Genomic DNA, 258,323 nt, shown 5'->3' with positions numbered 1-258,323 from the left:
ACTAGTTAACGTGTAAGCTGCAACATGCATCCACTAGTTAACTTGTGGCATTTCATATGTCCTGTATATGTAACTAGAGTGCACCTGTATGCAAATGAAGAAGGCGGGATCCGGATTTTGATAGGTGAGTGTCCAAACTGAATGCTGAGCCTTATAAGGTGAGCATCTTTTGTCCGTTAGGTTTCTTTTATGACAAAACTAAGAATGACGGACCAAAAGGAAGGTGGCAGGCAGGATTTTAATACTGTTAAGAGTCGCGTCGTTAATGTGCTTGACGTTGCCAGACGGGATCTCGCAGCGCAACGACAATGTGCTGAGAGTCACCAGGAGCACGTTCAGGAGGGAGGGCACCAACAACAGTTATGATAACAGTTCCTAAATGTGAATTAGCATTAGCATTGTCCATTTCACATTGTGCTGATGCATTAGTCTTAAATCCTATATAGTGAAAGGTCATTTCAAAAACGTCAGGTGGATTCTAAATGTGTCGAGTTTGAACGTTTTCATGTTAGGTTTGAGCCTGAACAGCAAGCTATCTATAGCCGCTGTGTAGCCTACATAAACTTACTGTGCCGGGACAAGTTGTGTTATTTAAAGCAACTGAAAAAAATATTACAGTCGTAATGATGACAATATTTAAACAATACTCTTAAAAGTATTTAAGCAGTAGTGTGTATTTGAATGTTATGTTTTGAAGAAACTTCCCCAATGCAACTACTCTGGTTTCAAATAACGTTATGTTTCGAACTGATGTCCAAAATCATTTTTATTGTCCATTGAACATTTATGAACACCGTGGAAACGGGTTTGCTTAGTTAGTAAAACCAGCAGTAGAAAAAGGAACATCATTACTACGACTGACACTTTTAGCGCCGTTTTACTCAAGCACAACGTCACATCCGGAGCCACACTGGAGTCCACACTGCTATTTGTGATAAACAGGCTATATCGCTATAACAAAAAAACAAAAAAATTCTTTTAGCGCCGTTTTACTCAAGCACAACGTCACATCCGGAGCCACACTGGAGTCCACACTGCTATTTGTGCTAAACAGGCTATATCGCTATAACAAAAAAACTAAAAAATTCATTTAAATAGTGACATTGAAATGTTATATCCATGGCTTGGTTGGGACACTACCTTAAGAAGCTATAATCATATGGTAATCCTCTATCTTTCTTTCAAAATGGCGGACTGTATGATAGATAAGTAAAGCAAGACAAAAAACATTATTCATCGAAATGGTCATCCATACATTTTCTCCCTCCTTTGCAGACTCAAAGGAGCTATTTTGAAAATAAACTTCTTCAATTTTTAAAAGTGTGTAATAAGCTACATTCTGTCATTTTACAGGAGCATCAAATGAACCTGCCAGAGTTTGGAGGGTCAGGCTTTTTCTGTTGGCTACGGCGGACCAAGCCTTCCTTCCAGCACCTACAGAGTGTAGCCGACTGTCAGGAGGCTTAGGTAATGAATTGCATAGGTTTGAAAAATAAGAACCCACTTGAGACTGATTCATTTATCTCCACAGAAAATAAACACCAATTTTTTCACACCAATCAACTTCACTCAAGACTTTTCAGTGTTTCATATGAGGCTTGTATCTGTAAGGTGCAAGGTTGAAAAAATAAAAGACTATCTCTGTAATCCATCACCTCCACGTTTGGCAGCGATGCTTACTTTTACTGCCTAAAAACACATACATGCCTATTCTACCATTGGCTTACATTGTTCAAACACTAATATTTTTTCCATTCATAACAACATCAATGTAGATGAAGAGCTCTCATTCATATGGCACCTTTTTTTGGCAACATGTTCAGAAATGTATTTTCTTCATGTCATATAAAGAACGGTAAGGCTTGAAACTAAATCATACTTCTTTATAGAGGCAGTGTATTGACTTTTTTTTCTTTCTTTTTTTTACAGGATTACCATCCCATGACTTGCAAGGGTTCTCTGAACAAAGCTGTGTGAAACTGTCACGGAGTCTTTTAGAGTTTAATAGTTTCATTTGCCAGAGTTTTACAAATATCCCTTTAAATATGATTTGGTTCACACTGGCAAGAGCCAACAAATCGAGGCTGCTTACCAACCTTCCGGCTATGACAGTGTCTGACCTGAAAATATCTGTTGGCAGGAGCAGGGTCTACATAATCCCACAGGCAGAAATCAGCACAATGTTGGAGGTGAATTGTTTTCTGTTATAAATACATATACCTATCTTATACGTTAACTGTTAATATTAGGACATTAACATTTGTTACTTTTTAAGCAGCTTGTTTTTTCCATCAAGTTCTCTCACATACTTTTTTATCATTGACCCCACAGATGGCCTCATCTTCTGCCTCTGTGGCCCTTAGACCTGCCTCTGCCACCTCTTAAAGATAGGACATTTGTTTCTAGGAACTGAGAATGACACAGATGTAATGAAATAATTTTAATTTTAATTTCCAAATGCACCACTACCCAACACAGACAACCCCTCTTCACCAATCAACAGTCATGTTTATTTGTCTTTTTATATGATTTAGGAAGAAGTGGATCTGGCCCTCCTTTTAGGACAATTCCAAAAGGACATTATAGGAAGAAAGAAAATTCTGGAGGGTGCACTAAAAGCTATTTCGAGACCTTCATTCAGCTGGAACCATTCCCCCTACATAGAATTTGTAGGAGAAGATTGGGATGACATGGGAGGACCACAGAGAGTTTTTCAGGTCTGAATAACTTCATTTAGTGTACGATTCTTAATCATAATGTGTCCTTGTTCCAAAGTCATAATACTGTATTTTTTCTCAATTGATTTATTGTACAGGGTTCCTGCAGGGTCTTAAAAAGTCTTAAAAGCATTGAATTTATGAACTTGGAAATAATACCATAAAAAGACTTGAAAAAGTCTTGAATTTTGATATATGGGTGTTAAAGTTTGTGCAGTATTTGATTTCTCCGTATCGCATTCTCCTCAAAAGTTTCATTTGTCAACCACTATTATTTTTGATTAAATAACGTAGCCTAAATGAAGAGTGGCGGAACCAATAATTGAGAACGCAACGCTGCCCCGGGTCCGAACACGTCACTTTGCTACAGCACCACAACACAGACACAGTCCACAAGCAACAAGCCAAGCAAAAGCGCGAAAAATCAAAGAGAAATGATGCAGAACACAAGAAAGTTTGACTAATGCCGTTATGTTGTTTTTGTAATGTTTGTTTACGTTACCTAGCTACCCATTTCATGCTGGGGTTATGGGGAAATGTAAATTTAACGAAGCGTGGCGAGATAAACAAGCATTTTGTCACTGGTTAAAACCGGTGGACAACAATGTATTCGAGGCTTTTTGCACAGTATGCAAAAAAAAAAACTCAGCTTGGTACGTGAAGGGCGTGAAGGCTTTAGAGTCTCATGCCAAGTCGTCCAAGCACATCAATTCTATCAAAAGGGAAGAATCAAACTCCTTCCATCGCCGGAGTGTTTCTACCTGCTAACGTTAGCCATCTAGCTGTTAATGTGCCTGCAGCAGAAGCAGATAACGTTAACCAGTCAACTGCTAGTGCTACAGCCCCTCCAGCTACGACCGCAAAGTGGATCTGCGCACAGCTTTTGGGTCCACACCAACGATGAAACCAGAGGTGTTGTGGACTCTTAACACCATCGCCAAACACCAGTCCTACAATGGAAATGAGGGTATTTCAGAGCTTTTCAAGTGCATGTTCCCTGATTCCGACATCGCTACCACCTTTACTTGTGGTCCCGACAAAACGGCGTACATAAGTTTTGGTTTAGCTGTTCATTTCAAAGAGGAACTGGTGTCCAAAGACAACAAATCGCCGTTCGTTCTGATGGTTGATGAGAGCCTCAACGAGACTACGAAAAACAAACAGCTGGATGTGCATGTCCGCTTCTGGGACGTGGGACAGGTTCAGTCCAGATATCTGGGCTCCCAGTTTATGGGACATTCCACTGCACAAGACCTGCTGTCACATCTCAAAGTAAGCATAACTTTTATTACTCTAAATGTTTCTCAATTTATATTGATATCATTTTTTGGGCATACACCGTCCTGTAAAAGCAAGGTCACATGACCAATTAGGTACTTCCCTTAACAATGTGCTGCTCATCTAGTCCTCTTATCTTGAGTAATCAAATCCAGCCCTTTTTTCAGGAATGTATGGACAAACTGAACCTCAGGGACTTGGTGTCCATTTCAATGGATGGGCCCAGTGTTAACTGGAAACTCTTCAACCTTTTCCAGAAAGATCAAGCTGAGCAGTATGGAGGTGAGGAGTTTATAATGCTATTACTGTGTGTGTGGGTGAGTGTGTATGTGATCCATTAGTAATTATAAAAATGCTATTTATTTGTAGTGCACTTTACATTGAATAAACAATTTCAAAGTGCTACAGAGCATTGCTACAGAGAATTTGGTTTCTAATATCAAGTTTGTAATGAAACCTTCAGGTATTCAGCTCGTTGTTTCACAATGTGCCTGCCAGGAGAGAGGATTACATCACTGTAACCAAGTCCAGTGTGTTCCCCCTGTCTTTCTGTGCCCATCGTTGGGTAGAAAACCTTCCGGTTGTGGAGAGAGCCCTGGCAGTCTGGCCATCACTTCTGATGTACATGGAAGCTGTGAAAACAAAGAGACTCCCGAACCCTGGAACAGGTAGGCCCTTCTAAAATGCTGGGAATAGGTCTGTGACTGTGTCCTAACCCTGGTGGTGCACCAGGGTTAGGACACACTTGCCAGGACTTCACTCTCTTCCTGAATCACTGTAACCAATGGCTAATTTCTCTCTCTCTCTAGAGCATCAAAGGTGCAGAGCTCAGGGTGCTAGAGTTCAAGAGAGAGTGCATGGAAGGACTGTGTAACCTCACCAGGAAAGTGCAGGAAAAGAGCCCCCTCAAGTATCTGACTGTTAGGCGGATGGTGTGCCTGGATCCGTCAGTAATGTACAGAGACCCAGAAAGATGCAGGAATCACATCAAAGGGCTGGTTCAGAGGTTTCTCCCGGACAAACAGATAACTGATACTTCTGCGGGTAGGAATAAGAGAGGCAAATTATAAGCTACACATGAATTTATCTGATCTGATTTGCTGGCAATGGCTATCATCTGTTTTGTCATAGGGGATGTCATACTGCAGCAGTTTGACAGTCTCCTGTCCTTGGAGAGCCGGAGTGAGGACTTCCTCTCCTTTCCTCCCATGCAGAACAGGCTGGACATCTTCCTGAGCAGTGCCATGGATGCCTTATCCAGAGCTGTGGGCCTTCTACAAGAAGCTTCTCATCCTCTCCCAATGCCAAGCTACGGTTGAACGTGGATTCTCCATCAATAAAGAGGTGGAGTCAGATAACTTGCAGGAGGACAATGTGGTCACACGGAGGCTGGTGTGTGACTACATCATACAACATGGAGGTGTTACCAAGGTAAGATGACCCCTGCCTGGACTAGTAATATGCTGTTGACTTAAAAGTTGATAGAATCAACATAGTTGGTCTCTTGAGTTTGTCACCGACTCTGGTTCTCTTTTCCCAACCCAATACCCAGGTTCCACTCAGTAAACCGCTACTGGCAAGTGTAGCAAGAGCAAGGACAAGGTATCGTACCCATCTTGAGAAAAGAAAGAACAGGGACGCAAAAGACCAGGCTCTCAAGAGGAAGGAAACAGAGGACTGTCTTCAGGAGCTGAAGGTGAAGAGGAGACGCGTACAGGAGGTATCTGAGGGTCTCGCTAGGGATGCGGACAGGCTGGCTGAGGTGGCTGAAGGGAAGGCAGGAAGCAAGATGGCTGACCTGATCTCCAGGTCCAACCTCCTGCGGAGAGACCATGAGGAGAAGTTGGCAGAACTGGCTCTCCTTGATAAAGAGATCGCTGCTAAGAATGCAGAGCTTAGGAGTTGACTGTGTGATCTTAATTTTATTTATTGTTGAGTTGATTTTCATTTTTCAGGAGTCTCTGTACTCCCCATATTCCCAGCATGGAATAAGTAGCTAACTAACGTAACCAATGTTAATAAAACTTAACTGTGTTAGTCAAACTTTTTTGTGGTCTGCTGAAATTGTCTTTGATTTTTCACACCTCTGTTTGGTTTGTTGTCTGTGGTCTGTGTCTGTGCTGTGGTGTTGTAGCCTAAGTACTCACTACTATGCTGCAATGTTACATCATTCTTCCATAATGCTTTACACAGTCCATATTTTCACATTTGTTTGAGAAATAAATGAACAAATAAAAAAAAGGTCTGTGAAATACGTATTGAGTTTTTATATAAATGGTCTTAAAAAGGTCTTAAAAAGATTTGAATTTGACTTGAAGAAACCTGTAGGAACCCTGATTGTAGACTCTTGATGATAGAGGTACAGACCTCCATGGGTATATTTGAGGTAAAGGCTGGCCAGGTCTTCCTCACTTATGACAAAGCGGCATTAGATGGCCGTAAGTATTTCCAAGCTGGCCGCCTAATTGCGTGGTCAGTTGCACATGGAGTTCCGTGTATCAAAGCCCTGGATCCCAGCCTGTACAAGCTGATGTGTGGACAGGGCCTCAACTGGAGCAATTTGACTGCAGTGTGCTGCCCGATCCAGAGGTGCAGAACAGAGTGAAAAGGGTGCCTGATTATTTTTATGTTATTAGTGAATTGATATTTCTTAGGACTTGATAGAAACAAATACCTTTTTTCTGGCTCAGTTAAAGCATTAAAAAGTATATCTACTAAACCTTTGTCATTTATCATCCGGCTACATTGTTTTCTCTCTAAGATAATGTGTGGTTGTGGCACTATCATTGCACGTTCAAGATCATCATTGTTTGCAACTGATCGAGCCGTATGCCATGTCTTGCCATGCCATTTTCAAGATTTTCTTGGCTGTATGGATCATTTCATAAACACATTGTCCATAGCTGTTGAATGTTGCTCCCTGTTGGCTAACATGCCCTCCATCCAAATATGTGTTGTTGTACGGTTGTGAGCAGTTCTTAGTCTATGGTTGTTCCAGGCATGTCTGAATAAATCTAGTCTTTTTTGGATTTCTGGTTTATAAACTATCTGTAGTGCCATTTTCTGAATGTCATCTTCGGGGTTCAATATTTGTTCATCTTTAAATGAATTAAAAAGCATGTAAAAATAGTGGACAACCTGCTGGAAAACATCTCTCCAAAGACGCTCAATTCGTTGGTTGTGTAAAGACCGGCCTCTAATGTGCCTCGCTTCTCCATTTCCTTGTAGAAAGTTCATCAAGAGAGCAACCAGAAGCCTTAGACAAATCTAATCCTAGACAAAACAACAATTTGTCCAAATCAGGTGAACTACTTATATCCTTCAAGCAATCTTATAAATGATATGATCCTTGGAGACACGCCAACCCCTCCACTAGACAGTTTTCTTTTTTTTCGCCAGTTCACCTTTCATATGCAAGAATCGACTTTTTCCTTATTGACTATAGAACATTGTCCTTTGTAACTGATAGCAGATACCATAGTATCACAATTTCGGATCACTGCCCTGTCCAGTTGGACATGTCATTTCCGAACAGTTCTGTGCCCCAGCGCTCATGGCAACTAGACCCGCTGCTATTAAAACAACCATCATTTGAAAAAATTATCTCTGACCAAATAGACTTCTTTCTCCTGACAAACACTACCCAAGGAATGTCATATGGCATCATATGGGATTCGCTTAAGGCATATCTCAGGGGTCAGATTATCTCATATGCAACTCATAAGAGAAGAGAACGCGATAAACGCCTCAAGGAGTTGAACCAACAAATACTGAATATAGACAATCAACTGGCCCGTAACTCGACACCTGAACTTTTTAAGGAACGGTTATTGCTACAAACAGAATTTGACAACCTCTCTATAAGACAGATTGAACGAATGATGTTAAAAACAAGACAAAAATACTATGAACATGGTGAGAGGGCAGGGAAGTTATTATGTCACCAACTTAAACAAACAATGATACAAAACGCAATCCCAGAAATTCGTGTCTCATCAGATTCAACTTCTTCACATCCACAAGCTATTAATGATCGCTTTAAAGCATATTATACCGAACTTTACAAATCACAGGCTTCAGCAAACGTGGTGGCCCTTCAGGATTTCTTAGATGACCTACCCCTACCACAAATCACTACGGAGGACAGAGATTTACTTGATGCCCATATAACGACAGAGGAGATAACACAGGCAATAAAATCCATGCAAAATGGAAAAACGCCTGGTCCAGATGGATTTCCTGTAGACTTTTACAAGACGTTTGTTTCCAAGCTGGCACCTTTTTTACGTTTATTGTTTCAAGAAATTACTTCAGACAAGAAACTACCACCCACCATGACACAGGCTACTATATCAGTTTTGTTGAAGAAAGACAAGGACCCATTGGACTGTGGCTCATACCGTCCGATCAGCCTACTGTGTTGTGATTACAAGATTCTTACAAAAGCTCTATCACGTCGTTTAGAAACAGTGATACCAAAAATTATTGATCCGGATCAAACAGGGTTTATACCAGGGCGGCAGTCGTTTATAATATGAGGCGTTTGTTCAATGTGCTCTATTCTAACCACTCAAGCCCGCAGGCAGAGGTTGTGCTCTCACTCGATGCAGAGAAGGCCTTTGACCGGGTTGAGTGGGATTATCTATTTACTGTGCTTGATAAATTTGGATTCGGCCCCATTTTTACCTCGTTGGTTAGGATATTATATGCATCACCCATGGCCTCAGTACGTACAAACTCCATTAGATCCAGTTACTTTAGGCTACATAGAGGTACACGGCAGGGATGCTGCCTCTCACCATTTTTATTTGATCTGGCCATTGAGCCGCTTGCTGCATCCTTGAGAATACAACAGTGTATTGCGGGTATCACCAGAAATGAAACGGTGCATAAAGTGTCGTTATATGCAGATGACCTCTTATTATATATATCAAACCAAATGGAATCAATCCCCAAACTTATACACACACTACAGCAATTTGGAAAACTATCAGGTTATTCACCCTATTACGCCCCGCCCATTTTTAACGGCTTTTTTCTTCCGCTTTGTGTATGATCTTCCGGTCAGCTAGTTCCGGTTAGCTAGTGTAACCTAACCTTTAGTGTGACCTTTAAGATGGATGTTACCTGGGCAGAGACAAGCGATGCTGTTCGTAGTAGTGGAGGTGAAATTTTACAACACCCTAGTCAAATAAAAGAGTGGATGGACGACATGAGGAGATGGCCCCCTGTGATGTACGGCGATATTTTCAATCATATGGTCTTGTTGAAGTAGGTTCAGACGAAGCTTCATGAGAGTCATTAAGACCTGATCCCACGGATGAATATGAGAGCTGTTAGAGAAATCACGGGTTAGATCATCAGCCAAAGAGGTGAAAGCATCCAGATGCAACCCAGTGTAAAGTAGGCTCAGGTTGTCATTTCGCACAAGCTCTTGATATTTTGCAGTGCTCGCTGAGCACTGGGTTGCCTGGTCACACAGCAGAGGTTGGTGAAGTAAAGGTCTTGCAGCATAGTTGTGATCGGTCATGCATTGATCCTCCCACTGCGTTCCGATGTCGCGATGTCCATCACCCTCCGGCTCGAGCTCAGGCTCAGCCTCAGCAGCATTGCTGGTTGATGCCTCTATGAAAATAATGACTCAGTTAAAACTAAGATGTATCCGTGTTGTCATGGCTTAACTAAGGTTAACACTATTTTGAAAACATTTACTCCTAAACTACAATCGTTTAAAACTGTGTTGACAAGCAGTCGATAACAGAATGTTACCACAGCTACTAACTCGCGTTATGGCAAAGTATGTTCTGAGAACTTACCTGATTGCCTAACAAGCTGTCGTCGCGGACGTCGCACCGGAGCTTCATACCCAAGCCATTTCTCGGGATACGGGTGTTGGGTAGTAGGTCTACCATCCACAAAATGAAACGAACAGACATAGGGTCTTTTTGGAGTTTTTTTTAAGTGAAGTGCCCTCAGCCAAAGACGCCGGTCTTCCTCAACGCTAGGAGGCGGATATAGATGAAACGATGGCCCACAGCATTCAATTCGCTTCTTCCCGTGAGTAAAACACTCTTGCTGAAGAGACAATCTTCTTTTTCTCCAATTGTTATGGCAACCACGGACTGCACAAATTATACTCGTCATTTTACCTGACTTCTTTTTGCCCTTGCTTTTAATATTAGCGAACGCCTCAGCTGTTCCACCGGAAGTACTAGCACAAAATAAACAAGATGGCTCCGCCCTTGTAACCATGGAGAATAGGGTGAATAGTCTTAACCTAACCAAAAGTTTGCTCTTCCCCATAAATCAACTAGCTAAATCCACAGATTATAGCGGCTTCCCATTCAAATTAGAACAACAAGCTTTCACCTATCTGGGCATAAACGTTACACGGTCATATAAGGACCTATTTGACCATAACTTTAAAGTTTTGTTAGAACGTACTAAACAGGACTTTCTTAAATGGTCAGCTCTCCCTATCACACTAGCGGGCCGAGTTAACACAATCAAGATGACAGTGGTACCACGGTTCTTATATTTGTTTCAGATGATCCCGATTCTGCTAACCAAGTCATGGTTTAAACAACTGAATAGCCACATCACTAGTTTTATTTGGGGCACCACCCGCGAATTAAGAGAACTTCACTAGAGATGCCCAAGAGCACGGGGGGACTGGGCCTGCCTAACTTATTGTTTTATTACTGGGCAGCTAACATCTCCAAGTTGAATTATTGGATCTCTTTACATAAAAACAAAGCGGGGCCAATGTGGGCCACAATGGAACTCGAATCTAATTCGCCGCTTTCACTTATCTCCGTCATAAGCAGCCCCCTGCCCAGTAATTTAAGTCTTCAACGCCTGCGGCCGGTTATTAGAAATTCCCTAAAGATATGGCTGCAATTTAGAAAACATTTCCACCTCAATCAATCAATAACTCTCCTTCCCCTGGTACGAAATCACCTGTTTCCCCCATCCCAAGCTGACACTGCTTTTGAAACATGGCATCGAAATGGGTTGGTGTTCTTCAAAGACCTCTTTGTAGATGGCACATTCGCTTCCTTCGACCTATTGCCGAAAGACAATAATATTCCTAAAAACCACTTCTTCAGATACCTGCAAGTGCGCAGCTTTGCCAAGAAGCACTTCTCATTTCCTCACTTACCGGCTAAGGATGTCTTGGACTCCATCTTGGAGCTAGAGCCTAGTGGAAGGAGGAGGGTAGCCAAGATTTATCAAATGTTACAAGATATCGACCCACCGTCATGGGAAAGTACTCGGTTGGCATGGGAAAAGGACTTAGACATTGCACTATCCGAGGAGACATGGCAAAAAAGTTTGAAGCGTATACACACCACATCTCTTTGCATACGGCATGGTCTAATCCAATTTAAAGTTGTATATAGACTGCACTATTCAAATGAGAAACTGGCCAGAATATACACCTAACGTCAATCCTGAATGTCCAAGATGCAGCCACAATCCAGCTACAGTGGGTCACATGTTTTGGTCATGCAGGTCTCTAAACAGCTTCTGGACCAACATTTTTGAAGCTATATCTTATATACGTGGTGTTCATGTAGACCCTGACCCAGTAATCGCCATCTTTGGGACAATACTTCCAGAAAAACATTTTACTAACTTACAGATGAATGCCGTAGCATTTTTAACCCTGATGGCGCGGAGATCAATTCTCATACAGTGGAAGTCGGTAAGCCCTCCCTCATTCAACACTGGGTTAAAGAGGTGCTCGCTATGATTCCACTAGAGAAACTAAAATATAGCCGTAACAGAAACAAAGACAGATTTATTCAAACCTGGACTCCCTTTATAGAGTTTATTGAGAACATATCTTTCACCTGACATCCCTTTAGCATGCCAACCTTTGCAGATGTAGAGTGACCAGCTGGATTTATGTAACAGATAAGATTTTCCCCATCAAGTCTTCTGTGCAGGAGTGTACTTTATGGGAGCCTACATATGCTAGGTATTTATTTATTTATCTATTTTCTCCTTTTGGGTGGATCAGATGCATATGTACTTGCGAGTATGCACTTGTATATGGGTACATGTGTATATGTGTGTATGCTTTTGTGTGTGTATAAGTCACATGTATGGTTATATGTGCGTGAGTACGAGTGCATCCATGTAACTAGGACTGTGCAGGTGTGAGAACATGTGCACATCTTTATTTATTTATTTTGTTATTTTATTTTGTAGCCTTGTGGGAGTGGGTGGGCGGGATGGTGTATTGTTTTGTGTTCTGTAAATTGAAAAAGTTCAATAAATAAAGTGCTTGAAAAAAAAAAGAGAGCAACCAGAGTGTTCTCCCTGCCGTGGTCAGATCTGACTCTGGATGGTAACCCATACCGACAGGTGGCTTAAACAAAATGGGTCAGCACAGTCAAAGCTGTGTTGTCAGTGCTGCAGTTGATGAAATTTATTAGCCTGGAGTTCCCATCAATTCCGGCATGCATCACAAGCCCCCACCTGTTCAAATATTGGAATGAATAAAACAAAGGATTGATGCGTTACATGATTAAGCTTAAAGGTTATATTTATAACATTTGTTCAACATTTATACAAATGTTGATAAGAAAATGATTGTGATTAAATAGTGAAAGAGTAAGATAAACAATACTAGGCTGGATTTAGAAGATCATATTTACTACTATAATGGCTTCTTATTACTCCCACCAACAGAAATGCAAGAGCTGATTACTGAATGAGACACATACGGCCATCTATTTGCCACAAACTGTTAGGAAACGGCACATAGTAGGTTCTCCTAGCCACAGTCTGGCCCCAGCTCTGTGCCGCTGCAGCTGGATTGATTTTGTTTAGACTCTCTCTAACTCTCCTTCTTTGGACTACAATCCCTTCTGCATGCAGGTATGCACTCATCATCTGAAGGTGGTTAATTTAAAGAAAAATGAGATGCAGAACATTTTGTATAAAAGTATATATATAAAAATCTCTAAAAAGGGAATATAAACTAGTATGCTTACTTCTGGAACTGATCTAGGAAACTGGTTGTGGAGTCTCAATGTGTCCCCTTGTTATGTCAAGAGCAGTTCTCCCTTATGATATGGAAATAAAAAAGGAACATATATATAAATATATGTATAATAAGAGTTTATCAGAACTTGAACAAACCGAATAATGACTTTTTAAAATGTAAGTAAGTCTGTTAATAACAGGTACAATTAATATTTACGTGAGTTCAACCTTATATAAACTGGTAAAAAGTAATTTAATGTCTACTATTTTTTACTGAGTACAAAAAAGCTTTTTTTTCTTCTTTTTTTAATAAGCGTTAAAAAATAAATGTCTTCATGACACTGATATTGTTGGACAGAGTATTTTTTGAGGATATGGTAGACATGATATCAAATGAATTTCCACAACTATGTGGTCACAACCGTCCTTCAGCACAGTGACACACCCTTGTCACTTCTGTTGGACTCTTATGATGCTGCTGTCTTTTATAATATGATTATTTCTCTGCCCCGAGTTTGTTCCTAAGATTCTCCAGTCACATCATTCCATCAGTCCCAGTGTACGTCATCAGCCTCCAGCACACATCCAGTGTCTGACTCCATAGATATTGTGCTGATGCCCCATGATCCCTGTGGAGGCTGAGTGCCAATGACCTCATATTATGTCTGTCATTAACGTTACATCAGCCTTTGTAAACAACGGTCTTAGCCTTTTTTCTCTTCTCTCTTCTCTTAACTGAATAACAATAGTCCTGTTTTTAACTAATAAAATGTAAAGGCCTTTTCCTGCAACATTTTAAAACTGCCTTTATCTAGCGAGCCATTGAAGCCCACGAAGAATTGATCCTTCCGCAAATCTTTTCATCTGCTGTATTAATAAAGTAGCGACGTGTTTTCAAATTGAAATTTGGGGACTATCTGTTATACACAACATTATAAAACGACGCTTTACCTAAAGTATTTCATTGTATAGATATTGCCCTACAATATATTGTTCAAATATGGCATAATAGGAGACCTTTAAATCGTGTCACACATGTCAGATGACAGGTATGCCCAATCAGAGCGTGGACCCTGCTCCACTGTGTCAAATCCCTGCGAGTGTACAGCCTTTTGAACATTTAATCATGAATTGTATTGGCCCTTTACCTCGTTCTAAAGCAGGAAGTAACTAGTAATTTACTGCGATTGATGTGTCAATGCACAAGGTATCCAGCTGCATATCACCATAAAGTCTGTAGCTAAAGGACTGACACACTTCATGTCCATATTTAGAATTCCAAAAGTGATTCAAGGCTCAAACTTTCATCACACCTTTTTTCACAAGTGGGTCCAACATAACCAGTCTCTGAAGTCTGTGTTGCAGGGTTATTTGTTGAGTTGAAGCAGGACTGGGAAGAAGGGCTGCCATGGCTTCTGTTAGCTACAGGAGAGGAGTGCACAAAAGTTCTGCTTATAGCCCTACTGAACTGGCTTATGGCCAAACTGTGCATGGGACCCTGTCACACCGACAGAACCCCCAGTAATTTCAGTATGAAAAAAAAAGAGCGGCAATGACATGGCAACCCTCCAAATATCCTCAGTGTAAGTGCAGGGAGGTGGGCAAGGTCAGGGGTCGCCTCCTGATTCCTCCCACATGGCGTCACAGCATCAGCTGTCCCTCACCTGGCAGAAACCCAGGACTCCACAAATCCCTCGCTTTTTCTCCACTTCCAGTAATGGAGAAAACACACTGGGTATATTTCAGCTGCAGACTTTAAAGCTCTCCACCTGTCACATGCCAGGCTGTGTGAAGGAAATAAGGAGGCAATGGAAGGTTGGAGAATACTGTACTGCAGTTTAAAGACTTCTGTAGCCTCAGGATAACCTTTCCATTGAATTCCGCCTGAAGGAATGTGGAAAGTGCGTGTCCTGCCAGGCTCACCTTTAATCTGACACATTGTTTAAATGTATTTCATAGACTGTTTAGGCTGTACTGTTTTTATATTTGTATTTGACTCCAAACAAGTAAATATAAGAATCCAGGGAATCAATCAATTGGTCTAACAGGCAGCTGTGACTGAGGATGTACTGTTATTCGGTTTGCAATAAGGTTTTTGCTAAGCTTTTTTCTTGTCAATGAAACCTTCTGAGTTTTTATACAGTCCATATAACTAACAGATAATTTACTTACTGTACACACACTTCTGTCTAAGGTCAAGGTCAACTTTATTATCCCAAAAAGGCAAATTGGGCGGGCAAGATGCAGCCCCACCCTTCTTCCAACCCGCCCCCCCAACACGCAAGCATACAAACTACTGAAGAAAAAACGTGCCTTTGCATGAGACCTTTTGTGTAGAGGGTGAGCCACAGAGGAGGCGCTCCCCTTCCTCAGAATGAGGTCTTAACACAACTGAATCCCTGACATCGGGTCACTATCCAAGGACTAACCTGCAATTCTTTCATCTGCAGATGGACTTGATTGCCCATGTCAGCAAAAACGCAAATCAGTCCAAAGAACCGCATGCTCTGCAGGACTGCAGTGTTGAACAGTTGCAAGACATAGCAATCCAAATTAAAACAGTACAATTTCTATGGAAGGAAAATATTCCGTTGTTTTATAACCTCCATCACACAATTATTCAACATGTGATGGTGATCAATCTCTTTCCCTAAGTTTATGTGTTAACTCTTTCAATTACAATAAAGTTAACTTTAGTGAGTGGGAATTCTCAATTGCCTCTTTTCCACCAAACTAGTTCCAGTTCTAGCTCCATGCTACTGCTCTTCTGGTTCAGAACCGGCTCTTCTTTTTATCCCCAGTTGTGTTTCCACCGCCCAGAGCCCGACTGGTGCTGCATCATGACATCACTGCTTACGTCGCTGATTTTCTCCCCAACGCTGCTCACAACAACAACAATAGAGGACTGTGTCAGGTCAATGCTCGTGTTGCTTTTAATCATACGAAGCCAGATTAAATCAAACAACTACTTCTCCATTGGGCGGCTTTACCGCCCAATGCAATGCAGCTCGTCCACCGACGTTTAGTCTGCCGTTAACTCACGGCAGCGGCCACTGGAAAGTAATCACTGTCTGACTGTCACAGAAGCAGCTGATGCTGATTTCCTTCAGCTGCTAGACTACCTCAACATACAACAACATGTTGATGTCCCCACACATTCCAGGGGACAAACACTCGATTTGGTCATCTCTAACTCCGCCCCCATTAGCAACCTACAGGTTTACAATCTTGGTGTTTCAGATCACAAGGTTGTGTCAATTGAGCTGCCCTTTCCTTCCCCCCACACCAAACCAAAGCGGCAGATCTACTTCAGACCCTAAAAGATATCAGCGCAGATGCCCTGGCCCTGGACCTTCAACCCTCCTCTGGCTCTACTGACTTACTCTCTGTTGCTGACTCAGCAGATTTTTACAACCACTACCTGTGCAGTCTCCTGGACCGCCACATCCCCTTAACATCCAGGTCAGTCTCATTCTCCCGCTCAACACCCTGGTACGCCTGCGAGCTACAAAAGATAAAGGCGGCTTGGCGTGTCTCTGTTCACAAACCTCCTTCACCCTCCCACTCTGAGGCCACCGTGGAGTGGTGCAACATCACTTTTTTCAGACAAAAAGTTAATAAAATCCGCTCACACCTCTCCAACACCGCTGTCCTGCCCCCCCCCCACACCTCTCCAACACCGCTGTCCTGCCCCCCCCCCAACTGCCGACCCACCGTTTGAGATTGTCCAGCCCCTCTGCTCCTTCTCTGATGTCACACAGGAAGAGGTGGGGGACGTCATCAGAAAAATGAAGCCGTCCACCTGTGCCCTTGACCCTTTCCCTTCAGCCCAGCAGGCTAACATCTCTGCCGTCTCTCCATTCATCACCTAGATTGTAAACCACTCCCTCCAGGCCGGCCATATCCCATCTGTGTTAAAAACTGCTGTCATCAGACCACGACTGAAAAAACCCACCCTGGATCCAGAAGTCCTGCTAACTACAGGCCCATCTCCAATCTTCCATTCCTGTCAAAGGTTCTGGAAAAAACAGTTGCATAATAATAATAATAATTTTTAATACATTTGAATTGTTTTCATTTTAAATAGTTTTTCCTGGTCTGTAGCCCTTTGAGATTACTGAAATACTGCAATACAAATAAAATGTATTGTTATTATTACCAAATGACAATTCACTGTTTCCCGACAGACCGGATTTTGTACTTCCGGAAATAATACAATAATACTATTACGTGTTTAATAACCAATAAACCTCAGAAGAATTGTATAATAGAATATCATAAGGCGAAGCTTCATGACAACATCAACAGATGGCGATGGTGACTTCATAACAGGGCTAAGGAGAACTTGCCCTGGACCAGCCTCTGTCGACATCGCAAATTTCCGTCTCGTAAAACGGTCGTCGCCTTTCAGAACGGTCGTTGCCATTTCGCAGACCGGTCGTTGCCATTTTGAATGGCCAACCAATACAAATGAGAAGTTCAAGGACTTCTAAAACATAGGAAATATGACAACTTAACGAATGACTGAAAATGTATACAGAAATTAGTAGGGCACTACAGTAAGAATTCCGAGAAGTTACAAAAACTTCACGAACATTCCACGAGCATTCGGAATTCAAGATCGGTCGCTCGGATCGACCATTAAAAATGGCAACGACCGTTCTGAAAGGCGACGACCGTTTACGAGAAGGAAATTTGCCCCGCCGCTACACCCATGTCAGAGCTACAACCACGGGCCAATAGGATCTGGCCCCCGCCACCAACCAATGAGAGAATAAGAGACCAGAAGGACGAGAGTGAAGAAATGCGTGATGTGAACAGAAGATCAGGGCCTTTTCTTCACGCTGCTGAGAGACAGCTAACTGCTTCAACCTGGACTATGGATCAGTTGGCGGGGAGGACCGCACCTGTGTTTCCTTTATAGACTTATCGTGCCGTTACGTAAATAAATATTGTTATACTTTACACAGAAGCTTCTTGGTCTATTTAAGACCAACTCTTGGTCCTCAAACAAATAATATCCTTAACAGAACCACTTTGGTGGAGCAAGCAATTGATTGATTGTTACCCAATGCAGCGATGTATTGCATTAACCCCTTCTGTGCATTCAGAGAGAATCATACAACCTCCTGTCACACCTTAACTTAAAACATTTGAAGCACATCTCAAATTGAAGTTTGACATCTCTTTACATCAGTGCATTGATCCAGGTATAACTAACCTCTGCTCTGTGATCAGGCTGAACTCTTTTCACAGACAAGAATGGAGACACTTGAGACTTTTTAAATTAAAATTGGCTGCATGCCCTTTTACGGCAACAACCTCCAACATGCCACAATAAATACTGTAGATAACACTCATTCCTGCATTGACGCTGAACACTGGCATTGTAATACCATTTTCATCATGGGATTGATCCAATACTGATGGATTTCATAGATATCCTGAGTTAAAGTTGTCAGCCTGGAAAAAATCATTCATTCCTAAAGATAAATTTGGTACCTCCTGCTCCCCGGCTGTGGAGGCACAAAAGGCCCAGGATCCCTGCTCACTGGTTTTAACCAGTGCAGATGTGTGTAGATCTCTGAAAAGGATCAACGCACACAGGGCTCCAGGACCTGATGGCATCCCTGGCCGTGCTCTCAAGGTGTGTGCAGTTCAGCTGGCAGATGTGTTCACAGACATTTTCAATAGGTCACTGCTCCAGTCTGTAGTCCCCACATGTTTTAAAGAGTCCATCATTGTCCCTGTCCCCAAAAAGACAAAACCCATCTGCCTCAATGACTACCGCCCAGTTGCACTCACCTCCATCATCATGAAGTGCTTTGAGCGGTTAGTCAAAACTTTTATCACCTCCTCCCTCCCTGACTCACTGGACCCCCTGCAGTTTGCCTACAGAGCAAACAGGTCCACGGATGATGCCATCTCCCTCACCCTCCACACTGCCCTCTCCCACCTGGACCAGAGGAACACTTATGTGAGAATGCTGTTCATTGACTACAGTTCAGCATTCAACACCATTGTGCCCTCCAAGCTCATCATTAAGCTCAGGGACCTTGGGCTCAACAGCGCCCTCTGTGATTGGATCATGAGCTTCCTGACGGGCAGATCCCAGGCAGTGCGGATGGGGAACATCACATCCTCCACCTTGACCCTCAACACCGGAGCCCCTCAGGGTTGTGTGCTCAGCCCTCTCCTCTACTCCCTGTTCACACACGACTGCGTGGCCACACACAGCTCCAACACCATCATCAAGTTTGCTGACGACACGACCGTCATCGGCCTGATCACAGACGGCGACGAGACGGCGTACAGAGAGGAGGTCAGAGCCCTGACATCTTGGTGCCAGGACAACAACCTCCATCTCAACGTCAGCAAAACAAAGGAGCTGATTGTGGACTACAGGAAGAGGCAGAGAGAGGCACACACACCCATCACCATCGACGGGACTCCTGTGGAGAGAGTCAGCAGCTTCAGGTTCCTCGGGGTAAACATCAGTGAGGACCTGACATGGACACATCACACCAGGGTGATATCGAAGACGGCTCGACAGCGGCTCTTCTTCCTCCGCAGGCTGCGGAAGTTCAACATGGACTCCAGGATACTCTGCAACTTCTACAGGTGCACCATCGAGAGTATCCTGACTGGCTGCATCACCGCCTGGTATGGCAGTTGCACCGCCCTCAACCGTAAGACTCTACAGAGGGTGGTGAAAACTGCTCAGCACATCACGGACGGAGCTGCCATCCATGGAGGACCTCTACACCCAGCGGTGTAGGAAGAAGGCCGGTAGGATATTAAAGGACCCCCATCACCCCAGCAACAATCTGTTCTGTCTGCTGCCGTCTGGCAGACGGTACCCGCAGCATCCGGACCAAGACCACCAGACTCAGAGACAGTTTTATACCACAGGCTATAAGACTACTGAACTCCTGAGCTGTGTGAATGTCTACTCACATCTGTTTATAGTACACACATACATATATATATACATTATACACATCTGCCATACATATCTGTTTATAATACACATATCTATATATTATACATATCTGCCATATACATCTGTTATACATAATATATGCATCTGTCCATACCTCCTCATTCAACAGTGTAAAGTATTTAAATACTCTCAATGTATTCCACATATGTATATATTTCACATCCTCAAATCTTTATTGTTGATATTGTAAATATTCTTCTCTCTTTTTGCACTATTTTATTTATCTTATTTGCACCATGTATGTTGAGTTGTTGGAGGAGCACGCGACATAAGATTTTCATTGCCAACATATACGCTGTATCTGCTGTGCATATGACAAATAAAACCTTGAAACCTAAAATTATATTGCATCAAAAAATATTGGTCATCATAGCTGTCCATGGCAAGCATTCCCAAGTTTAATTATTTTTGGGGGGAACAAAGCAATAAAGAGCACTCTGAGAATAAATATTCAGCATTTAAAACACATTAGCAGATGATACATAAAAAAGTGTTTTATATCTCTGAAACCAAGTTATTGTGTTTTTTTAAAAACTGTCTGAAACTGGCCTTTAAATCCGCACACGTGTGAAAGTGTAACTGTTATATAAGTTGAGTATGTGAGATGGGTTTTACTGCAGCTCTCCTGGGTCTGACATCCTCTCCCAACACCAGATGGAAGCCTGGATCGTCTGACTCCACACGATGTCTGCAGCTCCTGCCAACACTCAGTACTGTGCTGTATGTGTTCATATAAATATCTGTCTCCACAATCCCACTCCACAGTGTATTTAATGGCACTGAGTAACATGAGGCCACTTGTTAGCTAGGGAGGGTCAAAGGAGGTGGGGTTTATGTTGCCAAAGTGTCACTCATCCTATAGTGTGTACTGCTGTTCCTTTGTTTTTTTTGGATGGATACCACGAAGTAAATATGTTCTATAATTGAGTTATTTCTTAAAAATGTGTTGTTTTAATCAATTCAAATCAGGATGGCGGAGTTTGAGCTATGTGTTTATTATTTCCATGCTTAATATACATCATTTTAATTGACTGTATTTCTTCATTACTGCTTATTTTGTGTGAATTAAGTCTTTAAGTTCTTATAGAAAACAAGTCTGAAATACTGCTGTACAAAAATCAAGCAAGTTCTTCATACAGAACACTGAAGTTGCTGAGCTATAAGACTTTAAGGACTTTAATAAAAACACAAATGACTTAAGATGGTTGACCTTTGTTTTGCAGTGAACACATTTTTGTTCTAAAATTGCAATTATTACTCAGTGGATTTGCACATCACACCTTGTAAATAAAGCATTGTTCTGTGGATATCTGTGATGAGATTTCGTCGCTGATGTCAAATGTTTTGTATACTGCTATGTAATCTGTGGAAGAAGTACTCAAATGTGTACTTAAGTAAAAGTAGAAGTACCAGAGTGTAGGGATACTGCACTCCTGCATTATAGTGTTACTCAAAAACAGAGTACAAAAGTATTCTCATCTAAATGTACTTAAAGTAGAGACAGTAAAAGTAGTCATTGTTTGATTGGTCCATTTCAGAATAATATCTCTGATATGTTTTATAATTATTGATCATTAAAGTGTTCTCAGAGCTGGTAAAGGTGCAGCTAGTTTGAATGGCTTTGTATACTGCAGGGTAGCTGCTGGATTTACTCCAGGTGAACTACAGTCTGATGTAAGGGTTGATAATGGACAGTTTGGAGAGTGAGCTCATCCCCAAATGGGCTACTTAGTTGTTACGTGACCCCAAACGCCTCTGCACCCGATAAGGCCCCTTCCAATGGGGAGCCAGTTTACGGCCTCTCTCAGTGGGATCATTCAACCACACCAAATCCCCTACTTCATAGGGGTCGTGTCTCACCCTGGCGTCATAGTACAACTTCTGTTTGCTGTTTGCGGCAAAGTTATTATCCCTTGTCTCATCCCACCTCTGCCACCAATGTTAAGTGCGAGGTGTTAGGGCTTCAAAGATACTTCTGTCTAACAAAAACTCAGGAACTTTGGTGCTTTCTGGAGCATCACAGACCAGCGCCTCCGTTTATTAACGTAGAGTCACACACCCACTCTCCAGAACCGCCTGCGCATGCTCAAACACATGAACTCTCACCCCAATGCTTACACTAGGAATCCAGGAGCAGAGTTCCTCAGGGGACTAGGAGGTGAGAAATGATAACACCATATCATTGAGAACGTTATTGCTATGGACAAGTATTAAATATAAACATCTCAAATCTGATAAAAGAAATAAAGTAGTCAATAATAATCTGCTCGTCTCTATGTATTTTATTTCTTATGCGGTTTCACATGTGTGTATGAGAGTGTTTCACATGTGTGCAGGTGAATGATTTTTCCCAAGGGGCCATCACACATTTCACTTTCACACTGACACACCGGTTGTTTGAAACTTATCTCACTAATGATTGCTTGAATATCCAGAAATTATAAACAAATTTACATTATTTTTAAGTAAATCTAATCTGCAGACACAGTCTTTCAGTGTTTGAGTGAAAACTAATTCAAGCAAGGAAGACATTTTCAAACACTCCCCCACAATAACACAGGTAAATGTGTGTGGATGTTCTGTTCTGTTCATCTCTATCTGATGTCATATATTTCTGTTCTGAAGTTATCACAGGGGACTGACTTTTCAATAAATAAAGAAGGAAAATATCTTTATTTCTTTATCTTTATTCTGAGATTGAATATTTGCATATAATGATAAGTTCATATATCATTCATAGCCTGTTTTATATCACATTTTATTCCTAAAAAAAACTGAAAAAGCTGGAAACTCTAAGTCACCAGGCTCAGTGGTATCTGCTGATCTGGGAAACCAGCAATCATCACGGGCCAGAGTTGTATTAATATCAAATAATAAAACAGCATATTACAATACAATTTATGCAATTTACAATTTATGTCTCTCTACGCAAATTATACTATTGTTAAACACAACTCAACCTCTTTCTCTTTGCAAAAACAAAGGAATTGTTATATTAAGCCAAAGGTCAAGTAAAAGTACAAAAGTATGAATATCAAAGTATGCGTAGTAATAGAGGGGTATGAGGCATGGCTACAATGGGTGATCTGTTTGGTATTTTGAGCAAAACACGTCACATATTTATGCATTGTTAGATATTGCCCGATATATATATTGTTCAAATATAGCATAATAGGAGACCTTTTATTATTATTATTATTATTATTATTACTACTAATAATAATAGATTTTATTTTAGGCGCCTTTCATGACTCCCAAGGACACCGTACAATTTCACATCATTAATCCAAACCTGTAAAGTAACTGAGCTACTCAATAAATGTAGTGGTGACAAAGTAAATGATTCACCTCTGAATTGTAGTGGAGTAAGAGTATAAGCTCTACTATACAGTACACGAGTAAATGTACTTAGTTACTTTACACCAGTGCTATGAGGTGCACACCAGTTAAATGTTGATAAGCCTGTAGTGATGGCACCGTCAAAATGTCAGCAGGACTGTTGCTCCAGAAGTGTATTCCAGACAGAGTTATCTACAGTATGACATGAATTATTGGAAGCTCCTTCTGTATGTACCCATCTTATCTACAGCGTGCACAAATGTAATTTGAAATCTTCATACATAAAGGATGAGAAAGCAGGAGAAGTGAAACCTCACAGAAAATTTCATATTTCTAGAATAATCTAGAGTAAAGTTAAAGCTGTATGGTCTGTCTGTGTGTCTGTGTCTGTCTGTCTGTCTGTCTGTTTGTGTGTCTGTCTGTCTGTCTTTCTGTCTGTCTGTCTGTCTGTCTGTCTGTCTGTCTGTCTGTCTGTCTGTCTGTCTGTCTGTCTGTCTGTCTGTCTGTCTGTCTGTCTGTCTGTCTGTCTGTCTGTGTGTGTGTGTGTGTGTGTGTGTGTGTGTGTGTGTGTGTGTGTGTGTGTGTGTGTGTGTGTGTGTGTGTGTGTGTGTGTGTGTGTGTGTGTGTGTGTGTGTCTGTCTGTCTATCTGTCTGTCTGAAACGCTCTGTTTTAGCTCCTTTGTCTCTTTTAAAATAAAAATAACCTCATGTTCCCCATTAAAATGGTCCAGATGGTTGGTATGGGTATTTACAGTTTTTTTTTTTTTTTTTTAACTTTCAGCATCTAGCAGTCTCAGTTTTGAGCACCCCGACTCGTTATTCAGCGGGCAGGTTTGAAGATCTTGCCACTTTGTTTTGGCTTTTTTTTATTTTTGGAGGTAACGGGGAGTAAGGGTATGCGTCAATGTATCACAGTAATGCAAAATTGGAATTAAAATAAATACTTGAAAAGTAATGCAAACATTGCATGAACATCTAGTTGAAAGAAAAGCATAAAAGGTAGAAATGACCAATTCAGTCAAAATAGCGAAACTTTATTGGTATATTTCACACACTGGATGCAGCTGAAAGCGATTTGACCGTTTGGGACAAAACACAAGACATGAGAAAGTCAGAGATTAAGCACACATCACACAACTGCATTAAACAAAGAATATGTACAGTATATTCTTTTAAAGAAGAATGAAAGTAATTTAAACGTGTCAACGAGTGGCCTTTTTGTGAGCTCCAGCGGCTTTTTTTTATTGATTCCAATGAGAACAGATCACAAGCCGTCTCTTGTTAGATGCTTTTACCCAAAGCGACTCACATAAACTGTGGACAATCCCCACAGGGTGAGGGTGAAGTGTCTTGCCCCACAATGCCGCATCCTCCTCTTGGTGCTTGGAGTATACTTTGATGCTAATACTTTTGTACTTTTACTTGAGAGTCCTTTTGAATGCAGGACTTCTACTGTAACAGAGTACTTCCACCTATGGTAGTCTCCTTTAATGTGCACTCTAAACACTGACACTAGCTCTGATGGGATACCATGTGCTGTCACAAGATGGCGCTCATGTACAGCTAATGAGTCACATATGGTCCACTTGTCTCCCTTCCTGTTCTCCGTGGCTCTTCCGGTGTTACCTTCACTTCCTGTTGGGACATAGAAGTTTTGCTCCTCGTCAAACTGGTAAGTGACAGTTTTCAGTGAGAAATGACTCTCAGGTGATCTCTGCTCTCCAGTCAGTTTCGTCACTGGGTGTTAATGTGTTTAGTGCGAACAGTAAGCCACAAACGGCTGCTCCTACCACATGCTAATTATGCTAACTAATATCCATTTTTCAGAACTGCAACGAGACAGATTGAAGCGTTACTGTACTTTTCTAAATTAAAAATAAAGAATGCAGTAAATACAAAATTAATTTATATTATAAATTCAAATATAATTGCTTTTAATGAATAGAAAAATCATTTTTAAAATAAATATAAATTAAATTAAAAATATTACAAAAAAAGGTTTTCCCTTTCTTATTATTTCTAATAATTTAAGCATCAATTAGCAAATCCATTTTAGATTGGTGAATCATTTCACAACAATGAAATATTTATTAAGAACGTACTTTATTTAAATCACTAAGATCAATTTTAGGTACATATAAAAGTAATAATAACTTTAATTCATATGCCTTTCATAAACCCAAGGATGCTTACACAGAGTGAACACCGAACGCACAGCAGAAAACGCTGGGGCTACACAGGAAACAGACAGGTAGACAGAGGGCCGATGTGAATAGAGTAATCAATAAAAATCCTATCTTTAAATTAATGTAATTATGTTTCCATCAATAACCTCATAACTGTTTTCGGCAGACCGACCAGACCATCCCCTATTTACTCTCCGCAAAAACAAAGCTGTCTCTGCCGTCTGACGCTCTATTTGACACCATCTTCATATTTCTGGAGTCTTTATACCGTATTTGACAAACAGAAGTATTGTTTTCTGGCATCATTTCATCATTTTAAGGGGAAACTCTGCAGTAAGAGTTACCTGCTTAAGAACTTTTGATTATTTTTTACAAAATTATATTTATTTTTTCTTCAAAAAAGCATATTTATTTAACTTAAATAGTTTGAAATCAATATAATAATTTTCTTCGTAAAACAATTATAATTTACAGGTCAATACATTTATTTTCCATCAATAACAAAAGCATTTTTAAAGGTCCCAATATTGTGTCCATTTTTACTGATCATAATTCCATTGTTGAGGTGTACTAGAATAGATTTACGTTGTTCAATGTTCCAATATCACCTTGGTTTTCTCATACAGCATCTCTGTATAGTATCTCTATTCATTCTCTGTCAATTTTTTTTTCAACCACTGCCTTTTCGTGGTTCTGCCTTCGGTAAGGCAAACAGATGACATTTCCCCTCACATTTCAGGGCACAGTACTTTGTTGACATTTCAGCCTTGCAACAGTAAATGGTCGGTTGGCAGAGGGTGTGCCTATTGGTCTATAGCTATGGGCGTGCCAACTTGCCGATTGGTCTCCAGATTTAGTGACGTCAATAGCCCCCGGAAGAAAAAAATGGAAGAAGAAAAATCTCCAACTAGGCGTGGGAGGGCAGCATAGACATGGGTTTTCTCCTTTAGAGTTTTACTCGCTACAGGGTGTACTTTGAGGGTTTGTGATTTTGCAGACCGTTTACATGCAGAAAAAGCTACATAACACACGGAAGGATGGGTTATAACCGGAAAAGCATAACAGGGGACCTTAAAGAAATGAAAGATTGTAAATTGTAATGTTAAAATAAATGTATGAGGTCATTTGTTTAAACTTCAGCATGGTCACATAACTTTGTGTCACCACCAATAAAGTTAAAGGCGGTTTATGTTGGTTGTGGTGAATTTTACTCTTCTCATTCAGACAGGGTGAAGAACTCCTCCCTATAGCTTTCTTTTATTATTATATGAGCTGAGAGGAGATGCCATTACACTCATCAGTTTCATAATACATATGCATAACAAAATGTATATGCTTTATTTTCATCTAAACCATGGCTGCCCAAATTGGGGCCCGCGGGCCAAACTTGGCCCGCGACCGATTAAATTTGGCCCGTGCCTTCCCGCACTGTCCCACCATAAACGATCGGAAGTTCTCGTTGAAAATTATTTATTGGCGCACTACCAAATAATGCCATAGGATGGCGCTGTTGAGCTCCAGTCAGCTCCTAGCTACCCGATAACGCCCAAGACCAGTGAGTGAGAGGATTCAAGGATGGAGCGTAGTAGGCTGTGGCACACAGACAAACGAAAATTTAAAAAAACTTGGGAACAGGACTATTTTTTTACCGAGGTAGATTCCAATGCAGTGTGTCTGGTATGTAAGCAGAGGGTCGCTGTTTCAAAGGAATACAACATTCGCCGTCACTATCTAACTAAGCATGCGGCTGAGTTCGCAAAGTACACTGGAGAACATTGCAAGGTCAAGTTAGCAGACTTGCTAACAAAGCTAACCACCCAGCAGCGAACTCTACTTCAGCCGTCGACTGCACAAGAAAATGCCACTCGGGCTAGTTATCGCATTAGCAATGCAATCGTGAGAAGTGGGAGAGCTTTTGCAGCGGGTGATTTCGTCAAGGAGTGTTTGACAATTGCTGCCCAAGATGTGTGTCCAAATCAGATGCGTGTGTTTTCTCAAATTAGCCTGTCACGGAACACTGTCACCCGCCGCGTTGAGGACATGGCCGAAGACGTTCGAGGTCAGATAGCCCAAAGAGCAAGTCACTTTTCTGCCTTCTCCATTGCGTGCGATGAAAGCACCGACATGTCCGACTCAGCACAGTTGCTGGTGTTTTTGCGAGGCGTCAATGAGGACTTTGAAGTGTGTCAAGAACTAGCGGGCCTTGAAACATTGAAAGGGACAACAAAAGGTGTGGATATTTTTATGGCAGTGGAGCGAGTTCTGGACAAGAACGGTTTGAACTGGGAAACCCTATCTGGCATCATGACTGATGGAGCCCCCGCCATGGTCGGTAAGCGAGCAGGGCTAACTGCACTTGTGTCGGACAAGGTCTCCGAGTTTGGTGGCTCGATTTTAAAGTACCATTGTATTTTGCATCAGGAGCAACTGTGCGCTAAAAACATGGGCTTCAAAAACGTCATGCAGGATGTCGTCGCCATTGTCAACAATATTCGCTCAAAGGCCCTCTCACACCGTCAATTCAAAGCTCTGCTTGATGAGATGGATGCCCAGTATGGTGATGTATTGTACCATCAGGAGGTGCGGTGGTTGAGCCGTGGGAAAGTTTTGCGGGGTTTCTTTGATCTGCGCGAGGAAATAAGAGAGTTTCAAGCCATGAAGACGAACAACATCCAAGTGCCCACGGACAGTCACTGGCTTGCAGACCTGGCTTTTCTTGTGGACATCACAGAGCTGCTGAATATCCTCAATCTTCAGCTCCAAGGGAGAGACCAGATGATCACGCAGATGTATGACCATGTCAAAGCCTTCAAGCAAAAGTTCCAGCTGCTTAGCAGACATCTCTCAAAAGGTGAGATCTAACTTTAATATTTTATTGAACATAAAACAATGTATTACGCTTGTTGTCACAACCATGCTATCATAGATATATTGTTTGTGATGCATGTATACTTTGTGTTGGTGGAAAATAGATGTTCTTTTTAAAACCACTAAACCAGGCATTAAATCCAAAACAGTAGTTGTATTGCTTTTCATAGTCTACTGCAGCCATAAACAAAACAAAATATATCCCCTGCCCACCATTTGATTGATGATTGGTATTTCATTTCATTTCATGAACAACCTTGCATCTTACATTGCTGCTTTTGTCTTTGTGTCTGTATTTTCAGGAAATTTGGCACATTTCCCTAGCCTCAGAGAAGTTGGGTTGATGGAGGAAGACACACCAAAATACCTCAACATTCTCAACAATCTTGAGGTGGAGTTCGACCATCGCTTTGAAGATTTTCGTGGAAATACAACAGCATTTGAGCTGTTTGCTCAACCTTTTTCTGTGAATGTGGATGCAGTCAGTGAGGAGCTTCAAATGGAACTTTTGGAACTTCAGTCTGATTCAGACCTCCATAGCAGGTTCAGAGAGCTTTCCTTACAAGATTTTTACAGGTCTATTCCCGCACACAGATATGGCAAGATACGCAAACATGCCCAGGTTATGTTATCCCTCTTTGGAAGTACTTATGTCTGTGAGCAGGCTTTCAGCCTTATGAATCTTAACAAGTCCAAACTGAGGAATGCTTTATCTGACTCTCACCTACATGACATTCTCACTTTGTCAGTTAGTCAGCTTGAACCTGATATTGAGAGGCTTTTAAAAACCAAGAACAGGCTTCATGTTTCCCACTGATTGGACTACTACAGGCAGAATATGTAGGCCTGCCCTAGGCCCCCATTGTGTCACCTGGGAGTATGGTAGGCCCAAGGACTGGTAATGTTCCACACCTGTCCACAAATATTTCATAGTGCTTCAGTTATTTTTTTAATTTAAAGAAGCCAGATCGATGTTATGAAATGTTATTGACCTAAATGTGAAACACAGTAAACAGTGCAATTCATTTTTCAAAATGACTTTGTGATATAGTGTTTATTTTGCACACGTATGCTTAACTTACACACGTAATGTACTGCACTCGTATATTTACCGTACACTTAATGTACTGCAAAATTATCATTTTGGCCCTCGGCCCTCCCCTCACGTTCAATTTTGGCCCTCCATCGGGAAGTATTTGGGCACCCCTGATCTAAACCATCATCATTTTTTCTAACACAATTTGGCAGTTCTGTCCAAATATTTTTGAGGGTGCAGTTTAGTTGTATGGGAATGTTACTTTGTGGGAGCAAGGCTGACCTTTTGGGTGGTTCATGATCATTTTTGACAATCTAAAAAGTATATACAGTATATATGGGTCAAGTGATTTCCTGGGCGGGCCTGGGGCTGTGGGACACATTCTGGATTGATCAGATCCTGTTAGGGCTCCAACAAGGTTCCTGTCAGCCTGAATATCTGAGAGGAGGAGCACTAATGTTTCCTGTGATTACATGTTGTAATGAATGAGCGTGTTGTTGTGTTTGTGTGAAGGTGGGGGCTCTGATATGGATCAGTTTGAGGACAGAGAGGAGCGAGCCACCCCCCCTAAAAGCTCTCTGTGTGGGGAGCATGACAGTCAGACCATAGCTCAGAGGTGAGATCTCCCAACTGTCCATGACTCTTCTGCATGTCACAGCTCAGCACTCATTGTTAACACTCCAAGATCTGTGTGTGTTGTGTTCAAGCCTAGAGCACACAGCACACTCTGCTAGACCTGGACCTGGACCTGGACCTAAACCTGGACCTGGACCTGGTGATGGAGATGGAGATGGACCTGGATCCAGCGGTGTGTCCATGAAGAGTGACCGGTCTATGGATCATCCTGTTACCGTTCAGTCTGGATTTTCTACAATTAGAAGGTAAGAATGTAGAAGTGTGTAACGTACTTTATGTTTAGAATATTTCTATGACCAATAAATAGTGAACATTTTTATACTTTTCTGTCCTTTATTTAACTAAAGAGTCCAATCACACAAAAATGTAATTTATATGTACCAGAGACTTTTATCTTCTCATAAAAATAGTTCGTTTGACTATTCACTAATATGGCGATCAGAATGGAGACCTCTGAGTGTTCCTGTGTGAAGGGAAGGACACAAAGAATAGATTAAGAGATCAACAAAAATTATATAACTACGTATTTTGTATAATAATGACATTAGCTGTTATCATTATTATAATTATATCAAACTTTTTCATTCTAAATACACTGTTTCTTTATATTTTACGTAATCTTGTAAAAGATACGGTGATGCCATGAGATTACAGGTTTCTTGGCATAATATTTTCACATGTGATTTCTGGTCCGATCTGAAGGACGTGTGTTAGAGAGCCCTGACCCTCCTCTCTGTGAGGTCGGAGGGCAAAGTGCAATACATTTTCCTTTAAAGGTTCCATAGAATGGAAAACTGTATTTACCTTGGCATAGTTGAATAGTTCGGTACATTGGACTGACATACTGTGAACCTCAAACACCATTGTTTCCTCCTTCACGTGCAAATCATGAATATGCATACCACAGCGGTAAAACGGGTGAATTACAACAATCCCTGTGTGTTACTTCACACACGGTAGTCCAGCCCCAACATTTGCATACACCAGCTGCTGGAAACACTAACGCTAACACTTACCACTCCGTAACGTTGCTCTCCAATCTCCGGCCAACTGGCTGTTCTTCAAATTCATCGGTTTCCTCCTCCGATAAAGACTCAAAGATGTAAGGTTGGATGCCAATAGCCTCCATGGTTGATCTCTCACAGTTTCGTAAACTTCACTTACTTCTGTGGGCTCTGAGGCAGCCATGGAGTGCTCCTTGTAAACCAGCCAATCAGAGCAGAGTTCATCATAATTATTTAAATGAGCCCCAAAATAAGGCAATTCAGCTTGTTTCATTCTAGGACCAAATCATAGGGTTGTAAATGGGTCTGTAAAACCGCATCTGGACATTTTTTGGATCACCCAAAGTTATATACCTTCTTTGTAGACATCAGAGAACAATTTCAAATACCACCTTTAAATGATTCCTATTGCAATATACATGCGTCCTTTGCACCAAAGGTAAATCTCACCTCGCACCTACACAAACTCAGCTTACACTTAGAACTGTATCCAACCCTACAAAAATACATCTTTTTAGAGGTGTTTCTTTTATTGTCATGTGTTTTATGTTGTTGTTTATTGCTCTGCTGCAAGTCAGATGTCCTCCAGTTGGACAATAAAGAAGAACAGCACAGCGGAAACTGATGTGAAGCTAAAGAAAGAGTGAGAAACTGCTCAAATGAACTTTTTTCTCTTTTCACTTGTTTGTATACGGAAGTCCTGAGTCCCCGGACTCATGACGAGTTAAAGTCATGGTGAAGCGGATCCAGAACTCTGCTTAGTATTTATATCATCAATATAATGATTAACAGAGCACAATGAACAATGACATTTCAACTACTGAGAATCTCTTCAAAATGTTTTTCATGTTTTGAACTGCTTTTTATTAGTCTGTGTTTATTTGTACAAGGATCCAACAGCAGAGACCTGAACCCAGCTGTGTTTCCATGAAGAGTGAGGGGTCTATGGAGCTTCCTATTACCTTTCAAGCTAAACAAAGTGCTGAAAAAAGGTAACAATTTAAAACTGAGCATTGTTTCTATCTGCTGCTGTTGGGTAAAGAGTAAATCACAAAATTCCCGCTCTTCCCTCTCTTGTATTTTTTGAGAGTTGGCCTTAATGAGGCCCTGACATGGTTTCAAATTCCTTAAAGGTCCCTTATTATGCAAAATGCACTTTTCAATGTCTTTAATACATATATATGTCTCCCCTTAAGAGACTCAGAGAGTGTCAGAAAAAAGGTTGTCTCTCTTTCCTTCCTGATCCAAGTATATGAAATGTGCTCAAAAAATGGGTGAGTTAGGTTTGGGTTCATACGTGACTAAAAATTAATCTTCATTTGTGGGTTGTACGGCATTAGCAAATAACCAACCACGTTAAGCCTCTGCCCATCCTCTTACCTGAATTCCCTCCTGCAGCACCTCTGTGTGTGTGTGTATTCAGCAGGATGTATGAGAAGACCAGACGCTGTGCTGTTTTAGGCTACTAAATCATGTGTGCAAACCATTTGACCTGTGAAATGTTTGGAAACGTATAAGACAGTATTGTGCAGTGTAGCGTATATTGTCTCGTGTAGTTTTAACAGTTATCCCTCATTATTGTGACCAGCACTCTATGTAAGCTATCAACTTGAAATATACCTTAAAATAATAATAATAAAATACGTTAATGTAACGATTTAATAAGGTCGGGGCACCACTCTCTAGTAAGAGAGTAAATACATAGCTTCAGTCTCATATTCTGAAAGTTGGAGTTTACTCGGTGAACAGCGGCTGCTTTACCTCACACACAAAAACACATAAACAGGTTCTTTATAAATGAAACATTTATTAACTAACTAAGATTATACAACGCTAAGGAAAACATACGTATCACAGAATAATATGAATGGCGAATGTGGGAAAGGAAGGTTACACAATATAAATGGACAGTGAATCAGATGGTTTGGACAAATACGGAAAGTATATTTGAAACTCTTTACAGCTGAAAGATGCAGGAAACTATTTGGGGAGTTTTAACCTGAACTTAATAGCTAAAAATTAGCACAACCCAAGTGTAAGGAATTGCTGTTGCCTTACGGATGGATGACCGGGTGGTTGCCGTGCTGGGGACGGATGTAGACAGCGTGCGGACGGGGGGTCTGGCAAAGGTGGCTGGGTTTAGCCAGCAGCATGCGTTCAGATGCAGCCTGGTTTGTAATGAAACTGGAGATCATTGTCTATCTATGTCCTTGTTAATGGCAAAGTTTCTCATCATGTGTTAAAACTGGAGATCATTGTCTCTGAGGCCTCAGGCCTCCTTCACGCTACAGCAGGATATGTATAACCTTGTTTTCATTTAGCATTTTATGAAACATTATGTTCTGTTGCATTTCACATGCTTTGTGTGAGAAGCTACATAGCCAGCAGATTCCTTTCCCAAAGTAGGCTACATGGGGGGGCAGCTTCAGTACAGCTACTGGATGTAATAATACTGTTGTTGTGGCACACCCACGAGAAAAAATACGGTGTTCATTTAGTACTTCATTTCAGAATCAACGCTGGATATGATTAGGAACATAGTGTGGCTTTTGTTTCAGTTAGCATGTACTGCTAACACTCAGACCAGATGCTCTATGGGAGGGACTTAGAGTGAAGTTGTGATATAAACTTAACACAAAAAATAAGGAAATGTGTGTTTGGTCTATTATTCATTCTATTGTGAGGAACATGCATTTGTGTCTTCCACACGTTACTCAGGCTGCTTGTTAAATTGTTAATAAAAAATTGTTGCCAGTATGTCTTGTTCCATCAGACTTCAATCATCCAATCCACCAAACAACACCAAAAGAGTCAACAGCAAAAAAAGCAGTTTGGCAGAGGAGATTTGTCACTTTTTTCATGGGTGCAACCCACATAATCAGCTCTGCTGCTCCTCCCACAAATGCTTGTTCCTCACAAATGTGGCACCATTTGAAAGGTAAATAAACAGGCTTTCCAACGGTATAAGGTTTATCGCCAAGAAGCTTTGTTACATATACAGAAATAAGCTGCCAAACACAAACTTCCTTACTTTTTGTGTTACGTTTATATAATACACATAATGTCTCTGTTCTAGCGGTAAACAGGGAAGAGAGAACAAGCTATGTGCTGTATCAGAAACAATGTGGATGTGTTTTGGAAGTAATATGGTCTTTTGTTTTACATTAGCAAACAAGAATGAAAACTCTAACAAACTAAGCGTTGAACATAAATTGTTTTCTACTTATCTTGTCCTCGTCTGGTGACAATACTGCTGGAAGACGGCAGGCAGTGAGATTTTAATAACATAAAGGGTGGCATGGGGTGCTGTGTGTTTTTATCAGACTGTTTATTTGTATCAGGATCCCGCAGCAGAGACCCGAACCCAGATGTGTTTCCATGAAGAGTGACTGGTCTATGGAGCTTCCAGTTACCTTCAAAGCTAAACAAAGGTAACTATTTAAAACACAACTTTTGAAATATCAGATTATCCTGGGAGTGGACTCAATAATGTAAATCCCATCCCAGACTCCAACATTAGTGGATCTTGGCACTGGCCAGGCAAAGACATGGTATCCAAGTTAAACCAATTTTTGGGTCCGAGTACCAGCTCCTCTGTTGTTAATCACCACTCTGCCTTTATGTTGTACCAGGGACCTGGATTTATTCCTGCCCCATCTTGTTTTGTCCCCATTTACTTGTTTGTATTAGGAAGCAGCAGAAGAGACCTGGACCTGCATCTAGACCTAGATCTGGACCCAGCTCTAAAAGGCAAAGGTTTTTGACCCGACTACCATCTTGAAAAGAGTAGAGTCACAACAGTGCATGGGCCCTGGCTGTAAAATATGTTCTTATTGACAACTGAACACCAAAATATGTTTCCTGAAAAATGTAAGAAATAGGAAATGCAGTCACAGAATCTGTATTTACTATATTCAAAAAATCATATTTTAAATGAAGAAAATCCTATTTTTAAATGAAGCAAATCATTTTAATTTGTTTAAATCAATAAAATAATTATTCCAAATACAATGAATTAATGAAATCATTCATATTATTTGGGAGTATATCTAGTGATTCCTAATGAATGGATCCAAGTGAAGTCACAGGTCAATGTTAAAGTCAATGTTAACAAGTCTTCTTTGATGACGACTCATGTAACACAAGTCCAGAACTGAAGTAAACTGAACAGTAACATTTCTGTTGAGGATTAAGGGTTCAACGCAGAGCCATACACCAACAGCAAACTAGGGCTGCAATCCACTGTTCCTTCATTTGTCTGGGCTGGTGTTCAGTTATTCTTAAAGATGATTCTGTGTTATTGACGGAAATATTATACACAGCTACTGAACACTCATCCTGTTTGGAGACAAAGAGGAGGAAGTGCTCTTCCAGGCCTCTTTTTATAGTCCCTTTTGGATAGGAGGCTGAGACACTTGCCAGTGAGAATCCTTTAGCTAGTGAGAGTCTGTCCAAATCTGTTCTTTTTACCTTTTAAGCTGCTGTTTATTGGTGTGTGTTTATTTGCATCAGGATCCAGCAGCAGAGACCTGAACCCAGCTGTGTTTCCATGAAGAGTGACGGTTCTATGGAGCTTCCAATTACTTTCAAAGCTAAACAAAGTTCTGATGAAAGGTAAGAATTTAAAACTGAACATTGTTATTATTTGATTCTCTCTGGAGAAGAAGAATCAGGTGTTGGTGCAGAGCTTCACAGTCTGTTGTAGGACTCAACAGTCATTTGTGCAGCGGTGATATCACAGATGTTAAAGAGATGTTACATAGCTATGCTTCTTTTACTTCACTCATGATCTGTTCAGACAGACAAAGAACAATAACCACAACCAAAATGTCCTTCTTCCGAGAAGTGTATAACTTCCATTGATAAAAATAAGAAATATGGCCTGAGTGTGATAACACTGCACTCGTCTGCACAAAAAAAGACCTGTAACATTACATAATGTTAATTTTACTCTCTTACCGACAAAGCTTGGTTGTTACGTTCAGGCTTTACACTTGTGAACCGGGGTTCTGGTTACTCTCCGTGGAGGCCCGGCCCTTCTTGATCAGACCGGATAGATAGTTTTTTCTGACCTTTCACCATCTGGATCTTTCAGAGTCTTCTTTTGTGATGCTAATGGCTATCTGATGTCTAGCAAGGCCTTTTTTCTCCAACATCCAGAGTTTCTGCCTCTTACAGAGTCCTAGCATATCCTGACATTATGTCTGTAGGATTTTAGCCCAATACTGAAGCTTCCTATGTGGTGGTTTAACTCCCGGGAATGACTTGACCGTTTCTGTTGTGATCAATGATGAATCGGTAGACTTGTATTCTTGTGCGGAATAATACAATCCATTTATTTCCTTTACAGAGAACCCTTTGTAGTATTGTCACTCGCTGTAATGCGGTCAAAACCCTTTTTTTTTTTGACCGCATTACTAGTCAAAAACAAATGATTTTTGTTAGATGACAACAGATGAATGCTTATGGAGGCACTTCACAGAGCTTTGGTGTTTAATAGCCTTATAGCCTGTGGGATGAAACTGTCTCTGAGTCTGGTGGTTTTAATCCTGATGCTGCGTTACTGCCTGCCTGCCAGACGGCAGCAGACAGAACAGTTTGTTGCTGGGGGGTTGTGGTTCTTTGATAATCCGGTTGGCATTCTTCCTGAGCAGTTGGGAGTAGAAGTCCTCCATGGATTGCAGCTGTGCAGTTTTCACCACCCTCTGTAGAGTCTTACGGTTGAGGGTAGTGCCACTGCCATACCAGGCCGTGATGCAGCCGGTCAGGATGCTCTCTATGGTGCACCTGTAGAAATCGCGGAGTATTCTAGAGTCCATGTTGTCCATTTGTGAGTTCAGGGTCTGAACTCACAAATGCTCTTCTGGATGAATGGGCAAAAATTCCTACAGACACACTCCAACATCTTGTAGAAAGCCTTCCTAGAACAGAGGCTTCATGATGATGGAAGTGAGTGCCACTTGGTGGTAGTCATTGAGTTATGGTGGTTTCAGTCTTTTTCGGGGACAGGAACGATGTTTAAGTTTTGCGCGGACTACAGACTGCAGGAGTGTCCTGTTGAAGATGTCTGTGAACACCTCTCCAAGCTAAACGGCACACACCTTGAGAAGGCCAGGGATGCCATCAGGTCCCGGATTAACCCTTTTAAAGAATCTGCACACATCAGCCCTGTCTAAAACAAAAAGGGCAGGGCTTTTGGGCCTTCTGTACCTCCACAGCCCTGCCCTGCTCTCAAACCGTGCGTGAAAAGTGTTCAGATCATCTGCGAGAGATGCACACACAGGTAGTCCCTGAGCACCGCCTGCTGCCCCTTTGTAGTCAGTCATCGTTCTTAGCCCTCCCACATGTTCCTGGTGTTAGAGCCTCTGAAGTCAGACTCCACTTTGTCTCTGGAGTGTCTTTTTGCACTGCTAATAGCTCTCCGGAGCACGTACCTTCACTTCCTATACTCATCCAAATCTCCACCTGTGCGTGATATTCCGCGCTTTCAGCTTGGCACGGACCTCACTGTTTATGCAGGACTTCTGATTCAGTAATGTTCGTACATTAATCTTCGGTACTACTTCTTCGATGCATTTTCCAAGCTATCTGTTCTTCCCAATCTGCTCAAACCCCATCAGCTGCTGTGAGGTTTCTGCCAGTAGGACACTTTCAGGCCTTAGTAATGTTGCTTCCTTTACAGGGCCCCCTCAACCTGCTGACCCAGAGTTACCTCTTATTCTGTCTTCATCCCTGAACACCTTCAGTAAAAAGGGCGCAGATTAGAGTCTTTAAATGTTTTTATATTTCATGTTTTCTCCACAGAGTTCTTCAGGAGATCTCAGAGGTTCCCAGTGCCCCACAGCATCAGACAGAGCTGGACTCAATATTTCTGGTGTGTACAATGTACAACTACACCTTTTACTATGAACTACAGATTAATTACCATACAGGTCCTAACAGTCACCATGCAGCTCTGTTTAGACCAGCAGGTCCTCAGACTGACAGATTAATCACATGTTGTCTTCTTTAAATTAAATCACTCGGTTTCAGCTGCTGGAGAAGAACATCTTCACTTTTCTGAAGAATGAGCTGAAGAAGATCCAGAAGTTTCTGAGTTCTGATTACCCCAAATGCTTTGAGAGTCAGGGGGACGATGAGGGGGTCGTGGATGGAGAGGATGAACAGCAGAGCAGGAGAAGCAGAGAGGCATTTCTGAGGATCACACTGCAATTCCTAAGGAGCATGAAGCAGGAGGAGATGGCTGACCGTCTTCAGAGCAGTAAGAGGATTCAACACATTTTACAAGATGTAAAATAGAGAGAGGAGATTTAGGCAACATTGACCATCTCTGCTGTTAATATACACATCTGCATCACATCAGTGTGTCCTCTGATGTGCTGATTCCAACCATACAGCCAAACTTAAATGTTCAGATTCTCAGTTTATATCTACTTACTGATACATTTTTAAATGTGTTTTAAGGAACTAATGCTGCAGAGTGCCAGCGTGAACTTAAATCCACCTTGAAGAAGAAGTTCCAGTGTGTGTTTGAGGGTATTGCTAAAGCAGGAAACCCAACCCTTCTGAACCAGATCTACACAGAGCTCTACATCACAGAGGGGGGAGCTGCAGAGGTCAATGATGAACATGAGGTCAGACAGATTGAAACATCATCCAGGAAACCACACAGACCAGAAACCACCATCAGACAAGAAAACCTCTTTAAAGCCTCACCTGGAAGAGATGCACCAATCAGAACAGTGCTGACAAAGGGAGTGGCTGGCATTGGGAAAACAGTCTTAACTCAGAAGTTCACTCTGGACTGGGCTGAAGGCCAAGCCAACCAGGACATACTGTTCATATTTCCATTCACCTTCAGAGAGTTGAATGTTGTGAGAGAGAAAAAGTACAGCTTGGTGGAACTCGTTCATCACTTCTTCCCTGAAACCAGAGACGCAGGAATCTGCAGCTTTGATCAGTTCCCGGTTGTGTTCATCTTTGACGGTCTGGATGAGTGTCGACTTCCTCTGGACTTCCACAAAAATGTGATCCTGACCGATGTCACTGAGTCCACCTCAGTGGATGTGCTGCTGACAAACCTCATCAGGGGGAAGCTGCTTCCCTCTGCTAGCCTCTGGATAACCACACGACCTGCAGCAGCCAATCAGATCCCTCCTGAGTGTGTGGACATGGTGACAGAGGTCCGAGGGTTTACTGACCCACAGAAGGAGGAGTACTTCAGGAAAAGATTCAGAGATCAGGAGCAAGCCGACACCATCATCTCCCACATCAAGACCTCACGAAGCCTCCACATCATGTGCCACATCCCAGTCTTCTGCTGGATCTCTGCTACAGTCCTGGAGGAGGTGCTGAAAACCATAGAGGAAGGAGAGCTGCCCAAGACCCTGACTGAGATGTACATCCACTTCCTGGTGGTTCAGTCCAAAGTGAAGAACATCAAGTATGATGGAGGAGCTGAGACAGATCAACACTGGAGTCCAGATAGCAGGGAGATGATGGAGTCTCTGGGAAAACTGGCTTTTGAGCAGCTGCAGAAAGGCCACCTGATCTTCTATGAGTCTGACCTGACAGAGTGTGGCATTGATATCAGAGCAGCTTCAGTGTACTCAGGAGTGTTCACACAGGTCTTTAGAGAGGAGAGAGGACTGTACCAGGACCAGGTGTTCTGCTTCGTCCATCTGAGCGTTCAGGAGTTTCTGGCTGCGCTCCATGTCCATCTGACCTTCATCAACTCTGGAGTCAACCTGCTGTCAGAAGAACCCACAACTTCCCAGAAGTCTGTAGTCCAACCTAAACTAACTCTTCTCTACCAGAGTGCTGTGGACAAGGCCTTAGAGAGTCCAAACGGACACCTGGACTTGTTCCTCCGCTTCCTCCTGGGTCTTTCTCTGCACACCAATCAGACTATCCTGCGTGGTCTGCTGAGACAAACAGGAAGTGACTCAAAGTTCAAACAGAAAACAATTGAGTTTATCAAAAAAAAGATTGAAGAGACTTTAACTGCAGAGAGAAGCATCAACCTGTTCCACTGTCTGAACGAACTGAATGATCGTTCTCTAGTGGAGCAGATACAACAGTATCTGAGGTCAGGAAGCCTCTCCACAGATAATCTGTCTCCTGCTCAGTGGTCAGCTCTGGTCTTCATCTTACTCTCATCAGGAGAAGATCTGGACGTGTTTGACCTGAAGAAATACTCTGTTCTGGAGGAGGCTCTTCTGAAACTGCTGCCAGTGGTCAAAGCCTCAAATAAAGCTCTGTACGTGCGCACTAGAAATGAAGTTTCTTTTTTTTATCAGAAAAAAAGCTGTGTTATTGATTTCTTCTGTATTGCCGATTCTTCTTCAGACTGAGTGGCTGTAACCTCTCAAAGAGAAGCTGTGAAGCTCTGTCCTCAGTTCTCAGCTCCCAGTCCTCTAGTCTGAGAGAGCTGGACCTGAGTAACAACAACCTGCAGGATTCAGGAGTGAAGCTGCTGTCTGCTGGACTGGAGAGTCCACACTGTGCACTGGAAACTCTCAGGTTAGTCAGGACATTTATGTAATAATGAATCGTTCACATCGGACGCGATGTGAATCTTCACATTGCTTGCACTATGATAGATACCAACAACAAAATAAATACATTTTAAAGTGATTTAATTGTAATACACATATCAAAATGATGCCGAAAAAATCGTTATTGATAACGGTAAGTACAAATGAATGCTTTGACAGGTGTGTTTAAAGACGGCAGGTGAAAGACATTTGAAATGTTTTCTGAATGGAGATCGATTGATCAGGCTAAGCTAACATGTAGCTGCTCCGTCCGCACTCACAGCAACGCCCTACAGACATAAATAAAGTAGCAATTGTGTTCGCCATGCCATAGACAGTCTATGGTTTGTACATTTATAACTTTTCTCAAGTTTTTGAACAGATATGAGGAGCTGTGAGTGCTGTGTTATTCATTCACGCTGCTATCGTTTTTCCTGATTGGTCATTGGTGTTATTTTACAAACTGAAGTCAAAAGTCTTTACATTGATAAGGTTTATGTTGTTTTCATATGTGAGCTATGGAATGGACAGTTTTTTTATTTATTTTAGGTTGACTGTCTGTAACCTCTCAGAGAGAAGCTGTGAAGCTCTGTCCTCAGTCCTCAGCTCCGAGTCCTCTAGTCTGAGAGAGCTGGACCTGAGTAACAATGACCTGCAGGATCCAGGAGTGAAGCTGCTGTCTGCTGGACTGGAGAGTCCACACTGTGCACTGGAAACTCTCAGGTTAGTGAAAAGCTGGTCAGCTGTTACAACGCAAATATTGAGACTTTTTAGTCACGTTTATGATCCTGTAGAAAATGTGGTAGCAATATAACACTAAAGTTGTATTCAGCAACACTTAACATCAACGGTAAGTTGGCTGCTCTGCCAATTTACCTTTACTCCTGTGTGTGTGTGTGTGTGTGTGTGTGTGTGTGTGTGTGTGTGTGTGTGTGTGTGTGTGTGTGTGTGTGTGTGTGTGTGTGTGTGTGTGTGTGTGTGTGTGTGTGTGTGTGTGTGTGTGTGTTCTCAGTATGTCAGGTTGTATGGTCACAGAGCAAGGCTGTGTTTCTCTGGCCTCAGCTCTGTGCTCCAACCCCTCCAATCTGAGAAAGCTGGACCTGAGCTACAATCATCTAGGAGACTCAGGAGAGAAGCTGCTGTCTGCTGGACTGGAGGATCCACTTTGGAGACTGGATACACTCGGGTATGGACAGACAGACGGACACACACTCTGTCACAAACTGAGGGACTGTGCTTCCTGTTTAATTGTGGATATGAGTGAAGGTGTATGAAGTTTATTCTGACTGCCTTTTCCTGCAGGATGGAACATGGTGGACCACAGTGGTTGAAACCTGGTCTGAGGAAGTGTGAGTGTACTGTTCTCTGTATGTGTTATACTGCCTCAGTGTTGACGTAGATTAAACAGCCAGCCAAACTCTTTTGAGAGCCAGGGAATGAGCAGCCATGTTCCTTTATTGAAAAAGGAACTACAAAAACTACATTGAAACTACAAAAAAGAAGAAGATACAAGACGAATCCTAACGCTAGCCGAATGCTAACGCCAGCCGAATGCTAACGCCAGCCGAATGCTAACGCCAGCCGAATGCTAACGCCAGCCGAATGCTAACGCTTTGTTACACACATTTAAACATTACTAATGTCATAACATTAAACAATACATGTTTACAGCTACTTTTGTCATTATTATACACAGTCAATGCTTTGTGACAGAGCTGTTAACTAAGTTAATAGGAAAAGTGTAGGTCTACTGCCCTGCTTCTCTGCTTAACTTCACTTTCTCTCCTACTTCCTGTGCACTGTAACTCAAAGTGTCATAATAAAAGTCCTTTATTAACAATACAATATAACACCTTAACTTATCATCAAACTTATAAAATAAGGTGGGCAGAACAGTGAGTGTGTTTTCACTGTGATTCACAAGGATTCAATACCGACATGCTGACTCATGTTGAATATGCAATGTCAGTTTTAATAATTGTCTGTCAGTGATTGCCAGTACAGTGGTTAATAAATGAACAGATGACAACCTGCAGCCGTGTTGTGTTCCCTCCATCAGATGCCTGTGAACTGGAGCTGGACACAAACACAGCACACAGGAGACTCAAACTGTGTGACAACAACAGGAAGGTGACATATGTGAAGGAGGAGCAGCCATATCCTGATCATCCAGAGAGATTTTTCTCCCACCCTCAGCTGATGTGTAGAGATGCTCTGACTGGTCGCTGTTACTGGGAGGTTGAGTGGAGAGGAAGGTTTCATATATCAGTGACTTACAGAGGAATCGGCAGGAGAGGAGACAGAGAGGACTGTGTGTTTGGAGGGAATTATCAGTCCTGGAGTCTGAGCTGCTCTGATTATGGTTACTATGTCTCTCACAATAAGAGAGAAACTTGCATCTCCTCCTCCTCCTCCTCCTACTCCTCCTCCTCCTACTCCTTTGGTAAAGTGGCAGTGTATGTCGATTGTGCTGCTGGCTGTCTGTCCTTCTACAGAGTCTCTTCTGACAAACCGATCCACCTCCACACCTTCAGAACCACATTCACTGAACCTATTTATGCTGGGTTTGGGTTTGGGATCTGGTCTGGTTCCTCAATGTCTTTGTGTCCTCTGCAGGTCTGAGAGTCTCTGATGTGGACAGAAACATGCTGACAGCCGATCAGCTGCTGAAATCAAAGTAATAGGGAAACATTGTCACCATTCAGCTGTTAATTTACTGAAATTCAAAGGGGTCCATGTGTATCTTTGTATGATAGTTTCCATCTTAAACGTGATCAATGACAAGATTCTTATTTTTACAGTGACGTTACCGGCTGTAGGAGCCAACACAAAGTTAGTCTGTGTTTATTGATTTATTATTCTCTTTATTTGTTAAAACCATTCATACTTGTTTCTGGCAACTGTCACATGGGGTTGGTTAATGGTATTTGTATTGAGTTGATCACTGCATCAGGTTACGTCTCGATTTAAGCCGTGACCTTTTTTATGCATAATGTTTCAAAGACGGGGCGAGCTATCTTTCCTCTGCAAACACAGAGACCCCTAGTGGAGTGGAGGGGGCCATAACAATATCTTAAAAACTATTGGATGCATTGTTGTAAGGTATACATCAGTTGCCATGTGGGTCGTTCCGGCTAGAGTGAGACCTGGCACATTTAGCTGCCGCTGCTCTCCGGCTTCTTTTACTTTTTATTACTGCAAATATAATCTCTCTCTCTGTTGACCTGGCTGTTCAATATCTGATCAGGATTCTTTGTGCAACGATCGGATTACCCGGTGTATGTACGTTGTGTGTGTATTTGGTCTAACATCAACCCTCCCTGCTGTGGGCACTCCTCACCTGGCTGCAGAGCGGCCAATCCAAAAAGAGAAGCGCTCAGAAAAAAAGAAGCTGGGCGCTGTGCTGTCCGAGACGCGGCCGCTAGAGGCTGCTTGTGATCGGTAAATAAATACATAAAAAAGGCTCCTTGTTGACATGGTTAAACTACTTTCATTCTTCTTATGTTTTAAAATATATTCTTCTTTTTATAAATGCAGTTGTATGATGTGTGCTAATATGTTTTAATCTCTGACTTTGTCATGTCTTGTGTTTTGCCTCAAACTGTCAAATCGCATTCAGCTGCATCCAGTGTGTGAAATATACCAATAAAAGTTTTGTTTTGATTACCATTTATGCATTACTTTGAATTTGTGATTTCTACCTTTTATGCATTTCTTTCAACTAAGTATTATGAACATTACTTTTTCAAATTTAATTATATTTTTTCTTCTCAAATATTTCTAGATTATTCTAGAAATATGACATTTTCTGTGAGGTTTCACTTCTCCTGCTTTCTCATCCTTTATGTATGAAGATTTCAAATTACATTTGTGCACGCTGTAGATAAGATAGGTACATACAGAAGGAGCTTCCAATAATTCATGTCATACTGTAGATAACTCTGTCTGGAATACACTTCTGGAGCAACAGTCCCTGCTGACATTTTGACGGTGCCATCACTACAGGCTTATCAACATTTAACTGTGGTGCACCTCATAGCACTGGTGTAAAGTAACTAAGTACATTTACTCGAGTACTGTATAGTAGAGCTTATACTCTTACTCCACTACAATTCAGAGGTAAATGGTGTACTTCTACTCCACTACATGTATCTAATCCCTTTAGTTACTTTACAGATCTGGATTAATGATGGTAAATATAATCAGCCCTTAAATCAGACTTTAGTTCACCTGGAGTAAATTCAGCAGCTACCCTGCAGTATACAAAGCCATTCAAACTAGCTGCACCTTTACCAGCTCTGAGAACACTTTAATGATCAATAATTATAAAACATATCAGAGATATTATTCTGAAATGGACCAATCAAACAATGATTACTTTTACTGTCACTACTAAGCATACTTTGATGAGAATACTTTCTACTTTTACTTGAATTTTGGCTTAATATAACAATTCCTTTGTTTTTGCAAGAAGAAAGGTTGAGTTATGTTTTCTCTCATGTGCTCTAAGGTGGCGTTTCCCAATACTAATTTTTCCTGCAAATGCATTCAGCATTGTGCAGAGGTGACCCACTATAATATTAAGCCTGCGGGGGGGTACAATGTGCTGGCTCATCACATTCTCAGCAGAGCGCATTGTGAATTAGGGTTAGGAGTTCCCGTTCTCTGTCACCTCTCTGATAATACAACTCGTCAAAAGCTCCTGGCTGTCACCCTCCATCTGGCTCTAAACGTCCAGAGCTTGGGCAATAATCTGGGAGAGCGTGTCCCCCAGACTGGACCTGATGCTCTCCTGAGAGACAGATGTCTTCATGCCCTTACAAGCAGACAAAATGACCTTGATTAGGGTCGTCACAATCTCGAGCAAAAGATCTGCCACTCCAATTAAGGTGGAGTCACTGCCACTGCTCTCCTGCCATCCCTTTAATGAAGGGCTCAACAACAGGAGACAGACTCATGCTGAACTCTGGCATGTCTGCTCTGGTGTACTGTTGTTGGCAGGAGCAGGTAGAGACATGAGTTCAGCAACTGCTCATTTTTTGACTTGTTCCACCTTGTCTGGGTCAATATAGGTTGTGCGGAACCTTGGCTCAATCAGTGAGGACATGTCCACAGGGTCGCTGTCAAGGTACTGCGTTATCTTTCCTTTTATTGTTTTAGTGAGCTCTGTGTCTTCCTCCTCTGGCTGTAGGAGACTGGTTTTGAACAGATGGAGTAAATTCTTGGAGTGGTTTTACAGCTTTATTTATTGACTCATCCAGATCTTGCCAAGTGGGCAAGATCTGTAGGCCGTGTCCTCCCAGGACACGGCCTACAGCCTTCTCCTGTTCGAGAAATCTCTCAATCATTCTTTGGCGTGAACCCCATCTGGTCTGGGACTCCGGTATTAGCTGGTGAGTGGGCAGACCAAGCTCAGCCTGTACTTCACTCATGTCTCTTCTTTTCTTCCAGCTGTAAAAAAGGTGGACACAGTCTTTTTACATACACCAATGGCACGTTCGATCCGCGGGTCCTTCACACACACACACAGACAGACAGACAGACAGACAGACAGACAGACAGACAGACAGACAGACAGACAGACAGACAGACAGACAGACAGACAGACAGACAGACAGACAGACAGACAGACAGACAGACAGACAGACAGACAGACAGACAGACAGAGAGAGAGAGAGAGAGAGAGAGAGAGAGAGAGAGAGAGATTGCTGTATTTGCAGGAGTAGTTTTCACTGAAGTCGATATGTATAAGACACTCAGTGACACTCAGGTTGTTTCGAATCTTACGGTAAACGTCATACTGCCATTTGATGTTAAAAATATGGCGCCTGAATTGGAAAAGGCTGTTGTGGAACTGTGTGCTTAGTTCATCCTCTGACATTTCCAATACCTTCTTGATGGTAATTGTTGAGGTTTTGTCATCTCTTTCAATTTTCTCAGTGGTCCACTGGCAAAAAGTGACACCATCTTGTCCAGGAGACCGCAGCATGGGCTGACATGTATAAAGGCATTCCCTGCACTCCCCATATGCACAGGCCTTCGCTTTGGAATCACACATGGTTTCCTGAGCCAGTTGTTCAATATCTCGGTGAGGCAGCAACCCACAGCTCTTTAAAGCATCCGTCATGAATTGCAAGTTCTCATGTTTCTTGCATAAACATGTATCCCGGTCAGAGGGTGAAGGGCTTACCACCCAAAATGGTTTGCAGCGGCAAAATGTGGCGTAAGACACATTTCCCAGGTACAAATTTTTTCTTGTGTTAGTTAACAACCTCTTCTGCATCTTCTTCTTTCGCAGTGTAATGGTTTGCTTGCGACCGGTTGTCATTCGGCTGACATCATCTCGCAGGAAAAAAGATGTAATGTTGTGTCTTAACTGCATTTGATGGACACTTCTTCTACCACTGTAGGTGAGATTGCTAGGAAGATGTATGGCTCTCTTCTTCGAGTACCCAAAAGCTGACCTGGCATAGTTTTGGAGCTTGTACTTTTTCACTATGTTTCCAGTCACAACTTTAGCGATCAGCTGCTTTTCCTTGTTTGCATTTGATTTTTTGTATTTGGATCTGATATCTTCCACTAAAGCAGCGTGAAAAAGTAGAGCCTTTTTGACAGGAGACCTGACCTTCTGAGGGCCCAACAAAGCTTTTACAGCTGTACGTCGTGACGTGGTGGAAGCTCCTTCTTTCTTAGCCCTCTGATATCTCTTTTTGTATTTCTGCGCTTTGGCTCTCTCCTTTGCCAGGATTGCCTCCAATTCAGCTATCTTAATTTTCAGTTTCTTCTTTGCACTCCTTCGCATACTTTCCCCTCTGCGTCTTTGTCTGGAAAACAAGATAATTATAAGGATTTTCTTTAAACATATCAATTTTTTTATATCATGACTTTACCTTTCTATACATACTTTTCTCCCTCCTCTATTCTCACTTTCATTCCCTGTTCTCATTTCATTAAATTTCATGTATGTGTACACATACTGTCTGTCCATCCGCAGTATGTGTACACTCTTACCAAACCTAGGATACGGGGGGGGGCGTAAAAACTTTCCAGGGGTTGTATGTGTGGGTACTATGAATGTATGTGTGTGTGTGTGTGTGTGTGTGTGTGTGGGGGGGGGGGGGGGGGTGGTTAGGTTAGCAGAAGTGCTAAAACTTTCCAGGGGTTGTATGTGTGGGTACTATGAACTGTGCTGGCAGAAATGGGGAGGAGGTATGACTGGTATTGCTGGAGGAGGTATACCTGTATGTGAGGGCATGAGGTATTGGGCTTTAAGTGTGTATGTGCTGTAAAACATAGAGGGCACAAAACTAGAGAGAACTAAGAGAGAATGTGCCTTACACCCACTCTTGGGCAAATGTTCACACAAGTTGCCTGCGCGCAGTATTGGCCAAGGAGCCAGGTTTCCATCTCTGCACCTGTTCCCTTCTGTATTCTCCCCTCCCCCCTTCCTCTCATCATATTTGAGATGTAATGAAAAATCCTTAATCTCTTACAAACTTAACAACTTCTAACCTGGAGGGCCCTGGCTCGGGCTGAGTTTCAGGAGTGCTGGGTGGTGTCTCCGACAAAAGCAAAGCGCTGGCCCTGGACTTTGCTCTGGCTGCTTTTTTTGCCTCTCTCCACTTCTTTCTTTTTGCCCTCTTCTCTCGCTCACTCAGCTCATCAATGCCCTTTTCTTTCCAGTGTCTCTGTCCTTCTCTTCAGTGTCTCTGTCCTTCTTCCACCTGACCCTCTCTTTTTCAAGATACTGTCTTTTTCTGTCAGGGTCAGCATCACGGCGCTCCCGGTAGCGTTTTGCTATTTCAGCTCCTCTTTGTCTCATAACTAAAACAGACGCAAGACACCCTTAAACCAGCAGTCTGGCTTCAATTGTTATTGTTAACGTGTTAAATGGTGTGTATAATGTCACACACCGGGTCAGGTAGTGGCAAAATAAAGGGAGTCCACACATGAAATAAACAAAAACTAATTTATTAGTAACTCATTTTTACTGGTTAAAGTAAACATAAATGATTATACTTAAACAAAAGAAATTATACTTAAGACCACATGGCGAGTGGAAGACTGAGCCCAAAGCTCAGCCTAGAAGCAGCAAAGAGACCACTGAACACATGGCTACCCAGCCCTTAAAACTCTGGATCCCTATACCCCCACAGGTGTGGCCAATTGGCAGATGCATCCACCTGCAGGGAAAAAACCTCATTCAGCCGAGGGGCATCCAACACAGGTGCTGCACACAAAAGTGCCTTGACCTTTTCAAACGCCAGTCTACATCTGTCCTACCACACAAAGTGTGCATCTTTCTTCAAAAGTGCCGTCAGAGGCTCTACAACTGTTGAAAAATTCTGACAAAAGCTTCGGTAGTATCCCACCATCCCTAAAAAGCGCATTAGCCCTTTCTTGGTGGTTGGAGGGGGATATCTTACTATTGTATCCACCTTATCCTGTAACATACGCACCTGGCCCTGACCGACCTCCTTACCCAAATAGGTGACTGTGGCCTTCGCAAATTCGCATTTTGCCAAATTAACAGTCAACCCTGCCCAGACCAATTTGTCCAACAATGCGCGAATGCGCTGAATATGTTCAGACCATGTATCACTGTATATTACCACGTCATCAAGGTACACTGCGCAGTCATCCAGCCCCGCCACAACCTGGTTCATGAGGCGCTGAAATGTTGCAGGTGCATTACGCAGGCCAAATGGCATAACAGTGTACTTATACAGACCAGAAGGTGTAATAAATGCACAAATTTCCTGTGCCCGCTTAGACAGGGGAACCTGCCAATAACCTTTCAAAAGGTCAAACTTAGTCACATAAACGGCACACCCCACCTGATCTATACAGTCTTCCATGCGGGGAAGAGGAAACACATCTGGCTTCGTAACGTTATTAACTTTACGAAAGTCAGTACATGGCCTAAAAGTTGTGTCCGGCTTACTGACCAACAGACACGGCGATGCCCAACTTGAAACGCACGGCTCAGCAATATGATTGTCCAACATATACTGAACTTCTTTGTCTAAAAGCTTGCGCTTATCTGATGAAACCCGACAAAAACGCTGCTTTATAGGTGCTGCATCACCAATATCCACATCATGCTCAATAAGATGTGTGCGAGAAGGTACATCTGAAAACAGAACAGGATAGCTTTTAATAAGGGCACCCAACTCAGCACGTTGTTTATCATCCAAATTTGTCAACATGTTATCCAAATTTTTCAGTGACTCTGAATTTTTCAATCGCCCTTGCAAAACCACATCAGTGGTCGAACTCTCCTCCATTCTGACTGCCGGAGATGAGCTCAGAACTGCAGATGTACAAACAGAAGCATTAACCATACCACTCCCACTTTCCCCTTTCCCCACTGTCTGACGTCCGTAGAAAGGTTTTAACAAATTCACATGACACAGTCTAGTGGCTTTCCTAGAGTTTGGAGTGGCAATGATGTAATTCAAGTCTGAAGCCTGCCGTACTACAGTGTACGGACCGGAGAATTTTGCCTCAAAGGGAGAAGTCACAATAGGTTGCAAAAACAAAACCTGGTCACCAGCCTGAAACCGCTTAGGCTCTGCACGCCTGTCATACAGAGCTTTCATTTTGTGCTGTGACTTTACCAATTTCTCTTTTGCACTTTCAACCGCCAAAACCAACCTATGCCTGAAGCCATTGACATAGTCAAGCAAATTTTGGGGAGGATTTGTTATTTCCCAGCTATCTCCCAACACAGCCATGGGACCCCGTACCTTGTGACCAAACACCAAATCATTAGGTCTAAAACCTGTGCTCTCCTGAACCACTTCTCTCGCTGCCAACAGGAGCCACGGCAACCCCTCCTCACAGTCACACCCCAGCTCTGTACAATAAGAGCGCAGTAAAGACTTCAGCAATGCCGGGGTGGCAATGGTATTATCCGGGACCTTTCCCGGCCCAAACCATCGACCTGGCCTGATTGGCCCATGGGGAAAATAGTTGTAACTAATTTTTGTCACTTATCTTATTTTTGCATTAATATCAATTCAACTGTAGTCTGCATAAATTCACCATAGCAGCGCAGCCGCCTGCTGCATCACAGCAGATTAAATAGGTTCTACCATGTAAGGGAATTCTCTCCTCCCAAATGTTTCAGATGGTTTGGCCCACGGCTCGTCTTTTAAATAACAACGGCGCGAAACAGAGCGCGTCAGTGATGGAGGGTAGAAAGAGGCCAGGTGGAACGGAGAGGGCTAAGCTTAAAAAAAGACAGGAGGTGGCAGCCAAATGTGCCAAATTGACAGATATGTTCTCAAGACAAGCTGGTAGGTTACTGAGAGATATGGATAATAGGCCTGGTTGTGAATTTGATCAAATAGGCTATAACGTGGCGAACGTTTGCAATGTCAACTCAACTGTCATCTGACTGCTTTTGTTGTTAAATATGTAAAATCTCACAATTTATATGATTTAGAAGTGTATTCCTATATTCAAAGAAGAACCGAACACTTTCTTTACATTCCAGTTCTGATGAACAATTGCTTAACGCTTTATCACACTGTATCTCCTCATCAACTGTAGCCTGCATTCCCACAGGCGCGCACATGTGGTTACTAACGCAATATTAAATAGGGACGATCACATTTGTTGTTTGATATTTGTTATTAAATGCATCTCAAACATGCAATTAAAATAAATATAATTATTTAGAAGTGCTGTATGCAAATATTGTACATGGTTCGCGTGTGCAGGAACAGGGGCAGCGCGAGCACGTTGGGGTGTTTAGTTGCCTTTTTTAATTACTGGAGAGTCTGCACGCGCGTTCTATCTGCGGGAATCAGCATCATGTTTCATGTTCAAGCCTTCCCCTCCCATTTATTATAATGTGAGCTGAGCCCGCTCAGACCCGTGCAGGGAATAGACTGTTCTATTTTCAAGTTGCAATGAGCACTTATCCGGACACCGCGCGGGCACGACGCTTTGATGTGAAAGGAAGAATCTGTTTTTTTGTCGATTTCTATCCATTTCGGACTGAGCACGAATGCAGATGCAGAGATGTTCACGTCCCGTGCTTGCTGTGTGTAAACGAACCGAACACTTGCTTTACATTCCATTTTTCCATTTTTTGACAAACAGTTTCAAATGTGCTGTCACGCTTATCTCCTCTGCAACTGTAACCTATTTCGTCTCGCCGTCATATCGTGCATTTCCACAGAGGCGCGCACACTGTGGTTATCAACTCACTATTAAATATATGTTTTTATTGTTATCGATTGTTTTCTAGCAACAGCTCAGCAGACCACTTCCAGTGCTACTGATGATCCCAAGGAGGGCACGACTACTGAAGGGCCAGGTAGAGGAAGATACTGTAGTTAGTCAAGATAGACATTTGTGATGTAAAATATTGGCATAGAGAAGAAAACCATGGTAGGGTGGTAGACTAAATCATGCAAATCATTTAACACAACCACAATTACAGTAAATAAATAAATGAATTAATCAGTGAATAAAAGGATAAATAAAGTGTGTCATGTTTTCTAGCAACATAGACAACTCTTAATGAACATTTTCTGTAGCCTCAGAGGATCAGGTGCAGTCTGAAGGAGAATGCAGTAGGCATGGAGAGGCCAGGACCACAGAGGAAACAGGTAGCAGGATTTAAAACGAACTAATTACTTGAAATGCATCAAAATAAGCCCAAATGAAATAAGTAATCACTTCAATCAATAATTAATCAATAATTGTCTATGTGACTAATTGCTATAATATAGGAGAGTCAGATGCTGAGAGGGAGGCTCGAGGAACCTTAGAAACAGCAGGAGTGCAGCAGGAGATCTCACAGGCAGCCAATAGCATAGATGAGGAGGCATTTGATTATTTTTCTCGTCCTCAGAGACAAGACCTACAAATGTTTTTTAGTTTCCATCCTCAGCAGCCCACAACACCCCCTGTAGCCAAAGTGTTCTACAACAAACAAGGCACCAACCGCAAATGGTTGACTTTCAGTGACAAAACAGAATCACTGTACTGTTCTGTTTGTTTGGCATTTGCGCCACCTGCTAAAACAAACAATCCCTTCATTAAGGGTGGTATGAAGGCATGGAAACATATCCATCAGCGCATTGAAGAGCATGAACAAAGTAAGATACATAGGAATTGTGCAGATGCTTACTTTCTGATGGCTAAAGATGCAAATGTAAACAGCCTTTTGGCAGGCAAACAGATGTCTTTACATCATGAGAAAGTTAAACAGAAGCGCCAGGTAATGGAACGCATTGTTGATGTGGTTGAAGTCATTGGAAAATGTGGTCTTAGTTATCGAGGGGATAAGGCAGAGGCTGCTTACACCCTAGAAAACACTGCAGTCAATCATGGCAACTTTTTAGAGTTGCTACTGCTTTTGGGCCGATATGATCCCTGTCTTCAGCAACACATTAGCAGTTGCATTGAGCAAAGCAAAATTCACCATGACAGTGGGGGAAAAGGAAGAGGGTCTCTTGTGACACTTTTTTCCAAGGACATAGTCAACAAAGTGGTGGATGTACTCAAAATGCTGATAAAACGCAGAATCGCTGATGAGGTCAGAGAGGCAGGCATGTTTTCGGTACAGATAGACACTACTCAGGATGTGTCATCCACAGACCAATGTTCTGTCATACTAAGGTATGTGACAGATGTGATTCATGAGCGACTGGTTGCTGTGGTGGATTGTGAGAAGTCCACAGGGCAGCATTTCACTGACCTGTTGAAACAGACTTTGGATGATCTCAGCATTGATATTGGCACATGTGTGGGCAACTCCACTGATGGTGCTGCCAATATGCAAGGCCAATATCAGGGGTTCTCAGCATTGCTCTCTGAACTGGCTCCTACACAGATTCACATGTGGTGTTATGCCCATGTGTTAAATCTTGTTCTGACAGACACAACAGGCAGTGTGGTTGAAAGCACATCACTTTTTTCCATTCTGAATGATGTGGCAGTGTTTCTGAAGGAGTCGTGGAAACGCATGCAAAAGTGGGAGGAGATGAGTGAGGACAGACGTCACCGGAAATTGGCTCCAATAGGAGCTACAAGGTGGTGGGCTAAGGATCAGGCCCTTACAACAGTGTTTGGGAGCTTTGGCGATCCAAGGGATGCTCTCTATGTTGACCTCTTGTTGACCCTGGTGGCAATTGAAGCGGATGACACTATGAAGTCAGTGGTCAGGGCCAAAGCAAAGGGGCATGTGGAAACCCTTTTGAGATATGAGGTTATACTCACAGCCCAGATTTTCCTCCGCATCTTCAGGCACACCTCCCCTCTATCCAAGTATTTACAGACACATGGGATGAATATTTTGTCAGCTCAGCGTTTGGTTGAGGGGACAGAGGAAAGCCTCAAAACATTTGCCAGGGACTTTGAGGGAGTTAAAGGAGCAGCTGATGTGTTTGTGAGTTGGGCCAACAAGAAACTGGAAGAGGCAGACAGTGAACTTGTTGTGGAGAGTTCTCTCCCAGAAAAACGACTCAGAAAAAAGAAAAGAATGCCAGGAGAGCTCCAGGAAGATGACCCACCAGTCTCACCTTATACTGCATTTGAGGTCAAGGTCCATAATGTTATTCTGGACACAGTTGCTGGCAGTATCAACAGGAGGTTTGCAGCCAATGCAACACTTGCCTCAGATTTTGCTTGCCTTGACCCAAACAACTTTGCTGAGTTGAGGGAAAACGGAATCCCCAGTACAGCACTGCAAGAGTTAAGCAAGTGTGTATTGAGGTTTGATGACAGAGCGACTGTCAGCAGGTTGCATGACGAGCTGTATAGCCTGGCATCCCAGTGGGAGAGACTGAAAAAGTCTCCTCTGGAGGATTATGTGGTCAGGACAGGAAGAGAGGTCACACAGACTGATGAGGAGGGTAGTGGAATTTCATACATGGAGCCAGAATTTGAGCTGGAGAGCAGGACATGCTCTTCTTGCAAAAACTGTGCTATCTGCGTACTTGATCCTCACACAATGTAACCTCCTCACAGATGCTTACCATGTAATCGGGTTGGCTTATAAGTTTCTCTTGACTCTTTCAACCACCCAGGTTGCATGCGAGCGGAGCTTCTCTGCCTTAAAATGTGTGAAAACCAGGCTACGAAGCTCAATGTCGCAGGAACTCCTTGATGCATTTATGCTCATGTGTGTTGAAAAGGACATTTTGATGTCCATTGACAATGACACTGTCATTAACGAATTCGCAAAGACAAGCACTTTGCTGAGGAAACTTTTGCTGTTTTAATCTTAAATACAGTATGTGCAGTTTGATTTGTGAAATAACTTTTCTTCTTTATCATTATCTTTATTTTATTTGAATTTGAATTATATATTGTTAAAGTGACGCAAAGTATTATATACCTTTGTTTAAAACAAATAAAAAGCATTGAGAGAGAATTGTTTTTTGTTTGTTTTATCTTTTTATGGACTCAAATTCCTCCTCCATATCAGAGTGGCCTGAATTTGAATTAAATTCCCAGACTGAGAAAATGGCCCACCCCGGCCCTGGACTTCAGCGTTTGATGAAAACGCTCTAGGGCGCCCTGTGATTGCGCATGATAAGCCGAAGCTTTATTATGCTTAATGTGAAGCTGCTGCAGTATTTCGGCAAACATTCCGGATGTAAAATTCGAGCCTTGATCGCTCTGAATAATTTTGGGAATCCCAAACACCGAAATGAACTGTGTCAAAGCTTTCACCACTGATTTAGTAGATATATTTCGGAGTGGATACGCCGCTGGATACCTGGTTACCTGGCACATGACAGTCAGCAAATAATTATGACCTAGTTTTGAACAAGGCAACGGCCCGACACAGTCAATAATCAAATGTGCAAATGGCTGCTCAACCACAGGAATTGGACAAAGTGGAGCCGGTCTGATTGACTGGTTTGGCTTGCCGGTTAACTGACATGTATGACACGTTTTGACATATGCTGAGACATCACGCTTCAGGCGGGGCCAAAAACAGTACCGCAACACCCGGTCATATGTTTTCTTTACCCCTGGATGCCCAGCTACATTATCATGACAAGTTTGCAACACCAAGTCCCGAAACCTACTCGGCACTACAAACTGAAAAACAGGTTCCCCAACAAAAGCTTCTCCATGAGGCACCCATTTCCTAAACAATAAGCCTCCCTGAATAAAATAGCCGTGAGCAGAACTAAGTATCTCACCAAGCGAAAGTGCTTTGTCAAACAGTTCTTTTAAACTATCATCATTTTCCTGTTCTTCAACCAACTCAGATCGTGACATAGACTTAAACTGATCAGGCAAAGTCACACAAACTTCAGCAGGTTCCAACTCTGACTTTTTGGTAGCAAGACTCTGTGCGTCACACGCAGTGGTCATGGCACGCGTCACAGCACAGACTGGATACACAACTGCAACATCTGATACACTGTCTGGTTGACCTTGACCAGGCACACTTTTAGTGACTATATTGGGAGGAGGACCATCAGCCCACACCTGCGCCCCAGCAAGACCGTTCCCCAGAATTATGTCCACCCCATCCACTGGCAACTCAGTGCGCACACCCATCTCAACATCTCCCTTCACCAAACCTGAGTCAAGACACAGCCTATGCACAGGTGCAGGGAACACCACCATCCCCATTCCTCTGACCAGCACAAAGTCTCCTGTGTCAGTCTCCGACGAGAAGGGTAAGACAGACTTGCACACAAATGAGTCCAATGAGCCGGTATCCCGCAGTATCTTTACTGGCACCTGTTCAACACTACCCGGCAAAGAGACCAAACCCTCAGAAATGAATGGTCCAAAATCCTCCATGCTCTTCTGCTGCCTGGCTTCAACCTGCTCCTCAACCACTACCGCTGGGCTGAGTGAACTGGCCAAAGCCGCTGGTCTTACTTGCGTACCAGAGAATTTATTTTTTGATTTGAGGACTGGACACTCACTCTTCCAATGCCCACTGCCTTTACAGTAATTACACGTTCTACCTTCTGCCTGCCTTTCTCGCATGCCATGCTCACTCCTAGCATAAGAGTCTGATGCACCTTTTTGATGACCATAACTCTCTCTGCGCACATTATCTGAACTTACCGCATTGAAATTGCTTTTATGAATCAACACGTACTCATCGGCCAACACGGCCGCCTGACCAGGAGTACCTACTTTATTCTCTGTGAGGTAAGTAGCCACATTTTTAGGTACAGAGTTTTTAAACTGTTCTAATATTACCAGGTCGCACAGTTTCTCAAACGTGTCCACCTCAGACGCTGCACACCAACGACCAAAATGGGCTGTCAGATCTCGCACAAACTCCACATGAGACTGTTTATCTCCTCTTTTCCAACCACGGAACCGCTGTCGGTACGCCTCAGGCACCAACTCATATGCTTTAAGCACCGCAGACTTAACTCGCTTGTACACTTTACAATCAGCAGTACTCAAAGTTGAGTACGCCTCCTGGGCTCTACCGGTCAGGACGCATTGTAACATTAACGCCTGATCACCCTCCGGCCATTTCCTCGACTCCGCTATTCGCTCAAATAATGAAAAGAATGAATCAGGGTCTTTTTCATTGAATTTTGGAAGCAAGCGCAAATTATTGAATATATCAAAAGATGCCACTGGTGCACCAGACTGAAACACAGGGTTGTCACTATCCGCCGAACCTGGCAATATACCCTGTTGAATTAAGTTCAGCTTTTTATTCTGTAGCTCTAACCTAACTAACTCAGTTTTTTGCTTCATCTCTTCCAAAGCCAAGTCATTTTGCTGTTTGATATTCTGAAGTTGTACTTGTAGCTGTAATTCATGAGATTGCTTTAACAACAAAAGTTCCTTTTGCTGTTCAAAACTCAAAACAGTACCTGCAGACGCCGAAGACTGAGTCCCCCCAACGGGTTGAATAATTCTCTGTTCCAGCAAACCTGCCATCAAACTTCCCTTAACAGACTCCTTTAACTTTTTATCCAATATCTCAATCTCATATCTCTCAGCAATTAGCAGTAACTGGTCTTTAGTACACTGATTCAGTAGTGCTACTGACGGTGAGTCAACAAATTTACCCACTGTAGATGCCATACCTGGACTAACTACACTCACAGACAAAATAGAATAGGAGAAAGAAAAAAACAAAAACAATATCAGCTGGAACCACTAACAAAGTCTGGGACAGCCAAACCAAAATGGAACCTCCCCAGCCCTGACTAACTAAGACATTAGCGACCCCATAACTACCTTAGCTCCATCCCTAGTCTTCGTGCCGCTACTGATGGGGGGTATTTATGCACTTTAGCCCACTGGGAAGAAAAAGGCAACTGTTACCAGCGACCCTCTCTTACACCGTGGATGTGCTCCCGAGACAACCGCTCTACCCACTTTTGCAGCCACACTAAAATTCCCCAAGACCAGTCCCCCTATTGGAAACCAGTCTTCTTAGCCTCACAGGGGATTCATGGTTCCATACCACATTACAAGACTGTCCCCAATAACCAAACTCAAAGTTCCAACCTTTATTTTATTGATTACAACCAAAACATTAACCTTTAAGCAAAAAACAAAACGTAAGGATACAATGCTCTACTACTTCCAAACTTCACCGACCAACTCCCTCCTAAAACTGAAATCCAAATGACAAGTCACATGTGGAACTCCCAACACTGGCAGCCACTGAATTGGCTTCAACAGGTGCTACCAATAAGCCAATCAATCCTTTGAAACCAAACAACTTACTAAAGCAAAACTACAATTCCTAACAGGAACACAAAGCAAATGCCAGCACACAAACCATATTCAGACCAACCAGGCTGAATTTGACCAAATGACCCTTACCAAACTAAAGATACTTACAATTGTCTACGAAATGAACTTAACAATCGGACGAGCCCCTATTTTGTCACACACCGGGTCAGGTAGTGGCAAAATAAAGGGAGTCCACACATGAAATAAACAAAAACTAATTTATTAGTAACTCATTTTTACTGGTTAAAGTAAACATAAATGATTATACTTAAACAAAAGAAATTATACTTAAGACCACATGGCGAGTGGAAGACTGAGCCCAAAGCTCAGCCTAGAAGCAGCAAAGAGACCACTGAACACATGGCTACCCAGCCCTTAAAACTCTGGATCCCTATACCCCCACAGGTGTGGCCAATTGGCCTGACGCCCTGTCCCAATCTCCACCCAGGGAAGTCCCACAACCAATGGGCAGAGAGAGGGGCAGGGCGTCACAATAATGTTATTTTATGACGTTATTATTGTCATTATAGTCAAAAAACTATCCACCTGTCCCCCCTGACATGTTAAGCTCGACACCTTGCAACAAGAAAGACAATATGAAGAAAATTGTGAAATTAAGGTGTAAATACTTACTGATAAGGGGTCATGTGTGTCAACCATCACTGAAGAGTGTCAAAATGGTGGTCATGATGTCACCGATGACATCAGCTACCGCATTAAAGGGCCAGTTACAACATAATGACAGGGTGGACACTGATTTGAGGGACATGTATTAAATACTTAATATTTATATTAAATATTTGTTGAAGACTACTAGAATTACCCATTTATGAAAGTTCTTGTCAATAATAATAAGACCATAAAAAATCATTTTAATTTTGTTTAATTTAATGACTTTATTATACTTATAGTTGCTCCCACTATTGTGTGAGGGACATGGCAAAATCGCTTACACACACTTAAAAAAATGGTACAAATGAATACAAAATAACTCTAAGATGGTAAATATAGTATAGATGTATGTCTTAATGATTATACATTTGAAATACAAACTCTAAACATCATTATTTTGCATTAAATTGAAAATAAATGTGTGTTTCTGACTGGGACCTTGAAAGGCACTTTATAATGATAATGACCCAGCTATTTAAAACATCTGTGTATGAAGGTCTATTACCATTATTATTTCAGCACATAATATACTTAGCTGGAATGGGATTTGATTTGGAATCTAGATTTTAAAATAGGTTTTTAGTTTGCCTATTATTTTGACAAGTAGTCTAAATGGCGAAAACCGGAAGCGTGTGTTTTGTTTGCTTATATTTGCTGGGATCACACAGCTGACCACAAGTGGGTTATGGTTACCATTTGTTCATGGACATGTCAATAAAAACACCACCATACTTAATAGGCACAGACATCTAAACCAATTGTATTGTTATTAATCTTTCTCCTTGTTTGTGTTTCTCCCCAGGCAATGTTTGAACGACGATGAATCAACTACCTCCACCCCAACCTCTCATCAGCTGTCATCTTTCCTCCTCACATGGATAAGCTGGAGTTAATATAGAAATATACCTTTATCTTGGGCCTGAAATACAAGAATATTCTCTATATTTTGAGTGCAAAACAAAGGATTGTTCTCAGCTTGAAAACTCTAAAACAAATCCTGAAGAAGAATGGACTGTTTCGCCGAAAACATTTTGATGATTTAGCAGAAGCTATTCAGTTAATAAGGGAGGAGCTCCAAGGATCTGGGGCTCTGCAGGGCTACAGGTGGATGTACACTAAATGCAAAGATAGGGGATTACATATACATAAAGAAGAAGTTCACCTAATTCTATCCACACTTGACCCAGAGGGCACAGAAATCCGAAAAAAGTAGAAGATTGAATAGATGAGCATACTTTTCAAAAGGGCCCAATTTTGTATGGCATGTTGATTCATATGACATTTAAAAGCCATTCGGTAAAGGCCTCAATGGAGCTATTGACGGGTTCTCAAGAAGAAAACTATGGTTGAATGCATACTGTACCAGCAGTGACCCCAAAGTTATAGGAGGTTATTTCCTTGAGACAGTAGTGGAGCTAGATGGATACGCCCGTATCCTGAGGACAGATATCGGGACGGAAAACAGCACTATATGGGATATGCAACGGTAACTACGTCGCAATGATGATGACGCTCATGGGGGTGACAGAAGCTTTATTTATGGCAAAAGCACAAGCAAGCAAAGAATAGACAGCTGGTGGGGCTTTCTACGTAAAGAGTGTGTGGAGTTTTGGCCCGAACATCGACACAGGCTTAAAGATGAAGGTGAATTTGATGGGGACTTCTTGGACAAGAACCTTATCTTATTCTGCTTCCTCGGTTTGATACAGGCAAGTGGTTTCAACAATAGATGGTGTGACATGTGACATAGACATGCCGAGCCTACTCCACCACAGGCATATGATTATCTAAATTAACAAAAAACATTTGTTTGTTAACTGGTTTTCAGACCTAAATACAACAATAACTGTGATTTGGTCATTTCTACTCTTTTCACCTCCGCAGGATGAATTGGATTCAACTAAGGAGACCTGGAACAGCAACCTGATCCGCCCATCAAGGAATGAACATGGTCCCCATGGTCGGCCTGATGTCATGTAAAACATACCTGAACTATCTGGCACAGGCAACTATTTGTGTCAGGTGTTGGAGGAAGATCGTACCAGCTGTGACGCTGACGGTATCCACCGCCGTGACATAGCTTGTGATGAGGATGTATTCACTCTGTGCACCTACATAACGGCACAAAACAATCTCCATGTTCCTGTGGATGCATTCACGGCAATTGACCTCTACATTTCCTACATTTCTACAGAAGATTTGACTACACTTCTAAACAATGAGAGATAGAGGTAGCGAAGGAAAGACTAAGGCTGCCAACTTGCATGTTGGTTTGTATGTTTAATGTATTACCAGTCCGTTTGTACCATGTTTACCATTTCTGATTTGTTTGTGAATATGTTGATTGTGTCATTTTCAATTTATAGAATTCATATAGAGTTGTCTTTCATGCTTTTCTCTACTAGTTAAATTAAAGAAACTTAAAGTGAACTTTTTAAAGAAAAATCAACAAGTGTGTCTCAGCGGGCTACACTGATCAAAAACCATGCACCCACATTACCACAGTATAATACTGTTGTAGTAGCATTCTGAAGGAGAAATGTACAGTATCTGCAGTGCAGTATATGCTTCCGTATCTGAATCACTTTGATGTCAACAGTGTAGATACAGAATCTCTTGTTTGTATTATTGTTCTATTGTGTTTATTGATTACCTTAAGTGCCTTGTACTGATTTGCCCATAGCAAATTCCTAGTAGGCCATCGCCTACAATGGCACATAAAAGGATTCTGATTAAACAGTCTAAAAGTTAATTGCAAAAGTACTTGACTTAACATGACTTTTCAAGATTTAGGATAAATAAAAGTATCTAAAAACAAAATATACAAAATATATATAATAATAAATACAATATATATATTTATATAAAGTCCCTGTTCAGGAAAGTGTTTAAGCGCAATGCCATAAGAGGCACAAAAGTACAAGAGCAAGGAACAACAGTCAACACTAGAGCTATCAAACCTCAGACTTAGGCTAACTGGTGGTTGTAACAGTTGGTTTTACTCAAATAGTAGTTAAACACCTTAAAATTACCAATCTTAAAATATAACCAACACACACTCTAGACATACATTCTTAGATGTACAGTAAATATTTTTTACAAACACAAAAATGTAAATAGATTAAAGCATAGGTTTGCTATTTATGACTTTGGGGGCTATTTGCAGTCTGTATTCCATAAACCAGAAACATAGAGATCGTCATTTAAATGATTGCTTCAGTATTGAGCTAGCGTGAGATCCTTTGCTGGCGGGCTTAGTGATATTAGCTATAGTTCCATGTTAAATGATGCATAAAACCTGATGGGAAGCATAATTTGCCAAGATGTTTTGTCTGCACATCTAACAGACACCTGTGACCACCCGGTGAGTATCCTGTCTTTGAGAACGAGAGTTTAAGGTGAAAAGTGAAGCAATCATTGAAATGACGCTCTATATTTCTGGTTTATGGAATACAGACTGCAAATAGCCCCTAATGTCCTAAATAGAGAACCTTTCCTTTAATCATTAATCTTAAAATACAACCAACTTGGCATTGACATGGTCTTGACAATCTTAGATGAACATTCTTAGATGAACCTAAATAGATTAATTAGCCAAATGAAAAGAAAATAGGTATTACAGGTAATACTGACACGATGCTATCCCTCAGGGGCCTCCAGGCAGTCAAGCGCCAAATCCTGCTCTGTCCTAGGTAGGACTGAAAAACAACATGGATATGAACCCCACACAGATTTAGATGTACAGATGCAAACATTTAAATTGAAACGCACCTGACACTTACCACTAAATGATGTCCATCACCCCCATGTTGGCATCAAGGACGGTGCTGAATTCCTCTGCCAGCTCAAGGTATGACTCATAGTTGTTAGGGACTTCCAACACGCACCTGCATGTGAGGGACTGAGGGTTTCGTGTAAAGGCACTCTTAGGCTCAGCGAATCTGAGGTGGATTTCCTTGGAAACCAGGAGGTCTCCAAATATTAATGAAAACCCAGAATATATAGTATGGTTGCCCCCCATTAGTCAATTATTTGAGCTATAGCTATTACTTAAGAATAATATACGTCTCTGGCATCACAATAATGTCTACTACCAATATGCTTTGGTAAGTTACTTTTGGTTTTAAGGAGGTCTTTCTTAATGACTTCATTTACAAAAATACAATAATATGGGTAAAAAATACCATCACAACTGCAATTAAAATAATCTTGAATAATAATTACTAGTACAAAATCTAAGGAACTTTCTGAGCCGCACGTCACTACACTTCCTGATGAACCTCTTCAGGAAATCCAGGATCTCCTGTTCTCTTTTGCTTAGGCTCTCATGATGTAGCTTGGCTACAACCTTCCTGCCGGTAGGAGCGAGGCTGGTCATCACCTCATCCAACCCCCCTGGTGGCAGCTGCAGCCGGTTCAACACTGGCTCCCAACAATCTGCTATGTATGCTGGATCCTGCACCATTGCTTTATGTGCCACTTCAAGCAATGTTTTCCTTACATTGTCTTTGGTGACAAGACGTTTTACATCATGGGCCTGTATGAAATCTAACCATTCCATTCAAGTTCCAAACAGCTCATCATCCATGATTTCCAGTCCAAGACAGTAGGGAAGAGGGAAGAAAGTAATTGACCATGTTGTAGCCTAAGACCAATACTTTAGCTGTGCTTTCCCACTCGTCCTTCATGTCATGTTTTGTCATCGGTATTCTCAGTGTGTTTCCACCAGTGCATTTCATAGCAAAGGTCTCCCAGTACTCACTTAATGCATCATGCAAAATTCCGCCAATGTCTTCTCCTTTCTCTGTGGTACCATTGGGTAGGACCATCTCAACCTCCAAGAAAGGGGTATCTACAGATACACGACCATCCTCACAGGCAGCATTTCATTCTTCAAAAACGTTTCCCCTGTGAAGCCTTAGCTTTGTGATCTTGCGTGGTTCCACACTGTCCACATGAACTAAGCCTAGTAGAGTATCAACAAGAGGTAGAGTATCATCAAGAGGTAGGGTATCAACAAGAGGTAGAGTATCAACAAGAGGTAGAGTATCAACAAGAGGTAGAGTATCATCAAGAGGTAGAGTATCATCAAGAGGTAGAGTATCATCAAGAGGTAGAGTTTCAACAAGAGGTAGAGTATCATCAAGAGGTAGAATATCAACAAGAGGTAGAGTATCATCAAGAGGTAGAGTATCATCAAGAGGTAGAGTATCAACAAGGGGTAGAGTATCAACAAGAGGTAGAGTATCATCAAGAGGTAGAGTTTAAACAAGAGGTAGAGTATCATCAAGAGGTAGAGTATCATCAAGAGGTAGAGTATCATCAAGGGGTAGAGTATCAACAAGGGGTAGAGTATCATCAAGAGGTAGAGTATCATCAAGAGGGTTTTCGTCATCCAGGAGAGCATACCCTATCTGAATTTCCTCATCAATCACAATGAGGATTCCTGAAAGGAAACTCTTTTCAATCCAAGTTTGACTACAGGCAGAGAAGCAGCAGCAGGCGGTGTTCTAGGCGGAGAAGCAGCAGCAGGCGGTGTTTTAGGCAAAGAAGCAGCAGCAGGCGGTGTTCTAGGCGGAGAAGCAGCAGCAGGCGGTGTTCTAGGCAGAGAAGCAGCAGCAGGCGGTGTTTTAGGCAAAGAAGCAGCAGCAGGCTGTGATCTAGGCAGAGAAGCAGCAGTAGGCGGTGTTCTAGGCGGAGAAGCAGCAGCAGGCGATGTTCTAGGCAGAGAAGCAGCAGCAGGCGGTGTTCTAGGTGGAGAAGCAGCAGCAGGCTGTGTTCTAGGCAGAGAAGCAGCAGCAGGCTGTGTTCTAGGCGGAGAAGCAGCAGCAGGCGGTGTTCTAGGCAGAGAAGCAGCAGCAGGCAGTGTTCTAGGCGGAGAAGCAGCAGCAGGCGGTGTTCTAGGCAGAGAAGCAGCAGCAGGCGGTGTTCTAGGCAGAGAAGCAGCAGCAGGCTGTGTTCTAGGCGGAGAAGCAGCAGCAGGCGGTGTTCTAGGCAGAGAAGCAGCAGCAGGCAGTGTTCTAGGCGGAGAAGCAGCAGCAGGCAGTGTTCTAGGCAGAGCAGCAGCAGCAGGCAGTGTTCTAGGCGGAGAAGTAGCAGCAGGCGGTGTTCTAGGCGGAGAAGCAGCAGCAGGCTGTGTTCTAGGCGGAGAAGCAACAGCAGGCTGTGTTCTAGGCGGAGAAGCAGCAGCAGGCGGGGTTCTAGGCGGAGAATGAGCAGCAGGCGGTGTTTTAGGCGGAGAAGCAACAGCAGGCTGTGTTCTAGGCGGAGAAGCAGCAGCAGGGTGTGTTCTAGGTGGAGAATGAGCAGCAGGCGGTGTTCTAGGCGGAGAAGCAGCAGCAGGCTGTGTTCTAGGCGGAGAATGAGCAGCAGGCGGTGTTCTTGGCGGAGAATGAGCAGCAGGCAGTGTACTAGGCAGAGAATGAGCAGCAGGCGGTGTTCTTGGCGGAGAATGAGCAGCAGGCAGTGTACTAGGCAGAGAATGAGCAGCAGGTGGTGTTCTAGGTGGAGAAGCAGCAGCAGGCGGTGTTCTTGGCGGAGAATGAGCATTCATCTGGTAACACATCATAGTTTATATGTGTTACCAGATGGATGTTTTGTATTAGCTTATAATGTGAATATGTTAAGTAAATAACTAGTGGTTTTAAATAAATGTAGTGGAGTAAAAAGTGAATGTATTGATAGAGAACTTACTTTTTAACATATCGTGGAAAATAAGGGACAGGAATTTTTGTGCCTGTTGAGACAGGCTTTCACAGAGGTGGGAGAAGTACTCAGATGTTGTACTTGAGTAAAAGTAGAAGTACCAGAGTGTAGGGATACTCTGTTAAAAGTAAAAGTCAAATATATGGATGTGTGTGACAATGTCTTCCAACCAGACAGCGGAGGGCAGCAGATCCAGCTTTGAACGGACTGCTACTCATCCTATTAATAGTGCATCGTCATGGTGATGATGTAGACAGATGTACAGTAGACAGATTGATTGTTATCTATTAAAACGAAGCCATCCAGTCATTGTGCTTCAATGAGCAGTGAACTGCACTACTACAGCTGCATGAGAGGAGATCAGCGCTTCCTCATTGGTGGATTAGATCGGCTTAGAGGCTAAAAGGGGAATAAGGATCCAGTTAACAGAGTGTGCATGTGAAGCTGAAAGGCTCTTAGGACAACTGCCTCAGTAATGGGAACAATTAGGATTTTTTTGAGGGTGAAAAAGTACTTTGGAAAGGTTTTTTTGGTCAATTAGGGCACTATTTTGTGTGTCCCCCCAAAAATATTTTTTAAATGTCTGACCTAAATGATTATGGCTGGTGTGTCCCAAGGAACTTTTAAGATCTACATCCTAGTTAAATGAAACAAAGGACGATTAATGATATGGGATATCAGTGAAAATTAATGAACCAGCTGTAAAGAAGAGTCCAGTTTTATGCCACATATTGTATGTATTTATATTATACTATACTGTTTTATATTTATTTTTGTTTTTTCACTTGATGTGAACCTTATTCCCCCAATTTCCTATGGTTTTTCTTTGGTTCTGTCTGACATTTTTTATGATCATTCATCCGGGAAAATAATAAAGCTGTATTGTCGATAACATACGTGTAGCTGTGTAATTTCGATCAAATCATCAAAAGTAAAAATAGCTGACTGACTTTCAGGCTTTCATGTCTTTTACAGGATCATTGGGTGCTGTCAAACCAGCTGGTATGTCAACCAGCTACCGCTAGATGTCGCCCTTGTGTTGCATTTTGAACAAGGAAGCGTTGAGACGAAATCCACTTTCATTAGGCTAAATACTGTATGCAGAGAAAAGCCGGATGTCAAGTCATTTACCTCCAATTTAAAGTAAATATTAAAGTTCACTTCTCTTTGCCGTAACATCTCGCCACAAGGTTGACAAAATGTCAACATTTTAATGGACTGCATTTAGTTAAAAGTATGATACGTTTTTACAAGATGAAGCTAATTTAATGTATATATGGTTTGTTCAACGTGTTTTATTCTGAAATTACAACAGACCGGAAACGAGGTATTTTTAAGAAGCTCTCTCTTCACTAGGGACCAATCCTCCAGTGTCAGTGTGAAGACAAACACAACAGCAGGTTGAGACGTCCCTGTCAACTCCAGAGAAGCGGGTCTGCAGCAGGAGCCGAGCGGTGCCGCCTTCACAAGCCTTTACTTACCCCTGAACACTTCCTGCGGCTGCTTCGTTTCTACACCGAAAAGCGACAACTGTTACTTTGGGACCCGGAGGGGACAGGGTTGGTGGAGTGTAGTCTATTTAAGCGACTGAGCTTTCAGTTCCCCAGTGTGTCTCTGCTCACCTGAACATGGCTTCAACCACCTGCACCAGGTTCACCGACGAGTACCAGCTCTACGAGGAGCTGGGGAAGTAAGTTCTCTTTATTTTACAAATGCATTTGCTATTTAGCCCTATGCTTTCACTATTTGTGTTATATTAACCAAAACCTCAGACACCTCGCCGCCTACCTGTTTGCACCTTGATATGCGCCCTGTGCGCGCGTGTGCAGCACGTCACTCCAAATACAATTCCAGTTTCTTTAGACTTAGTTTAGATCAAGTTATAACGCGCACAGGCGTGATAAAAAGTCTCCAGATAAACCCCGGAGTATTGTGTTTAATACTTCACATGTGTGCATGTTTCTGTAAACTTTGTGAATCAGTGTGAGTGCAGGGTGACGCCCATCAGTGTGTCGGAGAAAGAATGCATGGGATTGTCTGACGCTGCGATTGAGAAAGTTGAACACAAAATAGAAACAAGGATGAGTGCCTTGGAAGGCATACCGAATATAATGGTCGTTTAATATAATGTTTCAACAAGCGTTTTCCTCTGCTAGACAAGGTAACACAAGAAATGTGCTGGTGTGACTATCAGCGGAGGTCAGCTGGAACAGATCCCTTGTCAGTCCGCTGTAGGTAAAAGAAGCCTGCCTTATCAGAGACTATGATTCAGGTTTTTAAGAATCTGAATGTATTTCTCAATCATTTGGGCTATGTGTGTTTCCGCCCTTTTGCAAACTGGGTGAAAATACTGCAGCCTCTGGTGCCTTACAACAGATCCAGCCTGAAGCAGTTCAGTTTTAAAGATTATTTTACCAAATGTAAAAACAAGGCTAAAGCTGCACATATCCACGTTTGCATTATGTCATTAGTGAGCTTTGGGAAGTGTAACTCTGCTTTTTGACTTATTTTATGTTAAATCATGTAGTGTATTTTTTAAAGTTAGGAGCAAAGATCATCCGATACTAAACTACATTGTAAAATGTAAATCACAGGTGTACTCTGAGCCGACCTATCAATCATTTATTACATTGACTACATATTATGACAGGCAATTATTGATCTGCTCCGTCTTCAGGAATGTTTGGATGGATAAGGAAGTTTCGGTTACAAATGAAACATGGGAATAATGTAGGCTTTCTGAGGATTTGTTGAATATACGTTAAGCATTTAAGATTCTGGTGGTCCGGCTGCTCATGGGAAAGATGAGCACTTCAGCCATGAAGCTGAGGTCGTGGTGCGAGGGGAGCTGGAGGGTCAGTCTTTAGGTACAGGTGTTGGTATTCTTAGCGAACAAGAGGCTGTGCACACATTGTCTTTTGGTTCTGTGTTGCCAACCCATGCTCTGCTCCTACGCACCGGTCCAGCAGGCGTTCCACTTCACACTCACTTCGAAAAGCAAATCAAAGTTTATGTTGACTTCTCAAACCTATAACCTCACTGTCCGATACAACACTGCACCTTTCTTCAATTATGAAGAATACATTCCTATGAGGCGAGCAGCGTCACAGTAGCAAAATAAGTTGGGCCGATTATCTTTGGCTGGGTAGTATGATTATTTGTGTACCTCACTGCCATAATGCAGTCCTTCTAATTGAATTCAGAATCAGAATTCCTTTATTCGTCCCAGAGGGGAAATCTGCATTTGTTACAGCAAGAAAGGAGCCAAAGACAGCTTATTATTACCCAAGAAGCATGTGTTAAAAATATTAAAAAGAAAAACATTAAAAAGAAAAAATTACACAATTCAAATGTGTTCTTCAACTTTTGAGTTTGTTCTTGGAACAATTTCAAAATTGGTCTTTGAGAACTTGTCCTCAGTGTCCTAATTTAAACTGCTCCCATCAGTTTAATTTTGAGAATGAGTCATTCAAATCCTCCATTAGCTCTAATGACTTTCCTTTAAGGGTTATTGGGCTGGGTCAGACTCCGGCTGACACATCGAGACAGATTCATGATCACGTTCACGCCTACATACAGGCAACTCAAAGTTAGATGATGACAGATTAGTCTCTGCGGTGTTCTCCAATGTCAAATAACGTCCAAATGGCATAAAATAGGCGATTAGAAAATTCAGAGAAATGTTGACTGTGTGACTGAAGCCGTGGTGCGCGTGTTGCTATGGCATGTTAGAACCATTATTTGATCTCACTTTTAGCTGACTATTTTAACTGTTTATCTATTACATTTTTGGATTCTTGTACCACCTTCCTGCGTGGTTTCTGAACATCTTTAGACCACCACTCGATTTAGTTAGAGACTGACAGGTGTGTTCAGAGATCAGAGCATGATGTCCCCCCTCTAAGTCTTAAAGTGCTCTCCCACACACACCCATTATAAAATGTGAAACAGTGTGGCACTTTCACAAAACGTAAGCTGCGACTACTATCAACAAATATCCAATTAGTTTAATAAAGTCCATGGCCTCGAGAAGCGTTTAAACGTGTCATTTTTGTTCTTCGTTAAAGTATGCGGAATCTGGGGTCAAAGTGGGGTGTTTTTTCAGCTCTGTTCAAATGGATTTCCCATTCATTCCTATGGTGAAACTGATCGCAGTTTTCTGTGATTTGCGTGAAAACGGCTCGGTGAATCTCTTATAAAAGACATAGCACACCGATCCCGGTCTTCCGCACGTTTTTTTTATGTGTGTTTTGTGTCAAGCTGCCCGATGAGTAGCATGACAACATTTGTGGAAGAAGGAGAAGATGAGATAAGTATGTCGAATACTAGACTGTGTGCGGCTTCACCAGTCACACAGAATAAGAATATATGAAAACACCTGTGCTGGGCTCGATCTTGGTCTAAGTCCTACATTGATTACCTGCTGATATCTAACCCTTCACGTACCTGCATTTGGATTAAATATGTATCGAACACTCTGAAATAAAAGCTGTGTATTCTAAATCTGAACTTTCATTTTTCAAGTTCCAGATCCAAAACACTGGTTCATACACTTAAATGATTGATTTGTAATGTTTGTGGCGCTTACAGACAGTACAGACAATAAACAAGATTAGTTTTGTTCATTGAGTTAACTCAGTGCCGGCTCTAAGGGGGGGGGAGGCATCCGCCAATGACCCAATGCCCCTCCAGTAGATCTGCTCTGGCGCTGATTCTGAGATAGCTACAGAATTATATTGTACATTTACAGAAATACAAATTAAAGTATATATTAAGTAGTATCATAAAATGTAAAGAGGAAGAACAAAATCCAAATTAACACGGTGAGGATGACACATTTAAACCGAAAGATTCTTTCAGTAGTGCCGATAATGTCTAAAATGGAACTTCTAATCCAGAAATTCACAATTCAAGGTCTTTCCGTTGCCCAGAAGTGTGCATGTGGAGGAATCTCCTGCTGTTTTGTGACAGATCTCTGACTCTTCCTTAGGGGGGCGTTCTCTGTGGTGAGACGGTGCATGAAGATTTCCACAGGCCAGGAATACGCTGCCAAAATAATCAATACTAAGAAGTTGTCAGCCCGGGGTGAGTACACCAAGCCTCATGCTGACAGACAACATGTTAACACATGTTTGCCCGAAGCAGTTCCTTTTTTATTTTGCCCCTCAAATCATCTTCCTCTGTGAGTGTTTTGACCCTACATGTTTATCACTGTCTCTCTTCTGTCTGTAGTAGTGGGAGGGGGTCAGGTTACGATAGTAGCGGCCTTGCTAACCACGTGTCTTTCATGCAGCTTGAATTCAGCACGCTATCACCCTTTCTATCACTTTCCATTTTTATAACTCCACTCCTCAAAGTGATACCACATGAAGGAGTGTGACTCACTCTCTGATAACAACCGTCTGATTTCTGATTAGCTGCATATGACTCACAGAACAACTCCTTTCCCTTGTTCTCTTTTCCTGGTTACCTTTTTTTATTTGAATAGAGCTGAAGTGAAGGCATGGAGTCTTTCTTTATTCTCTCCATCATTATCTGCAGTGTGGTCTCAGACACTGTCAGGGCGCTGCGTGGCTGAATGATCCTAATGGCCAACAACACAAAGTCACGAACTAAAGGAGATTTAGCGTCTCTTGGGGGAGGCAGGGAGTTTCCTCACAGCAGCAACAGCTGCGTGCAGAAGAGCAAAATGGGGGAGCATCATAGAGGGGGAGGATGTAGTCTTAAATAAACAGAAAATACAAATGATGAAAAGTAAAAATGTTCTGGTGGGAACTTGAATGAAGAAGCCCCCCCCCCCCCGCCCCCTCATTATCAAGCTGCCCAGCTACAATGATGACTGATCCTTTAACGGGTTGAAGGGTTAACGTATCGCCAGCTGCTCAGTAGCTCACCCATCCAGGAGAGATAGCAGCCAGCTTTGTGGACAGGCATATCCAGGAAATCACCTGCAGGTTAATTAAGAATAAATATTAGCTTTTAATAATAATTCATGATGAGGGCGTAATGTGCGGAGGGATTTTTGCCGATGAGTTTGTCGCTGTATCCAGTGTAGTATTAATTGGGTTGTTATATTCAGATATGAATTATAGAAACTAGAACTCGATGCTCAGTGTGTGTGCTCGCTGCCTGTTCACACACACATTTAAAATCCTTACCGGAGCTTCTGCTGTTTGTACCGCTGCCGGGCGGACCGCTGTGACTCTCATGGCTTTCTACATACAGTTTAATTTATATATCAACGGTTAATTATTACAGTTTTATTTTATATTTCATGTGAAGCACAACATACCATGCTGTTATAATAACATTCTTTATCAGCTTTTGAACTGAAACCATTTTGGGAGAAGTAATAAACATTTGTTTATTACTTTTTTTTGATAAACCATAATATATCAGATACGTGAGACGATTAGTCGACTAATCGCCTAAATTGACGACTATTAGTCGACTACAACAATCTTTAGTCCAGGGCAGCCCTAGTGTAGCGGCATTACACTAGCTTATATACAGCAGCCTCTCCAGTCTGATAAAACAAGAAAAATAGACTGACAGTTGGCACATTGTAACCTACATTTCTCATGGTTATATAAATTGCACATCCTTACTTAGATTTGTACATTTGATATAAATTATAGTATTTTGTTTGTATGTAACACTCCTGTCATCGTGGATACAGAAAATCAAAATCCAGGCAAACAAGTTGGTTAATTGTGTTAAATAACATTGTTGAGTGAAATCATAATGCGAGCATTCATGAGCTGTTTTAAGGGGTTACATGACGTGGATCCAGCAGAGACAGAGTGAAGGCAGCAGTAAAAGCACATTCAGCCTCCAGGCGCAGGCTGAGTGGAGGTTACGTTCATGGAGGGGAAACCCCAGGCTGGTTGCCAACGCTGCTGCTGTTTGATGAGAAATCCTAAACAGGAAGCTCCAGCTATTTGGAGAGGCCAACTCTGGCTGAACACCACGGCAGTATTTTTTCTGGTGTAGTGGAATTCCAAGATAGAACGGCATGACTGTACTACGGTTGAACTGTTTTAAAGTACAAAATCTTGACAATCTCTGCTTTAAAACAATCTTATCCGGATCTGTTTTGTAGGCGTCTTCGGTTCAAGTAAATCTGCTTTAACAGACAGGAATCATATGCGTTGCTCTTCCTGGTGTCACATGTGTGTTTGAAATATTTATATTTGACCTTTTGTTGTATCCTGTGAGAAGTATTTGAGCCGTCACTGAAAGTATGCTGTCGGAATATTTGATAGGAAAAGCACATTGCAAGATCAGCTCCCCCCCATGGGAATCAGGAAGTGGGCCGTCGCCATATAGGACACTGCTTGGATTGAGAGCAGCATTGGTGTGACTGGTTCAGGTGAAACCTTCAATTTGATTGGATCCTGAGTGTAAAACATGTCAGATTCTCCCAAAAAACAAGCAGTAATGAATTAAAGGGTATGAACATGGCTTTATATTTCTTCCTTTTTTATTGTCTAACATTTAAAATATTTGAATCATAGTGGAAGTAACATAGTATAACCAATGTGTTCTAATGTGCATTACCTATCCTAAACCCCTCCCTCACACAGAGCCGAGCACAGACCACGCAGCCTAGCTGAAACATTATCCAGATGTAGTGAACTGAAAGCCTGCCTGTGTGAGGGGAAACTAGGGCAGCTGTTAAACACAGACCTAGTGATGCTTGGACTCGTCCGAGTGGAAATGATCTCTTGACAAACCCACCAGAATGTGGAGCAGCTAGCTATGGTTCAGGAGCCAGCTATTCTGACGTTTTGCTTCTGGAAAATACCCGAGGCCCCAGCCGCTCACCGTCAACCTTCATTCCCATGGAAACAAAAGAAATGGAAAGCTAAATATAGTATGTGTGGTAATGTAGACATCGGAGTATATCACAGTCTTTGAGAGGTTAATTATGCAAGCGTGCGCTGCTGTCAGCGTCTGCTGAATCACTCGGACACCATGAGCTGAACAATAACGCCATTTACTCAGTTTGAAATCGGCCATTTCTTGTGACGCTTCGCAGTGAGCCCTGTAACTCTTCCTGAGTAATGTACACACACTCAAACACACACCAAATGTAGCTCAATATTTCCAAAGCTTTTTCTGTCAGCTGTAAGCCCGGCCACAGGGTGAAGACCCGACCCCTCTTTGGTTTATCCTGAGACAGGGTCAGGCGTACCTAAATCCCCCTTACCAGACTCCCCTGTGTTCACACACATGTGCAAACACGCATGTAGTGAGTGTGTAAATGAAGTGCTGGATGAGAGCACACGCACACACACGCACACACACACAACTGTTCGGTGCAAGGGTTTGGCTTGAGAGACATGGATCAGAGGTGTGTGTGTGTGTGTGTGTGTGTGTGTGTGTGTGTGTGTGTGTGTGTGTGTGTGTGTGTGTGTGTGTGTGTGTGTGTGTGTGTGTGTGTGTGTGTGTGTGTGTGTGTGTGTGTGTGTGTGTGTGTGTGTGTGTGTGTGTGTGTGTGTGTGTGTGTGTGTGTGTGTGTGTGTGTGTGTGTGTGTGTGTGTGTGTGTGTGTGTGATTAAGGGAAACAAAGACACAACACAAAGCCGTGCCGTGTGTACAACCTAAATGATATTCACATTGTATGCACAGCTCCTCCCCAGGGCTGTTGCTGACCCATATGGCCAGTGACTCTGAGGAGCAGCGAGCCTCCCCCTGCAGCGCTGTTGACAAGTGATGATGACTCTGCCCCTTAGAGAATGTCATCATGTCTCTGTTACCATTTAATGTATCTGTGCTCCTTGCCTAAAGTGTGTCCTCTAACCCTAACTGCTTCCATCAAAGATTTAAATCTTATTGTGCTTGATATTTGACATGTTTCAGCATCATTAATTCATTAGGAGGTCCCATCATGCGAGGGCTTCTTTGTGCGTCGAACACTTCATGCATTCTCTTGAATTTTTTAGCACCAATTTATGAAACGACTTGATACATGTTACGAAAAATACAAAAGCCTGGCAACAATTTTGAATCTGAAATAATGATGAATGCAAAATGCGGTATGGCTCTCAGGAATTCAGCATTGCTTTCAGAGGTTGATTCTCTTTAGATCTAACTTTCTCATGTAATGTTAGTCCTATACAGCCAAAACACAACTGTGCTGGTTGGGACCTCTTTAAATGTGTGGCCCCTTTGATACTGCAATATAGCAAAATTCCTGTTCATGTTTACAAGTTCTACACATTCAAATCGTATAGGAAAAAAGATTTCTATTTTACATATTTTTTACAGCTTAAACATTCAAGAACTTATTATCAAAATGTCAAAGTGTTGCTTCAGCAACCGGACAGAAAACCGTTTTTTTAAAACTTTGGTTCAAATCTTTAAATGAACTTTTTTCAATTCCAGATTCTTGAAGTTAAGATGTTCTTGCTTTCCCTACTGATAAATCATTTAAATGTTATGTACTGGGGTTGTGGGCTGTTGGTCAAACAAAGAAGCACTGTTTTCACATTTTGTGGAGCTCATCTAAATTTAAAGGTCTTTCAGTTGGGTGGTTTAGCCCAGCTCCTTAACTATCTATGGCAATGAGAACTCTGAATACTTCATAAGAAACAGCTCAGTATAAACCCCTTCCCCGGGTTGGCCTCCCATCCTCTTTCTTAACTTTAGCAGCTTTCTTTAAATTTGGAAGAAGTACAGTGAAGTAACATCCATCAAACAGAAGTCTTTCCATCAAACGTTGGCCCTAAAGAAATATGGTTCACCTCTTCTTGATGTGTTATTAAGTAACATGTGTTGTGAAATGGGGTTGCAGAACAAGATTTTCTACAAATGCAAAACTGTAAACATCCTGGTGTACCGCCAGGTTGAAAGTGCTCATGTTGTTTGGTGCTCTTCATTTCCTGCAGCACCCTGTTTGAAGAGCAATCCTCTTCGACAAAGTAGAGCACAAGCTACAAACAGACCTTTTCTGATTCAACACAGTTTTCTGACAATACCTTTTTGTTACGGACCATAAACTGTAACGATAAATCAGCAGTCAATCAAAGTTGATTTCATTTCCAAAACTCAGATATCATCAACCTTTAAACCCAGCCTTCTGTGATTGACTGTATGTTTCGTGGAGTGGATAGCTGCCAACATTCACACTCACTGAACTCTAGGCACTGCTGAAAGCCTCTTGTTTTCTCTCTTTGCTCTGAGAGTGTTTCACCTGGGAAAACCACAGATGGAGTTTTGTTTTATCTCGTTGCGTTTCTTTTTATGCAGGGACAAAACCTCACTGTGCTCACCCTCTGTTATTGATTCAGACTGCACCTTTTTTACATTGAGCTGGATTTGAATTCATTCAAACTCATTGTTGAGATTTGTAGTTGAAGTGAAGCTCAATCGTAGAGCAGTGAGGGAAGTGTATTTGTTCTAATTCACCCCAGACTCCCTCTTCTTTTAAGTGATGCACAGCTGCTCGCGGCAGGCTAAAAATATCTCATTAGAGTGACGCGAGGGAGCATGAAAAGCAAAAATCAGGCTGCCATGTTATAGAGCAACTGTCAGCGGGTGTAGAGGACTCCCCAGTCTTTGACAAAGGCCTCATTTTCCCATCAATCCACTGGAAGAAAAGGACTTATCATTCTAGCTTTCCTTTTCTTTTCTAAAAATAAATGTCAGGGTGGATCCACAGCATGAAATATGTATGATAAGATAAACACATGCTGTAGAATGGCAGCCATGTGTCACTCACAATAGTCTAGTTGGCAGCAGAGTGAACCTGGAAATGTTGAGACCCCAAAGTTTTATGTTAGAAATGTATAGTACGGGTCCCCAGCACATACGAACTGCCGGAGGGTGACGTTCTTATTTTGGGCAATTTGCACAATTAGCATACGTTTTTAATCAGAAATAATTAGCATTATATCCTATGCTGACAATAGTTGATAAAAATGGCTTCGGTTTTTAACAGTTTTGAAATGATTTTGGGGGGTTATTGAGGATGCTGAATGCATTTCTAACATTTACCAGTCAAAAGTGGCAGTTTTAACCAGAAAGTGGCCATATTTGTTCTCTTGGTGAGGTGACTTTGACTTCTTTGAGTATTGTTGGATATAGAGAGAGAAAGATGAAAATGGTTCCCATCCCATTCAATTTTTTTCAAATAGATAAGGAATCATTCCAATCGTTTTGATCCTGAGTCCGATAAAACTGCAAAATCAATCCAAAATTCTATAATATCACTCCACCGGGAGTACAAATGCTGCCAGTTTCAGTTTAAAACTGACGTTTTTTATCCTGAAATTGTGTGAAATGGTTCAGCTACCGCACTCACCACTAAAATCACTCCAAAATTGTCCAAATCGGCCAAGCCAGTTTCTAATTATTGTCAACAGAGGCCATTTGAGTCCAAAATCGATAAGGACCACATACAGAAAAAACATACGAAGGGCTGGGCCCCTCACTAGAGCTAAGTCACAAGTTAGCAAAATCAATCAGACGCAGGTCAGTATTATTGATACTTGAATATTCTTTAAGGAAAAAACAGAGTACATCACAGCTCTCCGTAGGTTGTCATTCATTTTGTTACAAACAGCTCATCCCTTAAACAGAAGCCTCAGAGTGCCATAATAAGGGGGGACAGGAAGTGTGTATTTCAGGCTTGTTATGCAAATCATTTTCTGGGCTTTTTATGTCAACTAAGATATGTTTGAAAGTGCTTTCAACTTTAATTGATTGAATTTATTAGCAGAAGTGACGTTATTAACGCATGCATACAGGGTAATATATGTTTACATATATATTTAAGAGGTACAATATAAGACAAGCATTAGTTTGAGGTGTTGGCCATATTCCATTATACTCTTAGAATTTGCTGCGGGCCAATTGAAAATGAGCAACGGTTGTCCCCCCTTGGCCGTAGTTTGGACACCCCTGACATAAGCTTTAATAGTAATTCATGCTAATTCATGTAAGTTAAGCTAATTGTGCAAATTGCACAACATATGAAGGTTAACATCTGGCAGGTTCTATGTGCTGGGGACCCTACTGTACATCTCTATCATAAAACTTTGGGTACTCAACATTTCGGGGTTCACAGCTAGACTAACGCTGCCTTCACATTATATGTGATTAGCGGAGCTTTGTGCTGTAAGCAGCTAGCTATTTGTGTTCCTATGGTTACCTACTCTGCTAATTTGACAATTCATACAGCTGATACCTCTCAGAGGTCAGCGGCAATAGAGGTACAAACTGAAATAATTGGAGTTGTGAGAGCAGCGCTCAGCGACGAGTGTCGACACCAGCCCATGAGCTAACAGAAGAAGCGTAAGCTAGCAGGTGAGGCTCTAATAACAACTACCCACTATATAGCTGTCTTTCGATCGTAAAACAACTGGAACGTCAGCGCAGAGCCGTTTTAAAGATAGCTTTATTTGATTTAAAATCTGTTGGCATATAATTGTTCTTTAAACGTCAGTTGGCAGCAGCTGAGGCAGGGATTGGCTGTTTGATGATAAAGCCCATTGGCTGTGCTAAGCTGATTTACCTGCTACCAGCCACTTAATCAAAGCCCACAGGAAGCCACTGTTCAATACTGATAATCTGCATTGACTCTTCTTCTGTGGGAAAATAACACAGGAAGGATAAATGTGGATTAGTCTCTTAGTCTCTCTGGAGCCAAGCTTTTGTTTGATGAATTCACCTGAGAAGAAAAGAAAGATCTTTCTTTTATTTTGGTAAATCCAGCTTGAAGGCAGGTAGTAGAAGTGCATGTGCCAAGTATCAATGTTGAATATAACACTGAATATACTGAAATGATAAGCTGATGACATCAAATGTTACCTTATCATCTTTAATAACTATAAGTAATGTTATAGTAAATATTCTGGTTCTCACCTCAAATATGACGATTTATTTCTACTGTTTAGTTTTGGTATTTAAATATTTCAAGTTTTTCTTTATTTGCTAGTTGGACAAAAGAAGCACTTACATGAAGTCACATTGCCCCATTTAAAATGTAACCTCTTTAATAAAGAAAACCACAAATCTACGTTATATACCTACCTATACCTAAGGCAGGTTAAGGAGGGAGGTGGCGAGGATTTTTAAAGGTTCTTGTTCCTAGTTGAAGGTAACTGTGCTTTATCTACATTTTTTCTACTGCTGACGCTATATGCGTTTGTGTTTTACTTGTCATAGTGGGGGTAACTTAAAGCCCCTCCCAACTTGTCTTTCATCGGTGTCATCCACTCAGGTGCTGCTTCTTCCCATCTGTTTGAAGCAGGGATAAACTGGAGTATTCCCTCTGGGCTTTATTCTAAATCCTCATTTAGCCAAGTAGGGCAGCCACTTGAGGGACAGGCTGCCGGCTTTAATTAGAGCTGCTTTGTCCGTCAGACAGACTGGGTGCTCCAATCTAGAGACCACATCTTCCAAAGGGTGCTCTCCTCCGCCTTAATAAACCACTCCACTGACTGTGAGAGCACAAGGTCTGTCCCTCTGATGCTCTGTGGCGCTTTGAACATTCATCCCTTTCCCTCATTCTCATTCCCTTTCTTATCTTAGAAAAAAAAAAAAAAGAAATCCCAGTTTGGGATGAATAAAGTATTTCTGATTCTGATATCTCTTTGTACTCCTGTGAATGGGCAGGAAGAGTGGCCATTGTTCTTCACTCTTTATAGAGATAAGGATAGAGTGTGAATGTGTCGATGACCTGTAGGAGATGTGGCCCCAGAACTCTTTCCATCCCCTCCAAAACACTTTCCCTGCTCTGTTCTGGTTTCCAATAGCAATACTGTCCTATGAACAATCAGAACTGGCAGCACCTGCTATGGGAAAAACAGGGATCATCATTGATTACAGATAAAAGGATAGCCTCATAAGCTATTCCACTTTTTATCATTGAATAATACACAATTATTTAAATGTGAGGTTTTCCGGCTGGAAGATTTGACCTATAAAAGAATGTTTTTTTCATTTGGGGTGTGTAAGGCATATGGCTTTCCCAATGCTTAGGCAGCCAGGACCATGCCGAAGGCGCTGATCCCTTCAGGGACATTTTTGGTAAAATCTTGTTTCGTCTCTATGCTCCATCAATATGTTTTCTTTCTTTTTCAAATACTCAGTGGATGAAATGTGGGATTGCATCATTCACTGGAGTGATGATTTTAAGGGCAGTCACAGCAAGAGCTCTCTTTGTGGCTCAGAAAGAGGCTTAGGAGGTGCATTAGGGCAAACTGTGTGGATTTGTTTTCGTAAAAAAAAAAGTGAAATCCAAACGCTTTAGACATTCCGAAGTGTTTATATCTGGGAGAAGGTCAGTATCTGATTCTGCCATTGACTCTGTTGACACAGATGTGGTTCCACATTAAATCCTTGGAGTTCAGTGTAGCGCCACAGCTTGAGTCTACCAACATCAGTTGATGCTCGAGGACGCATATCATCATCGGTGAATTTCAGTTTTTCATGTCCCTCCACTTTTAACATTGACAATGCATTCAGGCAACAACACAAAAAGACTGTTATTTTAAACGAGAAACAGGTTGAAAAATGGTGAACACAAATTGAAAATGAAACATAGAAAAGGATTAGAGACGGGTCAACATCTCTTTTGTCTTTTTGTGTTAGAGACGCACTCAGTGCTTAGATTATACGCTTTAATAGAACCAAGCTGTCCTCATGAGAGCAGTGAATGTACAAGAGAGAGATGCACTATGGAACTAAGAACACTTCATATTGACCAAGGTTAATGCTGTTTCTGTATGTGCAGGGCTTTCTTAAGAGTATTATCCCTAAGGGGTGATGGGTTAAAAGACCACACAGAGGGTGAAGAAGCAGAGCGATTGAAGGGAAAGGTTAAAATGTGTGAAACTGCAGAGCGTTCCAGCCTTGTGAAGAGAAGCAGTGAAGTCAGCCAAGGAAAAAGATCGATGTGTGGGCGTCGAGTTAATGGAGGTAAAGTTCTACTGACTGTGCTGTACAGGGAGGACTCAACAAAGAGGTCTGATCCACTGAAGTCCTGCGAGAGGCTTTCAGATAAGTATGGCCGTTAAAAGTTTGGAAGAGAAAGCCCAAATAAGTTTGTATATTATCATGTTTTTACCATTTGAAATTGTTGGTGTGTGTTCAATATCTTAACAACTATGGATGGAGTTCTCATTTAGCGTAGGCTTATAATGTTTATACCTCCTCCTAATGATCATAGTGTAAATAAATTCAGTCTGTTTGTATCTGTCACATGTATATTTATATTTATATATATATTATACTTGCACTTTCTGCTAATTTCCACTTCTGGTTTGATGCTAACTTGTCTCCAGTTGTCCCTGTGCGATGACAATACAGTTTAATCTAATCTAATGAATTCAAAATAAAAAGAGGAAAAGCTTCTGTTAACCGGGGACATTCTTTAATACATTTATTTAGAGTTTGTCTGATTAACAGTCAAATATATTTATTTGATATGACATACACACAAGTATAAATTATTCATAATTGAGTGGCTGAAAACAGCAAATATTCAAATATTGTAACCTGAAAAAAGGGCATTTTCTTTATTTCTGTCGAGCGACTAATTGACTGATAATAGCTCCTCGACTAATTAGTGATTTGCCTACAGGTTAGGAATGTCGATGTTAGCTCACTGAGTAACTCTCAGCTACTTTGCTTCATCTAGAAATTAAATATCCACTCTTATCAATGGTAGAAGCTTATCATTCTTAAAACACATGGTCAGTGAACGGCTGTATTTCATATGAAACACAGCAAGTTTTCTTTCTTTCTGATTAGATTTCCTTCAGATTTGAGCCTTAAAATAATCGCGGCAGCCGTGGTGAAAGATAATTGCGGTTCTGGCTCACAGCTGTCGACATGAAACGCCTCTACTTGTGACTCACTTCTATAAATTGACACAAAGAGCAACAGGAGAGAAAAACACATGCATGGCCATGTTCTCCTGACCCCATGTATCCGTGTGTGTGGGATTTCAACTGGTTTGAGTGTCAAACCATGTCTCACATTCCTCTAAGTTTGAATGTGCGGTTCAAATGCTGATTGGTGCCACCATGTTAAACAGTAAAGATAAAAGAACTATTACAGAGGCACATGCAAACCGCTCTGAATGAAACCAGAGCACTAAACATACCTGTCACTTCTACAGGATGACGAGTTTACTTGTTAAATTAAACTTCCACCATCAGAAAAGCTTTTTTCAGATAGCAAGTTTATGCGTGCCATCTCTGATCTTCATGTTGCTTGGGTAGAAATTGGCTTTTTTGGGTGATTTTTGAAACAGTCTTCTTTTACCAAGCACAGATAGCTGTTATTGTATGATTAATGTGTGTTGCATAACGTACACATAAAGTGGAGCGTCTACACGCAGGGTTTCCCGGGACCAGTTGTGTGAAAGCGGCACTCGGGCCAAACCCAGTTGTGTGTTTGCATGTGTAATTCAGGGTTGATAATCCTGGTTTGCTTTTGCTGTCACTGCAGCCCACATCTCCTCCATGCTCTCGACCACTCTGGATTAAGTCCAGCCTTTGTTTTGTCTCACAGTCATAGATCTGTCAAAACTCCTCCAGGGCCAGAGTGGATTTGGATAAATGATTACTGGGAGCTGTTAGAGGAAGTGGTGTCTTTCTGTTAGGATCACATTTCAGCCATAATTAAAGGTGTAAGATGGAGGTGCATTACTTTGGCGAGGTTCCAGGTTTTATTTTCACACGCTTAGTATTTCCACTGTGTTTTAGTAGCACAACTTCCCATCACATAATGTCCTTGAATCATTTTTCAGTCCCACAAGTACAGTAAGAACAAAACATCTGCAGGATCTTTCTTTACACATACTTGTCACACACTTTTCCTTAGGCTAATGGTGTGATCCCTTTCCACTTTACTCCAATGGGATGGGTCAGAAGGTCTCTTACGCAGACCATGTTTCCTACCTCTGTGTCAGGAACAGGAAAACACAGAGCCGTGCTTTAATCTCTCAATCTATATGTCTTTTTGAACCCCTCATATACTGGCCTCGCTGAAATCCCTTCGTCGGTTACCCAGCAAGATAAACACTCGCATAGAAAACTCAGGACCACGAGGTGATGTTTATGAGCTTTACTTTGCAAGTGGTGTGAAACTGAAAAAGACAAGATTGCATATACAACGATTACAAAAATGTAAGCTGGGATAAGGAATTACAATAATGCACTCAAAGTAAAAATATATCCTGTAAAAACATAAACACTTACAGGTAATGCTTTCTCAAAGGCTATGTATGATAGGTGGCACAGGATTGACAGATGTCTCCTTACTGGAGCACACATGCTATTTTTGAGTCTCTCAGGCTAACTTCCTGTCACATGGGAACAACAAAGAACGGGAATCCACCAGAAGGACAGAAGGACGCACTATAAAAGAACCAAATAATTGGCAAAGCCAGAACACTTTAATTCAAACCATTTGTTGAGAAAAAGCACATTCAATATCCAGAGAAGTGGAACTGTAATGACTTTTAGACTTTTGACAGTTAGTGCAAGCTAGACAGTGGTTAAACTTTCTGGAAAATGTGTAACACGGTCCTCATTCACAGAGTGCAAGCCAACAAGTTTACTCATTAAACAAACTGCTTCCCGCCGTCTGTGACTCATGCCCAGCCTCCACAGCTGATGAGAGAGACGCTGGAAAATGTGGCAGGTCAAACCTTGCTGTTTCTCGGGTAAAAAATTCACTGTGATCCGCTGAACCCGCTGCCCTACATCCTCATTTGCTTTAGCTTAAAAAATTCTAGATGGATATATGAGCAGCTATATATTCTGCCTGTGTAACATCAACTAGCCCTTTGTATTAGCCGGCACATGTGAATAAGAAAAAGGCAGATCCAGTATGGTAAATATTTCTTCTAACTCCATGTATTTTTGGACTTTGCTTTTGGAGGAAAGGAACACATTGGCAGGAAACAGGACAGACTAGTTGAGGTGGACAGAAAAAGTTTTATTTGAAAAGAAAAGACAAAGTAAGCATGCAGCAGGTGACACATGCTTTGGCCACGATGAACACATAATGTTGGACCTTCGGGAAGGAAGGCTACTCCCTGGAGACAGTGGCACCAGAGGGAAGGGGAGACATGACGCCATAATGTTACGTAATTGTCACCACTCTTTATGATTAGTACTAAAAGCAGCTTAGAGCCACGAACCATGGCCGTCACTAATGTGCTTTTAATTGTTGCATTATTTTAATATTTTCAAGTCAATATGCTGGCACTTCTTACTTTTTCTTACTCCCAATTTATCTCGGCAAAGTTGCTTTTACTTCAGTCCGACCCTTGTGTCCAGCCCTAGCGCACAGCTTAAGAACACATCTCTGATGAACTCCCTGCACACTACCTGCTCCGCATCAAACAGCAGACACACAAAGTCCCAGGGGAGCTGTTTACTATTGGAGTACATTTAAGTGCCAGATTATTTCCTCAGGAAGACACCAACATGCCTTCAACAGAATGTTATCTTTGCCATGTGTCTGTTCAATGTGTATCAAGCACCTGCTTACCCTAAAGTGGCCAACAAATGCAAAACTAATCACCTAATGCAGCTTTAATTTAAATCATTATGAGGAAATATAGGAAATCCCTGAAGGCTTATCCCTGCTTTGGCAAGCTCCCATCATGTTGTGTAGTCAGGGTAGGACGTATTCCCTGAGGCATTATGAACCCAGGGAGAGAATGGGAAATGGATCGTACATGTTACTGGTACTTCATTACTTTTACAGTTTAGTTGTGGTTGTGTTGTAGGACTTGGAAAAAGTTTGAAGAGGTCGAATTCTGCTTTTTGGGGCTCTCCCTATCCTCGAGTGTGTTCTGCTGGTTTTTCTTGCATTTACAGACTGACCCTGACTCTGTTGGTCTTTGTCCTGATGCTGTGGTCCTGATTGGAACACAGAACAGTTTAGTGCTGGAATGATGGGGGTCTTTAATAATCCTGTGGGCTTTCCTCCTGAGCCGCTGGGAGCAGAGGTCCTCCATGGATGGCAGCTCTGCGACGGCTGTGTCGTCGGCTAACTTCTCGATGGTCTTGGAGCTGTGTGTGGCCGGGCAGATGATCATGTTTGCTATGCTACAGTGTGATCTTTTATAGCTGTGTTGTATTTTGCTAAATGTTATTAGTGAGATAACATTGGGATATGGATAAAGGATAGAATGATATCATTTGGAAAAGGGTGACGAAAGCTTAAAATGATGAAAGCAGAAAAAGAAAAGTATAAGGACGGAGCGGAGGGATGAAAGTGCGAGATGTGAGGGCGTGTGGGCGGTGTTAAATAAAGGTCGCCGGCGGGGGATGTTCTCAGAGCCCTGTGTGCCTGTGGTTTGACGGACAGGTCATGTGTTGCTATGTGTTTACCAGCACACGCAGTACACTGAACATACATGATTAGCACATAAATAAACGATCTGAACAGATTGTATCGGAGGAGGAAGCATCTCTCATCACAGGTTGAATTAATAAACACTTAAATGGAAAGATGATCGGAAAGGTTGAAGCGCTGAATCAGAGGGAAGTCTTCTCTTTGTGACTGTGCTCACATTTGCTGTTGTTTAAGAGTTCTAAAGATGTTTTTGGGGAATTTGGGATCACACCCAGTTGTTTGCATTTTTTAGGGTGCTTATTCCACCTGCTGCGGTTAAAGCAGGTAGTGACTTGCAGAGTCTCACAGAAAGTCCAGGAATGTGTGTGATCCAGTGGGGGCTCTGCTGCAGGACTGATCTAGGGGTGGATTGCTGCATGAAAGATCTTCTGACTACTGTACTCTAATGGAGCAGAGCTCACGTCATTCTTCCTCACACAGCTCAGTGTTTCCATGGTGACCAACATTGAGTTTATTTTGACCTTTAACATGTTGTTCTGTACATTAAGCTTCCGCTCATACATGATGCATCTGTCTACAACTAACAATTGCTTTCATGAGGAAAGAAGCAGATGTGCCTGACAGCCTTTTTCTCTGCTGCCGACTCAGTCCTCCTGAGTCCTGTCAGTCCTCCAAAAGTCTGACTTTATTGAAAAAACTAAATAAATAAAAACATGATTTCAATTTTGAAAATGAATACATCAATGAAATAAAGATTCTGCTTCATTCCATATTTGTTGCAGTTTAGTTCATTAAAAAGCTACTGTAGTCAACAAAAAATTGGACAGCTTTCCCAACGCAAAGAGGCACACATCGTTAGTAATATGAACAGACATTTGAAATGTCATTCCAAAACTCGGACAGACTTACTTTTTGCTTTACTGATTTGTCTTGATTATGTATCTGAATTGTGTAGGCCTTCAAAGAGAAGAGCAAACAGGGAAAAAGCTAAAGTATGGCCCTTCAGTGGATCGTTTTGTGTTTTGTAACTGTGTTTCCAATGAACCAAAATGTCACACTATGTTTTTGTGGGCCTGTTGCTACAGGGGATAAAATGAAATATGAACCAGGAAGTCAGACTCAGTAACACCACAGCCAATCACTGCGCAGGGTTAATGTCAGGATTCTTCTCAGGAACAGTGGCATCAGTAGCACTCTGTGTAGAGGAACCCTCCGACTTATCGTCCCGTGTTTTATCAGAGCAAGCGCCTTTTGTCTTTTCCTGCCCCAGATCCGAGGGAGGACAGAGGATTAAAGGGCTGTTTCAGTAGGCACTGTTCCTGCTTTTCCTGAGCTCCCTCCTTTTTTATGCTCCACCGTCATCCCAGCAAACTGCAGACAGGCTGACAGTGAATCGACTCCATCATGTAAATATGTTAGAGATAATAAAGGCTTATTGAAACGAGAGATGTGATCTTTAAATGTGTTTTAAGCGAGTCCTGAATGGAATATTTCTCCACCTTTATTTAATAGACATGCTTTTAAAATTCATGACACAACATGTCATGCATATTTGCTGTTTTCTCTTAGCCGTTCCAGTTGATTACAGTCGAATTAGGAGGGCAGATTTTCAGTAACTGAGAACCATTTGAATGTCGCAGGAAAGGGGGAAGGGCTATTCGAGTTTTTTTTTTTGGGAGCAAAGGGGTCTTTTAATTTAATATTCATGAAATCAGATATAGTTCAAATTATTCTTGGTTGGCTGATTGTAATACATTAATGATGAGAGGCCCGATATGAATCTAAGAGTGCAGTATGCAGAACCGTTCGTACAATCTACAGAGTCTCAAACTCTTTCTGCTAACACGCTGGTGTCTGAATGTCTGAGACTTGAAAGCTGTTAAATATGTTGAGCTAAAGCAACACATCCAATTGAGCGTTTTATGTTTATTTTGTACTGCTAGCGACTATTGGTCTCTTTCCTGAGGCTGGTTGAATACAATGTTGATGATGTAAACAACCTGAACCCTAGGTCCTATTTGAATGAGCATGGTATTATCTACATTTATTTGAATGAGCAGATGGGAGAGGGAGGGAGACAGCCGAAAATAGATGTAACTTTAAACCAAAGTCCTGTTTTCTTTGACGAAGCAGAGAAGCAGAAAAATGGAAATGAGTAGGGCTGTCATGATTTCAGTTCGGAATAAAAAATCGGTCAATTTGAGCTTTCAGTTTTCATCGGAATCATAAGCAGGAATTCTCCCCAAACCTTTTTTTCTCACTACGGCCGTATGCTTGTGCTCATCCAAAGAAAACGACACATCACACAATGAAACCCCTCCAACCCCCCATGCTGCAACATTGTGATCCATTAGGCAGCAGACTTTATTTCGTTTTTAGCTACATTATTTACTGAACATCAATATCAGATAGAAAGCCAGACATTTAATTCAGCATCAACCTGAAAAATGTGGCTGAGATCAGAACATGTATCCATTTCATTTTAAAGAGTGCTCTCCTGCCCTGTTGATGTTCAAGTGGATATCAGTATGTAGTGTCTCTACTTTAAAGAGTCCTCTCCTGCTGATGTTCAGGTGTATATCAGTATGTAGTGTCTCTACTTTAAAGAGTCCTCTCCTGCTGATGTTCAGGTGTATATCAGTATGTAGTGTCTCTACTTTAAAGAGTCCTCTCCTCCTGATGTTCAGGTGTATATCAGTATGTAGCATCTCTACTTTAAAGAGTCCTCTCCTGCTGATGTTCAGGTGTATATCAGTATGTAGTGTCTCTACTTTAAAGAGTCCTCTCCTGCTGATGTTCAGGTGTATATCAGTATGTAGTGTCTCTACTTTAAAGAGTCCTCTCCTGCTGATGTTCAGGTGTATATCAGTATGTAGTGTCTCTACCCTTGGAGAGAAATTCCCTCTGGAGGGACCACAGGGATTTTAGCCTTTGCAGACCATATAACAAAGGGAAACCCCAAAATAATAACAAACCCTATGAGACAACAATAATCTCCCTCTGTGTGGCGTTAGTTCTAAGCCTTGTGTTTTTGACTGTGGGATAATTGTATGCTAACTGTCTTTAATGACAGAATTTAAAATGTTTCAAATATGAGCACAGCAGCACGAGATACTGTTTGCGTGAAAGCACTTCCTGCTGAGTGCTTTGACCATTTCCCATTTTTTCAACGTCCTACTGCACAAGTTTAGAGACCTTAAGGCCCCCACGATCCTTTGGTGAGTTTGCCCCCACTCTAAGGGACTGACATGCAAACAGAGGGGGTCGGCAGTGAGGCAGAACAGATACAGATTGACTGACAGACAAACGGACAGAAAGACCATTCCAGCTCGTAGCGCTTCACTGGCTTTCAGTTCCATCCCTCCAGTTTACCTCCCAGGAGAGCAACAGAAAGAAAATGGAAAATACAAACAGGCCTGAATGTGGGGGGTATCAAGTTGCACCAAAGTGGTGTCAAAACATATTTCGCTTCACCTCGTTTTATCCATGCTTTGAATCGTGGCATAAACAGTGGACCTTCCACAGATCCGAGGGCTGTGTTCTGCTCCTCTGACTCTTGTTCTGCCTCGTCTCGACTACAGTCCAGGACTTATTTCTTGTTTTCATTTTGATGCAGCTCACAATCCTTTCAGTCCCAAGATGTGATTCTATACCATCTTAATATTCCTCTCCAATTCTCTCTGCTCCTGCACCTGTCCTCTTCTCCACTTCCAGTTGACACCCCTCCATTCTCCTTCATTTCACATACTTTTATTTTCAGGCTCTCATATATTAAAGAGATTGTTTTCTTTTTGCCCACCTGCGTTTTTTAATGGTGGCCTGGATCAAATAATCTTTACATTTTGCACAACCTTCATCTTCTTTAGGAAACACCTGACTCAAGTATAGCAGTGGTACATTTGAGCTTCTTCTTGTAATATCTATAGGTATTCACTTGTTACATTTCTGAAATGTCCCTAAAGTGTGTGCAGGATTGGTCCTGTTTCCTTTTCACTCATAAAAACAGTCAGTAGTTTGTTAAGTGATTGATAAATAGTATATAGGACTGTATTCTCCAGGGTGAATAAACACTCTCATCCACTCACCGTTATCAGCTGAACTGAAGGTTTTGGTTTAGAGATCGGTTATATATTTGTGCTGTAGTGCTGAGTTATTTAAAGTAAGATTTCAGTGTCTGGTGGAGTGTGTATGGAGTCGTGTTTACTTTCTACTTGAGGGGTCTTGAACTGTGATGAACACAAACAATAGAGAACGGTAGAGGCCTTTTACCACATAGAATATACTGTAGTTCCAATATGCACCTAGAAAAGTAAAAATGAACATCTACATTAAATCAAGGACCAGTGAGAACAACATTGCGTTTCTGTTTGTTTCTAATCTGTTAATGCTTCCATTCAAATTGATACAAATGTTGTGAATACATAACTCCGCCACAAAGTGTTAGCTGGATTTACACTTTGCATTGCAACGTCTAGCCTTGTTGGTACTAAAGGTTTAAAAGAAACCAAAAGGACTGTGTGTCAGTGAGCAGCAGTAACATCACAACTTCCAGTCCCTAAAGAGACCCGGCCCCCCTCAGAGCTTTGCTGAGTGTGTGTGCAGGCTGACGACTGAGAGGAGCTGTGAGCCACCACAGGTGAGAGACCGATACAGAGCTGTTAAAACAGTTTGACACCTCCTCTCAATCAGCCGACTCCTGGCCACAGTCTCAGTCAGAGGAGCCCACTGGATACAGGCTGTCTGCACTCAACTCTGAGAGACCGCCATCATACCTTAATACTATTAGAACCAAGACCAGCAGACTCAGGGACAGTTCTATCTCACAGTCCATTAGACTGTAGAACTCCTGAGCTCTGTGCCTCCACCACTCCATAGCATCCATCTGTTGCATCTCACAATGTCTCTATTTTTACAATAAGCAGTATTTTAGATGTATATTTATATAGTTCACAACTAAAACTTGCACTACTTTAATTTGACTGTTTCTTGTTGTACTATTTTTATTTATTTTGTATTGTTTTATCTCATATATATATTTGTTGTTGCATTGTGGGAGGAGCCATAGACTGTAGCTCCTGTGCATATGAAAATAAAACTATGAAGAAAAAATAGGGTCAACTTTTGTGAATAGTGTAAAGGTCATTACAGAGCATCAAATAATAAGCTAAAAATAAGCATGTTATACATACAGGACTTAAGTTGGGAATCTTTTTTATAGCTTTCTTTCATTTTTTTTTAATACACATTCATCTTCATAGTTTAAATCTATAATTTGGGCAGGCATGGTCTACCAGAATACTATTTAAAGAGGGTGCTTAACCATTTTTGCTCGCAACAGAACATTTCAAACATTGATAAGATGCAGTATGCGAAGACTAATATCATCACCTTTAACTTGTGTCTTACGGTTCTACAGATTTTGTGTATGACAGATGAGTCCCACCCATGAAAGAGACCATAACAAAGAAAACAGGATAAAAAATGGATGCATCATAAAAATATATTTTCTCAACAAATCCATCTTCTTCTTGCATGGCGCCTGTTTGATAGTTTTGTCGTATATTCAATGATATCTTACATTTATATAAAAGAAATATACCACTTTTTGTATTTTGTAACACTTTTGTTCTCTGGTCAGGTGGAATCTGTTGAATTCAATTTTGTCCTTTTAAGCAGTAGTTTTTCACGCATGAACTTCCCTTAGCCGTTAGCAGCTGGACCTGCCCTCTTCCTGTTTATGCTACAGCGGCTCCATCACATGACAGCACACATGTTGTAACTGCAATCTGTCTTTTAGTATTTAAATAAAAAGGGAAAAAATGGTCAGCAAGCAACAGTGACCTTTTGACTTGACAAAATCCTTGCATCTAAGAACTTCTATCACCAATCTGAGCTTTTATCTCCACTCTCAGAGATATGGCCTGTACCGTAGGCTGCTAGGACCAGAGGTGAAGGAAGTATTCCGAGGCTTTACTTAAGTGAAAGTACCAAAAAATGATTGTCAAAATACTTAATTACAATTAAAAGTCCTGCATTCAAAATCTTACTTAAGTAAAGTACAAAAGTAAGATACAAAATGTAGTTAAAGTTGAAAAAGTATAAGTATTAATTAAGTTATATTATATTGTTTATACTTATATTTACATATGTGACATTTTTTGATAATACTTTTGCATCAAGTAGCATTTTACTGCCATAGACAAAGTAGGTTTGATGGACTTTTTGTAAAACATTTAAATAATTGTACTATTTTGTCCACTAGTTTAATGCTATTAACAGTAGCTTAAACTGCTACATACATGTAGTTGACAAATGACAGGATTTCCTTTTTAATTGTAGTGGAATAGAAGTATAAAGTAGCATAAAATGGAAATACTCAAGTAAAATGCTGAGGTACTTGTACTTTATTTCAGTCCAGTACTTGAGTAATTGTACTCAGTTACTTCCCGATCTGCTCCACCTCATGTCATCAGCAGAGAGATAATGTGAGGAGGACTGAGCGTGTCACCGTCAGCTGAGGGATTATGGAGGATGTGGCGCTGACTGCTCATGACGCCATCTGAGTGTCTGGCTGGTGCAAATACCAGGCAGCACACTGAGGCAGCTCCCACCCCCCAGCACTGCCACCTGCCTGCCCACACCTCACCCGTCATGTCACCTCCCACCAGAGTGAATATCCGGGGGGAAGTGGGCCTGAGGTGCAAGTGAAACACGCTTGAACAGAGAACAGAAAGATTAGCATGCTGTTATCCAACACGGGTCTGACAGGTCCACTGACTAGTCTAGCTGCCAGCTTAGTGAACCCAGACATGTTGATTACACCAAAGTTTAATGATAGAAATGTATAGTAGGGGTCCCCAGCACATAGAAACTGCCGGATGCTAACTTGCGTCTGTTGGGCAGTTTCACAATGAGCCTAAGTTGTGTTAATTAACATGAATGGCATTAGAGCCAATGTGGACACCAGCCCACAGAGAGTGCAAATATGTCCACCTTCTGGTTTAACTGCCATCTTTGATACAGAAATTGTCAGAAATCCTCAATAACCCTCAGAACCAATCCAAATTGTCCAAATTGAGGAAACCAATTTTCAACTATTGTCCACATAAGCTATAATGCTATGTCATGCTAATTTCCTTCTTGTGGTTAGAAGCCTGAAATAAGGCCTGTGGTTAACACAAGCTGAAGAAGTTTCACATCTTGATCTGCAACATAAAAGATGGCAGTACATCCCCTGCTCATGAATGTCTGTAGCTTCTAGGTGTCATAAAAACGGTGGTTGCTAGCAACAAATAATCTACTAGTAATGTAGTTTGTTGATAGCTAGTAAAGCTGTAGTAAAGAGAGTATCCTGCCATCAAAACTTGTAAGTATCATTAACGTGTTTGGACCACAGAGCGTATCGTCTGCACTGTATCAGAATCCAGTGTGGATATCCCAGAGCTTTTTGGGTTGACTTTTGTGGCAAGTAGGTTTGACTAATTATTAGTTAGTCAATCATAGTTGGTTTTTACCAAAACTGTGTTTAGAAATAAAGATATCAGCAAGATGCCTTTGTTTTTTAACACCAGGATATTACAAACATTCCAAAGTTGCAGATACATATGCCAATGAAAAGTGAAGTTATAATCCTAGATTTTATTTGATCATTACTGCAGCCCACAGTTTTAGCCATCGAATTGGCAAACTTGGTTGTCTATTATTAATCATCATCATTTTAAAGTAATCGTAGTTGATAGTGGTCGGCTGTCACACAAACACTGCAATGAGAAGCATTTGTTTGGAGGTTTTTCAAAAAGGTAACACCAGGTCACTTACTGACTGACAGAACTCGCAATTGTGTATTCCAATGAATTAGTTTGTTTCAGGGTTTGTTGTGTTGTTGTCAGCACAGCCCTCCAGTTCTGTCACCTTTTCTGGTTTCCCTCAGGACTTTAGTCCAAGCACTCTCTCTGAATGTTAGTCACACCTGCTCAGTGCTCTCACCCACAGCTGTGTGTGTGTGTGTGTGTGTGTGTGTGTGTGTGTGTGTGTGTGTGTGTGTGTGTGTGTGTGTGTGTGTGTGTGTGTGTGTGTGTGTGTGTGTGTGTGTGTGTGTGTGTGTGTGTGTGTGTGTGTGTGTGTGTGTGTGTGTGTGTGTGTGTGTGTGTGTGTGTGTGTGTGTGTGTGTGTGTGTGTGTGTGTGTGTTTAACCTCTTATTCACCACATCAACCACACTTTTGTTTGACTCTCCTGGTGATGTCTACTGTAATTGCTTTTGGATGACTTTATTGTCAACAAGCAGGCATTGCAGGGAAACGGGATTAAAAGGGAAGCTGTCCCAACAAACACACGGAGCGGAGTTTCCATTGTGAGGAAGCCTCCCTCTGCTTTTAAATGTGATCTTTAGATACCGACTCATAGTTTCCCCAGCTTTTTACATGTTTTATTGCATTCCTTTTCCTGTCCTTGTTGCCCCATGGCAAGACGAGCGGTGTGACGGCTGAGTGTAGAGCTGCTCTGGTGTCTCTGTGTGCTCTCTGAGCTGATGCAGCGTAAATCCCGGCTCTGGAATATCCTCTGTGGCTTAATGTGGGCCACAGAGATTGGGCTAGAACTGAGCCATATTTGCTGTATGCGTTAGGAAGTGTGTGTGCGAGTGTGTTTATTACTGTACAGTAGGATTTGGCTGGGAAATCCTAGACTGAGATGATGGAGCAGAATATGATCTGAATTGTAAACAGGACATACAGGGACCGTGTAGACAGACAGGAGCTGTGTGTGGCTATATTAGTTTTGAAGGACGGTGGACACATCCATGGTTATATATTCCTTTGTTACCCTGCGGTCAGGTGCACTTGAACAGGTAGAGGGGTACAATTGTCATGTATCATTTTTACATATTTATCAAGACATGTGTGAGACATGATCACAGCAGTGTAGGGTGTTTAGGATGGAGAATATGGCCCTGGAAAAATATCACAATATTTCTGATACGACAGACAGTTTTGTTAATATTTCAAGAACCTACAATTGCAATAAAAATGAATGTGGGAACCTTCAGATATTCAAGAGATAATAAAGATCTCCATTTTTTAGTTAGTTATCAACATCAATAGATCAGATTTTGTAAGTTAAATCAAATGGTCCAATAAATAAAAGTAACCATTGAAGTGTAGAGGCTACACATATAAACCTGGATCCCATACCCCTTTGTATGCTGTGTGTCCAACAGTGTGTCTGCTCTGTCTGAATGTCTTGCTTCAACCAACAGAAGGCCTGAAGGGGCTTCAAAATTGTGTCCAGCAAAGCCGTTTGGAATTCAGACAATGTGAGGTGATCTGACAAACAATTCAGATGAAGCATTCTTATGTAGCACTGCTGCTCTCGTTGCCTGCATCAAAAGGAAGACTGTCTCACCCGAACAAAAAGAAACAGAATCTCTGAAGCACAGACCAGGATAAGGGTGTTATTCTTCCTGTGAGCTGTGTCAGTTTCTCCCACCCTAAACAGTAGGAATGAATCTATTGTAATGTGTGTATCCATGTTTGGTTATTTCATCTGCGACAACGCATTCGTAATTTTTTTATATATTATTTATTTTCGAGATATTCAAAACACAAAGACAGCAGCAATACAATATATTAACCCTGCAATTGCTAACAAGACAACCCCAAGAAACAATACATCCATACAATTAAACAATAATGAAATACAAAACAAAAACAAACAAAAATCATTTTAAAAAAGTAAATACATTTTAAAAAATCATTAAAAGACATTTTGTGAGCTGTTGCGGTACAGGGGGGCGACTCAGCCAATGAGGATGGACTCCAACTGGAGGGACTTAACATGTTCTATGAATGGTAGCCACTTGTTTGTGAACTTTAAGTCTGAGCCCCTAATACAGTGTTTCATTTTTTCCAATTTCACAAAATACAGGGCATCCTTTGTCGTCTGTCAGGAGAGGGAGAGAGTTCATTATCCAAAGTTAATGTAAACTTTTGAATAATGTAGTTCATCTACTATAAGTAGTTTGTTTGACTGCTTTTCCCCCCCAGGTTTTATATAAAGCACAATAATGACATTTAAGACGGTTTCCCCTTTTTTAAGAAAAGTATTGAAAAAGGAATCGCAGTTCTTGCCTTGGTATCGAAACCAAAATGTTGGTATGGTGACAACACTACCTTGAAGTTTTGCCAAGATCAGAGATGCAGGGATTTCCTCAGGGTAAGCAGTCAGATGTGGTACCAGGAGGAATGAAAGGAAACAGGTGAGGTGAATGAACAAGCAGGCAACACACACACACCCAACAATCAGCATAGCAGTGACTACATGTGCTTTGAGCCAAATGCATGGTGTGCCCAGACAGCCACCATCCATGTTCTTAACACTGAGTTGAGGCATCTGGTCAGTGTTTTCTCCCCTTTGACCTCAGCTTTACCCCCTTTCCTTTCTCTCTCCATCAGCATAATATTCACAGACAACACACACATGCTTGTAGGCGCAAGCAAACATAAAGAATCCGAGCTAGCTACAGCTAATTTCATTTTGAAAGGGCCCTCTCATTACAATGCCTCCAATTACACCCACACCCCCGAGTCTGCTGCAGAGCTCCAACAGAGAATAAGGCCATGATGATTGTGATTGCTAATGATCATTGTCAGCGCATGTGTTTGAATAGAAATGTGATTCAGCTTACTTCCTCTCTGTGGGACTGCACAATGAAGATAGGCACATCATCAGTGAGAATCTTGTTTACATCCCTCAAATTATTAATTTATTCTTGAGCTCAGGTTTGTCTAAGGCTGTGTGTCTGGGCACCCTGCCATTCTTGGAGGAAACGAGGATCAGTGGTGCGATGCTGGAAAGAGCTTTTGAATTGCTCTATCTGATTTGAGCAGTTGTGTGTTGAGTTTAGCGAAAACTCTGCTTTAAAACCCCCTGCATGTTTTGGGTTTCCACCTCCACGAACACTTATTATTTTCCCCAGCTGCAAGAGAGTCATATCCATGTTTCCCTGCTTCCTTCCCAAGTTTGGAACATGCACCTTAGGGGTGTACATTGGGTAACATTTACATCATATACTTTTCTCTACTTTCTTTGGATTAAAGCACATTAGTTTTCCCTGTCCTGAACCTCTGTATGGACAACAATTCGATCAACCAATCAGAATGTGAGAGATTTGAGATTTTAAAACAACATAAAAAGCAGTTCCGCTTAAAGAGCTATATTGCCTTTACAATTGATTTTAGTTTCCTTACTTGAAAGGAGGGATCATAACTCTCATGAAGAGTTGATAGTTAGGATTTTTAGGATAAGAAGAAAGGTACAAATATGTATCATATTAAATCTTTTGACCAACACCAGAGCATATTTAACATTTGGGGATTCATTGATTTTCAAAAAAGTTTCAATTTCAGAATAGCTATTGACTCATTGCTTGAAAGACATATTAATTCTGCTCTTACACTTGTTTTATACCAGCTGTTGAAATGATTTACATATCAAAATGTAACGGTATAGGACCTAGGATGGCACCTTGGGGTATCCCACAAATCACTGAGTGGCCAGACAAGTTCTTGTTTGAGATGTTACAGTTAACCTTCAACAACAGCTCCTAACGGTATACACACTGAGAACCTGCCAGAACATTAGTCATACATATTCAGTTATTTCCCTATCCTTGTGATCTTTATTATGTTTTGCATTCCTGTTGATTGGATGCTGGCGTCACCTGAACGGACTCAGTCTGCTGGAGTGAGCAATCAAAGGCGAGAGCCAGGAAATGAGAAAAGATTGGTTGTCAGAGGGAATAAAGAAAATAAAAAGCATTAGGATGTGTGGCAGTGGGATGCGTTTCCTTCTGTCTTTCTTTTGTCACATTCACTCAGTCTCCTGGCACCAAACTCCATTACTCACCTATTTCTTTAAAACATCACAGGAAAGTGGTGAGAAATGACAGAGCTCTTTTCAACACGTATTCAGTGACCAAGAGTTAGTAGCTTAAAATAAACGCTCTTTGCCAATTATATCATGTAATGTATATTTTATTTTTGGAGTTATTGAACCTGCAGCAGCTGGATGTGTAACAGATGTGCTGCTTGACAGAACGGTGTGAAGGCTGCTCATTTGATCGGTTGCCTGCTTTGAAAATAGCTGCTGTCCTCGTTTTCCTCTTCCTGATGGCGATGTTGTAGAGCTCATCTAGGTTTTGGAAATGGGACAGCTCCTGTGCGTATCGAATCAAATCACACATTTGATGATAGAGAAAAACTCCAGAGGTGGAAAGGATCGTCAAGCCATGGCTGTGCGTTTTTATTCAGTGGTAAACTGGAATGCTCTGTGGGGTGCACCATGGTCCAGCAGCGAACCAAGGCCTCATGTCTGAGGACCTCGACCAAATATTGCTCAGTGCCACCGGAATGTGGGCGGGGCCGTCATTTTGGCCGGAAGTGACGTTTTTGCCCTTTTACAATTTTCTTTTCTAGAAAAAACCCTGATATCACTGGTTATAATTAGTGATCCATTAACGTGTTTCACATTTTGATTTTGTAGCTGTTAAAGGTTAAAAAAGGAGTGCCAGGTATTTTTCAATGAAAAATATGAACCTGCAAAATAACTTGTAAGTAATCTTGTGAAATAATTGTATCGAGTAAAAAGGAAAGTATTTGCTTTCCAAATGTAGTGGAGTAAAAGTAGAAAGTAGCATACAAAGGAAATGCACTTTACTAAGTAAAGTATATGTATTCGTTACTTTCCACCACTGACACCGTACCTATATAAAACATACAGTAACTATAATGGCGTGAGTTGGTTTGCTGTATAACAGGAAGTACAGTGAGTGAACATGGAGAAAAACCCAACTCTGAGTCAAATCAGTGGGGCAGCTAAGAAACTGAAACTATTCCAGGTTTTGGTCTCAGAGCTATTTTGAGACATTGTGCTACTTGACTACAAGTTCTACAAATCTTAACTCCACCTGATCTCATTCAAGATTGCTCGCATCTCCTCATCTGAACACCCAGTAAACCTTCAATGCAGAAGCACAGAGTTTGCTTCCTTTGCACAGCTGACTGCTCTGATGCCTGGTGTGGGTTCATGAATAAAAATGGGATTTCTGTTTGTTCACGCTGTCTGAATAAAGCTAATTGGGGGTTAATTGAATTTATATTTAATTTCTCATCATGGAAAAGACATTCAGTTCTTATTAATTCAATTACGTTTTCTGAACGACAAATAAAAAAGTTTGACCATGACCAGAAAGCCATATTACCTTCAGCAGTTCTTCTACTGAAACACAGTATATGAAACGTATAAGAATATTAAGGTTTGATGCAAATCGGTTCAAATATACATAAATCAAACATTTAATTCTCCATAGCTGCATATCTGACAGAGATGTACGGCAGACAGACAGCCAGTGAGGACGGTGAACTACAGACAGGGGAGGGGTGAGCTGCAGTGTTGCTGGAGCTGGTGAGCGAGCACCACTCAGGCTGTAAATCCTGTTATGTCACAGATGATCAGCGTGCCATGCAGCGGATGTAGAGCATGTGGAGCAGAAACAGAGAGAGAAGTTCACACAGTGACCATGAGGATTACATACCCTGTAAAAGCACATCCCATTGGTCTGAGTGGCATAAAACACTTGTAATCCGACTTGCTATTGGAGACGGTGTGATTAAATCTTGTTGATTTGGAAGCAGAAGCCTGTCCCATTTGTCCTACTTGTCCCTGTCATTGTTGAAATCACCCATTTCAATGAAAATCACTTATCATTTGCATGTAACTGAATTAAAAGTTCTAAAAATACCATTATAAAAGTTAGAAAGGGCTCTTCTAAGGAATCTGCCATAGGTTGATTTCTTTTGGAAGAGGCTTAGTGGTGTTAGAAAAGACTTTATTCTAAATATTGATATTGGACTTCTTGATCCTCTTAGTCAGCACTTTTCCCAATGCTCTGAATGCTTTTAACCTGGAACTGCCACCATATAACATATTCAAAAGACGTGAGGCAAGATTTCAAATGAGAAATTGGCTTATAATGGAACCTCGCCTTACAGGTTGGACCAGCTAACTTTGTATTACAAGTAACATTATATTAAAGGGTTTATGCTTTTCCCTCTCCTGTAGTGTGTTCTATAGGTTTTTGTGCATGAAAATGGTCTTCAAAGGCACCCCCGCTGCCTGAATTGCCTCCATTGGACTCCTTTGTTTACCTCTGAGACATCATGACATCACTATGTAACACTCTTGCTTCTATTGGCTAGCGCTTCAACACAATGTACCTAATAGGCTAAGGGGCGGGACATCTCTAAACCGCTGACCAATCACAACAGAGCCGGCAAGCTAACCAATCAGAGCAGACTGTGCTCTGGTTTCAGGCAGAGGGTGAAATGAGCATTTTATGGCCCCTTTAACCTTTATTTATCCTGGGGGAGGTTCACTGAGAGTAACGCTCCCTCTTCAGGAACGAGTACAGATGTGATGGATATATTTTCCTTCTCTCTCCACAGATCACCAGAAGTTGGAGCGGGAGGCCCGGATCTGTCGCCTGCTGAAGCACGCCAACATTGGTAACTAGTCCTCCCTTATATTTACTCTCTCTTCCTTTCCATTCCTCTCATGATGTCTCAAGAAGTGTTGTGTTTAATATATATCCATATGTTTTGAAGAAAGCAAAGCTCAGCCCTGAAGACAGTTTTGTGGGTTAGCCCTCAAGATGGTTTTGTAGTTGTATAGAACATAGATGAATTATTTGTGCTCTACACGATTCACCTGTTCAAGTGCTTTGGACAACATAATATATCTGCTAGTAGTCAAAATGTATCTTCATCAATCCATGTAATCCTGTACATCAGTAGTTTTATAATGTTTGTTAAGCTGCGGTACACCAACACAGCAAAATAGTTACAACGCACACTAGCGTGCACGCACACGGTTGTGGCTGGTCCCAAATGTAATGCAACCACTGCAAATCAACACATCATTCTTAAGCCAGAATCGGCACAGCAGGATAGACTGGAGGAGATGTCCGCACAGCAGGGCGCATTACAGCCTCTTTCCACCTTGAAGTTACATTTCCTCTTTAAGCACAGCTGTATCTCATAGTCTTTTTTAAATATTTATTCATCGCTGTTCGACTTGTCACTGCAACCTCTCCCACGCATCACTAAATTCTACTGTTTTAAGTTAAGGTCATTAATGCGTAACTTACTGCCAACCAATGACATGGAAGAGTACTACATTACTTAACCACCCACTACACTGTAGATGGATAGAAGATAGAATCGGAGGATGAAACCCTCTTTATTAGTCACATACATGCACACAGCAGAGCACACACAGTGAAATTGGTCCTCTGCATTTAACCCATCCTAGTACTAGGAGCAGTGGGCAGCTATTGTGCAGCGCCCGGGGAGCAATGGGGAGGGGAGATTGGAGGTGTATTGGAGCAGGGCCTAGGAGGTGAACTGGACCTCTCCAAGTAGCAGTCCACTTTCCATATTTCAAGTCTGTTCGGGGACTTGAACCGGCGACCCTACGATTCCCAGTCCCCTACTGACTGAACCACTGCTGGACTGCGGTACAGACACTCAACACTCACAAATGATGTGCAACACTAAATATTCTTTTATTCTGCTGATGAAGTGAAATCGGACATTTTCCCACAGCACACCTGAAGATCTCTCACGCCACACTGGTTAAAAATCATTGCTGTATACAATGACCATTGATTCTCAGCTGTATGTAGAAGCTCTTTGCTTACATCTACAAACACACCAATGTTTGGTCACTTTGGGGAAATCAATGTATATATCCCTAAACCCACATTTTACAGAAATGTCGTAAAGGCCTTTACGGTCTGGTACAGCATATAACACCTTCAAGGCTCTGAAGAAGTGGAGAGGAATGGAGAGGGAAAACATGACTAACCTTTTATGTGGTTTCTGATCCAGGCCTTTCCCTTGGGATGGTGCCGCTTTAGCCATTCAAATACAAGCACACTTTCCTGGTAGATCACTTGCCCATGTCATATTTCTAATATTCATCTGGCAGTTAAAGAAATCCTTTCTGCCATGATAACTTTTGCAGTTACAGAGATGTAAAATCCTCTTTAAGAGCATCATATACTGCTGGAAAATCTTTGACCCTCAGTTTATGCAGAAACTTTGTAAAACCTTTTCCCAGGGGGGAGATAAAAATAAAAAAAGGGATTTTCATTCCCAAAGGACAAATGCTTACCTGAACCATCACCACTGACATCAGACTCTCGAGCCCCAATATTAACTCTTGCTTGGCCAGGTCAAGCTTACTGTCTTGGGGAAGACAAGTGTGAAAATAGTCCCTACAATGTGAGGTCACCAACATGTTTATGTTCACACAGCGCTCGATAGAGACAGAGAGATGCTTCACTGTCAATGCAAACAATACAGTTAGCTAAAGACACATAGTTAAATACTAATTAGTATAATACAATGATCCTATTCTCTGGCTATGCAATGGCTGTCTAAAAATAAAGTCCACACACACACACACACACACACACACACACACACACACACACACACACACACACACACACACACACACACACACACACACACACACACACACACACACAGGGAGCCACAGAGGCCGAAGGAGCTGTAATTACCACCTCGGAATCGGCTCTTTCACACAGTGAGAACTAGCATTAGTTGTTTGGATTTGTTCTGGGTCGCTGGTCCATTGTTCTGGTGTCAGATATTGAGGAGTTTAAAACAGGGTTATTTCAGAGAGGTTTAGCTTCCCCTGTCTTACCAGAACCGATCCCGGGGTTATTGAACACGGTGATTTTAAGCATTTTAAACAACATATTCATTCTGTTTCACATGGCACCTCCTTCATATGTCTTGAAGATAAGGAGAGGGCTTTATAGAGCCCTTCCTTTCAGGTTTAGGTGCTAATTATGATATTTAACTATTAACAGTCTGTGATAAACATATATGAAAGTAAAACAAGGTGTTAATAAACGCAATTGTCAAAGAATACATTATTGATTAATATGACTTTAGTTTTTCTTTTAGTATCAGAAAGTAAAGTAATTGAAATGTAAATTATATCGATAACCATTAAACACACAAAGCATGTTTCTTTAAGTTTGTTGGAATATACTGCTCTTTAATTTCATGAAACACCCACATACAATTATACCAGTGATTAACCAACACGCTTAATATTTTTTAAATGTTTAACTTGAATTATTTAGTTATAATGGATCCATTTGAAGCAATGCATATGTGTTCCCTAAAACACATCTCAAGAGTAAGCAAATCTCCATTCACATATTTCCTGCTTTTGGACTGACTTAGTCAAAAGCAGGCTTTTTATTTCTAGCTCCAGCTGAATTTCCAGAGCTAAAGTGTCCCTGGCTAATAGTCATTATCCTCCTCACGTCATGATAAAGGTAGAAGACAATGAAAAGGAGAAAGCACAATTCTAGTAGTGAACGGTTACATCTGAGACTACTTTAAGTAAGAAGCACTGGAAAAGCTCTTGTTATTATTTATAATGCTATGTTAATATATTTATTATCTCTGGTATAATTGTATTTGGGGCTTACAGAAGACATAAATAACAGTTTTTGAGTTAACACTGTACATTTTAAGAAGAGCAGAAGTCAAAGAATTATGCAGATTTTTTAGTTAGTAAAAGTAGCAATACTAAAGTGTGAAAATACTGTACTTCATTAATACAAAATGTAGATGTTTCTGTTACAGCTGCATGTCGAGAAGCATTGCACAAAAAATTATATTACATTTAAATGAAATAATTAAGAAAACAAACCAGCAGCTAATACATACATTTGAAAATTAGTATTGTTGTTTATTATTAGTATAATGTATAAATCACTTAGTAAAAGTGGGGTTTATTTAAAGGACTTTATGGGTGTCCTAGCCTATAATAATATACACTGGCCGGCCAAAAAAAGGTCACCACCTGGATTTAAATAAGCAAATAGGTAAGAGCCTCCCATTGGATAATTACTGCATGGGTGATAATGTTTCAGCTGGCAACAAGTTATTGAACCCTAACTGATGCAGTGAGTCGCTTCTCATTTGTTAAACAGTCATGTAGATAGACATATCCTGTGGTCGTGGAAAAAATGTTGATCTGTTTCAGAAGGGTCTAATTATTGGCATGCATCAAGCAGAGAAAACCTCTAAGGAGATTGCTGAAACTACTAAAATCAGGTTAAGAACTGTCCAACGCATTACCAAAAACTGGAAGGACAGTGGGGAACATCACCTTCCAGGAAGGAATGTGGTAAGAAAAAAATCTTGAATGATCGTGATCGGCGATCACTTAAACGTTTGGTGAAATCAAATGGTAGAAAAACGACAGTAGAACTCACGGATATGTTTAATAGTTAAAGTAAGAGCATTTACACACACACAATGAGAAGGGAACTCAAGGGATTGGGACTAAACAGCTGTGTAGCCGTAAGAAAAGCACTTGTCAGTGAGGCTAATCGGAAAAAACAGCTTCAATTTGCTAGGGATCATAAAGATTGGACTCTGGAGCAATGGAAGAAGGTCATGGGGTCTGGTGAGTCCAGACTCACCGTGTTCCAGAGTGATGGGTGCATCAGGGTAAGAAGAGAGGCGGCTGAAGTGATGCACCCATCATGCCTAGTGCCTACTGTACAAGCCTGTGGGGGGCAGAGCTATGATCTGGGGTTGCTGCAGTTGGTCTGGTCTAGGTTCAGCAACGTGCCCAAAGAATGAGGTCAGCTGACTACCTGAATATACTGAAGGACCAGGTTATTCCATCAATGGATTTGTTCTTCCCTGATGGCACGGGCATGTTCCAAGATGACAATGCCAGGATCCATCGGGCTCAAATTGTGAAAGAGTGGTTCAGGGAGCATGAGACATCATTTTCACACATGGATTGGCCCCCACAGAGTCCAGACCTGAACCCGAGTGAGAATCTTTGGGATGTGCTGGAGAAGACTTTGCGCAGTGTTTCGAATCTCCCGTCATCAAAACAAGATCGTGGCGAAAAATGAATGCAAGACAGAAATAAATGTTGTGGCATTGCAGAAGCTTGTGGAAACGATGCCAGAGAGAATGTGTGCCGTAATCAAAGTTAAAGGCGGTCCAACAAATATTAGTGTGACCTTTTGTTTGGCCAGGCAGTGTATGATAATGTCGTTTTTAATTAATATTTTTGTGTTAATAATCTAGTGTTTAATAAATGTGGTGGAGTTAAATGCACTAAATGAAGTGGAGTATATAAAGTTGCATCATGTGAAAATATTCAAGCAGAGTACAAGTTTCTACATTTTTGAAGAGATGTTTACAGTTTAGAATTGTTTATTTCTTCTCTTTTAATTTCTACTTATGTGCAATGCCTTTTTTATGCTGCTGCAACAAAGAAAATTCCCAATTTGGGATCAATAAAGTACTTATATTAGTTACAGTGGGGCAAAAAAGTATTTAGTCAGCCACCAATTGTGCAAGTTCTCCCATTTAAAAAGATGAGAGAGGCCTGTCATTTTTATCATAGGCATACCTCAACTATGAGAGACAGAATGAGAAAAGAAAATCCAGGAAATCACATTGTAGGATTTTTAATGAATTAATTGGTAAATTCCTCGGTAAAATAAGTATTTGGTCACCTACAAACAAGCAAGATTTCTGGCTCTCACAGACCTGTAACTTCTTCTTTAAGAGGCTCCTCTGTCCTCCACTCGTTACCTGTATTAATGGCACCTTTTTGAACTCGTTATCAGTATAAAAGACACCTGTCCACAACCTCAAACAGTCATACTCCAAACTCCACTATGGCCAAGACCAAAGAGCTGTCAAAGGACACCAGAGACTAAATTGTAGACCTGCACCAGGCTGGGAAAACTGAATCTGCAATAGGTAAGCAGCTTGGTGTGAAGAAATCAACTGTGGGAGCAATTATTAGAAAATGTAAGACATACAAGACCCCAGCTAATCTCCCTCGATCTGGGGCTCCACGCAAGATCTCACCCCGTGGGGTCAAAATGATCACAAGAACGGTGAGCAAAAATCCCAGAACCACACGGGGGGACCTAGTGAATGACCTGCAGAGAGCTGGGACCAAAGTAACAGAGGCTACCATCAGTAACACACTACGCCGCCAGGGACTTCAATCCTGCAGTTCCAGACGTGTCCCCCTGCTTAAGCCAGTACATGTCCAGGCCCGTCTGAAGTTTGCTAGAGGGCATTTGGATGATCCAGAAGAGGATTGGGAGAATGTCATATGGTCAGATGAAACCAAAATAGAACTTTTTGGTAAAAACTCAACTCGTCGTGTTTGGAGGAGAAAGAATGCAGAGTTGCATCCAAAGAACACCATACCTACTGTGAAGCATGGGGGTGGAAACATCATGCTTTGGGGCTGTTTTTCTGCAAAGGGACCAAGACGACTGATCCGTGTAAAGGAAAGAATGAATGGGGCCATGTATCGTGAGATTTTGAGTGAAAACCTCCTTCCATCAGCAAGGGCACTGAAGATGAAGCGTGGCTGGGTCTTTCAGCATGACAATGATCCCAAACACACCGCCAGGGCAACGAAGGAGTGGCTTCGTAAGAAGCATTTCAAGGTCCTGGAGTGGCCTAGCCAGTCTCCAGATCTCAACCCCATAGAAAATCTTTGGAGGGAGTTGAAAGTCCGTGTTGCCCAGCGACAGCCCCAAAACATCAGTGCTTTAGAGGAGATCTGCATGGAGGAATGGGCCAAAATACCAGCAACAGTGTGTGAAAACCTTGTGAAGACTTACAGAAAACGTTTGACCTCTGTCATTGCCAACAAAGGGTATATAACAAAGTATTGAGATGAATTTTTGTTATTGACCAAATACTTATTTTCCACAATAATCTGAAAATAAATTCTTTAAAAATCCTACAATGTGATTTTCTGGATTTATTTTTCTCATTCTGTCTCTCATAGTTGAGGTATAACTATGATAAAAATTACAGGCCTCTCTCATCTTTTTAAATGGGAGAACCTGCACAATTGGTGGCTGACTAAATACTTTTTTGCCCCACTGTACATTCCATCACTGAAAGGTGAATACTGGTTGATCCCAGAATAAACCTGATGATGATTCATATAGCTCACCTGTGAGCCCCGTCTCTCCAGTCTGTCTCTCTTCACAAAGTCACTGAGCAGAGAGTGTTGCATTACTATTCCACACATCATCCAGCAGGGAAAGCCCTCATTATTCCAAGGTCATCGTGGTGCTGATGGATCTCAGATGTCAATCAGGAGACTCACTAACAGAGACGTTAGGGAATATCTACAGGGGGATCTCACTTTGAAATCTTTCATCCACCCTCTCCTACTATGGGCTGTTTTCTCACACGTTTCTTGAGCACTGAACATTGAATAAGCTATTTCTAGAAGCACACAGACTTCACATTTGTAGAGTCTCACTCGTTCAGTCTCTTGAATTACCAATTATGTCTGAAGATGATGTATTGCGTCATAAACCTAAATCAATCATTGTGTGCTATTAAATCAGAGAGCCCAAATGAGCTGTATCTGAGTTTTCCAAAATGGCTCCTAAAGCTGCATTGTGCTGGCGTTAAATGGAAAATGACGCAAGAAAAATGAAGTCCTTTGAGCGCTTTGTCCTGTCCCACCTCAAAACCATCACGGACCCCCTCCAGCACGTAAGGCTTGGGAAACGCGTCTCTAACTCCCTGACCATCACCACTGGTGTCCCTCAAGGCGGCATTTTCTCCCCTCTGATATTCTCCCTGTACACCAACAGCTGCACCTCCAGTCACCAGTCTGTCAAAATCCTGAAGTTCGCTGACGACACCACCCTCATCGGACTCATCTCTGGGGGAGATGAGTCTTCCTACAGGTTGGAGACGCACCATCTGGTGACCTGGTGCAGGGACAACCACCTGGTGCTCAACACTCTCAAGACAGTGGAGATGGTTGCGGACTTCAGGAAGTATGCAGCCCTACCCGCCCCCATCCCTCTGTGTGACTCCACAGTCACTGCTGTTGAGTCCTTCCACTTCCTGGGCTCCATCATCCCCCAGGACCTCAAGTGGGAGCAGAACATCAGCTCTCTCACCAAAGAAGCCCAGCAGAAGACGTTCTTCCTGAGGCAGCTGAAGAAATGTAACCTGCGAAAGACGATGATGGTGAACTTCTACTTCTCCTTCATGGAGTCCATCCTCCCCTCCTCCATCAGGGAGTCCATCCTCCCCTCCTCCATCAGGGAGTCCATCCTCCCCTCCTCTGTCCTTTGCTGCAGCTTCAGTTTGCAAGCCTCCAGGACCTGAGGGGGCCAGGGGAGATTGTGGTGGACCCCTCCCACCCTGGACCTCTCGCCACCACTAACAAGGCCCAGGACACTTTATCCCCCCCTCAAACATTCTGCATTACTGCACTGCAGTGTAAATCCTGCACGTTGCACATTTCTGCTCCACACTACCTCTTTTAAATCGGCTCTCCAATTGAAATACCATACATAGTATTTGTCATGTGTAAATATTGTTAAGAGAACACATACTTCTCTCTGTGTGCACCATTTATACCAAAGCAAATTCCTTGTATGAGTAAACCTACTTGGTTACAAAACTGATTTTGAAATAATACTAATGCACTGTTGTATATATTGTAGTACAATGTGCACATGTTTTATTTACTCATTTTTATATGAATATTGTAATTCTATTTATTTGATCTTTTTAGATATTTAACTTGTGTTTATATAAATATCTGCTATTTTATTTTGTTTTATCTTCTAAATGGAGCAACTAAACCCAATTTACCACGGTGTAAACAAAGTATTCTGATTCTTATTCTGAACATTCTCTGTGATTTCCTGGAAAGCACTTTATCTAGAAACAGCTACACTCTCCAGTGATGTCTAAAGCTCTCACCCCCTGTGGTGCTGAGAGAGGACTGAGTGACTCTGAACTGCAGTCAACATCCTGACTAACCTCTGCCTTCCTCCCACAGTGCGGCTCCATGACAGCATATCAGAGGAAGGATTCCACTATCTGGTGTTTGACTTGTAAGTGCAGGGTTTTTTTATTTTCACACCACATTAATGCACATTTTAAACACCTTTTTTAAATAATTATATATATGTATGTATACAAATACATAACATTTCAGAACTGGAACATGACAGATTAAAGCTAAAAGCTCACTTCCATCCTGCAGTCCCTGGGCAGGAACACATACAGTACCAAACATTAAAACAGTTCCTATTGCCTCTCACACTAACAATTTAACAGATAAAATAGATGTAAATATATAAATACTATTACATTTGTCATAAATAACTAAATCTTTACACTTATTTAACATCTCAAATTACAGTCAAATGAATGTTGGCAAGACCTGTCGCCCAATATCCAGTTTTTTGTTTGACGGGAAAAGTATGGAAATCTGCACAGGTTTGAAGATCCGCTGGAAGCAGATTCCAATGTGTGATGGCTGTAAAATATATGGCACAAGTTAGCCTCAGTGGGTTCAATCTGCGTTTAGGGAAGGTAACACAATATTGGATGTGAGTAAATGATGGCGCGCACATTTCTTTGGTGCTTCTGTTGTTAATGAGTTCCTAATATGTTTAAAGGTCTCCTTTTATGCTATATTTGAACAATATATTGTAGGGCAATATCTATACAAACCATGTCTGTGAAGTGTTGTGCTCAAACCAAACAGATCCCCCCATTGTAGCATCCCTCATCCCCCTCTATTTCAGCCCTGTTCCTGAAGTGCTGATTCTGTGACTGTAGCTTTAAAGCTGAGCTGAAGCTGGCCACGCCCGTTTGGAGCGTCACGCAGCTCTCTGTCTGAAGAGAGAAGTTTCTAACAGAGTAACTCAGCTAAACTCTGCCGTGGTTAAACCCCATATTCTGTTCCAAACCACATCCAGCATTATTTCTGAAACACGTCTCAGTGTTCACCACTAGAACAGAGACATTATATGTATTATATAAACAACAACTCTAAGTCCCTCCTGCAGACATCCTGCTGAACACACACACACACACACACACACACACACACACACACACACACACACACACACACACACACACACACACACACACACACACACACACACACACACACACACACACACACACAGAGGTGCTGGGGAAGGGGATTCAGCTCGCGACTGTATATGGGGGACGATAGGTTGAGATGTGTCACCCAGGGGGCGGGACGTTGCCAGGAGTTCAATCTAAAGCCAGCCCACATTTACGATGTGACATCATATCTGAAGCAAATCTGGATCAGCTCGTTTGTACCCCCGTTTTTAGAGATGTGGTTAAGGAGGAAAAGAGAGAGGGTTGTATTTTTTCTGAGACTTTGTGAGTCTCCTTACACACCGGGTACACATATTCTGTATATATATATATAAAAGACATCAAAAAGTGCATTTTGCATAATAGGGACCTTTAAATTCCAAGGTGTTATTTTTCAGTCTTCAACGATATGGTTTTGGAAGTCAAATTGTTACCAAAGATCACTCCTAGATATACTAGTTAAACATGAACAGAACACACACACACACTTCCTGCGCAGGAGATTTGACAGCCTCCTGTCACTGAGGCCTCATGGGAGATCAGATATGGCTTGATCACCTCCTCTACTCCATCTGTTTCAGTAGCGCTGTGTGCTCTCTCTTCACTCTCTGTGTTCTCACGTTGCACACAAACCCATAAAGACACACGGATACAGGATACACACTGAGCCAGGAGCAGCGCCTCACACAGGGAGATATACCTCAGAGAACAGATTCAAAGATCCGTCTGTTCACTCATATACTAAACTACTCATTTACACACACGCTTTCCCTACTATGGCATGTCCAATATTCAAGGAGCTGTAAATAACACCTTAAAGTACATTTACTCATACTGAAATGTAGTGGTGGAAAGTATTGAGTATGATTTTTCAGGTACTTAACCTAAGTATTTTTATTTTACTTTGCCTTTCTTCTCCACTACATTTTGGAAGCCAATATTTCACTTTAACTCCACTACATTTATTTAACAAAATTAGTTACTAGTTACTTTAAAGATTCAGAATATTAGCTGGTACGAAAAATTATTGGCAAATAAATTCACATTGACATATACACCCAAAAATCAAATATAAATATTTAGAGATATTCTGGATTAAACCCTTAAATGGTTTCTGTATTCTGGGGGATGCAGTGATTTACGGGCTGTGTCCATGTGTAATATGGGTATAATAACAGTGTAATATGGGTAGAATTAATAAACAAAAGAGATGAGAGGACAGAAGAGGCGAAGGGGGAATCTACCCATCAGGATGTCAGTGGTTCGATCCTCAGTTTCTGCAGTCTGCGTGTCCAAGTGTCCTTGGGGAGATAAGATTCTTAGCCATAAAATTGCTCCCATAGGCATACATACATGTATATACTGTAGATACACATTTGCTGCTGCACCTCAACTTGATTTGGCGTTGCACAGAGCATCTCTCTGGCTCTTGTCCATGGCCTCATGGAAACACACTGAAGCTTCTTCCAGCTGCATCCACAATGTCCACATACCGTACCACCATGATTTCAACATGAGGGCACGGAGAGCACAACTTCTTTATGTTCAGTTGGTATGAAAATTAATTGATTCTGGAGAGATTTATCACCCAGCAACAACATCAAGCCCCCACTCCAGATGCAGAAATGAGCATCTGTGGTTCATCATCATTTCCAGACAATGTTCTCTCTTTCCTGCCGTCTCACTCTGTGTTTGGTCTGTCACTTTGTTCCCCTTCAGGGTGACCGGCGGAGAGTTGTTTGAGGACATAGTTGCCAGGGAGTACTACAGCGAAGCCGACGCCAGGTCTGAGTCTGTCTTTTGATATTTCTGAATGAATTTTAGAAATGTGGTGGGAAACCCATTTAGTCTGTTTTGGCACCAAAGGCATATTCAAGGAGATATGCTCTATATAGCCATTAATAAAAGGATATCCATGCAAATATTCAAATAGCATATGACATACCCATTGGATTTTAAACTTGCTCTTTATGCAGGATACAAATATTTTTGGCCTTCGATATGCCTTTGAGAGCCAAAAACTGTCTTTATACATTTCAAGTCTTACCTTTTGTCTTTTGATTATGGATCTATTCTTCCTAAGTTCTCCTCCTATGACAAATCCTCTCAAAAAAGAACACTGTCTGTCTGTCTGTCTCTCTTCAGTAAAGCAGCTCCGCAGCGTTTCCTTTAGGGCAGCAGGCTGTTGGAATAGAAGCAGTTTTTGTAGAAATAAAATGATTAATTTCAACCTCTTTTATAATCAGAATTCTGCTTTGGCAACACATGGCACAATGGGGAAATGTAAAGCATCACAGCAGTGACAAGCAGGTAAAAAAGGCAGACCATAATAAAGAGCAGCTAACAGGTTCAATATAGAGAAGAACACACACATTGGTAATAAAATAAAATAAGACAAATCTCATACATGGCTATAAATGAGTTGCAGCATTTAAAAGGCTGAGGTTTTGAGATATTATAATAATCGCACAGGTAGCCCCGTAGATTTGGCCAGAAAGTGTAGATATTGCACAAGAGCATAAACATCTAACTGCCAGCAGTAACTCTCGTACTCCGACAAAATAAATGAGTATGGGGGGGCTGTCGCAGGCCTGTAGGAACCCAGCTCAGTCTTTAATTGGACCCGCATGAAATGAGTGGATACCGAGCTGCCTGTGTTCTTGAGCGCTCTCGCTGCGCGCGGCCAGTCTTCCACAGGCTGCTAGCTTGATAGCCGTCGGATCATGTTAGCGGCTTTACATGTGAATAAGACCCTGAGATAGCCCGATAGATTCTGTCAGCTTTGTTGGACACAAAACAAAGAAAGCTTCAAATGAGAGCATCTGGATTCTGTTTTGTTGTGGATTTTATTGCTTAGTAAAATATTAAGTTAAAGATGACATCTGAAGTAGCTCAATAGATAAACACAATGTGCATGCATACTATGTATTTCCATTACTTGTCTACTTAAATTGCTTAAAGAAACAGTTCAACAATGTGCTTTCTTTTAAAGAGTGACATGTGAAGTTCTGAATCATTTTATGTAGGCTACATAGTGATGTGGTTAGCCTAGCTCAGCATCAAGACTGGAAAGACGTCGGGGAAACAGCGAGCTGGCTTATTATAGAGTTTAAACATTCAGAAACCAACACCTGAAACTCTCGTTAACCAGTCATTTTTACATTTCTGTTATTGTCGGAACGTTTCTTCTGAATTAGCAGAATGTTTGACTCTGGAGGTTCTGGAATGTCATCTAACTTTTGAAAAGAAAGCAAAAATGTTATAATGTTGAACTATTCCTTTAAAGTGTTTCCTTTGTCAATCAGTTGTTGTTATTGTGTGTGTTTGGATTGTTCTGTCAGCCTGTTCCTTTGTTTCCTGACATTTTCCTGTTCTCCCTCTTCCTCTCCTTTTTGCTTCTGGCCTGGTCTCTCTCTCCTCCACAGTCACTGCATACAGCAGATTCTAGAAAGTGTAAATCACTGCCACACAAATGGCATAGTGCACAGGGACCTTAAGGTTAGTAAGTGACCACAGCTAAGAGAAAGGGCCCGCCCTGCTGCGGCACGTTGCCTTGCTCCTCCACTGCCTGATCAATCAACCAATTAACCTCTCACTGAGTGCCGCCTCCTCCAAACCCACCCCCCCTCCGCTAGTCACCCTCACGCACTCAAAATCCACCCGCTGTAGGGCATTGTGGGCAGGTTGGCTGGAGAGGAGGCGGTATGCCAGGGCACGAAGTGCATGTAGCATCTGTCAACACCACGCTCTGACACACCCACTGAGAGGCTTCCCCTGGGGGAGGAGGAGGAGGGAGGGGGGGCTGACACCAGCATACATTTGTGACAATTTGTATTCCAAATTTAGACATTTTGAAATTGTGATTCAAGAAGGTTTCACATGTTCTTATAGTATTAATGGATTACATAGGATAACTTTAGAAGTATTTGTATAAAGCGTAATAAAAAACATACAGAGCTTAGTTATCATGGAGCTGTAAAGAGAAACATATGTATGTGTTCACAAATAACCAATGTCTGTTTCATAGAACGAATGAACTGAACACAATGGCATCCCAAACGTTTCAGTCCTTTCCAACTTGCTGTTCTGACAGACTGAGGGAGAAATGCTGACAAAGTCTATAGAACTTCTGACTTATCAGACCTAGTAGCAAAGTCACACACCCGTGTCCTCCTCATCGGTCTCTCAGGCTCAGCCTCCAGTCGGCCGGGGGCTAACACCACTTCTGTTTTGAGACTCGGGAGAACTGGCCGTGTTGTCACAGCAGTAGACTTTAAATTCCAGCTGTGTTTTTATTTTTCTGGGCCGTGCAGCAGACATCCATTGGTGACCTTGGCAACACACACAAAAACCCTAAAAGTAATGCTCCAGTTTGACAAATTGCCCCTCATTACGGCCGCTGGGTGGGTTAGTTTCCACATTGCTGCACAGTGTCCCCGCTAACATGGCCAGGGGCCCCGAGTGTCAAAGCGCCTCACAGCCACACACAGAGAGGTCGCTGTCACTAACCCATGGCCCACTGGTGTTTGCATGCAGTCATTGCATTCAGCAGATCCTAGAGGCTGTGCTCCACTGCCACCAGATGGGCGTGGTCCACCGCGACCTCAAGGTAAGTGAAGTCACCATGAAGATCAATCAAATGATTCTATCCTGCGGCCTCACACTCCAACAGGGCCGACCTCTCTTTCGTATTCTTCCCTCCATGTTTGATTCTTCTTCTCACGTTACCTCTGCACAACACCTCTTCCACGGTCATGTTTCTATTTAATATCAACTCTCACGCTGCAGACTGCAGGACGTGAAAGGCCTGAAAATCAGACTGCAGTCCTCCAGGCGCCCTTCAGCTATAAGCAGCAGAGCAGAATAACACTCTGTTCTTTAGAATGATTTCAAGTAAAAGTTATATTTAGATTTAGTTAGAATGACACAGTAATCCTAATTATAATGATTAGTAATGCAAGAATTATGTATAAAATATGGCAGAAAATGCTTTGATGTTCATTAAAAAAATGCCCCAAAATGGATTTAAATAGGATAATTATAGTCAATCTTCCAAAGGTTATTTCTGGCAATAACAGATTGATTTTAGATTAGACGTATTGTTTCCAGGGGGAAATTTGTTTTCACAGCACTGTAAATTAGTTTAATAATCTGTCATGTTATTGTGAGAATATTTCAGGAAAACTGACTGTTGATGATGGGATTGTATGAAGAATTTGGTTCAGATGTTCCTTATTTACTCAGGTTTGTCTTAACCAATGCAAAGTTAAGCAGAATCTGTCAGGGCCAGCTGTTCTCATGTTACATGCGGAGTGGCATCCCATAATATGTCTAGTTATTTCCTGTCACACAGGTTGAATAAAGGCTGCTAATTGTGTACCATGTTATAACAACATGGAGAACAATCACCTCTTCTCAGCTTCTGTTTGTGATGCTGACCGAGCAGGGAGAGCTCTTTCATGCAGATCCGTAATTATGGCTAAGAAAAAGAGGATTGATGTTGGTCATGTTAGATGGAACACTGCAACACCTGTCTGATGTTACAGACATGTGTTACAGACATGTGTTACAGACATGTGTTTAAGGGCAGTGTGGAGTTCCTAGTGGAGCTCTCATGACCCGGAGGCTGGGATGTTTGATTTTTAACTGATTTGCAAGATATTTTTCTAATTTACGTCGTGTTTAAGGTGTGATGCCACTCGGAAATTACTATCTTTTAATATTTGCATTCATTTATTCATATTGAGGGAGTTCTAGGTTTTATCAAGTCATTTTGAGGACAGAAAGGTTATCTTTTAAAAAATACAAATGATTCCCTTTTTAGAAAATCATGTATCTCTGCTTTCTAGTCAATTAAAACTGTAGTAAAATTAAGATGTACTGAACCACTGTCTTTTCAAACAGCTGAGAGTATAGATCATATAGGGTCATGGTCGCTCACTGAAGTTGACTATTGGATGTATTTAATTGAGGTTAAATGTCTCATCTTTGGATGATGACTGACATTTTATCCACAGTGGTCCCTTTTCTCCGGCTGGGTTTCCTCCTCTAGTTTTCTCCCAAAGCTCTGATTTGCTAATCAAATGAAGCAGGTGTATCTGAGGGCAGGTTTGGAAGCGGCAATAGTATCCTCAGGTTTTGCATTCGCTGACTGCACTCTGATTGGCTGTTGCCAGGCAGCTGCCACGGCTCACTGCAGAAACACAAAGACAAACAAATAGAAGCAAAACAAATAAGCAAGCTGCAGAGCATGGCTCCACAGCACCGCTGGCCACATTGTGCACGTATTCAAGGGGTTTAATTACTCAGGATAGTTATTTTGGAAAGTACAACTCTCTCTCTCTCACACACACACACACACACACACACACACACACACACACACACACACACACACACACACACACACACATTGAATAGCCAAGACGCATGTATTAATTGCATGCTGTCAGCCGGTGACATGACTTTTTGTGGAGCAGACGTGGCTTTTTGAGGCCTTGTTTTTCCCGACTCCTACATTACCCACAATGCAACTCACCTGCTGAAAGTTCAGTGAGAGGTGAAATGTAATACATTTCAACTTTATTGTCCTAGGCTCACAGAAACATAAAGCAGCGCCAGAACCTGTTTGGTGTAAAATCCAAACCAGTTTGAACCCAGCATCAAAAAGATTGAGAGAGAGACACAGGGAGTTTAGCATTCGCCCCAACACCTAGAACGAAAAAAAGGCCCCTTTTACCAGAACCTGATTCTGTGTTAACACGAGAGGAACAATGCTTGGTCCTGTTTCTTCTCCGTATATTCATAACCTCCCTCTGTGCTATTTCCCCTCTCATTTTTTTCACACCAAAGCTGAGGTCAGGATATCCAGCTCTGTCCTTTCCAGATAACACTGCTGTCTTGACACAGATCTCAGCCTTTATGTTGCAACCACGTTCCACTGTCTATCTTTCAGACTCCTGGTGATCCAGTCAGTCCTCTGTTCAGCATTCTGCTTAGCACATCAAACTAGCATGACAAACTACTTTCACTGGGCTCTTGGCATATTTCCCATCATGTTAGTTCACATGGTGTAACTGTCTGAGGTCGCCGCTCACTTCCACGCTCAGATCATTTCTTACTTCGACTGCTCCTGGGAGGACTGCCAGCACAGTGAATCCTCTTCAACAGAAAATGCAGCAACAAATCAACACAGAAAATATGTCTGTCCATTTCTGATTGTCGATGTCCCGTCTCGCGGCTTCTATTAGGTTTCTGAACCATCCCTATAGAAGAAAGGCCAAGTAGTGTACTGTCAATATCAATCTGAAATCTTTCTCTGTAAGGCGACGCGTGGTGGAGTGACTCCTTTTGATAGGAATGTTTTTTTGTTCACATTGTACTGAAAAAGGAATTCATGCAATGTATGATCGATGAAGACGCTGAGAAGTCTATCCTTTGGGAGAACCTGAATAAATAAATGGAAAAACATGACAAAAGCTGATGGGCTTACTTGGTTTGCTGGGTATAGAAAGGTTGTACATTATATAAAACATCAAACTGATCTGAACCCTATAGTGATCATACATGCAGAAACTTGGGCATGCACGTGTGTGAGTGTGTTTTCCCAAAGTGAAGTACTAAAAAGACTCAGTAACGGGGCTTGTAGGGGATCTGGCCCACACCCCGAACATCGCATTAGTGAAATGCTTTCCGAGTAATATATATCCAACTTTATGTTAGTTGGACTGGGTTTGGGAGTGGGGTCATTAGGTAAAGGGAACGTAATGTTAACAGGTTTGGTGATTTATAAGAAAACAACGCATTGACAAATCCAGTATGAAAGCCAGCTGGGCCTCCCTCATATGATTTAATAACGAGTTATTATCTTGAAGCAGCTAATAAAAAACAGTCCTGATACCGTAAAGGACATTTGCAGCACAGGTGTATTACATTCGGGTTGGTGAGTAACTTTCTAAACCCCGTTAACTTCACATCACTATTTCTGAGATCTGGAAACACAAAGACATGGCTACAACAAAACCCACCAGGTCTATCTAAACCGAGTCAACATGATAATTGTAAACAAGCCAACAGATAATTTAAACACTGATATTTGGTCTGTGTAAGTCTGTCTAACCTGAGGAGTTGTTGAAACGCTGTCTGACTTCTTTACTCAGCACGTTTTTGTGTTTCCAGCTCTGGAAGTGTGACCTGCTGATTCAAAGGAGGGTTGGTCTTGGGTAACATATGGTGCGGATCATTGGCAATGACAGCATCATGTTTAACCAGAATCCTCCCTCTTTCCTTTTCCTATTATGCCTTCTTCCTTCCCTTCACCTGAAAGCACCATGCAGCATTCACATATGCTCTCCTAACTGCTCCAGCACTCTGAGCTTTGACAATTAATTCAATTGATTTTATGATTTTGATTGCCATATGTCATGCCTTCTGGAATTAAAATGTCAAACCGTTTTACAAAGTCTGTTTAGGCTGTGAATATAGAGTGGTGTACGCAATCATTCATTCTGGGCCTTTCTGATTCAGATCGAGTGTGAAATATGTAGGGACAGGAATATTAATCCAGGATGATTTGGTCATTAACAAACAAAGAGGACGATTCAGAGGGAGAGTTAGTGATGTCACAGCTGAGGAATCACATCATATCATACTTTCTGAATAGCTCATAGATAACCGTTCACTAGCTAAAAGGTTTGGGACTTTCCCATCTGTGTTAAGGTTTAGGCAACAAAAGCACTATTTAGGTAAGGGGAGATCTTCAGATTAGATATTCAGATTTCAGTATTTTAAATGTCTTAAACAAGAGCTTTAAGATGCCTAAACATTCAAATGAATGCTGTATTTGCTAATGGCGAGTGTTTAATGGGAAACAATCACTCCACACACGCTCACAAAGCTTACATACACACTTAGACACACACATTTGCCTTCCCAACAGATAAATAAAAGTAATAACAAAGAAAGATAAAAAGAAGTGGCATATTAAATCACTTTTACAGTGTTTTTATAATGCACTTCTTTTTACCACTTTGTTATGTCTATCTTTTTATGCTGTGTGTGTGTGTTGTGTGTGTGTGTGTGTGTGTGTGTGTGTGTGTGTGTGTGTGTGTGTGTGTGTGTGTGTGTGTGTGTGTGTGTGTGTGTGTGTGTGTGTGTGTGTGTGTGTGTGTGTGTGTGTGTGTGTGCCACAGCTGTGGAAATTGATAGACATAATTCGATAAATAAAACAATTAAAGTAATACAAAGAAAGATAAAAAGTGGCATATCAATGAAACTAAACACTAAGTGGCAAATCCAGCTGCTTTCTTTATTGATTTGCTGCTTTTATTTATGATTATGGCACTGTGTAATGTGTCTGAATGGCAGGGGGCGGTGGAAACTCCTCTAAATAGCCTAATCACTTGTGTAACAAAAAGATGATTTATTTAGTTCTTTTATTTCAAAGTTCAGATCTTAGAACAAGAAGAAGTGAAAGTCTTGTCAACCTCACCTGTTTGGAGGACAATCATTTACTGATGGATTTTACCTCCGGTGACATTATTTATCTACTCTCTAGTTCGTATGACATCAACAACTTCTTACCTTTTTTTTGAGGAGCCCTTTGATACTTTAGTTGACAAAAGTTCAGCCGTCCTGAACTCAACAACACATTGCTTTACTAAAAAGTAAACTGAAGCTGTTTCCCCATGTCACAGTGTAAGTTGTACAGTTTGTGAGAGTGAAACAGTAGTATAATGAAATAAGGGAGGGTCCCCTCAGTGGAGCCGAGTCGACCACTGTTTTTAATATAACTGGTGAATGGTTCCACAATAACAGCAGCAGCCTGTTTTCTTCCCCTTACAGCTCAGTCACTCTGAATCCTTTCAAACCGCTTGGCTTCATCAGAGAACACGCTTTAAATGTCACAGAACACATTATTCCTCCTCTCCAGCCCTCTGCTGGAGCTGCTGGGGTCTGGCATGAGTCACTGTCCGCCTCCCTGCCCCGCTCCGGCTCCACCAGCAGGGCTCACACGCCCAACTGGACTGCAGCCGCCAGTGTCTTGTTGAATGATATCCATCCGTGCTGGGGTCAGCCGTACCCCCCTGACTCACTTCTGCCCAATTACATCTGAGCCGTGTGCAGAGCTGCTCTGACGGACCGTCCCCCGTAGACCAATGGACCTCTGTACAGCCGGCCTCTACAGAAAGTAGACCTCACTGTGTGGCGGAAAGTAGACCTCACTGTGTGGCTTCCCTTATTAACGCTGTTTCTCTAGATACCCTCCCTGTTGCTTAGAAGCCTGTAATACCAAAGTACAATATTTACCTACAAATTGAAGTGTAGAAGGAGTAGAAGTATGAAGTAGCACTAAATATGAAGAAAAGAAAAGTAAAACTACACCTAAACCCTACTGAAGTGCAATACTTGAGTAAATGTGCTTCAGTACTTTAAAGCAGTCATGTTTAGTCTGTTATACAATGATACGTCTTGTGTGAGTAACTGAAAGTGTGTTTCTGTGTCTAAAGCCAGAGAATCTTCTGTTAGCCAGCAAGCTGAAGGGGGCCGCGGTGAAGCTGGCAGACTTCGGCCTGGCTATAGAGGTGCAGGGGGACCAGCAAGCATGGTTCGGTGAGTACTCACTGTTTCCTAAATGACTTTTTCCTGAATGTTAATGAAGACCTTCATTATTTTTGCACGGTTGTCACTTTTTTTATTTGCAGGCATAATAATCCTGAGCTGGGCTACATTTGTTCCACATACATGTGTAGCGCTGTAAGCGATAACTGTAGGCATAGTTCTGTTGTTGTGATCCAATATTTATTATTCATAGTATTAGTATCTAAAATAGTAAAAGTGAAACATTTAGAGTTTCTGCTTGTAGGGCAGTTTATTTTGATGAAAGTAAAATCTGTGGTGATTCTGATGGGATATTCAAGCTTTGTCATGTTTGATCACGTAGAGCCAAAAATCACACTTGATTCATTTAGAAACAATATTTAAGATTTGTTTTAAATAATTATATTTGTTACAGGATGAGTTGGGGGGAATTAGATTACAATCAAGATTTCACGACACCAAGAAATGAATTAGCAACAACAGTTACTAATATGAGATGTAATGCATTTTAAGCATTGATCAGAAGAGCTGCTATCAAATTCACGGAGAAATAATAAATATCCCAACTAATGGTTTTTTTTTGTATAGGATTATAAACCAGGCTGTTTGTTTGGTAGTAGATTTAAAACTTTGGTTGAAGAAAATATAACATTTGCGAGGTATATATTATATAATATTCACACAGTAATCGTATCATTCTCTTCCAAAAATACAAATCACAATGCCTGTAAAATAATTTATCGTAATTATGTTTTTAAATATTGGATGATGTTACTTCCCATATCCAAGCCCCTTTAAAAATGAATTGCGTCCTTGGGGTTTGTTGCTGATTCTATAATCCAATTTTAGACTCCTCTAAAAGTTTAATTTCCTCTCACATGACAACGGAACATTAGTGCACTGTCTCTCTGAGCTGATGAAGAAAAGAAAAACATTTGTCCTGGTTTGGTTTTTCTTTAAACTGCCAAAACTAAATCAATATCTTCATGTGCCGTCCTACAATTAAAGTATGTGTGCCGGTCCAGAGAGACCAAGTGTGCTATTGCTCTGGGCTGTGGATTGAATATCTGTCAGTTCTACTTCTTCTGCCTATTCCCTGCAGAGTAGAGACATAATTGTTCTGCTCCCCCAGCTCCAGCTTCCATCTGGAACCAGTTCACATTGTGTTCTTACTTTAGTTCTGCTCCATCTCTGCTTCTACTTTGAGGCTTTTTTAAAAGTAGGCTGAATCTGGATGATCATAAGCCAAACGATGTTTTTCTTCGGAGCTTGTTAACCTCAGCTTATAAACTTTATGGGACCACTGATCCTTAGCTACTGAAACCAGTGTGTCAACCACCCCGGGACACACAGCAGCAGGGGACTGCCGTGTCAGACCAAACTAATTAAGATGTCTGGCATTGGTCCAAGCCTTTATTAAAATACAAGGCTTGATCTTACGGTGTCTTTATGTGTGTTTGTGTTACAGGGTTTGCTGGTACACCAGGCTACCTGTCTCCAGAGGTGCTGAGGAAAGATCCGTACGGCAAGCCAGTGGACATGTGGGCCTGCGGTAAGACTTTGTTCTTATTTAAGGGCCTTATTATACTCTGGGCTCTGGTTTCAGACAGAGGGTGAAAAGAGGTGCTGCAGCACAGGCAGGATGAGAAAGATAAAGAGCTTTTTGAACAGTAGAGCATTGAGACATGTCACAGGAGAAACATTAAATATAAGTATGAGCCTGAAAAGGAGCAGAATAGGGCCCCGTCAACTGTTGGAGTGTTAAATCTGGAAGCCTCATTCAGCAGGTGCTTGACATTTCAATAATTGCACAAAAAAACCCACCATGGCATGAGACAGTCTTTGAGACAGAAACCTAACGAGGAGGATCTTACATGTGTGAGAAGTGGCTATGAGTGTCACAGGAATGTTATGTACAGTTTTGTTCTGAATGTTCATGATTATCTGTGATATAGCACGTCATGTCTCATTATTGTCTCGCTTTTAATAAAAAAACACTTTAATAAAGTTAATTTATGCTGTGTAACTAATTATCCAGCACTAACTATGGTTCCTTGCTTGAAGTGAATATATCTGCACTTTGCTTCTCGTTCAGAGTTTGATTCTCTCTGGTTTTGCACTTATAGTAAGTCGCTGTGGATAAAAGGATCAGCTAAATGAAACGTAACGTTATGTTATTGTTCCATAAATTAGAGAGTTGTAATATTTGTGATCAATAAAGAGATCAACAGAGCAACAGAAGAGAAACCCCCCCCCCCGATCCTGTGCTGCCTGTGCTGTATATGTAGTTTGTGTATCACAGAGTCCAGAGGGCTCTTACCTCTTGCATTAATCATTGCACACACACAGACACACACACACACACACAGACACACACACACACACACACACACACACACACACACACACACACACACACACACACACACACACACACACACACACACACACACACGCTTCACACACACGCTTCCCCCACACCTGTCCTGACTCACTGTCCACACACACAATGGCCGGTGTTGTGTTTGTGGTCAGCCTGTCTCATGGTCAAATACAGGCCCCTTTCATCTCTTCCTGGCAACCGTTACCCAATCAAAACCCCCCCCCTCCACATCTGGTGAGCACACTCACTCAGTGTGTGCGGCGCTACACTGTTCTTTATTCAGACATCATGTATATTTGTTTCATTTAATTCTGATAGCCCAGACAGCTCAAACATGTGTTGCTTTCAGAAAAACACTAGAAAAAACAGACAAACAAATAAAGAAGCAGGCTGCAGATAAACAAACACCAACTACAAATAGGAGCTCAAAATAGAGCAAACACATGTATTTTAATCACAGAAACACACTGGGAAATACCCAAAAGTGTTGTTAATGCAACCCCCACCCCCCGCTCTGCAGTGATGGGAATAACGGCGTTATAAATATATATAATTGACGCTGTTTTTCCCTCAGACTCTAAGCTGAGCGGCAAATATTTTTTTTACTGTTCTTCCTTGGTTAGTGGGCACGAGACAATCGCATAAATGAGGACGATTGGCTGAGCTAGAGCAAAATGTCATGGTAAGCGAATCAGTGGTAGAGTTTACACAAATTTGATGCTCATAGTCAGACACGGACACACAACGACACAAGTGAGTCAACGAGAAACAGCAATGGCGAGCCCAAATAATCCAAAAGTAGCCTTCTTTAAATGGAAGTATAGTCTTTACTTTCGCCTCAGAAGTTAAAGGAACGAGTGTAATCCTGAAATGCACATTAAGCCCTGGACAAAAGTGCCTCTCCACGTCGGTGTCAAGTAATTCAAACATACTCAAACATCTTTCAACGTTGCAAGCAACTGGAGCTTGATTTTACGGCCCCACCACACGTTTTGTCTCAGACCGAGCTAAACAAACTGATAGCCGGGTATGTTGTGGAGGACATGCTGCCATTATCTACGGTTGAGTCATTCTGGGCACTAGTTGCTAAAATACCGGTCAGAGGAGGGGTAGCCCTACCATGTAGAAAGACATTCACGAACTATATAGACGCCCAACATGCTGAAATGAATGAGATTGTCAATGGCCAGAGAAAGCCATGGAGATTTATTTCTAATGTATTTCTTATTTTATGGTGATATTTGGATGCCTTTGTTTCGCTATACAATGTACTTTTTAGTATTATTGAAAGTACAGTATATCTACCAGTTGTCTAAAGTTGTGTAACAGTTGTTTTCTTTCATTTGCACTACAAAGAGTGTATATATTAGTTATTTATTTTTGGTACAGTGCTTAACAAGCATAATTACATTTTGCCCAGTTGTGGCCTCTTGAAGGGCAATAAATATCAAAAGTTCCAAAACATCTATTGTGTTATTTTTATCGATCCACTATATAAACATAGTAATTATAATATCTACGATAATAAATGAAATTTGAGATTTGTGAATTTGTGTACATTGTTTCTGTAAATAATGTATTGTATTTAGTGTCCATCTTATGATAATATTCAGATGTATCATAAATAATTGAACTGCACATGTATTTTAAGTTCCGTTAAAGAGGGGTGAAGGTGGGGTCCAAATTCTTTCAAAATGTACTTGAAGGTAACGCAATAGTTACTTTCCACAGTAACTAGTTACTTTTATAATTTGTAACCGGGTAACTAATTTAGTTACTTTTTGGGAGAAGTAACAAGTAACTAATTACTTTTTTGAAGTAACATGCCCAACACTGGTTCTCTGTGCCACTCCTCTGTGTGTCTCACACTGTCTGCATGTCAACTGGAAATGATGTGGAATAGATTTGCCACCAAAGACAAGTAAGCACTCCTGATTTTGGCTCCTTACTGACAGATCCTGGCTGTTCTGTAGCTTTTTGAGATCAATCCTTCACATGCTTGAGTGAAAAAAGGAAGTGAAGGTGAACCACTCTTCCAGGATAATGATTACTCAGCTTATTTCATCTCCTGGCGTCATTTACATTTTCATCTTATGCTTCGTATTTTACTAGGACCCACTTTAAGTGAAGCACATACAGAAAACTGAAACTGAACCTCATTGGTATTTGTGTGTGTGTGTGTGTGTGTGTGTGTGTGTGTGTGTGTGTGTGTGTGTGTGTGTGTGTGTGTGTGTGTGTGTGTGTGTGTGTGTGTGTGTGTGTGTGTGTGTGTGTGTGTGTGTGTGTGTGTGTGTGTGTGTGTGTGTGTGTGTGTGTGTGTGTGTGTGTGTGTTTTTGTGCAGGTGTGATCCTCTACATCCTCCTGGTGGGATATCCTCCATTCTGGGATGAGGACCAGCACAGACTCTACCAACAGATTAAAGCTGGAGCTTATGATGTGAGTTTCATCCAGACACACACACACACACACACACACACACACACACACACACACACACACACACACACACACACACACACACACACACACACACACACACACACACACACACACACACACACACACACACACACACATTGAGTTAATTACTCAAAAGAAATGGCCACTTAGAGAGATATCACTTGAGATATTAAGCATATACAGTGGGGCAAAAAAGTATTTAGTCAGCCACCAATTGTGCAAGTTCTCCCATTTAAAAAGATGAGAGAGGCCTGTAATTTTTATCATAGGTATACCTCAACTATGAGAGACAGAATGAGAAAAAAAAATCCAGGAAATCACATTGTAGGATTTTTAATGAATTTATTTTCAAATGATTGTGGAAAATAAGTATTTGGTCAATAACAAAAGTTCATCTCAATACTTTGTTATATACCCTTTGTTGGCAATGACAGAGGTCAAACGCTTTCTGTAAGTCTTCACAAGGTTTTCACACACTGTTGCTGGTATTTTGGCCCATTCCTCCATGCAGATCTCCTCTAAAGCAGTGATGTTTTGGGGCTGTCGCTGGGCAACAGACTTTCAACTCCCTCCAAAGATTTTCTATGGGGTTGAGATCTGGAGACTGGCTACGCCACTCCAGGACCTTGAAATGCTTCTTAGGAAGCCACTCCTTCGTTGCCCTGGCGGTGTGTTTGGGATCATTGTCATGCTGAAAGACCCAGCCACGCTTCATCTTCAGTGCCCTTGCTGATGGAAGGAGGTTTTCACTCAAAATCTCACGATATATGGCCCCATTCATTCTTTCTTTTACACGGATCAGTCGTCCTGGTCCCTTTGCAGAAAAACAGCCCCAAAGCATGATGTTTCCACCCCCACGCTTCACAGTGTATGGTGTTCTTTGGATGCAACTCTGCATTCTTTCTCCTCCAAACACGACGAGTTGAGTTTTTACCAAAAAGTTCTATTTTGGTTTCATCTGACCATATGACATTCTCCGAACCCTCTTCTGGATCATCCAAATGCCCTCTAGCAAACTTCAGACGGGCCTGGACATGTACTGGCTTAAGTAGGGGGACACGTCTGGAACTGCAGGATTTAAGTCCCTGGCGGCGTAGTGTGTTACTGATGGTAGCCTCTGTTACTTTGGTCCCAGCTCTCTGCAGGTCATTCACTAGGTCCCCCCGTGTGGTTCTGGGATTCTTGCTCACCTTTCTTGTGATCATTTTGACCCCACGGGGTGAGATCTTGCGTGGAGCCCCAGATGGAGGGAGATTAGCAGTGGTCTTGTATGTCTTCCATTTTCTAATAATTGCTCCCACAGTTGATTTCTTCACACCAAGCTGCTTACCTATTGCAGATTCAGTTTTCCCAGCCTGGTGCAGGTCTACAATTTTGTGTCTGGTCTCCTTTGACAGCTCTTTGGTCTTGGCCATAGTGGAGTTTGGAGTATGACTGTTTGAGGTTGTGGACAGGTGTCTTTTATACTGATAACGAGTTCAAAAAGGTGCCATTAATACAGGTAACGAGTGGAGGACAGAGGAGCCTCTTAAAGAAGAAGTTACAGGTCTGTGAGAGCCAGAAACCTTGCTTGTTTGTAGGTGACCAAATACTTATTTTACAGAGGAATTTACCAATAAATTCATTAAAAATCCTACAATGTGATTTCCTGGATTTGTTTTTTCTCATTTTGTCTCTCATAGTTGAAGTGTACCTATGATAGAAATTACAGGCCTCTCTCATCTTTTTAAATGGGAGAACTTGCACAATTGGTGGCTGACTAAATACTTTTTTGCCCCACTGTAGATGATATTGACCCATAATTGTTTCAAAGGTTGTGTACCGTTGCATTCAAATGGAAAGGAACAACGCTCAGTTTGTCTGCCAGTTCTTTCATGCCGATCCACAACTGAAGCCGACTGTGAGCCGGCATACAGGATCAAAACAGTGCAGCTGTTTAATGTAAGAATGTTAGGAGGCTTGAATGTTTTATGAGGAAGAGCATGCATTCAACACTTTTACCAAGCCTCCAGGACACATGTGATTGCCCTCCTGTCGGGGTTTGATGCTAACTGCAGTGGGGGCTGGGCCATTCTAACCGGGCTGTGTGATGTCCTGCCTCCCTCAGTTCCCCTCTCCTGAGTGGGACACGGTGACTCCAGAGGCCAAAGACCTGATCAACAAGATGCTGACCATCAATCCCGCCAAGAGAGTGACGGCCACAGACGCTCTCAAACACCCCTGGATCTGCGTAGGTGTAACACACTCACACATTTCTTGGGTCAACACTAAAAGCATGTCTTTCCATCACACCTTATTCCATCACACACTGCCTCTGTCTCTCACAGCAACGCTCCACGGTGGCGTCCATGATGCACAGACAGGAGACGGTGGAGTGCCTGAAGAAGTTCAACGCTCGGAGGAAACTCAAGGTGAGTGCCAGCGGTCCGTTCAGCCCTCACTGCAAGCATGCTGCTTCAACAACAAGAACAAAAATGACGATACAAGTTGTTTTCACCTGTAATAAGGCTAAACATCTGCCAATAGAACAAGTTCACATTTGCTAGGTAAGCTTTCTTGAAGTAAGATGGGATTTTTAGATACATCAGATCTTGTAATTTGCTGGCATTCTGAACTATATTTACCAGGGTCAGGAAATGTTGTGTAACAAAATAAGCTACAATGCTCACAAGTGTTTTCTGATGTTAGTGGGGGATTTCCCATTAAAATGTAAAGAAACGTTTCAGCTGAGATCCAACTCAGATGTTTTCAAGAGCCTTTGACTTGCATTGTCTAAAAACAGGACCCTATATCTCTCTGCATGGTTACTTCCTCAGTTATTATGTCATAAATCAAGTGTGAAGACATATTCTGACTTGATATGACACAAATGTACATTTGGAGTTCTTGTAGAGCTTAAGCTGCCAAAAAGAAATCTGCTATATCCAGTTCTAGGCAAAGGAAAGGGTATTAATATAAATAAGCTTTCAACACGAGGCAATTGTAAGTGCTTTAGAAAAATAGAAGACATTAAGATCATTAAGAAATAGTGAAGCGGGAAACACATCATTAAAAAGAGAATAAAATAACCATAAAACAAGCTAATATATAAATACATGTTGCAGTGCAGTGTGGGATAAGAAGAGTTCAGTAAAAGCAGCGGCAAAAAGAAAAGTCTTCAGCCTGGATTTAAAAGGACCTGCAGGATTCTGGGAGTTTGGTCCAGATATTTAAAGCATAATAACTGAACTGCTCCAGGTTTAGTTCTGACTCTGGGGACATAGAGCTGACCACAAGACCTGAGGGTTCTGGATGGTTCATAATGTAGAGATCAGACTAAACCATTCAATGCTTCATAAACCAGCAGCAGAACTTTGAGATCAGTTCTCTGACGGACAGGAAGCCAAAGTACAGACCTCAGAACTGGACTGATGTGATCCACTCTCTGTGTTAGTGAGATATAGGCATACTTAAACATGATTTATAGTCACGAACCTTCAAGCCAATTGAAATATGAGTTCCTCTGCTGTCCGGTTCTCTCTACAGGGTGCTATCCTGACTACCATGCTGGCCACTCGCAACTTCTCAGGTAAGACTGACCCAGTGTGGACTCAGCCGGAATACTGCTCTGTTACATGTCACAGCTAGAGGTTTTTTCTGTACTCAGAGACTCATTAGGGCATGACTTGTTTTACTTTTTAGTAATTGACTAAGGTTGTATTTAGGTCTCCTTTAAATGCTGTCCTTCTGATGGCCTGCAGCCTGTCCCCCCTTTGTCCCTTAATACTGAAGCACACAGATCCATTCAGTGTTTCATTCAGTGTTTTTGTTTTTCTTCCCCCTCCCCTCGGTCGGTAACTCATGTGATAGGTAAGAGTTATTGTTGCTCTACTGTCTGAAAGATATTTCATGTCATTCAGTTACTAAACATGCATTTTCCACAAATGACTCTACTCACAGAAAACCCCTCACTGTCTTGGAGAATGCCCCCCACCCACCCGATCTGTTCTCTGTGCCACTCCCACACCTTTGTGTCTGCATGTTCACTGATAATATCTGGAATAGATTCCAGAGAAACACAGCCGATTCTAGCTAAACTGAATCATGACTTTAGTTAAATGTATGATGTCAACAGATTACACAATACAGCCTGATGTTAGTTCAAAGCAACAACATTAAGTTGAACTCAAATTCATTAGGTTCAATTTAATATTACTGCTTTGAACTAACCTAATAGAGATCTGTGTAATCTGTTTGACATTATACATTTAACTAAAGTTTTCAGTTTTTACAGTGTACTCACACATCCTGACTGTTTCTGAAGCATTTTGAGATGAAAGTGAAAAAGGAAAGACAAAGTGAAGGTGAAGCGCTCTGAGTGAGCTCATGCATGTTCCAGTTAATGTTCCTCTTGTGCTTCTTATTTGACTGGGACCCACTTTAGTCTTGCTAGTTATTTGCTAGCTTTGATGATCAGAGGGTGTGTTGATCTGACCGCTGATTTCCTTTCATTGTTATTTATTTCTCCACAGCAGCCAAGAGCCTGCTGAACAAAAAAGCAGATGGAGTCAAAGTAAGTTCAGCTTCCCTCTCACTTTCTACACTTTTCACAAAGCTACCTTTAGACACACACACACACACACACACACACACACACACACACACACACACACACACACACACACACACACACACACACACACACACACGGCAGTGCTGCTTCTCAGCTGTTGTTTGATAATATGTGTGTGACCTCAGACGACACTACTCCGGCACACACAGGAGCTAGAGTTTCCTCTGAGCTAATCTTTCCCAAGCCGGAGTGACACATTTCCCAATAATGCCCCCCCCCCCCTGCATTGTCAATCTGTGTGAGGAGGAGGATCTGCTGTCAGAGCAAGGAAACTGCTGGAAACTAATAACCCATGATTAAATTATGATTGGAGGCTTCATCTCTCTGTCATTCTCCATTTATCAATCACAGGATGGAAGTCCTCCCAGGACACCACCAAGTGTGTGTGTGTGTGTGTGTGTGTGTGTGTGTGTGTGTGTGTGTGTGTGTGTGTGTGTGTGTGTGTGTGTGTGTGTGTGTGTGTGTGTGTGTGTGTGTGTGTGTGTGTGTGTGTGTGTGTGTGTGTGTGTGTGTGTGTGTGTGTGTGTGTGTGTGTGTGTGTGTGTGTGTGTCCTACAGTGTTTCCAGCCTATCCCTCTCAATCTGTCATTTATTTTCCCCCTTGTTTAAGATGTAGATAAGCCAGACTCTCTCTGTTATTCATTCCCCATCATTTCCTGGAGGGTTTTTGGTCCCATCAACAGATACTTCACCCAAATCAAAATATAGGGATGTGGGGAATGTTAGTTTGGATGGAAAAGTTTTTGAAATTTTCCACCTGTGGCTCCTACCCCTCCTATGACCATAAAATGAGAGCAACCTTTCAGTCCCTGCAGGGACAATCAGCTGAGCTGAATGGAATTTTATTCGTGCTGAAAATTGAACATTTTTCCAATCATTCGGTTCTTTTAGATGATATACTGTCGACAATTGAAGTGTTTAGAGAATGTGTGCTCTAGTAAAAGCAATCCTTAATCGTCCAAAGAGAATCTGAATGCAGAATCTGCTGAACGTGACTTCAGGGCATGTTATCGGCACATCTATTGGCTCCCATGTGTTATAACACATCCACCTGTGTCTGTACGCTGCTATATGTTGTGTAAATAAGTGCAAAAATACTGGAGCTGCAAAGTTTTCGAGGGATTAAAAATAATTTGATTTTACATCTGTAAGCGTCTGAATCCCACTGCCTCATCCTGAGGTCTTTTCCTCTGCGATGTTCAGGCCCATTTCACATTTCCCTTCTAACGGAGCCTGCTGGAATGACTCATGTGTTTTCTTTCTGCCGACACGCTCCTGTTGGAGGCTCTCTTTGTCTTCTCAACGACTTTAATTACTTCACTTTATCTTTCCACATCAATCTTTATTCAAGACAAACTACAGGTTTAAAAATGTACTTTGAACATGTCCACAGCTGCTGTACGGTTTCACCATGCTAAAGACACTGGGTGGGACATCATACTTATACTCCACTACAATTCAAAGCGAAGTATTATACTTTTTACAAAGTATACTTTCTTATAAATGTAGATTTATTTACATACAAAACTTCTAAAGAACTTTGAAAAGATTTGTTGATGTTAAACTATACAAAGCGTATACCAACAATCAGTGGGTGGACAAAACAATCATTTGGCACCTATTGTACTAATTGATCAATACACTGTAATTATATTTCACAGTTTGAGCTTTATCAAATGTGCACCATTTCTGCTTTTCAATTACACTATTACTATTATGTATAGTTTTTTTTTCCTGCAATCAGTACTTGTACCCCTAATGTTTAAAGCAGATGTTCCTGATCATGCTTAAATACTTTTACTTAAGTACTATTGTTAATGCAATACTAATACTTTTACTTGTAATGGAGTATTTGCACATTGGAGTATTAGTAATTTAAGTACAGGATCTGATCTTTTTTGTTGCAGCAGCATAAAATAAAACAAGGCATTGCACATAATTAGAAATAAAAAAGTAAAAAATGATCAATTCTAAAAGATAAACATCTGCAAATAGCAATAGAAATAAACCAGCATTAGAGAGTAAATGCATACAGCTGACCATGAATATAAAGAATCTATAAACGATTGAAGGGCTAGTTTTCAGTTCACACAATATAAAGCAGGATATTATTTACATTAAGTGTACAAGGAATGGAATGTTAACTTAAATGTAATGTCAAATGTACGGTGAAAATGTTATAAGTGAGAGATGAAGTTAAATGTGGGAAGTTAAAGTGAAGTTAAGATACATTGGGAAGACTGGAACGCATGAGAGGGTTAACATTCTCTCCCTGTTGTGTTGTGGCTGCGCGACGCAGAAAAGGAGGACGGATGGAGTGGAATATTTGAGGGTAGGCCTGCTGCTGCTGCTGCCTGTGGCTAGTTCCAGTAGAAACCGGTTGTGTTTGAATCCCAACACAGTGGGCTGCTTCAGGCTGGGAAACACTGCATGACCTACAGACAGCCCGGAGAGAAGGGCAGCCCCCCTGCTGCTGATCCCGGGCTAATCTGTTCCTATATAGATTTGTATTGAAGACTTTTACTTCAGATACATTTTTAAATCTGACCCAAAAGAGTTAAAGGTCTGGATGTTCTGATGGGGGCTAGATGGTGGTTTTGGACTCATTATCAGTGGCTACTGCCTTCATCTGATACTGGAAAACATCCCGGCTGTGCCTGTTTCCCTGCTAGTTAAGTCAAAACCATAGTCGCATTAGCAAAGTCCTTTAATAAGGACATGTTTCTATATAGACATACTAATGGCAATGCTTGTAGCCAACATTATGAGGTACAGACTATAATATTTAAACAGATTAAGCCCAGGAGTCAAATTCTGTAAACTCTGGTTTGAAGGTGAAAACTGTATTTCCCTTGGCATAGTTGAATTAGGAGAGTTCGGTACATTGAACTGACATACCGTGAACCTCAAACACCATTGTTTCCTCCTTTATGTGCAAATCTTGAATATGCATATCATAGCAGTAAAACGCTGTGATATGCAGCCCCAACATTTGCATACACCAGCTACTGGAAACACTAACGCTAACAGTCTTACCACTCAGTAACGTTGCTCTCCAATCTCCAACCAACTGGCTGTTCTTCAAATTCATCGGTTTCCTCCTCTGATAAAGACTCAAACATGTAAGGTTGGCTGCCAATAGCCTCCATGGTTCATCTCTCACAGTTTTGTGAACTTCACTTACTTCTGTGGTCTCTGAGGCAGCCATGGATTGCTCCTTGTAAACCAGCCAATCAGAGCAGAGCTCATCCTAATTATTTAAATGAGCCCCAAATATGGCAATTCAGCTTGTTTCATTCTAGGACCAAATCATAGGGTTTAAATTGGTCTGTAAAACCGCATCTGGACACCAGATAGGTGCATTCTATGGCCACTTTAAATGAAAAGTCAACTGGTGTTAAAAATGGAGTCATGTCATGTCTACCCAGCCTGAGAACGAATCCTGAAGATGTAGTCGCTGTATTTATTTCTAGTTTTCCAGGTAGCTTTCCTCATAGAGTCACCTGGATGCAGATCCAGATCTTTCCATATTTGTTGTGAATTAAAGGTTAAAATAAAAAGCTGCATCTGACATCTTTTGGCACTAAAGCTGTTTGATCAGACTCTCCATTTGGCAGCAGTCCAACATGTTCTTTGGAAGACTCTGATTCATTCCCTCTTCCTGCTTTGAGTCTGTAACGGGAAACCTTATTGTCAGAGCTTCTGTTTACATGTTTCAAGTATTTTCCCATGATGCTCAGCACATGATGTGATGCTTTCATACCACAGAGAGTAACCGGACTTGTTCCTGTGAAATGAGGATGTGTTTTTAAGGTTTTCTGTACACAGTTAGTAGTTTCTCTAACTATGGTGGTAGCTCACTCCGCTGTGTGGGCCTTGTCCCAATATTCTAAAATATACTGTTCGTACCCACCCAATAAAATCAATATAAATGTAACCTTAACAAGTGGAGTGAGCAGATTTCAGATGCACTTTGATCCTTCAGTTAACAAGGAATTTAAACATTTCAGTTTATCAGTGTTTTTTCTGCAGAACATAAAGAAACAAAGAGCTGGGACTCCCCGTATCTTTGACTAAATGATAAGTTTTATACAGATAATACCAAATATTGGATCTTACAATGTTCTGTTCACTTTGTAACACCAATTTAGCTTGAAAACAGTTCATTATATTAGGCATCTTTTAAATGAAGAGTAATTGTTTGAATCATTTGTTTTCATATGCACAACAATACAGAAAGCTGTCATTGGGACACTCAGCCTCACTGCAGCAATGTTCAAAGTATTACTTGGGAAAAAAATCATGGAAGTTAAGATCGCATTTGAGATAAAGGAATAAAATTAAACTAATTCAAAACAATAGATGTTATTGTTATAGATAATAATAATTACAGGTGACTACAGATATGTAAACAGCTAGTTAGCTAAAGTTAATCAATCATAGTTAAATTGTGTTGTCATACCATAACTGACATAGTCATTTAGCTTGAATCCCCACTGTGCTAATAGCTGGACATAGAGCTGCTAGGGTAACTGAAATTTGAGCTAACAATTGAAAGCTCATTTTTCAAATGAGAAATTTCATTTCATTTCTTGAGTAAAACCATGAGCATCAATATCCTGGAGGATGCTATCTCATGACAGCTGTCTCATATCAGTGTCAGACATTACAACAGCTGTTCAAAGGCAGATTGATATAGCAGCCAGAACACAGAGGGCATAATGGGATTCCATTGTGGTGAATGCAGTAGGCAGCAATTATAGAAAAGTCATTTCAGACTGGTACCTAATATATCATTCTTCTACAGAGTAATTAGGTCATTTGTCTCCTCCTTTAGCTCTCTGAGAAGCAGGGCCTCTGAAAGAAAGCTCTGCTTATTAACTCTCCTTTATTAAAGTTGGTGATGTTTTTGAAGTACTCTCAGGGAGTTATGACCAGACTGGAAGTGTTCCGTGTTAGAGGATGTTCAGGACGGAATGACTCCCTGGCCGCTCTTCCCTCTTGAACAGCGTTTCACTTTTCCCTCCACAGCAGCTGCTTGACTTCTTCCAACACTAAGTCTTGCCCGTCTGTTTACCTGTCTGTCCACTCTGTCACTCCAGATCAACAACAAGACCAATGTGGTCACCAGCCCCAAAGAGCCTGTCCCCACTCCTTCTCTGGTACACTGTCTCCTGCCTTGCTGCCTGCATGTGTGCATGCCTGTCTGTCTGACTGTATGTCTATCCACACTGTCAGTGGCATCTGTCCGGATTATACAGCTCTGTTGGCACACACTTCTTTTTCACCTAATAGATGATGGTGATTGTTTTTCCATGAAGCTTAAAAAACACCAATGTAATTATTCTTTTGTATCACCTCTCACTTGCTTAATACATTTCTGTACATGGGCTACATTTTCCTTTGTTGTTGATTATGGCTCTAATGGCGCCCTGGGGCCATTAAAACTGTGGCACCACACTTCAAGCTGTTGTCAACCAAACCGGAGACAGCTTTGGTTTGCTATTGGATCGATTTTTAGAAATTGTGTCGCTGAAGGCGCCTTTAGCAGCCTTTTGTGGAATCCCAAATGATCTTACAAAAGACATTACCCATGAGCACACCGCATTTGTGTTTCATACAAAGTTGACCCAGAACCAGAGAGTTTATTGTTCATTGAGTTTCTTAAGAGTGTAATGTAAACGTTTTTGCAATGCACCAGCAGAGTTGTAGTCCTCTCCTCAATATAATCATTTGTTGGTGGATTGATTACATGTTGGGTTAGTCAACTTCAGAAGAATGGATATGCTAGCCGTTTCTTTCTGCTTCTAGTCGATATGCTAAGCTGGGTTAACAATGTTATCAATCCAGCCTCAAATGGAATGGACCAGAAAGGGTTAGAAAGAATATCAAATCCTTATTTTTCCAAACATGTTAAGTTTTTTTTACAATTGAACCTTTTGACTTTTTACCATACAGGATGTTTTTTGCTCACAGTTACAAATTCCAGTTAATGCTGAAGAAACAACTGAGAGATTCAAGGTTCCATTTTCTTCACATTGAAAAAAGTCCCGGTTACTGTGTGTATGCACACCTACAGCAGACATCCGGCAATGGCAGTAGCATTATCAAGTGGTTGACAAGGGACCACACAGGACCATCAGTGTGACGGAGCGGCCGCCTGCACAGAGATGTGTTCTGTAGGGATTCTAGTCAAAGTGAATCCTGTCAGTTGGGAGACACTTACACAGTATAGCACCATTAACAGGGAACAGCTGTTGCAAAAGCATGTAGTGTACGTGTGGGAAATCCACCCTGACAATGAGCTGCCTCTCTTCCCATAGGATGATTGTTGGGTTCTTCTCTTAGAGTAACACAGGTATATGTTTGATGTTGAGTTGTGTGGAAATGGTCAAACGCCTGCCTGTCCAATCTTAAAGGTGACGTTACCAGAAAAAAAAACTGCGTTCTCCTTTAGTCTTCTACAGCGACGTTTTTCCTCCCTGATTACGTTTGTTTCGGTCACACTAATCATAGTTTGGGAAAGAGAGCAGAGTGAGGAGGAAGAATTCAATGGATGCATCAAACTACCCCTCACCTGCTGGTCCTGTGTGGAACCAAAAGCCAGGATTGACTTGTTTTTTAAAAACTTACACAAATTAATTTTGGGAACCCAACCCAACCCAAAATCTGTATAAAAATGCATCCGCAATTGGAGAGGAAATACGTTTTGTGAGTGAGAATGATAACTTTGTTTTTAAGAAGAGGGTTGGCATTGTGTGAACCTTTTTCTGAAGTTTTTGTTCTGCTGCTATTTTCTGAAATATACATCTGTTTCTAGATTATTTCCATGGTGTTCATGTTGTCAGTGTTTGGTAAAACTTGATCATCTGTGGTGGTCAATATGTCTCTTGCCATAACCTCCCGTGTGTGTGTAATGGTGGCTCAGTTTTCTGTAGTGATTCTGTTTGTAGAATCGACTTCCTTTCCTCTCAATATGTCACTTTTTCCTGTCCTTGTTTTTTCATTCTTTAAAAAATGCTCTTCTGTGACACGCTTCTCCTAACTCACTTTGTTCTGCACCAACCTTTCTTCCTACTTTTGGTCCTTCTAAATCAGGAGCCCCAAACCACTGTTATCCACAACCCAGCTGATGGAAACAAGGTATAAGCTGATCAGAAGCTGCTCTGAAGCTGAGTGTGCGCTGTTTAGAGTAGAGCCTTCATGTTGCTGCTGATGTTTTTGCTTTTGGTGCTCATTGACATGTCATCATGTGACTGAACGAGGGTCAATGCTACTGCTGTTGTATCAACTGTTGCATGTTTACTGAGACTGAACATTTGCCATCTATGCGTGAATTACTACGCTCATTGTTGATGTGATATTTATCATGTAAGAACTGAGCATAAAAATGCCATCTTACATGCTTCAACCTTTGAAGAAACATGTACTATCATTGTATAGTACACGTCTGAGCAGATTCATGGATCTGCGTTATCATTCATGGACCTGTGCCGTCACCAAAAGTCCATGAGATAACATGTAGAGCCCTGTGCATGCTTTGCTTTGCAGTGACATGATGGTGTTGTAGCTCATAGTGTAGCATACCGTCTGTGTTTTGTAGCTTTAAACATGAAGAGAGTGTGCAGCTGATTTCATATTCTGTTTGTTTGTGTGGGTTAATCCTTAAGCTAAACGATCATTGTGCAAGTGATGTGCCATTTAGGAGATTAAGGATAAATCAATGAAGTTTTGTCGACTGGAAGTTACACCTCAGCTCTGGGAACATCGGTTGATAAACAGTTTGTTGAGAAACCCCTAGGTAAAGTAAATTAACAAAAGACTACAATTATTACAAAACTTCTCCTGAGCTTCCATCACAGTTCACACATGTCTTCCTGCTTCAGCCCAATACACTACCTTTAATGTTGTTATTTAGTTTTATTGACATGCTGTTACTGTAGATATGTTGATACATCTGCGTACACACAGCAATCTATGTTTCCATTAAATTATAAACACTGTTTCAATTATCAAATCTGTCGCTTAATATGTGTCAAATGCCAAAGAAGTGTAGCCAAAGTTACAACCAGGTTTAGATACTCTGAATAAACTGGTGGCTTCTTACAACGTGTTTATAATCCCCCGATGATTCACAGCAGGTTACACTTCATTGAAGCCATCACTATGTTACCAAATATCAAAAAACATTGTTTGTACATAAGATGCTTCTCCAAACAACCTGAAAAGCAGTTACTCCTTAATCACAGCATGGTTTCTTCATGTTTGCTCTCCCCATCTGTTGGGTAAAGTGACATTTTATTTAAGGTCCAACCCCAATTTAGGATGGAGCCTCAGTTAAACTCAACGTCTGTTTTCAGCTGATTTGTGCATCTGCTGTAGGTCAGCTCATACTCATATGTCTCTCTGTGGTTTCTCAGGAGTCCAGTGAGAGTGCCAACACAACCATCGAGGACGAAGATGTGAGAGGTAGGAGCAAATACCAAGTCTTTTGTTTGACTTTAAGGTCACCTCTGTTGTCCCTCTTCGGGGGCACTAGCATTATTATTAAGTTTGCCCTAGCCGTGGTTTTCACCAGAAGCTTTTGGACTGCCGCTTGATACTGTTTTGTCCATTGCATGAATGTGTTGCATGTTACATTATTTATGTTATTATTTGTTTTTCAGTTTCAACACGTTTGGTTTCAGCATCATGTATCATGGCAGGGTTGATATACAGTACCTGTGGGCCCATATCTAGCCCCCTGTCTGTGGTCCTTTAGTTTAACATGGATGTGAATTAGGTCTGTAATTGTAATTGTTTGTACGGAGGGTCACGCAGCCCCGCACTGTACACTGTACATGGTATGATAATGAGTGTTTTTTTCAATATGGCGTTATAAACAGGAAGTTAGAAAAACCAGCAGATTTGTTTGAAAGTCTCACCATGACGAGTGCAAATAAAACCTGTGGGTGCTTGAAGTTCCGGTCAGCTTAAGTAGGTACCGTTCCCTGCAGAGTCAAACGTTGGATCATTTACATATTTCTAATTGAGTCACTGCAATGTATTCTGGCTCTGGTGTAAGTGTACTACTACATTGATTTTGACAGCCATAACATACACTGCACACAGTAAGCCTATAGGAACATTGTTTATGGTTACTTTTATTGCATTTATACTGTTAACTCTTTCATATAATGATAGCCTATTGTGAAAATGATTTGTTTAGTGTTTGTAATGTGTAGTATGTTTCTTTTTTAATATTCCCTATTCTCATAATGGAAATAGTTTACGGTAAAGTGGCCAGTGGGGGAAATGCTGCCTGAGTCCCAGCTGTATGTCTTGTCTAACTGTACTTTCCTCACACCAACAGTGACTCCTAATATACCGTCCCCTCACCTCTAAACACTGTTGCTTCCTAATGAGAATCAACAGTATGGACAGCATTAGGGGAACGCTCAGGTAGTGCATCTTCAAAACTGTTTCGAAATATCCACAAAGAAACTGACATTTGTTGGCCTTAGCCTCAGTTTTCAAAGTAAATCCAATACTGAAGTTCTGGAAGTGTGTGGACACTTGGACCACTTAAATGCACAGGAAGAGAAATGGTGTGTAAGGCAAAGTATATGTATAATGAACCAAGACATCAGGCAAATAATCGGAAGTTCATACAAATGAACATTCCATATTGAGCAATTTCTGTCAAGTCACATTTGGATGGCAATACAGAAAAACCTGGACTCAAGACAGACTTGAAGAAGCGTTAAGACTGCTCTTGGTAACTGTTGTATCCTGTAAGAACAGACGAACATCTGAGACTGCATGACAGAGACATTTCTGCTGGAGTTCAGTCGTGGATGTTGGTGATATTTGTCTCCCAGTTGTCCTGCAGGGGGAAATGATTCATAATTGCGTGACATTTTTTACATTTGGTAAAAGTGTGTATCCTTTGTGGATGAACATTTATATCATATGTGCTTCCATACAGTGCACACACAGGGCCATTCCAGGACATGACCGTTGACAATGGCTTCCATTGTTATTTATGGCTGATTGGGCTGTAGCCGTATTCAGCGAAGCTTTAAAATTGCTGTACACTGCTCCACTTATTGTAGTGTTCAATAGCATGTCCTATTTTATCCAAAGGAAGACATTTTTACCCCGTTAGGCTGTTTCTGCTGTCATATCATACTTTAATGCAGATACTTCTCTTTCTTGAATGAATAAATCAGAGCCTACAAAGAGGCTTAGAAATCTTTGAATTGAGGATGATTTTGATCTTCACCTCTTTTGTCCGTTGTTAATGGTTTTGACTCATTTGCACCATTGAGAAAGAGGGTGGTTAATGGCTTCCTGTAAAAGTTTCTCATTTTCTCTGCACTAAATGGATTTAGTAAAGTAGAAATTATTTGTTTGTTTGGTGGCTTTGTGGAAAGGGGGGGATTGGGGGTAATGATTTCCACAAAGAGGGTTTGTGTCCAGCTGTTGAATGTCAGTCCTATTCTCACTGGTTTTTAGTGCTGTTTTGGTCGCCACCATCTAAAGAATTCAAGGGCTTAAAAAACTGTCATTTCCTGCATGCCTTTCATTCATTCTCCATCTCATGTTTTCCTTTTCTCCATTTCCTCTTTCTGTCTGTCCTGCTTCCTCCACAACGCAATCTTGTCTTCCTCTTTACCCCGATTCCTCTCAGCACAAAGTGCCTCGCCCGGCCCACAGATCTATCACCTTAAGGATGTAGACCAGCCCAACTTTCACAGGGCCCCCTCCCCTTCCCCCTCTCCTTCCCCTTCCTCCTCCTCCTGCTGGTACTCTCCCAGCATTTGGCCCCCTGCTGAGGAGTGCTGTCAGTACTTCCTGTTGGCTCTGTGGACGGCCTACCTTCTCCTCTTCTTTGCATCTTTCTTTCTGTTGTTTTTCTCTGACCATTCCACCACATGCCACTGTGGCCCCCAGCACACGGTGCCCCTGCCCACCCTGGGCTCTGCTGACTCCCGATGTAAGTCCGTTTCCCAGAGGCCCCTCTCCCTTTGACATTTAGTTTTACCTTTATAGTTTCTGGATCACTTTAGATTTTTAACACTTAAATGGGCAATCACTAAAATAATCAATCGATATTTACTCCATTACTTTCATATATCACTGATATTTCACCCATACTATAATTCACCTCATTACACCAATGTTACTCAAATTTTCATCTGAATTACCCCCCTATTATTCCCATGTTACACTATTGTATATTCATATAAGACTGTTATTAGAAACATATAACACCCATATTACACTGTTATCACTCCCACATTACACAATAAAAAACACATTACACCCTTTCACTTCATTGTTACTACGACCTTATTTCACCCATGTTGCTTTGTTACTAGAACCTTCTCACACCAAAATTACACTGTTATTACATCCATTTCACACATGGACCCATCCTGTCAATAACTGTATCCCCCAAGATACAGAAACCATTTAAGGGTTAAAAGTATGTCTGTGTTGGGTTTTTCTATTACGTCCAATTACCATTTGTGAATTTCTTTAATCAATCTGGGAAATGATTGATTTCAGTGTCGGTAACAGGGCCTAGCCAAGAAGTTAATATTCACTGGGAGGGTGCGACATTTAGACCCATCAAAAAGGTTAAGAAATGTAAGTAGCGATGTAAAAAGTCCTGATGATTCATGCCCGGAAGGTTCTTCACAGAAGGCTTGTTGATTTGCAGTCAGATGAGGGAAGCTAGCATTGATGACAGCATCAACATAAACAATGTTTGACATTGGACGTTCCCATGGTATAACTATGGTAAAGTAGCCATAAACAATATGGAACAGAAGACAGAAGACCACTCTTTTTTATCCTCATGAGGAAATTCAGTGTCTTGCTCTGTTCATACACACAGTGCAAATACACACATGTTCACAAACACACATCCATTTGTCAGGTCCCAGAGCAAACAGGCTGCCAGGTTTTCTGGTGCCAGGGAGCAGTTGGGGGTTCGGTGTCTCAAGGACACCTCTCCAGAAACCAGTCCATACTCTGTCCGATCAGGACTGGAATTGGCGACCCTTCAGTTCCCAAGCCTAAGCAGACTGTATACACACAGAAACAACTGAAACGTTAATTTTGATTAAATGTAGTATGTCAACGAATGACACATATCTGTATTAGGTTAGTTGAAAGCAATCATATTACGTTTGGAAAAAAAGATGACGTTTGAACTAACCTAATACTTTTGTGTTAATTGTGTTGACCTAATACATTTAATTAAAGTCAACCTTTCAGTTCTTCCAGAGCATGATGTATACAACTGTTCCCTGCTGCTGGTAGACAGCAATAATCAGACAGTGTTCACATTAGATCAGCTCCTATACTTAAATAATGTTAAGCCTCCTTCTATTTGACATGTTTTAAATGTAAGGTTTTTACTTTAAATGTATATCACTATGCCTTCATCCATAATGTTAAATAATTGTATTTATTAGAGCATCAGACCTGGATTTGGCTGCAGACTGGAGAAAGTGCCCTCTCCTCAGGTCCTCACTTTAGGTTTCATCACATTCCATTTTTTAAATGCTCTCAAAGAAAGGAAGTTCAAGTTCACAAGGCACTTAAAAATGTCCTCAAAAATCTACGTGGGATTTATGAATCAAAATTGAACCACACCTCCGCTGGTGTGAGTGCAGAGCTGCTGTCTCACAGCGCTCCCCACAGGTCACAGGCTGAAACAACACCAGCTGTATTTGGGTTGGTGGGACCTTACACCACACTGCCTAAAGCCTCCCTTTACTAAATGTTATTTTTAAAATCATTGTAAGGTTATTTCACAAAGAAGCTAAGGCTTTGTATACACTTAGACATTTCCACCATCTTACAATGATTAAAGCAGTTAGTAATTAGTTTAAAAATAATGAGTTTGTTCTTGCTTGTGATAATGTTCTTAGCTCTGTGTGTTCTGTGATTTAATTGAGCTGCTTATTACTATGAGTCAATTTTGAGAAAGCGGATGTATAAGAAATCTTTCATCTGTTTGAATTCTGAACTGAAGGAACAATGACTCAACGTATGCTTACCATGAGATTTCAAATCAAATCACATCTTATTTACACCAAAATGCGTCTGTAGCACAGAGTATTGATTATTATTGTTAGCTACTGAATGCTAGCATGAAAGTGTATGCCTTCTGGCAGTTTATGGCTTAAATGAAAAAGTTGCACACTTTTGTTAAGGCTGCTTCTTTTAAGTAAAAATAACAAATAAGGAAAATTAAGTTAGGTATCAAAAAAAAAAGTATTAGTGACGTCTTCACAGAAAAATCTGCATTCTGAAGTGTTTAATAGTCGTGTGTGTGTGTGTGTGTGTGTGTGTGTGTGTGTGTGTGTGTGTGTGTGTGTGTGTGTGTGTGTGTGTGTGTGTGTGTGTGTGTGTGTGTGTGTGTGTGTGTGTGTGTGTGTGCGCAACCTTGAGCGTTTGATAAGTTTATCCTGTTTTGGTCAAAAGTGAAACAGGAGATAATATAACACTGACTGCTAACACAAGAAGCTTACAGAACAAGTCGTACAGTTTAAGCAGTTCAGTCGGTGCCTACCATTTACAGGTGGCATAAACACATCAAGACACACAAACAGCAGTGTGTGATTATGAGAATAACGTTATTTAAAGCGTATGCCAGAGTTATGTGCAGTTTTCTTAGTGTGCACCAAAAGGCCCCCTTAGCAAACTGATATAATCTCTGTGATTTAGTCAGCTGTAAGTTTCTGTTTGCAAAGTAAAGTCCACCACATCATTTCAACTGCGCAAGGCTTATTCTGACAGCCAATCAGAGGAGAGCACTGTGGTTGTAGCCAGCTCTTCCCACTGCTTCTTCAGAGCGTCTGAGGCTGCACACTCCAGTCTGGAACAGAGCGCTGAGTTTAGGAGCATGTTTCCTCTGTCTGCAGTCAGTGTGTTGGTTGTTCTGTCACTGGAGGGGATCAGTGCACAGCTGGACAAGACTGTGAGTGTGCAGTTAGCTGGAAACGACAGTTCATATCCAGCTGTTGCAGGTAAATGTATGTTATTACAGTGTTGCTCTATGAGTGTGTGTGTGTGTGTGTGTGTGTGCGCGTAAAGTAATGTTTCACTCCTTGACTTTGATTGCCATGACCCTAGTGTAAATGTGAGGAGTGGGTATGCCCTTACCCAGCATACAACAGCACTCATTCTTTCGATTCATTGTTTCCTAGCTTTCCTACTTAGCATGAAAGGTAATGTTGATGTTAAATGTTGAACCATGCTCACTAACTTCCTACCTGTCCTTCTTTCATTCATTTCTATGTTACCGTGTACTGCTGTGACTTCTGGACGATAACCTCAGCACCTAAACGTTGTGATTTTGCGTCGATGTCGTCGTGCATTTCTTCATTGCTCCATTTAAACCTTGAGTCGTGCGTCTTTTATTTGTTTATCATTTAATTTATATCTCATTTAATCCAACACCCCTTGGTTGTCCTGTCTCTGTCTTTCAGCTCGTAAGCAGGAGATCATTAAGGTCACGGAGCAGCTGATCGAGGCCATCAACAATGGAGACCTAGAGACCTACACGTTAGTAACCGGTTACTACTTACCTCACATATCTGACAGACTTCAATCCATTGGTGTTACTCAGTAAATGTACTCAAGCACTTTACTTAAGTACAATTTTGAGGTACTTGTACATTTGAGTATTTTCATTCTATGCTACTTTATAATTTTTTAAAACTTTTTACTACTCTAGTTTTTTTTTTACAGATTTAGTTACTAGCTCCTTTGCATGTATGATACCCAGCAGAATATCAAGTAATTTCAATAATCCACACCTTCACCAAGTGCAACAATGACTTTAATGCATACATAATTATAATAGGAAAATGATGATGTTTTTAAATCTGATATGAGCCATACTGGAAAATGATTACTTTTACTTTTTGTACTTGAAGTATATTTTGATGCCCATTCTTTTGTACTTTTACTCAAGAGCATTTTTGGATGCAGGAGTGAGTATTTTTACATTGTAGTATTACTACTGTTACTCAAGGAAAAGATCTGAGTACTTCTTTCACGTCTGTTCAAATCTGAATCTGCACACGTTCCCCTGACTGATCTCGCTGCCTGGTGTTTCAGGAAGATCTGTGACCCAGGCCTCACCTCCTTTGAGCCGGAGGCCCTGGGTAACCTGGTGGAGGGAACCGACTTCCACCGCTTCTACTTTGAGAACGGTAAGGAACTGAAGTGAAGGGATGGTGATTAATAAAAGCAATAATCTGAGGTTCATTACAGCACCAGTAGCACAACGTCTTCCATTAGCTCTTGCCTCAGTGCAGATTGTTTGGCTTGTCCAGTTTTAGTGATTTTTGCTCTTCCCCCATGCCATTGGAATTGTATTCATGGTGCAGAGCATTTAAAAAAGTCAAGCCTGAAGAGGTCCTAATCTGGGGAATTTGGTGAGACGACGATTTCTGTCGCAGTTGATAGGCTAGCAATCTGCTGGCCTTATCCCCATGTTCATAATAAGTATGTCTAGATTTCAGTAGCATTTCTGTTGAGTGATACGTAGCTACGACCTCAACATCAGTTTGTAAGGAGAGGGGTGCTCGTTGTATAAATCTGGAGAAGGAAAAGCAGAATAAATTGCGTCCAACTTTGCAATGTGTTTCGTCTAAGTATTAAGTCTTTCCCTCTTCACTTTCCTCTCATAGCCGCAGTAAGAAATGATTTCCCCTCTGATGTATGCCTTTAAGGTCTCCCACAGCAGTGACACGGACACTTCAGGAGTTTTGTTTTATACTAAGAAAGAGATCTATTTGTCCGGAAATAAATTCCACAAAGTCCTTGTAGGAAAGTAAACGGTTATTGTAACGCCATGGAGCACAGCTGCAATCCAACAGTTGGAATCCCTTCCTAAAATAAGGAAATGTGAGGATGTATCTGGTAAAATGGAAAATAAATGTGTAAAAAATCCATCATCCTCCCAGTTTGGTCCATATACATTGACAAGCACTGGAGTAGAATTTATTTTACCACTAACAATTAAGTACCTTCCATTTTGGTCTGCAGTCACATTTGAACATACAAAAGGAATTCACCTGAGCAATAAAATAGCTACTCCCCTAGATTTCCCCCTAAAAGGAGAGTGGTAAGAATGGCCAATCCAACTGGCCTTTAATCTGATCGGATCAGAGTCTTTAAAATGAGTTTCCTTTAAAAAAAAAAAAAAGATCCGTGCACCCAGGTTCTGGAGATGGTGCAACACTTTGCTGCGCTTAACAGGAAGCCCCTCTCCATGTTGTTAATTTAGGTGAAACCATAGAAGAGGCCTTATAAGAGGCAAGGATTGAAGCATAATATAACATACGAGCAGAACAAGGTATAACGAATATCAGCATTTCCAAAATATGTACAATTTTGATAGACCAAGAAAAAAAAACAACAACCACAAAAACACACAATATAGAACAACCCGTTGTGGTAAACGAACCACGTTACTTCCTCCCAGCGTGGCAGAAGTGCCTCCCCAAACGAGACACGCCAATCAAACCTTATAGAAATGGCTAAACGCTCCGTCGTAGCCACTACCATCCTAGACTACTACTACAGCCTAAAGGTACCCAAAGAGAAAAGTGACTGGTTAAAACAAGTTTAAACTCGCACAAAATAAGCAGAACATTAATACGTTCGTCAAGGTTTAGATGTGTTATCCGTGACTAATTATCACGGAAAGCTACTATGGGAAATGCAGTCCAACTTGTCGTCAACAAAAAGGTGCGACTAGGATCCGGCTGTGCTAGCTCAGCCCCGCTTCTTCACACAGCACTTGGAGTGACTGCTTTCTTGTGTTTTTTATTGACAAAGTCATTTGCAGCTGTAGGATCTTCAACCCGATGTGTTTCTCCACTCGGCAGCGTGATTTGGAGTACCACTGGGTAGAGGCGCCCAAACCTAATGCCCGGGCATTAGTGCAGCTGACGCTTGACAGTTCCAAAAGCAGCTTGCTTTTTAGCGACGGTGGAGGTGTAGTCAGCAAAGATAGACATCCTCTTACCTAGGGTGACCAGACGTCCTCTTTTGCCCGGACATGTCCTCTTTTTATGTCCTGTCCGGAGCGTCCGGGGGGGTTTTATAAATTCATGAAAACGTCCGGTTTCACAGTTTTTCATGGGACCATTAAGCGTGTACTTAAATTGAATGGCGCTTTGCACAGAAGTCTACTGTACTTAGACTTCTGTGCAACAATCGCAAGTGTCCTCTTTTTCGCCACCTCAAATCTGGTCACCCTATCTTCAGTGGCGGCTGGTGGAGTTTTCTCCAGGGGGGGCTATAACTCCAAAATGTATAAATAAAAATAAAAAAGCATGCATACATGTACTAAGGTATCAAACGAGTGTATTTACATAAATGAAAACAACAAAAACAACATTATAGATAGATAGATAGAAGTGCAAAGAGAAACAAGTGCGATATATAGAGTATGTACAGTATATGCAGTTAAGAGTGATTATGTAAAGATAAGGGCAGTATAAAGAGGTGGGAATAATTGGCATAGTATAAACAGATGTAGTATGAACAAATATACAGATGTGCTATATTACTATACAGATGGCCAATATACATATTTAATAAATATCTATCTATCTATCTATCTATCTATCTATCTATCTCTATATCTATCTATATATCTATATATTTAAATAATATATCATATATAACATGGACAATACAGGGAAACAAAAAAAGGCATTGCTCACTGTACAACCAGCTAACCAATTCCTCTTAGCATACAAGTTTGAGGAGAAAGTCCGAGTGTAGGTTCTCCCGCGATCAGTGGTCGTCTGTTGAATGTTTAAATCCGGACGCTCGGGTCCCAAGTCTTTCAATTTCTTCTTTTCGACATCTGATAGTCGATGAAACGGTGTTTTAAGTAGAGCTTGCACGGAGTTCTCAGCCATCGATGTCGCCATATTCACTCAATCTAAGTTTCAGCTAGCTACAGTGCTGCTCTTTACGCTTGTGGTTAGGGAATGATAACGATGCTGATTCGGCGAAATAGTCCAATCGCGTATCTAAGAATGTCACATTGAACTAAGAAACAATGCCATTGGCTGTGGGCGCAAAGATTAGCGCCCACAGATCTAAGTTTCATCCCCCAATGAAAAGCTATCCTTGCTAAAATGACTGAGAAAAGTATAAGCTCTCCTATAGACTCCCATGTTATCGGCGCCCACGGACGGTAGCCGACCTGCCTATTCTCAGAAAAGGCGAATGGCAATATATTATGTCCGAACACATTTTAGCGGTTCTTGACAGTGGTCTCCCATACACATTTAACCCATAAACACGGTACATTTCTTATTTCAATTATGTTGTATATATAACGTTTTTTAACTCAAAAAGTCAGGGTGGGCGGCGCCCACTATTGACGCACCGCCACTGCCTATCTTACCCTGATAGAGGATGGGAGACAGTTCCCCCGCCCGATGTAGGATCTCATTGCGAATATGGAAATAATGAACTCTTACGACGAACGGTCGGGGTGCATCTCCCTCTCTCGGCCTGTCCCGCAGTGTACGATATGGGCTCGATCTGGCAGGGGGTTTTCATCCAGGCGAAGTATTTCCTCAAGTAGTTTGGCAATAAACTCAGTGGGACGAGCCCCCTCCATTCCCTCATATATGCCCAACAGCCGAATAATATTCCTTCTCTATCTCCCCTCCAGGTCCTCGCAGCGATCATCCACATGTTTAGCCAGAGCCGTTAGCCTGCTAACTGTAGCTTCCAGCTCAGTTATCCGGCCGCTATGGTCCGTAGCAGCTCGTTCAAGCTCAAGCACAGTTTGCCCGTGCTGCTCAACTTTCTCTTGTAATGGTCCTATTGACTCTTTTAGTTCTTTTCGGACAAATGTAATCTCGGAGGGTAGGCTGGAAGACAAAAAGTCAATTTCCCCAAAAATGTCAGCTTTCAGGGAGTCCATCATACTTTGTAAAAGTTCGGCATCGAGTGCGTTAGCTTCAGCCACCTCTCGAGGAGCGTTAGCCGGGTCAGGCAAAGGGTGAGGCTTTGCTGCGGCCTCCTCTCGCTGCTTCGGATTTTTGGCGAGCAGAAGACATTTCGTTTTCTTTGGTTAACAAGAGTCACATACAACGAATATTCTATTCCACTTCAAAAATAAAACTTTTGCAAGAATTATGAAATTAGGTCACATTCTCAGGAGCAGCGGAGAAACACGTCTTACATCCTCAGTGCCGCCCTCACCTCCAGATCTCGATTTTTATTTCAGCATATAGTTGAACTCCACTTTAAGATGTTTTAGAGTCTAGACAGTTAGGTGCTATAGTCGCTGTGTCACGATTTTAACACATAATGTAACTTTTAAAACAAATGTAATTAACATGGCATGGTATTAAAATGCAAACAATATAAATAATAATAATTGTAAAAATAATGCTATGCTTGAAAGGTGAGAAGCTTGTTGTGTGTGTCAGCCTGAGGCTGCAGATATGGAACTGTAACCTGAAGTCTCCGTCCTCCCTCTCCTCCTCTGCAGCTCTGTCCAAATCCAGACAGCCCGTCCACACCATCCTGCTGAACCCCCACGTCCACCTGATCGGGGACGAGGCAGCCTGCATCGCCTACATCCGTCTCACCCAGTACATCGACAGCAACCGCATGCCCCGCACCATGCAGTCCGAGGAGACCCGCATCTGGCACCGCCGCGACAGCAAGTGGCAGAACATCCACTTCCACCGCTCCGGATCGCCCACCGTGCCCACCAAGTGAGTCTGTCAGTCCTTAACTCAACACTTCCTGTCTTCCTGTAGAGGGAATCCTAAAGACTTTAAGATTCAGCTGCTCAAAGTCAACTTTATTGTAACTTCTCTGTGTACATACACTTCTTAAAACCCACTCACATACTCATACAGATATATAGACACATGCTGTATCAAGTCGTATGGCTGTGGCGCAGGGGGCTTGTTGATCTTCGGCACAGGGGAGTGCTAGTTCAATACCCACAGCGTGTCTCTGGGCAAGACACTTCACCCCAAATTGCTCCTGAGAGGATTGTCCACAGTATGGAATGTATGCAAGTTGCTTTGAGTCTCACAAGTGACATGTGATGTAAAGTATGAATTAAAAAGAAGGCACAAAAATGAAAATATATTTAAATGGTGTATACACAAATGTGGATAGGACACGGGTGTGAGCTAGTTTACAGTACAGTATGGGTGTGAGCTAGTTTACAGTACACAATTACATCTTTTAATAACATAATGCAATAACTGTTGATGTCTAACTGAACAGATTTAATACACCACACTGTCCAAAGCCAGAGTCGGCGCCAGAGCAGATCTACTGGAGGGGCATTGGGTCATTGGCGGGGCAACTTCAAACTCAGCGTCAATTATAGTCGATTGTGACAGGTCGAGAATATGCTTCACAGCTGGTAGGAGTGGCATCAATGACCGCTAGGGGGGGCACGGCCCTCGAATGCCCTCCCTTAGCGGCGGGACTGTCCAAAGCTGCTTAGTAGAACAATAAAAGTGTAGTGCTGGATGTGTGTGTGTAACATTCTAATATTTCCCTAGTAGAGCGAATGCTGTCACATGATCAGATTTTCACGACATGACCAGCCTGGAAAAACTTTCATAAAAGCAATATTAATTTAATTCATCTTTAAATGTGTATGCAATGGGCCATTTTTGTCAAATAAAATACAATCATAATGTGTTCAGTGGAAGGGAGACAAAGCAGGTATTTAAAGAAACGTAAATGATTTTAAGAGGTGCAGGATTCTTCACACATTTCACAACAGAGGCCAGCTAACCAATCTGAGCAGACTGGGCTCTGGTTTCAGGGAACCTTCTGGAAGTGCTTTTCTGTAGTAAATAATGTCCATGTGATTTGTGTTTCAGTTGAGAGGACCATCTTTGAAATACCCTCCAACCTACAACCGTCAGCTGAACAGACCCCGCCTCACACGTCCAATCAGATCCCTCAGCCAACCCCACCCACCATAGCTAGAGCTCCGCCCCCTCAGTGTGTTGTTTACATATGGTCACGGCTGGACTGTTGAAAAAGAAAAAAAAAGGTGGAACTTCTCGATCATTTTGTAGTGAGAGTGTGTGATGTTCTTTGCGAGACTTTTTTAGATCAGTATGTTTTAAATAGAAGTGGTTTTCAGAGGACCCCCCCCCCCCCCACACACACACACACACACACACACACTTTAAATGAATTATGTGAACCTTCCAGTCATCGTGTAGTGACAGTTTTTCTTTGAATATTGCACATATTGAGGACTCTTGATGTTTATGCCTTTTGGCACAATGACCAATATATCACATATCTGCTTTTTACTCATGTATCTTCTCAGAGCTGCCATCCATCAAAGGTCAGGCACACGCTTGCTTTAGTTTTGGTGATGTGTACGTTTTGGTAATGATGTAAATCGCTCTTTGCTTAATCTTGTGACAACGTTGTTAGCAACTTTTACAAATCTGTTTTCTGGTTTGCCACTGGCACCAAATATGTTTACTGGGAATTTTTAAGTACATGTTTGAAAGGGAAAATCAATTAAAGCGTGTTTTCTTTTGTCCGTTTGAACCTCCATCATCACAAGGCAGTGAGTGAGGAGAGTCTCCTATGATAGAATGTATCACTGCATACATATAACTCTTAGAGGCCATTCTATGACTCTTTCCAGTCAGATCATATTTTCATACAGTAAGAAATAATTATGTGAATTTTATCAGCTATTTTGTTGTTTACTTTTGACATTGTGATGTAAATGCCTGTCCCTTGGTCTCTCATTATACCTGCTTTCCTTTCAGCCCTTCAACCTGTATTCTAGGTTTGACTGGTGTACGCCAATGTTTAAAGCACCAGACTCAAGTAGAAATTATGTTGACACTGACAGGAAAGCCACTGACAGGAAAGCCACATTCAACTGAGAGCTTTGGTTTGGAAATAAGTTAGCCATTCATTTCCATGATGAGGGAGATGTGTTTCGTGGCATAAATCACATTGTAGTCATTTGACTTTACTGTGTTATTGTAATGTCACTATAAAATAAAATGGAAACGGGGATTGTAGAATACACTTGCGAATTCATATCTTAAGGTTCATAATTGAAAGCACTTCAGATTAGTTATTGGCAAATGCCAGTGAAAAAAAAAAAAAAAATCAGAATAAAAGCATGGGTAAAAGTCACATGGTGTTCACTTCTGATTATGTTTGTGTTCAGGATATTAAGATTGTTTCCTTGGAAAACTGTTTGCATTCCTTTGTTTAATCACATCTCATAACACACACTTTCTATCTTTCTAAGATGCATTTACATTCCTGGCACTGGTTATCTAATGTTTCCGTGATGGGACAAGCCTGGTGTATGTTTTAGAAATATAAAAACATATATATAACAAATGACTTTGTTTGTAATTGTTGTTCTTTTCTTCTTCTCTTGCTATTATAAATGTATCACTCTTTAATATATTTACATATTATTCTGCAAATCTTGGAACAAGGTTACGATTGGATAACAGAAAGTTTAGGCCTGTTTTGCCCAAGTAAAAAAAACTTATCATAAAAGGTTTGGCTCATTTGAAGCTAACATCTTGACAGATACAGTACTTTATGTAAAGTATACTTAAGCTCAAGAACTAAAGTACTATCATCAAAATAAACTTCAAATACTATAAAAGGTAAAGGACTCATTCTGCCCAATGTCCATTTCAGAAAAAATAAAGGTGTCCTCTCATGCTTTATTATTTATTTATATAAAAAACATGTCTTTGAAGAGCTCTGCTCAAAATTCCAAACAGATAACCCATTGTAGCATCCCTCATCCCCCTCTATTTCAGCCCTGTTCCTGAAGTGCTGATTCTGTGACTGTAGCTTTAAATCTGAGCTGAGCTGAAGCTGGCCACGCCCCTTTGGAGCGTCATGCAGCTCTCTCTGAAGAGAGAAGTTTCTAACGGAGAAACTCAGCTAAACTCTGTGATTAAACGTCATATTATGTTCAAAATCACACCAGGCATTATTTCTGAAACAGTATGGAGCTCAAATGTTTCTCTCTCGCGGGTTTACCACAACAACCAACTTTTATATTATACATAGTCTCTCCAGTGCAGCGTTAGCTCTGAGTGTTAGCGATGCTTGCTAATGTAAACAGATCATATTACTTTCAAAACAGAGGGGATTCAGCTCGGGACTGTAAATGGGGGATGATAGGTTGGGACGTGTCACGTGGGCGGGACGTTGCCAGGAGTTCAATGTAAAGCCAGCCCACATTTAGGTTACCCCCATTTTTGGGTAAGGAAGAAAAGAGAGAGGGTTGTATTTTCTGACACTTTGTGAGTCTCCTCCTAAAAGACAGCAAAAAGTGCATTTTGCATAATAGGGGACCTTTAAATATTATCACCTAAATGTACTTTAAATATCAAAAGTGAAAGTACTTGTTATGCAGAATGGATCTTTTAACAACATTTTATTATAATGGTTATTATATTATCCCTTCCTTATACATGTTAGGGCATTTGAGTGTTGTGTTGGGTCAATTTGGACCAAATTTAGATTCTTGGAATACTGTATAAATAAAGACCACACCAGCATATTATGTGTTATTATGTGTACAATAATAGCTGTGAGGGTTAAAACAATTAAGTTAAAAAGTAAAAACTAAGTTATTGACCTCTGAATTGCAGTGGAGTAGAAGTAAAAAGTAGCATTAAATGTAAATACTTAAGTAAAGTACCAATATGTCAAAAAGTACTCACATACAATACTGTAGTAAATGTGCTTAGTTAGTTTGCACTGCTGGATGAAGACAGCTAATTGAATGGTGAAATAGCGCTGCACATCAACCCCATGCCCCTTCCTGTGTATCCCTCATAAGTATCGAATAAAGGAGAAAAGGAAAACTTAAAATAAATGTGCTATAAGTTGCTGCTATTAGTCCTGAGCTGTCAATCACGGGGCGTGTCTCCTCTCTGCGGCGTCAGAAAGAAGGACAGCACTTCACATTTGACGGATGTACATATTTATTGGTCTGCCATGTACACACTGCAGCTGCTATGCCTTGTTAGCGTTTCAGGTTTTTAGTAATTATTTGAAGTCATACATGCCCGCATAGATATTTGAATGTACTGTATATATTCTTTTCACCATGGAAACAAGATGCTCATTTATCAAATCAATGGTCTCTTTTTGACATTTCTTTTATTCTCCCATTGGGTCACACAGAGTAACGCACGTGAGGATCGTATTGTTACATCGATAAAGTCTCAGCTGTAGATAAACACCAAACACACGTCACCAGCCTGTACACGAGTCAAACAGCTTCAAATCAAATCCTGTTTGTCTACCACGGCAAAACAAATTGTCATTTGTCTTTACTTTTAGCTTTAGAACACATTCAAACACACCCACAAACACATACACCCACACACACACACACACACACACACACACACACACACACACACACACACACACACACACTCTCACACACACACACACACACACACACCACTCTCAGCTTCAGCTGCTGGAGTTTACAGGGATCACAAATGCAATAAATAAATAAGGAAGTACGATGAGTGAAGTCAGTGGAGTAACTCGAAGTTGATAGCAGTGAGAACACCAAAAAGTCAGACCAAAAAAAGCAGATTAAGAAACGCATGTTTATGTTCGGTGAGGCTAAAAACATCAGGAATAAGCCTGCTGTTGTTAGTATTATTGTCAACAAACCCCATGAAAAGACCTCAACCAACAATACGTCCCTCTCTGAATATGTCCTGTCTCTGTCTCTTGGCTCTTCAACACATTGAATATTTAAAAATGTCTCACAAATATACAAGATAGTTTCATTATTAAAAAACTGTGTACATTCATCAAACAGCTGATCAGCTGTAGTCCCTCTGGATAGCAGGAGATTTGAAATAATTACTGGGAAAATCAGGAACCAAAGAATGTCGTTAAATGTGATGAGAGTGTATTTGCTTTATTATTGAATAATATTATAATGAAAACGACTCAAAATTTGCAGAAATATTGAAGCCTGTTTTTGGGAGAAATGTGCCTGACACACACTGATGGATTTGCATCATCACTGAGCGACAATAAAAAAAAGTGTTAGCAGCAGCAATGACTAGCTGACAAATAAAATCATGATAAAAAGAAAAACTGTAATTTATAAAATCACTAATGATTACTCTTCAAACCATGCTCTGGCTATCATTTCAAAATGTTTTTCCTGTGTGACATGTTGCCAGCTGAAAAGTTGTGGACAGAATAAAATAGTCAAAGTCAAGTTTGTCCTGAAAATGTCTTTCCCTTTGGGCAGTTTGAAACTTCATGAATCCTCTCAAAATTAAACTATTACATTGCTTTTACTGGCAGAGTCCTAAAAGTCATACTTTAACCCGGCTTTGAAAATGTCCTTTAACTTTAACTTTAACCTACTTTTGACACAAATGGAGCGCTACAGCACAGAGGAGGGGACCGTGGGTGGGGGCTCTGCATGAGAGCTGTTGACAAGAATAAAACATAAACCCAGCCTTGTCCTTACAGCCTGTCCTTAATGGAGGACATCATATGATCAGAATGAGGGGTCGAGGAGCAGCATGGGAAGGTGGAGGGTGACACACAGACGATGGGAGGGGTAAGTGCTCCATCTGCTTCAGCAAATCTCTACTTTCTCTCAGTACACACACTGAATTCCCACACAGCAGCTCTGTGACAGATCAAACACGTACACAAAGACAGACACAAAAAGATGCATGATGGGAAGACACAGGTGTGTTCACACAGCCGCAGGGTGACACACACATTCACACCCAATCTATTCTCTGACATTAATCTCATCTGTCCGGTGGCATTCTCCCACTGAGTCGGTGCATACAGCAGGTTTGGGTGGGCTAATGTATTAAATGCATTTAGATTCCCCCCCCCCCACCCCCCTAAGTTCAAGCATGGTTTTCTCCTCTATGTACATATGTTTACAAGAGTTCTTCAAGAAGAGGGCTGTGCGTGAGGCCAAAACGTCTGAGATGCCCCTCCTTGACTTTGATCCACCTGTGGCGGGTCGGACCGGAGTCAAACCCCCGCAGCCCGAAGGGAAACACACACAAGTCCGACAAGAATGAAGGGTGCCATCTTTGGTCACAAATGAAACACGATGTGAGGGAAGGACGAGCGTTGAATCACAAAATACTGTTCCATTATTCAACAAAGAGAAGGAGAGCTATAATCCAGAGATCAGAGGACAGCGAGGAGGGATAGAACATCTGGATCTGAGGGGGCGGAGCCACCAAAGGCTTCGTTGGAAGATGCAGGGAGAAGATCAGCAGAGGCAGCTGCTATTCAAACCACTCCTCTTCCTCTTCCTCCTCCTCCTCCTCCTCTTCCTCCTCCTCCTCCTGGTCGTCCTCACAGTAGCGTTGCAGCAGGCGGTGCAGGTGCAGCTGCAGGGCGTCGGGCTGCAGGGCGTCGGGGGGGTCGTCGTGGCGCTCGAGGTGCACGTGCTTCCCCTGGGAATCCCTCACCACAGTCCTCTTCTGGGTTCGCGACTTACGCATCTCGCTTCTGCAGGAACAAAAAGGAAGATGTTTACAGGCTTTACATTTCAATAAATATTGGTCTAATGTTAAATAAATACATCACGCGTTAATCACATTCGATTAGATTCAAATTCATTCATTGAACAACGAAATGCAGTTGGCATCCAACCAGGAAGTGCAAAGAGTAGTGCCAGAGGTTTCCATTAATTCACATATCAGATCAAGGCCTGTATAAATATGAATACATGTCTTTTGATAAGGATTTAGAGCTTTTAGATATAATGTGCAGGGTTTACACATATATAAGTTAGAGACAATTGAAATGCATGATTACTGCTTGAAGGAAATATAAAAATCCACATAAAACTGTAAACTAGACTTTATAAATGGGCATATTATTATGATTTGTTTATTAATATCGCTAATTTTAACCATTTTCTTTTGGAAATTGGCATATCATCCTTTATTTCTACTTATCCCCAATGACGTTGCTTTTTCATGATGCCACTTACTGTACATCAAATCCTGCAAAAAGGGAAGGGAGAGTTACGTAATTGGCAGCTCTGTTGGACTATAACTGGCACTTTTGCACTTTGCATAATACCCGCACACATTTTTAGCCACTTTTCTACATTTTAACCTATATTTACTGACACCTTTTCTTATTTGACCATTTTTTTTTTATAGCATTACCTCTTTAAGGAATGTCTGTTTTTAACTATTATTATTTATTCAGGTTCCAGTAATTTGCACAGTGACACAGAATGATGGCCCCCTTTTAATTTCACTGTATGTAAAATGTTCTTTTTGCAAACATGTGACCAATAAAACTTTGAACTTGAACCTGCTTTGGCAGATCTCTAGAAATAAACTCTTGGAAAATGTTGTTATAAAATTAATGCTGACTCGGCCGGTGAAAATGACTTTTTCCTTCTTAACTACCTTTATTTTATGGAATACCGAATAACACGTGTTTTTTTCTGAATGACAGTTTGTTTATGCACTTAAACATAAAAGGATTTATTTAATTGACGTCTGTTCCCAATGTCACATCCCAACACTGTTAAACTTTGTCCACTTTTGAATCCTTCAAATCTACTCCAGCCTGAGTTCTTAATTCCTAGGTTCACTTAACAAAGATATCCCAGCTATTTGTCAGTAGATGGTGAAGCCGCAACAACACTAAATACATTTTATAAGGGAGTCAATGACTCATGAGCAGACAGGTAGGATATACACACATTTAACTAAATTATATTAAAAATGTGATGAAAAGTCAAGGCATAATGTAAAGTGAATAATAAAACAACATAAAGAAGGACTGATCCGTCTAACCAGGAGCTATTAGTTGTCACATGTAATGAAAAACCATAAAGCAAAACTTTAGAGTAGTTTGCTGTTTAGCGCCATCCAGTAGCAATTACGCTGAACTGTATCCGGCAACACTGGCTGAAAGCAACACACAGCACATTTTGTTAATAGGTTAATAAGTATGTAGTGTCTCTCCTGGGACATGTCTCCATGCTTTAATGTTCAGAAAGCTCTTTATTTTTCTCATACTGCATTTCACCCACTGTCTGAAACCAGAGCGCAGTCTGCTCTGGTTGGAATCTTTGTTGTGATTGGTCCACCATTTAGAGATGTCACGCCCTTGGACTATCACGTACAATGTGTTACAGCACTAGCCGATATTAGCAAGTGTTCCATATTCCGTTTCAGGCAGGGGGGGTTGTGTACGTGCACAAACACATATAAAATACAAGACAGGAAAGGGGAACCCCAAAACGCATATTCTGGCCCATTTAAATAACAGTAACGGCCAAACCTACAATAACCGTGCTGTTAAAGATATTAGCTTCCTCTCATTTACTCTGTAAAGGTAAGGTGAAATCAAAGTTTGGACTAACACTGAAGGTGAGGGTAAAAGAGAAATCACACCATGCTTCATGTTCTCCTCTGACTCTGAGTGAACTGCTTCTACACACTCCCATGCGGTCCAACCTTTTAACCACAGAACCGTCGTCCTGCACAACTTCTCTCTCTACTACATGAGGCAGGAGCACTTTCCCAAAGCCTCCAGCATAGCTCAATGCCTGGAGGGAGGGAGGAGGGGGGAGAGAGGTGAGAGGAAGGAGAGACAAACTGTGGAAATCTGACATATCCCCTCCTAATGGAATCATTTTAAGAGATCTTTGGAACACTGACCTTCTCAAAGTCCTTCCTGGCTGAGGGGAGATCCGCAGCCAGAGAGGGGTCTCCAGTCTGCTTCTCCATCCTCTCGCCTCTCACCACCGTCGTCTTGACAACCTTGCTGACCTTTCGTCCTTTCACTGGCTCCACCTCGAACTCTGATGATGTGGCGGCGCCCAGGGCCAGGGGCTCTGAGAAGGTCAACTACAAGGAGACCATACCATGTCAACACTCCCCCTGATGAACTGCTCTGTGTAGAGGTGGGGGCAAAACACTTCCTATCCAATACTTTAATGACCAGATAAAGATAAAATACCAGTGTCTTGGATATCATTTTAAGAGAGACATGGTTGAGTATTATTAAATGCCAAATCCTAAGGTTACTGAGCAGAACGAGCTGTCTGTGTAGACCATCATTTTTAAACGGATGACTGTTGACATGCCACACAATTCATTCTGATTGGTGCAGTTTACGTGTATCTGTGCTGACTTTTATCCAGGAAGTGGGAGGTTTTTTCATAGTGCTCTGTCTTTGTTAGAAGAGCATTTGAAAACCATTTCAACACAGCAAAAGAACTGTCTTTATGACCAAATGTAAAAATATTAATCACATGATGATGATTGGTGCTGATGTGCTATGATGTGAAAAGCCGCTGGGAGGGGCACTGACCTCTCTCTGATCGCCCTCACTGCGCAGCACAGTCCTTTTCACCACTCTGGACACAGTGTCTCCCTCCTCAATGTGCACCGTCTCCTGGTGAGAGCCCTCAATGGTCACTTCCTGTGTCTCCATGCCATCCGGTGACACGTATTTACGGATAACCTTCCGAGTGATCTGGTGGACCAACAAGAAGAGATTAATTTAGCTGTAAAACAAATGGATGATTTATCAAGTAGGCCAATGAATATAACGGCCATTCTAACGTAATTCCTGGTTATTTTGATGTTGAGCTTACTTTTTTAACCACCATGTTGCCATGCTCATCTGTGTACTTCTCCTCTGTGACGGTCTGTGGGGGGATATCTGGGAGATCATCCGCCTGTAGAAACACAAAACACAGACACATGGTTATGCAAAGAGGGGAAACACTTGGTATTCAGATTAGAGAACGTACTAAATATATGATATAAATCCCCAGCAGCTCCACAAATTCAAAGTCAAAAGCAGTGCAGTGTGAAACTTCCTCTGAAGGGAACTTTGGGATTTTAGCCTTTGCAAACCATTTACATGCCGAAAAACTTATATAACACGCTACAGGAAAGGAAAAACCCCAAAAGCATAATAGGGCCCATTTAATACTTTAATTTCTATCACAAAGCAAAGCAAATGATGCGACAATGATCGAACTAGAGCAGGTTAGTCAGCTGAAATGAAGAAAAAATGCACAAATAAAGGCTTTGAGATGTTACTTAATGTTACTTTAGTGTCGAGCATGTACAGGATGTTGTGTGTAATATGATTAAACCTGCAAAAAAAGACCAGCAAAAAAACCACACACCAAGGTGCACTAAATCTCTGCTCCCCACCACCTCTTCACAGCACAACAGAGCACAGGGCTGCAGCTGCATCATGCTGGTTACCTGAATGATAACTCTGCGTCGGACCACCCTGGTGGTCAGCACCTCCTCCTCTGAGCTGTCAGAAGACAGCAACCCTAGCTCCTCTGCTATCTCCTGGGAGAGCGCACACAACCAGCATGGATCATAGTATTAGGTCCACACAATGGTACTACAGCCGCACACAGCAGGCAGCTGTTCCTTCTGCTCTCTGAACCTCACTTCAATTTTTGCTTGCCAAAAAGGCACAGAGACTTACAAATGTAATGAGGAAATAAACAGGTATTTACACAGTAGTGATTTGGGATGAAGAGAAGGCACAGTCATATAAACGTTCAACCGAAATAAATGTGCAAGGATGGTAACCAGTGTGCGAAATACAGGCCGTCCCAGTTCACACCTAAAATCTCACTAATTGTCTAAATCACAATTATTTGATGTTGAATTAAACTTTAAAGGATGTTTCATTTTGAAATATTGGTATATAATGAGCAGCTCAGAAACTGCAACTGAAATAGGATGCACTGCCAGTAACACGATACACTTAGGAAGATAATAATTGAAATTTAGGTAGAAAAATAATGCATGTAAACTTGCTGTGTATGCTCCTCCTTCCCATGTTGTTTAGACTCAAGTCAAAACAATATGCAACATAGTTTTAGAAATGTCATGACAGCTGCTATTTTGAAAATGATCTCAGAGTATCAACCTCAACTCACAGCTTCCGCTCGTCCTGCCCTGGCTACAATCATATCTGATTAAGGGTCAGGTAACGAGTCGGAATTGAATCACAGATAATTGAGGGAAGCGGCTTCGTTTCTGTGTTTGTCCGACAAATGGTTGAAATGATTTATCGAAAAATCATTTGTAAACCTAAAGGCACATTGCCCCCCCTTTCTTTTAATTACTGTCCGCAGCACTCCTGGGTTGCCAAATAGTATTTCGCACACTGATGGAAAAAACAAACAGAAATCAAAGGATGCAAACGGGTGCAGGGTGAATAAGGACTAATCTGTTATATAATAAGTTCTACACAGAAATGTGTTAGTGTGGCCAATACTGACTTCAAAATTAACAACTGCAACCAATCACACCACCAATGTCAACGGCTTTTTCAGCCATCTACGGTATGTCACAATGCTAAATACTAAACTCATTATAGTTTTCACAATTCTGTTATTTTCTTGCGTTTAGGCACTCGTGCACACAAAAGCAATCGTCAGCCTCATTAAAGTCCACACTTGTGTTATTTATTTTCTCAGTCTTGAATGCAGCTTAACACCAACCAATCTGGCCAGGCAGGAAAAAAGCCAGTGCAGCATGTGCTCATGCTCAGCCCCTTACCCTTCCCAGGAAGTCATCATCATCGTGATACCCAGCCTGATCTCTGGAAGGGAGCTCCTCACACACTGGGGGATATGCTTCTGTTTGATACTCCCGTGAACCCTCTGAATCATAAGCAAGTTCACTGAGACTTTCACTGCCAGAAGAGAAGCGCTTGTAATCTTCCACTCCAAGGAAAGAGTGAGCAGTGTATTCAGGGCTGCCTTTCATGGCAAGATCAGAGCGAATCCCAGGCATTGGGGACGGGGGTTCAGAGATACGATAGGCAATCTCCTGTTTGAGTTTCATTTCTTCTGGTTCAGAGTTGTCAGAGAGGGCTTGTTTGCAGTCAAAGAATTCCCCATCTGAGTCAGAGTGCTGTGGAGATGCCGATCCCTTCCTGAGTTCTTTCGGTAGGACCTTTGAATGCTCATGTTCAAATTCAGAGGCTGTTTTCTCAAATTCTGAGACGACTCTATTAAAGTCTGGGGAAAACTCGAAGTCTTCTGGATTTTCAAAGTGTCCCTTGGAGGTGACTTCAGTCCCACCATGAGCTGAAATTGAGTCATCGAACACTGAAGATACTGGACTCAAATAATTAAAAAAAACTTGGCTCGATTCAGAAACTCTCAGGGTTTGATGTCCTGAAAATATTGCTTCATAATCTGGAGGTACCAAAAACTGACCGGACATAGGTGAAAAAAGTTCACTGGACTGCTCAAACCCTGAGGGCCTTAGGGATCTATCCGACATAAAACACGATGTATTCTCTGATGCAGGTAGAACTGGAGTAACAGATCTGTGGGTTGTGTGTATGTTCTGCTCAGGTAGCTGTAGTGGGATGGATTTGATTGGCTTGTCATCATCGAACACCAAACCTATTTTCCTGGAGTCTTCTGTCAGTTTTATAGCAGACACATGTGTGCTCTGCACCTCATCAGTTGTGAGAGACTGTGGTTCCTCTAGTATCTGAGCAGGAGCCTGCAAGTGAATATCAACATAATCTAAATGAGCATGATTGTTTTCCATACAGCCTAATTCTGAGGTTTTGAACAATAACTGTGAAGCCAAGACATGCACATTTAAAGGGAGCTTAGCTTCAGTAGAGTAAATGGAAATCAATAAGTAATTTAATATTCCTGAAACATTCCGGACATGTTTGATGTATTTACTGCACTCCATTTTGTTAGTCCGTCAAGGCAGTCATTTTCCTTATCGAGGTCACATGTTAATGAAATCCATCCCAAACACACGTGAGTCTTTGCGTGATTGTCATGCTCTCAGTCTTACCCTTTGTGAGCCTGCCTTGTTCTTCTTCAATTCTCCAGCATGGATGAGTAGGATCTTCTTTCCCTCTCTTGGTGTAACTTGAACTGTCGATGGTTTCACAGAAAAGTCCTTTGGGAAGTCTTCCTCACAAACCGTGGTTTGTAAAGTTGAGTTACTTTCAGCTTCTGATTCCCACTGTATCCTTTCGTATGACAAAACCTCTGGTCCAGTCATTTTTTGCAGGTCAGGATTGATATTTCCATCCTTAGATTTCGTCTCACTAGTTGGAATTAGTGATAATGTCTCAGCCATTGGGACTTTGTGAGGTAATGATAAAGACTGACTGGCTAATGAAGTGTCACAATGTGTCACAGGACTCAAAGGTTCAGTATCCTCACAGCAAAAAGCTAATTCATCCTCTGAGTCAACAGTTTGAGGGCTCAGTGGCCTTGGGCTATCATCAATCCAACAATCAATAGGTAGAGCAACAAACTCAGAGTCTGACGAAAAAGACACTGGTGAGGAAGATCTATCTACAAGGGTAGCATCAATAAAATAAGAGGACAATATTCTCATAAAATCAGGGACAGGTGAGTCTGGAATAAGTCGACTGAACTCATTGGACGATGACATGGATTCACGTGAGGGTGGTCTGTCAGTCTCAGGGTCTCTTGAAGATGTGACCATAAGCTCGCACTCTGAATCCGAACCCATGGATTCAGGTGATGATGACCTATGTGTAAAGGTGTACTCCAATGGCACTGTAAACTGGGGAATGGGTGAGTCTGGAGAAAGGGATCTGTTCTCATTAAACTCAGGCATCGATTCAGGAGATGATGCTCTTTTGCCCATTTGCATAGCTGATTCAAGTGACATGGGCCTGTATTCAGGCAAAGACTGAGACGACAACGGTCGTTCTCTCTCATTCTCATCCTCGGAGAGTGTGTAGTCAGGAGATGATTGCCTGCATTCTTCAAGCTGAAATTCCATATTTTCAAATGACGCATAATCTATATCTGATGCTAAAGTTTCAGGTGAACATGATGCTGATCGTAGAAACGATACATATTCAGGCATTGAAATAGTAAATTCAGGTATGGGGGAATCTGGTGAGAGGGGTCTAAACTCATTGACTGATGTTACAGATTCTGGTGATGATGCTCTCTCTTCCATGACTGAATCAGGGGAAATGGGTCTGTAGTTTATCAAGGATTCTGGTGAATAAGGTAAATCATCATCCTCTGAGTCAGATGCACATATAAGTATCCAATCATCATCAGACTCTGTATGAACCTCTGGGAAAGGTTTTTCAAATGTGTACTTAGTCTGTCTGTATGGAGCTGCTCCTGAAGACAAAATGTGTTCTATCACTGGTGGAAGGGACTCTGAAACAGGTATGTCCGATTTCGAAAGAGGTATTTCTGATATGACTTGTGCACTTGAAGTGCAAAGAAAGCCAGCTGTGGCTGAGGAAGTAAATATATGTGTCCCCTCTGAATTATTTACTGTGAGGTCATGCTCATTTTTAGCTTCTATTTTATTATCTTGTTCATCACCTGGAACACTCTCATTTTCTATCGTGCTGCCAATACATTGCATAAACCCAGTTCTACTGCTGAACGTTTCTCCCACATACTGAGGATCATGCACTTGAGAAATAAGCTTCCACAGTTCTGCATCATAGGTGAGAGTATACTCAGGTGTCAAAGTCTCAGGTGACAAAAGTGCCATTGTTGTTGATACAACAGTATCTCCCTTATGTGATTCAAAAGAGGCTGACCTCTCTGCTGGACACGTTTGTAACAAATCATCTGAACCTAAACATTGTGTTGGTGATATGTCTCTCACAGTCATCATTTTATTTTCAAATGTCTTTGTAAAATCAGATATTTGTGTTTCAGATGATAGAGGTTCATCATCTTGTACTTCTGATCCTTGTGATTCAGGAGAATCTGGCCTATCCTCTACACTATAGTTGATGGGCATCAACAACTCACTCAACGCATATTCAATATCTGATTCAGTGGATTCAGGGGAGGATGATCTATAGCCAACATTCACAATAACACGTTCAGAGATTGCTGGTCTGTACTCAGGTAAGGGGGAGTCTGGTGAGAGGGGCTGGTATTGATCTCCAGATGCCCCTGAGCCAGGTGAAGATAGTCTATTGTCATGAACTAGGGACCCTAGGCTTATACCAAAATGTTCTATTTCCGAACACATGGACTCTGGTGATGATGGCCCGCTTCCACAGAAGTGTTCATGTAATCCAAACGTTGGTCGTATAAAGTCAGGTAAAGGGGAATCAGGTGAAAGTCTGACTGACGCTTGAGATTCAGGAGATGAAGGTCTGCTTTCCAAGAATGTTGGGAAGGGTAGTTTTATTTCCAAATCTGACAAAACAGACTCAGGTGAAGAAGACCTTGAATACATTTGGGATATGGAGGTCTCTGGTAGTGTTCGTGTAAATTTAGGAATTGGTGAGTCTGGCGAAAGAGGTCTTAGTTCATAAGGAGACGCACACGAACCCGGAGATGTTGCTCTGTCCTCAAAAAGCCAAGGGATAGACAAATCCGTCTCTAAATCCTCATCTGAACATAATGACCATGGTGACAATGACCTGTAAGCATTAAACTCAGGATATGTTGCTAGCAAAGCCTGTCTGAAGTCAGGTACAGGAGAGTCAGGAGAAAGTCTTCTGTACTTACTCAAAGATGCTAAAGACTCAGGAGAAGTTCTGTCTTCTATAGCCATTGGGAAAGTTAACTCAATGTCCTCGTCGAAAACAGATAACACTGACTCATGTGAAGAAGACCTTGAATACATATGTGATATGGGCTCTTGTAGTGCCTGTGTAAATTCAGGTATGGGTGAGTCTGGTGAAAGAGCTCTTAATTCCTCTTTGGATGCACCTGAACCAGGGGATGCTGCTCTGTCCTCAAAAAGCCAAGGGATGCACAAATCATTCTCCAAATCCTCATCTGAATATAATGACCCAGGAGACAATGAACTGAAAACACTAAACTCAGGATATGTCGCTATCAAAGCCTGTCTGAAGTCAGGTACAGGAGAGTCAGGAGAAAGTCTTCTGAACTTACTCAAAGATGCTAAAGACTCAGGAGAAGATCTGTCTTCTATGGCCAATGGGAAAGTTAACTCAATTTCCTCATCAACATTGGACCACACTGACTCAGGTGAAGAAGATCTTGAATACATATATGGTATGGGCTGTTGTAGTGCCTGTGTAAATTCAGGTATGGGTGAGTCTGGTGAAAGAGCTCTTAATTCCTCTTTGGATGAAGCAGAACCAGGGGATGCTGCTCTGTCCTCAAAAAGCCAGGGGATGCACAAATCATTCTCCAAATCCTCCTCAGAAAATACTGAACCAGGTGATGTGGATCCATATCTTACTCCCAACATAGTGGGTGCACTCGCAGTGTACTGGGGGACCGGAGAATCAGGAGACAGACACCTCAGATCAGAGTCAGACATCCCTGATGGAGGGGATTCTGCTCTTTGCTCAAAATCAAACATCTGTGGAATTAAAGGAGTATGTTCTGTTTCTGAAGCCTCTGACTCCGGTGACAATGACCTGTATGCATTAAACTCAGGATAAGTCTCTGGCAAACCCTGTCTGAAGTCAGGTACAGGAGAATCAGGAGAGAGTCTTCTGTATTTACTCAGAGACCCTAAGGACTCAGGAGAAGATTGGTCTTCTCTGACCATTGAGAAAGATATCTCAATGTCCTCATCAAAATCGGACAACACTGACTCCGTTGAAGCAGACCTTGAACCCATATGAGACCAAGATGACTCTGGCAGTGCCTGTGGGAATTCAAAAATTGGTGAGTCTGGTGAAATTGATCTAAATTCCTCTTTGGATGCAGCTGAACCAGGAGATTCTGCTCTGTCCTCAAAAAGCCAAGGGATGCACAAATCAGTCTCTAAATCCTCATCTGAATATAATGACCCAGGAGACAATGAACTGAAAACACTAAACTCAGGATATGTCGCTATCAAAGCCTGTCTGAAGTCAGGTACAGGAGAGTCAGGAGAAAGTCTTCTGAACTCACTCAAAGATGCTAAAGACTCAGGAGAAGATCTGTCTTCTATGGCCAATGGGAAAGTTAACTCAATTTCCTCATCAACATTGGACCACACTGACTCAGGTGAAGAAGATCTTGAATACATATATGATATGGGCTGTTGTAGTGCCTGTGTAAATTCAGGTATGGGTGAGTCTGGTGAAAGAGCTCTTAATTCCTCTTTGGATGAAGCAGAACCAGGGGATGCTGCTCTGTCCTCAAAAAGCCAGGGGATGCACAAATCATTCTCCAAATCCTCCTCAGAAAATACTGAACCAGGTGATGTGGATCCATATCTTACTCCCAACATAGTGGGTGCACTCGCAGTGTACTGGGGGACCGGAGAATCAGGAGACAGACACCTCAGATCAGAGTCAGACATCCCTGATGGAGGGGATTCTGCTCTTTGCTCAAAATCAAACATCTGTGGAATTAAAGGAGTATGTTCTGTTTCTGAAGCCTCTGACTCCGGTGACAATGACCTGTATGCATTAAACTCAGGATAAGTCTCTGGCAAACCCTGTCTGAAGTCAGGTACAGGAGAATCAGGAGAAAGTCTTCTGTATTTACTCAGAGACCCTAAGGACTCAGGAGAAGATCGTTCTTCTATGACCATTGGGAAAGATATCTCAATGTCCTCATCAAAATCTGACAACACTGATTCAGGTGAAGAGGATCTATAATGCATGTAAGTGTGTAGGGACTCTTGCAATACCTGTCTAAAGTCTGGAAGAGGTGAGTCGGGTGAAAGAGCTGTGAATTCATTCAGAGACTCAGGTGATTCAGAATAGGGTGATCTGATATTTGAAATTAACATTAGTGATGCAGGTGAGAAAGGCCTATATTCTGATTCGGAATCAGGTGACATTGGTTTCTCTTGAACCTCTAGTTCTAATGAGTCTGGAAAATCAGTTTTATCTACAGTATCAGCTCTATACTCTTTCACAGAGATTCCTGGCTCCTGCAAATCACATCTTGTAACACTAGATAACTTTGGAGCCTTGGATATATATTCTGACTCAGGGTCAGGGGACATTGGCCTATCTGTGTCTTCTGCTTTTGAATCAAGGAAAACACATTCTTTTTTCATATTCTCATATTCAAATGCTTCAACTTTGCTGACCGAAGTGTCTCCTATGTAATGAGGGTCTCTTAGTTGACTTACCAGCTTGCTCGCTCTCAACGTTGAATCAGCCTCAGTTGACTGATTTTCTTCAATCGTGGAATCAACTGATTCAGTAATTAGAGACCCTGGTGATGAATGGCTGCATTTTAAAACAGGGCTCTCCTCCCTCCCAATCGTAGTTTGCATTGTTTGTTGAACATCTGCATCAGATGAATCTGTAGTTTTCAATGTCATACAAACCTCTAACTCTCCATGTGTCACAGCTGAATCATCCGGGACATACTCCGTTCTCATTCCAGCATATTCAAAAACACCAGTTTTACTGCAAAAAGTCTCTCCAACATATTGAGGATCATGTATTTGAGAAATAAGCTTCCAAAGATCAGCATCATAAACAAGTCTATATACTGGTATACTTATTGCCTTGAGAGGTAAGGTTTGAAAACTACCATCTAATGGTCTCTCTGTGGTGTCCAATAGTTTTGATTCGGGTGAGTCAGGTCTCTGCTCGCTAATACCTATGTCTACACTTGTTTGTGCAAATTCGACATCAGAATCCAATGCCTCAGGTGAAGGCGATTGATGAGCAATAACTGAAACTGATTCAGTCAGCCCTGTAGTAAATTCTGGTATCGGTGAGTCACAGTCAAATCCAGAAACGACTGAGTCAGGTGAGGAGGGTCTCAATTCGGAGGACAGTTGTGACAGAGACAGAGCCCCATAATCTAAATCTGAACCAACTGAAACAGGTGAGGAGGATCTTGACAGTGGTGCCCGAGCAACACATTCTGATAAACCCTGTCCAAACACAGGAATAGGTGACTCGGGTGAAAGTGGTCTGTTTTCATCGACGGAACATGGGGAAGAGCGTCTGTCCTCTGTAAATAATAGTGGAGATGCAATTTCTAGATCAGAGGTTGTTGATACAAGTGATGAAGATCGATCCAATGTATCCGTTACAACTGAATCTGGTAACCAGATTTGAAAGTCAGGAACAGGTGACTCAGGTGATAGTGCCCTGTAAATGTTTATAGATGTTACTGAATCAGGAGATGCTGGTCTGTCCTGAAAAATATATGATATACTAACATCAGTCTCAGGATCCAGATCTGACAATACTGACTCTGTTGAAACTGATCTGTGATAAGCGTGAGAAGGTCCACAGTAGGAAACAAAGTACTGAGGAACAGGGGAATCAGGCATTATGGCTTCCTGACTATCTACAGATATTTTTGAGTGGGATGAGTCTGGTCTAAGTGTATCCAGCACCAACAGGGATTGTGGTGACATGGGTCTATATTCTGCTTCAGAATCCAGAGACAGTCGTCTTTGGTTACTTTCTGATTGCAAAGCATAAACTTCATCTTTAACTGTTGCATCTAACTTTGTCTGATACGATTCTGTCATTGATTTAGCAAACTGAACCACTCCAACTTTATTCGTGTAGGTATCTCCTACATACTGTGGGTCACGTATTGGAGAGATGAGCTTCCAAAGTTCTGCTTCATATGTTAAACTGAACACTGGCACTGAATCTTCTGTTAAGAATGAAGGTATATCAAGTTGGCGTTCAGAAACTAAAGAAACTCCAGGTAATTGCTGACCTTCTGGAACTTGAGTTTTAAATGCCAATGAGGATGCTAGATTATCAGATGCTGTTTCTGGGGACAAAGATCTAACAGACCCTATCGCCTCTTCACATGTTACCACTGATGATTCTTCCTGATATTGTGTAACATTTTGCACAGGTTCCTCTATTTTCCCTGATTTCTTAGATTTTTTCTTTCTACCAGGTTTTTTCATCCCAGTTACAGAATTGCACATGTCATCCTTTGAGTATCCTGTGTCACACAACACATGAGATTTTTCAGTTTTAATACCTGACAAGGGCTCAACTGCTGCTGGGGGTTTCCAAATGTGTTGGTCTGACTGACTGCCACCAGGTACAACTGATTTTATCTTGGAAGTTTTGGTTTCTTTATGTTCAGACAAAATAAAGGTTGAATACCTTTCTTGACATTTTGACTTTTCTAGATTAACCATTTTGTTGGTTTCAAACTGCTTTTCAACACATGCCTCTTGTACTACAATTTCAGCATGTGTCATTTCAATCGTTTTGTCTTTTACAAGAGGTAGGTCAGACACAGGATTAGGCCCATAATCATTTACAGAACAACTTGAATCAGGAGATAAAGGCCTATTCTCAAGATATGAAAGCAATGGCATGGCCTCACAGTCTGTGTCTGACAATTCAGATTCTGGCGGTGATGAATGATCAACAATAATAACAGCATGATGCAGAAATGGTGTAAATTGTGGTATTGGAGAATCAATGGACAGAGAATCACTTAATATTTCTGGAGAGGATGCTCTAATATCTAACATTGCTGACTGAGGAGACATTGATCTGTAGCCAGGCACAGAATCTGGTGAAAGTGGTCTTTCCCAAACATCAAACTCAGATATAACGACCCAGTCATCATCATCCTCAAAAACTGATTCCACTGGTGTTGGTCGTTTGTTCTCTGTATCAGATAATAATGGTTCAGGTAAGTTTGCTTTCTGTCTAGCAACAGGTACAACCCACTCTCCAGATGCAGCAGTGGAAGGTGATGAAGCTCTATCTGCATGAATAGCTGATGCTAGAGACATGGAGTCATATTCTACATCCGAGCATACTGAGTCAGGCCAGTTGTGGCTGAGTTCAGGGACAGGTGAATCAGGTGACAGTGCTTTATATTCATTTATGGATGTTAAAGATTCTGGGGATGAAGGCCTGTTTTCAAGAGGATCTGATGAAAAAAGTGCTGTTCCAAATTCCAAATCTGACGACAGTGACTCAGGGGATGATGATCTATATTGGCAGGTTTTAGAAAACTCTGAGACTTTAACTGTGATGCAGTCACTGGATTCAGAAGATGCAAAGAAACATGGCATTGTGTCTAAAATGGCAGACCCAGGTGAAGATGCTCTTTCGTCTATGTCGAAAGTTAATGATGATGGTGAGATGGATCTCTCACCACTATAATCACTGTCTCCTGATAATTGCCTTCCAAACGGTCTTTTGTTTGAAATCATTGGTGTTAACGGCCTTTCCTCTGCTTTTGATGTTAATTGCATTAAAGTGTCTCCTTGCACACTCAGCATTAGTTGCCCCTGGGCTACTGCAACCCCAACATCATCCATTTCCCATGGAAAAACAGGAGGTGGTAGTGGAGACAAGGGCCTAAACTGAGGTTTATGAGAATCAGGTGCAAGAAAATGCAGCTCCTTTTCTAATGACCCTGAATCAGGTGATGAGCCCCTACTCAGGAACATTGCTTCATCAGTCACACATTCTGGTGAAAATAATCCATCATCACCAAGTTCACAAGAGGTTTCTGATGTTGATTCTGGTAAACAGGACCTATATCTGGAAGCTTTGATATCAGGTATAGTCTCTACAGAAACAACAATCTCATTTGCACTCTTTCTGAATGACAGCGTTTTCTCAGAACCATATTCAGCTCTTGTTATAACTGACATAGCGTAATCTTCTGAATGAACCAAAGTTGAGTCATGTGACACCTGAATGAAGCAAGTTGAGCTTAATTGTTCTTGCGTTTGAGATATTAAACCAGTGATGGTACAACTATCATCAGAGGGAGATGCTAGTGTTTGAGTGGCAGTGTCGGTTTGATTTGTGAAATAAAGAGACTTTTCATGAAGGTCACTTGAAATTAAAACTTGGGAATTATCAATATCAGGCGAAATGTTGGACAAATTTACATGAGTGTCTGTGTGTCCAGCAGCTCCATCAACTACATCTTCCCTGGCTGGAACATGAAGTATGTTTTCTGGCAATGCCTCCATAGGCACCACCGATAAATCCTTACTATTGGAACCTGTCAATTCAACATCATATCCATACAAGACTTCATAGAGTCGACGTGAAACTTCATCCATGTTTTCTGTTACATTAGCAGAACCAGAAGAAGGCAGAACCTTTTGTTCATTTGCAGGTTGTGTAGAGCAAATATTTCCAGAGACCTCATCGGTTCCTTTCAGCTCGACGGACAATTTCTTGAAGTCTTGCTCAGCTTGATCACACTCATTTAAGCTATCTCCAAAATCGGTCATAGACAACGGTCGACTCTCGCATACACCTGTTCGAGAAATATTGGAAGACTCTCGCCAGGGCAATGGTGACAAAAGATGATCATCGTTTTCAGAATGGGTGGTTTGTAGACATTCCAAGCTCCAATCGTCTCCCCCCTCTGCCCCTTCATATCCAGCAACACCCTCATCATCACAGGGTTCAATAGTGAGGTGAGGGGACGGGGTAACCTGGGAACCCAACTTTGGTCCACCTTTGTACACAGGGTCTATCACATGGGATCGGAGGTTGTATGGAGATGTGCGGTACAATGTGAAGAAAGGACTTACTTGTCTCAAACTGCCAGTGTGTACGGTATCTGTCAATTCTTCATATACTCTTTGAGATGAGCTGTGATAAAAGAAAACCAAAATTAATGTCAATCATTACATTTTGAAGTGAAGACAAATCAGAAATACCCCTGGTTATTAATGACTAGGGTTGGGAATTCAAATTCAGTTCTGAGGAAGAACCTATATCAATGGCCCATTACCGGGTATCTAAAGGAAAACAAATGATTTGGGTTCTGCTTATCGGTTCCTTAACATGCATAATGGCACTCTCTGGACAGGTTGGTGCTCCGCAAAGCCACACATTTAGTTTTGGATGGATTAATAAGATTGTAATCCCCAACCTTCTTACCCGGGGCTGAGACAGACTCGGAGGAGCAAAGGGAAGTCACTTTATGGTTTGTGAAGCAGGGTAATAAAGTTACTTTTTAAATGAAATGCTTCACTGTTTGTAAAATGTAATTTTGCAATTGGGCAGCTGTCACACAGACAGGTTGCAGTGTAACCGCAGGAGACCAGTTGGAATTACAGTGGAGGAAATAAGTATTTGATCCCCTGCTAATATAGTTAGTTTAACCACTTACAAAGAAATGAACAGTCTGTCATTTTTATGGTAGGCTTATTTTAACAGTGAGAGACAGAATATAAAAAAAATCCAGAAATGTACATTAAAAAATATATTAATTGATGTGCATTTAATTGGGGGAAATAAGTATTTGATCCCCTTGCAACCAACAAGAATTCTGGCTCCCACGGAGCAGTTAAATAAGTCCTCTCGATTTAAGAAAGTACTCCTGATGTCAACTCTTTACCTGGATAAAAGACACCTGTCCACAGTCAATAAATCAGATTACAACGTCTCCACAGAGAGCAAGACCAGAGACTGGTCTGTGATCATGGTGGAACTAATGTCTAAGGACATCAGGGACAAGACTGTAGACCGGCACAAGGCTGGAATAGAAGAAAAGACCACCACCAAGCAGCTTGGTGAGAGAGAGACAACTGGTTTGATAATTAGAAGATGGAAGAAGCACAAAATGACCATCAATCGCCCTCAGTCTGGGTCGCTACGATCTAAGATCTCGCCTCTTGGGGCATCAATGATCATGAGAAAGGTGAGGGGTCAGCCAAGAACTACAGGAGGGACCTGTTAATGACCTGAAGGCAGCTGGGACCACAGTCACTAAGAAAACTATTGGTAACACACTGCGCCGTAATGGATTACAATCCTGCAGCACCCCTGCTCAAGAAGGCACATGCACAGGCCGTCTGAAGTCTGCCGGTGATCCTCTGAAGGATTCAGAGAAGACTTATGAGAAGGTGATGTGGTCAGATTAGACCAAAAGGCATGTCCAGCAGTGGCTCAGTCAGTAGGGGCTTGGACTGGGAATCGTAGGGTACTCGTAATCATACAGACTTGAAATATGGAAAGTGGCGCTGCACAATAGCTGCCCACTGCTCCTATTACTAGGATGGGTTAAATGCAGAGGACCAATTTCACTGTGTGTGCTCTGCTGTGTGCTATGTGACAAATAAAGAGGATTTCATCCTCTGATTTTATCTATGTTTTGCAAGGGGATCAAATACTTGTTTCCCCCAATTAAATGCATATTAATTCATATCTTTTTTTGATCTACATTTCTGGATAGTTTTGTTGATTGTTCTGTCTCTCACTGTTAAAATAAACCTACCATAGAAATTACAGACTGTTCAGTTCTTTGTAAGTGGGTAAACTAACCAAATTGGCAGGGGATCAACTATTTACTTCCTCCACCGTATAAATTCTCTAATTGCACCACTTAGAACTAACTTGTGGATGCAAAAACAATGTAGAGACTATTATTAAATCATTGTATTTAATAACAGCAAACCAATTGAACTGTATGAAGTGATTTGTTAATATGAATTTAACAAATGTTTTTCATAAATTCTCTTTTTTTCCGTGAAATTGGCATGTGACCTATTTTTACCCTCTCAAAGAACTGAACCAATTAGACCCATAATCGACAAGCAGAACCAAAATCGGAGCCTGAATCGTTAAAAGCCAAACAATACCCAAGACTAATAATGATTGGATGAATTAACAGGTCACATGCATTAAACATTTGAGGTAACTTACTATGATGCCTCCATCTGTTTTTGTAGTTTTTCTTTATGGGCCTTTCTTTCGTTTAGTGACGACAAACTGGAGGACAGATCCTCAGCTGACACCATGGGTACCACTTGTCCCGAGCCTGGACTCCTACGTGAAGTCTCTGTGCGCCTGCCGGGTCTGGGGCTGTCAATGTCCTCGTGAAGGGCAGAGAAACCTGAAAAAGGAAATCAATCAGAACTTTCTACATATATATATAAATGAATCATTACTCTGCTTCAAATCGACATTGACTTGTGCACCTTCACTATGATCCAATGATATGGTTCGCTCTATTTCTGCATAGGTATGTGATGACGTGTCGTCCTGAGTCGACTTGAGTATCTTGGTTTCGATGAGGTGAACAATGTCCATTCGGTTGATCTTAGTCAGTCTTTTGATCAGTGTTGTTTCTGTTAAAACAAAAAAAGTTCCACCTTAAAAGCAATTCACTTCAAATTTGAAAAAGTATTTTTTTTCGTAATTAGACGAGAGATTCTACTTCAATTGTGTTTCAGAGCAATAATGATGAAAACGGTGTCTCCTGCTTATTCCTCACCTGTGGAATCTTTTCCTTCCCTCTCTGCCCAGAGTTTCAAAAGGGCATGGCTTTGATCTTGCAGTGAGTTAGGGTTTTCAACTCTTATCAGGTTGATCCTCTCCTCACCAAAATCCAGTTCCCGTGCCAATTCTGTTGAGAAGTAAAACACGTTGAAATGATTACCATGTCAAAAGATACCTTTTGAAGTTTAAAACCATTTTACTTTACAACCTGCCAATTGTACAAATAATGTTTACTTAATGTAAGTTGGATATCTTTGATCACTGCTACTAAGGTGTGACTCACCCGTCCAGCTGAAGCCCAGGTGGTCAGCTATAATGGCCAACCGTTGCTCTTTTCTCTCTTCTTCATCCTGTGGATCTACTGTAAACACCACCAGACAGCCGTGAGCGGTCAGAGCCGCAGGTTATACCAAATGAAGTCACATTTGCAAATAGTATGTGAAAAAATATATTCACTGGCTTTCCTGTTTTAGCTGTACTGTTTAGTTGTGTAACAGTTTGTTTGGTTAATTAATTATATCATATTAAAGAGTGGTGTGCCTTCAACAACTACATAAAAAGCCTATATCAAATGGTTGGGAAAGACCTTGTAGTGACACTATGATTAGGAAAAGAAAATACATTATCCTTTAGACGATTTCATGTAATTTCTTAAATAAGCATTTACTCTTTAATGTTTCAACGTGTTCTAGCCACTAAGTTGTTTTCACAAGTTCCAAAAAGCCTTTAAGTCAATCTTGAGATATTCAGCACACATAGAGGGAAACAGAAACATCATTGCCAACACAAACACAGTTCAAACAACACAGTCACATGACTTCTTCAACTACAATGGGACTGAACTACAAGAGACAGAGAGGCAGCACCTTAACAGCTACAATTCACTAGTGAGGCACAAAAGATAGAGAATAACCCCTTAAGCTCGGGGGATACCTTGACTTTGGACTTTATCATCTGGGATTCGCTGCATCTGTGTCTCAACAGGGTCATCCCACATTGGTCTAATGGGAAAGACGTCTCCTGAGGGAGGGAACTGCATCTCAGGGAACGTATCTCTTTCTATGAGTGCTGGATCAATGAGACTGCTCTCATCATCTGAGTTGGCAGCTGCGGCCTCTTGTTCTTTCTCTGTCTCTGCCTGTGCCAACCTTGCCACAAGTTTGGCTGCCTCATCGCTTATCTCCTCAAAGAAATCAATGGACTGATTTTGTCGCTCACTTTTCTCTTTAGTGGGTGTTGAGGAATGAGATGATTGACCACTTTTCCCTCGGACTGGCAATCTGGACTGGAAACCTTTAGATTTAGCTATATCAGCACTCAATGGGCGACCTTGTTCTTTCTTGGCAGATGGTCTGGTAGTCTCCGCCTCACAGAAGCTCTTCGCTTTGGAAGATGGTGTCTTGGTTTTGATATCCAAAGAGGGACCAGCATCTGTCTCAGATTTTCTCCTTGAATCCTTTTTTACAGGGACCTTAAGCTTTTTGTCTTGAGTAGATTCAGCAGTTTTGGCGGTAGAATCAGGCTTGGGAGCACTAAACTTAATGGGAATTCTAGATTTAGGTTCAGAATTAGAGGAGGCCTCTTTATTAAGAGTTGATGAAGAGGAGGTTGCTTGAGATGAAGAGGGAATTGTGGATTTACCCCGAACTTGTGAAGAAGACTTAGATGGTGTTTTGACTGGAATCTTTTTAGCACCACTTGAAGCCATTTGTTTGGTTTTGTCTGTTGGTTTGGGCGCTTCTATCACTGACTGTGGTTCTTCTGGAGAGGAATCAGAAGACTCTTGGCCCTGCTCGGAGTAAACTGATCTGGTGACTGTGGTTTCTGCTGTCTGTACAGTTGTTATCATTTGGTCAGGGGACTGTTTTTCTAAATCCATGTATCCTTCATTCACATTTTTGTCTGTTTTAGTCTCTACACCTTCAGGTGATGTCTGATCTTTCTTTGTGGTTTTGGATGAAGCAGAAAGTCCCATTTTAGGGATTTTAGATTTGGAGGCATCAGCTTTTGAGGCTGGCTGATCACCTTCAGGTGGGGACTGAATCTTAGCATCACTTTCCTCTTTTGATGTCTTAGACTCTTCACTCTTAACCTCTATTGTTAGATTGAGGCCACCTTCATGTTCTGCTGCTGATCTCCTATTTTCCTGTCTGGCATGTTCTACAAGAGGCTCATCTAAAGGCTGATCTCCTATCTGGAAAAAGGCAAAACCACCTCCTTCTTCCTCATAGCTCCTCTTTGTCATGTCAATAGCGCCACTTCGGGTCATCTCAAAAAGCTTCCCTTCTTGAAATAGAAAAGGGTTGGGCTCACTGGTAGGAGTGCTCTCTTCTGTTGGTGTCCTACCAGGTGTTGTGTCTGGAGTTGCTTGCAGAGACTGATGGTCCACTACCAGGTTCAGTATTTTCTGTTCCTCCTCCTTGACTCGAGCTGCAAAGGTATCATCATCTTCCCGCATGGCAGACCATGAGTCCTTTTCTACCCTTGCAGTGACACCTTTCGACTCAGTTCTGGGAGGTTCTAGTGTTTCATCATCCTCTGTGTCATCATATACACAGACCTCTGGTTTAAACACGTCTCTTGCTTTACCTGAGGCACCAGCATCTGGCTCTCTTGGTTGCTCCTTTCGATCTCCTTTCACTTCATCAGTTACATTTTTCCCTTGTTTTAGCGTACCAGTCTGTGGGCTGGAAACTTCTAAATCATGAACATGCTTATCATCTTCACTGTTGTCTTTTGACTTCCTTAAGCACTCCTCCTTTTGCTCATCAGTCCTGTTTTCAGCATGTGATGTGGCAGGGGCCTTTTTGGAAATACTGTCTTTATCAGCTTCTAAAGATGGTGAAACTCTTTGTTGTGCAGCTTCCAGATTATTGTTTGAATGATGCTGGTCTGAGACAGAGTGAGGTCCCTCTGAAGTGACAGTAGCTGTTGTTCTTGTTTCCATGACCTCTTTGTTGTGGGATCCATCATGCAAACCTGCTGAAAAAGGAGAGGGAGGTTGTACTTTAATAAGGGGATCAACAAAAAGAGATAACTTTGTTTCTTCTGCGAGTTTTTCAAACCCACATTCACTTTGTGAAAGCTTCTCACTTGTGTGCTCTATTGTTTCATAGCTGTCATCTGAGGAAACCAAATCTTTTCTAGAGTTCATTTTGCTCCTTTCGTCCTGTTCCATTTCATCAAATGTTTTTATTTTGGCTGCCATCTTAAACATCTCATCCTCTGGGGTGATTTTTCGCATAGGTTCATAGCTCTCCGAAGTATCCTCTTCTTCTGGGTCTTCAGGGATGACAGCAGATTTGGATGGAACAGAGAGGAATGTATGTTCAGGGTGTTTGGTGTTTACCTCATAACTTACCTCTTCAGAACTAGGAGTATCAGGGGAGAGGGGACTCTTACCAGAACTTGTCATCTGAGATGTCTGCTCACAACTGTCATCCTCAGCACTAGCCTCTTGGTCTCGAAGAAGCCTACCACGCAAAGCATCTGGGGGGAGTTCTGAAGCTTTGGAGGGATCTGGATGTCTAGAAGAGTTACTAGGCGGACCTAGAGATGATGGGAAAGATGGGTAGCTTTTTTTCTCTACAGGGCTACTCTCCAAAGAGTCATGAGGGGGTGACTCATTGGTCGGGCTAGGTTCAATAGAATCTGGGGACTTATGGGAGGAGTTTTCTTCCATGAGAGGACTACCATCTAGAGAGTCTCTGTGGCTTATTGTTAAGGAGTCATCGGCATATGGACTGAGAGCATCTGAGTCTTGTTTTAAAGGCAACTCTAAGCTGTCATGGCGCTGTGAAGGGGATCTAGAAGCTGGATAACCAACTAAAGATAATGTTAGCTGATGACCAGGGCTCTCGTCATCACTAAGAAAAGTTTCTACAGTCTCTGAAATTCTCTTTGTAAGTTTTTGAGGTTTAGATGGCTTGGACTCGCTCCTTTTAACAGAAAGGGACTCACTTGTAGTTTGATCATCTGCAGCATCTTTGGAAGCAACAGGGAGAGTCAATTCTGTAGACAGTCGGTCGCCAGTTGTCCCTACACCAGAGTCGCCGGGCTGCTCTGTGTCTTTACTTTCTGTTTTGAATGTTGTAGCAGTTGCTGCTGAAGTTGTAGAAGTCTGCTGTCCACTTTTGGGAGAAAGACCATCTGGGCTTATGTCTGGAGTGGCAAGACCCTCATGTTTCAAACTGTCCTCAGAGCTCAGATGAGGGGTTCCATCTCCAGAACTGGCACTTACTGAGTCTGCAACAGCCTCATGTTTTGAGCTGTCGGAGCTATCATCAAGGCCACCATTTCCAAAGTCTGTAGTTTCAGTTAGATCTGAATGGACAGCATCAAATGACTTTATCTCTTTGTCTTGCTGAGGTGTCTGTTTCTTGCAAGGTTTGGAATCCAAAGATAATTCTCGCTCTTGAGAGACACATGAACTCTTTGCTTTGGTCACAGATTTTGACTGGGTGGTGTCTGATTTGGTGGATTTTTCTGATCTTGACATTGTGGATGTTTTATGCTCAAATAGCCCAGACTTTCTCTTTGAGGGGTCCTGCCCTGTTTGGAATGCTTGCATCAGCTCTTTGACTGACATTGTCTCCTCAAGTTTTTCAGATTCAGATTTGGGGGATTTAAGGGGGCCCTGTTTCAATTTAGGGCTTTCTTTGGCTTTTGGAGAAGGCTTGCTCGCGACAGGCAATTGTGAAGTCTTGCTTCCAGTGACCTTTTTACTCTTTTGCTCCGCTTCTACTTTCTGTTGTAAGGCTTTGACCTTGTCCTTTATTGACCCAATGGGTGTTTGTTCAACCACTGGGGAGACAGGTGATGCTGGGGCAGGAGCTGTAGGCACACTTAGAAGAGCACCTGCCTCTGTAGATTCCTCTGCCTGCCCCTGGTCTTTGCCCTTCCTCCTGACTGGCTTTTTAACATCGCCAGTGGCTGATTTGTCATGCCCTTTGGTTGGAGTAGTTGGTTTTGCACTTTTGCGTAGGACAACTTCAGTGAATTTTTCTTGGACAGCTGGCTCTTTTTTGACTTTTATTTTGGAGCCCACTGGTGCATCCAGGAGGTATTCTTTAAGGTCACCACTGTCCTTTATTGCTTTTGGTCTTGGAGCCCCTCTGTTGGCTCTACTTTCACGTAAGATAGGCTCTTGAGTTTCCAAGGCTGCCATCTTTTTGGCCTCCTTTATCTCAAACTCTGAGAGGAGAACCCACTCCTCGGTCATTCTAGCTGCTTTTGCTGTCTCCTCAGCTGCCTCACCCTCATATGTTCCACTCCTGAGTATCTCACTGACTTTCTCTAGGTCCTCTTTGACTTTCTCTAAGTCTTTTTCCATTATTTCTAATGGCTCTCCAGAAACATCATCAGTCCCTTTCTCTACACCACACCTTCCTAAGGAAGGGGATTTCTCTGTGGTGTCGGCAGTCAAGATGGCAGTCATTTTGATCAAATCTTGTTTCATCTCTGACACGTCGGATAGAAGGTCTGGTTCTCGAATCAGCTCTGATTTCAGGGCTGATGTCGGCGTCTCTTCATCTTCCATATGGAAGAGGAACAAGTAAGGAGTAAAGAAAATCAAAATTCAAATGAAAGGAGACAGACATCGGAGAATGTGGTCAGGACAAGATTGAGCAGGGATCATAAGACAACAAATTCACAAAGGGTTCTACATCAGGGTAAAACAGGAATTCGGCTTATACTTTTATATGTCTCTGGGAATTGTGGTAAAGCAAAGTCTAAATAAGGATATGATCAGGAAATAACTTGCTTATACACTCAACACATTCACTCTCACACACACACATACACACACAAGACACAACAAATAGAACAAAACTAAAAGATATTATGACATCATGGAAACCAAGAAACCAATAATTACAATGGAAAAAGGGACAGCAAATAAAACAAAGAAACACAAAGGACATCTCAAGATTGCTTGGATGCATGACAGATGTCAATGTAATAACAGGCAAAATGGCTTGAAAACAACTTAGATGGCTGGTTGTGTCTTGAAAAAGAAAGCAAGTGATTTACAATATGATGATTTGCCATGCGTTTCATTTTAGAAGAATCAGATCATTTAAATTCACAGAAACTGAAGAGAAACAAGGATCTGTGATACTTGTAGGAGGCATCTTGGAGGATGGGGAATTTAAATTCCACTTGACCTTCTCTCAGCCTTATGTTTAACTCAATATTTAAGATATACCTGAAATAAAAACTGAATAAATAAACATGTGCGTGATATTGTATCATAAGAAAATCAGCACAGCCACAAAAGAAAACATTAACATTCAAAATCAACATATTACATGTTATGTTACAGCCATACAAGCACACACACATACACAGTTATGTAAGGCAAGTTATTTCCATGCAAAGCAAAGGGAAAGGATGCTGGAAAGGTCTTGGTGAGGGGTGAATGGAGTAACTGTAATAATGAAATCTGTAAATAACGTATATTAGTTGCTCATGATCAAGAGCTGCTTATTATAGTATGTCTGCAATCAGTAATGTGGTGAGTTCTTGTTTCATACACACAACTACTGCTACTGCACGACATACAGTAGGAGTATCATGCACATCTTCCTGAAAACATATGCATGAACATTTGATTAGTCACATGTCATCCATGTTTATTCAGTAAGTTTTGTGTTGAATGTGTATTATATGGGCTATCTGTAATGAGTTGTATTTAAATGCTTTTAAGTGTATTGTTCTTACATGTTTCTGTTTAAGTAATTTTCTCATTACCAAATAAACCAGGGTAAGAAGCGGGAGGATTCGGTTTGGGTCAGGAGGTGAACTACTTTTTGCTTTATCATTATGCTACAGGACTACTACTGGAGGAATACTAATATTCCTGCCCCTAATCTCACAAGCATCAGGTCTCAGAAAATGTGCAAGTGACCACTGGCTTGAGCAACTCATTTGGATCTTGCATGGCCAGCAGTGCTAGTACTACTCTGGAACAGCGTCGCAGGTTGCAGCGGGATGAACACATTACTAGGATGGGGAAGGCCGTATCAGCAGCTGAAGTCCAGAGTGACATCGCATCGCCTCCTCTCATTATGTTTTTTACAAGTTTCTCTCATTCCTTTCTTGCTGCCAGTTGGTGACAAACTGCAACCGATTTGGAGTGAAACATCCCTCAAGCAGTGGTGGATAAAACTCTTGGTAAATGTATATATATATATATATATAATGTATATAAATGTAATTTTAATTAAAAGCTTATTGTGCTTTTTTGTGTTTAGCTCTTCCTTCAAAGGTCTAATCTCAAATTGTTGAATTAAAAACATAAGGCAGGTGTGAAATCATAAAAAAAGGAATGTAAAAAATGAAGTTAAGCCTTAGGAGAAACATGACATTGACATTGGAGGTTTGTGTGACAGGACAAAAAAATACATGAAGCTTAAATGGCTTTGAAAAGATATACATGGTCTATGAATAATCTAAGGGCTATGCTGGGGGTGTCAGTGTATCAAACTGGATATTCCTCTGAACACATGCTAAACTGCATTGGACTAATCATCAATACAATATCAGTGTTACTGTCATATTAGTGTGATTAATAAAGACATGCAGTATTATCATAGATATCTGAGTAGTAGTTTTAGAGGAAAATCTAACGTAAAAAATGCCTTACATTTCTCGATCGTTCTGCTGGTCTGAAAAAGAACATGGAAAAATAGATCACAGTTAGTTTTGTTTCACTGTATGTCCCAAATATTTTACAAGAAGTACTACCATTATGACTGCTACTTCGGGAAAAGAATAAATGACACGCATAACACAAAGGTAAAAATGAGTTGTGCTACTGACAAATCACTACTGCAATTAACAAATATATCCAAGCTATACTTCTATACTATTCAAAAATACTTTATTTAGTTTTGATGACAAGACAGTGGACAGGGTAGATCAGCAGAGCTAGTTAGTAGAAGAGGAAGGGGGGGAGGGGGAAGCAGTGGCTGCGTTTACCTCTTCCTCTTGCTCTTGATCTGAATCGGACTCCTTTAGGAGCAAGAAGCAGCGAGAAGCAGAGAGATGCACAGATAGAAACAGCAATATTAAAGGAAGAAGAAGACAAGGGGCAGTGTATGGTTAACATAGCGATGAAGACAAACAGCTGGTGCGATTTCAAGTAAAGCCGGGGGGTAAAAGCTGCACGACGCAAGTGTTACAGGTTTGTGAAGTGATTCCTGGGATTTTTTGAGAATTATATTTAGGTTTCTTCAAATCTTATCGAAGGACCCAACCTGTCATTCTGGGTAGAGAGTTAGAAAGTTTACTACTTGGGATGTCAATCATTGAAACAGTATGTATAAGAACATCAAATCGAACAAGATACTATTTAAGGTTTGTTTTTCCAATGGTGTAATAAGTGGAAGATCAGCATTCATTACAGTGTCAAGGAGAAAAAAGGGTCAGGATTGCAGTATGGCCCTGCTTACAAATAACAATTTATATAAAATAATAAATATGCAAAGTTAAGCATCTTTTGTTGAGTCAACACCAGACTTACCTTGGAGTATGATGGAAGGCTGATGTTGAGGTTGCATATGGCATTTTGGGTGAGTGACCTGTAGTTCCTGGGTTCTTTCATAAAGGACAGACGTCCACAGGGCTCCTGAGTGTTGTCTCTGATCTGCAAAACCAAGCGGATTAGTCAGTCAACAGTTTATCTGCAAAAATCCTTAATTAAATAAAAGTCATTTGCTATTACAACAATTCAGAATGATCAATTATTATTCATACAAGCATACAAAACTAGTTGGTGTCTTTGTTTTAAGTAAAGAACAGTGCTTACTTTGATAAAGAGTGCTAGTCTGTTTTCCTTAAAGGCATAGAAGCTAAAGAGATGGTGCTGGCCACTTTTGGTGAGTGGAACAAGGTTTCCAAAGCAGTCTGCATAGATAGGTTTGCCTTCCAGGACCTGACAAATATAACAACACACAGATCAGAACAAGGACTAAATAGCAACATGCATCCAACAAGAGACTCAATTCAGTTTATTTTTTAACCTCCGTGCTAACTATTCCTCAGAAGCCCTAGCCTTGACATTTGTTCATAGCATTTGAAGGAAAAGACACCCTTTAATACATGCCATTCTAAAAGTATTTGGAAAATAGTTTTCAAAAGTTTACCTCTTTTATGAAAAGTATTTCGAGAAATGTCATTAGTGTTCTAGGGACTTAAACTGGCCAATCCAAGCCTAGGGTTTATTAATGCTGATCATGTTATTTTGATGAACATTGTGTGGGATGTATTCTTTTAATGTGAACTGTACAAATCATATTACTTATTTGTCATTATTTAACATGACTAATTCAGTCGTGCCTACCTACCAATCGGTGGTGTTCACCAAGGCGCTACCTTGGGTCTCCTTTAGTTCACTGTACATGCCTCTACTTTTTCAACAAACAAACTACTGGTTTAAAGTACATTACAGATATATGCTTTGGTACAAAACAGTAAGGAAGGCAACTTTCATCACCTTCTTTGTCAGTTAACACAGTTTTGAGATCTGACATAAAATGTATTTGGTACTTCTCTAAGTCCATCTCCATGATACAGTCTCTGCTCTTGTCTGCAAATAACCAAACTTGCAGACTAAGGTGCATCAGTTATGTTGATCCAATAATGTTTTGAGAGGGTTCTCTATGATTTCATAACGACAATTTATTGTATTTCAGTTTATTGTTTTCAGGGTTATGACAGGGCCCAATCTTACACCTGTAGCTCAAAACGCAGATGGAAGGCTTTCAATGTTAAGTGAGCTACACTTCCAATGTTCTGCGGTTGGTGAAATATTCCTTCTCACCTCAACATCTCGACTGCGGGCCACCTCGACGAAGTTCTCCTGCTGCTCCAGAGTTTTGTCAATCTTGTCATCTGTCATACAGAAGCACCGCAGTCGGGCCTCAATAGGGTCATGTGTCTTTGCAAAGATGACAAACTTGGCCATGTAAGGTACACAAATGATCTCTCGGTACACCTGAGTGGAGAAATTTACAGATTCCTGCACTTGCCGACAGTCTATCAGCCAGAATCTAGAAAGCAGAACGGAATTGGGAAAACAATAAAGTTAGGTCTCTGTTGGCATCAGAGTCAGTTTGGATCTCTGATACATCTAGTTGTGATACAACAGATATTATTGTTGTGTTACCTTGCAGACACATTGGTGGTAAAGGAGACACAGTCATTGATGAATGTTAGCGGAGTGGTTCCTGTTATGTCCTCCCATTGAGCAGGAGTTGTTCCACCTGCACATGGACACACACACACACACACACACACACACACACACACACACACACACACACACACACACACACACACACACACACACACACACACACACACAAACACACACACACACACACACACGCACACAAACACACACACACAAACATAGACATATTTGAATGTGAGTGTGAGCCAAGTTGGTCTATTCACAGTTGTGTGTGTGTGTGTGTGTGTGTGTGTGTGTGTGTGTGTGTGTGTGTGTGTGTGTGTGTGTGTGTGTGTGTGTGTGTGTGTGTGTGTGTGTGTGTGTGTGTGTGTGTGTCTATTTGCATGTGTCACCAACCTGTGATACTACAGAGCAGCCGTAAGGTGGGGGTGTCCCCTCCAAAGCCATTGAGAACCATGTCAGAGTTGCTCTTGGGGACAGGGATGGTCATGGTGATGGGTTTATGGAACTTTCTCCTGCGGGGCTCCAGGGTGACGATGGGGCTGAAGGTGGCTTTATTTCCCAGGATCTTCCTCACTACATCTACATTGACTGGCTGGGCCTGGGAGAGTAGACAGAATATACAACACCTTATGATTTTGTTGAAATAAATCCTACTCAGGGGTATTTCCTGAGCTAAGGCCAGGCACTGAGGATACTCTACTCAAAGAAGGCTGATGAAATAAAACAGCCATGTAATAACATGTTCAGGCATTGGCATTGATGTTCATGGGATTGATTTAGCAGGAACTAGTTTGAACCCTCTCTATCTTGACAAACAGAAATATTTTGGAGCCCAGATGCCACTAGGTAAAATCACTTATCTACCATAGATCAACAAGATGGAGAGTCATTCATCATTTCCATGTCTTACAATTGAGTTGATCTCTTGGTTACTCATCTGGCTAGAACAACACATTTTTATCTAATATCTCTTAGATTGTCTGACATACAATTTGGTTGAGTGAGTTATGTTGCCCTGAGTTTTAGTCACAAACACTGTGATCCTTTGACTTCCTCTGGTTCATCTTTTAAATGTGTTGATGTTGTGATAGTTTGACATCTTTACATGTATGCACTGCTATGATAAGACATATACAACAAAAAAGCCACATCTACAGCATATATCAAAGGGATGTATGGACTACACCAATGCTTTTCTTCATTACCTGCAGTCCAACCCTGATCCTCTTGGTTAGGGCCCCCTCAGGAAAAACTGCCTGTACTTGTGGCACAACAGTGCTGCTGAGGACGCCCCCTTCAGGACCGATCAGGTTGCTATCTTGCTTAATACGTGAAACCACGGCAAAGTATTGTGGGAAATCTCTAGTGATGATTCGGCAAAGGCGCTTCTTCTCCAGTTCCTCTGGTGTGTCGAGCTCTGAAGGCGGGCGATAAGAGAGGGCTATGTGTCAGGATCAATGATAGTAATATGGGAATAACATTATACATTCCTAAAGTCATGGTGTGGTCTACTGGCACACCAACAGAGACTGACCCTCGTCCATGCCGTTGAGTATTTGGTTGAGTTCCTCTTGGGTGTGTTCACAGTGATGCTCCTTCCAGCTCTCTCCAGTCTCACTCCTCAGAATCACCAGCTCCCTCTCTTTCCCCCGCAGGGCAGCAAAGTGGGGGATCTCCACAATCACAGGACTGGAGGGGTAGAGGTCAGGCAGTGTGAGCATTTACAGAAGGTCATGGATATAAACGGTGTGTGTGTGTGTGTGTGTGTGTGTGTGTGTGTGTGTGTGTGTGTGTGTGTGTGTGTGTGTGTGTGTGTGTGTGTGTGTGTGTGTGTGTGTGTGTGTGTGTGTGTGGTAAGGTTGCCATACTAAGTCTATAACACCTTCCTGTCTATTTGTGTCTACAGTACATTTCTTATCTTTGTTCAGATTGCTCATGAGTGTTCTGTACTTCCTTCAGTACTACACACATCATTGATTGATCTAAATATAGTTATATAAAGTCTAGATAAAAAATAGGTCTGCCATCTTATACTTGAATCTCCTTCAAGTGCAAAGTCACAGGTCTCAGATCAACGTAGTCCAAAGTGTACAGTAAGATGTTATCTACCTGATATATAATTGATGAAGCAAATGCTGGGTATTGACTGTTTTTGTCTGACTTCAGCAATGCATAAGTACTCTGGTACTCTGGTCGCACGAACCATCCCAGGTGGTAAAACTTATTGAGGTTACCTTGTATAATTGTTATGATTGTTATAATTGCTAGCCTGGTTAGCATAAAGACCCCTTCCCAGACTTTTAGCACTGCTTATCTTGGTTGCTAACTATTTAATTGTTTTGTAATCATGTTTGTCAAAATCTGTCAACATACCCACCGGGTCACATGGTTACAGTTATCCTTCTTCTACTAAAATGTCTGTAGGTACACTATATTTAATGTTAAAGTGCTGAAATGTCACTTGAATACTTACCTGATATGCTAAATCACAACAAACTAGCTACAACATATATCATAGGCAGGCATGCTACATGTACAATTGAACATGGGACACACACAGCTGTAAAGCTTGACTGATGATATTTGTATGTGGTATTTTGAGGGTTCTTTGGCCTGAAAGTAGCTGATACTATGTCATTCTTTTGTTGACATTCAAACTATATTTACAAACCTGCTACTTTAAAGCTAACATTCTTCAGCTTCACACTTTAGTTGTTGTTCAGTGGTGGCAGGAGACATGTCGATATCTACAACGTATGTAATACTTAAACAAAAACAAAACTTTCAATGTGTTTCACCGGGTAGTTGTTTTTTGAGATTGTAATGTTCCTGCTTAAACAATAGTTAGGAGCATGTATGACTGCATAACTCTTAAAAAATGTTGCTGATCAACTTTACATTTTCATAACAAGGAGAGAAAACACTTGCCAACAACCATTGTCAATTCCATCTGGTTACTAGCTACTCTTAGGCCAAACAACCATTTACATTTCACACTGAAAATTATTAAGAAAAAAGAAGGAAAAGGAACAAGAAAAACTCAAAATAGAAAGGGCTAAGCAGAAGAAGGGTTTAAAGAAAAAGCAAAGTACTGCGCAGGAATGTGATTTCAGGGGTTCTAAGCACAGATGAAGAGGGGTACGACACACTGGTGCGAGACAACAACACAAGAACCTACGGGCAAAACAACAAACACCAAATGGAAGGGTTTGTAAAATAAAGCACTGACACCGGCATCCATGGATTGTTTCATATGAAAAACCAATCTGTCCACCCTACCCGAGGAATTTGGTCCCTGGCGGGCCGAGCTGGAGGATTCTGCTAACCAAACTCTCTCCTTCATTTAGAGGCGGGGGGGCATTGGGGAGGTGGAGTTTACTGTGTGATCGACCAAACATCCGTACGCAGCAGTGAGGAAGAAAGAGCACACAAACTTTTGGTTTGGATTCAACATAAGCAAACCTCTAGGATGGATGTACTGGAGTTAAAAATACCATCATTTACACTTTGGTATTTTTCTTTCTTTGAGTCAAAAATAAATAATGACATTACATAAAAATGACATACAGACTATAGGCTACATGATGTAAACGTTAAAAAAATACTTTGTAGTTAGCTAATTGTCTTATTATTACTTAAAGACTACTTATCAGTTTCAATTTACTGTCCGCTTTCACTTTTTAATCGAAAATATTGTTTTGGATAATATATGTCTTTATCCACAATGCAATTTTTTTTCTCCACTGGATTATTTATTAATTAACATGATTGTATAGTTATATTTGTGTGTATTTTCAATTATTATGAAAATAAATAGTGTATTAAAAGCTGTTTTAGGTCTATTTAAATTAGAATACAAATTATATTGCACTCACTTTGATATTTGCTTTGTTAGAAGCCATAAAAAGATTTTGCAGTTTTGAACATTTTTGAAATTTGAACCAAAATTGATCACTTACATTCTATACTATAATATTACAAACACTGCCAGCAGAGGGCAGGATTTGAGGCCACATATCAAACCAATCATGGAGCTATGTCCTTGAGGTGGGGTTATTGAGCTTTTTTATTAAGCGTTAAGGGAAAAGGTTAAATAGAGTTGGACTGCAGCTGTTATAAAAGAAAACAGGGCATGCTGAAGAGCAAAGATCTACATGGCCCTGGTGCTGGGGGGAAGCCAGAGCAGAAACAGTTTTAGTAATGCAGAGGCAGAGGTTAAATGAATCTGAAAGAAAAAGGCAGCAGGTTGTGTGTCAATCACCTGAACGTACAGACAGTGTAAAACAGATTGGACTGCTTCATCCTGAATACTTAAGATTTCACTCTTACTTATTATATTCCCTCCTACACTACAGATGCATATTTAAGAAAATGTATTCAATTAAACGTGGAAATTCCATATGTATTACATTTTAAAGGTTATTGGCATATAACGTCCAAAACCTGCACATAAATGTTTACCAAGTCAAAAAGTTTCCTTTCCTCTTGATTCTGTACGTCATACTTCTAATGTATTATTTTTTCCATCGTCCATCCCTGAAGTCTTACCCGAGGAACTGGGCTCCAGAGGGCCCCACCTCTATGATCCTGCTGGCCAGGCCGTCGCCTTCTACCATGGGGGGCATGGTGGCCAGACGGTGCCTCTTAACCAGCCGACAGGTCACCCGTGTGGGCGCACTGCACTTCCTGGGCGGGATGATGATGCGGAGGCCGTTGTGCCGGCAACCACGCATGGCTCCGCCCCTGGCGTCCACCATGAAACTGACCAGGAAGCTGCGGCGGAGGAAACATTTACACAAGTTAAAGACCGTCCGCAATGATCCCACTGAGAGATGAGAATATAGACACCAACATTCCTAGATTGTTAGCCCAAGGTTTTTTCTAGCTATATCTCAAAAGAAAAACTTTTGGTAATTTCTGCCTCAAGTTGATACTATGAAAACTGCATCCACAGCTGCTAGACGTGCCAATTTTACAAAAATGTTCTGAATGTTTTTATTTCTTCAAAAAGTTCAAGATTGCAGATCTGTTGTTTTAAAATAACAATATATACTGATTAACAAACCATTAATATGAAAGTGTATTTTTGGTGTCTATTTTCTCAACACTGAATGGTCATTGTGATCAACGCTTTATCCCTAATAAATCTTGTAAAGATGAATCCATCTTTTGACCTCATAGCTTCAGCCTCTTTGACCTCACTCCTCATGCAAAGTGGCAGATACACATGGATCACACATCTCAATGAGCGGGACATGGGTGAGATGATGTGACATTACTCTTTGATCATTACCCAGTTATAATTTAAGCTCTCCAGTATCTTTCAGTAAAGCACACACCGTTTTCAACAACAAACATGGACATAAGAACAGGAGTTAATGTATTCAGGAACACAACCAGAGAGCTGTTAAAGGACCAATATGTCTGTTCTCCATTTCTGTAAGTCGGTTTCATTTAAAGGTTATGACAGGGAGTACATTCAACTTATCCATTTGCAGAGATTACATTTTCGTGTAAGGTATATAATATAATACTTATTTTATATAATAATAATTATCTTATACCAATATATGTCTCAGGTTTGGGTATGTTAGTGGAGATGCACAATGAACAAGACATTGTATGAAATCCACAAACATGTCCTTAACCTTCACTGCCTTCTGTTGTCCAGCTATCCACAATTTATTGTTGTTTTATTTTATTTTATTGATCACATGATAAGTCTGTGTAGAGATATTAACTCTGGGACTCGGAATGTGAAAACAGATGTCATATTTTGACATTGTTTGTCTGATTAAAAAGGTTTGAAATATTGTGGGCGGACAAAAAGTCTATAAGGCAGTGTGTGTTGAGGACAGTGACACATAAACCTCTCCAGCGGGAGAGCACACTGTGAGGGGAGGAAGAGAACGATGAAGATGATGTGGAGAAATATTCAACCAAGGTGCAGAAGGTCACCTGCAGTGGTCTCCATGTTCATGGCACGGGGAGGAACGGCTAAAAGCAACAACCACATCAGACAGAAAGGAATCAAGAGTCAGACTCAGGAACAAGGAAAAGAGAGACAGAGCAGAACGTCTTCACACTGAGGTTGATATAAATCCTCTCATTTCCTTTTCAGAAAGAGCTTATTATGAGAAATACTGAACTGTCTTTAACTGTTTGATTTTAATCCAGATCAAGAACAAACATTCCTGCTGCTCCAAGATGAACCTTTGAATGCTTTCCTTGAGCATGACCTGGTAAGATGACGCATTCACACTTTTAGAGTGAAGAAAATCACATATAAACACACAAACACTACACATTTAAGTATTTTACAAACCATATAAAGGGCAGAATTAAAAAGAAACGTTTTTGTGCAATTTTGGGCGACAACCCCTCAAATATTAAATCTCTTTTTGTTATCTAGGTAAGCCTTTCAATTTTGAAAAGAAAATGTAAATTGGAATAAAACTAAAAAAACAATTCGTTTGATAATTACAGTGCTGATTACTTTATTACTGATCTTTAAACAAAGCTGTAGGAACAGTGGATTTGCAGGTGAGGTAAAAAATAATATGGTAAACTTTTTTATGTGCAGTACTGATATAATTCCGGAAACAGCTGCCTGGTGAGAAGTGCTGTGGTTAAATCTAAATAAGCACATGAGACACATTAGCAGCCATCAGGACCTTGATGAGATTGTTAATGCATATTCATGAGTAGAACATCCGGTGTTCATATGTTCATTTCATGTATTTATTATGCCCACTTCAAGTGCACTTTGAGTTGTGTATGTGTTAATCATTTCCACCAATCCGACCGCACTGTACCTACCCAGAGTGAATGGGGCTGGACGACAGAGCCACATTGTCCAGGTTCTCTGTGCCCCAGCTCAGACGATATGAATCGCTCTCATTCGTCCTAGCTAGTGACGAGACCTGGAATAAAATGACCTCTTATGAGACACATTCATGACATTCTTTAATATATTAATATCAACTAACAAATTAAGATTCTGTTTCATCTGATTGTATACCTTGGGTTACTAAGGCAACCAGACTTGTTTGCATTGAAGTTTTTTAGCCTATCCATAGAGTTTTATTTGTTATACTCATTGGTTGTGAATCCCAGTGTCCCTTTATGTGATTCATTTACACCTAAGGGCTCAATCAATACTCCATTGCAAAAAATAAATAAACTCCTTAGATTAACCGTTAACTACCGCAGTCAGATAAATGTAGTGGAGTACACATGTAAAGTGACATAGATTTGAAGGATTGAACGGAGTACATCCAAGTGGAGCAGTGCATGAGTACATCTACAGTCCATTACTAATACAAATAACACCATATCAAACATTTTCCAAATTACAACAGTTATGTGTATTCCTCCTGCAATGCCAGTGACTATATTGACCGTATACCTTACCTGGTGACAGGTTAGCATCTCGTCCATCATGCTTTCATGTTTAGGGGAGTAGTAGCTGTGGTGTGTGGGTGTGAAGGACCTGTCAGAGCTGGAGCAGAGTAGAGGAAAAGCATTCAAGCCAAAGAAGCTGGTAGTCATGCTGACATCAGAGATCACAGCAATGAATGAGAACCACAGGGAAATATGTGGTTTCATTTAAATTCTCAAGACTGTCAATGAGGCAACATGACTTGTTAAGTGAAAAAACTTGTTCAAATGTTGAAGGTAATGCAAAAATTATGTTTCCCATTGGTCCCCCTCAACACACAGCTAACACAATCAGAAACATTGCCAAAATAAAAGATAAACAGCTTCTAAACTATGACTGTCTCATACTGAGGAGATGCTAGCTTAACAGGCTAATATAGCACACAAATACGAGTCTACATACTACTGTCAGGTCTTACACTGGCTCTCTAAAAAACTAAACAGAAACATGCTCAGACATGCTAACGTGATATGTTTTAGCATACAAAATGTTTACAATGGTCAATTTTCAGTTCAGTGAGTTAGAATGACAGCAGGCTAGCATTAGCTAATTAGCAGATATAACAACACTCAGCTGACAGGAATGCTGTTTGGCAAGTATTTGATCTCCTGATGTCTAGAACCAAAACTAGTTTTCACTGGATGATGGGACTAGTTTACAAAATAAACTGGGGATCTCATTTATTAGTATTCAACCTTTGGAAACATGACTGTACACAATGCCATGTTTTAGCCAAAGTTTGGGACATAGTACCGAACAACACTGCCAAAAAGGGAATACACCATGATCATTTCGAGCTGTGAGTGGAGATACTCCGATGGAGGGGGTTTAGGGGGGGGTTTATTTGTTTAATTTTAGTATACCTGGATGTGAAATCAGAAGGGGAGCCAAATCTGAATCACACGTTTTACAACCTTGGCAGGCCACAAAATGTGTGTGGGTTGGTACGCACTCCAGAAATAGTTTTAGTATACAGCCCTGAAAAAAGTGTTTAAATAATGTTTCCCCTTTCAGGCAGGCCATTTCAAATTTAAATAAATGCAATACTCCGTCTCAGGTACTAGAGCATGACACAGGCTGAAAATTATAAAGACTAGACCTTTGGCCGGTGTCAGAACATACCTTTGCATTCGACTAAGAAGGCATGACAAGGAAGACCAACGATGAAGTATGAGAAGGATAGGTTGCAAAACACACACACACACAAACACACACATATAAAAATACAGGCAGTTAGTTGTTGAGGTTATTGTCTTGAACATATGAGGTCTGCCACCACCATCTGTCAGTGGAAATCTAAAAATGATTGTGTTTGCTTTTCTAGAGGTCATTTAAGGCACAGCTGAGTGGGGTTTTCTAAAATAAAAAAAAGCGTCCCTCTTTATCCTGACTTGTGACCCAATAGAGGTGATAACATGTGACATGAGTGCGATGTACCTGTCGGTGCGCCCCCCCTCCAGGCTGAAGCGGAGATAGTTCATTCCATCCAGGTACTGTCCGGGCAGGGAGTCATCTCCCAGCTCCCTGAGGTCCTCCGCCCTCAGGTACTCCCCCCCGTCACCTGTCATTGTGTCATCACCTTAAGAAAGCAAAGAGAAAAGTGGAGATTAGTTATTAATACAAATAAAACATAGTTATTGCACCTTGATTAATAAAGGATATAGTAATGATCCAAACTAAAATGATATATCTGCCAATATAATTATTATTCATGCAACCCATTAAAAAAGTCATAATCATTTTCCTTTAAAACCTTTTTCAAACTATGCCACCAATAAATGTAGTGAACATTCAGTAAGATATCTTAACACTGTTTAAAAACATATATTTAGGATGTTCTTTTTTTCACATATCATAGTATTAATAAAGTACAGAGATATATAGAGTATAGAGAACAAAACTCCATTCAAATTTATATTCAACTATTTGATTCACAACAACACTGAAACAATGATCTTGTCTAAGTTTTGCACTATTTTATTTATCTTATTTGCACTATGTATGTTGAGTTGTTGGAGGAGCCTGGGATATAAGATTTTCATTGCCAACATATACGCTGTATCTGCTGTGCATATGACCAATAAAACCTTTGAAGAAAAACAGTGGCAGAAAATTGCTATATTTGTCCAAATGTAGTTCATATTTTTAAACCCTCAGTAATGACAACAAGAACAAGGATATGCTAAGAGTGTGGGGTGGGGGGGCGCCCAGAGCCTGTTGCTTGTGTGTGGGTGTGTTGCAGGTCTGTGGATGGGGGTGGAGCTGAGGAGGCCAATCAGCGTAACTGGGGACACCTGGCCAGCGCCCCAGGAGCGACTTGAGCCTAGCTGCCCGGAGTCACGTCTCTCCATGACTCTCTCCAGGAACTGCAGCGGACGCTCTCTCAAGGATCCCCTTCCCCTCGCCCAGCCTGGGTCCTTTTTTGGTTTGTATAAATACATGTGCGGTTTGTGCTTGTGAAACCTTTTGTGTGTCTCCCTCTTTTTTGCCGGTCATACACATGCCGCAACAGGCAGTGTGAGGAATTAAAGCTCTTATCCATGCTGCATTCAGGTTTAGTTCACAGCCAGGCATTTCAGGCATTGAGTTTCCTTATTCCTTCTCTTTAATTTTTCGTCTAAATATAAGTCACTATTGTGTTTCAAATGATCAAAAACACTATAATTATGCCTATTGATGATTCACTGTTATTCCAAAGTGGCATGATACTACTCCAAATACAGTGGAGGAAATAAGCATTTGATCCCATGCCAATTTAGTTAGTTCACCTACTTACAAAGAAATGAGCAGTCTGTATTTTTTATGGTAGGTTTATTTTAACAGTGAGAGAAATGTACATCATCCAGAAATGTACATTAAAAAAAAGTTATAAATTAATATGCATTTAATTGGGGGAAATAAGTATTTGATCCCCTTGCAGAACATGCCTTAGGGGAAGGAGGTTATCAGCCAATATTCTATGAAACATGTCCCCCTCCATCCTCCCCTCGATGCAGTGAACCGCCCTGTCCCCTTAGCAGAGAACCCCCCAAAGCATCATGTTTCCACCTCCATGCTTGACTCTGGGGATGGTGTTCTTCTGGTCATAGGCAGCATTTCTCTTCCTCCAAACACGACATGTCGAGTTGATGCCTAAGATCTTGATTTTGGTCTCATCTGACCACATCACCTTCTCATAAGCCTTCTCTGAATCCTTCAGAGGATCACCGGCAGACTTCAGATGGCCTGTGCATGTGCCTTCTTGAGCAGGGGTGCTACAGGATTGTCATCCATTACGGCGAAGTGTGGTACCAATAGTTTTCTTGGTGACTGTGGTCCCAGCTGCCTTCAGATCATTAACAGGTCCCTCCTGTAGTTCTTGGCTGACCCCTCACCTTTCTCATGATCACTGATGCCCCAAGAGGCGAGATCTTAGATGGAGGAGCCGCAGACTGAGGGCGATTGATGGTCATTTTGTACTTCTTCCATCTTCAAATAATCAAACCAGTTGTCTCTCTCACCAAGCTGCTTGCTGGTGGTCTTGTCTTCTATTCCAGTCTTGTGCAGGTGTACAATTTTGTCCCTGATGTCCTTAGACATTAGTTCCACCATGATCACAGACCTGTCTCTGGTCTGGCTCTCTGTGGAGACGTTATAATCTGATTTATTGACTGTGGACAGGTGTCTTTTATCCAGGTAAAGAGTTGACATCAGGAGTACTTTTTTAAAGTGAGAGGACTTATTTAACTGCTCCGTGGGAGCCAGAATTCTTGTTGGTTGCAAGGGGATCAAATACTTATTTCCCCCAATTAAATGCACATCAATTAATATATTTTATTAATCTACATTTCTGGATTTTTTTTGTAGATTTTTTTTGTCTCTCACTGTTAAAATAAGCATACCATAAAAATGACAGACTGTTCATTTCTTTGTAAGTGGGTAAACTAACTGAATTAGCAGGGGATCAAATACTTATTTCCTTCACTGTTTATCTCTGGGCTGTTACATTTATTTATTCAGGGATAAAACTGCCTACACTTCTTGCTTTGCATCAGTGAAGCAGCAGTCCAGGGAGTCAGTAACTGGTAATGTATTATCGTGGGGTTGGATATAAGTTTCGAAGAGGAACAACATGTGTGAAGTATTTTCAGTTTATAGCTCTGATCCACTCCTGCCTCTCTGGAGACAAACATTTTCAGGACATTTCCCAAAACGTTTTCTTTACACATCTGCAATCAACAAATCATGTGTTAATATGCTCTGAGTCTCATTATAAAAAGACCATAATAAAGGTCAACTTCAACCACTTTTTTTACATTATTGGTGTCCAAATATCAAACTACTGTTCTATAGGTTGGTGCATTCACCATGCATAACACACACAGACACCCTTGGTAAAATCAGCACAGCAAGTCCTCACATAAAGCACCGTGCTGAATACCTTCCATATCCATGGCGTCTTCTGACATAACATCATCATCATCATCATCATCATCATCATCATCATCAATGGATCTCAGAGCTGTGGGCCGACAGCACAGTCACTCACTGCTCCCTACAGTCTGCTCATGGCTGAAACACCTCTGAGCTCTCCTCAACATGGAGACAGTGGGCTTAAAATAGAATTGAGCTAAACGTAAAGATCTTTTTTGAAGTCTGCTAACAATAGCAGATGATCTGTGTTGACAATTTTCCTGCTAAAAATCTCATAAAACTGAAGTGTTTTGTACTGGATCATCATGTTGAAGGGTATATTTCTGTATTTTCACCCACACAGGGGCTGATGAAAGTTACAGTACTGGTTTGGTTCACAATCTCCTTTAAACGGCACTAATCTATTAATCTATTAATATATTGGCAACACTTTAATGTGTGATTCATGCCGTTGTGCTGAATGTTGTCTTAACATTTTTTATTCAACTTTTCTTTTTTCTTTGATTTATTTTGACCTGTGTAAAGTGTCTTTGAGCGCCTGATAAAACGTATTCACTTTGTCGCCTATGTCTATGATGACTTATACACATATTAACTTGTGATATAATCTGCTTATTAAATACAGTACATTAAATACACTAGGTATATTCTAAAATAATAATCATAACAAAATGCATTTTAGAGTATTGCCTGCAAATCTAATTTTTGCTTCAGCAATAAGCCAAACAGGCGGTATCAGGTGATGGCTAACTCCTCCCCTGAAGCACTGAGAGTCCTCCCATTGGAGGGCTGCTGTGGGTTGACAGGCGCTATTAGGACACGACTCACCCTCTTCATCGGACACATCCAGCACTTCAGTCATGGTCTCCGGCACGTTCAGCTTGTGTTTCTCCGTCACCGTCTGCAGCAGGAGAGGAACAGACCTCAGGAACCACACTTCACACCATTGTTAGCTAACCTAGCTGAAACCAGTGTAACACATCCAGTCCTGCAGTGAATCCTCCTGCTGGAGGCTGATTAAACTATAAAATAGATTCAACTGTAATGTCATTTTAGATGCTATATATTGTTGAAAAAGTGATTAAAGACAAACAACTTCATGTTTTTACAGTTGAAATGTAGTTCAGAAGTGATAAAAACATGATTATGGCATGACTGCTTGGTTATTTAAAAACATCTTGAGAAGTGAAATGATCCCAACCGCAGGAACAACCAACACGCTCCTCTTAAAGTACAGTGTTGGCTTTTGTTAGCTTTGTGAACTGCATTTATGGAGTACGGTTGGTGTTTTATCACTAATACCATTCACCTTTTTTTTGTGTAAATGGATAAATGTGTAATTATTTGTAGAACAGTTCAAATGTATTTTGTTCTTCAAAATCATTGACTTTAATTTCCAAGAAATAAATATATTACTCCCAAAATAAATGATTGTACCAGAGTAAAAACACAACAGATTTCTGCATTTAGATGACATAACAAGTCTTACTAACACCAGTGAAATGATGAAACTATGGTTATATAACATAAATGTGAGATTGCAATGGAAATTGAATTCAACCCTTAAATGGGAAAAGCATGTGAATTTTCCGAGTTTAAAATAACATAATTCAACATTTGTTTTCCAAATGTGATCCTTTTTTTCCAACTAAGACTATTTATGGTCTACATTTGATATAGTATTGAAACTATTTAACACCCAGAGTCCACACGTGAAACATCCAGTTCATGTTTCTACTATGATAAACACGTATTACACACATACACAATAATAGACCCCCATGTTGAACCCCTAATGAACCAGTAATACACCCATCTTTGACTTACACCACATATTGACCATACACATTTTAAAGTATATTTCTTAATTTTGACAGAGAGTCACATGACCTGAGTACTTGACCCGTCCCCCCTTCAGTGTTTCTCATGATATAAAGTTCTCCCACTTCATGCCTTTCCTCGCATAGTCTGTGAAATGACCGACTCCAGGATACAGAAACCATTTAAGGGTTAATGTCGTGTGTGTGAGTGTGTGAGACATACCGTTGTGGTGGTGATGATTTCCTCGGTGACGACCCTCAGCGTATCCACCACAGAGATGTAGCCCAGCCTCCGAGCAATCCCCAGAGCAGTGTTACCATTCTGCAAAGTAAGGCACAGGGAGTGAGAGGTGCGTGTTCACTGGGATGTGTGTGTCCTCCTACTGGTGCGATCACGTACCACAGTGATGGCGTTGGGCTTGGCGCCCCCTTGCAGCAGTAAGTTAATGATGTGTGTGTTTCCCTGCTGGGCTGCCTGGTGAAGGGGGGTGTATCCATTCTGAAAGAATACAGAAAATAAAACCAAAAATCGATCAGTCCGTCATTATTATAGAATATGAATCATAGTTTGTTTTGATTCTAACAGTATTAATAAGCAGATAGATGTTGGCATCATTATAACAAAAACCATAGTAACAAGATACATTTCTGAAATAACGAGAGAATCCTGTGGTGTGAAGCAAGATGAGGAAACAATTTAACAGGAAAAAACCTGGGTAAAATGTTCAAAAGACCTTGTTTTAATGAGAAAATGATCTCGTTGATTTAAAGGAAGTAACAGCATGTTAGAAGATATAACAGTGGAAAACAATAACAGCATAAATAGGAATAAATAAATGCTTCAAACGGTACATGCAACTCAGACAATGAGCTATCTGAGCGCTCCAGGGTTCAGTACCTTGGTCTTGGCGTTGACACTAGCTCCATTCTGAAGCAGGAAGTTGACCATTTTTGCGTTACCATAGTGACATGCTACAATTAGCGGGGTATATCCCAACTGCAAAACAAGAGCAAAAATGTTCCTATTAAGATAAAAAAAGACATCTTTGGAGCAACATGGTGAGAACACTGTGGATCATGTCAGCAGACGGGGCTGGCTGAAGGACCGTCAACAGAGGGTCAATGCAGGGAATAAAAGGACTGCTCATACTTTGGTCTGCTGGTCAAGGTTGGATCCGTTTTTGGCCAGGATCTCGGCAACAGACACTTTGTCCTCCTGGGCGGCCAGATGGAGGGCAGTGAGGCCGCTCTGCGTGAGGAACACAAACAGAACAGTTTTCAGTGGGACAGACTCACAGCGCTCTGCCCGTCTGCTCTCTCAGAACTCATTCAACAGATTCACCAAAGACTGCAGGTTTGGGTTAAATTTCATTTGGTGTGATGTGGTTTTTGTTGAGGATTATTTTTATATATTACTTTAATTTTTTCAGTACCTTAGTCTGCACATTGACCTGCCCCCCTTTGCTGATGAGCAGCGCAGCCATGTCGGCGTGGCCCTCCTGAGAGGCCAGGTGGAGCGGGGTGACCCCCTGCTTGGTCAGGATGTTGGTGTCGGCCCCGTACTGCAGCAGTACCGTGGCGATTTCCATCTGGTTCTTCTTAGCGGCGATGTGGAGAGGAGTGTATCCGTTCTGATTCAAGAAGAGGGGGGGGGGGGACGAGTGTCACTGATGAACTGAGACTATATGTTGTTGTTTTTAGGAACTACCCTCCCTATATGTTAGCCACTAGTGTTGTCAAATAGAGAAATCAACTCCAAGTGTTTTTGAAGGCTTATGGGTTAAAAGTATTTTTACAGCAGAAACATCCATGCTGTCATTTCGACTCAAACCCAAACACACATTCAAATATTCCTCCACAAATGCACTGTTTTTATTCCTGTTTTATTAAGCGTACTGTAAACTACAATGACTAGAGGTTTTATGAAGTAGAAGAACTTATTTTGACAAAAAACTGTATGTAATATATATAATAATGCATTTTATTTATCAAGCGCTTTATCAGGTGCTCAAAGAGGATTTACAGAGGTAAAAATAAGACATAAAGTCTCTTCACAGTAGTTATAAATAATAACATATTATTACGTATAAGTATTATTTGGTTTTGAACCCTAACTTTGAGAAGAGCAAAATGTAGCTGCTATAAATTTCAGGATTTTTCTTCCAGTAAGTTGCAAGAAAATTGAAAAAGATGAACCAAAGTCTATTGTTAGGTTGCACAGAACACCAAGCTCCAATATTTTTTTTCTGATGGCTGCATGTTCAGAACCGAGCAAAAAGAAAGGGTGTGAGTTTGAGGCCCATCCTCAAATCATTGGCACCTTCTGGCTGAACTGTCTCATTATTCACTCTCCACCCAGCCTTCCTATTGGCTCCTGCAGAGTGTCTCCGGCTCTTTACTGTGGACTCTCACCTTGGCCATGGTGTGAGGGGACGCTCCTTTGTCCAAAAGAAGGAGTGCCACCTTCTGGTTATCATAATGTGCTGCGACATGGAGCGGGGTGAGGCCGTTCTGTGAGGGAGGGTGAGCAGGTTAACAGCAGTTAGCGCATCAGTAAGCCACTCCACACACACTTTAATAAGAAGAGTTAAATAGTTTTAGTCGAATAGTCCTAATTAATTTGAGTTATATGAGACAGCAAATGGCTCCTTATTATGAACATATTCAAAGGAAAAGGAGATCCTGACGTTAAAAAGGCTTCTGTTATTAGTTTGGTGCTCTGGATTGAATCACAGGTAATCCACATGAAGGAAGCATTATTCTAACTTGCCGGTGCTCTTGTAGTCAATTTAACCTCCATACATTTCAAACTTGTAATATGGACAAGCAGGAACAGTATAATAGTACATTATTTCTGATCTCATATATTGCACCATAAATACTCTGAAGTTATATACAGAAGGTTTTTATGGATGCATACCTTCCCAGCAGAGTCAGGCGGAGCGCAGCGCTGCAGCAGAAGTTTGGCTACATCTAGGCTTCCGTACTTGGAGGCCACGTGTAGGGGAGTAAACCCTTTCTGTGGAGAGACGGTCAGAGCAGAATGAGAAGAAGTATGTTTGAAGACAGAATATCTCCACACAGGGTTTTAGTCGTGTAACGCCATCAAAGTAAGATCACTACGTACAGTGTGTGTATCAGTTCCATACTGTAAGACTAGGGCTGTCAAAGTTAACAATGCAACTTCCTTTTAACAGCACCAACGCTATCAGGAAACCATGGTAACGTTGTGTTTGATGTTCGGTCATGTGGTTTTCTCGACAAGACCAAGGTAATATGTACGTACTGTCAAAGTGAATTAAGTTTCCTCCAGATTACAAAGAGTTTAAGATCACACTTGCTGGCCAAGCATAGCTCTGATTCACACATTTATTATAAAGCAATCATATTTGTCCACTCACAAAAACACCAAATGTCCCTTACATTTATAGATAAAAAAACTTGCAAATGATTTGCGATTAATTGTAATTAAATATTTGAATCGATTGACAGCCCTATGTAAGACACACGTGTTTCTATTTTTATATTACCAAACCCAGCCCTTTAAATAACCTATGATAACTTTTTTATATGAACACGTTCCATACATATTAGCCTACTAGTATTCATTATGTGGGACCATTAGGGAGACTTTCAGCAACATGGGGAATGTGTATTCTCACCAGATTTGTTAAATATTGACAAAATATTCCTCAGATAAAAATCAGATATGATTCACCGAGGACTAATTGGCGTTTTTTTAATCACATAAACCATGAAGAGCCGATGCAACTCTAGGTAACCTTAAACCACAGATAATATATAGTCACTTTCACAGTGACACCAGCAGAGGGAGCACTTTGGCTATTTTTAAATCCAGATGTTCACTGAAGCTGCGGGAAACCACATGACCAGTGTGTGTGTCCCGGCCCTGCCCATGGATGGAGCAATCCTTTGTTTGTCAGAGCCGGATTATATCGGATGTTATAGGTGATTGGAATAAAACGGACGAAGGAATAGACGGATGGGGGGGAGGGGACAGGCTTTCTTAGTAGTGTGGGGGGGTAAATAAAACAGTGGTCGAAGGATAAGGACTAATATTACCATGCTTGGATAGACGGAGAGTTAATGGGGAAGTTACCCTTGCATAACAAAATGTTTTCACAATTGTGTTCCCATAGCGACAGCTACACCCTTTGTCCCCCGAGAGAAACCAAGGAGAGGGACATCCATGGGTACAACCACTGAACCCTGATGGATATACTTCATCAGAAAGTGTTTTGACCCACTCTAAACGGTGGACTTATCTAAACAGACTAGTTTCTGATGCAGCTGGTCTGGTAAACACCTACAGAGGAAGGATGATCAATCACTTGACAGCGTTCAGGCTTCATGCACAATTCAGAGGGAAGCAGCAGATTTACAGCTTCATCAATATTTCATCAGAAGTGGGTCAGACCGAGCGAGACACACACAGTCACACTGTCACCTATTTCTGTAAGGGCTCATGGGGTCACCTCGTAGAGCTGTTCTCTCTGATCCTTCGTCATCTGGCACTTACAGTATTGCACTTTATGTATTATTTATAGAATTTTGGGCATTAAATATAGTATTTTTAGAATTTTTTTGTCTGAATAAATTGTTTGTTTGTATAAACCACATGTTTTGTTGAGTCATAAGACAATATGTACATATTATGTCATGTTTTCCTAGCCAAATGTATTGCGATTCATGAATTTATCCAGAAAATCATCTAAATAAGCTTTAATACCTTTCCTTCAGCAATAGTTTTATTTTAAGTGAACATCCTTTTATTTTAAACTAAAAAATCTATCTTAAATAACATATTTATAAATCCTGAGGTTCCCCTGCAGAAATAAAGGATAACAAAATAGCAACATTGTGTGATTTGTAATAATGTTGTTCGATTCTTTTACTTTAATGGTTTCACCATGCTTGCAGTCTTTATGCTAAGCTAAGCTAACAATGCCCTGACTTCAGCTGAATTGCAATTGCAAATTGCATGTTCGAGACTGACTCTCTGACTGTCATTGCATGAAATACGTAGCTACAAAAAGAGCACTCCCTCTGGGCTCTTTTACATCGGGTACATTATAAAAAAGGTCCATAAAATAAACAGATGTTCCCCCTGCTCATTGTGAAGCACTGCAATCACTTAAAGTTCTTGAGCATGGAGTCATACATGAGCACAACAACAATTAGACTGATGGATTCAGTAGAATTGGAGATTTGCCACGGATAAAAAAAGGACAATCACACACACACACACACACACACACACACACACACACACACACACACACACACACACACACACACACACACACACACACACACACACACACACACACGAGTGAAAGCAGGATTTCCCCACAGGATTACGCCTAGTTGAGAGAAATAATTCCTGCTTGCCTTGTCTGCAAGTATCTACATTTAAAGATAAAGCATCCGTTCTTAACACACCTTGGTGGCCAGTGAGTGAGAAGCTCCAGCCTCCAGCAGGACAGAGGCTGTCTCCACCTGCCCCTCCCTGGACGAGATGTGCAGGGGGGTATAGCCGTTGGTTGTGGCAGCATCAGGATGAGCCATGTGTTGCAGCAGCAGCTGAACAATCTCTGTTTTCCCCAGACGGGAGGCAATGTGGAGCGGAGTCTGGTCCTCCTGAAGATGGCACGATGGAATACAAAAACAATTTTATCGTATTTTGCACGGAAGTAATGTGTTCATTTGTGTGTGCTGAGGTACATATCTGCAGTCTCACCCGTGCCCTGGCGTCCACCATCGCTCCATTCCTCAGCAGACATCTGACCACCTCCACCTGACCCGCCCTGGCTGCCATGTGTAGCGCTGTTTCCCCACGCTGTACTCACACACAGGAACATGTTGGTCAACAGAGTCAACACCGACATATTTCACTGGAAGTTAGTCACTGCAGTAGTCGTTACAGTAAAATATTGAGATTTTCAGTCAATAATAACTCAATAAAAACGCATTTCTCTCCCTGTTTCCCATCACTCACAATATTGCTGACGTCGGGCGAGGCTCCGTTCTGCAGCAGCAGCAGGACGATGTTCAGGTGACCCATGAAGGCTGCTACGTGGATCGGAGTCAAACCAGACTGAACACAGGAAGGGAGGAAAGAGGGGAACAATAGTTTTAAATGCACACTTTGTATTTTGTATAAGGAGAGCTCATCAAACTTCCTATAAAGAGCCCGGACATGATGTCCTCTGGTCATTTCTGATTAGGCCCTTTCCTAGAGCACAGACGGCAATTCAACTATGAAACACTATTTAAAAGCCTAGACATAAAGAGCTGACTGCAGGGTTCAACATAAGCAAGGGCCTGATGGCTAGGGGCAATATAAAAGTGTGTTGAGTCAGTTGAATGGCAAGTCATTGGTCAGTACAGGACAGCGTAAAGAATTGGTTCATCTGTGTGGATTATATTTGCTGGATCATGTTTTTGATAACCGTACAATTTTGACTTTGCTACCATTACTCCAGCAAGTAGCTTTTCAGAGTCCACATACACTTAAAAATGTATTTCCTATTTATTCTGATATTGTTGTTCCTTATATTAATATGAAATACTCTCAACACTTACAGAGTGCAACCTAACCTATCCTTAACCTCCTGGATCTATCTCCTCTCTGGAATGACTATGAGGTGAAGCCAGAAATAAATACAGTAAACCAGACCCTGATGCTGACTTACCTCTGTAATGGCCTGAATCGAGGCTCCATATTTGACCAGCAGCTCCATCACTTTCACTCGGTTCTTCTTGCAGGCTATGTGCAGTGGAGTGAAGCCGTTCTGTTGAGGAATTGAGGCATAAACAGGCACAGTTAAGCACCAACCTAGACAATAATTAAATGTTGACAATCCTCCTTCTGTATCTGTTCCATACCAGCGCCCTGGCGTTGGGGTTGGCCCTCTTGTCCAGCAGCAGCTTGGTGACTCTGTAGTGACCGCAGTGGGCGGCCACATGCAGCGCTGTCAGGTAGTCCAGTGTGACATCATCAACAGGAGCCTTGTGCTGCAGAAGGTGTTTGACACATTCCACATGGTCGCCTTGTGCCGCCATGTGAAGCGGAGACAGCCCATTCTAAAATGTGAAAGAGAGGGCATTTGGTTTGATGGAGATAAAGAGTGGCAGAGGACTTTTCAAAAGAAGAATTGAGGATGTGTACTGCTAACAAAACACTACTTTGTAGATATTTGAAGGTGATGATTGCTTTAAGAATCCTCTGATGAACAGTTTAAGAGTGTAAGTGTGCTAACGCCTAGTTAGCAAATAGGTGTGGAAAGTGAAACATTTAGCATTGCTTCCAGTCAGGTGGAAATCAAAAAAGAGCTGAAGAAAGAGAACATTTCACTAACATTTGTCAGGAAGACACAAACACAACTTTAAATTGCTGATGCTAATGCTAATGTTGCTCTGTGCTGCCTGGTGTGTAAATACGACAACTGCTAGCTAACAGGTTAGCAAAAGCAAATCTCCAGCCATGTCTGTGATGTTCAAATTAGATTAATGCATCTTTTAAACCTTTCTTATATTTATGCGATGAAATGAAGGCTTTTATGCCTATAAGGCAATCAGATGTGAACATTGATAAAGTACAGATTGGTTATTTTTAGCCTAACTTAGTACATAGACTGGAAGCAGATAAAATGTGTGCTATCTTAGACAATCTTATGCCTTATTTATTTGTCATTTTTCGTTATCTAGCAACATGCTAATACTAATAAATATATTAATACTGAATATATATACTGTATAGTAGAGCGATTGCTATCACTGGTCTCATTCCAAAAATATCTAAATCCACATTCTGATACAGTCCATAAACAATGAGTAGCTACTGGAATGCTAGTGTAGAGTAACCTTATAATCAAAAAATGTAACTTTGAGGCGGTGACTCAGGTCGTAGAACACGTTAATCATGTTATAGGACACAATTTCTGAAAAATGACTAAGCAACGTGCCGTGTCCTTTCAACGGTTAACACATGCAGCGACATCAGACATACCTTGGTCCTGGCCAGCATGGGGGCTCCTTTCTCCAGCAGCAGCTCCACAGCTGTATCATGTCCACTCCGGGCCGCACAGTGTAGGGGGGTCAGACCGTCCTACAGGACACATTAACACCAGACCGTATTATTAGTCATTTAATACATACTGACAGTGATTTGGCTGAAAACCAAAGAACAACACTTGTTTGATGGCCTTTCCAAAAGCAGAAGTCCTTCTCTAACAAAGCTTGTTATGTCAGTCGAGGTAAAGCCTCCCAACACGCAGGTGTAGCCACTAGCCAGAGACTCGCCCGGGCCAGATGTTGTTTGTATTGGGTAAAATCAGACATGGCTAATTACATACCTGTTCTGCTAGCTAGCACACAACAAAATAACAACAAGCAGAGGTTGAGGATGTTCCACTGTGAAACTAGATTTAATCCACTGAGCTGAAAACAGCTTTAAACTCATATTAACATCTGTTGTTACTAAGGGAGGAAAAATAATGAGAGCTGGTTATTTTTATACTCCTGTGGATGTAGAGCAGAAGGATTTGACAAAGAAGCATGGAGAAGTTCCCCTTATTATCAGGATAGTCAATCTACAATACACAGAAAATAAGATCACAATAGTTTGGGTGCTCTTGAAACTCACCCTTGTTTTAGCATCAATCTGAGAGCCACGGTCCAGTAACAGGCCCACCATGTTAGTGTTGCCACGCTTCGATGCCACATGTAGAGGAATAATCCCATTCTACAGGAGGAAAAGTTAAAGCTTCAAACTTAAATTTAAGAAGTTTTTAACAGTTTTTGCTAGAATGCATCATAACTGTGTGATGTCTTGAAGTCTTCCTGTGTTAAACACTGTAATGAACTTCTGTACATACACATTACTAACTATCATTTCAAATGCATTGTTTTGCATTAGTATTGTTTGGATGAAATTGAGATGGTGCTGACGTGTAACATTTCTGCCTTTCTTTTTGAAAAATGTAATTAAATGACTTGGTTAAATAAAGCAAACCAATGTTGATGGCTCTTAAATTAGTTTGCACTAAAGTAGGTTTGCTTCTTCCTTAAAATGCTGTTCGATCTACTCTCAAACTGAAAGATGCTATTCCTTAGATTAATGGAGGATGAGGTTTAGTCTGAAACTTTGAAATAAAATAGGCTTTAAAATGTTTGGCAACACTTTTCAGACACACAACAAGCATTCATTCCCAAGAGTCCTAGGAAACTGCAGGGTGGGAAAAAAGCTATTTTTATGCACACTGTCGCTTGCATGACCAAAAATAGGACATCTGTTTTTATATTATAGTATTATAACATTAAAGTGACAAAATAAACGTCTGAAAGACCAAAAACATAACTGTGTCTGCTGTCAACGTGTGGTGAAGAAGCACATATTGCTTTTGGTCATGTAAACTGTCAGTAGTAACAAGTAAGTGAGTAAGTTGCCAACAATACTATGTCATTTAGCGTACCGGTAGACATATAGTTTCTTCTAATGCCCTTATCTATGGTGGCCGTCAGGTGGAAAAGCGTTACAACGGCCCAAGACATTTCCATCAGTAGATACACACTCCAGCTTCAGAAACGATTCAAATATTAACACACAAATGTGCAAAGCATATTTAAATGAAGAATAATCTTCACCAACTTGACAACTCAGGTTTACTAAAAGGGTTGCATAAAGGAACTGGTACTAACTCAAAACGCTGCAAAACAAAAAACACTGCAAGAAGATGAATACACAATGGAAAGTAGGGGACACTAAAAAAGGACGCACACAGAGCGCTTGGTGACGTTGAGGATTATAAAAATGGACAACCGTCTCAGTTGGCAGAGTTTGTGAAGTGTTTGTCAGTATATCTGAAATGACTAGGTTGGCTACGTTAGCTAGCTAGCTTACAGCAGATCTGAAGTTATTTCTTAAGGAGTCATGTGATCACATTGTTAAACTAAGCCCATAAAATATTTAAGGTAAGTTTCCAACAACAGAGACAGTTGTCTAACTTTATAATCCCTGAAAGTCAAAGCTGTGTGTGTCATGTTTTTGCAGAGTTTGTTTAATGCAGAGCTTTAAGTAAACATTTGTTGTGAAATTGGTGAAGATGTTTCTTCATTTGCATGTGTGCGTTTCTTCAAATGGAAGTGTTTTGGGCCATTGTAGCGCGTTTGCACCAGTCGGCGACCATACTTATCACAGCAAAATAATGGTGCTTTTTTTACATAAATTCCTACCCTTGCTGTGAAGTCCACTGCTGCCCCTCGGTTCAGCAGCAGTGTGGCCACATTGACGTTGCCATAGTGGGCAGCGATATGCAGCGGGGTGAATCCACTCTGGAAGACAGACAGGAAAGAGACAGACACACATAAAGGAAGATAAGAGTTAGATTAGCCTCCATTTAAAGTCCTTGAACTTTAGTCTTCCCAGCATGCAGCAGTTGCATCAAGCATTACAGGTGAACAAAAACAACATTGAAACAAAAAAGATTGAAAGAAAGGTACAGGAAAAAAAACAATTATTTTGAAAATAATTCCTAATATGTAGCACCCATACACACAACCCCCAAAACACACTCAGAAATTCACTTCCATGCAGGTGACCAACCACAAAAACAAAAGAGAAGAAAGGCCTTTTGTAGGCTTAAAAAAACAATTTGAAATGAGAAGAAAACTGAAACAGAACAAATAAATGGACAGTAAACAGGGTCATCTAGATTGACATGAAGATGGACAGACAGTACTACCCTAACAACACCAAATGATAGTGAACTCATAAAGTTGCAGATAACAAGAAAGGCATATTTCTGAGTAACACCAAAGTGCACTATGTGAACTGTACGTCAGAGAAGTGTAGGAATTAGAAATGAGAAATATATCATGAGAAAAGTTAGAGATTGCAGAGCAGGTTGGAGTAGTTGTGAGATTCTTGCCTTACCTTGCCATTCTGTAAGTGTGGTCCGATTTAATGTGAAAAAGTTGTTTACAAAAGTGTGAAGAATACAGTGACTAACGTGATGGTTTAAAACTTTACACAGTCAAACGCTTAAATGGTGCAAATTAAGGTAGCGTGGATGCAACATGCTATTCCATGCCAAGTCCTTGGCCAAGCAGGTTATACCTAAGATCATTTATCACCTTCCCACAACATAGTTTATTAGCATTGTTGTAGTGCTAAAAGAGTAAAAGCCATATATCAGTACTTTTAAGATCTTTTGAAAAGCATGCATTTGAAACACTTGATCGGTAAGTTTCACGTACAGCAGACCGGGACTGGCAATATTAAAATAAAATCATTCATCATTTCTACATTCTATTTGTGTGAGCATTAGGGATGTCAGAAAAATGTATTGTGATTTCCAATTCATAATATACATTGTGCAGTGTTATGCTTTCAAGTAAACTGAACATTATGATACATACATTGGAGTATTATCATTTCCTAATGGGCACACAAACAGACATTTTGATTTAAATTTGATTCAATTATTTTATTTGTATTTTGTCAGCACTTGACTTCCATACGTAAGTATTTTAAGCTCTAATTTAACCAATACAGTTTAAACCCAAGCCGTTCATAGTGCATCTGTTTACATCATGCAATAGGACACAGACAGTACTGACAGTTCAGACATTCATCAAAGTCATCAAATCAAAACATTGCAGGAGATGAACGTCATTCAAATGATTCAACAAACCTTGCATCTCTTAATGATAAGAGGTGTTTTAAATATAATGATGGTTGGATATGACAAAAACAAACTGGCTTCCTGAGTTGGTGACAAAATAAGTATAAACGTGGGACAGAAAAATAAAAGGCAAACAGACAGGGTATAAAATAACTGTGTGCAGTGCTCTAGCTGCTTTGGTGTAAGCCATGCATGTTGACCACTTATTAATCAACAGAAACTCTGGGTACTGTAACATGTCATCATTATCTTATACCATGCAGTGCTGTGAAAGAAATAAATGATGGAGGGAAAGAAAGGAAAAGCAATGGAATGGGAGTGTACAGTGGATTTGTGGAGAGTCAAAGGAGCGTGTGTACCTCAGTAGTCCTATTGACCATCATCTGAAGCAGGAGGAACCAGGGAGGGAAACATCAGTTCAGTTAGACTCGTTCATCACAACAGCAGCTCATCTGCGCTCACACACTGCACTGACACGTGGCGTGGCTAGGAGGCGTGTCTTTCCTTCAACATTTATTTCACAGGATTAGTTACTACTGTAGTTAGTTTTCCAAGTTTTTTATATTAATACCAACATTGTATTTAACCAATACACTGATGTACTCCTATAGATGGAGAAACCTGGCAGTACCACAAATTATTAACGTTACGTCGTCCTAAGCAGCTGCTAAATCAAACACATGAATGCATCACTTATTATAAATCACATTATATTATAGTCATATTATACGTATTATTCAGAAAACTTTGGAGTACTGTTACTTTTGGTACTTTAAGTATACAGTATTTTGATGATAATACTTTTGTACATTTTGATTGCAGGACTTTTACCTGTAACTGAGTATTTCCATACTGTGGTATTAGTCATTTTACTCAAGTATAAGATCTGAGTACTTCTTACACCACAAATCTGGAAACCCCTGTGGAGATGCAACTGATATTTATTTCCATTATCAAATAATCTGTCAAATCTTTATGTAAATATTTGATGGTCAAAAAAGTGAAAATGCCTGTGCCACTCTCAAAACAGGTCTTTAAATGACTTTCATCCCAACACAATCCAAAATCCACAGATATTCAAAACAAAGTAATGCAGCAAATCACACTAAAGCAGCTGTAACATTACAATGCCTTTAGCATGTGTATTTACTCAGGAAAATTAACAACCTGCTCGCTCATTGCTGATTTTCTGCTTTGTATTTGATATTAATATACAACTATCATAAGAAGAAATAATCCAGCCAAAAGATAACCTGGTCTCTTATGACCAGAATCTCAATGTGGCTAGTGTTAGCAGACTGAGGTAGAGGAAGGTGACAAACATCAGGGAATAACTATTCAAGTGACTATTATCCTAATTCCCATTGTCTTGTAAATGTCCCAACATATTTAGCATACTTATTTATTGTGATTGAACAATAAACCTGCTTTATAACAATGTTGCAGCTGTGGCTTCGGTTAACATTTGACTACCCTGAGCTGTGCCTGAGATCTCAGCGACAGCTACAGTTAGGCAGTCAGGTGATCAGACTACAGCAGTGTTCAAAATCTATAAGAATATAAAAAACTGGAAAACCGTGTATAATCTAAACTATTACAAGTACACTAAACTTAAGAGGAAGGTATTCATTTGATCACGTGGTTTTTGCTTTTAAACAAGTTAAGCTAGTCCATGGAATGGGTAACTAACTTTTTTTCAGTATTTAAATGGAAGTGTGCCCTCTGTGTGACAGCAGTGTCTCTTATGTGTATGTGTTGAGCGTGACTGTACATCGTGCTGTTTATAGCCTTCTCCTCTGGGCCCTGTTATGAGTCATATTGAGCAAGGCATTATACTGAATGCATGCGTTACCCTGTGCTGCCCCCACAGTGCTTTGTTACATAACAACATAAACAGTGCTTTTTTGTAATATGCAGTATTTACTGAATAATTAACATTCAGTAAAATAGACAAACATTTGTGTGGAGCAGTTAATCATCGTCCTTTTAGCCACGCCACTGTAAGCCGATATCCTGTTACAGCGGTACAGTTAAAATGAAGTGTTTGACATCAGCAGTTACTGTGAATTTACACCAATATCAGATTAAAAGTCCCATTTATTGCCAATGGTCAAAAAAAGCAATATTAAACACAGCACCATACAACCTGCAGACAGTGGCACACTCCATGCAGGGGACAGGGCTACACTTAGACACCGGTGCAGCGAGGAAGGAGGGGGAAGTGGGGGAAGTGTTTAAGAGGTGGCGTTTACAGAGAGGGAGGAAAAACAGGGAGAGAGCAGGTTAGTGGCAGGCACAGAAACGCTGACGAGAGAGGGAGGAAGAAAGAGCAGACAGACAGATGGGAGCACAAACACACAGCTTCATTACAAACACTGAGTGATCCTCTGTTCTAGGCACACTTATTTTTATCATAGGTTTAGGGTACCCTATGTATACCAGCTGTGAGTGTTATCAGGTTATCTTCTAACCATCCTGTTGTTTTCCGTCAAACCTGACCGATTTACTACTTTGATCAGTCCGCAGTAGGCATTTGAAGATAGAACATTGCTGAACACCACTTTCATTTCATTTGAGTGGGTAACACCTATGGTTAAAAAAGGACCGCCATAGAAAAAGAATGGGTACCCTAGAATATTCATCAGATAACCCACAAGTCAACAACCATCTTCATTTTGGAAAACCTCTTCAGTGTCTCTTCTTTGTATATCCACTGCAGTTATCAATGCAAACCAGCAGTCTGAGACAATGTTTACAGCTTAAAATGGTGTTGAATACATGTGGTGATGATTAAAGAGTTTCCTGTTACTGTAAGAGCACTTAAAACAGACCGGTCTAATTTGACCAGAACACCAAAGCAAGGTGGACACACGATAGCAGTGTTTATAACCAACACTAAAATACTGTGATGCAATGACATCCAATCTGCCATAGCAGCTATCAATACTAGTATTCCCATAGTCATCCCTTTCAGATATCTTGGTCAAACACTGCAAATACACAGTCTCTGTAGGTCCATGGGACAGACACATAGCACCAGTGGACACTTAGCATTAAAACATCTTAGATGAACATCGTAAAGATTTGTCATCACTGTAGGCCAGCACAGCTTCTATAGGAAAGACAACACTGTGTTTAGAAGTATCATTACCATACACAGAACGCATTTCTCCCACACGTTACATGTGTGTATAGAAATGACAGGACCGCGGGTGGGTTGGAATATCATCTCTATGGGGGACAGGGTGTCACTGTGGGTGGAAACCTCATCACTGAAGCCACTAACAGCATCATCAGCAGCAGCAGCAGCAGCAGCAGCAGTAATGTCATTACTACAACTCCATCTATTAGACTGTAAAATCACCCTCTATTTTATTGTATGTTGCAAACTTTCCACCTTCTCGCCTTCTTTGCATACTGAGCCAGAAACAATGAGAGCCTGCTATTATGAGGATAACTTCAGATTCCATTTTAACAGCAGAGATAAACGTGTTTTTTCCATCTAAATACTCTAATAGGACCCGTGGGTTAACCCTCATGTTAGTATTACTTCTACATTCTGAACCTGAAATAGCGCCTAACTAAATCAACTACAGCCACAATTCATAGAGCTCCTAAAACTCGTCATAGCCACAGTACAGATACACAGGCACAAACAAATAGCACCACATTAGCCTGCCCCCCCACATGCCAAACCCAGGGGAACTCAAAGCGTGCAGGGGGCGTACCTTGGACTGGACGTCGGCGTTGTGGTCGTTCTGCAGCAGCAGCGCGGCTGACTTGGTGTCGTCCTTGCGCGCCGCGATGTGCAGCGCAGGCAGGCGGACTTTGCCTTTAGTGTCGTTCTCCAGCAGCACAGAGACCACCTGGTTGTGACCCTGCTGCAGGGCGATGGCCAGGGGGGTGAAGCCATCCTGGGTGAAGGAGGCAAGACAGGGGATCAGAAATATCTTGTTTCAAGAACTCTTAATTTTATAAGTTAAGTCTCAAAAGTGTTATCTTGAAACGTCTGAGTTGGAAAACAAACTTTTATTTAGGTCAGTAAATTCAACGTTAGCACTTAAGCTGCATTCTTGGGATTGGCACACGGCCAGGTTGGGCGTAGGTAGAGCCTTGCTGTGCCAGATAGATAGACATACATACAGTATATACTTTATTAACCCAAGTTAGGAAATTGTTTTGTCACAGCGGCATTTTGACAGTCAATGTAGAAGAATTACAACATTTCTTAAAAATAGAATAAAATAGAGACAAAATAAAAAAACATTGAAAATTAAGAACAATCCATACAAATTCTCAGCGGAAAAGACATATGTTCAGAAGAGAATCGATTCACTGATCAATATACAGAATAAATTAAAGCAATCAACTAAAGCGACAGAAAGACAGTAGTTTTGCTTCTATCGTTACGTTACCTTTGCTTGCCTTACTACATACAGATGGCATCTGATTGGTTGTGTTTCCAAAGGTGAGCGGTAAACACCGTTAGTAATCATTTAAACTTTGAGCGCATCGCTCAGCGTCAATTTCAAGCAATGTCAGCGCATTTTACCGCCTATCATGTGAATGCAGCTTTAGGAAGGCTGAGGAAAAGACAATCACCAGGCGAGGACATACCTGTGCTGTAACAGTTCACACTACATTCAGAATACTGTCCTTTTCCACAGCATTGGCCCCAATGACACAGCTGCATTATACCTAACACTGCTGCTCTCACTTTATCTCACAACATACTCCATGTCCTTCAGAAATGATTGATATGTTCTTTTTCCAATAGAGAACACAACACTTCCTTCATATGGTCAGAACTGAAAGCCTCCCAGGACACGGAGGGACTGCTCAACACCTGAAACAGGAAGTATCGCTGGAAGCAAAGCTCTAGGAATGCCAACATTTATGCAAATTAAGATTGACATTCCAAATCAACCACTTTGATCAGGACTTAAATGTCTCCACAAATACTGGATGGATTGCCATGACATTTTGTACAGACATTTATGGTCTGCATAGGATGAATGAATGTGGTGAGCCCCTGATAATAATAGTGATTTACACTTTCCATTCTTTACACTTTCCACTCTGCACCATTAACTGTTGTCATTTGCCATCTCATTTCCCAGATGATGTGTCCTGATGACTCTCTGTCCCATAAGATTTCCTCTAGCACTATGCTAGCAAAACATGTTCAGAGTGCAAAGTCTCCACATCTCCAGGATGGATTGCCATGAAATTTGAGATTGTCCTATACTCTGTTCACACTCCTCTCACCTCGGTAGCAGTGCTCTGGTTGCCTCCATTCTCCAGCAGGTACCGCACCACATCCATGTGGTTCTCCTGGGCGGCCATGTACAGAGGAGTGAATCCATTCTATAGCGCAGGCAAACACAAGAGGTTAACAACGACCTAGACCACGCACATATGCTGTATATTTAGCATGTTTAAGAGCCCTAACTCACCTGAGACTGAGCGTTGATGTCAGCTTCTCGTTTCACCAGGATCTTCACTACGTCAACCTGCCCAGCCAGAGAGGAGATGTGCAGGGCTGTGTTTCCTTTCTGGAATAGAACACATCAACGGACAGTGAGGACACATACTTCCAGTGGTGTAATGTATAGATGTACATTTACTCAAGTAGCGTACTCTAAGGTCCCCTATTATTATACTGTATTTAACAATATATTCCAGGTCTCAGATGTATACAGAACCTGTCCCTGATTGGCTGACAGCCCGGTTCGAAAAGTGCTGATTCTGTGTCTGTAGCTTTAAATGCCAATGAGCTGCTGCTGGCCACGCCCCTCTGTAAAGGGATTGGTTAAAAAACTACAATGGTGCTCTAGCAGGACATTCAGGTGAAAAGGTGTCATAATCATATTGGATGAATATGATTCTAAAATTTGACATAGTAGTATATCTGTTTTTACTTAAGTAAAAAATCTGAGTACTTCTTCCAACTCTGCTTATAAAAAAACAATATTTACAAGGTGCTATTTGTTAGGGAATTTTTAGCTTAGGTAGTTAACCTTTGACACTGCTCATCATTTTCTCTTTCCTCTGTCTGCGTTCCCAAGGCATAGGTCTTTAGGCCTTTGGGGGGCTGTAATCTCCCTTAAGGAGGGGCAGCTTGGGCGCATTGTCGATGCCAGTCTAGATCGAACACAAGCTGACATCAGATAGTTTATTGTTCAGGGACGTCTAGAAGCTCATCTCTTCTGGAATATAAGTTCCATGGCGCACATTCTTTTCGATGGGCGAGAGCTTTAGGTAGATTCAGGGTCCATATTTGTTTAGTCTCGCTGATGATAACTGTTGATTATACAGTAGTTAAAACCTCAAGCAACAGAAGAGTTCTTCAGAATTGGTTCCGCAACCACTGTGGCAACTCGTGTCTACAGTATATATCTTGTCAGTTCTCCGGCCGCAACTCCGAATAAATCCAACAGTGTTTTGCCATCAAGTTCCTGCTCTCCCGTGTCTCTCTGAGTTTCGTCTCCATTGCTTCGGAAGTTTCCATCACACTATTCTTCCAGTCAATATATATATATTTTTTTTATTTGGTTTGATCCCAAAAAGCGAATCCAAATCATGGGACGGATACACAAATATGTGTTTACTTTTGTCATCATTGTGAGGTATGGCATTGGCCTTGGTTGAGCTCTGCACTCTCAGTGCCTGTCTCCTCAAATATAGTGTCTGTTCATTTACAGTCCAGCAGTAAAGTACCGCTCTTATTTTCTTTTTATGTCTTGCATATTGCGTAACCTGCAATCTACTTCTCAGTTAGCTAATACTCAGTTTTGTTTATGTCATGACAATAACATTTTTGAATCTACATAATAAACAGCTCTGAGTTGATGAGCCTATAATGACTCATTTAAGCAAAAGCTAATGAAAATATTGGCAAAACGATGTGGTTGAAAGTTGATCTCCAATAATGAACTGTTAATTGTTAACTAACTGTTTAGCTTACTCATACATGCATTGAATATAGTTAAGAAGTACCAAAAGCTTGTTGCACACTGCTCACCAGATGTATTCACAGGTCAGTATGTCTGTTGTGACTTTAATACTGAACTGCTGAGTCATGTTCCTAAATTAAGAATGAAATATATGAATCCATGGCACCAGGAAGGATTGAATATTATGTATAACCAAATGTGCCTAAAACCATTAAATGAGCTTTTGTGTTTGTACACATATACTGTATATTCAGGCTTTTTTATTTGCCACAATGAAAAAAATGTGTGTATCATTTTGTAAGAATACAATTTATACAATAACTGGAATATTCCAGCCTCCATACACAGTAATCTGATGTTATGAAAATGTTGTTTACCATGTGGTTGTATTTGGTGTGACTGCAACCAGAACCTGCATGGGGATTCTAGTTACAGGAGAGGGAATGTTAACTACCATGCACACCTCCATGTTTACTAGTCAACTCTCCATATCAGGTTCTTCCCGTCTATTTCTAGACTCTTAGTCATCTGTAGAAGCTTGTTTTCCTCAATGAATGATCTGCCTTCTTCTCATCAGATCATTTACAAATGTTAAACTCTGTGTTTATCAATTTAAGCACCTATTCTATTTGTTCTCCATCACTCACTGTTAAATGAATTGTTTTATGAACACAAATACATTTAGAAAGACCTTAAAATGGCACTAACAATCTAATGCAACCCATGGGAGATGCTATTCTTTCCTTTCAGTGTTAGATTATTTGAGGCACTTTGGAAACAAATGTATAATGGCAGAGGGTAACAGAGCACCTAGTAGCAGATAGGGAGTGATTTGTATTTCAGAATAAGTGATTGTGACTACATTTAGCATGCAGCTTAAACAGATGCCAGGTAGCACTGCAGGTGTGATTTGTTCTCCTGGGACATGTCTCCATGCTTTAATGTTCAAAAAGCTCTTTATTTTGCTCATACTGTGCTGCAGCATCTCTATTCACACTCTGTCTGAAACCAGAGTGCAGCTGCTCTGATTGGTTAGCTGGTCGGCTCTGTTGTGATCGATCAATCACTTAGAGTTATCCCGCCCCTTAGCCGATCACGTACAATGTGTTGGCCTCTTTAATAACAAAGTCCGATACACGATTAAACATTTAAATACTGGAACATGTTCAGCACTCAATCATTCCAACATGAGTTTATAGCAGCTGAGAGTTGGGAAGCTATCACATAACAAAAAGGTGATAAAGTGCGAACCAAAGCAACCTTGTCAAACTTCTAGCAGCACATTTTGCAAGGACACATGCATGAACAAATGTCTATTCCTGGACCGAAGTGTGTTCACTGTGAGGCTGAGAGAACCCACCTTTGTGGCCGAATCCACGGCTGCTCCTCTCTCCAGCAGCTCCTGGACCAGATCCACATGGCCCTCCTTGGCTGCCAGGTGCAGTGCATTGAGTCCATTCTGGAAAAAGACGACGTAGGGTTAGTCCAACAAACGCAACATCAACAAAGAATATAGACAGGTCCAAATGGTTATAGAAAGAGTTACCTCGTCTAAAAAAGCTAACGGAGGCTGCCTTTCTTTATCAGTTTCCATCCCTCCTACTTGAAGTTGTCCCTCTCTGTGACAGATTGAAATATCTAGCTATCAAAGTTGAGTCAGTTGTTGTGCCATGTAATGCTGTCATGTCACAGGAATAAAGATATAAATAGGTGAGTGAGTCTGTGTGTGTGTGTGTGTGTGTGTGTGTATGTGTGTGTGTGTGTGTGTGTGTGTGTGTGTGTGTGTGTGTGTGTGTGTGTGTGTGTGTGTGTGTGTGTGTGTGTGTGTGTGTGTGTGTGTGTGTGTGTGTGTGTGTGTGTGTGTGTGTGTGTGTGTGTGTGTGTGTGTGTGTGTGTGTGTGTGTGTGTGCAGGTCAAGCAAACATCCTTTCCTACTTTATTTCAAGCTGTTGTGCTGATCTCTAAACATATTCTTTATTGTTAAGCATTTGAGATCCTTTGGAGAACACAAAATGAACCAGGAACACATCTTGACAAAATCCAACAGAAGTTTCTCATGGAGCAAGCTAAGTATTCTCACTCCTTTTTGCTCTGCAGAGTTCTCCAGCATCTTTAGAGAGCTCTGTAGCTGTTGCAGTTTCCTCCCATGCAACTTGTTAAGTTGGTTTGTCTGGTTCTTGGTTCTGGGACAGTATTGCACAGATGTTTTGCTTGAAACAGCTTCCTGTAACTACTAAAAACGTGGTTATCGAGAATGGCTGTTGAAAGCGCTAAAACACAAAACTCAAAGCTAACTGATGCTTTAGGGTTCTGTAGAGCTAGGAGGAACTTAGAGGGTGGGCGGAGCTCGCAACCAAAATTGTTTCACTGGGAGCTGTGTACATCCTTTCTCAGTTGGTACCAGCAGCTCATGATTTGGTTGCTCCTTTTTTATTGGAACAGTATGGTATTGATAAGTGACACTAGTTCAGTCGGTTACTTCCTGCCTACACTTGTACCATAAGTGCTCATATGTATAACCGTTTCATTTCTGGAATCATTTATGGACATCCTCCTTTACTTGTGGTTAGTAAACCAATGAATGCAGGGTTGCACCCTATTCAGCCCTTCCTCCTCAGAGACCCATCCTCACTTAATAACCTTTTTGCAGCAGCAACAGCATCAGGCTGCAGCATAAAAAGAACCCTCTGAGTCAATAAGTAATTTCCTCTGTCACTGTTGAACTGACATCACTCAGCCCCCTGAGGCTGATGGGCCCACTGGACTAGAGTCCCTACACAGGCTCCCTGTGGAATACCCAGAGAATGCATGCTCATCCCAGGGTCATCTAATTTTGTTTCAGTTTTCTTTGCCCAGAGGTATTCCACAGCTGGCGAGGGGCATCTGTTCATCAAGGGGAAAATGTGTATAAGCTATGTCCTGATGTTTGTGGATCAGTTGACATGTTTATGCATTGCCTTTTCAGCCTCACGTTACCCTGCAGTTACCCAGTGTCTCGACATTCTGAAGAAAAAGTTGTTTCTGATTGTGCTCCGTGGATCTTATGGAAACTTTCCAAGGTTTTAAAGCAGGCCCGGCGCCATGGGAGGGTCAGGTAGGGCCAGGCCCTCTCATTTGATATATTTTCCCTCCTTTGAAATGTTTTACAATTATGTGTGTTATATGTGATTAGGCCACATTTAGACCAATCGCTATTCAGAACACATCACGCAACAAGTTTGTGTTACACTTGATCCCATATTCTGGAGTTCTTCTGAATTTGGATCCCGAAGCCTGCCTATTCTGTTATCAACAAATAATGGACGTCCGAAATGGCTTGTTAGCATCAAGCGGTGAGTTAACTATTCCCATATTAATAAACAACTCTGCTGCTTAGTGTGTAATGTGGTGTCGCTCTGTATTGTATGTGTTTTTGCTGCTGTGGTTGGATAAGTGTACGACCAAAGCAAAGCTGACACTTTGCGCCGCCATGCAAAGGGGCTTTGAATGTTGCTGTTTATTTATGTGTGTTTTTGAGCAGCTTGTGTCTTTATGCGATGATGCTGGACATGCAGTTTTAATGGTATTTAATTTGTGCCTCAGCACATCACGTTCTTTAAGGCCCTCCCATGAAAATCACATGCCCTCTCTGAAGGTTTGCTCTGGCGCCGGACATGTTTTACAGCATGTCTGTCCCGACATGTTCTGTGACCTTGTCGTCTGATTTTGAAACACAGTGCTCACACAGTAGGCGGTGTGTCCTTTGCGTAGCGAGGTGGAAAGCAACGGTATAGAGCTCTGGGTGATGGATGGATAGGTAATATGTTTTGCCATAACCCTAAGTTTCGAGGTTCTTGCTTGGCCTTGGAACTGGGTAGCCATGTGTAAAACTGCTGCATCAATACGAACATCTCCTGTTTGATTAGCAATCTATTACGGTCAGAATTTGTCTCTATTGACTGCTGTTTTCAGCGATATGTTAAAATTTTGCAAGATTGTTAAGGTAAGATGAAGAACTGAACCCCCTGGGGTATTCAGTTCTTCATCTCAGAAAGCAAGCATCCAGCAGTCTGTTTGAAGTAGCACCTGTCACTGCTCAACCATAAAAACAGACAGCTATATTTCAGCTGTGGAGACTGCTGAATCTGTCTTTTGTCCCAAAGGACAACAACTCAATTTCAGCCCCATATTTTTTCCAATTAGGCCAGAAAAGAACTGTTCAATCCCTCTGCCACTGAATATCCATGAGTTTATCCCATGTCAAATTCTTTGCATGTTGATAACTCACAATGTGTAAGAAATGGATTCTCTGATCATGATATCGTTATATCTTAAGATTTCTTTATTAAGGCACATAAGCTGCTTCCTTTCATAAACGAATAACCCCAAATCTGGTAAAACTCTGGGAGGCCCTATTAATCATTGTACTGCCCCCACCCCCCTCCACCCAAGCCCTCTGTTCACCTCCAGGAACCCAATAACCCCTTCATCATTCTCAATGCCCTGTACGCCCACTCCTCCATCCATAAAACCTGTCGCCTCATTCTGTCAGACCACATGAGCACGGTCACTCGGGAGACCATTTCCAATCATCAGCCTGACCTATTACAGTAGGGATTTTAAAGCAATGGAAATGTGATGTCGCGGAATCTAATTTAGCAGTGCCGGAGCCGACTCAGTTAGTGCAGTTTGGTATCGAGCTATTATCAGCATCAGCAAAATGCCCATTTGCAATGAGGGGAAGTCTCTCTAACAACACTTTACATGGATTGGTAATGATTATCAAAAATAGCATGGTGCTAAAAAAAAAATATTGCTGCTCAAACCTCTGTTGAGCTAAACAAATGTTTACCAATATGACATGTACTATATTGATGTGAATAATATTCTGCTTTTTGTTAACATAATGTAAATAAACTATTTTCTCCAAACCAATCAGCTTCCTTCATTCAACATTCAATGTTAGGCCTCTTCGCTAGCTAGCTAACCATAGATGCTACATCTGATTCATCGACTTAAACAACGCAGTTACAGCTACAGCAAAGTGTTGGGCACACTAACAACCCTGTGATTGCCACATTACACATAACAATTACAGTATTTTATTAATAGGAGTTATATTTAAAATAAGGTCATTTTTTTATCATCTGGATTACAGTTGCCCAGTGCAAACGCGCTACAATGTTTTCTAAATGCTGCATGTGTTGTCAAGTTGGTGAAGGTGTTTGGGCACATTTTGGTTTAATAATTTCACGTTTTTTGAAGCTGCAGCGTGTTTCTACGAATGAAAACATGTTGGGCTGTTGCAGCATGTTTGCACCTGTCGGCCACCTAATAACAAAAACATGCATCTATCCTATATAGCGTTCAAAAAGATCTATCACATCGTTGAATCATTGTTAAACCTGTTCAAGCTTTTATTTTCATCTGAGTTACAGTGGGACCAAACTATATTTGGAGAGAAATTCATATTAAGCAGAAACTCAAAATATCTTCCATTGCAGAAGTGACGATGAGGCCTACAGCATTCCTACCACGTGAGTTGATAACAAAAAGGCTTAACACTCCACAGAGCCACCAGCAAATCTTACATTTCCACTCCATGTGACTTTTGTTTACTGGGCCGGTCGGTACCACTGTTGCCAGGACAGGACTGTTTACATCCTATCAGGTTCCAGTGCCGCCCCCCCCCCCCCCCCCCCCTGTCATAGCTGGAATGCTAATGGCTTAGAGGAGACCTAGATAATGACTGGGCCTAAATACAGAATCTCTCACTGATAAAACGCAGTCCTCCCCCTGCTGGAATGTACCGCCATTTTCATTTGATGATAGAACACAAGCACGTTAGCACATAGTCTGTGTATGGTGTGTATGCATGACTACGTGTAATGGGAAAGGTTCACAAACACAACTCAGATGAATGCTTATGTTGCTCTGCTGGATGTTTCAATACATTAAACAACTGTTTAATATCAGCAACTGACGTGGGCAGCTTAGGATGTTTCTTTGCTAAACTTATGCACTAGGCCTCTGAAAATGATGCTATTTGGTTTTCTATACCTTCTACTATATTTTTCCACACATTCATCAAAATATGACATTTTTCAATTACATTTTTCCCATATTGTGCCAGGTGTGGGTAGGTGGGTGGGTGTATGACTTCATGTGATGTGTCTCTTACCTGATTGCAGGTGCTGATGTCCACTCCCCCTTTCAGAAACTCCAGAACTTTGTCAATGTTCCCTGCTCTCGCCGCTCGCAGGAAACTGGTGTTACTGTCCGACTGGAAGAGAACACAGGAGAAGATATTTTAAAATAAATCTACATAATGTCCAAACCACATTTGCATTTAGTTATTGACGGTACATGAGGGGCAATAATCACATCATTTTGTCTTTTAAGCTAAATAAGTCAAATTCTTTCTCAAGAGTAATACTCTTGAATCAGTGTAACGACTGAATGATCACCACCTGAAAAACATTGGTTGTTTTTTGTTGACCATAACATTTTATTATACAAGCTTGAGAGATGGGTGTACCTATCTGACCCTGCTTTTAAGTTGTTCAAACTCATCGGCTTGTCTTCAATGCTTAATTTGAAAGTTTTGAGTAAATATGACATGCTGTTTTGACATATGGCACTGGATACCAACATGGCCTTTAGGGTTTGTTCTGGGTCTGAAAGAGGTTTTGATGTGGACCCAGATTATATTTGATATTTTATTGTTTTTAATGCTAAACATGGTCATTAGCTACGCTGGTCAGAACCCAGCAGGCTCCTTTAATTGTATTTAGTTTTAATGGAAGTTATTTAGTGACATAACTGTGAAGTTTAATCAAATCTAATGTATGGATGCTGTATTTTCTCCACTCCATTGAGTATAGTTTAAACACAATTATCTTTGCATTCAAGCTTGTGCAATTCAAATGTTTACATTTTCAGTAATTGCAGACATGATAAGGCATATACGGTTTCCTCAGGGTTCAATAAACATGTGTGTCCAGTGTTTGTGAAGGACATGTCCGCTGTTTGTTTCATAATGCTCAGAGAGCCGCAGTTGGAAGCAGACCAGGACTGTAAGGAGGCAGAGTGATTCAGCATTTTCCTGTCTTTGCTTCACTAAAGCTAAATCCTGGCTCACATACAGCATTTCAAAGCTCCCAGCTCTCTGCTCCTCCTGCAGAGAGAAACACTGTGATGCTTATTTTTACTGCAGTTAAAGTGCTTCCAAACAGAGGTCAGAGGTCACATGCAGGAGGATGGAAGAAACTCATGGTTTTGCTCATAGACACGTCAGCTGATGTTCTCAGATATTGTCTCTTATTTTTTAATGTAACAGTTTCAACTTTTATCAGCAGTGTTGAAAGTCCATATGTTTTCCTTCTGAAATCCCCCTCTGTCACTCATACTCCCCCCCCCCCACCCCCCAGCCCCCAACACACACACACAGTTTCCCAAACAGAAAGCAGAGATTAGAGGAAAGAATGCTGACAATTTAGTGAGCACTGCAGCACTGATGTCTCCTTCAGACTAATACAACAGTGCTGGTCTGATGGTTTGAGCTAACCTGCAGTCAGCTGCTCTCTGGCTGCTGCAGAGGACTGCACTGCATCACTCAGACTCACAGCCACAGAACCACCTTCAGAGGATCACCTTTCAGTCCAGAATGTACACATAACATAAGCTACGGACTTACTGACGGATCATAATTCACCAAATACACTCTAAAAGTCAACTTGCAGAGACTTGAAGGACAGAGATGGTGCAGTTTCAGGGCTGGGGGGGTTACTAGTGACCTGTAAACAGATGTGATCAGTAACCTATTATCAAAATATAAAAGCAATGTAACTTGAGTACTTTAGGTTACTTTTGGATCACCTCACTTTCAAATGCAATGCAAATAAATCAAAGGAAAAAATAACATGGCTTTGAATGAAGTGTGTTATGTCAACAGAGCAGTGTGACCTCAGGAAAGAAGAAACCAAGATATCTGGAAATTGTGTCAGAGATCTGAGCTCACAGAAAATGCTCCGTTTTAGTTTAACACACACAGTTAAGGTCACACACACTATTTTATGAACATATAGTTTCACCTGCTGGATTAAAAACAGAACAAATGAACCAAAGAAAAAAGCCATGAAGCAGATTCAGGCAGAAGGTGTATGGATTCACGCTGAAATCATTAGCCTACAGAACAGCATAGCTGACAGAGAATAACATCTCCAATAAACACAAGATGATCATTTTTTGTAACTTTGTAATCCTGCTAATGATTCCAAATGTTTTAGAAATGTATGAGAAATCTGATGTTTTGATGTAACTGTTAGGGAATACAGAGTCCCGTCACGTGTCTGTCAGTCCCTGAGAGTCTGCAGTGATGATGCAGTGGCAGACGGAGGTTGTTTGAGGGACATGTTTAAAATAAAAAGTCTGCCAGCTGCTTGGTGCCGCACCACTAAGGCACTGGAAGGGCACCGATACCTGCATCACATTTCCACGTTTTGTCCCCTGGCATTGCACTCTTGAGGCCACTTTATGCTGTTCAATCTACCTTAGAGGGCATTTTTGGTGCATTTCTTTTCAGACATTGGTCTCCCCCCCGCCTGTAGTGTATAAATGACCGGGACTAAAGCCTGAAAAGACTTGTTCATACAGCCTCATACATGTTCTCACAGGGTCACCATTGTTTTTACTGCACAAAGAGGCCATTACCCACAATCAGCTGTCTCATCATGTCCTCACACTGCCTGCAGTGCTGCAGAGTCACATTATGCAGGACCTTTCCCTAATCATCGTTCCACTACTTGCGGGTTGCTATAGTGACACTTAGACCAACAGGACTCTCAGACAAGTGAGGCTTTTGAATGAAACACTTAACATTGCAGAAAAAGGGAGGATTGTTGAAGGCAGCTTCCTACAGAAATGGTTTCATAACTGCTGTACGTAAGGAGCTCAGTCACTCTCTCTGACGGAACGTGTGCGGTACGTCCTGAGCAGGAAGGCTTTACAAGGCCTACAGTTACAGGAAAGTCAAGTTTGGGTGAGCCTGCAAAAAATATAATTTCTTTCCCCAAGATGAGATGAAGTTGAGCCCCAACATCATTAAACACTCACTGTGACATCATCAATGTGGGATTTGTTGAAGGGACAGACGAGACAAAATCAAGATTCTAAAAAAACTCTTTATTTGTATTAGTTTTTATTTTTAATGTTACAGTTTAATGTTTTACTTCACCGTATTTACGACTGAGTCCAAGTGCAAGTTACAATGACAACAGGAGGGAAACAACGTTCCTGAGACATGTCTTCATGCTTTAAAAAAAAAAAGCTCTTTATGTTTCTCATACTGCCTGTGCTGCAGCACCTCTTTTCACCCTCTGTCTGAAACCAGAGCCCAGTCTGCTCTGATTGGTTAGCTGGCCCACTCTGTTGTGATTGGTCCACTGCTTGGAGATGTCTCTCCCCTTAGCCTATCAAGTACAATGTGTTGGGGCGCTAGCCAATAGACCCATATTCAGACGATTGAGATTTACAAAACCTTTAAAACCCACGACAGGAGAAGGTGAACCCTAATAAGCAGAATAGAGCCCCTTTAATATAACAAAACTAACAAGGACATTTTTCAAACTTGACAAATACCAAAATAATTAACACAATTAACATCAGAACGGACATAAAAATGCCATAGCCTCAGCTAAGTGATGTAATATAATGTAAAAAAAAAAGACAACTTGAGTCGGCATGAAGGTCATTCCTGCTATGCTTCTGTCTTCACAGTAAAACTAGTCAATCTGAAACTGAATTTGATGCAGTAAAGATAAATCTCCGCAGTAACACCGACTGATCATATCATTAATTTATACCTAATTGTTTCATGTTTTCTAATTAAGAACAATCTGTTCCTGCCTGTTGCAGCTCGTGTCTAGACACATTACGTCACGACTTCATCAAACCTGCCAAGCATGACAAAGTCAAGTCCTAAAGCCCCCCCACCCCCCCACCACTCCGCCCCAATCACATTACATGAAACATTCATTTAGAAAAGTCTTTATCTGTAAGGCAGGAGGAGCGGTATCAATAATGCAACCTCCCCCCATGCCCCTGCACTCTCTGTGAGAGACCAGTACCAGGGCTGGAAGCATCCTTGCCCCTCCCAGTTACCACGGCGACAAGCACTGCCCTCTCTTGAGGTAACCATGACAACAAGGCTCTGTCTGTCAGCAGCAGTAAGCACATAAAACATGAACGGCATCGCTTCCTTTCAGAGCTGTCAGCAAGCGCCGTCAGGGCATCACACACACACACACACACACACACACACACACATTTCTTCGGTGATTACACATCATTTATAGTGTGTTTTTCATGTGTGGACGTATCACCTAACATGTTGTAAGCTCAAGACTTACAGTATTATGGATCCAGCTAACACCTACAGCTGGTTACAGTCACACATGTTCAACCCTTTTGTTGTCTTCCTCTCAACTTTTGTGCTCCCGGCAGGACTAAACAAGGAAAGAATAAGAAACCTGTTTATTGTACTTTGGTTATAGGAATAAAATGCACAACACTGACAATCTTGTCTGGACCTGGATCATTCCCTGCATAAGATTCGCTATCTGGTGCCTCAGCGGCAGTTTACTTTTAAAGCTCTCCTATTATCTATACAAATACATCTATACAAAACATGTCTGAAGTGTTTTGCTCAAAATACCAAACAGATCCCCCATTGTAGCATGCCTCATCCCCCTCTATTTCAGCCCTGTTCCTGAAGTGCTGATTCTGTGACTGTAGCTTTAAATGAACTAGCTGCTGCTGGCCACGCCCCTTTGGAGCTGCTGCTGGCCACGCCCCTTTGGAGCTGTTGCTGACCACGCCCCTTTGGAGCGTCACGATCTCTCCTCTGAAGACAGTTTTCTACCGGGAGAAACTCAGCTAAACGCTGCCGTGATTAAATGCCATATTATGTTCCAAACCACATCCAGCATTATTTCTGAAACAGTATGGAGCTCAAACGTTTCTCTCTCGGTTTACCACAAGGACAGAACCTTTATTACACACAGTCTCTCCAGTGCAGCGTTAGCTCTGAGTGTTAGTGATGCTTGCTAAAGTAAACACAGACCATATTACTTCCAAAACGCGTGGCACATTGTTTCTGATACAGCACATAGCTTGTTCATTCTCCAGTGTCTACTGCTAGAGCAGTGACATATTTAATATACCAACTTTACTCTAAGTCCCTCCTGCAGACATCCTGCACAGAGACACAGAGGTGCTGCGGAGGGGATTCAGCTCACGACTGTATATTGCGGACGGAAATCTGGATCAGCTCGTTTGTACCCCCGCTTTTAAAGATGTGGGTAAGGAGGGAAAGAGAGAGGGTTGTATTTTCTGACACTTTGTGAGTCTCCTTACACACCGGGGACACACATTTATGTATAAAAGACATCAACAAGTGCATTTTCCACAATAGAGGACCTTTAAGATAAATATTTGTTTTACTTTTCTATGATATTGGCCACTACAATAAATAATAATCCAAATCCATGTTATACCTTTTGAGCCACTTTATTCTGACTTATTACCACATGTTTGTACTCTTCTTTTTAAAATAGATTTTCAAGAGACCTAATTTACACATAATCAAAGCTGATTTCTGATTTTAAAAAAGAAATACACATTTTTGGGTTTAAAGTTTTTACAAAAAAAAGACCACAGATGCGACAAATTTGAATAAAACCCAAAACCTAATGAAAGTGAAAAAATTATTCTGCCACTGACATAAAATAAACCTTTATCCCAACATAAAAACAGTTGAGAATGAGTCAAATTTGCCACGAGGACAACAGGAAGGGTGATGAATCACTGTCACTGGTGTGTGTGTCGCCCTCCTCCCTGTCCTTGAATGTTCTGCAGTGTTTAAGCGACTGCCGCCCAGTGGCTCTTATCCCATGTCTGATGAAGTGCTTTTAGCTTGTTGTCCAGCACATGAAAAATAAATTCCCAGCCAGCCTGGACCCTCTCTAGTTTGCAAACAGAGCCAACAGATCCACAGAGGATGCTCAGCCCACTCCTTTTCACACCGCACACCCACGACTGCAACACCCGACAAGAAGAGAGCTCTCTCCTCTCCATAATCGTCTGGATTTCAAACAACAATGAGAATCCATATCTGCAGCTGATCAACTATCTGCAGGAGTAGTGATGTAAGAACAACGTGTCAGCCAATCAAAGGGATCATCGTGGTGAAGACACACCCAACTGTCTGCACTGAAAGAGCTACAGGAAGTGAATCAGTGTCACAAAGAGCCTGTCAGCTAATCCACTCCCCGGGGAGAGCAGCTCAAAAACAGATGTAATTCTTAAAAGGAAACTTAAAAAAGCAAAAAGAACTGTGCCAACTCTCGTCACCGTTTTCAAAGGAGCATTAAAGCATCCTGACTGAAACAAACTGCCAATTATTCAGTTTTATATTGTTTTTCCTTGAGTAGCATGAAATAAAGTGGCATTCTGCTGCGAGACCCTGGGTTATAAATACACAACAGTACAGTAAAAATAAATGCATATCAAAATTACCTTGAATTTTAACAATGTGTGCAAGAGCAAATACGTTAAGGACCACAATACAGCTTTCAAAAACAGCTTTATAGTGTTAACCGCCCTACATACCATAGCCGATACCTCACATGTAACCTTAATCTAATTCTAATTTTTCAATCTTTAGAAAGAGACACACACGCACACACACACGGATTGAATCTCTTCTCCTGTTAATTGATTGAAGACACATTCTATTCCTGCCTGTCCAGATGGAATAACAGTATTTCTGTTTACTAGCAACCACCCTTCTCCCAGTGTCTCGTACTTAAAGCTCCTTTCAGCTTCATGCAGACACAGGTCCGTGCACTTATCGTTTTAAGGTATGACCACCACCTCAAACTAATCCAATCAAATTACCGTTACAACTAAAAACAGTTTTTGCCAAATAAAGAGCTGCTCTTTACACTGGGAGGTGATAATGATTGTAATTAGAATCACACACTTGCAGAAGCTTCATGCAGAGTATAAATAACCTGTTCCAGTTCATTCTCCTCCAGCTGTCATTCTGGAAAGCGACCCATCTCCTTCACCTTCCCTGTTTCCATCCCCTTCATTCACTTTATGAGTGGTGTCAGCTGACCGGCAGACAGCAGTGCAGAGCTGGGTCAAGTCCAAGAAAACTTGGAAATGGCCCAGCCAATCAGAGCTCTTCCTGTGGCCCTATCAGCATCAGTGAAGGACGTGGAGCATCATGTTTTTGTTTCGACATTAATGAACCAGGCTATAAAGTCGTTTTATGCACCAATACGGTTGTGTCATATATGTAAAAACTGTAAACCTTTTTGTTTAAGCTGAAAATACTTTTTCAATCAACATAATGTTTCTTCTCACATTTCGGCCTTTATAAGGATTGGGAAGGTGTGTTGCTTTTCATTCATCCGATCTGGAAGATTTAGTCCAAGATTCAAAGGTTTTAATGTCAGATGCTCAGCAGCTTCAGTGTAGGAATGGCAATGAAAATCTTGAGTCCCTAGCTCCTCCAACAATGCAACATATTATATAAGACATAAGAAAAATAGAACTAATTCAAATTCAAAAATAAAAAAACACTGAGATAAAACAGAAAAAACTCAAAGTTGGAGAGGACCTAAAGACACGGCAGCCATCGTCACTGGCGCCATCTTTGAAAATGTGCTAATGATAAATCCTCTCAAAGAACCTTCATGTGCTCATATCCTGCTGCTGGGAAAACAATACCAGCAAACAGATCAGAACCACTGGCCGTGCTGCTTTGGTCCAACTACTTTAGTCAGAACGCCTTCATAAAATCTTTCCCATTTTAGCATGGATAGATGTTGCTCTTTTATTTACCCATGCTAGCTAAGTAACGAAATGGATGGCATTGTCAGTTGATCCGTGATTATAACTAATGCCTTAATAAACTCCACTTCACAAATGCAACACATGTTGGAAGCATGCATGTTGTCTCCACAGTACCACTTAAAGCTCATGAACACACCACAGTCAGAAGAGCAGCTCACCGGCTCCAGTGGAGAGGCTCACTGTATGATGAAGCTCTCCGTTCCCTCTGCTTTGCTGCTTCACTAACTGTATTTAGATCCCTCCTCTCTTCCTCCCCTTCATCCTCTCAGATAACAAGCAGGATCTGGTGCTGCAGAGGTCAGTGCAGGCCGTCAGTTCCTGCCTCCTCTCTCAAACACAGACTAATATAGCAGCCATTCCCTGAGCTGTCAGGTAACAACCACTCTGGACCTTCTGAGGTACAACCAGTCAGAGGTATGAGACATGAAGACATGTTGACAGTGTGAGAGAGCTTGAAGGCAAAAGCACTTTCTCTTTTAGAGGATCAGCACTTTCCCTTAGAGCATGGGTTTGTTATGTATCGAATTCAATGTTAGGTTAAAGAACCGTATGTTTTAGCTTATTAAATATGACCTCATGCATTTTCTATCAAAGCTGACATTTTAGAAGGCGTACTATACGTGCGGGCAATTTAAAACACATCACATACTGGCACAGTAACACATCCAGACGCTCCAGAGTGAACCTACATCCACATGGTGATGTTAACCCATATCCACTCTTCCTGTTTGGTCTCCACCAGCATATCAGAAAATATCTTTAGATGATAAATATATGCTCAAAAATGAATACAATTAAAACCTACACAAACTAAAATGATTTCTACAGCTAAAAGAAACGACAGAGTTTTATTTTCAGAGTAGATAGTTTCTAAATAGTTATTGAACCTATTCGGTTCAGATTGTGTTACTTCAAAGAGTAAAACAGCTTTGAAAAGGTTTTTGAACAGTTTCTAAAAGAAATTGTGTGTGACTCTAAAGTAAAGTGTGCAGACTCAATATGGTAGATCTCTCAGTGTTCTCTTGATGCACACTTTTCTCCCACAATGCAATACACAAAGGACATAGAGTAGCAACTCACCAGAGAGACTCCAGACTAAATGAGTAAGATTCTTGGTGTTGTTTTCCCGGGATGCTGCTAAATTTATTCCACTGCTTTTCAAATGAGCCACAGAGTCCACATGCTGTTGTGCAGGGGTATTTCAGGAGCAAAAATGTCACACTGGCATTTAAAAGGTGAGGAGCGGTAATAACACCCAAGCCCATCCTACACACACTTACACACTCACCAACCACAGGCTCCTCACACACACCACACACTAACACCTAAATAATGTATGTATTCCCGTTATACCCATCATAATGGACCAATCAGTATTGATTGTGAAGGCAGAACTTAAAGCACTTCTACTTCCATTGAAAACAGGAAGTAGACGAGCTTGTCAGCGACACAAAGAACGTGAAGCTGTGACCTGCATAAAAATACCTCAGGTTCAAAGAGCTCACACGTCTGCTGTCAAACAGTCAATCAAATCGCTCATATGCAGAGGTGGAAGAAGCACTCAGAACTACAGTGTTAAAGTACTCAGTTACAAGTCTTGCACTCAAAATGGTACTTAAATAAAATGACAAGCGTTTTAACATCACAATGTATTTTAAGTACCAAAAGTCTATCTACATACTTTTCAGAATGGGCCACCATAAGCAACATATATTTTAAATATTTGTATTATAATTATTGATGAGTTAACGTGTTCATCACTTCAGTGTTGCACTTGGTAAATGTGGGATTTATTATTTGGATTTCTTTTTATACTACCTTAACCTACAATAATATATGAAAATGTAATCGGTGATTTATATTTTGTAATTACTTAATCTGCAAAGTAGTGAGTAACTTAATCTGTAAAATAAATGTAGGGGAGTATACATACATACAAGTAGAATAATGTGAAATGCTCAAATAAAGTACAAGTACCTACATGTTTTAGTTTAGTACAGTGCAGTAGCAAACACTACATTCCAGCACTGCTCACTGAAACTGAAACGTTGACTTTAATTAAATAAAGTATAGCACTAATATTAAGTTTAAATAGGTTTACTTAATAGTATTACCTTCAACTAACCTGAGACAGTGATGTGAAACCTGTTGACAGAACACATGTAGTTTGCTGCACCTGCCACCTCCAGGGGAAGCTCTTACCAGCACCAGAGCAGTCTGCTCGGGGAAATGATCCACACAGTAGTAGTCTGGGAAAGCGTTCTGGTCCAGGTGGGACTGGCTGCCGGACGTCCTCAGACCCTTGTCCGAGCCGCACACCTTACACATAGCCGTGTTGCCCATGCTGCAAGGTTTGCTATCCCATCAGAACCTAAAGGAATCTAAGTGAGTGCCTTTAATCACTCTGATAATCCAGCCCTGCTCCCCCTCCCCCCTTAAATACAGACTAACATCCAGGGGGGACGCTCCTGTCCCTGTTGCACCGTAACTGCCAGCAGAGCTCTTACTCACTGCTAATTCCAACTCTTTGACCATTGACTAACACCCCCCGCCCCCCCCCCCCCCCCCCCCCCCCCCCCAACCCGGCTATTTTTACACCCACCAGCCTAGATATGCATGTAGAGAGAGAGCAGAGAGTGGCTGGTCCACATGGGGCAGCATGCCAAAACAGGGGGCTTCACAGACACACTTTGGACTAATATGAGGCTTATCTGGGCCAATCATTGGTGATCATATGCAGTCAAACGTTATGTTCCAGAAGAAACACTGAAACTACCCGTGGTTCTGGCGACAGAGCTGCTGAATGTAAATGTAAAAGGTTTACTACAAGTCGAACAAGTGTGTATGGGGCCAAAGTGTCAATCTGTGGATTTAAAAGGGTCTCATTAGAGCGGAGATGACTGAACTTCCTGTACGGCATGTCTCACCTCATTGTTTTGGCCCTGAAATATCTCCGAGTGACTTGCAAAGTGAACATGAGTCTGTCTACTCATGACTCCTTAAAATAGTATAGGAGAGAGAACATCAGAACAGTACAAGTACACACACTGGTAAATAATAACACTGTCAGTGCTGCTGCTGGTTATTGCCATGCGTGAGTTATCCCAGTTACTACCAGAGTAAGATGACTCCCAGCGACCTTTCCCTAAATGTCTTCCCCTACACTGAAACCTTCGAAATGCTTTGAACCCGATGCTTGCTGCCCAACAGCTGCTAGAGGAACTATAGGAAAAATGGAGTGAATGTGGATTTGTGTTGTAACAAGAAAACTACAAACAAACATGCAACTATCAAAGGAGTTAGAAGCACGCAGATGCTGTACTTAAAGTACAAATACAACAGTGTGAAAATACCGTTACAAGTATTAGACAGAAAGGTTACTGAAGTCAAAGTACAAAAGCACTGGCATCACAATAAATAGTAAATGGAGTGTGTTCAAATAACGCTTTGTCCAGTCTTTAAGACCCCTCAAAGCGCTTTGCATTTACCAGTCATCATTCACCTGTTCACAGCTCACTCATACAGAGGCAGGGGCTACACATCACACACACTCTCACACTCACACATTGGTCATCAAGATTAACTCGGGGTTGAGTAGAACCCCTACCTCCAGACATGTGAGGTACTTTATACTTAAAGTACCAAGTACCAAAAGTGAAATGCTCATTATTCAGAATAAAGTATATAATATATTCTGCAATGATTGATGTATGAATGTCCTGATTTTATTTCATATGATTAATGCAAATCATTCATATAGTATGGAGGATAAGTATTGAATGTACCTCTGCATTTTAGGGCTGTGGAGTACAGTATGAAGTATAAATAAGTATAAGTTAAATACAAATACCTCAAAATTCAAAAATTCACTATTTACTATCTGGATTAAAGAGAGATTGTCTGGAAAGCGGATAGATCTCGAAATATAACTTTGTTAGGTGGTTATCATATGAGTCGACGACTTGTGATCCGCACCAGGAGCATACCAGGCTCACGGACCGGTCTAGACACCGGTGTGACTTTTGCTCAGCATCATGGTCACTAATCCTCATGTCATGGCCTGTTTAATGGCAGCAGCAGGATCTGTGTCAGTCTGCGGCCCTGGGCACAGAGCTATTGATCCCCTCGGTCTGCATGCAGATCACTCTCACAGAGACCTTTTCATGCCCATTGATTGGATCTGAGAATGAATGGCATTCTGTTTAATAAAAGCTTCAGAGTTCAGGTTCCCGCTGTCACTGCAGGTCAATGTCTGTCCCCTTCACGGTCAGATGTGTGTGTGTGTTCACGCCGTGTGCATGTATGTGTCCTTGTCTGATGACATCAGCGAGGTGAATGTCCCCATTCTCTGTGCACTCTTCTAGGACATGACTCATATAATACTGTCACTATGGAACATATCCCATAAACAGCTCTCCTTCACTGAATATCTTAGTCTAGAGAAAGAGCCCTCATTGTTGAGAGTCAGAGAAACCACAAGAGAGGGCCGCCTCTGTGAATGAATTAATATAAACACGCACATGACCGTGACATGCATAATATCTGACAAAAGCAAAAGCTTTATTTATTGCTCCGAGGAGAACTTATTACCATCTCAACACATTTAATGAAATAAAAAACCTCCATTATAAATGAGTTCAAATGCTAAATGGATATATAGTTAAAGTATAGTGATGGACTCCTGTTGAACAACATAATATTCAAAGCCCACAAATACAGTGTCTCTTTTAAACAAAACATGATTTAGTGTTTGGGTATAAACGGTTTGCATGTTTTGATTATCTTAAATAAGCAGAACTGCAATGTCAAAATCATGTAAATTTGATCTTCGAAACCAACTTTTAGAATCATACAAAAAGGTAGTCTACCTAAGAGAAGGATGGCTTGGCACCGCTGCGCTGGAAAACATCTATATTATGTAATCTAACTATGATTATCCTTCTTACTGGAGATGCAGTGGGGTTACATGAGCTTATAATGTAATTTACTACATTAAAGACACTAATGGATGATTCCAAATGACTTCCATTATGCAGCCTGATGACACAAAAGTGCTACACTGTGATGTGATGTGTCTGACAAAATGAGATAGAGCGCAAGAAAATAGGATAATGGTCAAACAAATGGAATCTACTGAAGGAGCAAACTGATTGTCTGTCCTCAGGAAACAGTTTGGTCTCTGATAGGACCTTCAGCTGAACGGGTGTCAGGTGTCGTGCTGGTTCTGTCTGCAGCTGTAAGGGGAGAAGGAGGACTGTGGAAATATCAGGCTGTGCGCTGTAGCAAGGTTAAGGCACGAGGTCATGTTTCAAACACACTCAAACCCAGCTCCTTTGGGTGCAGTAAATAGCATTTCAAAAAAGAACGTGTTAAAGTTGCTCCTCTGGTGTTCAGAAAATGTTTCAACAAGTTGCTTTGTTAGATGCTATATAAATCAAACCACAATACCTTTTGTTTTAAAGCAAGATATTTGGTCAAATGTTGCTGCTGTGGCAAATAGATTGATTCATTTTCCAAATGATTCCCTGACTGAGAAAAAGGTGAATTAGGAGACTCTAGAGAGAATGCAACACCCAGCAAGAAAAGGGTCATGTGACCAAACTAGCAATACTGTTAGCATGTTTATTGCCAGCTTATCACTCCAGGTGGCACATGATCATTTGTAAAGGAAGAATATGTAACTTCTTCTTCTTCTACAAATAAAATGTTGGACCATTTCATTTCCTGATGATTTGTTTAGATGGCAAATGTGTTGAGTGTTACCATTCATGCTAAATGCAACCACCTCAGACACAGCATTCACGATTTGGCACTAACTCTCATTGACACACTTCAGTTAGGTTTAGCTTGAGAAAACGTGACAAATCAAGAATGGCCTTCCAACGCTTTGTCCCCTAACAGACCTTTTTAGTTTCATTAACCTTTTCCTGTGTGTCATTTACTTAACGTCTCCTTCCATCTCCTTCCTAAACAGCCATCCTCTGCCTGAACATTCATCCAATTAGTAGCGAACGCATAAGGCTGTGTGTGTGTGTGTGTGTGTGTGTGTGTGTGTGTGTGTGTGTGTGTGTGTGTGTGTGTGTGTGTGTGTGTGTGTGTGTGTGTGTGTGTGTGTATAATATTAGGTTTGAATGAAAAATATCAGGTTCAATCAATACTCGTGCTTTCACTAACCTAATACAGTGATGGGGAATCTGTTGACATAATACGCTTCAGTGTTCTCTGTGTATAACTGCACACAGAATGTATCCCCCACCACTCCCTTCCCTCGCAGCCCTACCCCCGTTGCGTGGTAATCCACCGGGCGGGGCGGTGGAGACAACAAACCCTTTAATCTGTGATCGTCCATATGGCTCACTGGCTGCAGGAGGGACGGGGGGCGATGGGTAAAGCCACTTGTATTGCCTGTCCCGCTGTGGGGGGGGGGGAACTGTGGTGAAGTGTGTACATCACTTGTTTGAAAGGGTTTATTGGAAGGGGGAAATGGAAGAGGGCATTTTAGTTTGAAAAGTCCTGGGGTAGTAAAAGAGTTTAACATATCGCAGGCTTTAGTTTATGTTGTATTCTCAGTTACAAATCACTTTTCATTTATGTTTTTTAAGTCTGCACGTGTGAAGCTAAAGACCAGACTATTGGCCATCCTTTAAATCGTGAAATGATGCTACTAGCTAGAGCTAACACAAGCTTGAAGATGAGCCATGAATCAGATAGTGGACAAACAGGAAGTTGAGCCAATGCCCCGTGGACTTGTAATGCAGCAGGGGTCGCACTCTGTTATCCAGGCAAACATTAATCTGGGATTTAATATTCAACATACTGTATCAGGCACATCTCTGCCACATGTTTATATATGCATTAATCAGTATTAAAACATCAGCACACACACAGGGGTCAAGCTAAAAGGCAACCGTTTCACATGCTATGCAGAAAGACAACATGAATTATAGAAGTCGGAGACCATGTTGCTATGGAAACACAGATTTGGAAAAGGTTTATCCATGGATTATTCTTCTGCTGCAAAACAACAAGCCTGTAGAAAATGCAATCTTTGTTTCAAATGTTATTGAGACTCAAATATCTGACAGTTTTCACCCAAAAAGGTGACGGGACGGGACGGGACGGGGGGGGCATGTTGGATGCCTCTGTTCCCAGCACTAACAGGTTGAATTGAGAACTCGAACAGAGGTTCCACCTTTGCTCCAGCCGCTGGTAAAATGCTTCTAAAGATCTCATTTCCAAATCTTCTTAAATGTAATCTGGATCGATATCCACATATCTGCATTGGCGTATTGGCCTTTTGTATTCAAAACTCAACTTATCTTTTACAGCAAGTACAGCATTCTCAATTCAGCTTGTGCTCTGTGGGACAGTGATGGCTTTGACTATGTAGACATTTTTCATTTACGGCCATAACGTAACCTTTTACAGTACATTCAAGTATAAAGGGATCTCAAGAGAGGATTTGTTCTGTTGAGCTTTAAATAAAAAATCCTGGTATTCATAAAACAGCAAAATACTTCCCTACTGTGTGACTAAACAACACATTTGTTAATTCGCTCTAGTGAGGAAAACAAAGACATTGAACATTGAAAGTCAAACCCTTACTAGAGCGGTGACACAACATCTGGCTGATGCTGGACGATGGGTCAGATGTTGTAGTCCTACAGCAACTCAAAGTCTGCTGAGAACCCCCGCTGAGAAACCACCAGCTGCTCCAAACACTGACCACCAGCCCCTCACAGTACTGACCAGCGGTTATAAATACTGCACATTATTGAAATGATAAGCAAGTGACCTGGTGAGGGAAACTGTTCTCCTCCAACATCATCCAGGTTCTAGCCCTGGCCTCAACTCCTGCAGCTGGTGCTCTTTCCTTATTTCATTATGGTTTACGCTAAGAAATTGTTGTGATCCGTATTAGTTTTGCCTTTTTTGTTTTTGCCATGGCAAGATCCGTCTTTGTTTTCCCGTTTCATTTTGAAAAGTGTTGTCAGCTGTCACTTCCTATCTGTGTTCCCTCCTGTTTGATGACCTGCTGCCCCTCATTCTCCTCCCTCCCCACCTGTGTCTTGTTTTTGTGATTAGTCTCGTGTGCATTTAAGTTCTGCTTTTTCCCTCAGTCAGCGTCAGAGGCTTGATGATGTTGGACGTTCTTGTCCTGAGAGAGTTCATGTTTTGTCCGGCCCAGCTCTGCCGATAAAGGATTCTGAGTTCAAAAAAAAGGTCGTCTGCTTTTGGGCGCTCTCAAACCCTGGCACAAATATAAATGTTTTTTCTATCTTGTTTTAATTTATCTTCCTCAATGTTGTATCTTGTTATAATGTCCCCAGCTTCTTTGGGTACATAATTCAAATTGTATTATATCATCTACTGTACTGTAGGAATGAATCCTTTCCTTTGAATTGTATTTAATAAGATTATCAGGTGTATTGCCTATGAATGCCTCCTGTTGTTGTTGAGGGAAGAACAATGATGCATTAGAAAAAAAGACACATATAAAGTAGAAGCTTGTGTTGTTAGTGTCTGGACTGGATCCAGGGAGCAGGTCCATCTTAGTGAGTATCAACCAGCTCTCTTTCACTGGAGCGACTATTACATTTTACAAGCCTTGCAACCTGAGCAGAGCATCTGAAAAACCCACACAGAGAGGAAAGAGTGTGTGGAGGGAGGATGGACCTGCCTGAAATAGCATACACCCACAGAGCTGTAGGAGAGGAGGAGGAGAAGGACTCTGATGAAGGAGGAGCGTCAGAGAGGAGGACAGGAGCCAACAGGAGCATAGATGGAAAACTAACACACACACTTATTGGCACCAACTCTCTCTTCATGGAGTTTAACATTGTTTATTGTAGGCTTCAGAGAGATAAGTTATGAAGCCGCAGAGAATGATCGCCAAGCTCACCTGGGCTTTATGGGTTCATTCAGCCTCAACCTCATGCTGGGTTTCTCCACTGACAGCTCGTCTGTACTCTGATCAGACATGATGCAGCAGCAGGAGGCTATTTGCAGACCCTCTGCTTGAGACACATGTATTGACATGTTGTTAACCTTTTATATTTAATGACATTATTAATGAGGAGTCAGGACAGCATCTACCATATATCATCGATAATAAACGCTTGTTAGCTAAAATCCATATGTACATTTTTTGAAAATGTAAAACACTTTTTATGATTGCAACACTTTCTCATGAGCATACAAAATATTTTCCTCCAAATATCCAGGGGCTCTCCACCAACTGATATCATCTACATTCAATGTATTGGGACGAGACATTCTCCAAACTATCTGCTGTTCCTCCAGTCTAGATGCAGGCAGGTAATGGCCCTGCTCTCTACCCAGAGGCGGTTTGATTCCTGAATGTCCCTACAGGGATTCAAAAAGGTCTATCCTATTTTACCTTATTCCAAATCTCAAGGGCCAAAAAAGTGTAGAGTGTAGGCCGAAAAAACCTAAACTGTTTAAATCTTGCCTTCTGGGAAAGACGGAGAGGCAGATAGCTCTCGTAAGCTCCTTTGGCTGATCTTTACCCTTGCATAACTAAGCCACCATCATCTCCTAAACAAGACTGCAAGGGATCAATAAAGTATATCTTCTTCCTCTGCTGCTTCTTCTTCTTCTTCTTCTTCTTCTTCTTCTTCTTCTTCTTCTTCTTCTCCTTCTCCTCCTCCTCCTCCTCCTCCTCCTCCTCCTCCTCTCTCCTCTCTTCTTCTTCTTCTTCTTCTTCTTCTTCTTCTTCTTCTTCTTCTTCTTCTTCTTCTTCTTCTTCTTCTCTTCTTCTTCTTCTTCTTCTTCTAGGGCTGCTGGTCCTGTGTTTCTGCCTCAGGGATCCTCAGAGGGATCAGACTGTCAGGCTGATGTTAGTCAGTGTGCTGTAAAAAGGCACGACACTGCTTTAGAATAGTCCTGTTAACCGCTGTGCCGCTGTACGCGCGCTGTAGACCCTACTGCTACTCTCCATAGCACAATCTCCTGTTTTTGGTTGCCATGGAAATATGATTGATATTTCTCCTGAGCTGCAGTGTCCCATAGTGCAACCAGCAACCAGATTATAAATGCTCTAATCCAGGATTTCACCAATCCCAGTACAGCATCAAACACTGGTGCATGTTCCCTCAGTGTGTGTGTGTGTGTGTGTGTGTGTGTGTGTGTGTGTGTGTGTGTGTGTGTGTGTGTGTGTGTGTGTGTGTGTGTGTGTGTGTGTGTGTGTGTGTCTGTCTGTGTGGCTTAAGTGAAGATTTGAGGTGGGGGGTGACATGAAGCAGTCTTGTTTTTTTAGTATTCTGTAAGAGAATCTCTATCCAGGACATTTAGACCTGCTCTGCCACACCGACGCACGAGAACACCATCTTTCGAAAGTACGTATACCATCACTGAAATATCATTGTTTTTTTTTCTTGTAGAAGCAATCATTTTTAGTTTTTTTGGTTTAACCTCAACATTTACAATAAAATATGTATGTATAACACAGAAGGGAACAACTGTAGAAATATATGAAACCCGAAATGATACCGTAGTAGACTGATATAAATGTAGTATCACAGTGAAATCACACATAGCTTGTACAAACATTTTAAATCTCCAGCAGATCAGTACATAGATCCATAGATAGACATTTGAAAGGGGGGGGATTAACATCCCAGCCACAAGCATTCCTGCCTAAACTGCATGAGTGGAGCTCCCAGCTGTGACTGAGATTAGATGTAGAAACAGACAGGGGAGTGCCAGCTACATAATGTAATGCTCTGGATGGGGGGGTGGGGGCAGCATCCAAATCAACCCAGATGTAATGGTGGTTCATGGGAAGCCATTAAACCTCCCTCTGAAACAACTTATTTAGTTTTTCAGGATTCAAATTAAAGAAAACAAAAACAGACACATTGGAAATGTAGGTGTAAAATGTCCAGATGCTGCCACTGTGAGTCAAAATACCAAAAGTGGTCAGTGACCTATGAGACCTAAGAAGGACATGCACTCATTGGCTACAAGGGCCAAGAATGTTTGTACTGTACTGTGTACAAGTAGAGTATTTAGTGTACTGTAGTATTTAGTGTACTGCTGTATGTAGTATTTAGTGTACTGCTGTATGTAGTATTTGTAGTATTTGATTTTTTAACTTTTGTGGAACTGGAGGATGGAGTCTCGGACAAATAAAGTGTATTATATCGTATTTTTGTAAATTGCTTGGACTTTCAGAATATAGGTTCACAGCCGGCGTGTAATGCGTGCTCCTCTCAGCGCTGCCCACAGACAGGTGTGTAGAGACAGAAGTCAGACAGAGCCAGGTGTGAGTCACACAGTCACACACAGTGTGATGCTGCACCTGGCCAGCCTTCTCCTCCGGATTATTTGTTCATTTCTGTCCAATTAAATGATGTAGTGCTGGGGAGGGGGCTGGGGAGGGTCAACAGCCAAACCAATCCAGATGGAATAGCTTTGACAGAAAATAAAGCATTCATTTTACCAATGTTTGCACTCTAATGGCAGTTTATGGGGAGCCATTAACTCTAAAGGGATGTTTAATTTTGTATCAGATAGCCTGCAAGCAATGCACCACATTATTTCAATCTGATGAAATTGGAAATGTAGGAAGTGATTCAAATATCTGAAACAGGGAGGTTTTACAACAGATTGGAAAGTAACTAAGTACTTTTCCCATTTATTGCTACTCCTCTACAACTCAGAGGTAAATGGTGTACTTTTACTCCACTACATGTATTTAATCCCTTTAGTTTCTTTACAGATCTGGATTAATGATGGTAAATATAATCAGCCCTTAAATCAGACTGTAGTTCACCTGGAGTAAATTCAGCAGCTACCCTGCAGTATACAAAGCCATTCAAACTAGCTGCACCTTTACCAGCTCTGAGAACACTTTAATGATCAATCATTATAAAACATATCAGAGATATTATTCTGAAATGGACCAATCAAACAATGACTACTTTTTACTGTCACTACTTTAAGTACATTTAGAGGAGAGTACTTTCTACTTTCACTGGAGGAACATTTAGAATGCAGGACTTTTACTGTGACAGAGTATTCCTACACTCTGGTACTTCTACTTTTACTCAAGTACAAGACCTGAGTACTTCTACTTTTACTCAAGTACAAGATCTGAGTACTTCTACTTTTACTCAAGTACAAGATCTGAGTACTTATACTTTTACTCAAGTACAAGACCTGAGTACTTCTACTTTTACTCAAGTACAAGATCTGAGTACTTCTACTTTTACTCAAGTACAAGATCTGAGTACTTCTACTTTTACTCAAGTACACGATCTGAGTATTTATACTTTTACTCAAGTACAAGATCTGAGTACTTCTACTTTTACTCAAGTACAAGACCTGAGTACTTCTACTTTTACTCAAGTACAAGATCTGAGTACTTCGACTTTTACTCAAGTACAAGATCTGAGTACTTCTACTTTTACTCAAGTACAAAACCTGAGTACTTCTACTTTTACTCAAGTACAAGATCTGAGTACTTCTACTTTTACTCAAGTACAAGATCTGAGTACTTCTACTTTTACTCAAGTACAAGACCTGAGTACTTCTACTTTTACTCAAGTACAAGATCTGAGTACTTCTACTTTTACTCAAGTACAAGATCTGAGTACTTATACTTTTACTCAAGTACAAGACCTGAGTACTTATACTTTTACTCAAGTACAAGATCTGAGTACTTCTACTTTTACTCAAGTACAAGATCTGAGTACTTCTACTTTTACTCAAGTACACGATCTGAGTATTTATACTTTTACTCAAGTACAAGATCTGAGTACTTCTACTTTTACTCAAGTACAAGACCTGAGTACTTCTACTTTTACTCAAGTACAAGATCTGAGTACTTCGACTTTTACTCAAGTACAAGATCTGAGTACTTCTACTTTTACTCAAGTACAAGACCTGAGTACTTCTACTTTTACTCAAGTACAAGATCTGAGTACTTCTACTTTTACTCAAGTACAAGATCTGAGTACTTCTACTTTTACTCAAGTACAAGATCTGAGTACTTCTACTTTTACTCAAGTACAAGATCTGAGTACTTCTACTTTTACTCAAGTACAAGACCTGAGTGCTTCTACTTTTACTCAAGTACAAGATCTGAGTACTTCTATTTTACTCAAGTACAAGATCTGAGTACTTCTATTTTTACTCAAGTACAAGATCTGAGTACTTCTACTTTTACTCAAGTACAAGATCTGAGTACTTCTATTTTTACTCAAGTACAAGATCTGAGTACTTCTACTTTTACTCAAGTACAAGATCAGAGTACTTCTACTTTTACTCAAGTACACGATCTGAGTATTTATACTTTTACTCAAGTACAAGATCTGAGTACTTCTACTTTTACTCAAGTACAAGACCTGAGTACTTCTACTTTTACTCAAGTACAAGATCTGAGTACTTCGACTTTTACTCAAGTACAAGATCTGAGTACTTCTACTTTTACTCAAGTACAAAACCTGAGTACTTCTACTTTTACTCAAGTACAAGATCTGAGTACTTCTACTTTTACTCAAGTACAAGATCTGAGTACTTCTACTTTTACTCAAGTACAAGACCTGAGTACTTCTACTTTTACTCAAGTACAAGATCTGAGTACTTCTACTTTTACTCAAGTACAAGATCTGAGTACTTATACTTTTACTCAAGTACAAGACCTGAGTACTTATACTTTTACTCAAGTACAAGATCTGAGTACTTCTACTTTTACTCAAGTACAAGATCTGAGTACTTCTACTTTTACTCAAGTACACGATCTGAGTATTTATACTTTTACTCAAGTACAAGATCTGAGTACTTCTACTTTTACTCAAGTACAAGACCTGAGTACTTCTACTTTTACTCAAGTACAAGATCTGAGTACTTCGACTTTTACTCAAGTACAAGATCTGAGTACTTCTACTTTTACTCAAGTACAAGACCTGAGTACTTCTACTTTTACTCAAGTACAAGATCTGAGTACTTCTACTTTTACTCAAGTACAAGATCTGAGTACTTCTACTTTTACTCAAGTACAAGATCTGAGTACTTCTACTTTTACTCAAGTACAAGATCTGAGTACTTCTACTTTTACTCAAGTACAAGACCTGAGTGCTTCTACTTTTACTCAAGTACAAGATCTGAGTACTTCTATTTTACTCAAGTACAAGATCTGAGTACTTCTATTTTTACTCAAGTACAAGATCTGAGTACTTCTACTTTTACTCAAGTACAAGATCTGAGTACTTCTATTTTACTCAAGTACAAGATCTGAGTACTTCTACTTTTACTCAAGTACAAGATCAGAGTACTTCTACTTTACTCAAGTACAAGATCTGAGTACTTCATGGGATACTCTAATGTTTTTATTTTATTTTTCATGTCTCTTTTCTTTTGTTATGTGCGTTCATTATTTGGTTTTATCTCATTTCATTATTTTTAGATTGAATGTAATATAGTAAAACCCATACTGATTCAGTAAAAATAAAAAGATAGAGACGTATAGTAGACATTTTCATCCAGCACTCCAGGCAACAGAGAGTGACTAACTGGAGGAACACAAAGAGTGCGTTCACTAAACGCTGCCTACATACTCACACAGTGCTGGAAGCTGGAGACAGAATACACCAGGACAGAGACAGGTGTGAGTCCCACAGTAGCACACAGTGTGGCAAGCTGTTTCAACACTATTGTTGTTTATTTTAGAGAAAACTGTGCATACAATCCATAAACAAGTCATATATAATATATATATTTCTGATTAACTTATAATAGAAGCCTGAGAATGGTGCTGCATCTGAGCTCCATTTACTCAGAACCTAACAGCTAACACGTCAGGAAGGCTCAGGCTGAAATGTGTTATGCAAATGGCCATAAAAACAACTGTGGCTGAAATGGCAAATGGATTAATCCACACGGGGACCCTACAGCGGATTACACCATCAATCTCCCGTTATATTTGAGAGATACCGACAGGAAAAGAAAGAGCCGGGCCAGCGAGCAGTAGGAAGATTAAGGGTGAATTATGTAATTGTTCACATCATTTCAATTAGGCTCTGGAAGGAGCTTCATCAGATCTCCTCTGGGGGAGTCGAGCCAGTAATTAAGTCTGAAATGTGAGAGCAGAATAAGTTTTGTACGATAACTTTATATCAGCTCAGCAGCTGACCCTGTAGTCAAGGAAACTGCGTCTGAGGTGTTATATATCTCTGCAGTGATGGAGACATGTCCCTTCTTCAAACCCAGACAGCGCACTCATCTTCTCTTTGTCTTGTTCATACGCAAAATACATTTCACAGAATCTATTGTGATACATAAATATGTCCCCAGTCTGTGAGGAGATTGTGAAAGTCTCAGGAACAAAGATTCTCTATGTTTTTGTCTGAAAATCAGCTGATCAGATTTTGGCCACTTTGTGATGTCACAATGTCACTTTGGCTTGTGCAACCATTAGCCACTAACCAACCAAGCTAACCCCTGCCCACCTTATCACCTGAGTCTCCTCCTAGGGCACCATTGTGTTTTTTAAACCAACCACTGCACAGAGGGGCGTGGCCAGCAGCAGCTCATTATCATTTAGAGCTACAGACACTGAACAGGGCTGAAACAGAGGGGATTATGGGATGCTACAATGATCTGTTTGGTGTTCCAGCCAATCATAGACAGGTTCCGAATATATCTGATATCTGTGATATATTGTTGAAAAAGAGTTTAATCGGGGACCTTTAAGGATGAGATGTGATTATCAAATGTCCAGTCAACCTGTAAGACTCCCTCTCTCATAGACAAAAACTAGCATTCTGTCTCTTAAACTGTTGCACAAGATTCATTTAGAAACATGTGATCTTGACTGGTAAGGCCCCAATGATGAGTGAAAATGAAAGATTTTGTAATGTAACAGAAATGTCAGTGTTTAAGGCACTTATAAGCAGCCGATCGTTCCCAATTTTAGCTTGATTTGAGTCAAAACAAAACGATACTTTTAAATAGAAGTATAACTGCAAATCGCAAAAGTGAGCAGGTGGATTCTACAGGCAGTGCAGAGAAGCTAAACCTTTAATCTTGGGGCAGATGGTTGGTGGGAAGGATCAGGATACATTACATTTTGGCAGCTTTCCCTTCATTTACCAACATCCTACGAGTCAGATGTTTCCTCATTTTCTGACAATAACTTGGGTGCAGTTTATGTTCATTTAAAAACACAGTGTTAGAGTCAGCAATCTCACTCAATAATCAACATTATACAGGCAATCTATCCAGAGCTTTTGGTAACATTATCTTATGTTAGCCCTTCATAAGCAACTGGTCAGACTAATTCAAGTGGTGCTGCTATAAATGAGAATTAATTTACCAAAACAACATTAATGATTAGACTTTGACAGATGTGTAGTTGTTTTCAGCATGGAGATCAAAGGTGTAACTGCTAATGTCTACACCTTCTACCTAACAGGCAGAGTGAAAGAGACCGGGACACATTCCCTGAGGTCAACCTCAGGGAATATGAAAGGTGAATGCGCATTCTCCTGCTCAGCAGCATGCTGCTCTACTGCAGATGTAAAGCTGAGAGATCTAAAAAGACAGTTAGAGACGCGACATATACTGAAGGACGTCGTTAGACAGGGAACATGACTGAGAGAAGAGATAATCCTGTAGAACGAGGGAAGGCAGAGGTGAAGGTCTGCTAGGTGTCTTACTGTACCTGCAGAGGCACTGCAGTGAGAGACACAGAGGCAGCTGACACAAACTCTGCCTCACATTTCATTGGAATGCATGGACAGTTTTACTTTAGATCGGATAATAAGAAGAAGTGTGATGTGAATAATCTAAGGAAAGGAGAGACCAATGATTTCACAATGAAAAACACCTCGACCTGCAATGACTGCGTGGATCCAAAGTGAAAGGAAGGCATCAGGCTCAAAAGGCCTGTCAAATTCATTCCTAATGCAAAACAGTGTGTAAATGTGTGGCCACATGTTAGCATGGACATGATTTTAGATGTTTACTGCAATATCAGCTGTTCCAAGCTGCCCTCCCAGCCAAAACACACAGATGGAAACCAAAAGCTGTTCAGCCCATCTTTTCCCCCAACGATTACGTAATCTATGTTGACTCATGCTTCACTTGATTTGCCAAAAACAAAAATGACTACAGGAGTCTTTAAAAATGCCAGAGGAAAAATATTAGTTACATTTCTAAAAGACATGTGTGCTAAATGTGTTCATGAAACAGCTAGGATATAAACTGAGGATGTAATGAATTTGCTTGATTGAAGGACAAGCAGAAAGCTGAACTGTCTGTCATGGTAACGTTATTTCTGAATTGTAATTATCAAGCAGAACAAATCCAGCTTGAGCTCTTGGAGATTTATCCCAAATCAGAAGGCTAATATAAGAAATGAGCGAAGTCATTCTGCTCGTTAGCTCGGGCTGAGACCACACAAACAGTTTAAGAGATAATATAGGGCCCTCAACTGAAAATGTAGCCAAAAACCAAATGTTTAGCCAAATTGAAGCTATCAATTGGTGGTCAAGTGGCTACTGTTTACCTTATTTGTGGACACAACATGAAGAGATCCAATATGGCTGCCTAAAGTAGCGCCGTGAAGCTAGTCAGCTCTTGAATAGTTTCTCATAATTCTCCAAACTCTTTAACATAATGAATGTCAACTTCGTTTAGATGCAAGCCATAATGCACAGTATAGAATTGTCTGAAATTGATAGACCTTGATGATATGATTGAAATACATTCTGAAATATAAGTTTTGATTTGACACAAATCAAGTGTGGTCTGGGAGATTGGTTCTGATGACAGATAAGTGAAGCACTCTTTTTGTAAATGTCCCCTCTGTATGACGAGTGAAGGTACATGGATTCTGATCTCAGTGGGGTAAAACACATTTACCATGGAATTCTCCTGATGTAATAAAGGTTCACGGATAGTCAACTGAATACATCTGCTGTGACACCAAATATTTTGGTGTCAAAGTGAGATTCTTAAACATTGCAACCCTCAGAAAGTATCTGCCACATTTTTCTAGATACGGTGACTAAATGACTCTTTAATGTGCCTGGAGTCCAATGAAAACATCTGCCTTGTTCCAGGCCATCACACTACGAGAGGTTCATCAAAGTATATTGTGACGTGAGTCTGGCAGTGTATACTCCCTCAGGACACAGATTTACACTGGGAGGAAGATGGATTTACTCACAACATCACTGTTATTTCAGGAGCCTATTAAATCACTGATGCACCCGCACAGTGATTAATGTGCCTGATTGGGTGAAGTAGAGGAACTAGTAGGATGTTGATGTGATTCCTGTATAGAATGAGAGATTCCACTTAGACATTTAACCTGAGAAGTTGTATTTGTTTATGTGTGTATAAAGTGCTTTTTAGAGTGAGCTCACTGTAGTGTTTCCTCTCTCTGGAGAAAGTACTTTTCTGGCTAACAAAAGGCTGGATTATGTGCATATTTAAAAAATAAGCATCTTAACCCAGAACGCCATATATAAGGTTAGGTTTAGGTAAACATGTTCTGAATACTTGGGTTTTATATGGCATCCAAACGCAACGTAACGTAATGTGTCGCAACCTTTATTTGAAGAGGCCCTATTCGGGTTGTGAGGGTTTTCCTCTCCTGTGGTGTGTGGATAAAATCCCTAACTACGGAACACTCGCTCTTCTATTGGCTGGCGCTCCAACATATCGTAGGTGATAGGCTAATCTCTAAGCAGTTGACCAGTCAAAACAGGCGGCCAGCTTCCCAATCAGAGCAGACTGGGCTCTGGTTTCAGACAGAGGGTGAAAAGAGGTGCTGCAGCACAGGCAGTATGAGAAAAATAAAGAGCTTTAAACATTAAAGCATGGAGACATGTCCCAGTAGAGACATTACATATGAACCTGAACTTCAGCATGACAGGCCCCCTTTAATGGTAGATCCTGACTTTGATTCCTCTCCATCCCTAGAGTTTACTGTAGTTAACAAATACATGCACTGATTTCACCATTCCAACACAGCTGTAGTGATGCTGCCGATGTAAATAGCTTAAAAAGCAGTTTCTTCCAAACATATAACTTTCATTGGTGTAAAACAGCCACGGTACAAAAAGCCTCTTGCATTACAAAAGCAGCAGGTAAAGACCGGGCCTGGGTCAGCAGCTGATCCCTCCATATGTAACACGTGTGCGCTGCATTTTCCCCCGCTTTGTTATACAATATGTGATGCTGGGACCTCCATGATGACATATTCAATAAGAAGTCCAATATAACATAATGTGTTTCAGACTTTCACAACAACATGCTTTAGACGTGTATTATCCCTGCCCAGCCATCTAACCCACAAAGAACCATTAACACGGGTTTAATGGACCCAGCCGGGCCGCAGAGTGAGCTCTGTGTTCCTCAGATAGAACTGTCTGACACTTGGACAATCCACCAAATGAATGTATTAACCCTTTTAGGTGTGTGTGTGTGTGTGTGTGTGTGTGTGTGTGTGTGTGTGTGTGTGTGTGTGTGTGTGTGTGTGTGTGTGTGTGTGTGTGTGTGTGTGTGTGTGTGTGTGTGTGTGTTGACAGGCAGAGGGGGAGAGAGGGAACAGCAATAATCCCATGTGATAATCTCCCGTGCAGTTGAGTGCAGAGACAGAAAAACAACAGCTCTGCATCCCAACCCGTACAGAGATCACAGGGCTTTTGAAAAATGCTATTTTGATGCCAAGTGATGGTCTGTATCATAGCTATTACCCATCATTAAGTCAAGTCAAAGGTCACAGATAAGATATTTATGATTGGATAATGTTCCCTTATTGCTTCTTAATGTCACCCTGTCCCTTTCACACCATGCAGGCCTGTGCTTGCACTCCTTTACCGCTCTGTTGTTTTTCTCTATACCATGGACACTAGAAAGTCTACATTCTGATTGGTTGGAAGGTGTGAATTCACTTTTCGTTACCAGACAATTTAACCAGTCATCTATGACATATTTGATTGCAGTTTTAAACAAATTGGCCTATATAAAAAAGATCTCATGAACAGCAACACCAAAGCTTGGCCATTGAGGCAATCCCCCTCCACTTTGCGTCAAAAAGTTCTCAACGCCTCCATTCTTTATAATAAAGGATTGCACAACTTTGCAGGTATTAACCCTTTCTTAAAATGTTTGTTGGAAATCCAAATATTTACCAATCTACTTCCATGTAACTGACAGAATCAGTCATCCATTGTCATTTCAGACAAATAACACCAGCTGATGGTTAATGTGTCTCTTATTTTTATTTGAATACCGAAAAGCGAGACTATGACAAGGATGCAATTCTCCTAACTTTTCAGAAACTCCGTGTGTATCAATTGCCTTTATGCTTGCATGCCAAAAAGCATGAACTGTAATTCTGCACAGAAACATGTGAAATCCCCCCCCCCCATGATGACTTGTAAAGCCTTCAAAGTAAAAACCCTGACCATAAATTCAGAGCATATCTCTGCATAACAACTCACCAATGAAAGCACAGTGAGAGGGTGTGTGTAACCCTGAGCAAATAGAAAGAGCATACACTGCGTAGCCTAGCAATGCACCAGAGATGGATCTGCGTAGGTGCAGCCACAGGGAGACGAGTGGAGGTGTTGTGGGTGGTGTACTGTAAGGAGTGTGTTGTGAAGGGAAGGTGGGAGTAAGGGACACACTGACTGAGTGAAGATGAGTGGCACTGAGGTAATTTACAGTGTCAGGTTCGTGATGATAGGATGAGGAGTGGAGTGAAGGATGGATTCAGCATTGGAGATCCTTCACCAGAGAACAGGATGAGATGAGGACAGCAGTCATTATGGTCTGTTCCGCTGCTAACAAATCCCACTGTGATCTGTTTCTAGGATGTGACAATGGACTGATAGCACTGATCACAGCTCTTCAGATTGCTGGTCCAACCAGAAGTCATTCCATCTCAATAAGTACTTGTAAAATGAGGACAGTCGTGATCATGGTTCCTGCTTCTTGATATTGGACTCTGATGAAGACTTCCTCATTGTGTGAAGGTGCAGTGACAGTCTGATGAGGGTCGATGGATGACTGGGAGTGGGATGGAGGGATGAATAGGTGGGTGATTCTGGGGAGTCTGCCTTGTACCTTTCTCTTGCGCTCGGCCCGCTCTCGGGAACGCCTCCTCCTCTCTCTGGCTTTCTCCAGAGCCTTCAGGTCCGGAGGTTGATCCATCTCGGACCTGGCCTTCTTAATGTGAGCCGCGGCGTGAGCCATGGCTGTCCTCTCACTGTTCCCACACGCAGAAAACTAGCTTTCAAATCACTTTCAGAAGTCCTCCCTGGCCACTGGCAAAGACCCCAGTCATCCACAGAAACAAGCCCCCCCGCCTGACAGGTGACTTTCTTTTTTAGGACAAAGGACAAATCCCCAAAAGTAGGGAGAGGATAGAAGCAGCGCTGATATCCTCTGGTCCTCTAACACGGCAGCTCTCTGCACACATGCAGACCGTGTGTGAGCCTCCCTCCCTGCCTCTGAGACAGGAATAGAGAGTGGAGGGGGGGGCCCATACACGCCACCAAGAGGTAAGAAGGGCAGACCAATGAAAAGGCAGAGCCGCTGAAAAGAGACAGGGAGGAAGGAGAGCTCCTCCCCTCCCTTCACCGCTCAGAGGTAGCAGCAGATGGAACCTGGGAGGGCTCTGATTTGGACTCTCCAAATACATGACTTCCCCACTCATAGAGGGAAGGGAGGGGTCGGGTGTGGGGGGATTATAGAAAGCGGGGTGAGGGAAGAGTAGCAGAAAACCAGTAGTGGGAGGGGCCGGACATGGAAGCACCATTGTCCTTTGGAACAACAACGAGGGATGGACCACTTTCACTGCAGTCAGTCGGAGGGCGGGGGGGGGGGGGGGGGATCGGACTCCAATCAGTGTCTTCAACCCTCCCTAGAAGCACGTCTGAAATGGTACAGTCCGCATCAGTGACTGGGAGGTTACACAGCTCCATGGCAAACACACACACACACACACACACACACACACACACACACACACACACACACACACACACACACACACACACACACATACTACACACAGAAAACACATTTTCCTCACACACACACACACACACAGACAGACAGACAGACAGACAGACAGACAGACAGACAGACACACACACACACACACACACACACACACACACACACACACACACACACACACACACACACACACACACACACACACAGCTTTTTACTACAGCATGAAGTCATGGAAATAGTAAGAGTAGAATGTAGGTGAAAGAAAGGGGTTGGGTACTGGAATTTGTACCTGGCTGCTTTACAAACTGATATCTAAGAAATTACTAAAAATGTGTTACTGCCTCTACACTTCATTATCTATCCTGTACTACGGCCCTAAATCAAACTAAAAACAGCAAACCTAAATAAACAAGCAATCCCACCGTGTGTAATCCCCACAGTCTCTGTCCATGGTGCTGAAACACAATTCGGACTATAGGTCCAAAAAAACCATCTCAGCTGTCAACCGTGTTGTTCAAGCATTATTATCAATCATTATCAGCATTATTAAAAAGTAATGCAGTAGAAATATATTCACTGGTATTAGTATCTACAATCCTTTGGTTCAGGGAACGTTAGAACAAAACCATCCAACAACCATTATCACTGAAATGATTCACACTGAATGCTGCCATTAGTCTCCAACACCAAACACAGAACGCTCCTCTCTTTCTCTGGGACTCTGTGAAGACATCGTCTGCATTGTTTGTCTTTTCCAAAGCCTCACCCTTTTTGCTTTTTAATATCATGGCGCCCCCCCATGGCCTGGCCCAGCATTACAATTACAACAAGGTGGAGTGAGAATCTCCAAACCTAGCCAGGACAAAGGATGAGTCTACTTACTGAAGCTCAAAATGAAAATAAAGGTAGTGACATTTCACCTTTCAAAGTCAGTCAAACATCTGTGACCTTTAAAAGGATTTTAATGAAAAGTACTGCTACCCTCCTACTGTCACTAATCAGGGGTGGTTTACATGTGAAGAGTTAAAGACATGTACAAAGTATGCAAGTTCCAGACCTTCAGCCATTGTCCACCCATCTCAAGCAAAGGGGAAGCATTGTGCCTAGCACACTGCGGTCCTACATCACAATAAAGCATGAAGAAGAACTGCTAAGAAGGTAAGAGCATTTCCCTTTTATCCCTTTGAGTCACTTTATGGACAAACAGTGGGCAATAAAACAATGGTTTATAGAGGCAATAAAGCCCAACAAACTGACTGACTGAATGAGATGCAACACACTGGAACCTGAGGAGACCATGTTGCTTTATCCAGAGAACAACTAGGCCAAAGAATCAAGGGACCTGTTTCAATGAAGATCAATCGGAGTAAGCTTTACTGATGGAGAGACAATGTTATAAAGCACTATCAGTCCCAACTAGACCTACAGAACTTCCCTCCAGAGTTTATGCACCATGATGTTTGTCAGTGCAAGTAGAAGCAGGAGTCTGTGATAAGTCTGCCTGGTTACTAATCTACTCCAGATCTTTCCTAACAGAGGGGGTGTGTATTATATCTGTAATCTGATGAGGGTCTCAGGGATTAAAGGACCTCCAGCTGCTTCTACACTACCAGCAATCCTTAATTCTGCATATTACAACCTACACAAAATACAAACACTCCTTGTATCCTCAGGGGGGGGGGACCCACAGGGACCTCTGACAGTCAGGGGCTCAGGGAGTTATCTCAGGTAATTGGTTAAGAGAGGGAGGGATAGCTAAGAAGACGATTAGGATAAAAACATGTCAGGGTGTCATCTGTACATCAAGCAAAGTGCAAAATATAAGTGTGGCATCTCTAATTCTGTGTTTCAATGGTGACTTTATGCAGTTGTCATGGATTTCGGTAAAAAGTATGGGTCAGAATCAGCACAATACATTACTGTGACCACTGCTAGTGTGAGAACAAACAAGAAGAAAGGTGGCAGTGTGTGTGTGTGTGTGTGTGTGTGTGTGTGTGTGTGTGTGTGTGTGTGTGTGTGTGTGTGTGTGTGTGTGTGTGTGTGTGTGTGTGTGTGTGTGTGTGTGTGTGTGTGTGTGTGTGTGTGTGTGTGTGTGATGGCAGTAGTAATGGATTAGCACTGGGGGGCATCTGGTTGGTTCAGATAGAACTGTGAAGCACTCACCTACATGGCCTCAGTTTTACTACTCAGCCCAAAATGTGCTTATCCAAGTGTTAAAATCAAGAGAACATCCAGGAGGAGAGCTGTTCCTCAACAATATCTCACACAGCCCGTCCCACACCACTCCCCGTCCATATGAACTTACCTAGGAGAAAAGACAGATCAGTTAGTATGTCTCTTATTGCTAATAAACTGAAAGATGGCATTTCTCATCATTACACCAGTGTGTTACTGCAGTACAGATAATGCAAAAACAACAACAAACAGCCCAACAATTATGGATAATGATTTGACATGACCCTTGCTCTTAATAAAAAAAAACACAACCCCTTTAAAACCCCAGGATCTACTGCTAGTACACTGCCACTAGATACACTGTACACCATGTCATCTGTAACAGACAGTATAAGCTGTCTGGGAAAAGCAGAGCAAAACAGCTTACTGTACAACCTCTATCAGAAAGAGGTCAAAGGTCATCAACCAGGAGTCACCTGACCACCTGAATATCAACAAGAACCTTATGTTTACTCTCAATGTACGATACTGGTGAACAGCATGCCTAAAGTGGTTACAATTTACCTGATGCTTCTCTAGTGGGCCGAGTATAAGCAGCATCAGAAAATTGTTCCGATTCCTTTTTGAAAATACCCAAATAATTCAGCATTTAAAAAATATTCAGATAAAAAGAGGTTGTTCATAACAGCTGGAGCTGGGGGGTGGTGAGGAGGCGTGGGTTCCTTCTCCCACTACTAGCTTGTAAAATGTATGTCTTGTTTTTTATATATATATTATATATTTATTACAATTACAGATCATTTAAATGCACCTTTGTTACAATGCTCAGATATTGTGGATTTTCAAAGATGTTTACACATTGAATTATATAAAATAATTAGGGGTTTTCTGGTACGATCACGAATAAAGGAGTCTTTAAATGTGTCGTGGATTTTTACAATGGGAAATCTTGGTAATAATCTTTCAGTTTGCCACCAAATTGTTTACAACCAGTCTCCTGACTGTATTTCCTCTGCGTCTTGCTCTATTGGACATGCAGATCTCAAAATCCTCTAATTATTTCCACTTGTTCAATACTCTTAAAGCCAATAAATCAATGGCCAATATTCTGAAAATAAACCAATCTGATAATAAAATGCAGTTTCTTCAATACGTCAATTCTATTCTGAAAAGTTCATGAGGATAATATTTGATTCCTTGGAGGTCTTGCTCGAATAAACGTGTTTACACTTTAAGGTGCTCCCACACCAGACAAACAGGCACCACACCTCCCTGAGGGGGCTTGCTTTTTAAGGAAGTTCTTTTTTTTGGGGGGGGGGGTTCCCTTGGGTGCAGAGCAGACAAAGAGACGCTGCTAACATGACCACGCCTTAGCCTCTCCATCACGATCACACACTCTTATTAACACACTCATTCTGAGAGCAGAGCGTGATGAGGACACATGTTCTCTGTCCGTGTAACGCATTGTTGCTCAGGGCCATTTAAACACAATCCCTCACCTCTGACATGCTAGCATAGGGGATTCCAAACCATCGGGGGGGTGGGGCTGTGTCTTAATGTTGTATGCATATGTGGGCATCGTGTTCAGGGGCCCTTGGAGAGCCTTTAATGTATTTCCTGAGCCCAAACAGCAGCTCAGATTTAGATGTGTGTCAGTTTAGCCAGATAGTGTCACCACGCAACAATGGAGCAATCTAGGTTCTGTTCCTCCCAATTATGGGATGGAACCCAGGGGACAAATAGAGCTCATTCACTACCAAGCATCATGTTACAGCGCTATCTGAGGGAGCTGCAATATCACTGAATGTGTCAGTAAGGATATCAGTGAACCATCCCTTCTGATGTCTGTGCAGTTGATGACACTAATAATAATAATAATAGTGATATTGCAGATGTTTGCCTAAAGATTACAATATCTTCCCAGCACCAAAGATCAAGGGTGTGGTTCCACTAGTGTCACCTGGGGACAGGGGAAATAAACTTGAAAATTGCTTTTGAGAATAAGGTGCAATTTAGTTTCAGGCACATAATTGCAATGAGACACCCTTTATGGAGATGGTGCAGGTGCCGAGAATCAGCATAGTCTCTCAGAGCTCTGTTTTGGTCCCAACCAACTCCTGTGGAGAAATGTCTGACTTTTAGCTGGCAGTTTCCGGTGTTTGATAGACAAGTACTGTGAAGTTTTGGTTGGAAATAGATAGATGAGAACATACAGTATGACTGAACAAAAACTGTAAAGCTGTAAACCAAAACAACGAGCTCAAAGAAGCGAAAAAGCTGAGTCGGTTTTTTTTTTCACCTTACACATTAAATTGTCATTTGACCCATTGTAAGATAAATAAAAACAAACAATCCTGAGATATTTAATGAGATATTTCTAAATATATTGATGTCTTGTTACGATAATCAAAAGACAAACAATAATCCTACTCATTGAATCTAGAAGAAAACATATACAAATCATTTCCATCCTCATCACCAGAGAGCACTCCAGTAAACCTTCACTGTGTCATAGTAACACACTAACACAGTTACTGTTCTCCAGCGCCCATCGCCTAGCAACGCAACAAGGTTGTGGGGCGTAGTCACCATCCACAGCAAAGGAAGATAGAGAAAAAGGCTCTCCATGGGGTGTGTGTGTGTGTGTGTGTGTGTGTGTGTGTGTGTGTGTGTGTGTGTGTGTGTTTGTCCCTTGGGTTTCATTAGTATAACCTTTCCTGGTTTAATGAGCTTGCATCACACACACATTAAGAAATGAGAGGTGGTGTGTGTGTGTGTGTGTGTGTGTGTGTGTGTGTGTGTGTGTGTGTGTGTGTGTGTGTGTGTGTGTGTGTGTGTGTGTGTGTGTGTGTGTGTGTGTGTGTGATAAAGACGGAACCTTGAACGTCAAATATCCTGATTGAGGGTCCCCATCTATACTGACAGTGGAAACAAAAGGGCGAGGGAGCATAACAGATACATAGTGAGAAACAGAGAGAGCGGGTGTGGTGGGTTGGGGGGGTTAATTTATCAGTGCCCCGCCCATCCAGGCCAAATGAGCTGTCCCAGAATCCCCCTGAGGCCATGATGACATCATCCATTGCTGCTTTACGCATTATTCATTTACACACACACACACACACACACACACACACACACACACACACACACACACACACACACACACACACACACACACACACACACACACACACACACAAACACATTTTCAGCATGTCCCAGTTCCTGATCTAATTTGGCATTAAAGGACTGTGTGCCAATAATGAAACTTGGATGGAGGACATTGCTCACATTAATACGCAGCTACCAATATCTGCCCCTAGGTGGAGCGGTTCAGCACA

At 41.3% G+C, this 258,323-nt stretch overlaps 4 protein-coding genes across 25 annotated transcripts; 3 read left to right on the top strand and 1 right to left on the bottom strand.

The window, feature by feature from the left end:
* The first annotated feature begins 24,963 nt into the window (after positions 1–24,963).
* LOC134875675 (NLR family CARD domain-containing protein 3-like) lies at positions 24,964–44,269 on the top strand. Of its 2 annotated transcripts, XR_010167257.1 has the most exons (16): positions 24,964–25,006; positions 29,938–30,040; positions 30,132–30,305; positions 31,955–32,056; positions 34,406–34,495; positions 34,755–34,820; positions 35,577–35,678; positions 37,869–37,938; positions 38,097–38,325; positions 38,529–40,323; positions 40,413–40,586; positions 41,150–41,323; positions 41,613–41,786; positions 41,903–41,949; positions 42,660–43,305; positions 43,371–44,269. XR_010167257.1 is itself a non-coding variant. In XM_063900270.1 (15 exons), the coding sequence occupies exons 2-15, from the start codon at positions 29,952–29,954 to the stop codon at positions 43,220–43,222; spliced, it is 3,849 nt and encodes a 1,282-aa protein (XP_063756340.1). In that variant the 5' UTR covers positions 24,964–25,006; positions 29,938–29,951; the 3' UTR covers positions 43,223–44,269. The 2 variants fall into 2 exon arrangements, 1 of the variants encoding a protein (XP_063756340.1); XM_063900270.1 differs by having other exon boundaries at positions 42,660–44,269.
* Positions 26,883–29,402, top strand: LOC134875679 (general transcription factor II-I repeat domain-containing protein 2B-like). Its single transcript, XM_063900275.1, has 2 exons — positions 26,883–28,371; positions 28,691–29,402. Exons 1-2 carry the CDS (start codon positions 27,096–27,098, stop codon positions 29,203–29,205), a joined length of 1,791 nt encoding a protein of 596 aa, XP_063756345.1. The 5' UTR covers positions 26,883–27,095; the 3' UTR covers positions 29,206–29,402.
* A 22,800-nt stretch (positions 44,270–67,069) lies between the features above and the next one.
* Positions 67,070–151,561, top strand: camk2d1 (calcium/calmodulin-dependent protein kinase (CaM kinase) II delta 1). 20 transcript variants are annotated; one of them, XM_063901202.1, is made up of 21 exons: positions 67,070–67,376; positions 70,677–70,771; positions 99,515–99,574; positions 108,003–108,057; positions 110,807–110,872; positions 113,624–113,696; positions 119,596–119,698; positions 121,155–121,238; positions 124,412–124,506; positions 126,638–126,760; positions 126,858–126,941; positions 128,056–128,098; positions 129,045–129,082; positions 131,442–131,474; positions 134,245–134,304; positions 136,241–136,285; positions 137,563–137,611; positions 143,632–143,707; positions 144,266–144,360; positions 148,683–148,911; positions 150,049–151,561. In XM_063901202.1, the coding sequence occupies exons 1-21, from the start codon at positions 67,315–67,317 to the stop codon at positions 150,050–150,052; spliced, it is 1,572 nt and encodes a 523-aa protein (XP_063757272.1). In that variant the 5' UTR covers positions 67,070–67,314; the 3' UTR covers positions 150,053–151,561. The 20 variants fall into 20 exon arrangements, with proteins under 20 accessions (XP_063757272.1, XP_063757270.1, XP_063757275.1 ...); XM_063901200.1 differs by having other exon boundaries at positions 129,042–129,082; XM_063901205.1 differs by lacking the exon at positions 113,624–113,696 and adding an exon at positions 112,513–112,585.
* A 1,595-nt stretch (positions 151,562–153,156) lies between these two features.
* ank2b (ankyrin 2b, neuronal) lies at positions 153,157–252,277 on the bottom strand. Of its 2 annotated transcripts, XM_063900401.1 has the most exons (50): positions 251,911–252,277; positions 223,064–223,165; positions 218,264–218,362; positions 215,404–215,502; positions 215,216–215,314; positions 213,676–213,861; positions 210,307–210,330; positions 208,497–208,595; positions 206,908–207,006; positions 206,272–206,370; positions 205,149–205,346; positions 204,956–205,054; positions 204,259–204,357; positions 204,001–204,099; positions 203,703–203,900; positions 201,160–201,258; positions 200,652–200,750; positions 199,673–199,870; positions 199,390–199,488; positions 199,138–199,236; positions 198,640–198,738; positions 198,463–198,561; positions 197,248–197,320; positions 193,444–193,585; positions 191,979–192,066; positions 191,385–191,488; positions 190,524–190,562; positions 189,114–189,338; positions 187,845–187,943; positions 186,100–186,254; positions 185,771–185,982; positions 184,959–185,163; positions 184,536–184,632; positions 184,191–184,419; positions 183,177–183,302; positions 182,892–183,014; positions 182,348–182,380; positions 182,013–182,034; positions 178,325–179,896; positions 175,298–177,346; positions 174,648–174,725; positions 174,360–174,491; positions 174,064–174,213; positions 173,789–173,978; positions 171,670–171,730; positions 158,841–158,924; positions 158,555–158,719; positions 157,900–158,088; positions 157,696–157,787; positions 153,157–155,719 (listed from the first exon to the last, which is right to left on the bottom strand). In XM_063900401.1, the coding sequence occupies exons 1-50, from the start codon at positions 252,037–252,039 to the stop codon at positions 155,494–155,496; spliced, it is 9,480 nt and encodes a 3,159-aa protein (XP_063756471.1). In that variant the 5' UTR covers positions 252,040–252,277; the 3' UTR covers positions 153,157–155,493. The 2 variants fall into 2 exon arrangements, with proteins under 2 accessions (XP_063756471.1, XP_063756472.1); XM_063900402.1 differs by lacking the exons at positions 171,670–171,730; positions 173,789–173,978; positions 174,064–174,213; ... (40 more) ...; positions 223,064–223,165; positions 251,911–252,277 and adding exons at positions 159,466–159,558; positions 160,786–161,745; positions 162,055–165,059.
* Between the last annotated feature and the right edge of the window lie 6,046 nt (positions 252,278–258,323).

The sequence above is a fragment of the Eleginops maclovinus genome, chromosome 14, assembly GCF_036324505.1.
Source record: "Eleginops maclovinus isolate JMC-PN-2008 ecotype Puerto Natales chromosome 14, JC_Emac_rtc_rv5, whole genome shotgun sequence".
Lineage (NCBI taxonomy): Eukaryota > Metazoa > Chordata > Actinopteri > Perciformes > Eleginopidae > Eleginops > Eleginops maclovinus.
This window is presented reverse-complemented; position numbering and strand designations above follow the sequence as displayed.

Coding starts and splice junctions, on each gene's coding strand:
- LOC134875679 (XM_063900275.1), top strand. CDS start 27,096: ATGGAGCGTAGTAGGCTGTGGCACACAGACAAACGAAAATTTAAAAAA. Junction 28,372..28,690: donor TAGCAGACATCTCTCAAAAG/GTGAGATCTAAC, acceptor CTGTATTTTCAG/GAAATTTGGCACATTTCCCT.
- LOC134875675 (XM_063900270.1), top strand. CDS start 29,952: ATGGATCAGTTTGAGGACAGAGAGGAGCGAGCCACCCCCCCTAAAAGC. Junction 34,496..34,754: donor ACCTTCAAAGCTAAACAAAG/GTAACTATTTAA, acceptor TGTTTGTATTAG/GAAGCAGCAGAAGAGACCTG. Junction 41,324..41,612: donor TGTGCACTGGAAACTCTCAG/GTTAGTGAAAAG, acceptor GTGTGTTCTCAG/TATGTCAGGTTGTATGGTCA.
- camk2d1 (XM_063901200.1), top strand. CDS start 67,315: ATGGCTTCAACCACCTGCACCAGGTTCACCGACGAGTACCAGCTCTAC. Junction 70,772..99,514: donor TAAGAAGTTGTCAGCCCGGG/GTGAGTACACCA, acceptor CTCTCTCCACAG/ATCACCAGAAGTTGGAGCGG. Junction 99,575..108,002: donor GCTGAAGCACGCCAACATTG/GTAACTAGTCCT, acceptor TTCCTCCCACAG/TGCGGCTCCATGACAGCATA.
- ank2b (XM_063900401.1), bottom strand. CDS start 252,039: ATGGCTCACGCCGCGGCTCACATTAAGAAGGCCAGGTCCGAGATGGAT. Junction 203,901..204,000: donor TGGTGGACGCCAGGGCACGG/GTGAGACTGCAG, acceptor TGCCATCTTCAG/GAGGACCAGACTCCGCTCCA. Junction 182,381..182,891: donor GCCTTCCATCATACTCCAAG/GTAAGTCTGGTG, acceptor TTGCTCCTAAAG/GAGTCCGATTCAGATCAAGA.